The 288,358-nt window shown below is 38.2% G+C and overlaps 2 protein-coding genes and 1 pseudogene across 25 annotated transcripts; 1 reads left to right on the top strand and 2 right to left on the bottom strand.

Moving 5' to 3' along the window:
* Positions 1–14,176: 14,176 nt before the first annotated feature.
* LOC140532867 (large ribosomal subunit protein uL23 pseudogene) lies at positions 14,177–14,719 on the bottom strand (annotated as a pseudogene).
* Positions 14,720–129,020: 114,301 nt separating this feature from the next.
* ZNF438 (zinc finger protein 438) lies at positions 129,021–286,707 on the top strand. 24 transcript variants are annotated; one of them, XM_072651919.1, is made up of 10 exons: positions 129,243–129,825; positions 141,251–141,338; positions 151,115–151,213; positions 157,843–157,983; positions 169,479–169,575; positions 214,253–214,320; positions 246,281–246,336; positions 269,409–269,467; positions 281,463–283,317; positions 284,080–286,707. In XM_072651919.1, the coding sequence occupies exons 8-10, from the start codon at positions 269,440–269,442 to the stop codon at positions 284,696–284,698; spliced, it is 2,502 nt and encodes an 833-aa protein (XP_072508020.1). In that variant the 5' UTR covers positions 129,243–129,825; positions 141,251–141,338; positions 151,115–151,213; positions 157,843–157,983; positions 169,479–169,575; positions 214,253–214,320; positions 246,281–246,336; positions 269,409–269,439; the 3' UTR covers positions 284,699–286,707. The 24 variants fall into 24 exon arrangements, with proteins under 24 accessions (XP_072508008.1, XP_072508017.1, XP_072508019.1 ...); XM_072651911.1 differs by lacking the exon at positions 269,409–269,467 and adding an exon at positions 232,057–232,195; XM_072651906.1 differs by lacking the exon at positions 269,409–269,467 and adding an exon at positions 141,708–141,778.
* On the bottom strand, positions 209,145–209,760 carry LOC140532866 (small ribosomal subunit protein eS1-like). Its single transcript, XM_072651926.1, has one exon. It carries the CDS (start codon positions 209,664–209,666, stop codon positions 209,145–209,147), a length of 522 nt encoding a protein of 173 aa, XP_072508027.1. The 5' UTR covers positions 209,667–209,760.
* Positions 286,708–288,358: the final 1,651 nt, after the last annotated feature.

Raw genomic sequence — 288,358 nt, 5'->3', positions numbered from 1 at the left:
CTACTTAGCAAGAAAGAGACACAATTAAATCCATTATGATGCCACTAGTCATGATTAGAGTTCAAAACTACTCTGATTACTAATTTCCTTTATAATCACTTTGCAGCAATGGAGAGATCTCTGACTTCTTGGGAACTGAATGAACATTTAAACTTCTTGCCACACCCCTTCCTGCCATCATCATTGCCCAGGTGGTATGTTGGCTTTTCAGAGCACCATGGTTAGGTCCACAATACATGCATTTATCTCCATGTCTATTCTAGCTACTGCCATCTATGCTGCCCTAAACTAATCTTTCTCTAAGACTTCTTATAGTATTAAAAAAATAAACCAAACCCAACTCTTCTCAAACCATTAAGTATCAATGCTGGGATGTCAATACCTGGCAAGTTCAAATATAGACTTCTGAAAAGCGTAGTCTGGAGAATTTCCCCCACTGAAGGAGGCTCTCTTGCCCCCAAACAATGTGAAAAAATGAATGCTGACCACATTGTGGGAATGGCCACATCCTCTATATCAAGGGTTCTTAACCAGAGGTTCATGAATTTGTTTATTTTTAAATATATTTTGATAACCATATATCAGTGTAACTGGTTTCCTTTGTAATCCTATGTATTTATTTTATGCCATTTAAAAACATTATTTTAAGAAAGGATTCGTAGGTTTCACTAGACCATCAAAGAGGTTCAAGACACAAAATGGTCAATAACTCTTGCTTTCTATGGAGCTGACCAGCAGGCTTACAATATGATCCACCTTCAGAGAGGTTTTGTGCTCTTTTTCTCCATTCCTAGTACTTTTCTTAAAAGGTCCTGTGTACTATGTGAGAAACTTCTACTTTCACATAAAGTGTGGTTCCTTGTATAATATTCCAAATGATTATGAAGTGATTGTCATCAACATATCCTAAAACAACTTATTTAATAGGTTTTTTACTCCCCCCCATGAGCCCATCTTTCCTTTTCTGAGTCACTTTCCTCCTTTTTCCAGACGCCCTTGTCCAACTCATATACCCAGAGGTCTGTCCCTCTTCCAATCCCCTTCTTTAAAACCTGCTTTCAGAACACAGTATAATATCAATCATTTACCTACCTTACTTCGTTTTTCAAAGGAGAAATTCCATATATTTGGTCTGTGCTGTTTTTGGCACATATCAGTATCTGACTTGCATGAACAAGAGATCCGGCCCCAGTTGAGGCCAGCTGGATGAATGTCACTGGGGACAGCCCCCCACCAGAGCAACTCAAAGCCAAATGGTTTCCTGTCCCAGGGGTATTTGTACTTAAGTTGTCCCTAATTATGGAACAAATGGCTTTGTTCCCACTTAAAGGAAATTTAGGCATCAATGAGCATATGGAGGAATTATATTTGGAAAGGGAAAGGGGCTCTCTTTGTGACATCTGTTCATTCATACCCCATAGGTGGTCACCTCTTAAGGTTGACTTTATTATTATCAATTGCATGGTTACTATGAATTTGGGAAGCTATGGAGGAGACATAGTCTCTGGTTACAACCCAAATCAATCAATCAATCAACAAGCATTTATCGTGTGCCTATTGTTTACCAGATACTGTGTTGGATGCTGAGTGATACAAATACAAAGACTGAAATGATTCCTACTCTCAAGGAATTTACATTCTAATCCAAATCAGATTATAAGACAGGTAAACACACAGGAAAACAGTTCAAATAAGTCAGTCAGTAAACATTTATTAGACATCTACTACGTTGTGCTAAGTGCCAAAATGCAATTCAATCTGACAAGCATTTATTAGAAAACCAGATACAGCTATAAATATACGTATCCACAAACATGAACATTCAGCTACATATGTAATATTTACAGGCATTTGAGTGGGTTGAGTTTATTAATTTATTATGGACTATCTTCTCTGGGTAGACTACTATAACAGACTGTAATAATGGAAGATAGGAAAGAAAGAGAAGATATCGTACCCTGGAAGGGCTAACAATCTAGTTTGGGAGGGACAAAGTAAGCCATCAATAGTATGAAGTATAATATGTAGCTTCAAGTGAAGAATAACATACCATGTGCTAAGGAGATAAAGTGTTATGGAGTGGCCCAACTCCAGGAAGTTAATGATCTAAGGGGCTTAGTGATGGGTGGGGCATGGAATACAAAGACATTTCTAGCCTAAAGAAAAGTGTTCCTAAGGGAGGCTTGTTTGTGTTATCTAAGGAAGAAACATGCAAAACAAACTCCACTCCTGATTGGTAAGGGCGCTCCATAGCCAGTCTGATCCAGACTACCTGCATGCCATGCTACCATATGTATACTCTTACCACCCATAACCCACACTTTCCTTCCGTAGGTCGGAGAACAGTAATTCAATCACCACTATTCTTGGAAAGGGCATATCAGTTGTTTCACCCGTATCTCTGTGCCTTTCTGTTCCAGAACATGGAATGCACATAACAAGGGGCTAACAAACCCTCCCCTGTTTAAATGTAAGCTTGTATTCTCAGCACTTCGTACAGTATCTAGCACATAGTGGTTGATTTATGAATGCTTTACCATTCCTTCATTCATACATTCAGAGAAATTTGGATTCTTTTTTCAATTCAGATTGTAGTGGTTGTACCAACTGCGTTGGAAGATGTTCTTTATGGATGACATTCTTGTGGCTTAAATTATTGATAGTAACTGCTGCCAGAGCTTTCCTGGGATCTATAACAATAATTTTTATCCAATCCATTTCATGCATCTCCAGATAGTGCCTCAGTCCAAGAGGGTTTCTGAGAATTACAAGTACTGTATGGACTCTTAAGAGTTAGAGAGGGTCAGGTAGGGGGTATAGAGGGTAGAGCACAAGCCCTCAAAGTCAGGAGGAACTGAATTCAAATTCAGCCTCAGACATATAGTAGCTGTGTGACCCTAGGCAAGTTACCAGAGAGAGAGGGAGGAGAGAGAGAAGAGAGAGAGAGAGAGAGAGAGAGAGAGAGAGAGAGAGAGAGAGAGAGAGAGAGAGAGAGAGAATAATTTAATGCACTTCTCAACTTCATCCTTAGCAGAAATTTGGAACTGTTATAGAAGGAGTTAAGAAACCTTGAGTCCTGCCCCTGATACTTATTAACCTGAACAAGTCAATTAGCCTCACACACTCTCTCTCGGTTTCCTCACTTGTAAAACGATGATGATAATAGCACCTCCCTCTCAGGTTTGTTGTGAGACTCAAATGAGGTAATATTTGTAAATTGCTTTAAAGCGCTATATGAATTATAGGTATTATAGATCTTAGGGACTTTTAAATACAAGCAGCCAAGGTTTTCTTTCTCCTGCTAAGAATGCTGGGCTGATGTATTTTCTCTCTCTCTCTTTTTTTAAAACACGAAGTATCCCAGTCTTTTATACCATTTATGACAGACCCCTTGCGGCTTTGGCCTGAGAAAGAAATACAAGTTGCTCCGGTGGGAGGCTGTCCCTGGTGACATTCATCCAGCTGGCCTCAGTTGGGGCCGGGTCTCTTGTTCATGCAAGCCGGATGCTGATACGTGCCAAAATCAGCAGAGACCAAATATATGGAATTTCTCCATTTGAAGTTTCATTTACCCAATAGACCCAAGGAAAAATGAGGCAAGAATAAAGAATGGGTCCAAGTCAAGCACTTAATTCTAAGTAACGTCTACAGTCTGGACAACCCCATTCCTGAACTAAGGGCGGTCCAAGGCATCTGGGGAGGAAAGAAATATTTCTAGGTGTAGCTGGAAAAATAGGGATACCCTTTTCAGTCCAGACTGGAATGGATATAATAACTTCACTGGAGATCAAAATGTCCTGTCATTGAATTCCAAGGTTTAAACTAATTATAGGAGTTGCTGCCAGACTTAGCCTGTCATCTATGGGAACAATTTTTAATCTTCAGGTAAAAGGTGAGGCAGTAGGGAAAGCAAGCCAGAATTCAAGCCCCACTTCCGACACTGACTCTGTGAGCATGAACAAGTCAGTTAACTTTTCTGAGCCTCAGTTTCCTTCTCTGTAAAATGAAATTAATAACAGGATCTTTCTTAAAGGTGAAGATATTATGTAACTTCCCTTATAAACTTCAATGTGCTATGATAATTGTCAGTTGTTCATATTTTCCACTCAGTTCCATGCTCTTCCAAACAGTACCTTTCTTCTGTTTGATTGGAATTATCCTTAATATCAAACTCAGAATGTGAGCAACAAATGAAGCCTAGGAAAGATACTTGACTTTGGATTAAATACCTGATCAGTTGATCCAAGACACAGTTGTCCAGGAGCTAGTGCTACCTCCTCTACCTATGGGTTATCATCAGTGGAAGAGGAGGCGATTGAGGACAGAAATTCTTCGGTGCTGTCTCAGTGAAATCTCTCTGTTCCTTTCAGAAAGTCAGCTAAGCCTGGGTTGGAAGCTGCTAGCTAGCTGGCGGATTCCAGGAAACACCAGTTCCGTCTATTTTTTTTTTTAAATCAAGCACAGAATTTCTAAATAGGAAAATGTAACTGAGCTGGAAAAGTCTGAGAAGGGTTCTACTCATTTATAGTCCTGTGTTAAGTTCTTTAAACAGCCAATACTGTTCTCTCCTTTTGTTTGAGATCCTGGGAAATTTCAGTCAGTTAGTCAGGCTTCTATGTGCCAGGCACTGTGCTAAGTGCTAGGAATAGAAAGGCAAAAGATAGTCCCTGCCCTCAAGGTTCTTACAGTCTAATAGTCGGGGTGGGGAAGAGATAACATATTTTTTAAAAAACTGAAAAGGGAGGAGTGGGGCTGGAGAAACAGAGCAGGGAGGGGAATTACCCATTGAGAGAGTATCTGGGAAGGAGACATGAAGAAGTCCTGGAACCAAGTGGGAAATGATGAGGTGTCTGCCCTGGCTCTGCCTCCCTAAACAGAAGACCTCAGAGGAGCTTTCATGATGTCCAAGCTCCACCCTCTCCAATCACAGGGAGTTGGTGCGGGGTATGCCAAGGGGCAGGAGATACCAAAGAGGCGTGAGTTTCAGTGGTGATATGATCTTGTAGGAAGATGAGTCCAGAAATTTGTGTGTGGCCACTCCTTCCTGACTTCAGCATACAGGACCTTCCCCTCATGCTCCAGTTATTTACCATGGTCCATGAAGGACTCTGCAATTAGCTTCTACTTTCAAAGTCTTTATGAATCATTTTGGTGTAGTAGAAATGGAGTCCCCTTTGGAAACCTATGTTTTGGTGTTGGTTCTACCACTGGTTAACTGTGCGACCTTGAGTAATTCACCTAACTCCTCTGGGAATCCGTTTCTTCATCTGTAAAATGAGAGGGTTGGAAAAGATAATATGCTAGGTGCTATTTTTATCCCTATTTTACACATGAAAAAACTGGAGCTGAGAGGGGTTTAGTCAGTCAATCTAAAAGCATCAATAAAACATCTACTATGTGTCAAGGAACCACTATATTGAGTGCTAGGGATACAAAAAAAAAGGGCAAATATGTCTATATAGGTGTATATTTATATGTATACACACACATACATATATGTGTGTATACATACACATATGTGTGGATAAATAGATATCTAGTTAGATGAATGGATGGACGGATAGACAGTTCCTTCCTCAAGGAGCTCGTACTCTAATGGAAGAGGCATTTGTACAACTACATACAAACAAGATATAAACAGGACACATTGAAACTTGAAGCTACTCAACATAGAGAAGGTGTCAGCATCAGGAAAGGCTTCTTATAGAAGGTGGGATTTTAGCTGGTACTAGAAGAAAGCCAGGGAAACCAGGAAATAGAATGAGGAGAGAGCCCATTACAGGCATGGGGGACAGCCAGAGGAAAATGCCTGGAGTAAGGAGATGGAGTGTCTTGTGGAAAGAACATCAAGAAAGGCAGTCTCCCTGGATTGCAGAGTAGATGGTGGGAGGTAGGGAGGAATGAGATATGAAGACTGCATTAAAAGATAAGGTGATCTAGGTTAAGAAGGGCTTTGGATGTCAAACAGAGGATTCTATCTTTGACCTGGGAGGTAATAGGGAGTCATTGGAGTTTGTTGAACAGAGTGACATGGTCAGACTTCAGAGTGGTGAGACACTGGAGGCAGGGAGACCAAACCAGTGGGCTATTTGTCCAAGTGTGAGGTGTTGAGGGCAGTATCAGGGCGGTGGCAGTATCAGAGGAGGAAAAAACACAAGATGTTTTTTCAAAGGTAGAATGGACAGGACTTGCCTAGGTCACTGATCGGTGCCTCCAGTAGGATTTGAACTCATGTCTTCCTGACCCCAGGTCTAGCTTTCTATCCACTCTGCCACCTAGTTGACTCCAGTATGACCTCTTTGGTCTTTTCTGGCTTTAAATCAACAATCTCATGACTAGATAACTTTTCAGATTCCTTCTGCCCCGAAAATTCTGAGTCAGGACTGGAAAAGTTAGTGAAGTTCAAGATTATGCTTGAAATTCTGCAACAGATTTGTGTGTGTGTGTGTGTGTGTGTGTGTGTGTGTGTGTGTGTGTGTGTGTGTTCATTCCCCAGGAGGACATTCAAAGATAATGGTTCATTTGAGCAATTTTCATCCCTTTTGGATCAGTCCCTTCTCCCCAGCCCCCAGGGGTCCCCAACTTTTTCTGAAATGTGTACAACTCCTCAGCCAAATTGCCTGGGATCATTCCGATGGGAGAAAGCCTTGTTTGCATACCTTAAATTAGAGAGACACATTAAAGTATGCAACGAATGGAGTTCTCCTGCACACCAGGAACAACTGACTGGGCCCTTAGGGAGCTAGCTGAGTGAGTCTTAACAGTTCTGACACCTGAAAGAGGTGGAAGGAGACCTCTTGGCACATATAAAAAATGTATAAATCGTCTCCAGAATGTTTTGAAAATTTAAGCTGAGTATCTTTCTTATGCAAGTGTGACACATATCTAAATAAGCTAGTTTCTACAGTCTGTGTGCCTCTGACCAGCTCCTGGTGCTTAGGGGATTTCTAATTAGATTTAGTTCTTCACAACCTTCCACTACCTTGCACAGCGCGATTGCTGGCACTCACTCCCTGAGCTGGGTCAGTTTCCCTGGAATTCTGAGACGTGCCTAACAGCTGTCAGAACCAAAACCAGTAGGTCTCTGAGGAAATCGGACCACCCAGAGACTTTTCCAAAGTGGTGTTCACCAATCCAACCATGTGATTAGGAAAGTGATCTTTGGTGAATAAGCATTTCTGAGGTCCTTGGATAGCTCTTCTTAATAAGACAAGTTTGCCTTGACGTTTTTATTTTAGTATTTGGATTCCACAATGTGATGGCCGGGCGCAAGATTCGTTCCTTCAGGATAATGGTGCAAAGGGACAGGCAATAATCTGAATGATCCCAGAAAGGCTGGAAAAGGTGAGGCCAGTCCCCTCTCCAGTCTCCTGTTCCAGCTGTTGTCTGAGTCTCAAATGACTTTAACTCGGCAACAGTTACAATTGGACGGCTATGTCAAAAATGTTTATAAGCAGCCTGGTTCTCCAGAAGCTCATTCACTCAGACTCTTGGTGACAGGGATTTTCAATTTAGCTAGTAAAGTTTCACTATTTTTCTCAAGTGGCTTAAACAGTCCTGGCTTCCTTTGTTTCTAATTAAAGACATCTGTGCAGTGAACTACTGGCTCTTTCATTTTACCTCTGTGTAAAAGCAGTGTGGCCTGTCAGAATTCTCCTTCCCTCGTGTCACCGGCTCACTGGGTACTTTTAAACCAATCGTTGAATCTCTTTCTGTGGGCCGCCCTGTTCTCATCTGCAACCTAAGAGTTGGACGCATCTAGTTTTTATGGTGGTCTGGGTTATTTTACTGTTTGGTGGTATCAAAGAGTAATAAAAAAATGCTTTAGAAACAGAGTTCTGGGTTACCAAATGCCCATCCATCATCATAAACAAATTTATTCTCTAACACTTTGGGTCTTTTAGCACCTAACACTAGTAACTGTAGAGGTTGCTTTGTAATAAAAGACTGAAGGATTAAATGATACCTGGATGCTAATGGTGAGCAAAGCACCTTCTGGGAGTTAAGTGTTCTCCCATATGGGAGAAATTAACTCTTTGTAAGCACTAGGGCACATGGATATAAGACACAGGGGAGGTAGATGGTAGCCAGGGGTGGACGGGTGAACTTTAAGGAGTAGAAACACAGCTGTGCTGCAGAAACACCTTGGGTATGTAGTCAGGAGATCTGGGTCTGAGATACTGTCTCTAAGGTTTACTAGATGTGTGTCTCTGAGTAAGTCACTTGTCTGAACCTCAGTCTTCTCCTCATGGTGTTGGTCACATTTGTTCTGTCCCTCCTCTTGGGGTTACTTTGAAAATCAAATAGGTTATGGATGTTGTGATTGGTAAACAGCAAAGGACACTATGAACATCAAAAATGGGGATGATGAAACCCTGTACCTTAAAAATACTGAGCTCAGGTGATCCAAGAAAAGTGCTTTTGAGAACATCCCTATATGGGCCATTCCATGCTGTTCTGGGATATAGCCCTAATTCTAGTTGGTCACTTCAAATATATGTACTTGGTCTCAAAAGAGAATTGACTGAGAAAGTACAGTTGAATTAATACTGGAAAAACAATTAATAATGTATGTCTTACTTGTGGAGAGTTTGTATATGGAAGACAATCCCAAATTATCAAATCAGCACCGTTAATCTGAAGTAATAATTGTTTTCATGATTTTGAGCCCCACATTATTAACAATAAGGATAGAAACTGGACCTATGATTTCATCAAATTTAGGAACTCTGTGCTCTATATATGCCATTCTCCTCCTCCTCTTCTTCCTCCTCCTCATCATCATCATCTTCAAAATCATTGTTATCATTTTTGTTCTAAGAAACTCTCTCTGCCAGTGCTGATTGGCACCTGATCTGCAACTTATATTCCTACAGTGTTGCCTCAGAAATTGAGAAGTTAAGCAACTTGCCCAGAGTCACACAGCTAGTATGTGGCTAAGGCAGTATTTTAAGCCAGATATTCTTTCCTCCAAAGGCATCTCTCTGTCCACTACCTCAGATTTCCTCTGTCCACATTATTTACAACGCAAAAAGGCAAGGAAATATTTTTTTTTTTTGCTTCTGATATGAGGGAGACCTTCTTGAGTTCTATAATAGGTATTCTTCCAAATAGCCATTCCAGGTAAACTCATCGTTTCCCTTTCAATCTGTTTCATTCCTAAAAAATCTCATTTGTAGTGTAGAGTTAACTCTGGGTTCTCAAAATCTGTGCCAGCTAAGCATACACTCTGGAGGTTCTTACTCAACTGGAAAGTTGTTGAGAAGTGGGATGGTGTCTGGGCCAGGGCTGACTCAGGTTGGTTCAGTTGGCTCAGGATTGAAATAAAACACTTGTAGAACATCTAAAAATTAACACAAAAGAAGTCTGCTTAACGATAGAATGGAAAGCATATAGAGCAAGGATAAAAGATGAGTTCCATATTTGCCATGGTGGCAAGCCCAATCAATTCTTCTTACACTGGGCATTTTTACTTAGATGACCAAGAAGCTATATTAATGGTTCAAGCATTAGTTCTATGTATAATTCAGTCTTGAGGATGCCTTCATTTCCTTTTAGGGGGAAACTAACCTAGCATGTATGGAGTAGTTGTTGCTTTTATCATGGATGATAATTAACCAAATATCTATTGTCCAAGAACCAGTATCTCTGGGTTAGGGAAAAACTCTTCACTTGTTTGGCTCCTGGGTGATAAGTTTGTTGGGCACTAATGCTCTCCAAGACCATTTATTAATAGTGATTGCAAATACCACTACTAGGTCTGTATCCCAAAGAGATCATAAAAAAGGAAAAGCACCCACATGTACTAAAATATTTATAGCAGCTCATTTTGTTGTGGCAAAGAATTGGACATTGAAGAAATGCCCATTAATTGGGGAATGACTGAATAAGTTGTGGTATATGAATGTAATGGAATATTATTATGCTGTAAGAAATGATGAATAGGCAGATTTCAGAAAACCTGGAAAGACTTAGGTGAACTGATGCAAAGTGAAATGAGCAGAATCAGGAGAACATTGTACACAGTAACATCAACGATATGCAATGATCATCTTTGATAGACTTAGCTCTTCTCAGCAATACTATGATCTAAGACAATTCTAGAGGATTCATGATGGAAAATGCTATCCACACTCAGAAAAAGAATTAATGGAGTCTGAATGCAGACTGAGCCATACTATTTTCACTTTCTTTGCTTTTTTATGTTTTTTTTCATTTTGTTCTGTTTCTTCTTTCACAATATGACTAATGTGGAAATATATTTAACATGATTGCATAGGCATAACCTCTATCAGATTGCTTGCTCTCTTGGGGAAAGGGAAAGGAAGGGAGAAAGGGAGAAAAATTTGGAATTCAAAATCTTATAAAAATAAATGTTAAAAACTATCTTTACATGTAAATTGGAAAAAAATAAAATAGTATTTACATTAAAAAAATAGTGGTTACAATCTGAATCAGTGGGAGAAGTATCCCTACTGATGAAATCATGAATCCTCAAAGAATACATTCTGGGACATTTGTATAGATTTTGTATACAAAATTTTTTTGTATAGATTATGATTAAACTAACAAATAATAAAATGAAGCTAAACCTACCATTTCAAATTAACCAAATAGTTTTTAGTAATACAAAGTACTCTTGATCCCTTTCAATTTGGATGTCTCAAACTCTACCTTGTATTTGTACAAATCCTCATCCTAAAGAAAACTGTTCTCTCCTCAAAAAATCGACAAGTATTTATTAAGTACCTACTATGTACCAGACATTGTGCTAAAAACTGGAGATAAAAAGAAAGGCAAAACCAGCCCTTATTCTCCAGGGTCTCACAGTCTAGTAAAAGAGATAACTTGCAAACAACTATGTACGAAAAGGATATGTTAAGATAAAATATGCAGTAATCTCTCCTGATGGTCAAGGGATGGTGAGAGGCTAATTCTTTGGGCTGAATGTTGCAGGGAGATTGTAAAAGATAGGACATGTCTGAGTCCACAGGCTTCAATAATTGCTTTCTTTGGTAAATGTCAGTGATAAGTACCATCCTAGTCTGAAAGGTTAGAGTCATCCCTTCCAAGTGACTCACAAGAAATTTGCTTTGGAGCTTTTCATATTTAATGGTTTTGGAAAATGGTCACTCCTTCCTACCGTTAATATAACTGGCCCATGAAATTGGATCTGAAGAGGTCCTGGGTGTGACTAAGTTGACCTATTCTTCTTGGGCATGGTATTCTCTTTCTGGAGGTAGTTCAGAAAAAGGATGAGACCTGCCTGGCCGGGGACCTGAGGCTGAACCCTGTAATAGCTCTAACACCTTGGACAAGAGAGGCTTCTGCTTTCAAATAGCCCCAGTTTCCAGATGACTGATCAGGCTAGGGAATAAGCAGCTGGTGGTCATGAAGGAAGGGTGGCAGAGGGATCGTGACATCTTGAGAATTAAAAGTATGATAATTAAGACCGGAACATTGCTCCTAGAATCTGCCATATCCTGTCTAATCCATCCTGCTTGACTAGGACAGTGGTATAGTGGAAAGAAGACAGAAGGTAATGTTGGCAGACGTGGGTTCAGATCCTGATTCTGTCACTTTTTACCTGTGTGATTTTGAGTAAATCCCTTAACCTCTCTGGGCCTTATCTTCCATATCTGTAATATGAAGGAGTTGGACCAGAGGAAATCTAAAGTTCCTCCTACCTCCAAATTTGTAATCCTAGGTTGTATATCATAGATGATTTGGTTTGCTGGCATGGAAATATGTTAGTCTTGGAGACCTGAAAAAGACAAAGAGTTTGGCTTACCATGGAGCAGCATCAAAAAGAGACTAAGGCAAAGGGTTTAAAAAGAAAAATTAAAAACAATTAATAATAACAAACCCTTGGCCCCCACCTTCCAAAAAGTCATCGCAAGGATTTTCACCCTGTGCTTCCTGGCCTCCAGGCACCTCTTGACCACATCCTGCCTCTTCACTTCCTCTTCTCCTTTCCCAGCTCCGTGAATCCAGTGTGAGAAGGCTCTCACGACTGTGGCTTGGCAGCAAGGGATAGCCTGAACCTGATACAGCTGGCTGTCTCGGGGCCTGGTAAGTGCATTTATCCCAGACTCTTCTTTTCTTTGCTTATCTTCTTTTTAGACTTATGCTGAAGATATTTTTTAAAGAGGTCTCAGAAGAGGCTGCTGACCCAAGCCAGGAAGTCAGACCGGATGCTGATGTTGCTGCACACCTGGATGGATATTTCAGCAGCCCAGAGGGGCAATTGCTTAAAAACCCCTAAAGTAAGGCAAAAAAAAAAAATGCAAAGGCAAAAACGAAAGACAAACAGGTAAAGCTAGTTCCTCTTCCACCCTAACAATGCGAATTTGATAGGCAAGCCAGATATGTCTGGTGTACCAAGAGACTATAAGCTATGGGTGATCTGAGAAGTATTCCCCCAGACCACCTGTCTAAGAAACTGTGCTACAAATATAGTGATGGACTCGGCTGATAGAAACCACAGCCGCAAGCCCAGAATGATCTTCAGCTGAATACAGTATGGTCTGTGAATGAATATTTTTAGACTCATTGACATGTGATAGAAGAATAATTTCTCTGAAAGAAAAATGACTTATTTAGTAATTTTTCACTTGTGTCTGACTCTTCGTGACCCCATGTGGGGTTTTCTTGGCAAAGATACTAGAGTGGCTTGCCATTTCCTTCTCCAGCTCATTTTACAGATGAGGAAACGGAGGCAAGCAGGGTTAAGTCACTTGCCCTGGGTCACACAACTAGGAAGTGCTTGAGGCTCGATTTAAACTTCAGGCCCAGCACTCTATCCACTTGCCACCTAGCTGCCCTATAGAAGAATGAGTAAGATTGTAAACTCCTGGAGGGAAGGCACTATTCACTTTTGTCTTTGTCCCCAGTAGTTAGCCCTGTGGCAAGCACATACTGGGCTAAGTAAACAAGAGTTAGTTGACTGATTCTCTTCATGGCTGGACCTAGAGTCAGGAGGACCCACCTCTGACAGTGAAGCTCTAACATCATAGATTCAGAAAGGCTTCTTGGTCAAAGGTCATCAAGCTGAACCCCCTCATTTTACAGATGAGGGAACTAAAAGACAGAAAGGTTAAGTCAGTCAGTTAATAATCATTTATTGTCTACTACGTGCCAGGTACTATACTGAACACCGCCTTAAGTGACTTTGCCAAGGGTCACACAGCTAGTAAGAATCTGAGGCACAATTTGAATCAAGATCTTAACCTTGGGTTCAGTGATCAAACCGCTAGCCATGTGGACATGGGCAAGTTTCTTCAGACTCGAAGTCCACATCTAAGTGTTTAGGAAGGACTAACACTTCTTGTGTGAGGATTTGCTGAGGCTTTTTTTAGGGCTTCTTATCCACCTTTGGTGTCCACCTTTTCACCCAACTCCCATCTGTGACTCCAAGAAGCTATACCATGTGCAACAGCCACACCCTGGTAAACCTTTGTGGCTAAATCAATGGTAAAGGGTAACCAACTACCCTCAAACCCATTGGTGAGTTAGGGGAATATCTACCCCAAGCATGTGAAGACTTCCCCTAGCAGGAGGATAGAACTATTTGTTCCAACAACCCATGAAGGCAGCTAAAAAAGTAGTCACCATGGAGTGTTTAGAGGTTGGTCAGCCATTGAAGATGCCAAGGTCATCCATAGCATCCTGGCCCATTGTCAGTTGTCCTGTCTTTTGTCTTGTCACTGGCCACTGATGCCTGATGACTACAGAAGAGAGAATGAGGCTGACCACTGTGTACAACTCTGCTTCACTTATATCCAATTTACTGGCAAGTCAAGACATCACCTAATGATGTCATCGGTCCTCTTGGAAAACAAAGGGCAAACAACACCAGTACCCACCTCTTTGGTTATTGTGAAGAAATGAGAAAATATATGGTTTATGTTTTGCAAACTTTAAAGTGCTATATAAATGTGAAATCATTATTATTATTAACTCAAACAGAAATGACCACCAGTCCCATCAGCCTTGAATTTAAAAAGACAGCTACATATACGACGTGTAACAAAAGTCAGTTCGTATGTAACAAATTCAGTTCACAGTTCAACAAACATTTATTAAGCATCAACTATGGGTAAGATAGTCTGCCAGGTTCTGGGGATATGAAGATACTGTACTGCCTCTATGAAACTTACCTTTTTTTGGGGGGAACTTTTTATTGTAGGTGCAGTGAGATAGCTGGACACAGTTCAGATGATTCCAATTTTGTTGGCAACATCCAAAGCATCGTCTAGAGCAAGCTGGACATAAGCTTTCTTCTCTCCATCAGGCCGGATCAGTGTGTTGACCTTGGCCACATTGATGTCATACGGCTTCTTTACTGCCTGCTTGATCTGATGCTTGTTGACCTTGACATCTACAATGAAAACTAGGGTGTTGTTGTCCTCAATCTTCTTCATAGCAGACTCAGTGGTCAAGGGAAACTTAATGATGGCATAGTGATCAAGTCTGTTTCTCTGAGAGGCACTTTTCCAAGGGTATTTGGGCTGCCTTAGTCTTAGTATCTTGGGTCGGCGGAAGATGGGGGATGTTCGGATCTTCTTCTTTTTGTGGCTCTGGACACCCTTCAACACCGCCTTCTTGGCCTTCAAGGCCTTGGACTTGGATTCTCTCTTGGGGGAGACAACAGCTTCCTTACTCACCTTCGGAGCCATCTTGGGGGAAAGGGTGAAATCTACCTTTCTACTTGAGGGCATATGCTGTGTACGCCAATTAGTATAATTCAAGAAAATTTAGAAGGGAGAGACTGTTAACAATTTCAGGTAGAGATGATACATTCCAGGCATGAGGAACTATGGGAGAAGGAGAAATGAGTTAGAGGAATGGCTAATAATAACCCAATTTGCCCGATTATAGAATTTGAGAAAGGGATTAGCATAAAATAAATGTGAAAAGTTAGGTGGGAGCCAGATTATAGAAGACCTTCATTACTACTACTATCACTACTAGGATAGAGATTTTATGTTGTGTCCTATAGAAAATGGGGACCTAATGAGGGTTTTTAAGCAAGACAATGATGCAATGGTCAATCTTGTACCTTAGCAAGTTTATTTCGGCATCTGTATGGATGACAGATTAGAAAGGGAAGGGACAGAAGCGGAGAGAACATATACTATTGGCATGTTTTGGCATTAGTCCTTCCAACTGGATGTCCCTTTTCAGAAAAGGAATAGCAAACTCAATAGTTCAAAAACAGAATTCACTATCTTTTGCCCCCAGCACTCTGTTCTTCCAAAATTCCTCATTACTATCAAGCGTATCATCATTTACCCAGTCACTGAGGCTCCTAACTTCCATACTACCCTGGGTGGTGATCTCATCACTTCCTTTGGGTTCAACACTCATTTCTATGTAGGTGATTGCCAGATGTATATATGAATCTTAATCTCTCTGGAGACTCAGTCTTATATCACCAACTTCCTCTTGGACATTTCCAAGAAGATGTCTTATAGAAATCTCAAACTTAATATTTCCCTTCAAACCTTTTCCTCCTTCTTAACATCTATATTACTGCCAAGGGCTCCATCATCTTCCTTGTCACCCAGGCTCACAACTTTAGGGTCATACCTGACTGCTTTCTTACACACACTCCTCATATCCAATCTGTTGCCAAGTCTATCGCACTAGTCCTTTCATTGGTCTCTTGTCTCAAGTCTCTCCCCATGTCAAAGCATTCAATGATCAACTGCCAAAGTAATCAATCTAAAGCACAGGTCTGACCACCTCATTGTCCTCCCCCCCTATCCTGCCCTACTCAGTAAACTTCACTGAGTCCCTGTAATCTCCATAATTAAACATAAAATACTCTTTTGCTTTCAAAGCTCTTACAACCTGGCCTAGGCTTCTAATTAATTCATGCCATATACTCTATGATCCAACAACAATGGTGCATTTGATGCTTGTTGCACACACACCCTCCATCTCCTGACTCTGTGCCTTTGCTTTGGCTGTTCCCCATACCTGGAATGCTGTTCCTCCTCACACCTGCCTACTGGCTTCCCTAACTTTCTTCATCAGCTCAAAATCTACCTTCTTCAAGAGGCCATTTTCAGTTTCCCCCCTTCCCTTCCCCACCCCAATGACTTTTCTCTGACATTATCTTCCAGGTATATATTTTGCATGCACATTTTTTTTAATATTGTCAGCCCCATTAGAATGTGAGTTCCTTGAGGATAGAGACCTGTTTTTTGCCTTTCTTTATAGATCCAGTGCTTAGTATAGTGTCTAACATGTAGGAAATGCTTAATAAATGCTTCGCTAAATTTATCTCATATCAATTTCCTATGTATGTACATAATTATTTTTGCATTGTCTTGTTCACTAGAATGTAAACTCAGGGTTCACAGATGTAGAGCTGGAAAGAATTTTAAAGGCCATTGGGTTAATGGCCTTTAATTTTTAGATGAGGAAACTGAGGAACCAAGATATTAACTAGCTTGTCCAAGGTCATTTAACTAATAAGTATCAGTGACAGGATTTGAACTCAGGTCTTTTTGACTCCAAATCCAGCACCCTTTACATGTACATGTTACCTTTCTCCGTCCTTGAGGGCAAAGACTATTTTGGCCTTTCTTTGTACCTCCAGCACTTAGAACAGTTCTTGGAAAATGGTAAGTTCTTAATAAATGCTTGCGATTATTGCCAATTTGGGTCTGTTGGATGTTGTCTCTTCTGTCTTTGTATCCCTAGCTCCTGGGGCAGTGCCTGGCACACAGTAGGCAGTTAATTGTGCTTGTTGACTAATTGATGGGTAGGTGTGTGCTGCTCTCTGGAGCCTGGCAAAGTTCTTACCAATGCTGGGTTTTATAGTACAGGGTCTCCCAGGAAGCCCTCATGGTTCTAACACCACTCTGCTTGTTATCTAAATGTAGAGAGAGAGCAGCCTTGGGAAAACAGCTTTTCAAATATAGCCCTAGCAAAGCCTATGTGAAATGCATTTAGAACAAGGTATATAGAAACTTTCTTTTGTCTATTGCTATTATATGTTATTGACATACATGAAAATATATAGGAATGAGATACATAATAAATACATACGTATACGTAGGTATGCCTGTTAACCCACTAAATAGAAGTGCACGAACCAAAGTGGGGCAAGGGAACTCTACTAGCTAAGCTCATCACGAACTGTGTAAGTCCTGAGGCTTAATTCTGACTGTGGAAACCATAGAAACTATAATTCTACCTCTAAAACTCAATTTCAATCCCACAAGTGTTTGATAAGTGGAGAATACAAGAACAATGGAGTGGTTTACCCATAAGTTTGACCACAGGGCAACTCCAATTAGCCATGAATTCAGTCCCAGTGGGGTTTTTCATTAGCCCTTCATACTCCCCCAGTAAGCATGTCAAGCCCTGGGTCACTCAAGCCTTTGAGGCTATTTGATGTAGGCTGTAATCTTTCTGAGACTGACCCACAGCCATGTAAATTAATCCAGGTCTAGGACTAGAAGGAAATTAGACCAGGCCTAAGAGTGGTTGGGCAGGAGGTGTGTGCATGGATGGTCCATGACAGCATAGAAAACCTGACACCCCCCCCCCCCCATGCTGATGCTCATTTTTTGGAGAGGTTCTTGCTGTTTATTGCCATATGGTTTTTTTGCTTGTATCACATTGGTAAGTGTATATAGGAATGGTAGAAATTTGTCAGGTTGTGTTTGCCTAAATTTAAAAAAACAAACAAACCCCCAACCATTTTGAAGATCTGTGTTGAGGGAAAGGTGGGGTAAGATAATATTTCTCAATTTGAGTTGGTAAGCATCACTAAGCAACCACTATATGCAAAATATCATGTTAGTCCCTGACTTTACAAAGACAAAATAAAAAAATTGATCCTACCTTCAAAGCACTTGCATTCCATTGTGAGATCTTTATAATCCCATAGCTAGTTGAGATTCAATGGTAAGATTGAGATTCAATGTACAGTAGTGTTCCCCAAATCAAAATCAACATACAACTCAGATGACTCAAGCACTATCAGGAGAGGGTCCCACCATGGTACATGTTCTGGAACCTTCTGTTCCAATATGGCAACTACCTTGGCTTAATGATATACTGTGTCATAGGCAGCAATGGATCTCAGAGACTGGTTTAAAATCCAAAGTCAGGAGAGACAAAGCAAAGGAAGGAATGAAAAGTATTTCCAGACCAAAAAAAGTCTAATAATCCAGTCCCAGAGGATGTTCAGAAATTAGTATCTAGGATAGAGCTATGAGTAGGAAGTCAGGTGAGCAGTTGGGAGTCAGGGAGTAAGCAGGTACATCTGTATGCCTTTTATATTGGCAATCCCCTTATGTATTCCCTCATCACTTCCACATCTCTCGTCTTCAAGATTCAGCTCCTGCACTACCACATGAGACCTTTTCTTATTCCTATTGATATATATGAGAATATATAGGAATAAGATCCATAATAAATGCATACATATATGTATGTGTACATGTTATCCCACTAAATAGGGCCAGTAGGACTTCACTAGACCTTAGTTTCTAGTTGGCAATATCTCTACCCTGAAAGAGTGTGGCATATGGATTTTTGTACAGAATTCTCATTTAGGGCAAATTCCCTTTGTGTAGTCATACTTCTTTTATAGTGCTCTCCTGGGATGGAAAATCTTCAAACATGTTTTGCAGAGAACAATGGAAGGATGCTTGCAAAAATACATGAACTTATGCACTCATATGTTTGGGGCATATATTTTTCTACCCTCTCCTGCCTAGTCCATAAAACGTGTATGGGATGATTCGGGAGGTAGTGGTGCTGCTCAACGTTTTTCTTCATTGTTTTTGTGCCCAGCACAAAATCACATGCATTGCCCAAGCTGCTATGTGTACACCAGAAAGGTATTTTTCCTTTGTTTTTTGGCAAATGAAACATTAAAGCCCAGAGTGGGAGCTATGGAAAATGGCATAATTCATGATATCATAAAATATGTGAAACTATTTAAATAACATCAAGTGTCTAGCTTAACCTTATCTGAGACAGGAAATTCAGTGGTAACGTAACACTCCACTGTTAAGTAATCCTGTGGCGAGAAAGGCATGTTGAAGATGGCATTTTAGCTTGAACTGGGAATTCTTAAGTTTGATTGGCTTACAGGAAGAAACTTCTTTTTTTTTCTTTTTGGTTTCCTAATTTGCATTCCCAAAGTCAATAACATGCCATGAACAGGTTGTATGCAAAGAAATATATATTTATCTAAAGCACAGCCCAATTTTCCAGTCCCCTTTGACATAAAGGGGACATAAAGCTTCCTTCCTCTCAAGTGAGAGGATAACTTGACTTTTTTGAACAAAAGGACGTTTTTGGTAAGTCCAGTAAATTTAACTGGCAAGAAAAGGGACTTATAGGAGAAATGGGGTCTACATCTGAGTATTTGAAAGGCTGTCATGGGAAGGAAGGATTAGATTGTTTCTGATTGACCTCGAAAGATAGAACCAGGAGTAGTAGGGAATAAATTACAAAGAGGCAAATCTAGGCTGGATGTGGGTAGGAAGTGCCTGACAATTACAACAGTCAAAAAGTGGAATAATTCCATGTCCAGAGGCAGAGGGTTTCCTCTCTGGAGATCTTCAGGAAAACACTAGAAAAGCTCTGTCTCTCTTTGCCCCTGTTTCCCTCCCTCCCTTCCTTCCTTCCTTCCTTCCTTCCTTCCTTCCTTCCTTCCTTCCTTCCTTCCTTCCTTCCTTCCTTCCTTCCTTCCTTCCTTCCTTCCTTCCTTCCTTCTTCTTCCCCTTCTTCTGTTCTCTGTCTCTGTCTCTCTCTCTTTCAGAAAGCATGAGTTAGGATACAGCTCTCTTTCAGCTCTCGGGTTCTATGATAAAGAGTTTCAGGATGAAGACAATTTAATCTGCTTGCTGCATAAAAGGGGACAGATTATTAAAAGAGGTGAGAAGAAATCTCTGCCATATTCAGATCTGTTCCAAGCAACTACCCTGCAGCATTGCTCAGTGATGGACCACTTCACCAAAAACTGTTTAGCTTTCATCAGTTTTTGGATCATTTAATCAATAGGTGTTGGTTCTGCCTTTTGATATTTACATGTCCTTGAGCATATCCGTTTCTTGGACCAAGTTTCCTCATCTGTAAAATGGAGGCATTGGATTACATTGCTTCTGTGGTCCCTTCCACTTCTAGAGAAATGAAAAATTCAATACTTTGTGCTGAACTTGCTATTTTTTAACTATTAAATTAATGCAGAAGCCTAGTACCAAGGGAAACTGAATCATGACCTCACTCCCAGCTCCCTCTCCGGGCTGGTCCACCTCCACACCAGCTGCTTTGTCTCCCTGAGGGTGACTCCACCCTGATGCCTTTCTCACCCTTGATGAGTCCCTGCCTGGAACAGCCACATCATGAGAGGCCCTAGTCACACTGCTCACTTCCACTGCTGGCTTCCTCTCAGATCTGCCTTCCCTCCTCACCTTCTATTCAAATGCAAATTCTTTGAGCATAGGGACTTAAATCTGAGTGTGTGTGTGTGTGTGTGTGTGTGTATTTGTATCACTTTGGCTTAGCACAGTGATTGGCTCATACTAAGCTCTTAATAAATTCCCTATCTCTGTCTGTCTGTCTGTCTGTCTCTGTGTCTCTGTCTGTCTCTCCTGTCTCTATCTCTGTCTCTGTCTCTATCTCTCTGTATCTCCAGTGGTCATGGGTGTTACCTCACAACTTTAGTTTCATGAATCTTTTTTACATAAAAGATAAAAACCTTGACTCAAACCATGGCTCTAGCACGCTTTCCCCTCCTTACCTGCAGCCAGTCTCCCCCCACCCCGTATTGTTTCATAAGTCCAGTCCACTACTTTTAACAGCTAAACATAAAAGCCACGGAGAGCATAAACAGGAAGCTAGTGTTTAGGTGGGAGTTCCTAGGAATTTTATACTCTGACCACAGAGGCCATGGGAGAAAGGAAATAGGAAAAACAGTGTAAATACCTGGGTGACTAATGACTGTCCAGCCTGTCTGGCTCTCAGAATATGAAGGCTGTGGTGTCCTCCTGGAGGCAGGACTACAAAAATGTTTGAGGCCATCCTGTGGCCTGGTGGAGACCGGCACACACAGCGATGCAGGGGGAGGGGGAGGCAAGGGTAGGGAGATATTTAATTCACAAGGTTAACTTTCACCCCCACCTGACGCAAAAAACACTCCCTTTCTTTCTGCAGTGCCCCCCGCCCCCCGCCCTTGAAAGTGGCTCCAGGATTCACATCCATTCGACTGTGGGGGTGCAGATATTCTCCCCACCTCTGGGGCTTCTAGGCTGCCTCAATTGTCAAGCCTGGTAAGGTAGGCTGTCCTCTGGCGGGCTCACATTGATACTGTCTAAAAGGATTTAGAATCAAGTGGGTAAATTTGCACGGGCCCTGTTTCTGAAAAGGCAGCTGTAGAGTAGGAGCAGGGCGGCCTTTGTAAGGAGATTCACCATTGGGTCCCAAAAGGATTTCCATTGTTCTCCAAGGGGCCCTCCACGGGGATTTTTTATTTTTATTGTTAGCAACATGCCTTGGGAGAGAGAGCCTTTTTTCTCCTTCCCTCCGCCCCCCACCTCCTCTCTCTTTTTTTTCCCCCAGGCTGCAACAGATTTCCCTGCTGCCCTTGCAATGGAGGTGGGGCAGGCTTTCCAAGCTGACCATCTGCACAAGGGGAGATTGACAGGAGCCTGGGAAGGCCAGCGCCTCCACCATATCCACCCCAGAACCAGGCCCCTGGAGCAAAGCAGGGACATCTGCTCACCTTAATTTAGAAACGCTGTTCTCTCATTTCAGCCGAGCCCCTCGGCTTAACATTCTGCCCTGGCAAGGTCCAGGCAGAAGCAGGCCTCTCCCGGCTGTCAGAGTCTCTCCTTTCCCAGGAGAGGGGCTCCTGAGGCTTTATGGGGGTGGGGGAGGAGGGAGATGGAAAAAGGAGGATCAGGGAGCGGCAGAGGAGTACTCTCCTTTTTACCCATTCCATCCACTTCAATGCCATAGGCCAGTATCATCTATGCAACAAGGGTGGGAGAGATCTGGCTCTGGGATGGATGGCTTTTCACCCAGGCCACATCCCCTGTTCTCAGCCAACGAGGTCTATTTCAGAAGTAGCCATCTGCAAGAATTCCAGCTTAGGCCCAGACAGGAAAAGGAGACAGGGAACACCAGACAGGACAGGGAACACCAGACGCTTGAATGTGGACAATGAGCCCAGCTAAGCTCTTTCCCAGTGGGGGAGGCAAAAATCTAGTATCTATTTTTTAATGTAAAAACATATCCTGCTTTTCCTGATCTGAGTTCAAACACATTATTGTTCAGTTGTGTCTGGCTCTCCATGACCCTATTTGGGGTTTTCTTGGCCAAGATACTGAAATGGCTTGCAATTTCCTTCTTCATCTCATTTTACACATGAGGAAACTGAGGCAAACAGGTAAGTGACTTGCCCAGGGTCACACAACTAGTAAGTATCTGAGGTCGAATTTGAACTCAGGAAGATGAGCCTACCTTCTTCCAGACATGGCACTCTATCCACTGTACCATCATACCCTATATTGTATTATATTTATCTGTGTACTTGTCATCTCTCCTTCTACATTATTGTATACGTACTCCTTGAGAGACCTGACACAATCACATTTATTTTTCATTTACTCCAGTACCTACAAAGTCCTTGGTATGGAGCGGGTCTTTAACAATCATTTGATCCATTTGCTTGAATTCTCTGGTTGCCCAAACCCCAGTATCCCTTTCAGAGCTGGTCCTACCACCTACCACACTACTTGTTCCAGCACTTTTTCCTCCCCCATCTACTATTGATGATCTGTGCAGAACTACAAATGGCCTCATCCAGAAGAACATTGGCAACCAAGGAACAAACATTAAGAAAGAAGAATGTATGTTTGGGGAGGGATATATTCAGAAACAAATGTGATATAAAACCAAAAGATATAAATGGAAATTACTGGGAAAGCTTAAATTTTAAATTAAAAATTTTTAATGAAGTATTTCACTGTTAAGAAAATGAGCAGTTCAAACAAGTTTAGACAGGTTAATTCACTCCCTAATTACTTGTTATGTACTGTGAGTAAGGGACATTTCAACGGGTCAGATGGGAATCAACCATTCAACAAACATTAACTGAACATTTTTTATGTGCCAAACACTGGGTTGAAGGCTGGGCATACAATTGCAAAAATGAGTGAATCCTAGCTCTAAAGGGTCTTATGAGTATATGTCCATAGGATACTTATGCATGTTTATATGTATATACATACCTATATATGTACATATATGTATTTATATATGCTTAGATGGACATAATACATTCAATGGTCCAATTAGACTGGTCTTGTTTGCTCTTTCTCACACATGGCTCTCCAGCTCCGGGCTATGCTCATTTGCATTGGCCATCCCTCATGTCCAGGTGCTCTCCCTCCTCACAGTCCCCTTTTTAGAATCCTCAGTCTCCTTCAAGTCTCAGCTCAAACACCACCTTCTGTATGAAGCTTTTCCTGGATCCATCCAGGTGCTAGTGGCTTCCACCCCACCCACCATAATTATATTGTGGGCTTTTTTGTATATACATTTATGTATATGTGTGTAATTAATAGAGAGTAGCCTGAAGAAAAGTTTAATTGTAGGGACTGTTGGACTAGTTTATGGAATATTGAATATTTCAGAGTCACTGGAAATATATATATACAATATATATTAGATATGAATACGAGAGAGAGAGAGAGAGAGAGAGAGGGAGAGGGAGAGAGGGAGACAGAGAGAGAGAGAGAGAGGGAGAGAGAGAGGAGAGAGAGAGAGAGAGAGAGAGAGGGAGAGAGAGAGGGAGAGAGAGAGACAGAGAGAGAGAGACAGAGAGAGAGAGAGAGAGGGAGAGAGAGGGAGAGAGGGAGACAGAGAGAGAGAGAGAGAGAGGGAGAGAGAGAGACAGAGAGAGAGAGAGAGAGAGGGAGAGAGAGAGGGAGAGAGAGAGACAGAGAGAGAGAGAGACAGAGAGAGAGAGAGAGAGAGGGAGAGAGAGGGAGAGAGGGAGACAGAGAGAGAGAGAGAGGGAGAGAGAGAGACAGAGAGAGAGAGAGAGAGAGAGGGAGAGAGAGAGGGAGAGAGAGAGACAGAGAGAGAGAGAGACAGAGAGAGAGAGAGAGAGAGAGGGAGAGAGGGAGACAGAGAGAGAGAGAGAGGGAGAGAGAGAGACAGAGAGAGAGAGAGAGAGAGGGAGAGAGAGAGGGAGACAGAGAAAGACACACACACAGAAACAGAGAGAGAGTGCGAGAGCGAGAGCGAGAGCGAGAGAGAGAGAGAGAGAGAGAGAGAGGAGAGAGAGAGAGAGAGAGAGAGAGAGAGAGAGAGAGAGAGAGAGAGAGAGAGAGAGAGAGAACTACAGTGCAGCTAGGTGGCTCAGTGAATACAATGCTAGGCCTGCAGTCAGAAAGACCTGAGTTCAAATGGAGCCTCGGACACTTACTATGTATGTGAACCTGGGCAAGTCATTTCACCCTGTTTGCTTCAGTTTCCTCATCTGTCAAATGAGATGGAGGAGGAAATGGCAAACCTCTGCAGTATCTTTGCTGAAAAAAATCCCAAATGGAGTCAAGAAGAGTCGGACAAGGCTGATACATTTTAACAAAAATTTCTAGAATACCAAGATTTTGAGGATTGTGAGCATAGCCGCTGGTCCTTGGAGGGGAAGCGGTAAAAGACTACAGATACAACCTAGGGAGCAAAGTCCTGGGACTTTGCCTTCTACTATTGCTACAAGTTACTCAGACAGAGTAGGTCTAGTTGGAGGTCACCTGTCTAGCGCTCTTTTTCTTTCTGTCATAGTCCTTCAAGATGGTACCATAAGTTTAGATATCTGTATCGTATTGGGAAGGAGAGAGTAAAAGAGGGAATCGCCAGTGTCAAAGGGTAGCCCTGTTAGCAAACCCAAGCTTGTTTGCTTTCTGAAGGAAGTCCAGACCATAGAATAATACTATGAGTAGGGAGGGCTCTAGCATTTTGGGTAAAAAGAAGGACTCATTAGGCATTCACAAGAATAATTTTGATTGTTCATGAGCCGCTGTGAGTCATCTATGTATTTCTCCTTTTTCTATGAATGACTGATTGAATGAATAAAATAATTATTAAACGTTTATTATGTGAAAAGCACTATGGTTAGTTCAGGGGTTACAGGGAGAAAAATAAGACAGTCCTTCTTAAGAAGCTCACATTCCAATAGGGGACACAACATGTATTTGCAATTTCAGCTACAGGTCAGATGGAACTCATCCTTATGGTCCCAGTGAGCCCAAGTGGCTACAAAACATATGGTAATATATCTTCTTGAGTGCTATCTCCATTGATAAAATCACATCTATTAAACCATTTGTCAGTGCTAAGACTTTAGTGGTAAGAACTTAGTTTTCTGATCCTTCAACAGCTGTTTACTAGGTAAGGACTAGAGTTTCTGCAGAGTTGATTGCCAGGATGTATCTTCAGAAAGGCTACCCAGTATCTGATATATGCATTGTTAGCTTGAATGCTTACATAGGTATCTGAGGTCCCTATTACCTATATCTGTGAAGACCTAGACAGGAGTTATATTTGAAAATGTTCAGAGACAGCTCTGGTTAGAAGCAATATGAGGCAAAGAAAGAATGATAGATTATAGTTAGGCCCCAAGTATGAATTTGTCTGGTCCACAAAAGCCCATAGTCTGTATTTATTACATATCTACTTATTTACTTATCTAAATATTTGTTGTATACTCCCAGTGCAGTGTGAATTCCTTGAGAGGAAGGACTGTTCAGTTTTTGTGTCTTTTTATCCCAATCACTTAGCAGAATACCACAGTAGGCCCTAATAAATGCTTGTTGAATTAAATTGAATTGAATGGTAGCTGGGTGCCAGATTATAAAGGATTTTGAAAACCAGCTCGAGAGTTTGGACCTTTTAATTCAGTAGGTAATATGGAGCATTTGAGCAAAGAATGATAATATTAGAATTGTGCATTAGGAAGATTAATCTGGCACTGGTATGCAGGATTGATTCACTGGAGAAAAGAGGAGAGGCAAGGAGATTTTTAGTAGTTTATTTCAGTAGTCTGAGCAAGAGATGATAGGAACCTGGACCAGGTGCAGTGTTAGTGGAAATTAGAACAGTAAATAACTGGTAGTTTTTTGAATCTGAGACAAGCATTTTAAAACAAGAGCCTGGGATACTTACCCAGCAGAGAGTAAGGGTGGAGCAGAATTGGGCCTGTCCAACCAGGGAGAAAGTCAAAGTGCTGACTGCCAGGGTAGTGGGAATAGGGATAGCATCAGGGTAGTTTATTCTAATAATTTGTTTGCTAACTAGGTGCTAGGTTCAAAGTTGGTTTTGTTTTTGTTTTTTTTCTTATACTTCAAGTGCTTTCAGTTCCCTACAAACTTTAGTGACTTGGGGCAAAGCCCTGTTTGCCTGTATTAGTTACAACTTGATTAAGTGTTTAAAGGAAATAAAATGAGAAATAGCTGTTCAATTGATTCAAAAAACATTTATTGAGTTCCTACATGCTGAGCAAAAACAAACAAAAAAAAAAACAAGCAAAAAGCTTTGCTAGGTTAAAAAGAATGGTTAGCCTAATTATCTTCATTTTTAGGTAAAATGTTATTTTGGAGGGATTGGATTTTCTAGATAATTGGCTTAATTTCCCACTTATCCTACTGTTATAGACATGGATCATTGATTCAGGGTGAAATACATTCAAAAGAACACTAAACGGAAAGACAGAGAACTTGAGTCCTGGTTCTGGACCCAACTAGTTGTAAGAAACTTGATCTAATATCTCCAGATCTTATTTTCCTCCTCTGTAAAATAAGGAGTTTGAGGTGGATGATCTTCATGGGGGTGAGCTGGTAAATGTTTAACAACCAGCTCTCCAGGGTTGGGGATGGGGGGGAGGAGCAGGGAAATATGTCCATGAAACACTTTAAAATTTAATTAACGTTAAAATTTCCTCTGTCACAAGTCTGAACAATCAACAAAACAGGAAGTCAAATCTCTATTTGTAGCCTTTGTCAATTTCATCAGTCAATTTCATCTCATTGAGAGCCAGGGTTGAGCTGGTTCCAGGACGCCCCTGTGACTGAATGATCTCTGTACTTTGTACATAGGAGGACCTTCATAAATGCTTGCATTTAAATATCTCTTCTAGAATCGTAAAGGCTGGAATGTTCTAAAAAGTGCCCAAGAATCATCAGAAAGATCTGGTATCTGTTGGAATCTTTAAAAGCCTAAGTTACCCTCTTTATGACACAAAGCTGTTATTTCTGTGATGGATTGCTGTTTAAGCATTAATACAAGGAGATTTTTTTTTCCTTTCAGTAACTGCCCCTGTAATTTTCACAAATCACCATAGGTAGTGATAGACTTTGGGTTGTGCTCTCCAATGCAACTAGGTATGTATGCCTTTGGGGACTAGACCATTCATTCATTCAACAGGCATTGACTGAATGCTAAATATATTCAACAATTGTAGATACAAAGATAGTTACAACCTAGACCCTGTTCTCAAGGAGTTTTTAATCTAATGGGTTTTTTAGAATGCAAAAGTTGGAAGGGACCTCAAATATCATCTAATATAATCTTTTCTTTTTCCAGGGACGTTAAAACTTAAGTGTAGGAAAAAACTCTTTTAATGCATTCTATCTTCCATTTCTTTCCTTTGATACTGGCTGTCCCCATGCATTGAACACAGGCGGTCCTTTCTCATCTACCCATCTTAGAATTCCTTAGCTTTCTTTATGCTCAACTCAGTTCCTACCCTCTGTTTAAAGCCCTTCTTGAGCCTGGTAGCTGTTAATTTTCTCTTCCTTCTCAAATTATATTCCATTTATAATTCAAAATGGATATCCCCCTCCAAAATAAAATGAAACAAGAACATAAGATCCTCGATGGAATAGACTGTTATTTAAATGTATTTGGTTTTGTCCTCTATTTCCAGGCTCTTCTACAACCTCTTGCTCATTTTCAAGTATTCAGAAAATATGATCAATCTGTAATCTCAGCAATGTGAATTTTTCCTCCAGCAGTACTTAGTTTAATGGATCCATGCTTGCCCATCCTATGTGACTTTTATCTATGCCCTGTAAAAAGTTCAAAACAAGGAGTCCATCCAAAGGCTGGTGGCCTTGGTTGTAGTCTCTTCACATTATAAAGATGCATTGTACAGATAGGTTGTCCATTGGTTATTATTTGACCTCCTTTAATTATTGACCAGTTTTTATTTAGTATTTAACTTTTTCCATATGACACATGGAAACAATTTTTGACATTTGTTTTTTTAAAATTTTGGGTTCCAAATTTCCCCACGCCCTCATTGAGAGGGCAGACAATTTGATATTGGTTGTACAGGGGCAGTTATGCACAATCTATTTCCATATTAGTCTTTAGTTAAGAAAACATAGACCACAAGAGAAAAAAACCAAGAAAAATAAAGAAAGTAAAAAAATATGCTTCTTTCTTCATTCAGATGCCATGAGTTCCTTCTCTGGGGAAGGATAGCATTTCCATGAGAAGTCTTTCAGAACTGTCTTGGATTATTGTATTGCCAAGGATAGTTGTCATTCACAGCTGATCATCCTGCAGTACTGCTATTACTGCATACAGTGTTCTCCTGGTTCTGTCCATTTCATTTTGCATCAGTTCATGTAAGACTCTCCAGGTTTTTCTGAAAACATCTTGCTTGTCATTTCTTGTAGCACAACAGTATTCCATCGCAATCATATGCCACGATTTTTGAGGCAAAATGCTTTCCACATACAGAGAAAGAACTATGGAATAGGATTGCAGAATGAAGAAGACTATTTTCTTTTGTGTTATGTTTTGTTTTGTTTTATGGTTTCTCCCATTCATTTTAATTCTTCTATTCAACATGACTATGGTGAAATTGTATTTAATATAAATGTATGTGTAGAAACTATATAAGACTGCAAGCCATCTTGGGGAGAGAGTGGAGAGGGAGGGGGGAAAGAGGGGAAGGGAAGGAAAAAAATCTAAGATACATAGAGGTGATTATAGAACACTGAAAACAAATAAAATAATTATTCAAAAAATCATAAAAAATATCAAAATTTTTATTTTAAAAATATTTTATTTTTCTAATTACATGTAAAAATAATTTTAGCATTCTTTTTTAAATTTTGAGTTCCAGATTCTGTCCCTCCTTTCTCCCCCTTCCCATTCATTGAGGTAAACAATTTGATATATACTACACATGTGTAGTCATGCAAAATGTTTCCATATTAGTCATGTCGTGAAAGAGTCACACACACACAATACAAGAAAGTTTTTTTAAAAAAGTTCTTTGATCTGCATTCAGACTCCATCAGTTCTTTCTCTGAAGGTGGATAGCAGTTTTCATCATGAGTCCTTTGGAACTGTATTGGACCATTGTATTGCTGAGAGCAACTAAGTCATTCACAGTTGATTATCACACAGTGTTACTGTTACTGCGTATAATGTTCTCCCAGTTCTGCTCACTTCATTTTGCATCATTTCATGTTAAATCTTTCCAGGTTTTTCTGAGAGCATCCTGCTTGTTATTTCTTATAGCCCAATAGTATTCCATCACAATCATATATCACAATTTCTTCAGCCATTCCTTAACTGGGGGGCAACCCTTCAATTTCCAATTTTTTGCCACCACAAAAAGAGCTGCTATAACTATTTTTGTACATATAGGTCCTTTTCCTTTTTTGTTTTTGATCTCTTTGGGATACAGACCTAGTATTGGTATTGCTAGATCAAAGAGTATGCATGGTTTTATAGCCTTTTAGGCATAGTTCCAAATTGCCCTTCAGAATGGTTGGATCAGTTTACAACTCCACCAAGAGAGCATAAGCATCTCAATTTTCCCACATCCCCTCCAACATTTGTAATTTTCTTTTTCTGTCATGATGACCAATGTAGGTGAGGTGGTATCTCAGAGTTATTTTCATTTGCATTTCTCTAATAAATAGTGAGTTAGAGTATTTTTTTTTTCACACAGCTACAGATAGCTTTGATTTCTTCATCTGAAATCAGATATGCCTGTTCATATCCTTTGATCATTATCAATTGGGGAATGATTTGCATTCTTACAAATTTGACTCAGTTTTCAATATATTTGAGAAATGAGACCTTTATCAGAGAAACTTGCCTGTAAAAATTTCCCCCAGTTTTCTGCTTTCCTTCTAATCTTGGCTGCTTTAGTTTTGTTTGTACAAAACCTTTTTGATTTAATATAGTCAAAATTATCCATTTAACATCCCATAATGCTCTCTACCTCTTGTTTTGTCATAAATTTTTCCCTTATTCTATAGATCTGACAGGTAAACTATTCCATGCTCCCATACTTTGCTTATGGTATCACGCTTTATGTCTAAATCATGTACCAATTTTGACCTTATCTTGGTATACAGTGTGAGATGTTGGTCTGTACCTAGTTTCTGCCAAACTGGTTTCCAGTTTTTCCAGAAGTTTTTTTATCAAACAATAAATTCTTTTCCCAAAATCTTAAATCTTTGGGTTTGTCAAACTAGATTACTATGGTCATTTACTGTGTATTGTGTGCCTAATCTATTCCACTGATCCACCAAATCTATTTCTTAGCCAGTTCTAGGTTGTTTTGATGATTACCACTTTGTAATACAGTTTTAATCTGGTACTGCTAGGCCATCTTCCTTCACATTTTTCATTGATTCCTGGTTTTTTTCTCAATTTTTAAAAAAATTTAATTTTTTAAAAAAAGTTTCCCTATAAAATAGCTAAGTATTAAGTAGCATATAAACATGAAATGTTGGTAAGATGTTCAAACATTCAGAAGGAACCGTGATCTCATGAATGAATGAATGAACGAATGAATAAAAGAATAGATGAAAAAGCTTATTACGTGCTTATTATGTGTCAGGTACTATGCTAATCACTGAGTATATATTTTTTTTAAATTAGATAATATCTACCCTTTAATAGAGGAAAATAACACAAATGTGGTGACTAGGAAAGTATGGTTTTTCTGGGGAAATGAATGGAAAACAGTTTTGCACATGGGCAGTATCAGGCATATAGTGAGTGACCTGGGTAGATGGCTGGATATAATGTGAAGCTGATTCCTAGTCTGATGTTTAGAGCAAGCAGGTAGTTATAGTGAGCTAAGTGGGCACCAGTCAGTTGAGTTTGGATCCTAGAGTAGGAGCTCCAAAGATGAGTGAATTAATTTCCCTAGGGACGGGGACCTGGATTCTGGAAAAACCAATGTGAAGGTTCAGATCTCCCATCAGACTTGGAGGGTGCATGTCTGGCAGATGGAGAAATGGCTAAATGAGATGTGAAGTAGGTGGGTATTCTCTTCAGTGGTACACACTGGAACCCCTCCATGACTGCACATCCTGTGTAACTTGTATGTGTGTCCTTCCATAAGTTTGCAGCAGGGATTCTACCCAACCTGTTGAACCCTTTCTCAATTTCTCTTGAGATTTTGAGAATAACAAAGTCACCCTCTGGCTGGCTGTCAGTTAGCAGTAAATCAACAAATACTCACGTGCTAGCACTGTGTTAAGTCCTGATGATACTGAGAACTGCAAACACATGTTCCTATCCTCAAGAGATTTATATTCTCATGGAGGAGACAGCAGACACAAAATGTCATTGTAAAGATAAACATCCAGTAGATAGAAAGTAGCCTTGGAAAGGAAGGCATTAGCAGTTGGAATTGTGGAAGCCCCAGTGGGAGGTGTCACTGGTGCTGAGTTCAAGGGAACCAGAAATTCTCCAAGGTGGAGGTTAGGAGGGTGAGAATTCTGGGCAAGGGGAAGAACCAGTGCAAAAGCAAAGAGAACGTAGATGAAGCATCGGATGTGAGGAAGAGCTAGCGAGACAGTCTAGCTAGTAGAGTATACGTGGATAGTATAGATAATATAGGTGGTACTATATATATGTATATATAGTATAGTATACTGGATAGGTAGAAAGAGACCCTGTGGAGAACTTGAAATACTAGGCAGAGGAATTTGTCTTTGGTTCTAGAGGTTATAGGGAACCATGGGAGTTTACTGATGAAGGGGTGACATGGTCAGACCTACACTTCAGGAAAATGACTTCAGCAGCTATGTGGAGGGTAGAATGGAATTGTGATATACCTGAGTACAGACTCCAGTGAAGTTATTGTAGTTGTCCAAGTAAGAGATGATGAGAGTCTGAACTAGGGTGATAGCTACGTGAGTAGAGAGAAAAGGATGGATGTGAAAGTTGTTGGAGAAAAAGAAACTGTAACACAATTATCAATTGGCTAGATGAGGTGAGTGAGAGAGAGGAGTCAAGAATGACACTGAGGTTGCCAACCTGGATGACTGGACGGAGCATGGAGTCCTCAATAGTAGTAAGGAAGTTGGGATGGGAGGTAGGTTTGTGTTTTGGTGTTTGTTTGTTTCGGGAAAGATGGTGAGTTTTGTTTTGGAAATGCTGAGTTTAAGATGCCTGTGGGACATGCAGTTCAGAATATCTATTCTAGGCTGAAGTTCAGGAGACAGATTAGGGCTTGATGAAAAATACTAGGTATCATCTGCATAGAGATGATAATTGAGTGAGATAACAGAGAGGAAAAAGAGGAAAGGACCTAGCCTTGGGGACAATCAGAGTTAGTGGGTAAGGTATGGATAAAGATTCAGCAAAGGACGTTAAAAAGGAACAGGCAGGCAGGAAGACAGGTCCCACAGTTATACCTGGATTTCAGCATGTGGCCAATTTGTCCTAACTATTCTCATGGGGGGGGGGGGGGGGTGTCAAGCAAAGTGGTACAGTGGAGAAATCACTGAGCCTGGAATCAGAAAGACCTGAATTCAGATCTGGCCTCAGATACTAGCTGTGTGACCCTGGGCTTTGACTCAGTTTCTTCATTTGTAAAATGAGCTGGAGAAGGAAATGGCAAACCACTCTAGCATTTTTGCCAAAAAAACCCCCCAAAAACCCAAGTGGGTTTACAAAGTGAACAACAACATTCTCATAGGATCAATCAAGAAGATGAAGAATGCCTGTTGTACAGGCTATGATATTCATTTGAATGGATTTTATCTACCTTGGATAGACACTGCAAATAGGCAATGAAAAGGGCATTAAGTTGACCTGGAGGAGGAGAGCACAACTGCCTTTGGAAAATTTCAAAGTTCTTTTAATGACCTGGAGCGTGGTGCCTGGCACATACTAAGTACCCAATAAAGTCTTTCTCTATCTTTCTCAGAAACAATGTTATCCTGTCGACTGTATATTACAGCCTAGACACTCAAGGAAACTGGGTAACTCCCAGCATCCTTTTAGGATTTTATATACAATGACTTTCCAGTTACTGACTTAACAACCAACTCAGCATGTTCCAAGCAATTGCTTTCAGATCCAAAAGAAAAGATCTTTTTTTTTTTTTGGTCACAAGATCTAATTTGAATTAAACAGGATTTTAACACTTATTTTATCTCAGGTTAATGTGACCATTATTCAGAAAGGAACAATTATCAAGATTAGACAAGAAAGAAAGCGTCCCCACATGTAGATCTCTTGACCAAAAGACTTATGAGAGATTTATAGGACATTTTTAACATGTAGTAATAATAGCTCATGCTTAGGTAAATAGCATGTAATAATAATATATTATGTAAATAACCTAAAGCAATAATAAAAGTAGCTCATGCTTATGTAAATAACATGTAATAATTATATGATATAAATAACTTATAGTAATAATAGTAGTAACTTACACATTTTTTAAGTTTAAGGAGTAGTACCTGCATTTTACTGATCAGCAAACTGAGGCTCAGTTAAGGGGTTTTTCTCAGAATCATGTAGCTAATAAGTAAGTGGCACAGTAGAAACTCAAAACCAGGTCTTCCGACCATGGGGCCCTTCCACTACAATAACAAAATCGTGAAGTCACCCAGATCTTTGCTTATCTGTTACCAGCAAAAGTATTCACATGCCATTCTGTAAGTTTTGGGAATAACTAAAGTAGCCCAATCTGTGATATGAAGGGTTAACTCTTCAAGGGGAACATCAGAGAATATTATCATAGATTTAGAACTAGAAGAAACCTCCCCTATCTCCTAGACTTGAATCTAAATAGGTCAAATTAAGAATGAAAGAAATGAAAATGTCTCCCTGGCCATACCTTTAAAGCTGACAACTTTGTTCTACAATGAAATTTTTATTTCCTAGGACATTCATCTGTGAAGAGATTTCGAGACTAAAATATTTTGGGAGAAACCTGATTTCAGACTTCATTGCTGATGCCTTCCTGACGGCTTTCATCTTTAGGCCAGGAAGCATGGGACAGTCTTCTTCAAATGTTTGCCCTGGCTACTGGTATTGGGGGATATTGATGCTGGAGGATATTAGCATTGGAGGATATTAATGTTGGGGGATGCTGATATTGGGAGATATTGTGTTGGGGCATATTGGTGCCACTGAACACTTCTAATGATAAGTGCACTGGACTAGGCCAGCAACATGCCCTTGTAGACCTAGAAGCACCCATACTTCAAAGATGACATGTTTCAAAAATAACAGAATTTCTGGGAGGAAGTTTCCTAAAAGGAAATTCAGACTTTCTTTTACTCTGGGTAGAGACATGGCATCTAAACTTTGGGGTTTATCTTCATCAAGGGAGGTCATATGGTAAAATGCAAAGAATATGGAGTTTTATCAGAAGACGAGTTCAAATGTTACCTCTGATACTTATTACCTGGCTGATCCTGGGTTAGTCACATACCCTCCTTGGGCCTCTTCCATATCATGAGGGTGTAAGATGAGGATGCTCTGAGGTCTCTAAGGGGCCCCTCACTTCAAATGGAATGTTCTTAGTTTTAAAGATAAAAGTGGTCAACAAAAATTAAGCTGTATATTATTGCTTTAAAGGGTTTTATACCCATATATAATGGGAAAGATACTTGCTTTGCAGTCATGATATCTTTGTGACTTAGAGCAAATCATTTTAATTTCTTGAGACTCTAAAATGAGAAGGTTGGATTAGTTGACTTCTGAGTTCCCTTCCAGCTCTTAATCAAAGATCTAGACCAACAGTCCCTGAAATGAGAAGTCTGTCAAAGGGCTGCAAGGAATAGTTAGCAGGTAATTATATTATCCTATTGAAACTAACATCTATTTTATTTCTTATAAGCATATTTAAAGTAAGTTCTACAACAGATTTCTTTTTATATTAAAAAGAGGATGCAGGAAAATTTACTGAGGAACACAGGGTTGGAGTACTGAAAAAGGTTGAGAATTAGATTTTATGATCCTACTTAGGAAAATCTTTCAGTGATTCTTACCTCCCAAAGAAAACCTAAACCTTTAATCTAGTACTAGTATTAGGTGTTGTTCGGTCATTTTAGTCCTTCCTGTTCAACTCTTTGTAACCTCATTTGGGGTTTCATGCAAAGATATTGGAATGGTTTGCCAATTTCCTTCTCTAGTTCATTTCACAGATGAGGAAACTGAGGCAAATAAAGTTAAGTGACTTGCCCAGGGTCACACAGCTAGTAAGTGTCTGAGACCAGATTTGAACTTAGAAAGAGAAATCTTCCTGCCTTGGGTCCTACACTCAATTCATAGCACCACCTAGCTATCCCTGGTACTTTAAAAGTTATCCTATTCTGTAGTTTTATCTCAGGCTTAGGTATTGTCATACACTTTATATTCCCGTCAAAATAAGCTCCTCCAACAATTTGGAACTATGCCCAAAGGGTTACAAAAATGTGCATACCCTTTGAACCAGCAATATCATGTCTGGGACCCTATCCCAGAGAGATCATAGAAATGGGAACAGGTCCCACCTGTACAAAAATATTTATAACAGCTCTCTTTGTGGTGGCCAAAAACTGGAAATCAAGAGGATTCCCATCAATTGGGGAATGGCTGAACAAGTTGTGGTATATGAATCTAATGGAATGCTATTGTGCTATGAGAAATGATGAACAGGAAGACTTCAGAGAAGCCTGGAAAGACTTATATGAACTGATGCTGAGTGAAAGCAGAACCAGGAGAACTTTGTACACAGCAGCAACCACAGTATGTGAGTAATTTTTCTGATAGACTTAGTATTTCATTGCAATGAAAGGACTTAAATAATTCCCAATGGTCTCTTATGGCAAAATGCCTTCCACATCCAGGGAAAGAACTATGGAATTCAATCACAGAATGAAGCAGATCATTTTCTTTTGTATTATGTTTTAGTTTGTTTTATGATTTCTTCCATTCATTTTAATTCTTTTATGCAACATATATTTAATAGGAATGTACAGGTAGAACCTATATAAGACTGTACGCCATCTCAGGGAGGAAGTAGGGAATGAGGGAAAGGGAAGGGAAAAAATCTAAGATACATGGAAGTGATTGTCAAACGCTGAAAACAAATAAAATAATTTAATTTAAAAAAAGGCAAAAAAAATGAGCTCCTCACTGTTCCTTTAAACACTCGTGCTTTTGCTCAAATATCCCTTATTGTTTCAAATGATTTCATTCATCTTCCAATATTTAACTCAACTCAATGAAATCCTATGAACTCTTTTTGAAAAATTCCAATTTATTTATTTTTAGTTTTCAACATTCATTGCCACAAAATTTTGAGTTCCAAATTTTCCATTATCTTTCCCCTCCACTCACCCCAAGACAACATGCATTCTCATTACCCCTTCCCCCAATCTGCCCTCCCTTCTATCACACCCCTCCCTTCTCTTATCCTTATCCCCTCTATTTTCTTGGAGGAGAAAATAGAGTTCTAGACCCCATTGCCTGTATATCTTATTTCCCAGTTGCACGTAAAAACAATTTTTACCATTTGTTTTTAAAACTTTGAGTTCCAACTTTTCTCCCTTCCTCCCTCCCCAACCATCCCCACTGAGAAGGCAAGCAATTCAATATATGTTATACAAGTATAGTTATGCAAAAGACTTCCATAAAAATCATGTTGCAGAAGACTAACTATATTTCCCTCCATCCTATCCTGCCCCCCATTTATTCTATTCTCTCTTTTGACCCTATTCCCTCCTCAAAAGTATTTACTTCTAATTACTTCTACCTCCCATTTGCCATCCCCCCCCACTTATCTCCTTCTCCCCTACTTTCCTGTAGTGAAAGATAGAGTTTCATAGCAAATCTGAGTATGCTTGTTATTCCTTCCTTAAGCCAAATGTGATGACAGTAAGGTTCACTTTTTCCCTCTCACCTCTCCTCGCTTCCCTTCCATTGAAAAAGCTTTTTGTTGCCTCTTTTATGTGAGAAATAATTTGCCCCATTCTGTTTTTTCCTTTCTCCTCTCTATCCCCTTAGTTTTATTTTTTTAAATATCATCCCTTCCTATTCAACTCACTCTGTGCCTTCTGTCTATATGTATGTAACCCTCCAACTACCCTAGTACTCAGAAAAGTCTCAAGAGTTATAAATATTATCTTTCCACGTAGTAATGCAAACAGTTCAACTTTAGTAAGTCTCTTTTGATTTCTCTTTCCTGTTTATCTTTTCATGCTTCTCTTGATTCTTGTGTTTGAAAACCAAATTTTCTATTCAGCTCTGGTCTTTTCATCCAGAATGCTTGAAAATCCTCTATTTCATTGAATGACCATAATTTCCCCTGAAACATACTCACTTTTGCTGGGTAGGTGATTCTTGGTTTTAATCCTAGTTCCTTTGACTTCTGGAATATCGTATTTCAAGCCCTTTCATCCCTTAATGTAGAAGCTGCTAGATCTTGTGTTATCCTGATTGTATTTCCACAATACTCAAATTTTTTCTTTCTGGCTGCTTGCAATATTTTCTCCTTGACCTGGGAGCTATGGCATTTGGCTACAATATTCTTAGAAGTTTTCCTTTGGGAATTTCTTTCAGGAGGCAATCAGTGGATTCTTTCAATATTTATTTTACCCTCTGGTTCTAGAATATCAGGGCAATTTTCCTTTATAATTTCTTGAAAGACGATGTCTAGGCTCTTTTTTTTTACCATGGTTTTCAGGTAGTCCCATAATTTTTAAATTTTCTCTCCTGGATCTATTTTCCAGGTCAGTTTTTTCCAATGAGATATTTCACAGTCTACTATTTTTTCATTCCTTTGGTTTTGTTTTATAATTTCTTGATTTTTCATAGTCATTAATTTCCATCTACTCCTTTCTAATCATTAAGGAATTATGTTCTTCAGTGAGCTTTTGGATCTCCTTTTCCATCTGGCCAATTCTGCTTTTCAGGGCACTCTTTTCTTCATTGACTTTTTGGATCTCTTTTGTCATTTGGGTTAGTCTATTTTCTACAGTGCTATTTTCTTCAGCATTTTTTGGGTCTCCTTTAGCAAACGTTTGACTCATTTTTCATAATTTTCTTGCATCACTCCTATTTCTCTACCCAATTTTTGTTCTACTTCTCTTACTTGAATTTCAAAATCCTTTTTGAGCTTTTCCATGGCCTGAGACCAATTCACATTTTTCTTGGAGGCTTTGGATGGAGGAGTTTTGACTTTGTTGTCTTCTGTTTGCATGTTTTGGTCTTCTTTGTCATCAAAGTAAGATTTTACAGTCTCTCTCTCTATATATTCTTTTTTTTCATTTTTTGTTCATTTCCCCAGTCATTTACTTGATTTTTTAGCTCTTTATCAAGGTATATCTCTGCTTCCAGTGTGTGTGTGGGGTGTACTGTACAGAAACAGCTGCTGTCTCTGCCCCTGTGGCTGCTGCAGGTTCCCAAACCCTCTTCTCCCTCTGAAACCCTGGGGCTGGGGAGGACCATTCCACTCTCCCACACTGGTCCCACAGGCTTTTTCCCCTGACCTTCTAATTTGTCCTCAGCATTTTGGGGTCCTAAAGTCTGGAAACTGCCACAGGTGGGAGAGATTCAGTCTCCCCAAGGCCTGCTCATGACCTGTCTGTGTGGGCGTAGCCCATGCTGGACCATGACCTGCCCCCTGCATGGCACAATAGACACTTCCCAATGAACTTCCAGGCTGTTTTGGGCTGGAGATTCGCTTCACTCCATCATTCTGTGGGTTCTGCAGCTCCAGAATTTGTTTAGAGCCATTTTTTTACAGGTATTTGGCTGGGTTTAGGGACAGCACTCTAGAAAGTATGTGCTGTTACTCTACCATCTTGGCTCCACCCCCAGTCCTATCCATTCTTAAACTCTTAGCTCAAATGTCCTTTTCCCCATGATATCTTTCTAGAGCCTCCCATTTAGAGGAGATCTTTCCTCTGAACTCTCTTGTGTTGCTTAGTTTAATAGATCCACAAACATATCTCTGTGTGGATATAGTAATTTGTACGTATATCTCATTTCCCTTATTAGACAAAAAGCTTCTTGAGGACAGGCACTTTGTTGATGCTTTTTAATGCTGAGCACAGTACATTTGTACAAAGCAAGCACTTGATATCTGTGGTATTAGCAGTTTTGAATCTTCCTTGGATTTTGAGAAAGAGGCAATGAAAGAATTACACCTCTCCTAGAAATGACAAAAGCTACAAAGGCTAGAATGAGTCAGAGTAAGGACAGCATGGGAAGGGAAGGAAAAGAAAGGGGCTGAGGGATAAATAATTTGCTCAAATTATCGAAAAGTCATTTATGTCAGATCTTGGTGAAGAATTCTTGGCTCCCTGGCTCCTGGGCTTAGAGAAGCAGGAAAGACCCTCTCCTTTCTACCTGGCCCTTATAATTTAAATAATAATAAAATAAATAAATGATTTATTCACAGTGAAGACATACTTCACAGACACTGGACCTAAACCCACACTTGCCTCATTGGGCTATTATTTCAAGGTCTAAAATAATTTGCAAAAGGATTTTCTCTCTGATTTTCAAAAACAACTCTACTTATTCCCAGAGTTTTCCACTAAGAGAAATCCCTCTAGCTTGTTAAAATGACTGAAGAACTCAAATATAGCCAATTTTTCAGCATAATGGAGTTGGGAGAGCACAGGATTTGAGGTCAGAAAACCTAGGTTTGAATTTCATCAGCATTTTAACAGCTGTATAACTCCAGACCATTTTTTTTTCTCTTTCTTCGAACCTCAATTTTCTTATCTGTAAGCTGGGGATAAATATATTTGTACTACCTATCACCAGCCTGTTTTGAGGATCAAAATGAGATTATGTCTCTAAAGTATTTGGGGAAGTATTGTTGAAATCCAAGTTGCTAATATTCAAGATTGATTTGTCCCTTGGCTTGCTTCTCCTTTGCTGTCCACCTGCCTGCTTTAGCACCTCATCACCCCATCTGATGAGGTGTTCATTTCAACTCAGCTCAAATATCACCTTCTACACAGACCCTTTCCTGATCCACTCAGCTGCAAGTGCCTTCTCCCACAAAATTACCCTGTATTTAAATATATAGATACATCTTTCCTACCAGAATGGAAGCTTATGGAGGGCAGGACAATTATATTTTTGTTTTTGTATCTCTGGTGCTTAGTGCTTGTTGATGGATTGATGCTGATGGATGGATTGTACCAACAAGCTCCCAGGTGGTACCCCTAACTCTAATTACAGATGTACACATTATCTGAATAATGTTGCTGAAATCAAGTTTTCTTTATGTCATGTCCCTGCTTTAAGGTCCTAGGACTTCCTGTTACCTATTACTTCATATCTGAACTCTTCAATCTAGTGATCAGGCATTCATTCATTCATTTATGTATAAATTTACTCATTCTGAGCCCTGCAAATCTTCAAGTACTATATAAATGCTAGGCATTATTATTATTACTGCACATGTGAAAGAGGAGGAGAAGGAAGAGGAAAAAAGAAGAGCAGAGGAGAGGGAGGGAAGAGAGAGAGAGAGAGAGGGAGGGAGGGAGGGAGGGAGGGAAGAGAGAGAGAGAGAGAGAGGGAGGGAGAGAGGGAGGGAGGGAGGGAAGAGAGAGAGAGAGAGAGAGGGAGGGAGAGAGGGAGGGAGGGAAGAGAGAGAGAGAGGGAGAGAGAGAGAGAGAGGGAGGGAGAGAGGGAAGAGAGAGAGAGAGAGGGAGGGAGAGAGGGAGAAGAGAGAGAGAGAGAGAGAGAGAGAGAGAGAGAGAGAGAGAGAGAGGGAGAGAGGGAGGGAGGGAGGGAAGAGAGAGAGAGAGAGAGGGAGGGAGAGAGGGAGGGAGGGAGGGAAGAGAGAGAGAGAGAGGAAGGGAGGGAGGGAGGGAGGGAAGAGAGAAAGGGGGTACAATAAAAATGACCCTAATAAATGGAAATCTGGTTAAATAAGGAGTAGTCAGATTATCCATTATATAATTGTATAATATATTTTGCTTTGTATCTATTGCCAAGTGTGTTTGTTTTGAGTCAAGTAGATTGTTTTATTCAGCTCTGCATGTAAGAAAATCATCCCTTTTCTCCCCTCCCCCTTAAGCATATATATGCACTTGATCCAGAATGTTCTATATACAGTAGAGAAGCAGCAATAGTTAGTGAATAGAATTGAAGCCAGGAAGGTCTGGGTTCAAGAGCAGCCTCTGGCACATTCTAACTGTTTGATTCTTGGACAGATGACAACCTCTGATATCTCTAGGCAACTCTAAGACAACAACATTCATTCAGAGAAGGCCCTGATCCTCATTAGTAGACAGTTTCTTGTACCAATGAAATGAGGGGTTCAGCCCCTATCTCATACTCTATCTGGATATATACACACACATACACACACACACACACACACACATTAAGTATATGATAAATGTTTATAATTTGAATCTATTAGCTCTGAAAGGGGATAAAGAGAAGGAAAAAAATTATGTGAAACTTACTAATGGTTCTGGTATAAGATATACTGAGGAAGGCTTTGAAATTAAAGATGAGATTAGTTCCTTGGATAATTCCCAAGAACATGAATAATTAGGATTAAAAAAATAATTTGGACATAATGTTAAGGAATTAACTTATTAAAAAAAGGTTGTTTTTAAAAAATAAAATTCCAGCCTTTTACTAAAAGTTCATAAGCTTGAAGATTTAGAGCTAGAAGGGAACTTGAAGCCATCTGGTGCAACCTCTTCATTTTTCAAATGAGGAAACTGAGGTCAGGAGAGATAAGTGATTTACCCAAAGTCATATGAATCATAATTAACAGAGCCAGGTTTCCGACCCGTGTCCTCTGCACCCTTTTCATTTTGTCATGCTTCCTTCCTTAAAAGGCAGAAAGAAAAAGAATTCTTTTGAGAACTGAAAAGCATAGAACACATTTACCATGTAAAATAAGGGGTATTAGGTGGCTGGCTTAATATTTTTCTCCCTTATGGCTAAATATTCATCTCTGAACTATGTGCTACAATAATAGGACTGACTGAAAAAGTGTTTCTGGCACAAATACATAAAATATGTGTGCACAATTAAAGAGTGAAAAAAATGGATAGTTCTTGGGAAAAGAAAGAATGTTTTGAAAGTTCCTGCAACTCTGTAGTAATGAAACTTGATTATCTAAAAGGTTAACTGGGTTTAAGTAATGATTGCCAAACTGTTCAATAAAATATGAATACTTATTATGGCAGTCCTTATCACATGCTACATAGCCTATTTTAATGGTAAAGTACACCTTCTTAAAGAAATACACACTAACTAGGTAATGTCAAACACTATAAAGTAAATGGAACATTGAGATTGAAGTCCTCACTTCCTATTGGTCTCTGTACTGGTCTTTAACCTCTAAGAAGAGACGGGTACCATAAACAAAACTCTGTATCCATGGCAACATGCATAAAAAGGTAATTATTTTTTCTTTACGTTTTTAAATTTCTGAGTTTAATAGCATATTATATGCATTGCCTCAGGCCTTCAATTCCTCCAGTTGGTCATTAGCTGTTAGAAAATGCCCTCTCCACCAGTCATTATTGTTTAAATAAAATGCCACTTACAGTCCTGTTGAACAAAAGAAGTACAGTAGAAGGCACAATCTTGCAAATTGTAATGATTTGGCACAGAGAGGAAGTTGAATGGAGCACCAAGTCCAGGGGTCAAGCTCAGAGCCCTACAATGTAGTCATGTAGTATGAGACCTTATTAATTTATGGTTAATTAGAGCCAAAGAAAACTTTGGGTTCATATTGCTACTTGAACAACTGAAATAGGAAAAGGGTCTCCACTTGCCTAAATCCTTACATTTTCCAACTATATGAACCACTTTCATTTTATACAAAAATTGTGATTCTGAAAAGTTCTGTGTAACTTCAAAATTTAAAACCACTATGCAGTCTCATTATTAAAAGAATGGATTATGAATCCTTTTGTAACACTAATCTTCCTTTCCCCCTCCAATTTATCTCTTTTGTTAATCAGGTTTTTGTGCCTTCACTGGACTCCCACTCCACCATCTCATCCTGGCATTGAGATGTCCGTGAATCTCAATGACTTTGCTATCAGAGTACTCGCTCTGAAAACTACTAACAAAGATGGAAACATTTCAAGTAGGAATGAGCTGGTTCTGGAGGTAGTGAGTTCTCTCTCATTGGAAGTCTTCAGTGTCTGGATGACCACTTTGTCTTAGGATTCCTTTGCAAGTAGGGGTTGAATTCAATGGCCATTCAAGACTGATTCCTCCAACTCTGAATTTCTGTGATCAATTCCTGCATTATGCAAAAGTAAATAAAATGAAATTGATTATATCATAATAAAAACCAATTGATTACATCATAACAGACACAAAAAGATGTTACTAAGGTACAAATCATTCTTGAACCAGTTGTCTATAGTCAGATCCCCCAATTACTAGAGCAATCATTGATAGTAATAACAAAACTAAAGAAAAAATGGCATTGAGAAAACCAATATGGTGTACAGTGCAAATGGCCCCTGAGATTCCTCCCAACTCTGAATTTCTGTGATGTATTGGTCCAGCAACATATGGTATTATTTGTTGTCCAAGGACAAACACAACTAAATCAGTAGAGATGTATTGCTAGAGAGGTAGCTTCTAAATGATGGCTGACTTGACCACATAATTCCTGTAGACCATTTTACTAAGGCCTGGAGAGTTTGCGATTTGCCTATTTGGAAAGAATGAAAACATGTATGAAATAATAGATCTTATGAAGTAAGAAGATTTTTAAGTGTTCTTAAGGGTAGATCTACCAATACACATAACTAATTGGAAATTTGAAAGCACTCATATCACAAAGGGAACTATTACTTGCAAAAATCCCTCTTAGATTATCTCCCTATAGAAAATCCAGGGGGGTGGAGCCAAGATGGCAGAGTAGAAAGACACACATACACTAACTTTTCCCCCACAACCTATAAAATACCTGCAAAGAAGTACTCTCAACAAATTCTAGAGCAGCAGAAGCCACAGAACAATGGAGTGGAGGAGATTTCTAGCCCACAGTGACCTGAAAGACTCTTGGGAAAGGTCTGTTACACTGGACACTGAGCAGAACCCAGTCCAGCCTTGGCCACATGGCACTGGGAGGAGCAGGACCAAGCAGGATTCAGGGACACAATCTCCAGCAGCCTCTCAGATCCCTCAACCCACAGGTGCTAAAGGTCAGTGAGAGGGTTTTTTTGGCTAGCCAAGAAGGGAGCAGGGTATCCCCATAATTCAGGCCTCCTCAGGTAGCAGCAGTGGATGGGGACTCCCAAGGCAGGCAGCAGCCTGCATCCACAGTTGAAGGCCTCATTGCAAAGCCCCTGAGGGAACTGAGCCCTGTGTGGTGGCCCTGAGCAACTGATCTTAATCTCACACTGAATAGCAGCTCTGCCCCCACCTAAAGCCCCTGGGGAACTGGAGCAGCTCATCTGAATCTCAGCCCCAGTGCTGGCTTGGTGGAACTGGAGGTGAGGTGGTTGTGGAGAGGAAACTCAGAAGTCAAGTAACTGGCTGGAAAAATGCCCAAAAAAGGGGAAAAAAATAAGACCATAGAAGGTTACTTTCTTGGTGAATAGGTGTCTCCTCCCACCCTTTCAGATGAGAAAGAACAAGGCATACTGTCAGAGGAAGTCAAGGCCCCTGCCTCCAAGGGCCTCCAAAGGGAACTTAAATGAGCCTCAGGCAATAGAAGAGCTTGAAAAGTGAGTTAGCAGCTTGCTAAAGGAGAACCAAAAAATGCTGAGGAAAATAACACCTTTAAAAAGAGGCTAACTCAATTGGAAAAAGAGATCCAAAAAGCCAGTGAGGAGAAGGAAGCTTTAAAAAGCAGAATTAGCTAAATGGAGGAGAAGTTTCAAAAGCTCACTGAACAAAATAGTTCGTTGAAAGAGAGAATTGAGTTCAGGGAAATGAATGACTATGAGATAAACCAAGCAGTTAAAAAACAAAACAAAAAGTTTTAAAAAATGGAAGATAATGTGAAACATCTCATTGGAAAAACAACTGACCTGGAAAATAGATCCAGGAGAAACAATTTAAAAATTATGGGACTACCTGAAAGCCATGATCAAAAAAAGAGCCTAGACATTATCTTCCATGAAATTATCAAGGAAAACTGTCCTGATATACTAGAACCAGATGGCAAAATAAATATTGAAAGAATCCACCAATCACCTCCTGAAAGAGACCCAAAGAGAGAAACTCCTAGGAATATTGTGGCCAAATTTCAGAGTTCCCAGATCAAGGAGAAAATACTGCAAGCAGCTAGAAAGAAACAATTTAAGTATTGTAGAAATACAATCAGGATAACACAGGATCTGGCAGGGATGGAAGAGCTTGGAATAGGATATTCCAGAAATCAAAGGAACTGGGATTAAAATCAAGAATCACCTACCCAAAAAAACTGAGTTTAATACTTTAAGGGAATAAATGGTCATTCAGTGATATAGAGGACTTTGAAGCATTCATCTTGATGAAAAGACCAGAACTGTATAGAAAATTTGACTTTCAAACACAAGAATCAAGAGAAGCATGAAAAGGTAAACAGGAAAGAGAAATCATAAAAGACTTTCTAAAGCTGAACTGTTTACATCCTACATGGAAAGAAAGTATTTATAACTCTTGAATCTTTTCTCAGTATTTGGGTAGGTGGGGGGATTGTACATACACACATACATACATATATATAGACAGAGAGTACAGGTTGTGTTGAATCAGAAGAGATGATATCCACACAAAAAAATGAAATAAAAATTAAGAGGTGAGGGAGGAAAATACTGGGAGGAGAAAGGGAAAAATGGAATGGGACAGGCTATAACTCATAAAAGAGCTGAGAAAAATCTTGTTTAGTGGAGGAGAAAAGGGAGAAGGGGCGAGGGGAAAAGTGAAGCTACTCTCTCCACATTTGGCTGAAAGAGAGAATAACATGCTCACTAAATTTGGTATGAAAATCTATCTTACACTACAGGAAAGTAGAGGAGGAGGCAACAAGCAGGTTGAGGGGAATGATAGAGGGGAGAGCAAATAGGAGAAGGGAATAACTAGAAATAAACACTTTTGGGAAGGTATAAGGTCAAATGAAGGAACAGAAAAATATGAGGGAGGATAGAGTAGGATAGAGGACAATATAGTTAGTATTATACAACAAGATTATTATGGAAGTCTTTTGCAAAACAACACATATTTAGTCTGTATTGAATTGCTTGCCTTCTCAGTGGGGATGAGTAGGGAGGGAAGGAGGGAAGGAGAGAAGTTGGAATTCAAAGTATTAGAAACGAATGTTGAGAATTTTTATTGCATATAACTGGGAAATAAGAAACACAGGGAATGAGGTATAGAAATGTATCTTGTTTACAAGAAAAGAGAAAAGATGGGGATAAAGGAAGGGTGGGGTGTGATAGAAGGGAGGGTACATTGAGGGAAGGGGTAATCAGAATGCAAGGTATTAGGAAGCAGGGGGAGGGGAGTAATGAGGAAAAAAATTGGACATGTTATAAAGCGATGTAAAAGCAATTAGTATTAAAATAATTGACTGAATTAATTGCTGAGAATAAATCAAAGGCATCTTTAGTTTGGGGACAAGAATTTTAGCCTAAATTTCCTAAAGGTAGGTAACCTTGGGTAAAATTTGGCATTGATGGAAAAGTTAAGGTTTTAATGGTAAATTTGATTTTATGATTGCTATTTAATCAGGAACTAGAACATGTACAGAAAGGCATGTAAGCCACTTAAGACTTGCCTCAAAAGATGTTCCTTAGCCAAAGTGAAATTATAGTCATTTTTGAAACCTGGCTATTGGAACTTGCTATTTTAAGATGCTATGGGACTGTTAAATGACTGTTCTTCTGAGTCTAACTCCAGGTGTGGATAACAAGAAAGGTGGTCTGAGTCTCCAATCCATGATACCAATAAGCCTGTGAGATGCTGGTATGAACTGAAAAAGGTAATCTCATGGGAAGGGTGGGAGAGTGGCTGTTCAGCCTGGGCTGAGGTAAGATTCTCCTGGCACTCTTTAAGCCTGACAATGCAAGTTGACAATCTGTTCCTACCTGGAACTGACATGAAGTGGGGGAGATATTGGTTCCTTTCAATGTCCCTACTCCTACTGGCAATTTCCTATAGTCAAAAGGTTTGTAAGCTTAATACCAGATCTATTGAATTATAGATTGTTGGTAGGGGAACATCCAAGGTTAAGTCTAAAATTAAGCTATTAGGCTTAAGACTTTAGACCAAAAACAATAAATTAGGGTCCTTTAATTCTTAGTAATACTGTGGAGACAATTAGGTCAAGGGCTTGTGAAGTTAGCATATATAAATATTATTTATGTTTCAGTTGATTAATGTTTAAAAAAAAATTCTTTCGTGGTCTATATTGTAAATGCTTTAAAAAGAAGTATCACCTGACCAAAAGTTGGATTTGTTTTATGTGATATGAACTGTGTTAAAAATGAAAAATAAAATTAAAAAAAAAGAAAATCCATCAACAAACATTTATTAAGCCCCTACTATGTGACAAGCATTGTGCTAAGTGCTGGGCACTAAGTGAAAGGCAAAAGACAGTCCTCAAGGAACTTAACAATGTAATGAGAGAGATAATATGCAAACTAATATATTCAATGCAAGCTATATACAGGATAAACAGGAAATAATTAATAGAGGGAAGGCACTAGAAATGTAGAGGAAGTTTCCTTTAGAAGATGAAATTTTGGGAAGGACTTCTAGGAAGTCACATAGATCAGTAATCAGACTGGAGGAGGAAGAGTATTTATGCCTGGGGGACAGCCAAGAAAAAATGCCCCAAGTGGAGAGATGGAGTGTCTTGTTCATCAAACAGCAAGGACACAGTGTCACTGGATATACATATTGGGAAGTAAAGTGTACAAAGGCTGGAGAGGGCCAGACTGTGAAGGGTTATGAATGTCAAACAGCATTTTTGACAAAGCAAAGCGGAAAAATCAATCAATCAATGTAGAGCTGAATTCATGTAAATTGGGTCAGAGATTATCCAGAAGGTAGCATCAGCCATCTCTTAGTAATAGCCATGTCCCTGGAGAGGAAAGCTTCTCCTTAGCCATATGCCCATAGGAAACTAAGTGTAGCAAATTACATGAACTCTTTGTGGAACTGAGACCATACTATCATTCTGGTATAAACCCTTCCATTTTACCCACAGACAAGATCTTTTTGCTCCCAAGCCTACTGGGAGCAAATGCCTTCTATTTCTTTCCCACAACATTCTTCTGACTTTAGATTCCAACTTTTTTCTGTAAAAATTTTTTTGTACTTATGATGCGTTCATTTCTGAATCTATCCTCCTTCTTCCCCTACCACTGTAACAAAGATTTTTAAAAAGAAAAGAAAAAGAAACTGCTTAGCAAATGTAACTAAGATATTAACTGTAACTATCAGTACATGTAATATTCCACAGCCATAATCACCCACCTCCCGTGGAAGGGAGAGTTCTCACATGAATTGTTCAAAGTTTTCCCTTACATTGAGCTGAAATCTGTCTCTCTATAAGTTTTATTCATTGTTCCTGCTTAGCATTTGCATAAAGCTTTAAGGTTTGAAAAGCACTTTACAAACATCTCATTTAAGCCTCATAACAACTCCAAGAGATAGGGGTTATTATTATCTTCGCTTATAGATGAAAAAACTAAAGCAGATATTAAGTGACTTGCCCAGGATCACTTATGCCAAGTCTTCCTGACTCCAGGTCCAGCACGCCATCCACTGTTCTATTTGACTCTTTAAGATTTGCAAAGTGCTTTACAGATATTAGCCTATTTTGATCCTCATCACAATCCTGTTAAGTAGATGTGTTGTTATCCTCATTTTACAGATGAGGAAACTGAGTCTGAGAGAAGTTACGTGACTTATCCAGGGTCATATAGCCAGTGAGTGTTTGAGGCAAGATTTGAACTCAGGTCTTCATGATTCCAAATGAAGCACTCTATCCACTAAGTATCCCTTGAAAGAGTCATAGCTTCCCACCTGGATCACAAATTTCTGCTATGTGCCAGAAAATCATGGCAGACAACATACTGAAACCTTCCTCTCCCATGATGAATCTTTCTGTTATCCTTTTTAGAGAAGACAGGTATAAGATGAAGCAGAGGGAAGATGTTGGAGTAAATGGAAGCTCAGTTGGCAAGGCACCAAGTAGGATGGTACCATGGAAAACTCCCACTCATTATTTTGGTCTTGTCTGTGCTATAACCATTTTTTTCCTTACAAGTTCTAAATTATGATCTTAGCCTTGGGCTGCTGTTTTATCCCTCCCATCATTAAAACAAAAGAGTAAATTTCAAAGACTTTCCCAACCACACAGAAGGGTTATTTAAAACAAAATTGGATGAAAGAAAGGTAGTGAGGCACAATGGGTCAAAAGTTAGTGAGGCACAAGGGTCAAAAAAGCATGGACAGAGAAATGGAAGGGACCTCAGAGGTTATTTTAATCCCATCTTTTGATTTTACAGATAAGGAAACTGAGGTCCAAAGAGATTAAGTGACTGGTCCAACCAAGAACATCTGAAGCTTGTTATGAACCCAGGATTTCTGAGTTGGCAGTCTTGAGTGCTGGACTTTGAGTCCTAACTCTGACACATTGTGACCACGAGTAAGTGTGCATCTCTGAACTTCACTTTCCTCCTGTTTCAAATGGAAGAGTAGTACCTGTAGTACCTACCTCACAAAGTTGTTGTGAGGTTCAAATGAGATAATGTACATGAGGTACTTCTTATAGGAAGACAGATGTCCGAGATATCCAAGTAGGGCAGTGAGTGGATAGGAGTGCTTAACTTGGAGTCAGAAAGAACTGAGTTCCAATCCTGTCTCAAACACTTATCAGCTGTATGACCATGGGCAAGTTACTTAACCTTTTTCTTCAGCCTCAGTTGCCTCATCTTTAAAATGGGGATAATTATAGCACCTACTTCCTTGGTAAAATGGGGATAATAGGAATACCCACAGAGTGCTTGTGAAGATGGAATGAAATAAATATGTAAAATGCTTTGTAAACCTTAGTGATTATAATCCAGCTATTAGTTATTATTACTTATTCTTAGAGATGTTCTACAATACCAGAGTATACAAAAGTGTGTTTTTTTAAAATGGTAGGGCAGGAATGAAGGAAAAGAAGGTAAATTTTAAAAATAGATGTTTGATGGTTGGATTATAAGGAGATGGGATTATCATACAAATAGCATTTCCTTTTGCACATCCTGTAGTATGAAGATGAAGAAAATTATAAAAAGCTAAAATTACGCTGATGGTGAGGAAATGATCCATAAAGATTCTTTTCTCCCTTTTCTGGGGTTGGAAGTTGGAGCAAATGTGGATACTGAACCCATTTTCCTTCTAGTGCCTTCATTCAAGCATAAATGCCTCTGTTCAGTTCATGGGTTTCAGGAGGTTGCTTGCTACTGCTCGGAGGTCCAAGGGGTATGGTACTGGATGAGACATGTGAGGCAAAAGAGCCTTGAAATGGAGTTTTCATTTATTGCCTGTCTCACAGTGGGTGGTAGGAAGTGTGTCTTGAAATGACTTGGTGCTTAACTAGAAAACCCTAGCATCTGGGAAACTGGCCATAGCAACCAGGCCTTTGGGCCACAATGGCTTCTCCACATTAAGATGTTTGAACCACGCTATTCTGCTCAGATTAACCACAAAATAGGTCAGTCTACTGGATGAAAAGTTCAGAAAGTTCATTTTCAGGTGAGTGACATATTTGCTATCCACATAAAGTGTCTACTTTATTGATTTTGTTTTTACAAGGGCCAAAACCATGAATACCTTCCCCATTTGTGTTTGTCTAATATCTCTGCACTGAAAAGTATAACAATGGACTCCCTGCAATCTGGATGAACAAGGGAGAAGTCTAGTTTGAACTATTGAAAGTCCAAATTTCAAATATGGCTAAGAGTTTTATTTTACTGCAGTTTTATTCTTTCAAAAAGAAACAGAAATGTAGCTCTGGTTAACTCTCACTAAGCACTGCCTTGGAATACCCATTAGTTAAGACTGTTAGGGGACCTGCTTTAATGAATAAAGAATAATTTGTAATGAGCACATCTGTTCTTTGTTTCAAAATAGTTTTCCTTAAGAAGGGTTAATATTTCCCTTGCCATACTGATTACATTTCTAATTTCCTTAGCAAATCCTTTTTTCACAATACAAATGTCCCCATGGGAATGACCACATACTCCAATTTAGTAAGGTCTGAATTAATGGGGCTTAACTATATAAGATATTTTCCTATCTGCCCTCTTTGAAACAACGGTGATTGTTCTCACTGCAACCTGAAACTCAGAATGCTCATGTATATGGCATCATTTCACCAGATTACTTAGAAGACATGAAAAGCAACAGTGAAGTGAAAGAAAAAATCATTTTAATTAGATTATTTCAGAGGTGGAAGATTTATTTGTTTTGTCATATTGGAAAGCAGCCACCACTACTAAAGACCTGGAAAAGAAAAAGAAGTTCTCATCACCAAAGTGCTTGGTACTGTCAAGTAGCCAACATCAGAATGGATGTGATTTTTACTACAGAAGAGGTATTGCCATCTGCTTTGCCTCTTTACCCCAAGGACCATTGGACCTTTCCATCTGACTTGCAATTCAAGTCTCTTGCATGTCTTGTCTCCCCCATTAGAATGTGAGTTCCTTGAGAGCAGGGACTGCCTTTTTTTTTCTATTTACATCATTACTACTTAGCATAGTGTTTTGTACATGGTAAGTGCTTAATAAATTATTCGTATCTGCAGGAGTTTCTACACTGGGGTTCCCTACACTAAAATCATAGCTCCAGATTAAAAAAAAAGTTCAAGACAGAGTGCTAGAAATACAATATGAAAAAGTATATGTACATATGTATGTATAATACATAAGACATACATATCTTATTCTGTACATTAACTCTGTCACCTCTCAAATGGATCACATGTTTCATCATCAGTCCTCCAGAATCATGAATAGCCATTGTGCTGATCATAGTGCCTATAGCTTTCAATGTTCTTTGTTTTTATATTGCTTTTGTCATATAAATCAGACTCCTGGTTCAACTCATTTTATTTTTCATTTGTTTATAAAAATTCTCAAAACTGATTATTTTTGGAATATTGATATTTACTAAGCATCTGTTCATATGTCTTTTAATAATCAATCAGTAAACATTTTTAAGCACCTACTGTGTGTCAAGCACTATGTTAAGTGCTGAGGATATGAAAAGAGGCAAAAGGACCTGCCCTCAAGGAGATTATAGTCTTATGTAGGAGACAACATGAAAACAAATAGATACAAAGCAAGCTGTATACAAGAAAAACAAGAAATAACTAACAGGGAAGGTGCTTCCTATAGAAGTTAGGATTTTAGTTGGGACTTAAAGGTAGCAAGGGAGATCAATAGCTAGAGCAGAGAGGGGAGAGCATTCCAGGCATGGGAGTGTATCAGTAAGTACCCCAACATACACAGGGGGACCTGCTACCACCTTTCCCAGATCTGCATTCATAAAAGGAAAGGCAACTTTTGAGGGCTTAATAATCACTTTAACCAAGCACATGTATCATTCACCTAGTTCAGGGGAGTCAACACCCTGAACTTCAAAGAAAATACAGAGAAATTAAAGATCAACAGACATGGCTTCCTCTACCTGACCATAATTCAGCAGACAGTCCAACTGTCTGACCATAGTTACCAGAGAGGGAGCTGACAAGATCATCAAGTGAAGTAATATAGAGGCAGAAGAGAAGAGGGCCCAGGACAGAACCCCGAGGGACACCTACAGTGAAAGGGTGGAATCTGGGAGAAGATCCAGCAAAGGAGACAGAGAGGAAGTGGTCAGAAAGTTAGGAGGACAAAGGAGAGATTGGTGTCCAGAAAATCTCTAGAAAACAAAGAATCAAGGAGAGATTGTTTAACAGTGTCAAAGGCCACAGAGAGGTCAAGAAGAATGAGGATTGAGAAAAGGCTGTTGGATTTGGCAGCTAAGGAATAACGATTACCAGTTTTGGAGAGAACAGTTTCCATGGAATAATAAGGTTGGAAGCCAGAATGTAAAGGATTAAGAAGAGAGTGAGAGAAAGTGAAGTAATCTATTGTAGACAGCTTTTTCAAGGAGTTTAGCCAGAAAGGGCAGAAGAGAAAAAGGAAAGATAGCAGGATGGATCAAGTGAGAGTGCTCTTTTTTTGTTTTGTTTTGTTTGTCAAGAAAGGGGAGGTATGAGCATGTTTGTAGAAAGTAGGGAAGCAGCCAGAAGACTGAGGAAGAGGTTGGCAATAAGAAAGAATGGGATGAGAAAAGGGACAATTTATTATATGAGACAGGATAGAATGGACAGGTAGAGTTAGCCTTGGTAAGGAGTAAGGTCACTTCATCATGTGAGGAGGGAAGGAGAAGACAAGTGGGTGATAGGAAGTGAAGAACGAAGAAAAAGTAGTTCATTTTTTCTGTAAACTAAGAGGCAAGTTTCTCAAATGAGAGAATGGGGAAAGGAGGAGTCATGGGAAGTTTAAGGAGGGATGTCTTTTAAAAATCATTTATTTCCCCATTTCTTACAGCATAATAGTACGTCTATCACATTCATATGCCACAAATTATTCAGCCATTCCTCAGTTGTTATATATCCTATTAGTTTCCATTAGCAAAATTTTAAGAAATAAAGATAAATCCCCCTTATTAAGCTCAGAGGTGAAGAAGAGGGGAACTGGGAGGAAAAACACGTGAGGTTCATGACTTATCAAAAGAAATGGGGTGAAAGAGGAAATAGGAAATCAAGTATCACCACCTTCAGTGTGCAGTCTAGAAAGGTCCATGTCCACTATAGCCCCCTGCCTCTTAAAGATGGAAGGTAAAAGGGATAAATGCAAAGTCTTACACTTGGAATAAAAAAATCAGTTTGACAAGTACAAGATGGGTGAGTTATGATTAAATAGCTGTTTGTCTGAAAAGATATCTCAAAGTTTTACTTGAGCACATGCTTAATATGAGCCAACAAGGTAACATAGTAGGTAATAAAGGTCATGGCATCATAGAATAAAGTAAAAGAGGGTGAGGGATCAGTTCACTTCAAGTGTATTGTATTCTGTTTTAGGTGCACATTTGAGCATCCAGAAGAGGAAAAATATGAAGGTGAACGTCCTCAAAAGTATTATATGTGATGACACATTGAAGGCTTTAGTTAACTGAGCTGCTTTGGCAGGAAGTGTGTTCCCCCTCTATATCTTTAATCAAAGGCTGGATGAATCAATGAATCAACAAAGCAACATTTATTAAGCTTTTGCCATGTGCCAAGAATTGTACTGTAGTGTTTTACCAATGTGTGGTAGAGAGTATTCTTGTGCAGATGTTGAGCTACATGACCTCTGAGATACTTTCCAACTCAGATTCTGAATTTTTTCTCTATCTCAACTTCTTTGTCCATGAAATTATATTTCTACGGTCCCTTCTGACTCTAAGGAGCTATGATCCTTTGATACCATGAAATTGTCTGATATTTGACATTAGGTCTCCCAGACTAGTAGCACTTTTCCCATCCTAACAGACTGACACCTCCTCATTTAAAGAAATTCACTTTTGTCATGATAATATTTCAGTTACAAAAGTGAGAAGTATCTGAAGAACTTGAACACTTATAATGGGGTACAGTTGAAAACACCCTGGTCCTGGAATCTAGACAAGAGTTCTGAGTTCAGATCCTATCATTGTCATTTACCCTCTGGATGTTTATGTCAATTTCATTGAACCCTATTTTCCCGATGTGTAAAACTGAGCTAATTGCCCCCATTGTACCTACCTCACAAATCTGTTGTGAGGATCTAATAAGTTAGTGCATATGAACTGCTAAATATCAGCTGTTATTACATTTAACTTTCATTGCTTAATAAAAAGTCCTTTGAAGATGAAAGGTTGATATGACAAAGAATCATTGGGATTCCTATCCTTGCTGTATCATTCTGCTTCAAGGGTGAAGGAAAAAATGAGAAATGGGTAGGGCATTCTTTGCCAGACTGCTGGGGTTTTTTTTTGTTTTTTTTTGTTTTTTTGTAGAACAGAGAATGTATGCAAGACACACATTCTGCAGAACTCTCAGCCTTCTGTCTGCATTAGCTTTCTCCATCCTGACCCAGAGAAAAGCAAAGTGTTGGAAGGAAGGAAGGAAGGAAGGAAGGAGGGAAGGAAGGAAGAATGGAAGGAAGCTAGCTCTGGTCAGAAAGGCCCCTTCTTCCTGTTGATCCTCCCAGATTCCTGTTCTTTTCATCTTCTCCCAGACAGTGTCCTGGTAGAGATAGGTAAAGAGTAAAGACAGGTAAAGAGAAATTGACAATTTAAAAAATATTTTTTTCGAATGAATTAAGGTGTATGGCATGGGTACAGGAGCATTCAAGTGGGAGACAAGGACTTGGCTCTAGTCTTTGCTCAGAAACAGACTCCCTCTGAGGCCATGGGCTAGTCTCTTCCCCTCTGTGAGCCTTCATTCCTTACGTATAACAAGATTTCTCTACCAACACCCAGACATTCATTTCCAATGATCATAAAAGTTAGTGGCAGCTGACACCATCCAGCTGAAGTTCATTAAAGGGAATGACTTTCATATAGCAAGTGAGGTCAGAGGGTATGGTGGTGAGGGAAGTAGCAAGGTAGTTGTGAAGCCTCTGGATGGGAAGAGGTCAGAAGAGGCATCAAGGGGATGACGTGGGTAATTTGACTTAAATGAATGAAGGCTTGTTGGTTATTGGATTTCTGCTGGAAACCTTCTCTCAGGTGACAGCTGAGGCGGCTTCTGTTTGCATTAGGGTTTGGCAGGAATGTGCTAATTGCCAATCAAAGACAGCTGAGCAGGCTCACACTTATCCTCTATAAATAAATAAACCCTCCCCCAGGCCCCAGGCAGTTACCACTGCAGATCACCACAAGAATTAGCCAAAAGATTTGGTTATGAGGACTTCAACTTCTGTTGGGTGCAGAGCTGAAAATGCTTGGTGTCACAGTCCCTTGATACCTGGAATTTGTTAAACCTTGTGCTTTCTGTATCCTGTTGGTAAGAGAGATTATTCAGACTCTTCACTTGTAGATCCCTTATTCTCCCTTATCTCTGTCCTGATTTATTTCTGCCACCTTTGATCTGGGATACTCAATTCAAGTCTTTATTAGGTACCTACTATGTTCTAGGCACCCTGCTATTCTCCTAGGATACAAAATGCAAAATTAACCATCCGTATCCTCAAGAAGCTTATATGCTATCTGTGTATTTCCTTAACCATCGTCTTAGTAGCTGGAATTGCTGACATCCTATTTTTCTGACCTCTGTTAACTATATGACAATACCTTCATCAGGTTCTCCTAATCCTGATATCTTCCTGGTGTTCTTTCCTAAACAATGATCCATAGTCATGTCTTGCCATCATTTAAAAGCATTTCTTTAGGTACATATAAGATCCCTCCATAGTTGAGCCTTCTACTTCCCCTTTTCCAGGATTCTAGGAATCTTTTACCTAGGACTGAAGAACCAACATATGTAACTTTGCTGAGAAAGAGGATTCGGCACATCACAGGGGTCTCAGAACAGCTTGATTCAGAAACAAGAATTGCCTTTGCTGGGCACCATTACTCATGGGAACCCCAGAGGGCTGGGATGATGAACATTTTACACTGATGTGGACAGCGCACACTAATGGCCCAAGAAAATAATACCAGAAAGGCTCTAATGATGCCTCAGGCTCTTCAACAGAGAGGACTCCCATTGATTTCAGAGGGAGGACTGCAGGATCAGGCTTATCCATAACCTGAAATTGCACTCTGCCTCTGGCCCCTTTTCATGGTTCAAAGTGTGTTCATTTCAAAGCTGAATCAGCAGCCCTAGCTGATTATGACATCAAATGAGGACCTTTGTTAGCTTAAATTACCTCACTTTGTAATAGCTATCTGTACACTGTAACTCCCCATATAAAGCACAATGTGTCTTAATAAAATAGCCTGTATTTCCATAAGTACCTAGTCCATCACAGTGATGGCTTTATTAAGCTACTAGAAACTACCTTCAGAAAGGGCTAAAAGGTTGGTACACTGGATGTCACTTTTTTTAGGAGGAAGCCAAACTCTTTGCTTTCAGCCAGAACCTGGTGAATTTGGCTCCAGATAGAACATAACTTTATGCTGATCCTAAGCACTGTCTTAAAGCCAAAATGATCATTATGTTCTCATTCTTGTAATGCACCTCTTAAAAAAAAAAAAACCCTGCAAAGAAGCTCATCACTATGTCTACTTCTATCATAGAATTATGAGAATAAAGTAGTCTTTGCCCCTTTGTCCAACTTCAGCTAGGAAGATTGTTCATGGAGGTGGCCTAGGGTTCCGGGAGATCCTTGTCAAAGACAATCTTCAGTCGTCCTAGAATTAGCCAAGCTGTCTAGGGAGAAGCCTGTCACACATTCTAGTGATCCATTTGGGAGGGGAGAGGATATGAGAGAGTAGGATCATAGACTCACAGACTTAGACCTGAAAGGACACATAGAGGTAGTCAATTGGAACCTCTTCATTTTAAGGATGTAACTGGGACCTAGGGAGAGAGAGACTCCCCCAGCCCCATGCCATGCTCATCTTCATCCTTATCCTCTGACTTTCAAGCCACAACCCTCTTTGCTGTCACTTCAGCACCTGATACTGTACTTGCAGAATTTCATATTCACAGCAAACTATAGAAAAGGGGCTCTTAGCTTGGAGTTCACAGGTCCCCAAAGGATCCGTGGGTAAATTTCAGAGGTTTGTGAACTTGACTGGGGGGGAAAGTTATTGTCACTAACTATTTTTTCCCTTTGTAATTCTCTGCATTTTATTTAATGCATGTAAAAACATTATTCTGAGAAAGGGTCCACAAGCTTCCCCAGACAACAACAACAAAAAAATCCCAGAAACAATCCCCTATGAATGGAGTGGTCATGGGATTCTCTTTGGAGAACCTTCTAGCTATCAGATGACTTTTGTTTTGTAAGGTTTTCAGTCATTGGATTTTTGACCTGGGACCGATGGATCCAGTATTTTGCAATCTCTGTGCCCTACAGGGACATGTGCAGAGCCCCTAGGGCATCCAAGGCCACTAGCTAATCTTAAGGTGCCCCAAAGTGTGGAAGTAACAAAGAAATTCTCCCATCCTCTGTAAAATGGCAGCATACTTCTGATGGCATGTGCCAGATTGGCTTCTAATTCTATTTTTGCACCAAGAATTTCATTCCATTCTATTCAATAAACCTTTAGGAAGCTTTTCCTATATACAAGGCTCTGCCCTGAAGCAGGTGGGGGTGGAGGAGGAAGAAACCTAGAGGAGGGAGAGGCGGAGTGGAAGGGAGGCAGGGCAGAGCCTGGTCGGAGAAGGCTCTTGTGTGTCCTAGGCAAGAACTGTTCTCTGGGCTGCTGTCCACCTGAGGCCTTGAGCCTTCCCTGTACGGAAGCATGTATACTGGCTTATCCTAAAACCAATTCCTTCATGCAACTCAGGGCAGAATTTTCTGCCATTAAAATACATGCATTTGTAAACAATAATATTAAACAGATCCCTTCCTTGCAGCTCCATACACATTTAGCCTCTGACAACTGACAACTCTGTCTACCCCTAGTTCAGGTTGGGGAGTGGAGGAAAAGCAGTGGACCAAAGACGAATAAGACTGAGTAATATAATAGAAAGAGTGCTAAAGGGCACCATAGTGCAGAATGCTGGAGGACCTGAAGTCAGGAAGACCTGAACTCGAATCCTGTGCCAGAAATTTTCTAGCTGTGTCCTGGGCAAATCATTTAAATGAGTACTTACTCCGTTTCCTCAACTGTAAAATGAGGATAATACAGACATCGATCTCCCAGGGTTATCGTGAGGATCAAATGAGATAATTGTAAAGCACTTAGCATAGTACACGGCATATGGTAAGCACTGTATAAATGTAAATTGCTATGATTATTATCTGCAAAATGGGATATTAATAGCACCTGCCTCCCAGAGTTGTGATCGTAAAGTGAGATATTTGCAAAGTGCTTCACAAACCTGAAAGCACTAGATATATGTAGATATAGATATACTTTTGCTATTATTATTATTAACAGAAACAATAACAAAGATGACAATAATTTAGAGCCAGACGACCTGAGTTTGAATTTGACTCTAACATTTACTGCTTGTGTGACCCTGGGCTAGTAATTGCTTAATTTCTCCTTCTATAAAAGGAAAGGGCTGGGACTGGTTGATCTCTAAGATCCCTTTCAGCTCTAACTCAGAACCCTGTGATCTAGAGTCCTAATATCATGATGCTCAAGGAGTGTCTAGTATAGGGAAATGATCAGTGTGTACCGAGTATCCCAAAAGTCTTAGTGCTGTTTTAAGCCTCAGTTGCTCAAAGGGAGACTTTTGGATGATCCTGTATAACACAAAATAGAACAAGCTAGGTAGCAACATCGCGCTCTCTGTGGGTCAGCTAAGGAGATAGAGGTTACAGCTTCTGGTATAGAAGAGTCCCTTGGTTTTTCAGGAGAGAATTAATAGCAGGAGACAGGAGGTCTGGGAATAGAAGGAATGAATCATCTCTGCCAAAAAGATGAAAGCACATTAATTAATGAGCTAGTCATTATTAATGTAACAAGGCTAAGTAACACACCTTAGTCTTTTTTTATGTATCTATTTAACGGTTTCTTCAGGATTTATCTGCTGGGCTTTTCTTCTTTCCCCTCATGGCTAATCTATGAAATTCATTAACTCTTGCTCATTACTGCAAATGACTGCAGTGACCTGTGTGTGCCAGCCTTTCTCATTTAAAATGCCTAAAGGGTTTTAGTGTACAGTGTGATCTAAGGGCCTGCGATTGTTTACAAAGATAAGCCAACATACATAAAACAACTTCCCACCTGATCCCTGAGCCAACAGGCCAAGGGGATGCCTGGGGAGAGCAGTGGTTGTCTTCTGTGCCATGTACACAAAGGGCTGCGTGTGTGTGTGTGTGTGTTGTTTTTGTTTGATTGTTAAATTCCTGGTAGGCATAGCTTTGCCATCCTCTTTGCTGCCCTTCTCACCATGACCTTTGAAGGGTCCTTATGATGAAGGATGAATGCTCCAGGAGTACTATCAGTCTTAGGTCAAAGTCACCCTTTCAGGGCAGTTCTAAAACAAGTTTGTCTGTGTTGGTTGGAGGAGAGAGATTAAAACATCACAATTCAGAGAGCTTGATGGAATTTGAATTGTTCTATACAACACAACCCTTCCAAATAATAAAGGAGAAAGAATGTTCAAGACTCTTTTGCTAGATCTTGGGACTGGGGTGATCAGTTTGGCCTACAGATGCCAGACAGCCCTGGAAAGAAAGTGAGGATCCTTGAAATGAAGGCCGACACTAGGGATTCCTAAACTCCAAACCTGAACTGTGCAAAGTTATTTCAGGCTTTTGGATACTTCCTAGTTTGTTTTCTGAACACACTTGCTGACCTCATTTGGATATGTTTTTTACTGTCAAAAAGGGGTGTCCTTGGGGGCTAATTTTATACAAGAACACAGCTGAGCCAAGGGGTACACATATAGCTGATGGAAGAAAAAGAGAAGAGAAAAGGAATGATAGGACTACAGGGGATGAGAGGAGGGCACCAGGTCCATCTTTCCGCTGGACTGACACACTCCCACAGTTCTCACATGAGGAGCTGGTCTAATTTATATCAGCCTCCAGAGGCAGTTACCTCAGCCTGGTAAGCTGTGCCAATGTTCAGTTGCTCCCACCGCCAGGAAGTCCTTTTCTGTGTTGAACCCAAATGACTCATACCAAATGAAACCAATTTCTTCAAGAAGATTTAAGCATCAAGGAAATGAGAGGATGAAAAATTTGGAGAAAACCTGAGAGCTTCATCACTGACAACTGGCAAGGAACATGAAAGAACAATTTCTCCAGGCAAGAAAAATAGAAATGGAGGGGGAAAATATCATTGTCTTCTAAGCTTTCTTGGCATTGTTTCCTAGGGCCATTTTTCCCCATAGGAGCCATTCAGGGTAACTTTCAAAAAATAATTTTGCCAGTGAGTATTCTATTTGATTCGTCAAATTTGTATTAGCTTTATGCTTTCAGATGTTATTCCTAACCCTCTCTATGCTGCTAGTTATCATGTCATATTCAGTAGAATCTTATTAGGTAATGACTAGTTATTATATGAATTTGTATATATTTGATCAAGACAGATCTCCACCAACTTAATGACTAAATGCTATATAAGCCCACAAGGTAAGTCTTCATCCTGATCTCAGTTCTAGAGTCAATCAACAAACATTTAGTGAGCCCTTTCAAAGTGCAAGGTACTGAGGATAAAAGTACAAAATGGGGTGAAAAAGTGGGAAAGTGCTCCACTGGGAGCACTGGAGGGAGGAGGGAGAAAATGAGGGAGTGGGGGTGTTCAATCAGTACCCTGCAGCTTTTCTGTTTAGTAATGATGGAGGGACATACTGCTTAAAAGCTACCAAAAGACTCAGTAGGTATCACTGAGTGTTTTACTTACCCTTGAAGATTAAAATAAAGTTCTTTTAATTATTATTTCTTTTCCCTCCCATTAGTTTGTGTAGCTCATCCTTAGTGACTTGTAATTTCTCCCTTTTCAAGTTCCCACTGATCCCCTACATGGCCCTTGAGTTGTAGTCAAACCATCCTGTGTGTCTTTCCCAGAGTGAGATTCTAATTCTCTGGACACTGAGCCTTTTCACCCATCATGGCAGCATTAAACACTCCATCTTAACCTTTAACTCACAGAATTCCTAGCTTCCTTCAAAGTACAGTTCAGGGCTTCCCACCTATTGGAGCCTTCCCTAATGTACCCAGTGTTTTCTGGAAATCACTTTGCATCACTCTTTGCATCTACGTTGTGCCTATCCTCAGTTGAAAGTAATCTCCTTGAGGACAGAAACTATTTCCTTGTCCTGTATGTCCTCAGGACCTACTGACTCAATGCCTTGCAGGTGGCAGGTACATTCACAAATGTCTATTGAATAGGGAAGAAGAATTCTTTCTCAAATGAATCTTTAAAAAAAATATAATTCATCAAATACTGATAGGCAAATGATACTGTGCTGCATGTTATATATGGCACATGGTATAGACAGTTTACTACCACCATTGCTGGTCTGGGTTGTAGACTCCAGGGGTGACTCCAGGCTAGACCTTGAGTCCACCCCTGTCAGGAATTCTCTTGGGATCCCCCTTCTACAACAAGGTGATGTAAGATGCTGCAAAGGGCCAAGACTTTTATATAATTTCCAATAACGAGTCAACAAAGTTCACTCATGTGGGGACAAGTGACAAGGGATGTGTGTGTGTGTGTGTGTGTGGTGTGTATGTGTGTGTACACATGCACAAGGTTTGCTTCCATACCATTATTGTTATGTACAGCTATCAAAGTTCGTGATCAAAAAAGCATAAAGTCTTTTCTCTACTCCTTGATAACTGCTCTTTCAGCATCTGTAGTCCTAAAGGGTAAGAGAGTTTAGACTTGGTCTGCCCGGTTCCACAAGACAGAGCTAACAGCAACGAAGTGAAGTTGCTGAGGCAGATTTTAGCTTGATATAAGGCATAACTATTAGCAACTTGAACTATACAGAAACAAAATGGGCTCCCTTGTTAGGGAGGTGATGAAATTGCCTCAGGAGATGGTGAAATTCCACCTCAGTGGAGGTCTTGAAAGGATGACTCAGTTGGTTTTTAGTGTAGGTTCAAGTGGGTGGCTGCTGAGGTCCCTAGTCAGGTGAGAGTTTCCTGCTTTGAAAAATTGTGTGTTTGTGTGTGTGTGTGTGTGTGTGTGTGTGTGTACACAGAATTTTGCTAAATTCCATTATTATGCACAGCTAACTACTTTGTGAAAAAATGTGATATGTGCAGATATACACTCAGTAGGCTTGAGTTACAAAGGTGTAGCTTAGACTAGATGACTGCTGGGTGCCTTCCAACTCTGAAATTCTGTCCTGCTGTCATCTTACAACGGACCCCAGCAACCATGTCCTCCAGTCATGCTTTTCCTCACTCTCTCCAGAACCTTCTCCCCATCTTACCTCCTTTTTAGCAGCATTGTCCCAGAGCAGGTACTCTTCTTTCTTTCCCTCCCCTTTGCTTTCCCATCACCCCAAATGAGTTGGTTTTTTCCCCCATTAGAATGTAAGCTCCTTGCAGGCAGGCACTGCCTTACTTGCCTTTATTCCCATTGCCAGGGTTTAGCACAGTGCCTGGCACATAGTAAACACTTAATAAATGTTTCATCAATCTACCCTTTGAAGTCTTTAAGCAAAAGCTGAATGACCACTTGTTGGGTATAGTGTTCAAGGGACTCTTTTTCAGGTTTAAGTTAGAACAGATGGCCTCTATAGGACATAGATAATCACATCTGAAGCAGGGCCAGCATCATGTATCTGAGGGTTGGAGTCTTATCTGGACCAGAGGGCAGGGGAAGCACCAAGTGCTATGACAAGAGATAGTTTCAGAAATACAAAAGGCTCTGAGAAGAGACAAGGCCTGTGGTGGGAATTGGTGGAGGTGCCTACGAGTGGGAGTATGCTAAGAAAGGAAACAGAACCAATCTGTTGAAATCAATTCCCATGTGTCACAGAGGCCTGTTAGGGTCAGGACTACTATGGCAATTTGAGACAACGGTCTCTTGGACATGGTATTGTATTTTTGTCGCATATAGTTTGTATATACTCATTTTTTCTCCTCTAATAGAATCTGAACTCCTTGAGGGCAGGAATTGTTTCATTAATGTTTTTGTACCCCATTGCTTGGCATTGTTTTGTACATGTAAGCACTTCATACGTGATTGATTGATGTGTAGGTCAGTCGTCTCTTGCTACATCAATCTCCCACCATCTCAAAAAGAGACAGGCTCAAAATATCCAACCTTGTATGACCAGTTTCCCCCCCTGGCCTTGCTATGTTGCTAAGGTGAGATTTCAAAGGAGTCGATATTATTCATAGGAATGAGGCCTGGCCTGGCTAGCTCAGTTCGTCTGGTAAATACGTGATGAGATATTAAATCATGGATTGCATAAGGAAGGATGCACTGAATGAAGGGATGTGAAATTTAATAAATATGTATGTTCAAGGGACTATTAACTATCAGAAAATTCCTTTGAAGCTAGTTGAGATATTTTCATGCATTGAAAGGTGTGTGTGTGTGTGTTTATGTGTGTGCAGAAGGTCTGCTAAATCCCATTATTATGCAGAGCTAACTGCTTTGTGGGAGGGGAGGGGGGAAGCAACTAGAATCTGCAGATGTACAGTCAGTGGGTTTAAGTTAAATACCTCAATCATTAACATTTTCTCCCAAAATTAACAAGAGCAATTAGCCCATATTAATGGAAGAATCCTTGGAAGAGTTCAGAGTTGTTTTCCTTTTTTTTTGTTTTTTTAATTGATTTTCCATTTGAGTCAGAATCAAACAAATTGCATCTTTAAGTAATTTCCATTTGAGGCCAGACAAGAGTTCAAAGCAGCTAAAATGACTCTCCTTTCCTCCCTCTCCCTAAAACTCCACCTTTACCCTCCCTTCAATTCTCAAAAATTCCCTCCTAGGCTGAGACTTGGTATGCCAAGTTTCAGAGCTGAGCAAATTTTTACGGTCTAGCTATAAACCCTAGAAAAACAAGGGTTATAGGAAATGTTGACACAACCTTAACCAAAGTGGTGCTAGCTGACACCTCTATATTTTCAATTTGGGGGGTTCTACTGGGAAAATATAAACAGTAATTCAGGAAAGGAAGCCAACTATAATACAAAGGTTGTCGTCTTCCTGTTCACCCCATGAAGGTCTACTTCAAAAGACTCCAGTTCAACCTGGAGGCAGGTTGGAATTGGAACTCACTCTACCTGGGGCACCTGCAAATGGTTCAGTTCCATAGTTCTGTATATGATTTTGCTTTGGGGATTCAGGACCTAATTTTGAACTGAAATGCCATTCAAAAAGGAAGTAGAAGACTTGATCATTTTGAAAGAGTTATGGAGGCTGTATTTAGTATCAGAGGACCAGCATATGCATCTGTCTATCTGTCTGTTTATCTATCTATCCATCTATCTAATGATCTCTCTCTTTCTCTATCAATTATTTATCTCTATCAATCATCTCTCCATCTATGTATCCATCCATCCATCTATCTATATTGATCATCTATCTTGATTGATCATATCTATCTCTATTAATTGTCTATCAAATATCTATCTATCCATCTGTCCATCCATCAATCATCTATCTTTATTGATCATCTCTATCAATTATCTATCTCTATCAATAATCTGTCTATCTATCCCTGAGAACTTGTCCTAGTTTTGGTTCCTTCATGTAGTAACTGGGTCATATCGTTATGATTCAGTTTCCATCTCCTCAGATAGGGGTAGTAATATCTATTCCAAGGGCTTGATGTGAGGATCAAACAAGACAATGTATGTGAACATGCATTCAAAATGATAAAGCTCTATGTCGGTGTCAGGAATCAGGCCATAACTAGCACAAGACAGGTGGAGCTTTGCTGAAGGTTGCTGACATGGAGCAGGCGGAAAGCGGAGAACTTTCTCCCTTGGGAATTCCCCCATACTCACATCTTACCCATCAGTCCTCCACTGGCTTTAGCCACTAGCTAGTAGCTTCTGGGTGGTCATTTACCAACCCCATTGTTCAAACATTGTGCCAGCTGTCTCACAGTCTCCAGTTTCACCTTTTAGATCAGCATCTGCCTTTATTCTTTTTGTGCCAGGTGAAAAAAAAAAGGTGTAGTTTCAGGTCTGTAAGGTATTATTACTATGTAACTTCATGCTTATTGATTTTTCATTTGGTCTAATCAAAAATGGCAACCAACAGAAATCTTTTTGAACTGAGAGACAAATTCACTGAACTTTTTCAAGAAGACAGATGGGGCCAGGGTAGGGGAACACCTTCCAAAGGCTTTGTAATTGCTTTTCTCTTCAGGATTCCTCATTCCCTAAAACTTTGATTTGTTGAGGCATTTACTTGTACAACACTGCTTTTGTATTACAGTCTAATAACCCATTAAGGACACAATTTGGATTACACCCCCATCACCATCAGAGGTGTCTAACCTTCCCCAGTCCTTTTGGGGCCAGTAAGTTACCTACAATCAACAATAAAAAAGACTCTGAATGATTTTTTTTTCCACCCAGATTTTCAGGCTTGCTGGCAGTACTTCCTTAGAGTATTTTCAAAATCTTTCAGAAGATATTATCAGAACCTTGGCAAAAAATATGAAGCATACTTTGAGTCTAATGCTTAACTTCTGTAGTGTCTTATTTTTCAGGTTGAAAAGGAAGATAGTGAGTTCCTGTATGTACCTGTCAGTACTAAATGATTGTTCATTTCCTGTGAATTGGGAATACAGTAATAACATACAGCTGCAGAGCTAGGCCATGTTGCTTGTTGGGTTTTTTTTCTCTTCTCTTCCAAGAGTTGTCTCTTTTACCAGCTGTGAAGCATTACCATGTGAACCTGCTGAAAAACTGAAGGCAAATTAAAACAATAACAACATTTCAGATGTCAGCAATAGGTCTGGTGGTCTTATCTTTAAAAATGTGGGGACTCTGGATGAACAAAGGAATTTTTGAAAGAAGTTTAATTTAAAACAAGCCTTTAGAAAAGTTGAAGGATTTAAGAGAACTTAGGAATCTTTTCCTAAGATTAAAAATAGCCCTTCTAAAATCATAACATCCCAGAGACTTTTCATTTGAAAGCAACAAGTTGAAATAATAATGCATTTTACACTAGAGGGGAAAAAATTAGCCAGAATGAAAATATCTGTGTCCTGCTATGCGATTGTTAGCTGGAACAACGACATAAGTCAAAGCTGGGTTTAAAATTTGAAGACAGAAAAAAATATACTCCTAGATTATAATTTTAGATCTATACAAATATTTAATTATAATAATTAATTATCATACAACATGACACTATACTTTACTAATTTATAATTGTGTTAGCTGTTAGCTACAGAGAAAGGAAGCCAACTTTTCACATCACATGAAATTTCCTCTTCTCAACTTGATTGTCACAGTTCATTAGAAGGGCTGACAGGAAATATTTGCACATTATAAAAGTGTCCCCTTCCATAAAAGGCAAAAGAGAAAAACTGAACTCTAGGCAGAAAAACAAACAAAAATGTCAGCTTCTGAGATCTTGCTGAAAATATTATGTTGTGGAATCAGATGTGATCACAGAAGCCTCTCCCTCCCCCCACCCCCCACCCCCGAAATTGGGGTAGAGGGATAGTAGGAGAGATGTCAGCTATCTTGGAATACTTCATACAGTATTTTTAAACAAACTAACGGGTTTTTGTTTGTTTTTACAAAACTATGTTGCCTAAATTTCTGTCTCACTCTTATTTTTAATCCAAGAAAAGTATTCTTTTTTATGGAGACGAAGCACACATTCTGGAGCCACTTTCCCAATCCCTACTTGCATCGGTAACCTGGGTCCCTAGAAGGCAGCTCTTCTGTTTCCTCGGATCTCTATGTATAACCCTGAGGGCCTGGAAGTTTCTTTCTAATGATGTAATGGTGTGCCCTTCATGCTTATCAGCTGATAACAATTAGCCAGACTTAATAAGCTTTAAGAAGGGGCATTTATTAAGGTAATACAGTAAGAACTGATGGTACAAGTCACCCTCCCCCAATGTCTGAGACACACTGTTTCTCAAATACTCACCTAGTCCTGTGGAAAGTGAACTAAAACTTACAGTACACGTGGCAAAGTAGGAACATCTAAATTTGCCAAGTACTTTTTTCTATGCTTAGTCTAAAACCTATAGTTAATTGTTTAAGAAATGTTCTCAACTGGTTAAGGTATCAGAGCAAAGCATATTGTCACTTGCTTTAAGTGGGGTGGGATAATTGATTGTTTGGTTCAACCAACTCCCATGCTTATAAAGCAACCTAATGCATAAATCAGCTTGAATTTATTTGCAAAAAAAAAAAAAAATCCAATGCTAACGAATGGAGAGGGAAGCTTTGTTCCAATTAGCTTATAGCTTCTGAGAATTATGGTGGGGGAGGCCTGAGCTGCTTCTGTGTTGATGGCAATTTAAAAAAAATATTTTGGACCTTAAGAAATTGATGTGTGCACCAAAATCTGTGATAAATAATGTTTGATATTTTATTTTACTAATTACTTCTAAGCTCAGTTCAGCAATGGGAAAAATAGCTTGGAGAACACAATGCAAATGTGTATGTGTGTATGAGTGTGCGTGTCTGTGTGTGTGTATGCACATATCCATGATTTATGATTTCATCAATGTGGGAAAGGCTCAGCATAGAACCTCCTTGTACTGATGGAGATTAGCAGCTTGTCTCTAATGAATGATCTTACAGAAATGCTAGCGTACTGAGAGACTTGCTTGTGGTATATAACTGGTATATTTTAGAAGGAACACTTGAACCCAGGTCTTTGTGATTGCAAAGTGCTGCTTCTCACTATATTTAGTTTATATTATTTCAAGTAGAAAAAATATAATTGGATTGATTTTGGCACTGTACTCTTAAAGAAAAAGGGTGATTAATCTGTCAGTTTCTTAACACCTCAAAAAGAAAGGATAATCAATAAATCACCAAGTGCTTATTAAGTGCCTTTTAGGAGGTGGGTACTATGCTAAACACTGGAGATTTTAAAAAAAAAGATTTAAAAGTCTATGTCCTCAAGAAGCTTACTTTTTACCAGGGAAATAAACACACATAAGGATGTATTAAACATAAGGATAGTGACTAAACCTGTGATTTCAAATAAATACAAGGCTATTCAATGGAAGATGGCCAGGAGAAACAAAGGCAGAGAAATCCTCAAGTGTTCTGATTTATATCTTTGTCCTCAGATTGGGTTTTTTTGCATCTTTAGTCTCCTGATTCAGTTCTCTTAGTGGGAAGGAATAATAATCCCAAGACTTGAGGGTGATGGATTTTTGGAACTGCAGGTAGGGTGAAATATATCTTTCTCCAGGGAAAACATAGTCAGGAGTAGACTTCAGAGTGAAGGCCTAATAACATATGCTATCAGCACTCAATAGCTTTTCTGACACAATTTGCCTAGTGCCTCCATCTTCCATTTGATGCTAAGCTAAAGTCAAGTAGTACAATTTTCCGGCATAACCTATTGTTTTTCTAAAGGTGTTTGATTTTACAGTAGTTACTGTTGAGCTGAACAGCACTGATAATTGTTCCCAGAACAGTGGCATGAATAAATTCTCAAATTGAAAGTGATAGCAGATCAGATATAAATGCAAACTTATAGTTACTATCTTTTTACCACAGAGACAAACCCAAACTCTGTTATTTATAAACTTGATAAAAACACATGGAAACTTGGTGCATTTAAAATCAGGGACCTAGTTTTTCCATATTCTCAGTAAAATATAAATTCCTTAAAGGCAGGAACTGTCATTTTTTGTCTTTGTTCCAAGTGCCCAGCACAGTGTCTTGCACATAACAGATGTTTATTATATAGTAAATTGAACTTAATTTGAACCGAATTAAATTAACTATAAGGCAGCTAGGTAGTGCAGTGGATAGAGTGCTGGACCCAGAATCAGGAAGACTCCTCTTCATGAGTGCAAATCCAGCTTCAAACAATTTCTAGCTGTATGACCCTGGGCAAGTCACTTAACCCTGTTTGTCCCAGTTTCTTCATCTGTCAAATGGGCTGGAAAAGGAAATGGCCAACCACCCCAATATCTTTGCTAAGAAAACCCCAAAAGGGGTCACCAAGAGTCAGACAAAACTGAAAAAATGATGAAACAACAAATCACTTAATGAGAATTCACAAGTCACTTAATGAGAAATTTTCATATCTGTTTGGCATATTTGCCTCCAACCCCTTCCTTACTCTTTTAGAACAGCTCAGCTTGTTCATTTCCAAAAGACAGTTGCTTCCACAAAGGACTGGGAAACTGATTCTGAGCAATTAAAGAGTGTAACAGTGGCCATCTCATGGAACATGAGCGGAGAAGTGATCTCACTTCTCACAGTGCAGAAGAAACCTGTCCCCATATATGTTTTATGGAAAGGTGGGATTGGAGGTTGATAGAAACTTCAGCCATAGAGATTCAAGTCACTGAAGTTATCATTTTTTTTAAACCTTTAAGTTTTTAAACTAAACATAAAAGTCACCCCTACTAGTTCATTTTTGTCTTCAGTATTATTGGTATTAATAGCATTTTATCAGAAATTATCCATTTTTCCTTAAATAGAAATGTTTAAAATGTTTGTAACTTCCTAAATATGTCAAAATTTCATGCAGAAAAACACTAATCACTGTATAAAGACAGAGTAGAATAATAGGATTTTTAAAAAATCTAATTTTACAGAAAACTTTTCTCGAATACATCTATTTTGTAGAATTAGGTATGGCCATATTGCTGAACCAGTTATTCATTGTCATCTCTTTTATATTCTTTTAGGAGAAGAGGAAGTTAGAAGGCTCAGGGCATAAATCGCTGGGCTTGGAATCAGAAAGACTCATCCTCCTGAGTGTATATCTGGTCTCAGACACTAGCTATGTGACCCTGGGCAAGTCATTTAACCTTGTTTGCCTCAGTTTCCTCATGTGTAAAATTAGCTGGAGAAGGAAATGGTGAACCACTCCAATATCTCTGTCAAGAAAACCTCAGATGGGGTCACAGAATTGGACAGGACTGAAACAAAATGATCAGAGGCTCTTCTTTTAAACAAACTCCTTTGCATTAAATTCAATTGAATTCAGTTCAATTTAAGTGCCTGCTAAGGGCAAGGCATAGTCAATGGGTTTACAAATTCAAATAAGTGACTCCAAGGAGTTTACAATCTACTGGACACCTGGCTACTGTGACAACGAGGATTGATCCCTAGTTTCAGATAGTTCTAGAGTCAAAAACATCATCTTCTTCATTTTGTTGATAGATCTGGGTGTTATGCTGTGAAATGGAAGATATCCTTAAAAAAACCAAAACACCCTACAATAATAATGCTCTTCCCGGAATGAATTCTGTCATTGTTCTGCAACTGGATGTCAGGATCATCCAGTTCAAGAAGCAGCTCCACGGTAAGACTCTCTCTTCACTTGAATTTGTTCAGCACTCAGGCACATTCCAGCCTGGTCATTTTCATTAACATGGTTTTCACTGCACGCTAAGCGATCATTTAACCTAGTGAATCATTTAACCTTATGAAGCCCATGGGGAAGTCATAAAGTCCACCATCTTTCTGAGTCCCATCATGCAATGTTATTGAGGATACAACTGTAACAGTCATTAGTTTTCTGTTAAAGATAATATTAATGGAAAAGCAAAGTAGAGGGTTATCCCTCTGGAGAAACTCTAAGTTGAAGATGATTCATGTTGCAAAGAAATACCTTTCTCAGTGAACAAATGGCCTTTGCACTGGAATGAGCTTTATTAGGCTGCAAAATTAGATTTCAGATGGAACAACGTTCTCACTTTTACTGTAAAAGAAATGACACATTTATATGAACACTTTCTGTGTATTTTCTACAGAGGGTATATTATTTTAAGACAGGTTCATCATATGTTTTTAATTGTGGTACTCTCCTATAACTTTTCAAATGGATTTTATTCCTTTTTCTGTCATTATTCTTGTCTGTTGATTGGGTCAGTTAAGCAACATATCTTCTGGGAAGACTATTATGTCCTAGTTATTTTTGTCAGTTGGGCAAATAGAGTCATCATAAAAGCATACCCGTCACATATACCCTGACTTGCTATTTGTCTCTTCTTCTCTCTTTCTACCCTGCCCCACATATTCTAATGTGACTTTAGCTCCCTTCTATCTTCTCGTGACTTTCAAATCTATATCTCCAGGCATGTCTTATCCATTTCTCCAAAAACCCATGAGGACTTATTTGCTTGCGGGTGCTATAAACCTAAAATTAACATATGTGAAAACCAAACTTCCCATTCTACCCTGAAAACATAATGAACCCCATGATTCATCATGTCACATTCCCCTTCTTAACAACCATCATTGCTTCCTTGTTTCCTATAGTATTAAACAGAAACTCCTTTTCACTGATTTCCAGCCTCATTCTACCTCATCAATTCTATTTTCCACCAATCTCTAGCACATGCCTCCTATTTTAATAATAATCCTTTTCCTGGCTTTTAAAGTAGATCTCTGCATCTGGGGCATAGGCAACTCTGTCTCACAATTCTTGTGCCTAAAACTTGAGACTTTGTGTGTTGTAGACTCTGGTTCTTTCAGCTAGAAGCTAAAATGCTGCAGCTTACCTGGCACTGAGCTGGCTAGTGCTGGAAAGCAGAGACCAGGTGAAGTCTTTTTGGATACACTCCACCCCCACCCCCGCAGTTACCCTAGAGCTAGTTTGTTAAGTGTGGGGGAGGGATGGTCTGGACCCAGGAGGTTTCCTCTGCTGAGCTAGAGCATAGGCAAGTTCAGTGGTTGGTGATCCCATCTATGCTAATATCTTCGCAATTCCCCTGGGGTGTTGAGGCATGCCTGGGGTCCTGGTGTTGGCAGTTGCTGGCTTCACACCCCTGGGGCTCAGGATCTTCTCCCAGTTTGTTGAGATGGGGCTGTCTGGGACAGCTCTGATCCTGCACTGGTCTCCTTTGATCACAGCAAGAGGAACCCTCCTTCATGATCTTTCTAGCCTCACAGGCTAAGAATCTGTTTACCCCTTCTACTGCTCCCATTGTTCCAGGGTTTTTCCTGGGGAGATATTCTTTGGGCTTGTCAAGGTCAACAAGGGGAGGGAGATAGCAATTACCAATAACTCTACCATCTTGGCTTCTGGAAATTCATGCCTCCCAGAACTGAAAATTCATTCCTTCTATTCTAATCAGTATCTTTAATGTCCCACAAATTCACTATCTTCATTCCTGACATGTCTTTGCTCCTATTTTCCCCATCACTTATAATTTCTGATTCCATTTAATTTGATTGAGCAAAAATTTTAATCCCTTATTATGTACAACTACACTGGTAGAATTTGGAAATACAAAGATACAATGCAGACTCTGTTTTCTAGAAATTTATACTCTGATGACAAGATGCATACAAACAAAAGGAAAGTGACAAGTGATGATGGGAGGTCTAGGCAAAGTGCAAGGAGAAAGTTGAGGAGGGAGAGAATTCTTTCATGGGGTGGGCAGTATGAGAAGGCATCATGGAGGTGGACCCTGAATTGTAACTTGGAGGAAAGAAAGAACCCTATGAGTTTGTTGGTTTTGTTTAGATATCAAGCTAGATCTTCCTATACCTATGCAGTTAATTTTTTGTTACAAAAATTAAAGACTTTAGACTTCTTTCTAATATGGTTCATTTTGTCAGCCCACTATGAGCATCTGCAACACTAATTTTGTTATGTAACTTATTAGCTCTCCCTCCTAGCTTTGTGACATTTTAAAATGTTAAATAGGGCACTGTCAAAGTCAGAACAATGTAACACATCACAGAGGCAGTGTTGTTTAGTGGAAAGGGTATTGGCTTTCCAGTCTGATGATGGGGCATTTCAATTTCTTCCCTGTCACTTATTATCTATGTGACCATGGAAAAGTCCCTTTTTCTCAGCTTCAGGTTTCCTATCTCTCTATAAATGAAGGGGGAACAATAGAGGACCTCTGACATCCCTTCCAGTTTTAAAACTACGATCCTATGCTCTCTGCTGTGTCCTCCAGTATAATGCCAAATCATGAATACTTACTCTTTGGGTTAGCACTAGTAGTAAAATTCTTCAAAGCTGTTTCATGACAAGCAGTAAGGTCTTTTTAGGAAAAGGAATCCTTAAAAGAACCCTCATGTATGAAAATATTTATAGCAGCTCTTTTTGTGGTGGCCAAGAATTAAAAATGGAGGTGATGCCCATCAATTGAAGAATGACTAAATAAGTTGTCGCATATGAATGGAATACAGCACTATTATACTATAAAAAATGATGAACAGGTGAGCTTCAGAAAAATCTGGACTTACATGAACTGATGCTGAGTGAAGTGAGTAGAACTAGGAGAACACTGTATACAGTAACAGCCATAATGTGTGATGACTGATTTTGATAGACTTGGCCCTTCTCAGCAATGCAAGGACCTAAAACAATTCCAAAGGACTCATGATGGAAAATGCCATCCACATCCAGAGAAAGAAATATGGAGTCTGAATGCAGAGTAAAGCAGACAATTTTCTTTTTTATTTTGTTTTGTTTTTCTTTCTCATGGTTTCTCCCATTTGTTATAATTCTTCTATGCAATGTGACTAATGTGAAAATGTGTTTAATAAGAATGTATGTGCAGAGTTCATATCAGATTACATTCCTTCTTAGGGAGGGAGTGGAGAGGGAGGAAGTGGGGAGGGAGGGGGAGAAAATTTAAAACTTATGGAAGTGAATGTTGGAATCAGAAAATAAAGTAATAAATTGAAAAAAAAAACAAAAAACAAAAAAGGAAGAAGAATCCTTTAGAAAGAAAGATTATATGAATAGACTTTACAAGCCAGAAGACCAAAAGGCAGCATAAAGAATATCAAATTCAATTATGTATGTAGGACATGTATGTAGAAAAATAGAAAGTATATTGGGTTGGTTTTTTTCTGGTTTATTAACCTTCTGAAACAACTATTGCCATTTATGCAAGTCTGTGCATAATTTGTTGAAATCAAGCTTGTCAAATAACAATGGAAGACTGCTTAGGCTTGGGGAGAGTTCTGAGTTTGCTATTCCCCACCACTAGGTGAATTTTGAGCGTATCCAAGATACAAGCAGTGGATTCACTATGTCATCCAGATTCCTGGCAAGCTTTGATGGATCAATGGAATATCAGTTAAGCATTTAAAGAGAGCAGATTGAGGGTCAATTAGGATATCCTGTAAATGACTGGATCTATAAAGAATATTTCCCTGGGGAAGACACACCCAACCTTAATTTTAATATTAGAAGAGGGTAAAATTTGGCGGGAAGATTCACATGCCCCATCTGAAAGTAGAGTCAAGGCTGCCAACTCCCACGTAACTAAGACCAGAATTGAAGAGGGTCCAAGAAGCAGGGGTCATGTCATTCTGGGAAGCTCTCAGCCCCTCCTGCTGCTTGGATCTCTTTGTGAGTACATGGATAGGTATCAAAATATACTAAGTGAAAATCCCTGATCTCCTTACTGTGGAGCTGTGTAGTCTAAAGGACAAAGAGGAGAATTCCTGGGTATCCTTTGCCAGTATATAAAACACTCATTCATTCTTTAGTTCTACTCATTCAGAAATCATCTTTTAGGTGCCTACCAGGTAAAAAGTACTGTGTTAAGAATTGATGGAGACAAAAAGATCACTAAAACATGATCCCTGACTTCCTGAAAAGTTGTCAGTATCCTGAATGCCTGAGAAGGATGTGGGGCTAGAAGATGCTAGCTGAGGACAGAACATCATGGCGGCAACAGATGGAGGTCTTGGAGTCAGGATGACCTGCATTCTAATACTTATAAAGAAAATGACACCAAGTCTCATTTTCTAATAGGCTCACAAACCATGCTCAGCTTCGGTTTTCTCACCTGTAAACTGGGGTTATCCTGTGGTACAATGCTCCAGAGTTTTTATGAGACTTAAATTCAAAAATATAAGTACTATAAAGTGTCAGTTATCGCTATACCACACAATCTCTTTATAGAATCCCTTGAATACTTCCCAAATGTTTTCATTGTCTGTTTTACATCATGAAATATTGCAAGTTTTCAGTCAAATTATCCAAGAAAAATCTTTAATAAGAGATGGGGAACACATCATGGTCCTGAGGTTTCGTTGGTGTGGCGACTGCTTCCAATAACCCAGATTGCAACCTGAATTGTCTGAGGCTTAACAGTGACTTGGCCAGGGTAACACAGCTAGTAAACAACAAAGATGGGATTTAATCCAAGTCTTCCTTACTCCAAGTCCAGTATCCTCTCCACAATGTCATGTTGGCTTTCATATTTATGGTGTATGTGTATGTGTGTGCAAACATGCATACATATACATATATATAATTTTACACATAAAAATACACACACATTTCTAAATTTCATCCACCCATATGTGTACATTGTGTATTCACATAATAGTCCTTGGAGGTCTAGGTCCTCTTAATAAATGACCATTTTCACTTCCTTTAATTAACTTGAATAAGATAAATTTCATTAAGTCGTTTGTTCTATTAAACCCAAGTCATCATCTCTCTGCTCCCAAATTGATGGCTTCTAATTTCAGCACGCATCATATTTATCAAAACTATTAAGATGATACTGTACATTTCATGGTGACTTACAGTTGCTGTAAAGATGATTTCTTTGTTTCCCTGGCTGACTGCATTAGGCATGCATGTGTCTGCTCAGTAACTTCTCTTTCCCTCTCAAAGGGAGAAGAGAATCAGGCAGCCAGCTGCGCCGTACCATCAGTAGCGGCTACAATGTGGCCAGCAGATCTTCTTCTGTGTGAGGAGAGTGATGGAGTGTGGGCCACAACTGTCACTATTTTATGGTTGTTCACAATTTAAAAGTTAGTCAACAGCAGAACCAGGGAGCAAAGGGGGAGAAGGAGAAGACGGTACGTAGCCAGTATTAGGTTTCATGACAGACAACCTTACTGGCTTTAAAGAAGGAAGTAAAAAAAAGGGAGGAACATTTGGACCCAATTAAGGAACAAATCTGGAAAACAAGGAACAGTTGGTTACCTCTCCATATTGGGCAGGGTATGGGGGAGGTATTTTGATGTATAATCGTAATTTTGGAAGTTATGCAACTTAGAGCAAAGAAGAAATTTAAATTAATTTTACAGGGCAGTCAATGCTTGGGCCAAGAAAACTGAGGGGACCAATAAAAAAAAAAAAGGTAATTGGGAGGGTGAGAAAGAGCCTAAGTTCACTAGACTTTGGGGATATATAAACAAAATGGAAAGAGTCCTGTTAAGAAGCAAGCTATACAAGTTGCAGCATGGAGCAGAAATCTTTGCTCAATAATATTAACTCATATTTCTATAACACTTTAAGGTTTCCTCACAATGACCCTGTGAAGTTGGTAGTTCTAGTATTATTTTTTTATTTTGCAGATGAGGAAACTAAGTCTCAGAAGAGGTCAAGCCCAGCGCTTCCACATTTCAGATACTCCTTTGCCTTTCCATTCAGTGGTGTTCTCTGGAATCCCCCGTCTCATGTTAATTAACTTTGCTTCAGCCTGGATCTCTTTGCCTTACATTTTTTCCTTTTCTTTCTGACACTCACCAAAACCCAGTTCTCTACAGAAAATACTGCATCTCTGGCCACTCTCATCAATAAAAGATTCTTCCTTTTCTTATGCCTTTAACTGATCGAGTCTTTGTCCAACACTCCTTGGGAACAAGATCTGCCACTTTTGGATCCTCTCTCTGTTGCCCTTGTTCTGCAACTTCCATGCCTTTGAGGTTCACCCCATCTGTCTATATCACACTCTTCATTTCCATTTTACCATACCATGCTAACCTCTAGGCCATTCTCTTTCCTCTTTCAAGAAGTAAATTCACCCTCTTCATCTCCATCTCCAGACCTGCCTTCATAATTGGGTACTTCAATCCGCATGTTGATGTCTCCTAGGATATTCTAGGCCTCCCAGGTTTTCAATTTTCTCAGCTTCCATGCTTTATATCTTACCCTCAACACAACCATTTTTATTCTTTAGAGCATCATTATAATGACTACCTCCATGACTATCAACTTAGAGATTCCCATTTCTAATCATCATCTCCTATTCTTGTATCTCTTCCTCTGCTTCATATCTCCCAATCTCTTCTCTTCATCTTCACTGTGACCACAGTGTCCTCCATCCTCTGTTCTCCCAATCTACCACCACTGCCCTGACCTGATTTTATAGTAGCTTCCCCTTAATAAGCGATCATTTCAATTTTATACTGTCCTCCATCCTTGAATCCTTTGTCTCCTTTGTATTGTTGTCTGTGCGTGGCAAATCTTCAGCTCTTGGTTGCCTCCACAACCTTAGTTTTTTACTCCATGCTGCAAAATGCCACTGACAGAAGTTATTAAATGGTGCCAATTGGGTCCACTGCAAATTCATGCCATCTAATCTCAAGTGGATCCTCCCCGCTACATGCCAATCCTTTTATTCTTCCCTGATTGATATTTTTATTGCACTCCCTGAAATTGTTCCAAAACTCTTCTGCTTAAGCTCCATATTTTTGCCCACCCTTGAGGAGATGAACTCACTGCCCACTTTACCAAGAATCTAAAGGAAAACCATTATTTTGAGCTGACCTCCTCTCTACTAATCAACACCTCAGAATCCCTATACATCTCCACCCTTTCTCTGCTTTGTTACTCTTCTCTTATTCATTATTTCATGATGTATCTCCTGCCCCATAAGCATGTATATCCCTCAAGGCTCTGTTTAGGTTCTTGTCTAGTCTATGGTTTTCTTCTTGGTGATCTCACTTCTTGGGCTAATGATGATGTACAATTTATATATCTATTCATAATTTCTCCTTGAACCCTGGCCCTATATTATCAACTGTCTAATGGATATTCTTTCTCAAACTCAAAAAGTCAAAAATAGAACTTAGCATCTTTCCCTCTAACTTATCCCTCCTCCTCCAAACTTCCTTATTTCTGTCCATGGTACTACCTACCCCAATCACCCAGATCCATAACAGGGGAGTTATTCTTGCTTCTCCCCTCTTTCTTACCCCTCCCATTCAATTAGTTGCCAAGATTCATCAGTGCTACCTACACACAGTCTCTTGCACTCCAACCCTTCTTTCCGCTTATATGATCACCATTCTAATCCAGCCTCTCATTACCTCTTCTTAAACTTCAAAATCTTTGAATCTATTCTCCATATAGATGCCAAAGCAATCTTCCAAGGTCTGACCATGCCACTCCCCTCCTCAAAAGAATCAGTGGCTTCATACTCATCCTAGATTAAAACAGAATCTCCTCAGCCTGATGGTTAAGATCCTCCACACTCTGTCTTCAATATTCCTTTACACTCATCTCACAGTATTTCTCACAATGCACCCTATATCCCGACCAAACTGGCCTACTTCTTCAAACTTGACATTTCCCTCCTTAAGCTATTCCCTCAGCCTATAGTGCACTCTCTCCTCATTTCTGCCTCTCAGAATCAGTCTTGTGCCACTGCTTCTATGAAGATTTTCAAGCTCCCTCCAGTTACTAATTTTTCTTTCCACAAATTACCTTGTATTTACATAACTATGTACATTTTGTACTCTCAGTTTAAAATTTTGTACTTATTAAAAGAGCTGTGACTCAGGCCAATCATTTCCTAAAACCATTTGAAAGTATGATTTTGAAAATAACCAAAACATTTCTGCCCTTTGACCCTGAGATCTCAGTACTAGGTATATACCACAAGGAGGTCAAAGACAGAAGGAAAGGTCCCATATAGCCTACAAAATTCACATTACTAAAGAACTGGAAAAAAATCACATGTCCATAGACATCTCAAACACAATGTGTCCAAACCAGAATTCGTTATCTGCCCCTTCACAACCCTCTCCTCTTACAAATTGGACTATAATTGATGAGGGTACCCTCTTAGACACATAACTTCATCCCTAGCTCTTCATGCTCACTTTTCCTATGTGGTCAGTCAAGTGCCAGATCTTGTTATTTTCATTTTCAAACTTTTCTCAAATAAATCTCTTCCTCTCAACTCACCCAGACTCCATACTAGTTCTGGCTCTCAGTATTTTTCTCCTAGCTTATTGTAGCAACTTTCTAATTGGTTTCTTGTCTTGTCTTTCCTTGCCCCAATGGGTCCTCCACTGAGCTGCGGAAAGGACTTACCATGCTACTCTTCTTCTTAATAAACTTCAGTCATTCCCTATTGTCTCTAGGGTTAAATATAAACTCCTCTGCTTGACATTTAGAGCTCTTCACAGCCTGGCCTCATTTTCTCTTTCTAGTCTTTTTTTACACATTACTCCCCTCTATACCCTTTATTGGTACAGTCACACTGGTCTATTTCTCATTTTTCCATCCCCCATCTCTATATGCCTTTATACTAGTTGTAACCCTATGCCTGGAATGCTCTCCCTCTTCTTCATTTTTTTTAGAATCTCCGACTCCCTTCAAGTCTTAATTCAACGCTGCCTTCAGCAAAAGACCTTTACCAGCACCCCAGCTGCTAATGACTTCTCTGTAAGGTTACTTTCCATCTACTGTATACCTCTTCCATCTGGGGCAGCTAGTGCAGTGCAGCGTATAGAGCATCAGTGCAGGAGTTAGGAGGACTTGAGTTCAAATCTCACCTCAGACACTTGACACTCACTAGCTGTGTGACTTTGGGCAAGTCACTTAACCCCAATTGCCTCATCCTGGGTCATCTCCAGTCAACCTGATGAATATCTGGTCACTGGATTCAGATAGCTCTGGAGGAGAAGTGAGGTTGGTGAGTTGCACAGACCCTCCCTCGCTCAAAACAAAGTCAAGTGCAAGTCATGTCATTATTTCTCTGATGGCATGGTCTTCTTGGGCAACAAAGGACAAACACACACACACATACCTCTTCCATCTTCTGCATACCTATTTATGTTTATGTTGTCTTTCCCATCAGAATGTAAGATCCTTGTGAGCAGGAACCATTTTTTTTTGTATCCCTGATGCTTAGCACAATGAGTGGAACATAGTAATCACTTAATAAATGCTGGTTGATTGATTAGGGGAATGACTAAACAGACTGTGGAACATGAGTGGAATTTTTCTTCAATGCAAGAAATGGTGAATACAAAGAATTCATAGGAGTATAGGAAGGCATATGAATTAATGCAGAGTGTGTAAACAGAACCAGGAAAACAAGATATGCAATTACTTACAACAATATGAGATGAACAAAATAATAAAACTGATACTTGGTAATATTAATAAGCAAGTTTGCCCTCCCCCGAAAAAGATAAGAAAATGTATCTTCCTCACTCTTGTGCAGGGCTGGGAGACTATGAGTGAAAAGATTATACAGATGCATTATACTGATGGGTTTGCTAAAATACTTTTTCCCTTTAAAATATTTTTATTGTTATTATATGTGACTCACTAGTTTGAAGAAGGAATGGGATATATTCTTACATAAAGGTGATGTAAAAGAAGTCTTTTGATAACTGTATTTCAGCATAGTTGGTTTCCTTTATAATCCTATACATTTCATTTTATTAACTTTAAAACATTATTCTGATAGGGGGCCTATGATAACAATGGCTAAAAATTCCCTGATATAGACTGTCTTATCTTTTATGGCCATAACTCCCTTAATCATCCCCAAAGAATTAAATAATGTTTACCTTCTGGGATATGCTTACAATAATGAATTCTCAGTGTCTCCCAGTCCCACAATTTTCTCTCCATCTGCTTCTTATTGCCAGAAATTCCTTAAATGGGGTTGTATTATCTAATCTGTAGTCAGAAATAAAAGGTATATCTTCTAAAGCCTGGTTAAGAGAGTCCCTTAAGCAAGCCTCACTCATCCTTATAGGCTCCAGGGCCAGAAAGACCTTTAGTGATCATCTAGCCCAGTGTGTCATGGACCCTTTTGGTGAAGTCTGGGGAAGCCTTTGCATGGACCTTTCCTTGGAATAACATTTTTAAGCAATTGAAGGAAATGCTAATTTTCACCTGAAAGCTGATGAAGGGTGGTGAGTGATGGTGTTTAGAGCCCAGTAGGACACTAGGTACCTAATGAAGAAGTGGTGATCATCATGGGGCTTGAGGAGTAAAACTCCCAGAGAAGGGAGCTGAGAACACCAAAGACTGCACAATGTTGCCCAGAATCTATCCTGCTCACCTGCAACTGTGCAGGGATAGTGAGAAGCTGTTTGAAGATGGACAGACCACAGATACTGTAAGTGTCATCATCCTTGGAAGATGCAAGGCAGTTCTGGTGTGATGATGAAGCAAAGAAACCATCCTCCCATGCCAGTCAAACATCAGCCTAGTTACTTTACAGTCCTCCTTCATGTTTCTCTGCTTCACATTATCAGTTCTCTATATGGTGGGGACTGGTCATTTACCAACTGGGATGCTGGTAAAGGTCTATTGCAGAAGGAGGCAATTTAATTAAGTCTTGAAGTAAGTCAGAGATTCTAAACATGGAGAAGAAGAGGGAGAGCATTCCAGGCATGGAGTACAACCAGTATAAAGCATCAAAACTACTCCTCCTGATTGATGATGGGTTTTTAAAAATGAGACTCCCACATAAAGGAATTTTATTTCCAGAGGATTTAGTAATCAAGGTATTGGCACGATTACACTCTACTACTAACAGCTAGCATTTATATGGGATTTTAAAGTTTGTAAAATATTATCACATTTGGTTCTTAAAACAACTCTGGGAGGAAGGTGCTCTTATTATCCCCATCTTTACAGATGAAAAAACCAAAGGAAATAGACATTAAGGGACTTATGCATGGTCACACATCTAGTAAGCCAGGATTTAAATTCAAGTCTTTCTTCAAGTTCAACACTCTCTCCATTGTGATACCTGCTTTACATTTTAAAACACTGGCCTATTTACTTATTTTGAAAACTTATTTTTTGAGAGAATAGGCCAGAGAAAAATGGAAAAGAATGCCTGTATATTTATAAAAAATTTCTTGCTGACACAAGTTATAAAATGGTATATCCCAGAGAGCAAAGAGATCTTAAGAAGTTTAGGTTCAAAAATGAACCATTTCAAGGTTAAGGTGACCATTATCAGTATCATGTACTCTGCTTTTTCCTGATTAAAAAACTCATTTTGAGACTCCTCGGAGAAGCTGACTAACTTTTTTGATGTCTGCAGATTTGGTCTCTAATGATAATATAAATAAAGATTACTTAGCCATTTACAAACAGGTGTTCACTAGTATTGGACTCCCAACAAGGTACATATGGTGAGATCCAGCCCTTACCCATATAATTAAGAAACAAAAATAGAGAAGTAGAACGTCTGCTCATGGAAGTTAAAATAAAGAATGGGAGGTGTTATTGGTTGACTAGAAAAGGTCAGTTTAAAAATGGCTTTAATAATGTATTTCAGAAGGTAGGACCCTCTAACAGTTTCTTAACTCTATGGACACAGGTTTGAAAGTTAAGTCATAGAAAGGTGCTAATTCACATGACTGAATGATATCAGTTTACAGAACCATAGATGTCTAGAGCTGAAAGGGACAGCAGAGATCATGTAATCTAATCTCCCATTTACATGAGGACAATGAGCTAAGGAAAGTGATGCCCAAAGTTAGACAGCAAATAAATGGAAAGATAGGACTTAAGACACTTAGGTATCCCCCAGTTCTGGAGTCCTTTTCTACCATGAGTTTAGTGAAGGTTGTTTTGGGTAATCATAATTATGGGGTTTAGGGCCCCATATTGGTGCACATTCTATTTACAGACCTTAAGTCAAAGAGCCAAAGTGTTTAATTGAGATAGAATAGGAAGGTGAAAAACAAGGGAAAATCAAGGTATGGAATCATTCTCAGTGCCTCCAAACACAATTGGGTATGATTTGGAAAACAAATGAAGGAAGCACTCACTACCATAGCCAGACTGGCTATAGCTCCCCTTTAGGCTTCTAAGAGTATTCTTGAGGATGTTGAGGTGTTCCTGCTCCAATGCCATCAGGTCCAGTCCCCATTCTGGGTGTGTCCTCTCCCCATGGTTAGCCACTAGTGAATACTACCCTAATCCCCTTTAACCAGTTACCATCAACTAGCTTTTATAAAGGGAGATTTACTTTGCAGATAGAACAAGAATAATCTTTTCCCCCTCAACACTTCAGGAGCAGACTCCCCCATACCACCTTGGTCTCAAGGAAAAATGAACTCAGCTTAACATAATTTCTACAGCACATTGGTCTCGTCAAGTTTAGGTCCAAATGCATTATTGCTGTTGAGCAGTTCCCCTTGCAGTGGCTGTTAGACTCCCCATTCTTCAAGGTCTTGGTGTGAGCTAGCTACAAAACCTAGTATGGACTTGGTTCCCAAACTCCAGGATTTTGGGTGGTTCATTGTCCCAAATTTTTGAAATTTGTAAAGTTGTAGCATTGAAATTAATTTCCTGGGGGGGAGGAGCCAAGATGGCAGAGTAGAAAGATACACATATGCTAGCTCCGAACCCACAGCCCATAAAATACCTGTAAAGAAGAACTCCCAACAAAATCTGGAGCAGCAGAAGCCACAGAACAACTGAGCAGAGGAGATTTCTGTTCCAGAGAGACCTAAAAAACTGACCTGAAAGGTCCATCACTCCCCAGACCTGGAACAGAGCCCAGCCCTGCCCTGGCTGTGTGGCACCAAGAGAAGCAGATCTGAGCAGGCTTCAGGGGCAGAATCTCCAGTGGCCATGCAGGTCCCTCCACCCACAGACAGCAAAGGTCAGTGAGAGGGTCTTTTTGGGTGGCTGAGAGGGGAGTGGGGTGTCCCCATAACTCAGGCCCCCTCGGGAGGCAACAGCAGAGGCAGCAGCAGACAAGGGCTCTCAAAGCAGGCAGGAGCTCGGATTCATTGTTGAAGGTCTCTGCATAAAGCCCCTGAGGGAAGTGAGCCCCATGAGGCGGCCCTGCCCCCACCTGAACACCTGAACTTAATCTCACACTGAATAGCAGCCCTGCCCCCACCAAAAGCCTTGAGGCTGGGAAGCAGCATTTGAATCTCAGACCCCAAGCACAAAGAAAACTCAGAAGTCAAGTCACTGGCTAGGAAAATGCCCAGAAAATGGAAAAAAATAAGACTATAGAAGGTTACTTTCTTGGTGAACAGATAATTCCTCCCTTCCTTTCAGATGAGGAAGAACAATGCTTACCATCATGGAAAGACACAGAAGTCAAGGCTTGTGTATCCCACATATCCAAAATAAGTATACCATGGGCTCAGGCCATGGAAGAGCTCAAAAAGGATTTTGAAAATCAAGTAAGAGAGGTGGAGAAAAAACTGGGAATAGAAATGAGAGAGATGAAAGAAAAGCATGAAAAGCAGGTCAACACCTTGCTAAAGGAGACCCAAAAAAATGCTGAAGAAAATAACACCTTGAAAAATAGGCTAACTCAATTGGCAAAAGAAGTTCAAAAAGCCAATGAGGAGAAGAATGCTTTAAAAAGCAGAGTTAGCCAAATGGAAAAGGAGGTTCAAAAGCTCACTGAAGAAAATAGTTCTTTCAAAATTAGAATGGAACAGATGGAGGCTAATGACTTTATGAGAAACCAAGAAATCACAAAACAAAACCAAAAGAATGAAAAAATGGAAGATCATGTGAAATATCTCATTGGAAAAACAACTGACCTGGAAAATAGATCCAGGAGAGACAATTCAAAAATTATGGGACTACCTGAAAGCCATGATCAAAAAAAGAGCCTAGACATCATCTTTCATGAAATTATCAAGGAAAACTGCCCTGAGATTCTAGAACCAGAGGACAAAATAAGTATTCAAGGAATCCACAGATCACCGCCAGAAAGAGATCCAAAAAGAGAAACTCCTAGGAACATTGTGGCCAAATTCCAGAATTCCCAGGTCAAGGAGAAAATATTGCAAGCAGCTAGAAAGAAACAATTCAAGTATTGTGGAAATACAATCAGGATAACACAAGATCTAGAAGTTTCTACATTAAGGGATCAAAGGGTGTGGAATATGATATTCCAGAAGTCAAAGGAACTAGGACTAAAACCCAAGAATCACCTACCCAGCAAAACTGAGTGTAATACTTTAGGGGAAAAAATGGTCTTTCAATGAAATTGGGGACTTTCAAGCATTCTTGATGAAAAGACCAGAGCTGAAAAGAAAATTTGACTTTCAAACACAAGAATGAAGAGAAGCATGAAAAGGTAAACATCAAAGAGAAGTCATAAGGGACTTACTAAAGTTGAACTGTTTACATTCCTACATGGAAAGAAAATATTTGTAACTCTTGAAACTTTTCAGTATCTGGGTAGTGGGTGGGATTATACACACACACACACACACACACACACACACACAGAGCACAGAGTGAATTGAATAGGATGGGATCATATCTTAAAAAAATGAAATTAAGCGGTGAGAGAGAAATATATTGGGAGGAGAAAGGGAGAAATGGAATGGGGCAAATTATCTCTCATAAAAGAGGCAAGCAAAAAACTTTTTAGTGGAGGGAAAAAGAAGGGAGGTGAGAGAAAAACATGAAGTTTACTCTCATCACATTCGACTAAAGGAAGGAATAAAATGCACACTCATTTTGGTATGAAAACCTATCTCACAATACAGGAAAGTGGGGGAGAAGAGGACAAGCAGGGTGGGGGGGATGATGGAAGGGAGGGCAATGGGAGGAGGGAGCAATTTGAAGTCAACACTCTTGGGGAGGGACAGGATCAAAAGAGAGAATAGAAGCAATGGGGGGGCAGGATAGGATGGAGGGAAATATAGTTAGTCTTATACAACATGACTATTATGGAAGTCATTTGCAAAACTACACAGATATGGCCTATATTGAATTGCTTGCCTTCCCAAAGGGAATGGGTGGGGAGGGAGGGATGAAGAGAAGTTGGATCTCAAAGTTTTAGGAACAACTGTCGAGTTCTGATCTTGCTACTAGGAAGTAAGAAATACAGGTAAAGAGGTATAGAAAGTTATCTGGCCCTACAGGACAAAAGACAAGATGGGAACAAGGGAAGGGAGGGATGAGAGAAGAGAGGGCAGATTGGTGATAGGGGCAATTAGAATGCTTGGTATTTTGGGGTGGGGAGAGGGGACAAAAGGGGAGAAAATTTGGAACCCAAAATTTTGTGAAAATGAATGTTAAGAGTTAAATAAATAAATTTTTAAAAAAAAGAAATTCATTTCCTCCACCTCAAATCAATGAACAAAGGCTGACCCCTATTCACAGCACCACATATCAGCCATGAATGGAAAGTGTCCAAAGTTTCTTACGTTATAACATCATTTCTCTTCTCTCCCCAGAAAACTATCACATGGAAAGGAGTCAACCTAAGGAAGATCAAACAAAAAGAGAAGAGGTAGAACTCCCGCCCTTTGAAGTCCTTTCCTCCCCCTCTAGCCCTGACAATTGCTATTCATTATATGGTCAGCAAAAGGGAAACGATTATAGAATGTGTACCCATGTTCCAGTTTTTCTCCAAGGGTTTCCATTGAATCTTCATGACTCTCCCAGGGGCAGGTGCTCAGCCTCTTCCATGTGAGGCATTACGTCAGCAACACTTTGTACAAGCTCATAAGGGGCAGGCTCAGTGGGCAGTCCCTTGTTTTACTAATGCTAGGGGGTAGAGGGATTGAGGAGACGCCCTTTATGCTAGTGAACTGGGTGAAGGAATGAGTCAGTCATTATACATCTCATCTCGTCTTGGTTTTAGTTATTGGCATGGAGATCCACTAAAGGTACAGAACTTAACCTAGCTGGCTGATGGGTCATCAAGGATTCTTCTAGGACTCTTAACTTCAGGGGCAACATGGCAAACTTACTTATTTACCCCTCTTCCTTCTCATCATCCTTATTGAAGACTGGCTGCATCTTCCAACCCCTTCACTCCAGTTACTTCCTTTTTTAAATCTACCATCAATCTGAGTCCTGGTCACACTTTGTGCCTCCTGGGAAATAGAATAAAAGGAATTCCTATCATTAAAGAATAGTCTTTCAGCTCTACACACTATGTATAAATAAATTTAAAGAACATTTTATTAAGTGCTGACTATGTGTCAAACATTGTGCTAAGGATAGAAGACGTAAATATAAAAACAAGAAAATTCCTGATTCAAGTAGCTCACATCATGAGAAATGAAGGCTTGAGAACTTTTCTCCTCAGTTACACCTACTACATGCATATAAATATATGCACAGTAATTGTAAAGTAATGAGTCTATTTACTTTATAGCTGTCTCCCCAAATTGTACATTATCATGCTTTTTTGCATAATCCTATTATGATCTCATTCAGCAATCACTGAAATGACTGCTGAGGGTCTGATCACCTCTCCACAATGAGGAAATATGCAATTTGGGGGAGAGGGGAGAATTAGCATCTACGGCCACCATCTGTGTGAGAGGTCTTTTGTTGTCTGTCTCTGGGACTCGTGCTTAGTCTCAAATCTGTTCAGACAAATCAATGCCACTATTCCAGATCACACCCTAGCCTAGCCTAGCCTAGCCTGTCAAATGGCCTGTTTTCCAAACCAACACAGTTCTGCCATGATGTTCATAGAATCTAAGAACTCGAGAATATCTGAGCTGTAAGAGAACTGAGAGATAAGCAATCTCGTCCAGTGTTACTGTTTTTGCAAGTGATAAGGCAAAGAAGGATTACATCATTAAATTTGGCTGGAAGGTTGCTGAATAATTGATGTCTTAATGTGAGCTCTGATGGTTGGTTGTTGTAGTACACAAAAGGTTGGTTAGGGAAGATTTTGGTAAACATTGTGGCTCTGTTGCCTTGAATATGTCCAAGAGACACTGTTATTATCTCTCTAAGTGTATAAATACAGATAAAGCATTGAGAAAAAAGTTTTCAATTGTGTATTTTAAAAGTCAGTTCAGAAAATGTCTTGATGTAAAACATCTCTACTTATGGATTCAGGGAGAAGGTTTATGTTTGGGAGGTGTTTGATTTGTGATTCACAAATATTTATCAAGAATCTATGGAGATGATGTAGAGAAAAGGAAAGGATGGACGTATTTCTTGTAAGACTGTCTCATGTTATATTGTGAGAAAATCCTATAAAAAGAAATTTATTAAGATAATTCTACGAAAAGCCTGAGAGAAGCTAAAAGACTGTTTTCTGCCATTGCTGGAGAGAAGCTGAAGAAAATAAATAAGAAGGAAATGAGAAGAAACCTTCCCTTGTTGAAACTTTTAATTGTGATATTATTTTTTAAAAAAATCTTATGAAGAAAATGAAGTCAACTACAGAGTGAAGTGATTCAGGCTGTGACGTTGTTCATAGTCACATATAAATAATTACAAGTCATATTTATTAATGATCCTATATTTTATTAAATTGTAACATAATTTTTATTGATTTAATATTCATTTAATTTAATCATTAATTAATTCATTTATTTTTATTATTTAGTATTAATTAATATTTACTATCAATTTATAATAATTATTTAATATTTGTGTAAATGTAGACCAAATACTCATTACTCGTTAAAGAAAGGCTTTCTCTAGTTCATTAAATGGCCAATATTTAATGAACTGGCATGGGGGCTTGAGTTAATTAATCAATTAGACAGAGATCACAAGTTTATTGAGAAAAAAATTATCCAGACGTATCCCTTGATCACAATAGAGCTTAGGAGGATAAATTTAAATATAGAGCAAGGAGTCAAGTGTCAGGCTGAGACGCCATGACCTACAAGTGAGTGAAGCCCAGATCCCAGACTCCATTCTGCCTTGCTACACATGGTGGTAGTGGCTGGTATCAGGTTACTCCTTCCACCTGTTGCAATAGTAAGTAAAAGGAAAAAAACATTAATCAGGGCCTGGCCCCTGAGGCTCACAAAGGATTCAAATTTTCACAAATGTTCAAAAAAAGCTGCATTTAAGCTTAGCTCCTTCCCTCTCCTCAATCCAAGGACATTTAAGTTGGAAACAGAGAACACACTAATCACAGTGACAGCTAACTGGATTTTGTTTTGGTTGTTTTTGCTATACTGATTCTTATCAGAAAGAAGAAACAGGAAAACAAACTTAAAAGAAAAAACCAGTTCATTTCCAGGGTATGTATCATGCCTTGTTCATACAGATTCGCTCTCTTCTTCTGCTCCTTTTATTTATGTCTACACTTCCAGACGATGATTAGAAAGTACTGCAGGACTCATTTATTGAAGAAAGACTCTGTTATATTCCATTCCCTGGGCAGATAAAAGGACCAATTTAATCCATCAAAAAGCATCTACTATGGATCAGACATTGTGATAGATAACAGAGATATGAGTACAAAGAATGAAGCAACTCCTATTTACAAGGAATTTACATTCTAACGGAAAAGACAAGGACACACACACACTCACACGCACACATACTTGTTGTTCAGTCACTTCAGGTGTGTCCAACTCTTTGTGACCCCATTTTGGGATTTTCTTGGCAAAGATATTGGGGTGATTTGCCATTTCTTTCTCCAGCTCAATTTGCAGATGAGGAAACTGAGGTAAACAGGGTTAAGTGGCTTGCCCAGGGTCATACAACTAGTAATGTCTAAGGCCAGATTTGAACTCAGGTCTTTCTGATTCCAGGTCCACTCTATCCACCTAGCTGCCATATGTGTGTGTATGTAGATGTAAATGTATGCATATATGTATATATATACATATCTATGTGTGTATGTATATATAGTTATATATATGTGTGTATGTCTACATAGATACACAGACATGCATACATATATAGATATGTATACATTATACATATAAAGGTAATTAATACAAAATCATTAAATACAAAGCATTTGGAAGGTCAGGCACTAACAATAAAGATGATGTTTGATCTTTCTGAAAGAAAGAAAGGAACTCTATGAGAAAGAGATACAGAGGAAGTGCTTTCCAGGAATGTGGGTCAGTATATTTTTGGATGAATATATTTTATACTTTCAACAACATGGTTTGAAATAACAAAGTTATTCCAGTTACCAGAATATTTGACTCATCTCATTCTCCAGAGCATTCCAGTAAAAATAATAATAAAAGCTAGCATTTATAGCACTTTACATATATCATCTCACTTGATCATCACAACTCTATGAATAAAGCATTAGTATTATCTCCATTTTACAGATAAGAAAACTGAGCCTGAGAGAGATTAAGTGACTTACTTTGTAAGTCACACAGTTTGAAAGCATCAGCGGCAGGATGTGAGCTCAGGTCTTCCTGACTCCAAGTTCAACACTAACCACTGCACCACCTAACTATTGCCTTTGTAGGCAAGCCAGGTTTTAGCACTGCCGATTAAAAATTTTTTTTTGTCATATTTGAGTGAAAAGGAATAAGTGTTCTGAGTATACTGGGCTGTATGAGCATGATGACTCCCATAGATTGTGCCTCTTATATTGTCCCTACTTAAGAGGAAATCTGCAGGTCTGTGATAAAGCTATGAAAGTGTTTCATAAAAAATGTTCAAAGTGGGTGGGGAATTTTGGAGCTATTGTGGAAGAGAATCAGGTTCTGCTGCTTGTCACAGAGTTGATGATGAGTATTTAATAGGTACTCATTCAGGTGAATTGAACTGGATTGACTGAATTAGAAGACCTTAGAAACCATCTAGTTGAATTCCCTTGTTTAACAATTAAGGAAACTGAGACCTCAAAAACTGATTTAACTTCTTCAAGGCCATACAACTGGTTAGTGAAGACACTAAACCAGAACAAAGAATTCTGACTCTTGGACTCACTTCTCCAAGAGCTTACCATCTCAAACAACTACTTGTTGTAGGGGAACCTGTAAAAGGATACACTAATAAACATAAAGTTCTGTAATTTACTAAGGTGGAAGGGATGACATGGTATAGTGAGTTGCATACTGGATTTGGAGACAGGAAGATCTGGGTTCCAATCATACCTCCAATTCTGACTTAGCTATGTGACCTTAGGCAGGTTGGTCAATCCCCCTATCTATTTTCTTACTTGTAAAGTGGTCATAGTAATGTAAGTTGCACCTACCTTATTGGATTCTCATGAGGCTCAAATGAGATCATGTAAGAGATGAGCTTAAAGCACTGCAGAAATGTCAGCTATTTTTATTAAAAATCCTACTGAAAGCTGTTACTACTCCATTCATTCTAGCATCCCTCTGAATCTCTGTGTATGCTCCTCACAGCTGTCTCCATTGGCACTCCTTTGAATGTGCTTATTTCTTTCTCTTATAAATCTCCCCCAACAATCTGTAAACTCCTCCACTCCTCATCTTGTCTTTCTTCAGAAAGGACATCTTTTTGTTGTCCCTGCAGGGCTTTATGTAGAGTGAGTGCTGTCAGAAAGATGGATGGGTTGTTTCCAGAATGGAAAAGAAGTCTAGACGTTTACTTTAATACTTTGATGGCTCAGAAACCTCATGGATGGGAGTGTTTCCATCAAGGGTCATCGCTATCTAACTATACCTTCTGTTTCTATGTGATTCTTGTCCATATTTCCCCATAGATGATCCACAAATGATGTTCCCAGCAACCCTTCTTCAAGATTTTCTTACATGTCAGGAGAACACTCAGGCTGACTAATTAGATATTTGCAGTGTATATAAATGTGAATTAGGTGATGTTGAAATATCATCTAGTGTGAGCGTGTTATCCATTAATGTTGACAATCAGCGAGAAGGATGTCATTTACTCACTTCTACATAGAACGAGGACTTGTTTTTTGAGGAGCTGAGATTTCATGAACTTAGAACCAGGAAAGTGTATGTACTTTCCAAGATAATTTAAATAATAATAGAAAAAATATACACACTTATGCTCCATCAATGATTGCCTATTTCCAACTGGGTATTCCAGAGATTTCCACGGAACAAGATGTTCTTCCATCATTTCTTATTAGCATACTGCTAACTCAGTCACCTTCCTTCCTTCCTCAGCCTCCTCTGCCCTGGAATTGGTGGACTGGAAGCTGGAGCACCCAACTCTACCCCGAACCTTCCTTTGTAGAGAGCGGAACCTGGATTTTGGAGCTCGCTGTACTGGGTAGTTCTACCTGGTTTCAACTCCTTGGCGTGAGAATCCCCTTCATTATCTCAGTTGGCTTCCTAGTGCCTTTAGGACAGCACAAAAACTCCTCTGTGTAGCTTTCAAAGCCCTACACCACCTGGTTTCAACTTCGTTCTGGCCTCATTGGATACTACTTCTCATGCGGCAGTCTTCAATATTACCAAACTGACCCTTTCTCTGTGCCTCAAATTCAACACTCCATCTCTCTTATCTGTAGGCTTTTGCATGGGATAGACACATACCTAGAATATACTCCCTCCTTACCTTTGTCTCATAGAGTTTCTCTCCTCCTTCAGGACATGACTTGAGTGTACACTTTTGCATGAAACTTTCCTTGCTCTTTCCAATTGCCAGTGTTCTCCCTTATACGCGATCTGGTATTTCATATATTCACATTTATTTACTTTATGTGAACGTTGTACATGTTTACATATGTACTTATTTCTTCTATGACAATATAAACTCCTTGGAAGTAGAGATTGGTTTATCGATTGGTTGTCTGAAATATCCTAACTCCAACCAATTGCAAACCAAATGAAATAAACACTAATTCTTTAGGTTTTTTTCTTTTCCTTCAAACCCCAACTCTCCCCCCCCCAAAAAGGGAAAGTTCGTTGGTATTGCTTAATACAGAATAAAGCAAAGTTAGGATGTCATGATGTATGGGTTAAAATATCAAATTTTCTGTTGTAGTTTGTAAAAAGTTATTGAGGGGTATGAGGTGATGTAGTTGTTGATGTTATTAGATGTGTTTTTGAAATATTGTGACAAAAATTCCACTTCAAGGGCCAGTTTTAAGTTAGGGCCAGTTGCCTGGCCCCATCTCAAGTTCACTTTGTGTGGTAACACTGTATCTCTCTCTTCAGCTCCATAGAACTTAATTTTTATTTTATTTTATTGACGCCTCACCATTGGAATGTGTATCCTTTGGGCCTCTATGGAGAACTGAGCAGGTGTGAGCAAAGCAAAACATCTTTTGTTAATAGAAGTACACTCTGGGAGTTCATGGACGTGTGGATGCTTTTATGGAAATTCTGTAAATTTCCTCATTGTGAATTTGGTACAGAGATTGAGAGACCAACGATCTTTAGCAAAAGCCAAAGATGTGGTTATTTCTAAGTCCAAAATCAAGTATTTGACTTCCTGTCTACAGAACAAATGAGTTCAGTTGTTCTGAATTTTTAAGCTGCAGAAAAATCAGAATGTTTTTGAGCTTAACTCTTCCTTCTTGTAGGTGAGGAGGACAGGACGTGGCAGACTGTGGAGGTATAACTCAAGAATTATTCTAAAGCTTTTTGTAGAATTTATGCCATTTATATGTAGGTTTAGGGTTGCTCTTCAATAGTTTTCTGCCTGAATGCAACCTGGGAATGTAGCCCAGAGGGGGAAAATAGCTAGGGAAGGATCAAATGAAGCGCACCTAAGACAGAGTCATAACTGGATATTTTAGCACATAGAATGAGCAGATAACTACAAAGAGCCTCCAACTAACTTTGCAATTCCTGTTATTAAAATAATTCAAGAAGAAGTTAAGAAAAATTCCAGTTACTACTGCCCACAGTTATGTTATAACACTCCTATAACTCATAGATAAACCATCAAATACCGTTAACTAATTTTTGCTACCTAGGTGCTAAGCCCAGCTGTTTCTACACCATTGAAGGAGGGCGTTTGCTGGTTTTTGGACACTCTCATCCAATGTTGGCATTTCATCATAGTTATGGTGTTGTTCTATAGATACACATAGATACACATTCTCCAGATCCCGGATTTAAAAAAAAATGTTGTATAAGAATACTTGAGGGTTGGGGAGACAGTTATATGGACCTTCTTAATCAATTTACATCCAGCCCAGGAAAGGGGAGTTGGGTAGGTTTTTTTTCTCAGTCCAGAAGGGTAGACAGTTGCACTCTTACAGCCTTAAAGAGAAGAAATTAAACTTGGTTTAAATTTTTGTGTATCATTAGAAAAGGACTTCAGAGTGCTTTATTTTAAAATTTATTTTCTCAGGCTGTATTGCACAAGTGTATCTTGGCACACACAACTTCAGCTTCACAAATTCCAAGGCACAGAAAGAGTTTTCACATAGTTGGAACTATTATATTTGGTTATATGCCACTAACACCTTTTTTTTTTTGGTTGGGTGGGGAAACAAATGGCTTTCCACTAAAAAATTCATTCTCTTCTCCCTACAACCACAGGGTCAATACTTGACAGAGTCATTTATCTTCCCCAAATAGAAAAATGAAAAGCTTTCTATTATATTAGGGCCTTTGAGAATTACTTGGATAAGACCTTAAAATCAAAGCTTTTGCCATTCCAGAATTAGTTAGGGGTTCTGCCTTGGCAACCTTGCCAAATAACTTGGACTGACTTGGCTGAAACCCCTAGGCAACTGAGAACCTAGCTTTCCCCTGTAGACAAACTGAGTTTCATTTGATAAGAGCTAAGCATATTTATTTGATGTCATTAGGAGTTTTTCTAATATGGTAAGAGATGTTAAAACAACAAATCAGAAGATGTATCAGTAAAGGACTAGTCTCCAACAAAAACTAAAAAGATGTCTACATCTAACTGACAACTCTAAACGTGAGGTCACATTTATGGTCAAAAATTATGACATGAAATCTTAACCTCGTCCCATACAACTGTCTTAAAAGTTTGCTACTATAGATAGGGAAGGGCCAAGATGAGTGTATGATTTCTTCCTGCCAAACCTCCAGCTCCACCTCTCCTTAGATGTTGTTGGACTTTTCCAAGGATGCTGGTTATGGTCTTTTTCATGCACAGCCCATTTCTAATTCCAAACATATAAGTCCCTTCACAGTAAAGTGTATCTTCTTAGATGCTGTATGTACCTAATCAAATAGTGAATTGGCAGGTACCCCATAAATACTCAGCATATAGTAACTGAACTGGACTGAATTAAAATCTGCTCTGTTTATAACTCTAGATGACTTGCTTCATTCCTACAGTTACATGATTTTAGCCTTTCAAGTTTGTCAAAAATAATGTTGAGATGAAATTTTGGTTCCTTTTGGTTTCATGGGGATGGGAGTGGTAGCATTTAGGTGAGACTTTAAAGAAAGCGTAAGAATTGAAAAGATCCTAGCATCATGGGTCCAGAGCTGGAAAAGACCTCAGAGGGTGGAAAGGAATTCCAGAGAATGGAAACTGTGAGCAAAGGCACTAAGGAGAGAAAAAGTGGAAGGAGTGTTTGGGGGAGAATTCGTAGTCTTATTTAGCTGAAACATAGCATATATGGGGGGATAAAAGAGGAAGTTGGAAGGTTGGTTGGTGACTGATTATCAGGGACTTTAAATGCCAAGCAAAGGAGTTTGCATTTTATCTAGTGGGCAATAGAGACTCAGTGAAGATTTTTCAGTAGAGGAAAGGAATGACTTGATTTGCATGGCTTTTTAAGATCTACAAAGGGGTTTCTTTCCAATAATCTTGTGAGGTAGTTAGAACTAGTACTTGAAGGCTTACTAATCACTTTCACAGCAGATAAGTCAGGTAGGTAATACAATCTCATTAAAGACTATTTCATTTTTTTAAAACATGTGTATCTCCAGGTTATACAGTGCTTGGTACATAATAAGTGCTTAATAAATGTGTGTTTGGTTGACTGACTGAGGAAATGGGGTTAGAAAAATTAAGTGTCTTGTCCAGAATCATGCAGTTTATGATTGACATAATCTGTTTTTTAACCCTAAGCCTAATGTACACATACACACACATGCACACGCACACACACACCACATACATCCTCTGGAAGACAGTGCATCTAAAATGTATAGAGGTTCATTAGTTGGTTACCAGGTGGTTAACTTTTTCAGTCTCAGCAACTCCTAAATAGTGTCTGCTAAATCATGGAGTCGTGATCTATCTTGGTGGAGGGGGTACCCACACTTAGAGATGCTTAAGAAACATATACATCTGCATAATATTTTGATATGTATGTGTATACATATGTACATATATATATAACCATATTTCCAACCAGAATCGGTTTTATGCATGTTATGTTTCTGTCACTGGTGTTTACTTAAGTGAATGCATGCTTTTATAATTCAGTCACTTATGTGTATATATAAAGGCATTTCTTAATTCATGAAACAGTTGTATTCCAAAAATTCCATAAATCTATTACTTAGAACTCAGAATGAGTTTTCCTTTGGAAAACATTAAACGTGGTGATTAAATTTCCCAGGCCAGCACAAAAAAACCTTACTTAATCCATAATGTAAAGTACAATTATACCAAATCTAACTACCATGGGTGTCAATGAATGTTTATTGGCATAATCATGTGATATTTATTATTTTTCTTATTAACAAACCTATAGGCAAGTAGTATAGTTGTCACTGCAGTCAGGAAGATCTGGTTCAAATCTTGCTTCTGACCCATGTGTTACTTAAGGTAAATCATGTAACTGTCACAATTAGACAACTCTCTAAGACAATAAGTTTTAGAGAAGGTGCCTACCTGAATTGGTAGGGGGTGTTTCTTCATCCAAAATATAGAAATGAAATCACAGATATAGTTTTTATCCCTATTTGTTTTTTATTATTTTTATTTTATAATCAATATTATAAATTATAAATAATATTATACATATTACATATTGTTATATATATAATACTATAATTAATTATATTTACAGTTTGCCCAATGTTGAATTATCCTTGTAATTCTGGTGTAAATCCAACCTGGTCACAGTAAATTTAGATTAATAGATATACATATGCACATACATATATGCACATATATGTATAAATAGTGCTACAGCCTTTCTGATAATATTTTATCTATTACTTCACATCAATATGCTTTAGGGAATTTTTTTACTTTTTTTTAAATTTGTTTTATCTCTTCCAGGTTTGGGGATCAGAACCATATTTGTCTTATAAAGGGAGTTTGATAAAGTGGATTCTTTCTATATTTTTAAAATCATTCCCACACATAGTACATTAAGGTTTCCACGAATAACATTAGCAAAAATTAATAACATTCATAATAACATTGTGAGTTAAGCAGGTAGTTCCAAGCTATTTATTAGTGATTATGCCAGTGTTCCCTATTGTGTAGGGATTGTTGAAAATTGTTGAAAATTAAATACTTATTTGAGTAAATGGGTGAGAAGGCATAGAGGGCCTGTACCTTCTGCTAGTATTAGTACCCCTAGGGACATTTTTAAGGTCTAAGGCCCATAATTCAGGCATCTTTTCATTTAATTTGATGGTCCTAGGGATCACTCTACTTCTTTTCTGTTCAACTATCAACATCTCTTGTTTCGTTTCAGGATTTCTCATATCCTAGCCCAGTGCTTCTTAAATTTTTTTCCACTTCTGACGCCTTTCAGCCTAAGAAATTTTTACAAGACCCCAGTTATGTAGGTATACAAAATATTTATAGAAATCAAACATTTCCTGATAATAAATCATGAAGAAATTTATTTTATAACAATTCTTTGGTATACATATAGTTTTACCATTTATTAAAAACAATAGTCTTGAATCTGAGCTGAGATGTTTCTGGCAGTGATTGTTGGCATTGCGTGGTATGACGGCATACACAGTGCAAAATGTGCATGTTGTGTATTTAGAACCAAGGTTGCAGTGAAGTCATGTGATGCAATACAGGGCAAAACCCACCAGAAACACCTCGGATTCATTACACATTTGATTTTGAATTAATTTTTGGTCTTTGTGTATTCAGAAACTTTTAAATGTTATCAAATTTTTGTGACCCCCACATTCAGTTAGGCCACCCCATATGGGGTTGTGACTCACAGTTTAAGAAGCACTGTACCCAGCCCACTTGTGGAACAAAAATGCCTGGATCCAGCATCTTATACCTTCTCTCTTACCCTCCTGTGTCCGAAGCAAGCAAACTCTTCAGTGGTGTATTTGTTAATTTGTTTAATAACTTGAACAAGAGCAACAAACCAGCAACAAAAGAGTTACAAAGTTTCAGGTGTTAAAGTAAAAGTTGTCCCTGGTATTCACTGGAACATAGATGGAGCTAGGCCCAGATTTTTATCACTCTAAGACCACAATTCCCTTTTTTTGTAAAGGCCTTTTCTCTTGTCCCTGGAAACCTCTTTTAATCCTAAAGCTAGTGCTAGTTTAGTTCTCATCTTCAATAGGTAAGCCTCCTTTTACTTCTTCACATGTCTTTTTGAGTGTACTTGCTAGAGAAAAACAAAGACCCCATTGATAATAATAGTCTTTGGAAATAGAGGTGAAAGTTCATTTAAGGATAAAATGAGAAAACTTTTGTAAAGTAAGCTTTAATGTTCTATGCAAATTCTGGTTATTATTATTTACATTTTCAGAGAAAAACATATACCATTCATCAAGTATGTTTCTTCTTCCTGAAAGAAAGTTATGAAAAGGAACTCTGGGGTGAGAAGTAAGCTGGGGCTTCTGGAAGTTAGAAAAGATAAAAAGATTCAAAGAGGTTGGAGACGATGCTAATGAAATGAAATTGCAAATGTAGAAGCAGAAGAGGGAGAAATTTTGAGGGTAGAAGAATTTAGATGAGTCTTTTCTGTGTCCCTCATTGTGCAAATAAATCAGTTCTGGGTTTTGAAGCCTTCTGAGTCAGAGTGCTTATAAAGGGAGCATTTGGTTATATTTATGACCAATTTGATGATTTTTGAGAATTGCAATGATTTAATATATTTGTGCATTAGGAAGATTAGTCTGGTATCAGAATGAAGGATGAATTGGAGAGTGGGGAGACTGGCAATAGAGCGACAAGTTAGAAGATTATTAGAATACTCCAGATAAAAGAAAATAAGATTCTGAACTAGAGTTGTGGCAATGAAAATGAAAAGGATGAGACAAATGCAAGAGAAATTTCACAGGTAAAATTGATGGGGATTCTGTTTGGTCCCACAAGGCAAAACTTCTACTTGTTGCAAAAAAGGCAAATTTAGACTTGAAGTCAGGAAAACTTTTTCAATAATTAGAACTATTCCAAAGTCAAATGATTTATTTCAAAAGATGGTAAGGTTCTCCCTCCTTTGAGGTCTTCAGGCAGAGGCTGGATGTTGAGTTTTCACTTAAAGGGCTCTCCTTTAAGATATGGGTTGTATTAGATAGTTGTGGAGGGCCCTTCCAAATCTCAAATTCTGAGATTCTATGGTGACTGATTGTAGTGGGGTGTGAAGGAAGGGGAACAAAAATGAAAATAATATTTTGAGTAAGGATGACTAGGAAAATGGCACTATTAATAAAAACAAAAGCAAAAAGAAATCCTGCATCATGGGAGCCGAACACTGTTCCACATGTTTGTTTTTATATATATCATAGGAATGAGACAACTCTCATTTTCAGAATGGAGAACAATGTGTTTCAAGTGTTTTCAATTGGTAATAGGAAATATGCTTTATAGAATGTATTATATCTATTCTTCTTCTATGCAATTCTCCCCACCTTAGCCTAGTGAACTTCTCTGAGTGATAGCATTTTGAGTTTGGCAAACCCTTAGCAATGACCTAACATAACTCCTTCATGTGCAGAGAAGCAGACTGAGATCCAGAGAGGTTAATTTGTCTTGACTAAGGTCATAAAAGCTGTAAGTGATTTGATTCCTTGTCCTCTGACTTGAAATCTATTTTCCCATTAGGACACATTACTCCAATGCCTACTCTGACCCTTGAGTATCAACTCATCCTTTAACTGTTCCAAATAAGCTACCCTCCTACTACCCTTTTCATGAATATTTGAGTGTGGTTCACATTTTAAGGGACTCACAATTCCTGAGGAAACCAGCTGCCTAGAAATGAGATAGTTAAACCTTTCATCCCAGGTGTCATTGGATATTGACTGATTTCTAAGATCACCAGAAGCTATGTTTCTGCTGTTTTGGTTTTGACCTACAAGCTGATATTGTCATGAATTAATTTTATTCGTATTGTCTCTTCTTTGTCTCATTTTAAATTTATTTGCTTTTTCTAGTGGATGATGAAAGATTTTGCTTGTATTTGTTTGTTTTTTATTCTTTTGATTATGATCATAGTGCTTGAGAGGCTCGAGTAATTTCTACAGCTTTGAATAAGAAATGCTAGAAGCAGCTACCAAATATTGAAGGTAGGGATTTGGAGTTCTACATCCATTAACATTTCACGTGTGAGATTATAGTTACACTTGCTGTACTATTCAAGTGGCCTAGATGATCAGAATGTGAAATAAGAAAAAGCCACTTAATAGCACCCTTCATTCCCTGCTTAGAATTCATTCCTTGCAATGAAATGAGCACAGAGTAAAACATCTTTGAACACAAATACCCTCACAGAACCTTCAAAAAATACAGCTTCTTTCATAGGTATCTGGATCTGCAAAGAATATCCATTAAATCTATTGTCTCCTGAGATCCAGCAGATGTCTACAAAAATAATAGGATTTTGGAGATGGAAGGGACCCCAGAAATCATCATCCAACTATGTTATATTACAGATGAGGAAATTGAGGCCCAGAAAGGTTAAATCATTTGCCTAAATTCATACAGCTAGCAAGTATCAGAACTGGAATTCAAATGCAGGTCTTTTGGTGAGAAATCCAGGGCCCCTTCCATACCACCAAGCTGTTATGCTGAAAAGCTTGGATTTTTTTTTCAGTTTTGTTATTTCTATCTGAATACATGTTTTTACTTCTACAGTTAAGATAAAAGGAAAAATATTTTATTTAACAGAAAGCTTTAAGTTAAATGTTTATAACTTTAGGACTCTAAGTTGAAATGTTAGATGCTTATCTTATTACTAGTTCACAATTCATAATTAAATTATAGGACAGTTAAATAAAAGCAAGAAAAATTAAATTGCTAGTCTTTCATGATGTAATTATAAGTAATTTTCAGTAGTATTTTCACCATTATCAATTCATTTATAATACTTAACACGTACATTAAATTTAATTCAATAGCCATTTATTAAGTAACTGTTGTGTTCAAGAGGGAAGGGAAAGGAATAAACATTTGTATAGCACCTACTGGGGCAGATAGATAGCTCAGTGAATAGAGTGGTAGGCCTGGACTCAGGAAGATCTGAGTTTAATCTGGCCTCAGACACTGGTTGTGTGACCCTGAGCAAGTCACTTAACCCTTTATAGTTCAGCTTCCTCATCTATAAAATTAACTGGAAGAGGAAATTACAAACCACTTCAGTATCTTTCCTAAGAACATACCAAATGGGGTCTCAAAGAGTTGGACATGACTGAAATGACCAAACAGGAACAGGAACAGCACTTGCAATGTGTTAGTCACTGTGCTAAGTGCTTTTACAAATATTCTCTCATGTGATCTCAGCAACCCTGCAAAGGAGATGCTGTTATAATACACACGTTACAGTTGAGGTACTGAGGCAAACAGAGGTTGAATGACTGGGCCAAGATCACACAGTTAGCAAGTACCTAGGTCGTACTGAACTCTTCCCTTCCTGACTCTAGGCCCAGCACTCTTATCTTCTGCACCATCTAGATGTAAGATCCTATACTGCACACATACAAAGATGTAAATAACACAACCCCTGATTTCAAGGAGCTCATGATATAATAATGAATTAGACATACGTGCAAATAAGTAGGATATGAGTAGGACCAGGACAAGGGTAGGAAACATTTATGTAGAATCTACTATGTGCCAGGTACTGATAAAAATTTTATAAATATTATCTCATTCAATCTTTGCCACAAACCTGCAAGGTAAGTGCTGTTAATATCTTCATTTTACAGTTAGGGACACTGAGGTAAACAGGGTTAAGTGACTTGCTCAGGGTCACACAGCTAGTAAGTGTCTGAGGTGAGATTTGAACTCAGGATTCCCTGACTGCAACACTGCATTGCCTCAGGGGCAAAGAAGAGACAGATAAAATGATATAAAAAATTTTGAGGAAGGAAAAATCATTCAGAGGGAAGACATAAAGGCTTCAAGCAGGAGATGGAATCTGAGGCTGCATCTGGAAGGAAGAGGAGGGTTTCAATAGCTGGAAATGGAGAAGGAGGCAGTTATTCAGAGACATGAGAATCAAGAAAGAGAACAGGAAACATTCAGAGTCCTTTTTGGCTACAACCCAGAATATGAGGAAATTCATGTGAGATAAGCCCAGAAACTAGCTCTGACTTTTCATTGGTGTGAGGGAGAGGAATCTTAGACACCACTCCAATGAGTTCTGTAGACAGTGATGAGCCATCAAGGTTTTTGAGCAGGGGAGAAGTGTGGACAGATATATACACTAGGAAGATTATTTTGGCAACTGTGAAGAGCAAATTGGAGAGAACAGAGGCTGGAAGTAGTGAGAACAATTAGCAAGCTATTATATTAGTGAGGGCCTGAGCTAGGGGAGTAGTAATGTGCATGGAACAAATGAATAAATGAACAAACTACAAAATGAAAAAATATTTATTAAAACACTTGCTCTGTTCCACATAGTATCCTAAGGGCTGAAAATACAAATACAAATGTAAGTCAGTGTCTGCTCCCAAGGAGCTCCCATTCTAGCGGCAGAGATGAATACATATGGAGACTGGGGTAGGTAGGGTCTTTGACCTCACCCCTCCCCTTTTGATAATAAGTATAACTCCAATGGGTCCGATCTCAGACTGATGAAGGAATGGATACTTAGCGCAGTGCCTGGCACATAAAAGATATTGTAAAGTTAGAATCAACGGAACTTAGCAATTTATTTACTAGAGATTTAGAATGAAGAGGCAACGAACACTTTGAGTCTAGATGACTTAGAAGAAGGGCATATGGGGGAGGAGAAGATTATGAGTCTGATTTGGGATACATTGAAATTTAAGGTGTCAGTGGAACATCCAGAAGTTGTTCAACAGGTAGCTGGAATTGTGGGGTGGAAGCTCAGGAGAGATCAGAGCTGAGTATATGATTTCAGACTCATTTGACTTAAAAGAGGTACAAAGTCTCAAATGAATTCAGAGGGGTAAATCATATCTGGTTGGAGGAATCAGGGAAGACTTCATGAAAGAGGAAACATCTCATTGTGGCCTTGAGAATGTATAAGATTTTGACAGAAGTAGGGAGAGAATATTCCACGAGGAGGAAATTGTATCAACAAAGGTATAAAATGGAAAACTATAGTTTTTCTTTAACAAATAGTGAATAATCCAGTTTGGTTAAGATGTAGAGTACATATAAAAGTGTAATGGTAGGTGAGGTTATAAAGGTATGTTGAGGCCATAATACTGAGGCCATTGAATGCCAGATGGAGGAATTTATTCTGTGATAACAGGGAGAGATTAAATATCACCAAACGGTTCCGCATTTTTGAATTGGTCTCCTATTACCCACATCAAATAATGATTTTCAATAAAAAAATGGTAGTTCTCCATCTATGCTCCAATACCAGCCTTGAGACTACTTCCTGAAATCTTTAAATAACTGGCATGGGCATGCCAGCAAAGCCTCAGCCTCAGAGTTACTATTCCCAGCCCCTGAACATCTGACAATCCAGGTGGAAATGTCTGGCAGCTAGTTAGAAATCTAACTCTGAAGTTCTGGACAAAGGTTGAAGTTTAGAGTTACAGATTTGAGAGTCATGTTGTGCCTGGTGACTATAGTGGAAACTATGGGAGTGAATGAAATTAGAGGAAGACAGAAAAAAGGGTCAAAGAACAGAATTTTAGTAAGTCCTTACATTTTAGGAAGGATGAGGAATAGGGACCAATGAGGAGACCAAGGAAAATTGTGAGAGGAGTAGGAGAATGATGCATCATAGAAAGTGAAGGAGAAGAGTTTCAAGAAAGAGGAAGTGGGTCCTCAACAGTGTCAAATGGCTCAGAGAAGATGGGCGCAATTAAAACTGAAAAAAGACTTGAATTGTTTTTGGCACTTAGGAGATAATTGGCAACGTTTAAGAGACACATTCAGTCATCTAGTTGAGATGGAAATCAGATTCCAAGGAAGCACAGGGTTTTAAAACTGAAATAATCTAATCCACCTCCATTCTCATTGTACAGATGTGGAAACTAAGGCCCAGCTGCCCAGGGTCACACAGGTAGCACATAGAATAGTACTGGAACACAGACCTTATGGTTTTAAATTTAAAACTCTTTCCATGGCACCATGTTGAGTTGTAGAACAATAGTGTCAAATTCAAAGAAGAGTATGGGCCATCAATCCCTACATAGGGATTCTTAATGGCAGCACGGTGGCTTTGTTTTAAAATGCAATGTCATCTGTATTTTATTGTAGTTTTCTTTATTTGGTTACTATTTCCCAATCACATTTTAATTCCCTTCAGAGTGTTGCTAGGGTCATTGAATGTAGACCATTACTTCAAGAAGCTTGACAGTTAAAGAAAAGAAAGACATCTGATGGAGTCTGATATGGATGGAAGATTGTAGGGCTGTACGCTTCAATGGAAGTGTGTGTGTGTGTGTGTGTGTGTGTGTGTGTGTGTGTGTGTATGGGGGGGAGGTGACCTGTATGTTTCTTCAGAGAGAAGGAAAAGAATTAATTCAAAAAGGAGTTAAATCATTTGAATTAGTGGTACTCTCAGTTTTCAAAAGTATTATTGTTAGGTTTATCTTCTAAAACAAGATTTTTTGTTGCCTTTTTTTTTTGGACATCACAATCATTTCTGGATATATAGGCATCATTTCCCCCTTACTCTTCCCTTCCTCCCTGGAAACTTCCCTTGTAACCGGTAAAAAGATTTATCACAAAATAACTGATATGGTGACCACATTTGACAGTATGTATCTATACCTCTCTCTCTCTCTCTCTCTGTATATATATATATATATATATATATATATATATATATATATATATATATATATATATATATATATATATATATATATATGTACATACATACATACATATCTATCCATCTATCTCTACCTCTACGTACATATCTATCTATATCTATCCATCCATCTTTATACATCTCTATATCTATGTCTCTGTGTCTGTCTGTCTCTGTCTCTCTATTTATCTCTCTCTTGCAAACAACTCCCTTGAAAAATATCTGAATTCTTCATACTATTTTTTTTTTTATTGAATGAGAGTATTCCATTCCATGAACACAGCCTAATTTCCTCAACCATCCTCCAGATGATGGTTACTCTCTTTCCAATTCTTTACAACAACAAAAAGGAGAACTAGGAATATTTTGGTATATCTGGGTTATTAGGCATTAGGTTAATACTAGTGTATATGAGGTTCTTTCATCTTGTGGAAGGCTATTAATTCTAGTATATTTTTAGATCACAACACATTGAAAGATGGCAGTGCTATTTTCCTTAGAGGAACAATAAAGCTGAAGCAAATGTGAGATATGCCCTGCCTTATACTGGAGACTGTTTATTAGAGAGTAATAAATACAGAAGCTGCCTGTAAAGGAATACTAAAGAAATAGCTATGTTAATCATGAAAACAATGTGATACAGATAATGCAAAAAGTGACAAAGCTGACATAAAATGTTGATTTTTAAAATGTTAATTATTAGTAAATCTGGTAATGCTAAAATTCTAGCCTGTGATTTTAAAATTCCATGTGCATATTTAATATTTCTCAAATTAAAAGGGATGCACCTATTTGAATAAATTATTTTAACATTCTACTTTTTCCCATGGATAACCAGAGACATGATATGGCTTAAATTTTCAGTCAAACAGTCTTTCCTTCAGCAAAATTAAAAATCAGTCCACATCAATGAATCTTGGACACTTTAAAATTGTTGCAAATTGAACCTTTATAATCACATCTCTACATGGGTAACTATTCTGTTTAGCTTTCAATTGTCAGCAATGACTGCAAAATGGAAAGCTTTTGTTCAACCACTTCTGAGATACTGTGTTACATGTTATCTGAAGTGTACTGTGTCAAAATGATGATTGATTTTTTCCAGATGATTAAGGACAAATTAGTAGGAGACATATGCACCGTGGACTCTTTATGTACAAAACCATTCTCAACAAAATGGTGACTATTTAAGTCAAAATTGGATTTCCATGGTATTTGGCTTTAAGTTTCTAAAACTCTGCTCCTGCAGATTCTAGACTTGAATTTGAAGGCATACGTGTTAAGTGTTGCTCCTTCTAGCCTCTAACTAAAGTAGCTGGCAATTGCTTCATGTCAGTTATCTGGTCCTGAATCATTGCCTTCGGTGCCACTATGAATCATCGTGACGGTGTCTGAAAATGTGACGTTATTTATTTACGCTTATGTATTTATTGCTTTTTGAAGTACCCACTATGGACTGAGGACAGTACAAGGCAATGGGATATGAAGAGAAATAGGGACATCTTTTCCCCAGTACCTAAGAAGTAAATAATGTAAAGGAAAGAGAAGACATGTATGACATATTGAAAACTAGAAATGACCCTGAGTACAGTGGTAACACCAGCCCCAATAAGATCTTTTAAACTGGTAGAAGCACAGCGCTTTAAGGGTTCCGAGATGTGTCCACTCAAGCTCCCAGGTATGCTAAGGTGGCTTGAAAGCTTTTTCCACCTTTTATTTTTTTAAGATTCCAAGTTCAGGGCTGGGTTTATCATCTACGGGGGTAGACAAGCCACTCATTCTCTCTATCATGGGATATCGTTGTTGTGTTCATCCTTTGTTTTTGAAGAAGACCATGACATCAGAGAAATGATGACATGACTTGCACTTGACTTTGCTTTGAGTGAGGGAGGGCTATGCAGGTCACCAGCCTCACTTTCTCCTATGTTGTTCCCAATATTGTATGCCCACTTTGAAAGGAGATAGATAACTGCTGATCACTGCAAATGCCTTAAACATCGTGATTTTTTTCCATATCTCAAATTAAAAGAAAATTTTATTTGTGTTATTAAAAGTAGGCTTCGTGTCAGGATCTTAAAATCTTCCTACTGAATTCATATTGTATAAAAATGCTGTATGAAAAATAATTCAGACATTACTCAGTTTATTATATCACTACTGCCCCAAACTCTGACACTCTAAGCAACTACATAGTCTTAGACCCTAATCTAAGGGTGTTATCAATGGAATACATTAGTTTTTTTCTTTAGTGCTATCTATTATTGCCATCATTCTGTTTGTTTACAACCAATAACCATATTTTATGGTTTTATTTTCTACAGATTACAAAAATTGGCCTAGAGAAATGAAAGCCACAAATACATAAAAAGATTCAGTTATTGATAATCTTATTTTGGAAATGAATAATAATATAAATCTGTATAATATAATTTATTGAAGACTTTACTATACCACTACATTTTCATCCAAGTTTCATAGGGATCTTATTACCAATCACTGGGAAAGCAGATGTCACCAGAATACAAAGAGAAGGTAAATTCCTTTCCCCCCTGATCTATCTGAGTCAAATCAGATTGAATGAGATGGTTTGGAGAGCTGCCAAGATGACAGATTTAAAGCTTTTTCAAATCCTGACATATTTGTAGCACTCTTGAGTGAAAAGAAAAGTTTTATGTCTTCTCTGCAATTGTTGTGGAAGCTGAAACAGAGTATTTGAGAAAGAAGACCATGCTAACCTTGTAGATCTCAGGAAAGTAACTCATTATCATGTTTTTTTAAGTCTAACTCCAGGGTCCAAGAACTGCTCTCAGACTCAAGAATTTGGCATAATGTTGTATGGTTACTTAGGCATCCAAATACTTATCTGTCCACCATCTTGATTGAGTAGGAGGTTTTTAGAATGAATGAATAAGCATTTATTAAGTGCTTACTATGTGCAAAGCACTGTGCCAAATGCTAGGGATACAAATAGAAAATTAAGAGTCCCTGCTCACAAGGATCTCACATTTTGAAGGGGCAAACAACACATACAGAAGGTTTGAGCTATGTCAGATGGAAAGGCCCAATGATCCTCAAGAATCAGTAGAAAAGGTGATGGTAATCCATTCTTTTAAATGTAATTTCCAATGATAAAATCATAGCTTTAAAATTTTTTTAAAATAAACTTATTTTTAATATTCATTTTTAAGATGAATATCAAGTCACTGGACCCAGATGGCCTTTGGAGGAGAAAGTGAGGCTAGTGATGTTGCACAACACTCCCTCAAGTCAGTTCACTGTTCCCCGATGTCTTGGTCCTCTTTGAGGACCAAGGAAAAATGTGATGCGCAACACAACAGGGTCCTGTACTCAGTACCAGCAAAGGGTCCCCTGTAATCTTTCTGACCAGTTGTCTGACTCCCCCATCTATGGACTGAGAATTCTCAAGGCTGTTGCTGCCACTGTTGCAGTTATCCCCAAGGGCCACCACTGCTGCTGCCACTGCATGCCAGGCCAGCTCTCACTCTGGTGTCACAGACCTGTTTTGCCAACCTCCTAAGCTATCTTAGACTGGAAAAATGTCTCATTCTGACCTTTTGTTGCTATTGCCACTTGAGACATTAGTTTAAAGTTGTTTAGAGGGGAATGTTCAGTAGTTCAGCTGGGTTGCTATGACTACTCCACCCTCTTGGGTCTCCCTCCCTTCACATTCATCATATCCATTTCTGATTTTGAACCATATGACTGTGCCAAGGACTTTGGTGGTAATAACTTTCTTTTCTGGGTCTTTCGTAGCTATGTGGAAGCCCATGGCATCCTCACAGAAGTTGCTTCCTAGGATGATGACTAATATGGTTATCCTGGAAGTAGGACTGGTATCTGGGTGGTGTTGCCACTCACAAGGCTCTTAGAGTTATCTGCCTATATATGGCAGTTAGTTGCTGTTGGTAGTGACAGTAGTGACAAGATAGCTAAGAAGACTGAGAGAAGTGGTATGATTTTGGAATCCTACTGCCCTCAGGAAGCAAACTACACTGTCACATAACACATGGTCTTTTCCAAACAAGATGAAAAACAAACAAACAAGCATTCCTCCCCCAACCAAATCACAAATTACAGCACTAGTAAATACCCTTTATCTCAGATACATTTCTCAAAATGGGAATTCTACTGAAACTGGGAAAGCATATTAAATAAATTGTTCATTTAAGAAAAGAAAAAATAACAGGAACTCTTGCTCCTAAATACTGGTACTTCATGTCATACATGTTGTCTTATGTTGTGACCAAGGAAGACAAGGAGATAAGAACGAACATATAGTTCGCATCTGTAAAGCATATGGAAGGATTTGAAGTGGCTGAGAGCTGAAGATCTGTTTCAGGAAATTAAAATGGCAACTTTAGGGGACTTATTTCTTATTCATAATGATGCTTTTTGAGAAATAAAATTGTTTTCTTTCATATCACTGTTATATGCAGCTGACACTGAAAAGTTGATATTTTAAACTACCATAAAGGTGTAAAGAAGTTTTAAAGATTTTAGCAGCTTTTAAAAAAATGTCAACTAAGAGGATAATGAATGCTTAAAATACACTGTGGCATGTGTCTTCAGTATAATATTCATGACTAAAGTGTCTACTATAAAGATCAAAGGCAGCCCTATTATTGTACTTGTTAATGGGCTTTTGTAGAAGAAGTTGTAGATCATTGAAGGACTGTTATCTTCAGCAAATGCTGATGAAACATTATTGAAGAGTTTATTGTGATTTGCAAAGGAAACGAACTCCATAGAACTGTGAAATTCTTGGTAACCATATCTAAGAATCTAGAACTAGTGAGACCTGGGTGTAGATATTAGTGGCAGATGAAGACAAGCAGTAGGGAGGGAGCAGAAGGGAAACCTTAGTTAATGTACTATTTCCACAATAGCTTTTATTCTTTTAAAAGGAGAAATCTTTGCAGGTGATTTTCCCGTCTTGCTCACTCTGCAAGGAAGGGTGTTTATCATCTCATGGATTTACTGGCAATTGGTGTGTGCTGTGGGCTCATTTATCTCTCACAAAATGCCACTAACTCACTCCTGTCCTCTTAAATTTAAAACAGCTGCTACCCACTGGCAGTATCTAAATTTTAACAGAGGCAAAATTCCAGACTTTCCCTCTGCCTGTACAACACTGCTGTTAATAACATCTCTGTCCATCAAGGTGACAAGGAGAGAATGTGTTTCTATGGGTATTTTTTTTTTTTGCCCAGAAGTAAAATGCAAAAGCTTTCATTTTGCTATTGTGAAAACCCCTTGATAAAAACAATTTGATTTGGATGCCATTTGAAGCACTGTAATTTAGTTTTGCTTGAAGAAGTATAAATTCTAATGCTGGACTCTACCTATGGAAAATCTTTATTATATTATTCCTTTCAGTTGCAGCATATCATTAACTAAGAGACAAAGTGAAGAAGAGGAAAGGAGAATAAAAAAGGTAAAACTATGTCTCAATAAGAGAAATGCATTCCATGAATTTAATTGAAATCAGGATATTGTTCTCCTAACACATTTTCATAACTTAAAATGATCATTTACCCATTAGTGCTATTCATAATATTTACTTCTGAAGCAATAAACTAAGTTAGTCTGAAATTTAATTGCTTTAACTAAAACTATGTTTTTTGAGAGAGAAAAATAAAGATGTGATTTCCAAAATACATCACTATTCACATTGCAGTCCTAGGTACATTTTCTGCAATTCCCATTCCAACTTCATTTTTAAACAAACTGATCTTTTAAAATTAGGTTTTCTGGTAGGACAGTTGTTCAACTTCTGTACATAATAAAGTCATCTGTTCTGATAAATATTAAAGATTATCTTTTATACATGACATAAATCACAAGTAGCCAACAAAGGGGGTAAAAATGTATTGGACGTTCTAACTAAAGCCAGACCCAAATCATTTTCCTCCATATTAAACTCAACTATCTCCTACAAGATATAATCTCAACCTGTCTAAAGCTTCCTTTCAGAAAACAAGACAATATAATTTTGAAAGTGAATTACATACCAGAACTCATAAAATAAAATACATCAACAAATAAAGATCTCCCCATGTATTTATCTAGGCCTTAACTTAGTATTCTATAGTAGTTGAAAGAATGAATTAGACAAATAACTGTATGATTAAAAATATTCTAATTCTCTGGAATAAAATTTAAATGGTCAGTAATCTTTGATTAATATATTGAGAATCACCTCCTTTAATAAAGAGGATTAACTGCTATAATTTCCATTTGACACTTTATACTATGAAGAAGAAAAGTTTTGAAAAATGCCTCTAGGGAAGAAATGGAAAAATGAGTCTTTAGCAAATTTTACATTTTCTACGATTCAAACAACCCAGTCTTACTTTGCATTAGAGCTTTTATTTTTTTTTTCTATAGACATACACAACAGAGCTTTTAGAGTAACAGAGCCTGAGGTTAAAAACCCATTTTATCTTAAAGTCCATGCCCTGGATTTATTGTTGTTGGTATTATTATTGTGGAGACCTATACACTCAATGTAGACACAAAGAATATATGCAGAACACCAAATGCATTCGAGTGCAGAGTATTATGAAATAGACAAAATGTACCCCACGTACAGATGCCAGACATTTGGGAGAGAAGTAGTCTCAATGGTTACCACTTCGTTCATTTATGGCCTCTATGACATTTCTTGCAGCAATAATCCTTAAAGAGGCACATCTCAAAAACTTGAAAAAAAACCACAAGTCTACCTTTTCTCCCCTAGGATTTTTCAGAGAGTGTCACTCTAGGGTTGAGATTGTATTAAATTCAAAACAATCTGGAGAGAGAACTAATAGAGAGAGAAAAATGCTTTTTTAGAAATGTTTTATATGACTTAGAATCTCTACTTAAAATGTAATGTACTGACAAGTCCCCTATCCACCTCAGATAATCCTGATTTGGGACTTTCTGTTTTGTGGCAATGCTCTTCTGACCACGAGATTTAAACTATATTGTAAGTTTCAGTAAAAACTCTTTCAAATATGGGAACCCAATACCTCATTGATAGAATGCAAATAATTGGCCATATACTCTAAGAAGGCCTGAGAAACTATATAAGCCAAGTCTGTCCCCTAGAAAGCTACAAGTGCTACCAGTAAGCGTTCTTCCTTAGCAGGCAAACAAATCTCTGTTGCCAGTTTGACTATTCACTTTATCCGACCTCTAGTTTTGTGGAGGTGAAATATTGGTAGGTGACATATTCCTAGGAGGGTCAACTCACTCTTTGTTGAGAAATTCCCCAATACTTCCTTAGAATAAAATTTTAAAATAACCTATTTTAAGAATCTAATAATTTTTATTAGGAATTCTAAAGACAGGAAAACATTCCTCAAATGTAGCTGTGGAGAAAAATTCAAGGGGAAAAATGTGAGATATTTTGCAGAGGGAAGAGGGAAAAAATTATTTTTAGATTGAAATGGTCCTCTTCATAGAATTCTTAGGGTGAATAAGAATACAGGAATGGCCTCTTTAAATGTAATTATATAGCTAAGTGGAAGACAGCTTGAACAAACTTCAGGACTACTATTAAGTTTGGAAAGTATCATCAATTTTATAAACATGGTGAAACAAATTTTCAGGAACTGTTAGCATCCTACAAGTATCTGAGGAAGAGTTTTAAATTTAAATACTAATTTTTTCCACATTGGCAACATGAATAATAAATACTATTTCATTATGAAATTCCTTTTTTTCTGTATAAAAATATTTATAAGTCTTTTTAATTAATTTTTTTGTTTTGAGTTTTCAACAATCACTTCCATAAGTCTTAAATTTTCTTCCCCTCCCTCCCCCCTTCCTCCCTGAGACAGTATGCAATCTTATATGGGTTCTGCACATACATTCTTATTAAATGCATTTTCACATTAGTCATATTGCATAGAAGAATTAAAATGAATGGGAGAAACCATGAGAAAAACAAAGACAAAACAAAACATAACACAAGAGAAAAGAGTCTGCTTCATTCATTCTATGTTCTGATTCCACAATTCTTTTTCTGCATGTGGATGGCATTTTGTCTCAAGAGTCCTTTGGGAATATTTTAGGTCCCTACATTGCTGTGAAGGACTAAGTCTATCAGAAATAGTCCTCGCACACTGTGGCTGTCCATAGTTCTCCTGGTTCTGCTCCTTTTGTTCAGCATTAGTGCATATAAATCTTTCCAGGTTTTTCTGAAGTCCTCCTGTTCATTTCTTATAGCGCAATAGTATTCCATTACATTCATATACCACAACTCGGTCAGCCATTCCCCAATTGATGGGCATCCCCTAGATTTCCAGTTTTTGGTCACCACAAAAAGAGCTGTTATAAATATTTTTGTACATGTGAGTCCTTTTCCAATTTTTATGATCTTTTTGGGATACAGCCCTAGAAGTGGTATTGCTGGGTCAAAAGGTATGCACATTTTTGTAGCCCTTTGGGCATAGTTCCAAATTGCTGTCCAGAATAGTTGGATCAGTTCATAGCCTGACAAATACACTATTTCTTGCTCACCTAATTTGTTTATAGCATAGCCTTTAGACCATGTATCCATTTGGACTTTATTCTTGCGGATAGTGTTGGACATTGATCTATGCCCAGATTCTGCCACACTGTTATCCAGTTTAATCAAACAGTAGACTGCTATATTCATTGACTACTATGTCCTGAGTACCTAACCTATTCCACTCATCTACCCCTCTATTTATTATCCAGTACCAAGTGTTTTCGATAATTGCTGCTTTATAATACAATTTGAGATCTGATAGGGATAGACCACCTTCCCTATCATTTATTTTCATTAATTCCCAATACTCTGGACCTCTTGTTCTTTCAGATGAATTTTTATACTATTTTTGTAGCTCTAGAAAATAATTTTCTGGTAGTTTGATTGGTATGGCAACTGAATAAGTAAATTAATTTAGGTAGAATTGTTGGCCTACCCATGAGCAACTGATATTTTTCCGATTACTTAGATCTGACTTCATTTGCGTGAAACGTATTTTGTAACTGTGTTCATATAATCCCTGGGTTTGTTTTGGTAGGTAGACTTCTGGATATTTTATAGTGCCTGCTGTAGCTTTAAATGGGATTTCTCTTTTTATCTCTTGGTGTTGGGCTTTGTTAATGATATAAAGAAATGCAGATTGCCCAGATTAAGAGAAGAGGAAGTTAAATACTTAAATAACCCCATCTCAGAAAAAGAAATTGAACAAGCCATAAATGAATTCCCTAGGAAAAAATCTCCAGGGCCAGATGGATTTACAAGTGAATTCTATCAAATATCTAAAGAACAGTTAATTCCAATACTATATAGACTATTTGGGAAAATTGGAGAAGGAGTCCTACCAATTTTTTTTATGATACAAATATGGTTCTGATACCTAGAACAGGAAGAGCCAAAACAGAAAGAAAATTATAGACTAATTTCTCTAAAAAATTTTAAAATAAGATATTGGCAAAAAGAATACAGCAACTTATCGTGAGAATAACACGTTATGATCAGGTAAGATTTATACTAGGAATGCAGGGCTGGTTCAATATTAGGAAAACTATCAGCATTATTGATCATATCAACAACAAAGCTAACAGAAACCCATATGATTATCTCAATACATTGCAGAAAAAGCTTTTGACAAAATACAGCACCCATTTCTATTGAAAACACTGGAAAGCCTTCCTTGGAGCCTTCCTTAAAATAATAAGAAGTATTTACCTAAAACCATCAGCAAGCATACATAATGGGGATAAGCTAGATGCATTTCCAATAAGATCAGGGGTTAAACAAGGATGTCCATTATCACCAATGTTATTCAGTATGGTACTAGAAATGTTAGCTTTAGCAATAAGAAAAAGAAATTCAAGGAATTAGAACAGACAAAGAAGAAACTAAGTTATCACTCATTACAGATGATATGATGATATATTCAGAGAATCCTAGAGAATCAAATAAAAAACTACTTGAAATAATGAACAATTTTGGCAAAGTTGCAAGTTACAAAATAAACCCACATAATTCATTATGTATTCTTCCTCTGCTCTAACATCATACAAACTCACCTTATCAGTTTCCCAGTGTAATGAGATTAATGTGCATAAAAGTGCTTTGAAAGGTCTTATTATACAAACATGACACTTTTGTGATTTATTAGACAAATCAAATACCATAACAATTAAGTGATTTTCCTTGGTCCTGTAGTCAGTGTCATGGGCAAGATCTGAACCCGTGTCTTTTTTTATTTTACTACTTGGCTTATGCTCAGTTTAGCACATTAGCCACTTTACTTTAGTGCGTTAAATGCACTGCTTTGTTACCATATGGGATCATAATTACTTTGTCTTCTGCGAGTCCAGCTGGTGGGTCTGAGAAAGCTTATTTCTCCTTGTCTTGTAATAATTTTTATAATTCAAATATATAAATAAAACACTCAATATGACAGAAAGTCTCAGTGTAGCACAGGCAAGTGAAGTGCTAGACCAGGAGTGAGGAAGACTTGGATTCGAATCCTGCTTCTGACACTTGCTAGCATCAGGGCTTCTTAAATGCTCTCCACTGTTTGACTTTAGGTAATGTTTGCTGTGTGTCCTGAGGGCACGTGCAGTGCATGGTTTGCTTGATTTGTGTGCAGAACCGTGACTGCAGTGAAGCTGCACAATGCAATATGGGCAAGCACTGCCGGAAACATCTCAGATTCATTACACATTTGATTTTTAATTAATTTTTGGTTGTTGTGCGCAGAAGCCTTTTACTATTGCCAAATTTTTCCCATGGGGTTGCAACCCACAGCTGAAGGGGTGCTGTCTTCTCTGAGTCTCCTTTTCATCAACAAAATGAGAATAGTAATAACATAGCACTTAGAACAAAGATGGGAAAAACAGTTAGATTGTACCATACGTGCAGAAAGGAAATTCATATTGAGGCAACACAACCGTAAAGACATTGAGGCATCAGTTTAAAAGGTATCTAAAGGAGGGAAAGAAACTAAAGAATTGGAAAAATCTTATCTTATTAGTGAAGAAGAAGAAGAGGAAGAAGAAGAGGAGGAAGAAGAGGAGGAGGAGGAGGAAGAGGAAAAGGAAGAGGAAGAGGAGGAGGAGGAGGAGGAAGAGGAGGAGGAGGAGGAGGAAGAGGAGGAGGAGGAGGAGGAAGAGGAAGAGGAAGAGGAAAAGGAAGAAGAAGAAGAAGAAGAAGAAGAGAACCAAGAGCACACTGATAACTGTTGGACTTTGTGCCTACATTCCCTTCAACATACAATGGCATGTGAACTACTTAGGACAAGCACCAATAGCCATTGCAATATTTTTAACAATCACTGAAGAGTGCTCTTTAAGGTCTGTTCTTAAAAACCACAGAAATAGAAATGCAACAAAAGAGATCGATGAAATACATGTATATGGCACAAAATCCAGCATTCAAATAACAAAGAAATAATTAAAGTTTGGGTAACCAGCTCAATCTGTTTTCACCTGGTTAAAGTCAGACCCTCTAAGTAAGCCTAGGGTTAGCAGAAGCTCACAAAATGACTTACTGTCACAAAATGCAACCATATCAAAATTGCTTGTCCTAAATAAATCATACGCCACTGTATGCTGATGGTAAGAAAGCAGGTACATGGGTCATATGATTATCTCAACAGATCCAGAAAAGGTATTTGACAAAGTACAAAATCCATTTACACTGAACACTAGAAGCACAGAAAGACCATTTTAAACATCATAAACAACATTTATCATACAGAATGGGGATGCACAAGAACCTTTCCCAGTTTATATTTATTTTCCCCACTACTGTCTGATAATGGTTTTGTAATACCAGCAATAGTAACAAGAGAAGAGAAGGAAATTATAAGTGTAATTATAAGTGTAAAAGATATGTAAAGAGATGAAACTATCCTTGTTTGCTATTATCAAGATGGTTGAATTAATAACTTAGAAAAGTAACAAGATAAAAAATTAACACTCAAAAATCAACAGTATTTTTATATAATAATAATAAAATCCAAGAAGCAATAATAAAAAGGGAAATGCCATCCAAAATAATTATGCAATGCACAAAATTATTTGTGAATCAATCTATCAACATGCACAAAGCACTTGTGTAGATTCAGAAGCAAAGAGCTCCTTAAAGAAATAAAGGACAACTTAAATAGCTAGAGGAATATTTCAGTGCACATGGCTGGGACATGCTAACACAAAATAAAAATGACAATACTATCAAAGTTAGTTTACAGTTTTAATGCTATACCAAGCAGATTATCAAAGGGATATTTACAGAATGCAATGAAATAATAACAAAATTCATTTGAAAAATTAAAGTATCTAGAATAACAAAATAATTTAAAAAGGCAGTAATGAAGAGGGACCAGAGAAGTCATCAAAACCATCTGATATTGGTTAAAAAATAGAGAGGGAGATGAATGGAACAGACCAGACAAGGGTGAACTGAAAATAACAGAACTCAATAACCCAATGTTAAATAAACTGATAAACAGAAACTACTTAGGAAATAATTCCTTATTTGATAAAAACTTCTGGGAAAATTGGAAGATAGTCTGACAAATTGGACTTAGACCAAAACATTACTCTATATTTTATAATACATTCTAAATGGATGTGTGAACTTACTATTAAAGATCATACCATAAAAAATTTAGAAGAGAAGCAGTTCATACACCTTTCACAGCTATGAGTAAGAGATGTATTCTTAACAAAACAAAAGATACAGAGAATTACATAAGATAAAAACAGATAACTGATTATATGAAACTGAAATGCTTCTGCATTCTCCTAATGCTTCTAGGGTAAGAAGAGAAGTGGTCAAATGGGAAAAAAAAATCTTGGTATAAAATTTCTTTGATAAGGATTCTGTATCTAAGATATATAAACAATAAATATATTTGCATCTAAGTATACACATATACATATCAAAAACCATCTCAAATAAAAGGTCAAGAATTTGAATAGTTTTCAAAAGAAGAACTGCAAACTCTTAACAACCATATAAAAGAATATTCCATATCATTAATAATATGCAAAACACAAATAAAAATCACCTGAGATTTTGCCTCACAACCAGAAAATTGGCAAAGACAGGAAGAATAAATGGTATAGGGACTGTGGGAAGATAGGTACAATCTCATTGTTGGTGGAGCTGTGAATTGGCACAACCATTTTGGAAAACAATTTGATATTATGAAAATAAAGTGACTAAAACATCCATACCCTTTGGCCTAGAGAGCCCGTTACTAGCTTTATACCTCAGGGACATTATCCATATGAAGAAAGCCCCAATATATATTAAAATACTTATAATGACATTATTGGGTTGTTTTTTTTGTGGTAACAGAACAGGAAATATAATAAATGCTCACTGATTTGGGGACTGACTAAACAAATTGTGATACGTACTGTAGTGAAATAGCCAAGAAAACAATATGCACAATGACTACAATGATGTAAATGGAAAAACCATGAAAAAAATCAAGTCAATGTTGCAAAATTACAAGGAATAAGCAGGAGGACATATGAAGAGATATACCCACCCTACTCTTTTGTAGAGGTGGGAGGTCCAGGGGTATGGTATATTGATATGTTTTAAAACTTTTTCAATGTACTGATCAGTTTTGTTGATTTTTTTTCTCTTCCCTTTTTCCTTTAAAAAAAAAAAAGAAATATTATTTGCTCTATGGGATAGCTCCCTGGGAGAGAGGAGAGGTAGGCATCCTGGGAAATATTCTGATGATGCCACAAACAAAAGATATCAATAAACATATATAAATGTATTTATGCCATTTATATCTATATTATATATATATCTGAATATTTGAGTTGAAGATCTGCCTTATAGGGTGGTTGTGATGCTCAAATCAGGCCATAAATGTAAAAGGTTTTACAAACGTCAAGGCATTATATGCTAATCATCATTATTAACATGATTATTAGTTGTAAATCCTTTTTGTAATGTCAATAATCAGTCCCTAACTTTATTTACTTTTGAAGTTTAATTTTTGTCTCTCTACCCAAGCACTTCAGTGGAGGCTCATCATAGCTTTGATGAGACATTGATTACGATGAATTGGCTATGACAAGAGAATGCCAAACCTTAATAGGACCTTAGTAGCAGGTCCTACTAAGCTGATAAAGTTTCAGTAACAGATCAAGTGTCTGTCCTTTGAGGGTCAACACAGTTAAGCTGACAGATATGCCAATCATAGAATCAGTTATACGATGAATTATTTTTTTGGCCACCAAAAACTATGAAGCCCATCATTATACAAGAAGGATATAGATGTGGTCTATGATGGTGTAAGAAGCATACATTAAGGTGAAATCAAAGATCTTTAGAATCACAGAAAAAGAAAAAATTATCATTTTAAATTAACAAGTTGATTTATTGCTTATTTAATGAAAAGTTTCTCCCTTGGTTATTGTCCATTAGTGATCATTAATAAATGATGCTTAAATTTCACTTATACTTTTGAATTTTACAAGTCTTGCATTTAATATCAAGAAGTTAACCTGAACAATTTTATAGCTTAACACATGCAGTCATAGCAGAAGGTAATAACATAAATTAGTTTATTAAAATATAACCAGGTAGAGAATCAATGACTTAGCTAATCATTCTCTACTTCTTAAAACTACTTATAATATATCCTAGCCACAGAGGATAATAACTGCTTTTCAAGCATCAACCATTTAGAGCAAACACCATATATGTGACATGATATCATAATTAATTTATACAATCAGACTATATAAGACTACATAATCTAAAATATCAAAGGTATTTTAAAAATTTGAAAACATTTATGTAGGAATTTTACATAAGAAAAGGAAGTATTAAGGTAAGTTTATTGAAATCTCACAAGACTTTTCAGATACTATTTACCAGTGTAGTATGATAATGCTTTCAACTAACAACCATTTTAAGGAGATGTAAAAAATGACCATCTTGAGACCCAAAAAAATGCTGAAGAAAATAACACCTTGAAAAATAGGCTAACTCAAATGGCAAAAGAGGTTCAAAAAGCCAATGAGAAGAATGCTTTAAAAAGCAGAATTAGCCAAATGGAAAAGGAGGTTCAAAAGCTCACTGAAGAAAATAGTTCTTTCAAAATTAGAATGGAACAGATGGAGGCTAATGACTTTATGAGAAACCAAGAAATCACAAAACAAAACCAAAAGAATGAAAAAATGGAAGATCATGTGAAATATCTCATTGGAAAAACAACTGACCTGGAAAATAGATCCAGGAGAGACAATTTAAAAATTATGGGACTACCTGAAAGCCATGATCAAAAAAAGAGCCTAGACATCATCTTTCATGAAATTATCAAGGAAAACTGCCCTGAGGTTCTAGAACCAGAGGGCAAAATAAGTATTCAAGGAATCCACAGATCACCACCTGAAAGAGATCCAAAAAGAGAAACTCCTAGGAACATTGTGGCCAAATTCCAGAGTTCCCTGGTCAAGGAGAAAATACTGCAAGCAGCTAGAAAGAAACAATTCAAGTATTGTGGAAATACAATCAGGATAACACAAGATCTAGCAGCTTCTACATTAAGGGATCGAAGGGCATGGAATAGGATATTCCAGAAGTCAAAGGAACTAGGACTAAAACCCAAGAATCACCTACCCAGCAAAACTGAGTGTAATACTTCAGGGGAAAAAATGGTCTTTCAATGAAACTGGGGACTTTCAAGCATTCTTGATGAAAAGACCAGAGCTGAAAAGAAAATTTGACTTTCAAACACAAGAATGAAGAGAAGCATGAAAAGGTAAACAGTAAAGAGAAGTCATAAGGGACTTTCTAAAGTTAAACTGTTTACATTCCTACATGGAAAGACAATATTTGCAACTCTTGAAACTTTTCAGTATCTGAGTAGTTGGTAGGATTACACACATACACACACACACACATACACGCACACACAGAGACAAAGAGCACAGAGTGAATTGAATAGGATGGGAGCATATCTTTAAAAAATGAAATTAAGTGGTGAGAGAGAAATATATTGGGAGGAGAAAGGGAGAAATGGAATGGGGCAAATTATCTCTCATAAAAGAGGCAAGCAAAAGACTTTTTTAGTGGAGGAAAAAAAGAGGGGAGATGAGAGAAAAACATGGAGTTTACTCTCATCACATTCGACTAAAGGAAGGAATAAAATGCACACTCATTTTGGTATGAAAACCTATCTTACAATACAGGAAAGTGGGGGTGAAGGGGATAAGCAGGGTGGGGGGGAAGATGGAAGGGAGGGCAATGGGAGGAGGGAGCAATTTGACGTCCACACTCTTGGGGAGGGACAGGATCAAAAGAGAGAATAGAAGCAATGGGGGGGCAGGATAGGATGGAGGGAAATATAGTTAGTCTTACACAACATGAGTATTATGGAAGTCATTTGCAAAACTACACAGATATGGCCTATATTGAATTGCTTGCCTTCCTAAAGGGAATGGGTGGGGAGGGAGGGATGAAGAGAAGATGGAACTCAAAGTTTTAGGAACAATTGTCGAGTGCTGTTCTTGCTACTAGGGAACAAGAAATACAGGTAAAGGAGTATAGAAAGTTATCTGGCCCTACAGGACAAAAGAGAAGATAGGGACAAGGGAAGAGAGGGATGATAGAAGAGAGGGCAGATTGGTGATAGGGGCAATTAGAATGCTTGGTGTTTTGGGGTATGGGGAGGGGACAAATGGGGAGAAAATTTGGAACCCAAAATTTTGTGAAAATGAATGTTAAAAGTTAAATAAATAAATTTAAAAATTTAAAAAAAATTTAAAAAAATGACCATCTTTATGTGCTAATATCTACTTTAAAGTAGAATGCTCTACCAGTTGGTGAGAAGCTACTGAGTTGTGAAATAATGTCAATAGAATAAATGAATGATTTCTAATTCATAATCCCAGTGAAATTTAGATATACAGTATTTTCAAACTTATTATTCATCAAGGAAAAAGTATTAATAAAGAATCTACAATGTATATATTTAATATATTATATATTTATTGATAAGGATTGTTGTAACCTAATTTCATTTACTTTTCTTGATATCATATTTCAGTTTTTCTTGATTTTTTCTCATTTCTTTTAATATACATAAATACTACTTAGAATCACAAAATCTTAGGGTTGAAAAAACCTCAGAAGTCTACCAGCATTAGTCGTTTTTACAACACTTCCAACAAATCATTATTCAACCTCCATTTGAGAACCTTCACTGAAAGAGGGACTACCTACATTTTCTGGAAGTCCATTTCATTTTTGTTTTACAGTTCTTCCTTCCAATGAGACCAAATCTTAATAGAAATATATTTAAAAGATAGCATTTTTGTACAAAAAATATTTTGCTTATATTGACCATAAGAAGAAATATTAAAACTGACTATGGAAAAAGCTATCTCTTGAAAGAATAGTATAAAGCATATATTAAAGGACTTTTCCTACAACTCCACAATATGGGAAAATGTTCGTTGACTGGTTTAAGAGATCACTGATCCCACACAGTTAATAACTTAGTGAATAATTTAAAAAATCAATAGTGGGCTTCGGGCTTAGGTAAAAAACTAAGGCATCTTATAGTCTGAGAATTCAACCAACTGGGGGAGTTCAAGCTGGGAAACAGAAGTAGAGAGAGAACCCAGAACTTGGGAAAGACAGGAATGAAGGATGAGGATAGAAGAGAAGGTAATTTCTCTTTCCTCCTCTTCCAATTGACCTGGCAAAGCCAAGACTAGACAACTGTTAGTATTTCATCTACAGGTCCCATGTCTAGATCATATGCTATATTTTATGTGTCTAATTCCTGCTCCCCAATTTTCCATTCACTATGTTTTTTATTTCACTGTGACCAATAATATGGGTGGGTTTTGGTTTTTTTTTTTTTGGTGGAAGAGGTAGGTGGATGAGAAGGGGAGGTGTGGGACAGGGAAGGAGAAATGAGCCAATAGTTGACGAAGTTGAAGAAAATATTTTCTACAATTGCATTTAGGTGAAAAATACAGCATAAATCTAATATACTGTGACAAAATAGCTCAACTGATACTATTAACTTTAGTATATTAATTACAATCAAATATGATTTAATCCTCCACTATTGTCCCACACTATGGGGGTAACCCTAGGCTCTAAAACATTCTTAGAAAGGTGAAAGTGTTGACAATTTGCAAATATTTTACTAGGCTAGAAAATGTTCTGATACTGGTACTGGTGATGGAGATGTTTGACATCTAAGGACCAATCTAGCTAAATTTAAAGAGCTTCAACTCCACAGGGCTGGTCATCAGGTGATCAATAATTTTATCACAAGGATTCATAAGGACTATGTGATTAAAGCATGGAAAACAATGTTATTTGCATTGGTAGAGGGAGTACTATACCAATGAAATCATGGATCCTTGAAGTGTTGACCTAATGTTTTCAAAATTTCATCCCAGATATCAAATTTAATATAATATTCCCAGATAAAATACCAAAATTCTAATAAAAGTCTGAAAAGTTTGGCAAATTTTTAAAAAGTGAATATTTCCATTATGGCACTGATGAAGTTAAATCTTTCTACAGTAAGAAAGTGAAAATTGATGTTTATTTAAGGTATGTCTCCTCTATTTATTTACACATGGACATGTCTGTGAAAAGGAATAAAAAGTCATGGGAATTCTGTATGATTTAAATGGGACATGTAAATGTAACATGAGTTGTTCTGGCCTTACTCTCTGAAGACCAGAATGATTCATTTTATATACTCCTCTTCCTTCTTTGTTATGTTGGGGGATGGATGTTGTTGGGAATTCTCTTACTTTGCCACTGGCTCAAAGCCCCACTGACTGTGTTTTCTTTATTTTTAGGGTTCACTGACTAGTACCCGGGTCTCATATAGCTACTTAACATCAGCTTACACTTTTTACAAAAGGATATTTATTTTTAAAATCTAGCAAGAACAAATATGAAAACTTTGCCCCTAACAGCTGAGGTCATAATCTCATGCTCTTCTCCCACCCTTAAAACATACCACCTTCAGTGTCTGCGGAGGGGAGGGGGATTTGATTCACAGTTAAGTTCAATTTCTACATAGCATTAGACCCACCAAGTTCAAGCACAAAGTCCAACAATACCCCCACCCCATACCTTGGTCTTAGAGCTTTGCTATTGGGTTGGCGGCAACACCTACCCCTGATTCCTTGACTCCTGGATATCTCTGTCTTTAGCTCCAATGGCCAAAGACTTTACTTCCTGTATCTAGTACTGAAAAGGACTAAAGAAAAGGCCCAAATTCCAGACCCCTTTCTCAGGGCCAGATGACCTGGAGGTGGGAGGAGAAGGAAGCAATCAGTTATATATTTATTAAATACCTATAAAGTGCCAGGTACCATGCAAGCTGTGGGAATACAAAGAAATGCAGTCGCTGTACTTAAGGAGCTCAAAGTATAATAGAGGAGAAAAGAAATATGTACAAACAACATGTACATTCATGAAAAATATACCATAAGCTATATGCAAGAAATAGTGGGAAGGCACTAGAATTAAGATTGGGAAAAGTTTCCTGTAGAAGGTGGGATTTCAGCTGACTGCAGGCTCCCTCCTTACTGTATGGTATAAATGACTTATTGCCATGAATGAAGGCATATGGCTAGTTTAAAGCAGGTCCCCAAGTGTCTACTATGTGGGTGGTACCACTCTAAGTGGTATAGGCATACCCCAAATTGCTATCATATAAATATACTATGAATTCTTTCCTACTGGACTTTACAGTCATATCCTTGAGAAGTGCCATCAAGATGCCACGAACACCCTCTCAAGCTCCTGAGACTGGGCCTCATCTTTAGGCTATCAAGGCATCAGCATCCTGACCCAGCAGTTCCTGGGCCAGTTCCTAGTTCCCTTCTGCCTCCATCCATGGTCTGTGGGTACCAAAGCCCAACAAGGTAAGCAGAAGACCCCTGTGGCCAGTTCATTTGACAACTTCTGACTGAAAAGGCTGCCAAGCCATTAGAGGAAATCTTTGTAATGGCTGAGATTTTCTTTTGCTGGCAGCTATAGCTAATACAGCTTTGTGGTCCAGGATCATTGAGCTACCAACAGAATCTGCAAACTTGAAATGTGTCTCAACCTTCTCATCCTGAAAGTCCCCAACTCGGCCCTTGCCTTATGAGAAGGCATGTCTTTCCTACATGCCCCATGAGCATTGGAGAACAGAACCATTTTTATTTTAGTACCATGATCCTATTACTGCAGGAGGTAGCAGATTTTGTGGTTTATCTGCAAGGAAAGACCTATCTCTTCCAGGAGCCAGGTTTGACCTAGGAAAACCAATGGAGAATACTTTCAATGGTAAGAGAAGGCTTAGCCTTGTATGGAAATCCTATCTCCTCTGTTAAGGCTGTCAGAAGACTTCCCCCCACCCCCCACCCCTTCCCTCAATGGCATTAGGAGTTGAAAGAAGCTAGAAAATTTGTTGTGGTTGAGGATCCTTATTTGTCCTGGAGACTCATGGTCACACATTCTGTGAAACATTCCTGTCTTCCCTTCCGAGGCCCTCCCCTTTCGAAGAGAAATCTGCCATAGGAGTCCACTATACAGCAATGATGGTCCCTGATGATATTACCAGAGCTGGGAGAAGCTAGAACAACTTATTATGTTGAGAATCCCTATTCCTATAGACTCTGGACTACTCACTATACAGAACATCCATGTCACCCCTTCTCCAGCCTCCATATCTCCTGACAAAAATAAACAAACAAACAAAAAAAACCCCTCAGAATGCCCAAACTGAGCAAAGTATGGTACGGCTAGGTAATGGCAAAGGAATTTGAAGATCTTCCCTGTCCCTAAATAGGCCTGTGTGACCTGCTTTGAGCTCTGGCCCAGCCCACAGCCTGAGTCACGAAGCTTGCTGAATGGGTGAAGCAGGAAGGGTACAGCAGGAAGAGAGGGTGAGGTAGAGCCGAGAGAGAGGTAGCGGGCAGAGCAGAGCAGCTAGCCTTGAGTGAGAGGGAGCTTGTTGGTGTGGAGGCCTGACAGAGGAAAGGCTTGGGGATGGTGGTTCTTCCTCTGTTGGTAACATGTACATACTTCCTTGTCACGTTGGTGACACTGACTTTCTGGTATCCCAATAAATATTTTGGTTTTGTCTTTGAGGAGGAGAGTTTATATTTTGTGAATTTACCCTGGAAATGTGCCTGCATATCCACAGTGGCTACAGTGAGTATCGCATTGGCACTACAGGCTACTTCCTTTTTCTCCCCTACCCCCAGCTGCTACCAAACCCAAAGAAGCTTCCTTCACCCTATTTAGTTAAAGAGCCTGTCTTCTATCATAAGGTGAGCCTCATACAAATAGAATTATGGGTTTGACTAGATGACCACCCATTCTTTTTGCTTCAATAATTCAGTAAAGCTATTTAAGAGACATTTATCAGTTACATGGTGGTCACTTCAAGGAGAAGATATGGCCACCATTCTTTGGAAAATATGGTCATATGGCTCAAATATCTCATCATTGTGTTCTTAGGATAATTTGAGAAAGCAATCACAGTTCCAGCCTAAAAATGATGCTAATAAAATTTCTTTCAATGTTTTTAAATTTTAAAAAATCCTATTTCTCATATACCAAAATCCAATCGTTTCCATCCATCCCCTTTGCAAGTAAAAAATCCTGATTTTCAGTTGTGTTAGCTTTGCTCTTAACTTTAGATGCGGGAGGATCCTGAATATGTTAATACAAAATTGGTCAAATGAGGTTACCATAACAAATGAGGAAGTTGTCTGCAAACACCAATGAAGTGGGAAAAACGATATTGAAACTTCTGAGGAATGAGCAATCTTTCCTCATGTACTTTTAAAAATGCATTATATTTTTAATTTATCAAATAGAACAGCACTTCCATAACACAGTATAATAAAAAATGATGAAACTGCAGCTCTCCTACTTACAAGCCAGGATGGCTTTTAAATCTACAAGTGACCCTGCAAATCTTTTCTCCCTTGTTTTCTTTCCTGCCCCGTACATACACACATACACACACACATACACACACATACATATATACAGACACACGCGCACGCGCACACACTGTCACCGACTCCTCAGACCCAGCGCTCTCCCACTGCACTCCCTACACAGCCAGCTTCCCCAGGCGCAGTGACAAGAGAGGGCAGCCCCTAAAGACTCCCAGGGAAGGGCAGACTCCCCTCCATGGACGCTCTTTCCTTCTCCCCGTCCTGCCCAGGTAGCTTTTAATGTCACCTCCCTAATCTCCCCTTCCCGCGGCCCATCTCCTGCCATTCCCCCACGCCTCGCCCAGGACGACTGCTCCCCAAAGATGCTGCAATAGAGCTGCGCAAATAAATAAGAATAAAAGCTTTTTCCTTATGAATAATGCTTTCAAAGAGGAGGGACCCTGGTGCTCTCCCTCCAGGGGGTCGCTGGCTATCTCGGAAGCCTGGAAGGAGGGATGGGGTGGGGGTGGGGCCAGGGGGGATGGGCAGGCAGCCGGTGTCCCCTCAAGGCAGGGAGTCTCCCTTTCCTGAGTCAGACCCTTTTGGTTAATCTGGGGAAGCCTACGGAGCAGGGCTTTTAAATGCATAAAATATAATTACATAGGAAGGCAAAGGAAGCCCATTAGGTTGAAATGTAGCTATTAAATTTTTTTTTAAAAAAGCAAGTTCATGGTCAAGGTTAAGAACCCCCGCAGCGGAGGAAAGAGGAGGAAGCGAGGGAGGCGGGTGGGGCAGGGTCAGCTCTGGAGCGGGAGCAGGCCGCGTGACCAGGAGACCAGGCCCCGGCTGGAGCGGGCGGGGCGGAGCCGGACCAGGCTCGAGACCGGATGGGCGTGGCTGAGGGGGCTGGGAGGAGCCGCCTACGTCACGGCACGTGGAGAACTTTTACGAGCACGTGAGCCTTGGAGTATAAGTCCCCATCCACGCCAACTCCGCTGCTCCCAACCTGGCTGTCCCCAGCGGTGCTTCCTCTAACCCACCCCCCTCCCCGTCCCGGCCCTCCAAAACATACACACACTGCACCCCACAGGTCAGTCCGAGGGCTGCCCCAGCTTCGCGTTCCACACCCAGGAGGCCATTAGAGTCTCTCCTCCGCTTCGGCCTCTTTCTCCGCCCAACGCGGAAAACGGAAAACGCCAGCTGCAGGGGAGCAGAGCGCCACGAACACATTACGCCTGCGCACGAAAGTTCTCTGAGAGGCGGGGCGGGCCTGCCTGGGCCTTCTCTGGGCGGGGCGCTGAGGGGGAGGGGTGCGTGTGAGTATGGGTCTGTGGGTCGCCTAAGGGGGTGGTGTCAGACCGCCCGCCCCGCCCCCCCGCGGTCTGACGTCCTCGAACGCGAGGCCTGCGTGACGTCACCCCGCTGGGCTGCGCACGCAGTAGGAAGGCTGTAAGTTTCCCTGTGCCCCAGCAGCTATGTCTGCCGGGGCGCGCGCCGAGGGTGGTTGTCTCGGTGGTTGTCCTGGTCGTCCTGGGGGGCGCCGGGGAGGCGGGGCGCCGAGGAGGCGGGGGGAGGGGGAGCGGGGAGATGCGCGAGGTCACCAGGCCGGTGCCCCCGACTGTCCCCCGCTGTGCGGCGTGCGGGAGCTGGGAACCGCAAGTTCCTGCTGTCCTCCCGTGGGGAGCCGAGTGCCTGCCCGGGGCCCCCTGGGTCCCAGACCCGCGGACCCGCGGACCCACGCTCTCCTTGGAGGGGCGCAGCTGGAGGCAGCTGCGGGAGCTCGTGCCTCAGTGTCCACCTGTGTAAGATGGGGTGGTAGTGGCCAGGTTTTCAACCCTCTTCGCTTACAGAGGCACAGCAAGGACGTCCGTAGAGGACTCCAAACTTTCTGGCCGGAAGGGCCAAAGCGGTGAACTTGGGAGGTCGGGGGTAGACTAACGATGGGCTGCCCTTCCTCTCTTCCCCGCCCCCTCCACAAGCGGACATCCACCCAGCACCCACCCCGAGGATCCGATCTAAAGGAGCAGTTTGGCTTCTTGCTCTTTCAGCTGAGAAAGCCGGGGCTCCTAGAGGTTAGCTAGCAAGTGCGGGACGTGGAGCGTGAGCGTCGCCCAGCTCCGGGATCGGTGTGCTCAGCCCTGCGCCCCACCTGTGTAAGTCTGCTACCTCGAGGGTGGCTCTGAACCTCGTAGAACAAGAAGCCAGACCTAATTGGTACCAACAGATGTGCTTGGCTGTTGTGATGTCAGCAAAGCGAGTTTGACACCAACATACTCTTGCCTGTGGAAAAAGCCTCCACACGTCTACTGAAACAGAGCTGGTGTTTCAAGGAACAAAATAAAACTCGTCCAAGACAGAGATGCGGGGTGGAATCCAGGGCAGTGTTGTCGGGGTTGACTTCTGGTAACAGCATTCTGTTTGACTCTGGTCAACCTAAGTATTGGCGTAGATCACCGTCATCCTGTGTCAGGGAAAGACTTTTAAAAAATGGACACCCAGTGGTCTAAATTGTTTTTCTCTGAAATAACTTTTCTGGCCAGTGTGCTTGAGGGGTTTAAGCTAATGAAACTGTTTAGGGGCAACTACCTAAGCGGAAAGTATTGAAAGGGGAAGTATACCACCCTTCCTCCCACCCCCGTACCCCAGCATATGCGGCAGACTACTTACAAACAAATGCAGAGCCGGCTATGGACAGGATAAAGGTGAAGTAATTACCAGAAGAAAGGCGCTAGAATTGGGGCCTGTAGGAGGTAGGATTTTAGTTGGGACTGGGGTTAAAAAGGAACGTGGGGAAAGTACTGCATTGTCAGGCATGCTTCTGTCTTATCAGAAAAGGCTCAGTTGCTCCATTCTGAGCCTTCCTACAGAATAAAAAAAATGTACTGTAATCATTCCCAGCACTCTTCACTTGAAAGTAACATGGCAAATTATGCTTCCTTCAGTACTTTGGCAGGGCGGAGAAATAGCTTGCTACTTCCACATCTGTTTGTTAACACACGTGGACATGTAAATGAGTCCATTAGCACAGGCTAACTCCTACTGTTTTCCAGATAGAGCTACACTTTTGCCAGGAAAAAGCCCTGAAAGACAGTAACAACTTAGTTGTATAACTTAGTTTTCTCATAGCCTTATTAATTAGGCGCGGTGAATATCACCCCCATTTTATAAGACAAAGTGAGAACCAGAGTGACTTGCCCAAGGCCATACACTTAGTGGTTGAGTTTGGAACAGAGCCTGTTTTTTCTGCTGTATGTATATAATACTTCTGTAGAGTAGAGTTTGTTTCATTGTATTCATTGTAGCTGTATCCCCTGTGCATAGTCACATTCAGACATTTATCAAACACCTACTGTATACCAGGCCCCTGGGTTATGACCTGGGGATACCAGTAAGAAAAAGGAGCTTACAGTCTAAAGGAGGAAGACAATATCCCAAAGGAAACTGAAAAGCAGGGCAGGGACCAGTCTAGAGAGTACCCAGGGGTTCATGGAAACAAACCAAGCAGAGCAGCGCATGGGAAGTTAAGGTGGTTGGGAAATTCCAAGTCCTCTGTCTAGAGAAGCTTTGGGAGGAGTTGACTGCTCTGCTCTCCAGCCCTCCAATCCGAGGGGATTTAGCACCTTGAACATAGGAGGTGCTTGATCACTGCTTTCTCTTTGTGGTGCCTTCAAAGGTGAGAGAGGCCATAGTCTGCTCTTGTCATATTTCATGAACAGTACTCTGACCTCCTGGGCCCACTTTTTCTTATGTTGACATATAACAGGTTCTTGCGTGTATGTGTTTTGGGACCATACACATTTGTATGTTTCCTTTTTGTACTAGACTTGTGTTCTGTACACGTTCTTCCTTTGTATGTGTTCAGGAAATTGAGGAACAGCCTGATATTCTACTGTCCTTAATTGACCTCAGTGTCTGTCTCAGGCAGATGTGCAGCTGGGCCTGAGGCTGTTGCTCTGAAGAGAACTTTTTTTCCTTTTCTTTTTTTCCTTTGTTGCCTTGGTTGATTTTGAGTGTAAGCCTGACATTCCTGGGCCCAAACCCAGGTAGGGGATGGGAAAAGAAGATGCAGGCACTGTACTGAAAGGAGCATTTAGTCCTTTTTGAACAGCAGGAAAACCCAAGAGAATAAAAACTGGAGCAGGCCAAATGCTTGCTTAGAGCTGGCTTTCCAAGGAAAAGCTGTTAGCATTTCCATTCTGCACTTTAACTTTGGACTTGAAGTTATTTTGAAAAAATAAGTCCCATAGGCTAGAGAGGGGAGAGGGTCACAGTAGCAGAGGGGAGTATGAAAGGCAGTTGAGTAGAAAAGATCTAAAGAAGCATTTTTGCCAAGGCTTCAGCACAGAAAGTTTGGGAAGAGCATCTTTTAGTTGAGGCTTTCATAAGAGAATCTCTAGTAAATTTGACTGTTTTGTTATATCTGGAATACTATTTTATTCGATGTCAGCATTTTACCAAATGCTAGTAATTCTGATAATTAAATATAGCATCTCAGAATGTTGGTGTCTGAAGGTAATTCAGCATCCATTTGTCTAACCCATACCTGAAAAGATTGTCCCTATAATAGATACAGCATCATCATCCTATTTGTTCTTGTCTGGGTGCTCCTTAGCTTTTCATTAGCTCTCTTAAATTTGGCATTACAAATAGAACAATATAGTTGGAGTCTGTTGAGTATTTTTAGATCTTGAATCCCTAGCCTTCTTGTTGTATTAACTCTTACTTCCAGCCAAGCCTCAGCCTTGGGTCACTCCCACCATTCATCACCTTTGCTCTTCGTATGTGCTGAGTGAAGGTGAGGAGAAACCTGCAGCCCTTCTGAGTCCACTGAAAATCTGTGTCACACAATCTCCAGCCATACTTTCCTTATCACCTTCCTAGCCCACTCTTCACAGCAGCCCCCTGAGGCTTTTTTATCCCTTCTCAAACCTTCCTTTACCCTCTCAGCTGAGATCTTTGTCTCCTATTTTACAGAAAAAATGAAGACCATTCACTGTGAACTCCTCTTCTTCCCCCTTCTTCATCTCCTATCCCTAATGCAAAATGCTTTGTTTGGCATTCAAAGCCCCTCCTAACCTAGCTCCCTCATATCTTTCCAGTCTTCCTATTACTCCCCTTACTCTTTCAGTCCAGTAACTGGCCTCCTCGGTGTTCCTGTCTTTTGGCTATGGGCATTTTCTCTGCTGTTCCGCAAGACTGGAACATTCTCCTTTCTCCGCTCCAACTACTGATCTCCCTGGCCTCCTTAAAATCTTTTACTGGAGTCGTCCTCCAACCGTCTTAATTCTGGTGAGTTCCCTTTGCTAATTATTTCCTATTTGTCTTGTATATAGCTTCTTTGTATGTAGTTGTTTTGATGTTTCATCCCACATAGGATTATAAACTCCTTGAGGGCAGGAAACACTTAATAAATGTTTTTGGATTGGTTGACAATGCCCACTACTAGATTGAATGAATTCTTTTGTAGTTCCACTACTTCTTTCATGCTTTGGGCATTAGCACGTGGAACATATATATTCATGCTTTCATCTTCATGAATTTAAATACATGACAACTAAGTTTGATGCATTGCGTCATATCTCATATTTGAAGTACTTTCCTTGGGCAAAAGAGAATACTAATGCCTTCTTTTCTGAGAAAAGTACTATCCACTCTGTATATATCTTGAAGGTCTTGTTATTTCCTTCAGTAGAATGTGTGCTTCTTCCTTTGAGTACCAAACACTTAGCACAATGCCTGATGTATAGTAAAAGTGGATAATAAGTGCTTTTTGATTGCCTGGACAAAATTCTTGCTCAAATGTTCAGGTAGAGAGTTTCTGTTTAGCCAGCTTGGGCAAGTTATCTCCTTTTTCTGAGCATTGGGTTCCTCAGTTGTAAAATAAGAGGCTTGGAGCATATGTTCACTGAAGTTTCTTTCAGCCCCATTGTTCTATGAATCATGCTTTATTAAATTAGGGGATTGGACAGTACAGTCTCCAAAGTCCTTTCCAGTTCTGAGTGTAAAAACTTTTAATGCAACAATTTTGCAGTCATTTGGCCATCATTACTGTTAAATATTAACTAAGGTCTAAAACAACCACAGACATGTTACTGCAGAGTTTGATTCCCTTCCCCATGATGCCCCCTTACTATTTTCTCATCCTTCATCACTAGTCTCCCTATCTTGCCTGTCTTTCTGGCTCATAGTGTCTGAGTTATCTTCAAGACAGTTGTCGTGGTCTCCTCCTTCCCCAGCATAGTTGATAATCTTTAAAACATGATGGTTTCTCAGTTTATCACTCTCTTCCGTTCTTGTTACCTCTGTTTCCATGCTGTACCTCAGCCATCCGCGTTGGTGGTCACATCTTAGACCTCCACCAGTTTACTGCTCACCTTCTAGATTCAGAATCTTGAAAAAGCCCTCTCTGATTCATCTCTTCTATTTCCTTTTACTTCAATGTTTTTTGTGAACCTATCCTTTGACCTCATCATAACCTCTGCGATAATAACCATAACCTGCAATTTTTTTGTTTTCCTAATTTATCACCCTTGTTCTGATTTCTGATTTCACTTCCCTCCCTTCACAGGTTTGACCCTGGAGTTTGCCATTTCACTAAATGCTGCCCTTCATTTAGAATTCTTTTGTCTTCTGTGTGCTCTTCTTACTTTGCTAATGCCCAACCAGGAGGTCACCTACCTTTCTCCTCCATCTTCCTCTCTGTTCTGTTTTAGCTGTGAATTACTGCTGCAGGAACTGAGAGAGCATTTAATTTCAACTGTGCCCTAACTGCTGCACAGTAATCTTTGTATTCCTCTCTTGCTGACTTTGGGTCACACTCTGCATAGCAGCTGTTTTAAACTTTGTCCAAGATCCAACTACAGTCTTCCCTTCCCCCCACGTAGTCTGCTTTACTGGGAAAATTGAGGGGATTCATCATTTCTTCTCTAGCATGCCTGAAAACATCTCTGACTCTTCACTTTTCTCTAGTCTCACAAAATGAGATAGTCCTCTTTACCAATGTTCAGTTGTGTCTGACTTTTTGTGAACCCATGGAATTGTCCATGGAGCTTTCTTGACAAAGATACTGGAGTGGTTTGCCATTTCCTTCTCCCATGTGTCCCCACTTTACAGAAGAGGGACTGAGGCATGTAGGAGTCAAGTGACTTTCCCAGCATCACATAGTTTCCAAGGCAAGCTTATTTACTAAGGGTATCTCTTCCATTTATGACTCTTCTCCTGTTCCCTCTGAATGGGAACAGATTTAGTGAAGACTTCTCAGGAATATGGAGTCTTCTCCCTGGAGTGGAGGAGACCTTGGACTCAGGTTTCCATTCCTCCAGAGTCGGGTGATTTCCATATAAGGCTAAGTATTGCTTTAGGATCAGTGATTGGATATGACTCACTAACTCCTCAATATCTAACTTGCATATGCGCATGCAGTCTGCAGTCCTCACACAGGTCCACCTGATTTGCAAAAGTTCTCAATGCCCAATTTGCATGAGTCGTCAATGCTTCATTTGCATACATTTTCAATGCCTAATTTGCATATAATGACGTGTTTTTGCAGGCTTTGTAATGTAAGACCTTGCTTCTCAGCCAATGAGAATAATGGTCAGTGGTGGGAGGGGGATTTTTGCATCAGGGTCTATATAAATTACTATTCTGCTTCTGTAAGGTGCCTCCCTACTCCAGCTTTACTGGTGAAGGGACCACCCGGTTTCTCAGAAGAACCGAATAAAGGATTCTGTTTTTACCTTGAGAGGCCTCTGAGCAGTCAATTTGAGTAAGGGGGTTCGTGCTTTCCCTCACACACACCTCCATAGATCTCTTTCTCTTCCAAAGCCTTGCTTCATTAATCATTACCTTTCTCACCTTCAGTTCTCTCTCTCTTCTGGATCCTTGTATGGCTATATAAATATACTCAGGTGCTTCCTATCCAAAAATATAAGATATGCTTAACTCAGTTCTTCTATTGCCTCGAGCAATAATCTAAAATCAGTTTGTAAACTATAAAGCACTGTATAAATTTGAGTTGTTGCTGTTACTAATATATCCTGCCCCCACCCTGCAGTGTTAAACTTATGGAATGAGTAGTACTCAGTCAGTGTCCTTCTCACCATCTATTCACTCCTCAAGCCTACAATTATAGAAACTCTCTCCAATGTCAAATATGCTCTTAGTTGCTAAATCCAAAGGCTTTTCTTAGTTCTTATCCTGCTTGACCTTTTTGCAGCATTTGACACTGTTAATCACTTTATTTTTCTTTGTACTCTGGATTTCTCTCATTAGAGATCTTCAAGCAAACTCTAGTTGACCATTTGTTAGGTAGGTTGTAGAGGGGATTTTTAATCGGGTATTAGATAGTCCCTGAAGGCCTGAGATTCTATGATTCTCTTGGATTTTTGGACACTGATCTCTTCAGATTCTCTTTCTTGACTTACTACTCCTTTGCTGATCTGTCTTCTTTCAGATTCTGCCTCCCAAGTGGAGAGGTACCTTCAAAGGTTCTATCTTTGACTTTTTTTCTCTATACTCTCTTCCTTGGCAGTGTCATCTAAACCATGAATTTGTTTATTCAGTGATGATGGCTCCAGAATCTCTCTCTATTCAGCCCTAATACTTTGGTTGAGTCTACATTTCTGATTTCCTGCTGGACATAATGTCATATCATGCTGGAACCTCTACATTAACATGTCCACATGTGAACTCATCTGAACTTCCCCTGCTCCTAGCTTCTCTCTTTCCATTGAGAACATCTTTTCAGAAGTCTAAGCTTAAACACTTGGGGTTGACTTTGACTCTGTCAGTTTCTTGTTTTCTTGCCCTTTTCCCCTTCCCCAGGCCATTGATTCTATTTTATTTGTGTTGCATATCTATCCTTTCATCTCCATTAACATTACCACAACTCCATTCACCTGGCAAATCGACTATCCCTTCTTCAATATATTCTTTACCTTACTGCTGAAATAGTCACATCACTATAGTGACTATTTCACTAATTCAAAAATATTTACTGTCTTTCCATTGGCTGTTGTATAAAACATAGACTCCTCAGCCTGGCATTTGGAGTCTCCCATAATCTTGGCTTTATAGGTTTGTTTCGTTACATTCTGCATCAGTTTTCAAGAATCTAGCTAAATTGACCCGCTAGCTATCTCCTCCTTCTGTGTCCCCTATACCATCTCCTGCTACTTTCTGTTGTTCGGTTGTTTCAGTTATGTCCAACTCTTTGTGACCCCATATGGGATTTTCTTGGCAAAGATCTTGGAATGGTTTGCCATCTCCCTTCTCCAGCTCATTTTACAGATGAGGAACTGAGATAAGTGACTTGCCTAGGGTCACACAGCTAGTAAGTGTCTGAGGCCAGATTTGAACTTAGGAAGGTGAGTCTTCCTGACTCCCAGCCCAGTGATTTATCCACTGCACCACCTAGCTGCCCCACTGTCTCCAACCACTGTCATGTAATATGGTCTGGAATGCATTCCCTCTGCATTTCTGCTTACTGAAATCCTTCATTTACTTCAGGGACCACCAGCTCAGGTGCTCCTTTATCCTTGAAGCCTTCCTAAACTTTTCTTTCTTGTTTCTTACCTCCTTCCCCTACCCCGCCAAAAAAGATTTTAAAGTAACATGGACATTTTTTGGGCTCTAATCTACTTTGTATCATACTAATTTGTGACCATGTCTTGTCCTTATTGAACTATAAGGCTCTTGAGGGGATGGAGTGTGCTGTTTTTTATCTCTGTCACCACTATCTTTTGCAGGGCTGTGCACACAGTAGGCACTTAATGTTTCTTAATATTTGTTGAATTGAATACAGGCCCATTAATAAGTTATGTGACTAGATGGCTAGCTTACTTCAAATCCCTCCTTACCAGAAGGTTGGTCTCCAGGTGATGGATTATTTTGACCAAGGCACCTGATGAAAACCATGTAAAGTATGGAGGAGGGCGTTTTTAAACATAAAATTATGATTTTTTTTCATATAGGCCATTACCTTGGGATAGTTTGTCACCAACATTTTTACCTTATTTTCTTTTAATTGTTTTCTTGACGTAAAATCCATGCTCAAACTAAATGGGCATCAGTATGGAATACAGAGCTTGATCAAATATGTTGATATAGGATCCAGCCATCTTTAGAGTCCTGAATAATACGACCTTATTTGAAGAATCACTTATATTTTTAAAATATTTTCCACAACTGTTATTCTGTGTATGCTAAGGAACATGGTTAGTATTATAACCATCTGTCAGATAGGAAAACTAAAACTTAGGGTAAATGATTTGCCCAAGGTTGTATAGTAAGTTATTGGCATTTTGCCAGTTTGATAACCAAGTAAGGGAGAATTCATAACATTAGACTTAGAGCTGCAAGTCATCTTAGAAGCAACCTAATCCAGCCCTCTTGTTCAGTGGAAGAAACAGGCCCAAAGTGATTTCCCGTGGTGTGATCACACAGAGAGTAAGTAGTTTTTATCTTTCCATTCCTCTTCCTCCAGTAATTCTAATCTAATTTTATTCAGGCCTGTTACTTTAGGGTTTCTTTATTTACATACATGTTTCTGTGATATCATTGGTATGGGTATGTCATTCACCAGTCTTGACTGTAATCCTGTGCCATTCTTGTGAGATATCAGCTACTTTTTCCAGTTTAAACCTGAGTTTGTTCTCCAATTTTGATTTATTTAATGTTATTCTTTGCAATATTTCAGGGGAACACCAATACGTATGCATATCCTTTCCCCTTGGCTTTTGAGGGATACATTTTGCAAACTGAAAATCAGAAACTTTTCTCCATGTAGCCCTTAGTTTTAGATCTAGTTTATGTTCTGTTACTTTGTATTTAGAAAGATTCCCTTTCCCCCTTCCTAAATGATTTACAGTAGTCTTACAACATTATCATAATGTTCTTATAGTCATTTAAGATAGTTCATTGCATGTGCTTTTAGCTCAGTTTTAGAGATTAGGAAACTGAAGAATTAAGGGATTTACTCTCATTGGTATCAGTCAAGACAGTTTAGATCTTCTGATTCTTATAGTAGCTCTCTGCCTCCAGATAGTGTTTTAGGACCGAGTATATGTATGTGTGTGTGTGTGTGTGTGTGTGTGTGTGTGTGTGTGTGTGTGTGTGTGTGTGTGTGTGTGTAATAAATACATATTTTTTAATATCTGACCATTTGGCATTAACATTTAAGGGTAAAAACATTTTGTTGGCATTTGGAGAAAACTGAAGTATTGGTAGAGAACTATTTGAGATTTATAAGTGCTTCATTAATCCCTCTCTTGGATAACTTGGAGTATCAACATATTGTTTTACTCTCTTCCTTTCTACTTGGTAGTGCTTGTTGTTAGGTATCAAGTTCATCTTCCTTTAAATAAATCCATCTTGCCATTACTGAGAGCAGGAACGATCTTACTTTTGTACTTGTATACCTAGCTCATTATGTGTTACCTTTACCTTCCCTTCTCTCTTTCCTTTCTCTCTCTCCACCTCCCCCATTCCCTTGCTTTACAGCTGTGATTTCATTGCTGTAGAGTTTCCTTGTGAGAAAATTCCAATGCAGACCAGTTGCTAATCTGCACATTTTTGTCATACAGAGTTTCCTGGAGAACTCTGGTTAAGTAATTTGACCAATGTCACATACTTAGTAAGTATCATAGGCTGGACTTGGGTCGTTTGCTTTGACTCTGGGAGTTTGTGCTCTATCCACTCTACCATGCTGCTTGGCAAATAGTAGACATTTAATAAATCCTTATTGATTAATAATTGATTAACGAAAGGATTCTCTGAAATTCTATCATCCAGACTCAAAACCTGGAAGTCACTTATAATTCTTCCCTAACCTTCTCTTACTCAATTAGTTGCCAAGTTCTTGTGATTCTACCTCCATTCTACCTGTTGTCTCTTTCTTTTCCTCTCTTTCTCTTACTGCTACCACCTTAGTTCAGGTCCTCATTTCATCACTTCCCACCTTGACTGTGGTAAAAGACTTCTTTTTCATTTGCTTGCTCATGATTTCCTTCTCTTCTCCCACATCCTACACCTTATCATTTGCGTTTACTGCTAAAGGAATCTTTGTAATGTATAAGTTTGACTCTTACTCCTCTACTCAAAAAACCGTCAATAATTTACTGTTACTGACTGGATATATTAAAAATTCCTCATGGTGTCACTCAAGGATCTCCACAGTTTGGCTGTACACTAGTGTAAAACTATACAATTTGTCAGCCTCATTGCAGTGTATTCTACTTCATGAATTCAGCCCTCCTCCTGCTTTTGTATATATAATAATTTCTCATGCTTGAATCAGATTCTTCTTGTCTTCATTCACACCTCCCTTCCCCACAATCTATTGATATCCTTCCCTTCCTTCAAGGCTTAGGTGCCGCCATCTCTTCTGTGAAACTTTCTGATGCTAGTACTTGGAAATTTCCTTAAACTTCTAAGCTTATTCTGTTTGATTTTTCTTGTAGGATTTATTGTTGTCTTAATTGTAAGATTATTTGTTATTCCTAACTTTTCTCTTTATCTCTAGAGCCTAGCATTTGCAGGACGTGTAAATGCTTGTTGGTTTATTGATTGTCATTCTAACCTAGAGACTGTATGCTTCTTGAAGGCAGGGTCAGTATGTCCTTTATCTCTATCTTCAGCACCTAACTCTTGCTTAACATTTATTTAGTAGGTTTATTTAACTGTTTGTTTAATTGGATTGTCTGTTATAGGATGGCATTTTTAGTGGAGGCCCAAGGCTCAAGGCTCAGACGCTTACTAGCTCTGTGACCCTGGGCAAGTCACTTAATCTCTATTTGCCTTAATCTACTGGAGAAGGAAATGACAAACTACTTCAGTATCTTTGCCAAGAAAACCCCATGGACAGTACTGGGTCATGAAGAGTTGGACATGATTGAATGACAACAACGAGGCTCAAGGGTCGGAGAAAAATTATACTTTAGCTCATGCAGTGCTGTATCAAGCAGGAGGTATTGTGATTAGATTTAAAAGAGGAGAGTTTCAAGCTTCCATAAAGCTGAATTATTGTTTCCAGCTGCCATCACTTAGATTAAGACAGTACTATAGTTCCAGATAAACTGTAGGGACCAAGCAAAGTCCCAATGTCCCATCAAAAAGGACATCTCCTATTTTCTAATATAGTATTTTAAACAAAGTTACCATCTATAAAACTGTACTTTTGTACCATTTCGCTCAATTGTGTATTTTTGCTTTATGGGGGAAAATTCCATTTAATCACTAAAATCCTGATTTGGGAAAAGAGTATTATGAGATGTTATTTGAGATTGGAAAGAAATGCTAATACAGTATGCCAGAGATTTAAATGCTGTTAGCATTTTTCAGTGCTTGTCAGAATAATGGAATTTGAAGCAATTAATTCAACTGTAGTGTAATGTAAAAATATTTTTCCTTACCTCCATGAAGAAAAATGCTAGTTTCCAGAGCAACCTTTATATTTATTGTATTTGTGTCAAGCACGTTAACATTAGAGATTATGCTAATACAGTGTACTTTTGGCTTTGTTTTTCATATGAGGCTTTAAAAATATGATTGCAGTGACTGTCATGTGTTTTTTATCTATAGGTCTGATGATTATATAGCATAATACTTCCTGAACATTCTTTGTATGTGACCCAGGAAGCTTCAAGGATTTTTATATGTAGTTGAAAAGGTAATGTGTCATTTATAGAAATCTTTTAAGGTTTTAAACATTCAGGTGAAGGCACTGTTCCTTTTATGTTCCAATTTTTTTTCTTTCTGGGATAATTTAATATAATGTCATGGATATGTCAAAATTAGTCTATTAGATCCTTAGTCTGGTGCTAAATCGTTGAGCTAAAAATTTGGGATTTGTTTTTGTTGGGCATGCTTCTTGAAACTATACATATGGCTAGTCCATATACTATGCATATCTTAGCATTACTTGAAATAGTTTAATGATTATAACATGCATAGAGTCAGTTCTATAATGTAAGAACAAGTTTTAATATGAGTAATTCATGAGTGAGACTTTAACAAAATCTGTTTTATCTCTCTGTAGATAAATTTCTACCCTCAGAATGAAACAGATATTTGTTTATGAACTATTTACTGAAGAAAGGCAAAGGAGAGGTATTTTCTAGTTATGTCCTAGAAATAATAGGTTGTTTTTGGATTTTCTGAATTTGCTATTGAAAGAAATTCAGGGGAGGTTCCATACTTGTAAGTAACCAAGCCTGACCCTTGAGAAGAGTTGGGAAAATATACCCACTCTCCTTTCTTTGAAGAAGTGGGGGACCATGGCAGGGAAACATTGCATGAGCTGTCAGACTGGGTTGTTGTGTTGGATAGTTTCATTAAGCTACTTTTTTCCACTCTTTCAATCCTTGTTAAAAGATAGAGGTGACTGGATTGTGGAGGAGGAGAGTGATATGTTCAGAAACAAATGTGTTACGAAAAGAAAAAAATACACATTTTTCAAAACAAATTCAGAGGGCAGTTTTTAGCAGGCCATAATAGATAAATTGAGATTTGTACATAGTTTTCTACATAGCATGAAATTTTAAATTTAACAGCCCAACCTGTATTTGTGTATGAGATCACCTTATGCCAATTTTAAGAAGAGTTAAGAAGTTGGTATGTTTGTATCCTTAACCCACATTTCCTTCCTCAATAAGTACCTTTTTTTTTTTTGACACCTTTTATCTTTTATGTGGGTGTTACCCAGTGGTGAAGCTATATTTATGTATCCTCTAAAGCACTTTTAGGTGATAAGTAGCCTTTACAGGAATAGGAAATATTTTTACTGTATTTTGTTACAGACTCAAATGTCTTTCTTACTGTCATAATGAATGTCACAGAACTCATTTATTAAGTATGCTTAATGTTTTATTCTTAAAATTCTTTTTATTCTTAAAATGTATACATATTTATCCTGATGGTGCTAAGCAGAGATAGAGATTTTCTATGAAAAACCAGTGATTCAGAATCTTTGGCATATAGATTGTATTTTTATAGATATGGTCATTGATTAGAGCTGGAAGATACTTCAGAGGTCATCCAGACCAAACCTCCTCATTTTACAGGTGAGGACAGTTTAAGGAGCTTGCTCAGTCACAGCAGTCAGTCAGTAGAAGAGAGTTTTCAGCCATATCCTCATTCCAAATGGAATAAACTGTTCCCCACCATGACTGCTCCTCCATTGCTACTTACCCACCCTGCTTATCTGTTTTCTACTGACTGCACTGTACTTCAGAGGTCCGAGCAAAACTTTATCCTTTAATGCACTCAAAACCCACCTTTTCTTTCAGAATGAATGAATTTTAGTCTCGTAGTCATGTGATTCTGAAAATCAAAAATGTCAAAGATGGCCTCTCAGTGAGGTGACTTACTCCACAATTATAGGTTTAAACTATTTCCTGTTCTCTCCTCCTGTGCAGTTTTTGTCTGACTTTCCTTATTTGTACTGTCATGATCAAAAAACTAAGTAAGTACAGATTCAGTTTTGAGTTAACAGATACTCAAGTGCATTTTGCTAAGCTCTGGGGATAAAAAGACAAAATGAAATCTCTCTGTGCCTTCAAGTAGCTTGTGATAGATACATTGTATACATAGGAAAGGAAATAAAAGGTCATTTCAGGAGGGAAAGAACCCAACTCCTGCTCTGAGTTTTAAAAGACTGAGAATGTTAAATGTCCCAAAATAATTAGACTGAGCCATAGTGTTGGAGGACTGTCACTTCCCTTTGTCAAAGTGCTGAACTTTTGTTAGTGCCAAGTAAATTTTACTGACTCAGATGATGGACCCCATCCTCCTTCCTTGGTGTTTGATACTGTCACCATCCTAGAACTCTTCAGGGTAGGAGCCCCGGTCAGTGGTATTTCTTTGCCCTCTGGCTAGCTGTTTCCAGGATGTCCACATAGATGATGAGGTTGAAGCAAGCATTGCCAGAGCTAGCTTAGCATGTGGGAGGCTCTGAAAGAAAGTGTGGGAGAGAAGAGTTTTTAGGAGACCCACCAAACTGAAAGTCCTCAGAACCATTGTGCTGACCTCATTGTCTATGCCTGTGAAACCTGCACAGTTTACTAGCACCATTCCAGAAAATTGAACCACTTCCATTTGAATTATCTTAGGAAGATTCTGAAGATCACCAGGCAAGTTAAGGTCCTGAACAATTGAGATCCTCTCTCAAGCTGAACTGCCAAGCATTCAGACTCTACTGCAGAGAGCACAACTCCAGTGGGCTGGCCACGTAGCCTGGAAACCAAACATATGTTTATCTAATAGACTATTTTTTTTTTAATGTAGCCTTTTAAGGTTTGCAAATGACTTATTTCATTTGCTTTTTTTTTTTTAACTTTTAACATTTATTTTCACAAAATTTTGGGTTACAAATTTTCTCCCCTTTTATCCCCTCCCCCCGCCCAAACCCAAGCATTCTTATTGCCCCTGTGACCAATCTGCTCTCTCCTCTATCCTCCCTCCCTGCCCTTGTCTCCGTCTTCTCTTTTGTCCTGTAGGGCCCTATAGCTTTCTTGACCCCTTAACCTGTATTTCTTATTTCCCAGTGGTAGGAACATTACATTTGATCCTAACACTTTGAGTTCCAACTTCTTTAGCTCCCTCCTTCTCCACCCCTTCCCCTTGGAAGACAAGCAATTCCATATAGGCCAAATCTGTGTAGTTTTGCAAATGATTTCCATACTAGTGGTGTTGTATAGGATTAACTATATTTCCCTCCATCCTATCCTGTCCCCCATTACTTCTATTCTCTTATGATCCTTTCCCTCCCCATGAGTGTCGACCTCGGATTGCATTCTCCTCCCCATGCCCTCCCCTCCATCCTCCCCCCCACCCTGCTTGTGCCCCTGTCCCCCACTCTCCTGTAATATGAGATAGGTTTTCCTATCAAAATGAGTGTGCATTTTATTCTTTCCTTTAGTGGAATGTGATGAGATAGACCTCATGTTTTTCTCTTGCCTCCCCTCTTTATCTCTCCACTAATAAGTCTTTTGCTTGCCTCTTTTATGAGAGATAATTTGCCCCATTCAACTTCTCCCTTTCTCCTCCCAATATTTCTCTCTCACTGCTTGATTTCATTTTTTTTTTTTAAAGATATGATCCCATCCTCTTCAATTCACTCTGTGCACTCTGTCTCTATGTATGTGTGCGTGTGTGCATGTATGTGTGTGTGTACTCCCACCCAGTACCCAGATACTGAAATGTTTCAAGAGTTACAAATATTGTCTTTCCATGTAGGAATGTAAACAGTTCAACTTTAGTAAGTCCCTTATGACTTCTCTTTGCTGTTCACCTTTTCATGGTTCTCTTCATTCTTGTGTTAGAAAGTCAAATTTTCTTTCCAGCTCTGGTCTTTTCATCAAGAAAATTTGAAAATCCTCTATTTCATTGAAAGACCATTTTTTCTCCTGAAATATTATACTCAGTTTTGCTGGGTAGGTGATTCTTGGTTTTAGTCCTAGTTCCTTTGACTTCTGGAATATCCTATTCCATTCCCTTCGATCCCTTAATGTAGAGGGTGCTAGATCTTGTGTTATCCTGATTGTATTTCCACAATACTTGAATTGTTTCTTTCTAGCTGCTTGCAATATTTTCTCATTCACCTGGGAATTCTGGAATTTGGCCACAATGTTCCTAGGAGTTTCTCTTTTTGGATCTCTTTCATGCGGTGTTCTGCGGATTCCTTGAATATTTATTTTGCCCTCTGGTTCTAGAATCTCAGGGCAGTTTTCCTTGATAATTTCATGGAAGATGATGTCTAGACTCTTCCTTTGATCATGGTTTTCAGGTAGTCCCAGAATTTTTACATTGTCTCTCCTGATTCTATTTTCCAGGTCAGTTGTTTTTCCAATAAGATATTTCACATTATCTTCCATTTTTCGAATCTTCTCGCTATGTTCTGTGATATCTGTCTTTCTCATAAAGTCCTTAGCGTCCATCTGTGCCATTCCAGTTTTGAAAGATCTATTTTCTTCAGTGAGCTTTTGAATCTCCTTTTCCATTTGGCTAATTCTGTTTTTGAAAGCATTCTTCTCCTCATTGGCCTTTTGAACCTCTTTTGCCAATTGAGTTAGGCTAGTTTTCAAGGTGTTAATTTCTTCAACATTTTTTTGGTTCTCCTTTAGCAGGGGGCTGATCTGCTTTTCATGCGTCTCTTTCATCCCTCTCATTTCTCTTCCCAGTTTTTCCTCCACCTCTCTAACTTGATTTTCAAAATTCTTTTTGAGCTCTTCCATGGCCTGAGCCCATTGGGTGGGCTGGGACACAGAATCCTTGATTTCTGTGTCTTTGCCTGATGGTAAGCATTGTTCTTCCTCGTCAGAAAGGAAGGGAGGAAGTGTCTTTTCTCCGAGAAAGTACCCTTCAATAGTTCTATTTCTTTTCTCTTTTCTGGGCATTCTCCCCAGCCAGTGGCTTGACCTCTGAATATTCTCCTCACACCCACCTCGCCTCCTGGTCCTCCCAGCCAGCGTTTGGGGACTGAGATTCAAATGCTGCTTCCCGCCTTAGGGCTTTTGGCGGAGGCAGGGCTGCTATTCAGTGTGAGAATTAAGTTCAGATGGTCAGGTCGGGGCAGGGCTGCCTCTCAGGCACAGTTCCCTCAGGGGGTTTATGTACAGACCTTCCACAATGGATCCAGGCTCCCGCCCACTTGGGGAGCCCCTGTCTGCAGCCGCCTCTCAGCTTCTATCTCCCGGGGGGCCCGAGCCATGGGGGCACCCCACTCCCCTCTCGACCCTCCAAAGAGACTCTCTCACCGACCCCCGTCACCTGTGGGTGGAGGGGCTTGTGCCGCCGCTGGAGATCCCATCTCTGAAGCCTGCTCGGATCTGTACCTCTCGGAGCCGCGGCCGCCGCAGGTCTGGGCTGGGCTCTGCGTCTGCAGCGCGACGGACCTTTTGCGAGAGGTTTGCAGGTCCCTCTGTGGGTGGAGGGACCCACGTGTCCGCAGGATATCCCGTCCCCGTAGCCCGCTCGGATCTTTTCCTCACGGTGTCGCGGCTGCTGCAGGGCTGCACTCAGCTCCCAGTCCCGGCGCCCAGTCCACAGCGCGAAGAACCCCCCGTGAGAGGTTTGCAGGTCTCTCCGGAACAGAAATCTCCCTTGCTCCAATATTCCGTGGCCTCTGGGTGCAGAATTCACCGTGAGTTGGTCCCCTCTAGCCGTTCTGTGGGTTGTGGGTTCGGAGCTATGTGTATGTGCGTCTTTCTACTCCGCCATCTTGGCTCCGCCCATCCTAATAGACTATTTTTATAAAGAACTTGCACAAGGACTCTCCAGATCTCTCTGAAGAATATTAGAGTCGATGGTGAGACATGGAAGATGCTGGCATAGGACTGTCCAGCATGATGTGTCCACATCAGAGAAGGTGCTATGCTCAGCAACAAGAAGGAAACGTGAGATGCTCCAGTAGAGACTTCTCCATTCCAAATGTTCAGATGGACTGTTTGTGCCTGATCTGTGATTGAGTCTTCTGAGCTTGTGTTGGGCTGCTTAGCCATACCTTGACTCTACCTTGCCCTCACCATTGTGTTATCACTGGTCTTCTCAGAGTACAAAGGATAACTCCAAGACTCCAACAACAGCTTCTCTTCCCTAACCCCTGTGATTGAGTCACCAAGTGCCTAGTCAGAAAGCTATTCTTACTTCCTGATTGCAGCCAAGGCCTCATCCTGCTCTGCCTTCCATTTGCATTATGCCTTTTGGTACATAGTAGATAAACTGAAGTTTATAAAATTTTTTGCATAAGATGAAATGTTAACTGTAAAACCTGATGCTATACTTGTATCTGAAATCAGCTTGTGTTTATAAGAATAAGACAGCCTACATTTCCACGGTTCATGTTAGCTGCCTTCGTTTTAGACCTTTTCCTCTCAGTCTGCTAATATCTTCTTCTCATGGAAATCTTCCTTCTTCACTCTCCAAGTAGTTGTCCTTGATCCTATTTTCATTACTGGATAAAACTTCTCATATGCTCCCCAGTGAGTCCAGGAAAAAGTGATAGTTATATTCCTTTTTCCTTATCACCATTTCCAGACCCTCTGTCTTCTATTACCAGTCAGCAGCCTTTCTTTCTTTTGAGGTTCTCTATTCATCTGTGTCACCTTAGCCAGGACCTTGTTTGCATTTGTATACTGGCTCCTGGGTCATTCTCTCTCAAGAATCCAGTACCTAGATTATCCTTATCACTCTTTACCCTAATTTCCTTATATTAAGTGACTGCAAATATATATGATGATATGCCCTTAAGCACTTTGGCTTCTCACTTCATCACTCTCAAATCCCATCTTCTTTACTTTGACTCTACCTCAGGCATACACTGGAATGGTCATAAATTGCCCTTGTCATTGCCTATTAGTCTGTGATCCAAAACTTTGAAATTCTTTTTTATCATAATCATTTCTCCTCTCTCCGCCTTTGTTTTATTCTTTCAAAATCTGTTGGGTTTTTTTTAACTTCACTATGAACTCCAGTCACAACCTAGCTTCTCATGCCCAGGTCAGCAGACCAACTGCTCTGTCCTCTTGTTCCTTCATTTACAGTCTTGACACTAGACTTAACCAGTTCAATTATATATTGCCCTCTCCCCTTAAATATTTTGCCACATTATTCACTCCTGGCCAAACCCCATTTGCCTTTTCTGTTTCTACTGCTGCTGAGTGCCAATGGAAGAAGTGTCATAATCATGCTGACTGGGTACATTACAGGTTTGTTACCTAATCACAACGAGGACCTCACTGATTCACACCAGTTCTTTTTATTCTTTCCTAATTGATAATGGCATTTCCTACAGTGACTATTACAAACCTTTTCCTTCTCATGATTGAATTTAAAGTAAACTGAGGCACAGAGTTCTAAGCATTATCAGTTTATTAATAAAGCATGAGTTTATTAATAAAAAGGGCCAATGACTACCTCAGCTATGCCAGAGACATTGAATGAGAGCTGACAGGGTCTTTTATAACAGTTAGCAAGGTGACAGCAGAATCTCAGTTTGGTATTGATGGCATAGTCAGAATGGAAATTACGTCATTTGGACCTCCCCTTGTGAAACTCCCTTAACCACCTCCAAGACTTGATTGTCAGATCATAAGACAAAGATCTTCAGGTATTGGGAAAGAAGTTGCTGCAGTAGTTTTTCTGGAAAAGAGGTGATGCTTGGGGTTAACATAAGTGGAGGTAATTATAAGACAAAAGCTTGACCTTAGGCAGTGTGGGTGAAGGGTGAAGTTTACAAGGGGAAGGAACTGTGACAGAGAATATTAAATCGAGCTTAACCAAGACTTAAAAATAAAATTAAAATCAATTTTCAATTTTGCAGCCTCTTTCTTCCAAACTTCCTTATCCCTTTCCTTTTTGGTGAGAGACCTTGGGGCTCTTATTTTGCTGGAAAAACTGAGGTCAGATGTCCTGAACTTGAGCTTCTCCCTAGTTGTGTTCTTCAAAACCTGTCTGTGTGACCCTCTCACTTTCTCCTCTCCCAGTTCCTGATGAAAACTTGGGCATTTGCTTCAGCCAGATCTCTCTCATGTCCTTGATCCCATCTCGAAAGCTTAGCTATTGGATTATTTCCCCTTCCCCATCTTCAGTTTTCCCTTGACTGGCTTCTTTCCTGCTGCCTGCACACATGCCTTTTCTTCTTCTCTGGTCTCTGCCGTCCCCTCCAGTTAACATCCTGTTTTTGTCATTGTAGAAGGGATTCTTGTTTAGGTATTGGTTATACTAGAAAGCTTCTCAGGTCACTTCCAACTTTGATTCTATAATTCACCTCCCTTGTATACCCAAATTCCTAGAAAAAAAGCCATCTCTACTCATTGCCTTCACTTCCTTGGGTACTATTCATTTCTCAAGCCCTTGCAGTTTAGATCTTCCCAATCCTGGAGAATACTTCAAGCCTTTGTCTTGGAAGGAGGTAGTCTTCTTTCTCCCATTTCTTTATTTCATTTCATCAATTCTTGTGGTTTCATTTATGTCCAGTTCTAATCTTTTTCCTTGTTCCTTGTCCCAAATTACTATCGACCTCTTTCACATACCAGTTTAGATATTTCCTCAGAATCTCATATTCAGTGTGTTCAAAACACAGAACTCTTCATCTCTCCTAACCTGGCCCTCCTAAATTTTGATACTTCTGTTGAAAGTATCACTAACTTAGAGACAATTTTCTTTCCCCCACTTTCATATCTGATTAGTTGCCAATTCCTGTTGAAGCTATCTCCACAACATTTCTCACATCTTTCCCCTTCTTTTGATAACTGACTTCAAATATTATATCTGTACGTAAATTATATGTATGTGTGTGTCATTTTATATAGAGCAGTTGATGTAATGGATAGAGCACTGGGCTTGGAGTCAGGAAGACGGAGTTCATATCTGGTGTCAGACACTTAATAGCTGTATGACTACTTAAGTCACTGTTTCTTAATTTCCTCAACTGTAAGATGGGAATAATAATAGCACCTACCTTACAGGATTGTTGTGAGGATCAAATGAGATAATATTTGCAAAAGCATTTAGCACAATGCCTGACACATAGTAAGTGCTATATAAATACTTATTATCCTCCTCACCCCACCTCCATTTATTGTATGACAAACTCCTTATCCCATTTTGCCAGGCACAGTGCTCTTGTGCATAAATGTTTATTGAATTGAATTGTTGAATTTATAGAGGACATTTCAGCTCAAAGTCAGTACTGATAATATAACTTGCAAGACCTAGGCCTTTTATTGGGAAATGGAGTCCAAGGCCATCTGCAAAGGTTTTGGAATCCAATGTAAATCATTCTACTTTCTCTTGTCTACCATTTTATACAGGTAAATCTTATCAGTGTGATTATCATCGGAATTTGACTACATAGTTATCACTGAGAAGGAGCAGGATGAGAAACTCTTGACTAGAATATTATTCCAAAAGAGTATAGTTGACTCCAAAGACATAGTATTGATAAAAGTAGTGGTGGTGGAATAGAGAGGAGATTTTATGTTGAGAAGATGTACTCAATGTGAGGGAACCTAGGCAGTAGAAGAGCACTGCAGAAAGCATTTGGATGAAAATCAGATGCTGAAATAGAAACACTTGTATTAGTGAAGTATACTGTAGACCACCTGGATAGAAAGAGGAAATTGATGAGTTTGCAAATAGCTTGGCCAGGAGACAATATATAGTAGTGGTAGAAATTATTTCAGTTATGCAGACACTATTTCAGTGCCCAAGCACTAGCTTCTAGAGAAATTACCCTCATTTACAGGGTTTGCCAAATGGGAGGGCTTTTCACTCGTGTGATTTTAGTCCATGTCTTGCTGCATGTTTGATATTTTAAAAAAATTCTTGGTATTTCATTGTCAGTTTACCTTTTGGTAATACTGTATGTTTTAGTTAAAGTCAGTAAAGAAACCTATTTCCTATGCTCAGAGGTTCTTACTGTATCTCTTGTTTCTTATTTCATAGGACTCAGAACTGAAGTTGCCCCTAGATCCTCTCTAGTGTAGTCTCCTTACTTCATAGCTGAGAAAACACAGGCCTGGAGAGGTGACATCACATGCTCAGGTAAGATTATGCTTGAAGAGCAGGTAGTCAAGTAATGCTTATTTGTAGGGATACATTCCTTACCAAGGACCTGGACAAGGCTTCTGTTTCTGGAACTCTGAAAGGTAGTTGTCCTAATTTAGAAACACCTGGAAGTTGACTGACTTAGCTTTACCTTCTCTTTTTGTAAATATAGAGACACTTTCCCATATGCAAATATAGGAACTTGTCAGGTAGGTTATTGAGACCTCAAAGTACCTGCACTATCTCCTTTTTTGGGGCCAAGGTTAAGGGAATTAGAGTGTATTTTCTTATAACAACATTCTCAATGACGTTTAGGTATGGAGGCAGCTTGGTACGGTGGAGAGAATACTGACTTGGGTCAGAGAACCTGGGTCAACTTCTTTCTCAAGTGCTTATTGCCTCTATGACTTTGGGCAAGTCATTTAACCCTTGTGGCCCTTGCCTTTCTCAGCTCTAAAGTAAGTTAGGTTGGACTCAGTGATCTCTCATCCTCTGATTTGAACCAGTTGCATTAATACAGTAGTTGAAGTACATTATGAGTTAAATCGACTTTTGTGGGTTAGTATGAGAACTCATTTTTTATAATATTGTTTTTTGGAAAAACATTGTAAGTCCTAAATATTGACTTAAAAATGAACTTTTGAAACAGCCTCTTCATAAGTTAGGGAATACACAGTGTATTAATGTTTATTCTTATCCATGCTAAGGTCATTCTTTTTTGACTGCTTTCAAGGTCCACATTGTTGATCTTTTTCTTGTATCTTTTAAAAACACATTAAAAATTTATGGTAATAAACATTTTAAATGAATTGTTTTTATTTTCAAAGGGCTTTCTTTTTAAATTTAAGCATTTCTTCTGTAAACCATAGTTCAGTGCAGTGTGATAAATTATGAGACTATGAAAAGTGAAACCCAACTTCAAAATGGTTGTACATGGAAAGTGAGAGATTGTGTTAATTTCAGTGCTTAAACCTAAATGGAATGCAAAAGGAATTAGAAGCCTAGCTTCAAATAATTTTGATAAATATGGTCATTAGTAATTTTAACAATCATAAAGCTGTAGAATTCTTAGAACTGAAAAGAACCTTAGAGATTTAATCTAACCTACTCATTTTACACTTTAAAAACCTGTATTTATACTGTAAGCATGATAAATTACTTATGTCTGCCTTTATAGGTTTTTTGTACTTTTATTATCTGTAATCCCCCCAAACCTTTAGTAAATCTGATTAGATCAAATGATATAGTATATGTAAAACATTTTACAAATTTTAAAGCATTAAATAAATCTTACATATTATATTTTTTCTTTCCTTAATAAAATGATATATTAAATCATGGAATTGGGGAGGAACCTTTTATAGTAGCTTAAATGTGATATATATCTGACTGTAATGAAGGAGAAAAAGAAGGGGGATGAGCCTCCCGAGTTCATTTTTTGCTTTACCTGCCGCCAAATGGATATGCCAAAGTTTCTAATGGAATTAGAATTTTGAGAATGAATTTAGAGATGGCTTTTTAGAAGTAGTGGTGTAGGAGACAGTAGAAGTCCCTTAAGTGGCAGCTAAATTAGTTAATATTGAATTTTCCTGTACTGTTTAGAAAATGTGGAAATATATCATCTGTATTATGGTCTTTTAATAAGAGATCTCTTTGTTTTCTGAGAAAGGGATTTTGGATTCCAGACTTTTCTGAGTAGTCAGTAAGGGTAGTTATTCACAGGGAGACCTCAAATTCATGTGATTCTCCTGCCAGTAGTACTTTCAGGCCCTTGAATTTAGATGGACAGGTTAGTGTTATAGAGTTGTCTTTTGTGCGATGTTTAATTGTAGTTCCAGCATTTTAGGCATTAATTTGCTTTTTTGAGTAACTGCCTCTACGACATAGATACTCATGGTCCCGTTGTTCAGACTATAAGGCATATAAGCATGCAGTCAGCATATAATCAAAAGTTGCTGGCCCTTTTTGTTGTGTATTGATTTAAGTAGGTTCTTATTTTGAGTTGGAAGTTCTAATTTTTAAGGTTACATTCACTATATTAGTCTCCTCTTTTTTTTTCTTCCTATTTTGTTAACATATGTCCTCAGGAATATAGTTTTTCCTCTGAGGACTTCTTTAGTTGAGTCCCATGGTAAGCTATCTTATCATTATCATTCTCTTTCATATAATTACTCTTTGTTTCTTTAATTTGTCTTTTGATTCACTCATTATTCAAGATATTATTAAGTCTCCATGTAGATTTGTATCTTTTGCTTTTGCTGCTTTATTAATTGCTATTTTTATTGCATTATGAGCTATAAAGGATGTGTTAGCTATTTCTGCTTTAGAACCTTTTTTGGGGGTGGAAGGGAGAGGAAAGGTACTTTCTGGTGCTGAGACATATGTACAGTTTTTTATGTACTGTTCAGTGCCGTAAGTTTTTCAACTCAAAATTTTCTAACAGTGCATTTCAGTATTTCCCTTTTGTTTAGCTTTTGGTTAGTCTTGTCTTGTTCTGAGAGACAAAAAAACTGTGCTTTTTGATTCTTTCTCTGTTACCTAGAGAAAGGTAATGCATATGTCTTTGTATATGTCTTTATAAAAATCCAAGTTTATCAAGGCCAGAATTCAAAGAATGCACTGATGCTGCTTCCTGTCTGAGGCCTTTCATGATCTCTCCAGTAATTAGTACTCTTGTCTTTCTTGAAATTACTTTGAGTTTGCTTCTGACCTTGTTATGGTTGTCCTTCTCCACCTGCAAATGATTATGCTGTTATGATAGAAATCTTCAATAAAGAGAAACTGAGACAAAAATGTTCTGAGCATGTTTAATTTATAAGCGAAACTAGGAGTCGCCAATAAATTGGGTCAGTTGTTCTTTAGTAGCTAAAGGCATTCATGGCAGAATAGAGAACATCCTTGTAATCTAAAAAGAGGAACTAATCAAAACAAATATTCATAAGATTAATACATATTTGTGATATTAATGCACTTTCATAGGATTTACAGGAATAGAGAAATATGACAGGAATAGGGAAGTAAGTTGATTTGTAACATTGGGACTGTAGGTGTTTCCACTTCCACGTGACTTACATTAGATCAAAGCTTTGATTTCACATTGACATGGGTATCTATGATTAATGAAGCAATTCATTGACATACTATGAGAGCATCATGGAGTTTTTTCTAAGTTTTCAAAAGCTGGTCTGGTTGTGGAATAGGGAATTTAGGGAATTTAGTCTATTAGGAATTTACAAGCAAAGACCAGCTTGGCTACAAAAGAGGAAACCAGGGTGGATTAGGAGGATTTACCTTGGGGCATGTATTCGGTGACAAAAGTAGGGCTTGACACAAAATCTATTTTAATCAGGACTCTATCTCATGCACAATAAATCAGTTATAACCTAAATTAAATCTTATCAAAACTAACTAGATGAATTAAGCCTTATCATACAATAAATGTGTATGGATCATGAAATTATAGTTGACAATAAGTTCCTAGAAGATAGGATTTTGTTTTTGTCTTTGTGTCCTATACACATAAAGTGCCTTGTACATAGTACACATTTACCACATATTTAAAAAACTGAATTCATGCATTTCAAAGCTGAAAATTTGTATGAAGGTGGAAAGGGCTTAGTTGTAATCATCTGTGTGTTGTCTGAGGAACAGCCTGGCCAAATTCAAGAGAGACTACCTTGTTGGCTGCAGAGTGATGGCTATTCTCAAAGATAAGTCGTAGATATGCTGTACTTTCATGTTGGTCAAGGGAGTACTCTTCTCAATAAAATTTATAGACCCTCCAGGTAAACACTCAGCTTTTAAGTGTCATACACTCACACTTCGGCATGGCATTTAAGACCTCCCATGATCTATTTTTAATCTACCTTTCCAACATTGCAGCTAAACCAGATCAGTGGTTCTCCCCAGTGTTGTCCCAGTACTGCCTTCTGTTTGTGTTCCTTTGTGTAGCCCAAGCCTCTATCCTGAAACACGCTCCTTCCTTTCTGACTGCGGAAATCCTTCTTTTCTGTTCTCAGTTCAGTTACCAACTCTTCTGTTCAGTTCACAAGCATTTATTAAGCACTTTGGGTATGCAGGAAATTGTGCTCATCACGGAGGACAAAAAGATAAAAATAACGCTGTTCCTCCCTTTAGTCAATCAACAAGTATTAAGTCCTCTGGGCTCCAAAAGAAGAGCAAGACGGTTTCTACGTAGACCTCAAGGAACCTGTGTTTTATCAGGACTGTGCCATGCATCTAGATAAGCATGATAGAATGTAGAGCATGATGAGGATACTGAAGATTGGGTAAAGCACCCAAGCAGCATTTAGGGAGAGAAGGACTAGGAAATCTGGAAAAGCTTTGTGGAGGAAGCATGTGCGATCTTTGCAGAATTTTGAAGACTGCTTCAGGATTAAGTTGTGCCCCTCCATTGTGCCCCACAGTTCATTGTAATGTTTGATGCTTCCTAGTTGAGCTGATTCTTTCTTTTACAATAATTTTAGAAACAGGCATATTTTACTTCATATTTTAAGTTTTCATAAGGCATCAATAAATTGTTATATTTTACTCATCTAGCATAATTTAAATGGACACTAGCAAGAAACATGAGTTTAAAATCAGTGCCTTGCCATAGAATATTTGATGCTTTTTATCCACTTCAGTAATTTCAGTGGAAAAAGTGCAGTAATCTATAGTTTGCATTCATTTATATTCTTTTGTCCCTCCTTTTCTTGGATATGAGTTGCATAAGCTTGACTAGTTTTCTGTCAATGAATGCTTTTAAAAGGCAAAAATTTTGATTTGGAAACTAATGGTGAATTTTCTTAACATGTAATTTAAAGCATTTACACAGCAGTGCTGTAGGGTTATACTCTGGAGCTTAAAATATTTTATCTATTTAACATTGCATGGGGAAGGTTCAATAATGACAGATAACTTAATAAAATCGAAATGTTCCAGTCTAGATGCTAAATGTACCAGTTAAGGTTTGAATTTATTTACTCATTTCTGCCAGAACCAATGAGCAAAAGAATTACTTAACTGGTCATGGTTAGCCTTGTGACATTACTCTCTATGATAGACTTATTTTGGTGCATGGTATTTACTATACCTTCAATATTTAAGTAATCCTGAATTTGAAAAATCACAACTTTAAAGATAATATTGTTTACTATGTGCTTAGGAGAAAAAGAATGCTGTCTGCTGCCTGCTGCCTTATACTCATTTTTGTAGACTACTTTGCTTTCTCGTTTACCCTTCTAGGTTACTTTTATTCAATATTTGTGAAATAATGGTATTAGACTACTGTGAACACCAAACTCTCTTCTCGTTCCAAAATTCTGCGCCATGTCATCCCAAATGCTACATTCAGAGCCAGGTGTTGTGCATATCTGTAATCCTTGATATTAAGGAGACTAAGGCTGTTAGCACTAAGTATGATGAGATCTTCTTTCCCTATTTGTATGTATAATTTAATTCTGTTTACTTAAAAATTTTTTTTTAATATTCAGAATTTAACCAACACCAAAAAAAGGAGCATTTCCATACACAAAGCAGATCAGAAAGGATTACATGTGAAATCACAAAACTATTACTTATAGCTTTTTAAAAAAATTATATAACATGCTACTTTCAAAGCTATTCTCCTTGTCTGTGTTTTCTTCCGAGCTTTCTGTTCTATTCTGTGAATTTTTAAAATGGGCTTCAGTGACCCCCTTGTGTTTCTTTTCATTTTGGAGGGATGGGGGCAACTTTATTGCTTACTTTGCCTTTCTAAGTTCTCTCCTTCCCCAAATTAAAAAAAAAAAAAAAGCATTATTCTTGTAACCAGCGCAGTTAAGCAAAATTAATCCACCCACTTTCCGTGTCTAGAAATGTTGATCTCCTTCTGTATGTCTTGCTTCATCACTGGTCTCCAAACTTCAGGTTGGTCATTGCATCTGTCAGTTCTTAAGTGATTCCTTGACTTTTTTTCCTTGACAGTGTTGTTACAAGTTAAACTGTTCTCCTGGTTCTGCTCACTGCATCCGTTTTTACAACTTGTTTCCTTGACTGTAGCCCATATTTTATTGATGCAAATGTAGGTTTTGATGATATTCTTTTCAAATGAGCAAGGAGTATTATTGGGGAGAACTGCAGAAATGGAGACTAGTAAGGCAGATCCTTAGGAATGGACATCAGATTTGGGGGCTGGAGGGAAAGGAAGAGAAAATAAAAGAACCTGAATAGTGAAAAGATGCCAAGTGAGCAGGACTGCAGTTGGTATTCAGGAGGATAGAAGGATAACGTTATGGACCAAGAGTTAACATACCTAGCTTCTAGTTGCCATTTATGCTGCAAATTAACCTTGATTTCAGTTTCCTTATTTGGAAAATGAGGAGTTTGACCTAGGATTTCATGATCCTGAGAAAGTAATCCTGTAAGCTTTAGAAAGAGCAGAAGAGAACAAGGTCTCTCAGTAAGTGATGGCTCTAGATCTATTATAGACCAAGGGTAGGAAGGCTAATGGAATTCAACTATGCTCAGAGGCTTAGAGGGAGAAATTTCATGGAGAGTTATTACCTAAGGTTCCCTACTAGGCTATAACATGAGGGCAGGAATCTTATCCGAGCTGATCCTTGGATATCTCTTGGTTCTTTTAGGACTGGATCCCTGCCTTGTCCTCCACAGTATTTCTAGGAATTGAGTTCTGCTCTTCACTTTCAGCCCCTACAATCGGATCTGTCCTGTCTGCTCCTAGAGCTCCTGGCTTGCTCAGATGTCTGCCTCCTGCCTGCCACTAGGTACCCTTAAGTTCTTGTGCTTCTCCTACCTGCCTTTAAGGAAACTATTTGGACCAAAACCCTGTCCTAGTTGGTCTTTATCCTGGACCTTCAATCCTAACTCTGGTACTAACAAAGTCAGGTTCCCTTAACTGGCCACTATGAGCAGTGTCCCCAGGGGGAAATAGGATATTGGCATTTACAACTTTTATCAAGGGCAAATTAGCACTATTTCATATCAGCAACTGTGTCAGCCATTTCTAGTGGACTAAGTTGGTGAGTTGTTTTGGTACAGTCCTACTCTCTGTGAACCCATTTGGGGTTTTCTTGACAAAAATACAAATTTTACTTAAAGAAAAGTTTGATTCTTAAGTTTCCTTCAACTAGGCTCAAGAACATGACTAGAAATCATGGTTCCACAGAACATTTCAGAAATACCACTGTTTGAACAAATGGAAAAAAAAAATCCATTTGTTAAGCTCTTACTATGTACCAGGCATTGTGCTAATGCTGAGGATTCAAATACAAAAGAGGATCAATTTCTACTCTCTAGGAAATTAGAATGTAAATTCTAATAGACATGAGATAACCTAGTGGGGTGATGCCTTGGGAAAGGTGTTTTGTTTTGCAGTTAATTGTTCTTTAAATGTTTGGTAGAATTCATTTGTGAATCCATTTGGTCCTGGAGATTGTTTCCTTGGAGAACTCAATGATAGCTTGTTTCATTTCTTTTTCTAAGATAGGGTTATTCAAGAATTCTATTTTGTGTTAATCTGGGGAATTTATATTTTTACAAATATTTTTTCATTTCACTTAGATTGTTAGATTTATTGGCATATAATTGAGCAAAATAACTCCTAATAATTGCTTTAATTTCATCTTCATTGGTGGTGAGTTTACCCTTTTCATTGTTGATATGAGTAATTAACTTTTTTCTTAATTTTTAAAAATCAGATTAACCAATTTATATTAAAAATATAAATCAGGTTCTAGTTTTATTTGTTAGTTCAGTGGTTTAATTCCAATTTTATTAATGGCTCCTTTGATTTTTCAGAATTTCCAACTTGGATTCTTAATTTATTCTTTTTCTAGTTTTTTTTTTTTTTTTAGTGGCAATTCTAATTCATTGATCTGCTCTTTCTTTTATTGATGTCAGCATTTAGAGATATAAAGTTTCCTCTAAGTACTGCTTTGGCTGCATCCCATAAATTTTGACTTATTGTCATTCTCTTTAATGAAGTTAATCATTATTTCTGTGATTTGTTCTTTGACATTCTTTAGTATTAGATCATTTAGTTTCCAATTAATTTTTAATCTATGTTTCTATGGTCCTTTATTGAATATGATTTTTAATGCATTATAATCTGAAAAGGAGGCATTTAATATTGCTACTTTTCAGCATTTGGTTATGAGGTTTTTTTATGTTCTATATACATGGTCAGTTTTTGTGCAGGTGCCATGTACCACTGAGAAAAATATGTATTTCTTTCTATTCCCATTCTGTTTTCTCTAGAGGTCTGTCATATCTAACTTTTCTATTCATTTCCTTAACTTCGTTCTTGTTTATTTTTTGGTTAGATTTATCTAGTTCTGTAAGAGGTAACTTGAGGTACCCTACTAGTATGGTTTTACTATTTCCTCATTTAATTTTTCCTTTAAGAATTTGGATGCTATACCATTTGGTGCATACATATTCATTGTCTGGTACCTTTTAGCAAAATGTAGTTTCCTTGCTTACCTCTTTTAATCAAATCTTCAGATACTTCAGCTGAAGCACAATAGGTCATTCTCTACACTTTACCTTTACTCTGTGTGTGTATCTCTCTGCTTCAAGTGTGTTTCTTATATACAAAATATTGTAGGATCCTGTTGAAGGGGTCAGATTTCAGAATCTGGGTGGTGCCAGGTCCACTGGGCTAGAGACCTTGGATTCAGTCGGAGGTTAGTATATAGGCTGGGCTGTCATCTGGAAGTTGATGGCTTGGACCCTGGAGGAGACAAATCTGGCCTAGATGTTAAGCAGACAAGGACCAAATAGGCACAAAAGGATTATAGCCAGTAGAGGAATAAGAATAGGGGGAAGGATAGAAGCCAAGATTCCCATGAAGAGGATAATTTTGGGGTACTGAAGTTATTATGGATTTCTCGCATTCATTTTGCCTTTTCAAAGATATGTTCAGTACGGACCTCTACTTGTCCTGAATTATTGATATACATACAGCAAGATGTGTTTGTTACAGTCTTTTCTTTTTTTTTTTTTTTAAGGTTATTTTCTTCAGTATGTTTTTTCGTCCTTTACCAAGCTGTGACTCTTTCGTGCATTACTTTCATTTTTTATGTTTGCTCATTTTCCCATCCTTTTTCTTTACTTTTAACTTTGTGTTTAAGTCGAGTTTAAGTCGAGTTCTGTTCCTGGGGACAGGTGTATATTGTTCTAAGTTTAAGGTTTTTTTTTGTTTTGTTTTGGTTTTTTTTTTTTTTTTGCTGCAGTGTTCAGAGCTAGCTCTCAGGTTCTGCAAGTTTCAGTTCCTCCAAAAGTGGTATGATACAAGGAGAGGTGCGGTTAATGCTTTCCTGACCTGTGCCCTGGTCTGTGAGTGACCACAAACACTCTTTCCCCACGCTGAAACTGTGACCAGGACCTCTGCCCCTGTTAATCTTCTTCCTTCCCTTGGGATTGGAATGCAGGACCACATAGCTGTAGTGTAATACAGTCCTACACCCAGTGCTAGCAAAGGGTCCCATGCAATCTCCTCTTATCAGTGTTCTGTCTGTGGAACTAGAGCACCAGAAACTGCTGCTGCTGCTGCTGCTTCAGTGTCTCCCAAGGCTTGCTTCTGGTTTGCTGGATCAGGGCCTATGCTGTTCTAGCCTTCACTGGACTGTGTTCTACTCTCACACAGTGAGACAGACCTTTCAGAAAATTGATTCATTCTGTCCTTTTTTTGTTTTTGGCTCTGCCACTTTGAAATTCCTTTTGTCACTTTACTTTAACGTTTGGAGAGAAATTTAGGAGATCTTGGGTGAATTACTGCCGTTACTCTGTCATCTTAGCTCTACCCTCCATGAATTTGTTTTTTTTAAAAAATATTTTGAGAACTGCATTTCATTATAATTGGTGTACTTGTAATATCATGTGTTTTATTTTATACACTTAAAAAACAATATTCTAAGGAGGGGTCTCTGGGCTTAACTGGACTGCTGAAGGGAGGAGGAGGGGTCTATGATACAAAAAAGGTGAAGAACCAAACAAGCTTCTATCCAAAATGGGTAAAATTAATAAAAAATTAAAGTATCACCTTATGGATAAAGCTTCAGTTATATAGAAAATTCATGTATGTGGAATACTTCCTCATATATTTGCCAATGTATGAAATAGTACTTTGTCTTTAAGAAATATCTGTTTGCTCCTTATATATTAGATAAGTGTAATTTTTAAGATGAAAATTGCGTATTTTACTTTGCTTTTATCAGCTAGAGGGTATGGCTTAGCAATCTTAGCATCAAATTATATTTTGGTGGTGGAAATTTCCAGCCTTTGAAAAGTTTAATTTATTTATAAGTTTTGGCCACAAATGAGAATCAGAAATCATGCAATACTAAGAAGTTTAGTCTACCATGTATGATCTGTTTGTTTCTTTTCTTGAAACTAGCAAATTTTGATCAAGTAAAAATCTAACTTATTTTGTACGGTCAAACCAATGTTTCCAGGTGACTGTATGCCATATGTGGCTTGTTTTTATCTCAGAAATACGAGCTGATGATAACGTCAGTTGATAGATTGTTAGTGAGGTTTTTGATCTTTCTAACATCAAAATAAATGAGCGTTGCTTTTGTATAATTTGTTTAAATGAGTGTCTTATTGCCCCTATTTCTCTACACGTTAGCATTACAGTAGTGCCTATATTTGAAGTTTGAGCTCAGAAAAACAGCATTGATCTTTCATTGTAAATCCCTAGGCCCTTTCTGGTTCTTGCCTCACAATGGGTCATTGTGAAGGTGCCCAAACCTGTCCTGCATCAATTTGACAAAAGGTGTTGAACTTGGAGTTCAGATGGGTAAAGATACCTCTTCTGTCTTCTATGAGGCACATCCTGATCTCTCCCTCATGTGAAATCTTAAAGAATTTATTTTATATGTCATTAACTTGGTCCTTAACATAATTCTACATTTTTTCAAACATTTTTCATGCATTCGGTTTTTGTTTTTTCCTTCTGTATCTTCTGAGCTGGTCTCTTCATTTCAGTGTATAAACTGTTCTCCATTTTTTGCCACCCTCTGTGCCAACTGGTACTCAGTAAATAATTTGATTCTCAAAAAAAGCTCTGTCTAGACCTAGAGATGAAGTAGTTAATTAAAAAAGAATAGTGACCTCAGGTAGAAGGAGCTGCAAAGTGAAAAAGAGAACAGGAAGTATCTGAAAGAGACTAAATAAACTAGTGTAATTTTAAGTTGTACTTGCAAGTTACTTTAGTTAAGTTCTTCATATTCCAGTCAAGGTTAGACTGCGCTTGAACTGATTTCCTGGTCAGGACAGCAGGAGACCAAGATAATCAGTCAGTAAACATTTATTAAGCATCTACTGTTTTCCAGGCCCCGTGGGCTGGAGCTTCAAAGGATCCTAGCCCTCCAGGTGCTTACAGTCTATAGAGGAAGACAATAATTAAACAAATATGTACAAAGGAAACTATGTGTCAGATATGCAGGATAAACAAGAAATAACCTACCGAAGGAAGGCACCAGAGTTAAAGATAAGAGATACACCACTAAAAAAGAAGAGCCATTTTTGTGTTTGGATCATTATGGGAAATACCCTACAGTCTTCTTGTGTTCATATACCTCTCCATTGTCCTTTTGGTTGTCTTCAGCTTTGATCATTCAGAGACAGTGGTATTCCAAAATATGTAACCATAAAAGGTGCCAAGAGAACATTTGTATTAAAAAGATGGGTTTCATGCTAGTGAAAGGCTTGAGGACACTAAATGCACATTGTGTATTTTGCTAAATGAAATCTCAAATGCCTCCTCTGTGAAAACATGATTACTTAAGAAATTGGTCTGAAAAATTCATCCAGAAAAAAAAATAGTGAATGAAAAATGCCTATTTAGTTTGATGGCTTGTCTGTTGAATTAGTACATCACTACATTTATCTGGGATGCACATCACAGGTAGACAGTAAGTTGGGCTCAGAATTGAACAGAGTGGGCTGTATTTTATTTGGCAAATTGCTGAATACAAAATGTTGAGGGTGTCTGAAGGTTTTTTATGTGTTCTTTACATGGTTGACTTTAAAGTTTTATTCAGTAATGTGCCATTTTATCTGGTAATATTCCTTTTGATAAATGTCACTAGTTCATCCCTTTAGGTTTCTTCCAAGGGGATAAAGAATTGCAGATAACCCTGATGACCAACAGAGCTAAGTTATTTCATGTGAATGCCCTATAAATAAGCATAGGATTAAAAATTGGACATGCCCCAAGGACTCCCATGTACATTGGGCTGTCAGATTGATGTACATACACATTTACCTCAGATGCATGAAAACATTATATGGGAAATATCTGACTTATTAACTAAGGAATGGAAACTGACTAGCTGTATGACCTTGGGCAAGTCACATTACTCTGTTTGCCTCAGTTTCCTCATCTATATAATGAACTGGAGAAAGAAATAGCAAACCACTCCAGTGTCCTTGCTTAGAAAACTCCAAATGGGGTCATGAAGAGTTGGACATCACTGAAGCAACTGAACAACATCAATAAATGATGAAGATATAGATGACAAAAGTTATATGAAACAATTCACTGTCAATGCTAAGAATTCTGTAAATAGCAAGTTTCCTTGGTGCATAAAAGGCATCATTAAGAAGTTCAAAGAAACCTGGATCTGAGGTCAATGACATGGATGGAAATCCTGGCTTTGCTCAGTTTATATATATCTCTGTAATCTGGAAAAGAAATGAAACTAGGTCTCTGCCCTTGACTTTATATTTGTCTGGGAAGTTAAGGCATGTACATGAAAAAGCATAATCCTAAATTGATATAAAGGCAATTCAATTTACTAAATGTTTGTTTGAGAACCTGCTGTGTACCAGACATGCTAAGCATTGGGGATATAAATAAAGACATTTCCTACCCTCAAACAATTTACAATCTATTGGGAAAGATAACACAAAAGGAAGTTGGAAAGCAAGGAGCATGTGAGAACATGAGGGGATACCTAACATGAAGGCACCATCTCTGGAGTTCAAAGGAAGTAGAACTGTGGATGAAAAGTGGATAGTTAGTTGGAAACTCCAAATTTCCAGCACTCTATAAAGGAAAACTTTGGGAGGAATTTAGTGCTCCACCCTCCACTTAGAGGAAGGAGAACCCTAAAGTGAGGTGGGAAGGTGTTGAGATTTCAGGTGGTCATTGTGTCCTGGATGGGGCATCAAACCAAGCAGAACTATAGAGGGAAAGTAGAGAGTTGAGCACCTGTGTCATTGTGGTACAGAGTAGGTAACGGTGTTTTCTACTTTTATTTACATACTAATGGATTATAAATTTAGAACTAGAAGGGACCTGACAAACTATCTTGATCTCATATAATAGGTGAAGAAACTGAGTCTTGGCAGGACAAGGTCTTGTGACCAATGTCACTGAGACAGTAAATTGCAGAGCTAAATTCAGACTTCATTCCTCTGACTCCAAACCAGTACTCTTGTAACATACTTCCTAACTCAATAGGCCACCTATCCAGTCTCATGTCCTAAAAGAATAGATAGGCATTCTTCATCCATCTGGATGACCTTCCCATTCCTCAGGTACCTTTCTTTCATCTACTCTCCACAGAATGACATCTGTAACAATGGCAGATGCCTCGGACAAGCACACATGTATGCTTTCCTTCTTGAGAGTCAGAGAAGCAGGGAATAAAGTTGTATCTGTGGGTGTGTTTTCAAAGAGCCTTATATGATTTTGCGATATGTACAGAAGAAATCTTATTGGAGAAGAATTTGACTCTTTTTTCATATTGAATCTAATGCTTTTTTATAATCCATGGTTAATACTTCTAGTGGGATTTTGTATTCATTAAAAATCTTTTGGTCACTTGCTTGATCATAAGTGAAGAATAGGTCTACTGTGGGAAATTATTTGTAAAAGCCTGTTTTCCCATTCCTTCTTATGTTTTTTGGGAGGATGCCTTTGATATGGTTGTTAAGCAGTTATAATAATGGGAAAGTTTATATGAGTTGGTATTTATTGATGTCCACCTTGATCACTTTTTAAAAAAGTAATACTCTTCACTTTTCCAATTTTATTCCCTCTTTTCAGAATTTCTTACATCGCCAATGATTATGAAAATAAATTACTCTGGCAGATGTGTTCCAGTTTTTATTTATTTGTTGTTCTCCTTCCAATTTCATCTATAAGTGTTTTTTGGATGATCTGACTTAGTGGAGTGTCAGACCAAGCTTTTAGTTGTTATTTTCCCGTCCACTAAGTAAAATTTCATTTCTATGAAAACTCTTAACTGAGTAGTTTTTCTGGAACCTTGTAAGAGATTAGATTAATATATACTAAGAGAAGATGAAAAATATTTAGACTTATTAGAGGTATATACATTATATACTGCCAGTTTTTGATTATTGAAGGACTGGTTATTCCTTCTATAGACTATACATACATACCTTACTGTTTTTCTTTCTTCTGCCCAGTTCCAGGACATTTTCTTGTCCACAGCAGAAAAGAATATAGGGGAGAAATAAGGAGGTGAATTCCTTTTTTTTCTTTTTTTAATTTTTTTCTCCAATTACATATAAAGACAATTTTTAGCATTCATTTTTTAAAATTTTGAGTTCCAAATTTTCTTCCTCCCTTGCTCACCTCCCCTATTTCCTGAGGTGGTAAGCATTTTGATATAGGTTATAAATGTGCAGTCATGGAAGACATAGTTCCGTATTAGTCATGTTGTGAAAGGAGACACAGACCAAAAGTAAAAAACATAAAAAATTGAAAAATAGTGTGCTTCTATCTGCATATCAATTCTTTCTTGGAATATGGATAACATTTTTCATCATATGTTCTTTGGAATTGTCTTGAATCATTGTATTGCTGAGAATAACTAAGCCATTCACAGTTAATCATCATACAATATTGACGTTACTGTGTACAGTGTTTTCCCATTTTCCATTGGGTAGGCATCCCTTCAGTTTCCAATTCTTTGCACCACAAAAAGAGCTGCTATGAATATTTTTGTAAAAATAGGTCCTTCTCCCTTCCCCTCACATCTTTTAAAAAATCTTTGGAATACAGACCTAGTATTGGTATTGATGATTCAAGCCCTTTGGGCATAGTTCCAAATTTGTCTCCAGAATGGTTGGATCAGTTCACAACTCCCCCAGTAGTGCATCAGTGTCTCAGTTTTTTCCACAAACCCTCCAACATTTATCATTATTCCTTTTCTGATAGGTGTGAGGTGGTACCTCACAGTTGTTTTAATATGCTTTTTCTCTAATCACTAGTGGTTTAGAGCATTTTTTTCATGTAACTATAAAATAGCTTTGATTTCTTCATCTGAAAACTGGCCTATTGATATCCTTTGACCATTTATCAATTGAGAAATGACTTGTCTTCTTATAAATTTGGCTCAGTTCTCTATATATTTGAGAAATGAGACCTTTACCAGAGATACTTGCTGTAAAGATTGTTTCCCAATACATGATCTAGATATAAAACCTGATACTATAAACAAATTAGGGGAGTGAGAAATACTTTATTTCTCAGATTTATGGAGAATGCAGAAATTTATGACAAACAAAAAATAGGGAACATTATGAAATGCGTAATGGATAATTTTGATTACATTAAATTGAAGAGTTTTTGCACAAACAAAGCCAATGCAATGAAGATTAGGAGGGAAGCAGAAAACTGGGAAAAAATTTTTACAACTAGTATCTGTGATAGAGGCCTTATTTCTAAAATATATAGAGAGCTGAATCAAATGTACAAGAATACAAGTCATTCCCCACTTGATAAATTGTCAAAGGGTATGAACAGGCTCTTTTCAGAGGAAGAAATTAAAGATATCTATAGTCATATGAAAAAATGCCCTAAATTGCTATTCATTAGAGAGATGCAAATCAAAACAACTTTGAGGTACCACATCACACCTATCAGATTGGCTAATGTAACAAAACAGGAAGATGATAAACGTTGGAAAAGATATGGGAATGTTGGAATGCTATTTCATTGTTGGTGGAGCTGTGAGCTGATCCAGCCATTCTGGAGAGCAATTTGGAACTATGCCCAAAGGGCTATAAAAATGTACATACCCTTTGACTCAGCAATATCACTTCTAAGGTTGTATCCCAAAGAGGTCATAAAAATGGGAAAAATGTGCATGTACAAAAATATCTATAGCAGCTCTTTTTGTGGTGTCCAAAAACTAGAAATCGAGGGGAATGTCCATTAATTAGAGAGTGGCTGACCAAGTTGTGGTATATGAATGTAAGGGAATACTATTGTGCTATAAGAAATGATGAACAGGTGGACTTAAGAAAAACCTGGAAAGATGTATATGAACTGATGCTGAGTGAAATGAACAGAACCAGGAGAACATTATACACTGTAACAGCCACAGTGTGTGAGGACTGTTTCTGATAGACTTAGCCCTTCACAGCAATGCAAGGATCTAAAACATTTACAAAGGACACAATACAAAATGCCATCCATACACAGAGAAAGAACTGTAGAACTGGAATGCAGAATGAAGCAGACTATTTTCTCTTTTGTTATGTTTTTTTGTCATGTTTTCTCCCATTTTGTTTTAATTCTTCTATGCCACATGACATGTGAAAATGTATTTAATAAGAATGTATGTGTAGAACCCATATAAGATTGCATGCCTTCTTGAGGAGGGGAGGGAGGAAGGGGAGAAAATTAAAACTTATGGAAGTGATTGTTGAAAACTGAAAACAAATTAATAAAAAAAAGATTGTTTCTCAGGTTTCTGCTTTCGTCCTAATCTTGATTGCATTTGTTTTGTTTATGCAAAACCTTTTAAATTTAATATAATCAAAATTATCCATTTGCATTTCATAATGTTCTCTATCTTTTGTTTGGTGTAAATTCTTTCCTTCTCCATAGATCTGACAGGTAAACTGTTCCTTGCCCTCTTAATTTGCTTATGGTATCATCCTTTATGTCTAAATCATGTACCCATTTTGACCTTATCTTGATATATGGTTTAAGGTGTTGGTCATATCTATTTTTTTGATTACTTAAGGATTTATTTTTTTCACCTTGAATAAATCAAAGTTGACTTACTTCTTTTAGATCAAAAAGAAAAAAATCATCGTTTGTAGGATATGAAAGTATAAAGATCTCATGTCACATGGGGGCTTTGCTTTAATACTTGAGGATTTTTTAGCTCATGAATCAACAAGAAAGTTTTTGAACTAGTTATTGTATAAAGTTGGATTATAGTGTGCATTACATATAGTTTGCATACAATTTATGCATTACAAACACTGGAATTTTACAATGGAATGTTTGAAGTAATGTCATTTGATTTTATAATACTTATCATAGTGGACCATTCCAAAACATGATCTTTCCTTTGGTGTACGTATTTATTGACACTAATTAATTTCTATGTTATACCACAATTCCATTCTAAACACATGAACAATTATTATCTTTTAATTTGGCAATGGCACAATATAGAAGGATACCTGAACTCTCAGGCAAGTGAAATACCCAGTTTTTTTTATTTAATTACTTTTTAAAGTTACTTACTTTTCTAGAAAGCAGCATGAAATATTTGAAAAGTACTGGTGTTGAAAGAAGAACTAAGTTCAGATCTTTGTTTCGTGACTCCTACTAGATATGGGACCATAGAAGGTTACAAACTCAGTGAGCCTTAATTTCTTTATTTGTAAAATGGAGATAATAATATTTGTACTAGCTACTTTGCAGAGTGTGAGGAAAGAGCTTTTTATAAACCTTAAAACACTTAAAAATGAGAGTTTCAGTTATTTCTTACAAAGTTCTTTTTTTCTAATATGTCTTTTACAGCTGTTACAGCTGCTTAGAATCTTTAGAAGATCTTTACATTTGTACTGGGAAGTCTCTAGGCATATGATGGTCTTCTGGGTAGACCCACTCTCCTTCCCTCCCTCCCTTATTATCAGTCTGTACAAGGATATCTGAGACCTTAGGCAGCCTCCTGCACACTTGTAATAGGTAAGACTTTCCCAGGTATATACACAAATGCAGTGGAAACAGACAGAGGGGAAAGCTTCTTAGGTAATTTGATTTTCCATAACTATAGAGCTTCCAAGATCTGACCTGGCTGTCTTGTTCTCTCTCATGTCAGTTTAGTTCTGTAGCTGTGGTATAAAGGCAAGTGTAAGAATAGCAGTCCAGAAGCCTGGGTTCTCCTTGCTTTTTATGCTTCCTACAGCACCTTAGCGTGGGAGAGGAATTGATGCATTCCTTAGTGCTAATGACTGCTGCCTTCTTGCTCGACAGCTCTACCATCTTGAGTCCTGAAGTATTATGCTCTTTGAAAGGAAGAAGATCGACATAAGGATTGTGAACTAGGAAGAATGGCTAAGTCTGGGTTATAGTAAGTATGACCTGCTTTTTGTATACCTCACATAATTTAGACTTTATGTGCAAAAAATTCCATTTCATTCACTTTTCTTCTTTTACATTAAATAATCAACTCATTACTGAGCCTTTATATAACAAACCGTCATGCCTAGGTGATAGAAAGGAAAGATTGGTAAGAATATCATTTTCAGTTTCGTACATTATGGAATTATAACCACTAAGAACTTAAGGAAAAATGCTGTTGCCTAGCCAGAGGCTCTGTGGTCACTGCTCTGCTGTGTTCTGGTGGTCAGGCTTCTGATTGCCAGGTGTGTGGAAATATGGTGTCCTTGCTTAGCTATTAGGAACAAAAGGGTATATTGACCATTAAGAAGCTCTAAGACTTCGAGGGGTAAAGTTTTGGTGCATGGTAATAAGGATGGTGGACAGTTTCAGACAATTCAGGAGTTCTTATATAGTAGTCCTAGATCTGTTCCCTTTTAGACTTTGTAGGACAACTGTAGGAACAGCCTGGAGGGACTATGGGTGAGGGGAAGACTGTTTGAAAGATTTGCTCCATTGACACTCTTAATCATTTTGGTATGTGGAAATACCAGGAAGAGACTGTACCAGGTGACCTTTCTGGATTTTGTTGTCTTTGGAATGGGGTATGGAGCTGTCTTGTGAGGTGAGCCCAGGAAAATAAGATGGTGCTTATTAACAGACACTCATTTTTGAATTTAGAAAAAAAGTGTTCTTTCTTTTTTATGTTACAAAATGATATACTTATTTTTGGCCTCAAGGTTCCTTATTGGTTCCTTCCACTTGCTTACTCTTCAACTACTTGTGTCTGTACTTTGTTATTTGTTGATATTTTCATAGATTTTGAGTTTATTTTTCTCTGCTTTCTAAAATAATCTTTTTTTCCTCTGCTCCCCCCTGTTAATGTGTATTACCTTATAGATCTTAAATTCTCTCAGTTGCTTTATCGACTAGAAGTGGGTTATATCAATATTGATAAATTCCATGATACAACACCCAAATCTTTCTGCCATCCCATTCTAAAAATCAATATCTATTTTTCATCTCTTACCCAGTAGCTCTAGAAATGATTCTGGTGCTCTGTAGCTATGTTCTAGGTTTTTGCCATCTTTCGAAATACATTGATACCAGTACTTTAGTCTACCATAGAAGCCCTATCAGAATTAATATTTTTAAATGATTTTTTTTATAATTTAGGATTTGTTTGATATGTTGCTAATTATTAATAGGTTAATGTCAGCTTGTAGGGAGGATTGTAGTGGAGTACTCAAGAGAACAGTTTTTACCCCTGGGCGTTTACCCAGTTTTTGCCAATAACTTGATGTCAAACTTTTAGATGACAGAAAGCTAAAGAGGGACCACTAACACACTTTGGATAACAGTCAGACTTAAAAAAAATTGCACTAGGCTTGAATGATGGAACAAATCAGATGAGATGAAATTTAATTGGGGAAAAATATGAAGGTTCTACTCTCCGTTTCAAAAATTCAGTTTCACAAGTATAGGATGGAGATGATATGGCTGGACATCCAAAGATTTAGAGGTTTTAATGGCATGCAAATTCCAGTTAAGTCATTTGTGATAGAGCAGGTAATTTCCCTCCCACCCTCTTCCTACCTCCACTATTGATAGAGTAATGTCCAGAACAAAGGAGGATGGACCCTATAATTGTTCTCTTATACTCTGCCCTTATCAGATTTCATTGGGAGCACTGCGCTCAGTTCTGAGCACCAATTTTTTTTATAATTAATTTATTTGTTTTCAGTTTTTGACAATTGCTTTCATAAATTGTAAATTTTCTCTGCCTCCTTCCTCAAGAAGGCATGCAATCTTGTTCTACATATACATTCTTATTAAACACATTTTCACATTAGTTATATTGCATAGAAAAATTAAAATGGAAGGGGAGAAACCATGAGAAAAAACAAAGCATAACAAAAGAGAAAATAGTTTGCTTCATTGTGCTTTCTGACTCTATAGCTCTTTCTCTGGATGTGGATGGCATTTTGTTTTAGGTTCTTGCATTGTTGTGAAGGGCTAAGTTTATCAGATACAGTCCTTGCATGCACGCTGTGGCTTTTACTTTGTATAATGTTCTCCTGGTTCTGCTCACTTCACTCAGCATCAGTTCATATAAATCTTTCCAGGTTTTTCTGAAGTCCTCTTGTTCATTTCTTATAGCACAATAGAATTCCATTATATTCATATACCACAACTTGGTCAGCCATTCCCCAATTGATGGGCATCCCCTAGATTTCCAGTTTTTGGCCACCACAAAAAAAGCTGCTGTAGATATTTTTGTACATGTGAGTCCTTTTCCTGTTTTTATGATCTTTTTGGGATACAGCCCTAGAAGTGGTATTGCTGGGTCAAAGGGTATGCACATTTTTGTAGCCCTTTGGGCATAGTTCCAAATTGCTCTCCAGAATGGCTGAATCAGCTCACAGCTCCACCAACAATGAATTAGTGTTCCAACTCTCCCATATCTTCTCCAACATTTACCATTTTCCTGTTTTTTTATGTTAACCAAACTGATATGGGCACCACTTTTAAGAAGGACATGGATATGCTAGAACATATGCAGAAGAAGGCAGTCAGAGGAGTAAAAGGACCTGGAGATTGTACCACCTATCATTTGAAAGAACTGGGGAGGTTTGGCCTGAACCACAGAAGACTCAGGGGTGACATGATAGCTCTTTTCAAGTACTCTTGAAAAGTCTTTCTGTAGAAGAAGGATTGTTGGGCCTCTTCTGCTTGGCTTCAGACAACAAAGAATACTGGGAGGAATTTAGGGAAGTTGCAGGTCGGTAATGTTAGGGTATATATGTCATATTACAGAGAAACCGCCTGAATTAAAGATGTTCAGAGGTGTAATGGACATGGTCAGGAGCGTTGCGTTTTTCCACTCTCAGAAGTCCTTAAGCAAAAGGCTGCAAGGCCAGTTGTTGAAGAAGTGCAAGAGATTCTTGGTCAGCTTCCAGTTGGACTCTATTGCCGTTGGACAGTCCCTTCCAGTTCTTGGCATCTGTGTTTCTGATATATCAGCTGTAAGTGTCCTCCTTTCCATTCTTGATCTGATCTTTTTTTTTTTCTTCTTTTTTTGGCTAAGGTAAGGGCAGTCTCTATTTTGAGATTTAGCCTTGATGGCTATTAATTATTTTGTTTGAGATTAATCGTTTTTGAAGTGACAAGGAGTTCTCAATGCTCTCTGAAAATTGGTATTTTTTTAAAATCACTTTTATCTTCATTTCTCAGCCCTGCTTATCTGTGCCTTCATGTGTATGTGTATGTATGTGAAATTAATTTCTTATACAGTTGTCTTTTGATAGATGCTGAGAAATGTTCTCTTTTCCCTAATGGCAGGTCTCATAGTAGCGGCTTGCTTGATGGAAATCCCTCCCAGGGGTCCATAAGAAAGAATACGATCTGCACTCCACTCCTTCCTCCAAATTGACACTTAGAAACCTTGTAACTTGATCCAGATGCAGTTTAGGCTTACTCACATTTTCTTTAGCTTCTGAGGATTGATTTTTTTTTTCAAGAACAGAAAGCAGCTGAACTTATTTTTTTCTTTTACAGACTTCAGATTTTTGCTTCTGAATATAGAAAGTGATTTTATATGGAGTAGATAAAGGGGGGAGTGTACATTTCTAGTTAGATAACATAGAATTTATTGTGGAAGAAATGTTTTCCCTACAGACTGAATAGAAACAAGATGTTTGACCACCATCTAGGGTGGAGATTTATTTATTTGGTCAGCTTCAGATGAACCATGTTCTGTATCTCAGATGAGTATGCCAGCATCTGTTCTTTTCCCCTTGTGTGGGATTGGACACATCTCTTCAGATTTCATGTGTTCTTGGCTCTTGGGGTAATTTAGTTATACAGGGTCTACATGGTGCCGAGAAGGACCAAAAGCTCTTTTCTTGAAGCACGATTTTAACACATCATTATGAATTTATACGCACTATATATATATATATCTCATACGCCGTTCTTTTTTCCCATTTGCTCTTTCCTTGCAGTTGATTTGCGTACTCACATAGTTTGGCAGCAGCAGGGCTCCATTTTTCATAGGTTTTTTGGCCTGAAAGGGTTACTGTTCACATTTCCTGTGTAATTCCCTCTGATCTTGCTGGGCTGTAATTACTTTCTTGACGTTAAACATTCCCAGGCTCCTCTAACCTTCTAGCCTGCTTGCCCTGGCCAAGTTTGTCCCAGGTGATCATGTGGGCGAACCTCCTGTTTTTAAGGATAGAAATTTCTCCTTCCTGTGTAAGATAGACTAAAAACTGATTCCTATGCATTGCAGCCCCAGAAGAAATCTCTTAAAGGGAAAAAATGCATAAGTTAACAGTTTTTTAAAATCAGATTTAGCAACCAAACTGTTGTTAAATCAGCCTCACAGATTTGAGAATTTGCTGAATCCTAGTTGAATGGATTCTGGTTGATAAATTAAAATGATAAACTAAAGATTATCTTTTTTCCTTTTATAAATACATTTGAACAAATGGAGTATGAATCTAAAAGGTCAGATTTCGACTGTAGGATATCAGTTTTTTTTTGCCCACATTATTGGCAAATCGTTTCAAGCTGCTTTATGAAATTATTTATCTAAAATTCCAATTTTTCTAATTCATTTATATTCTCTGCAGAAGGAAGATTTAAAGAAAAAATTCTACATTTTCCTCTCCTTTTGGGGAAAGTGCAGTGTAATTTTTATTTCACTAATTAAACATTTTGTTAAACATTTTATGATGCAAAACCAAGTTAGAAATAAATGTTCTTTTTCTTAGATTTTGAAGTCAATCCTGTGCCATTGAGATAAACAAGAATTGTCAAATTGTCAAGATGGAAGATTTCATTTTTTGAATGAATGAAAAAGCATTTAACTGCTTACTATTTACCAAGCGCTTTGATAAGTGCTGAGGATATAACTATGAAAAACAAAACTAATCCCTTGTCTCAAGTAGTTTATATTCTTTTTTTAATCTCCCCCAAATTATTATTTATTTTTAGCATTCTTTTTAAATTTTGAGTTCCAAATTCTCTTCCCCCATCTCACCCCTCCCCTGCCCCCTGGGAAGGCAGGTAATATGATATCAGTTATACATGTGAAATCATGCAAAACATATTTCCATATTAGCCATATTAAAAAGAAGCAAGAAAAATAAAGTGAGAAAATTATACTTCAGTTTGCACTCAGTTCACTTCTCTTTCTGGAGGTAGATAGCACTTTTCCATCATGAATCCTTTGAAATTGTCTTGGATGATTGTATCGATCAGAGTAGCTAGATCTTTTACAGTTGATCATTATTATAAAATTGCTATTACTATGCACAATGATTTCCCAATTCATCTCACTTCACTTGGAATCAGTTCATGTAGGTCTTGCCATGTTTTTCTGAAAGCACCCACGTTATCATTTTCCACAGCACAGTTGTAGTCCATCACAATCATATGCCACAATTTGTTCAGTCTTTTCCCAATTGAAGAGCGTCCTGTTGATTTCCAATTGTTTGCTACTACCACAAAAAGAGCTATAAATACTTTTGTATGAGTAGGTTCTTTTCCTTTTCTTTTTTTTTTCAAATCTTTTTGAGATATAGACCTAGAAATGGCATTGCTGGGTGAAAAGGTATGCACAATTTTATAGCCCTTTGGGCCTAGTTCCAAATTGTTCTCTAGAACGGTTTACTGCTGTATCAGCAGTTCATTATTTTATCTATTTTTCCCTTATCCTCTCCAGCATTTGTCATTTCTGATAGGTATGAGGTGGTACTTCAGAGTTGTTTTAATTTGCATTTCCCTAATCAGTATTGATTGAGTATTTTTTCATATTATAGCTTTTATTTCTTCTTTGGAAAATTGTCTGTTTTTATCCTTTGATGCTTTATCAATTGTGGAATGGCTCTTATGTTTATAAATTTGAGTCAGTTCTATAATCAGTATATATTTGAAAAATGAAACCTTTTTCATAGAAACTTGATATGAGATTTTTTGATTTTTCATTGTCTGTGGTACTGTTTGGCAAAATTTAGTTTCCCTGATTATCCCTTTTAATTAGATATACTTTGGTTTTTTTCTTTGTTTGAGATCATGATTGTTACCTCTGCTTATTTATTTCAGTTGAAGCATAATAGATTCTGCTTCAGCCTTTTATTTTCCCTCTGTGTATGTCTTTCTGTTTCAGGCATGTCTCTTATAAGCAACATATTATTGGAATCTGGTTTCTGGTTTCTAATCTATTCTGCTATCTGCTTCCATTTTATGGGTTAACTCAATCCATTCACATCCACAGTTATGATTACTAACTGTGTTTTCCCTCCATCCATTTTTTTTTTCTGTTTCATCTTCTCTCTTTTTATCCTGTCCTTTCTTGAAAGTCTATTTGCTTCTAGCCACTGCCTCCCTTAATCTGTCCTCCCTTTTATCATTCTCCCCCCTTTTTTCTTCCCCTTCTACTTTCCTGTTGGGTGAGTTACATTTCTATACACAACCAATTTTTTGAGTCAATTCCTTTGAGACTGAGGTTCAAGCATTGCCCCCTCCCTGCTTCCTTGCATGTTTTTTTAATGTGGAAAAGTTTCCTCTTCCTACCTGTCCGAGTGCATCTTTCTTCCCATTTTAGTTTTTGGAGATAATTCTGACCTAATTGACTCACATTCATGCCCTCTGTCTATGTAAACTAATTTCACCTTCCCTAGTAGTGAAAAAGTTCCTAGGAGTTACATGTGTTATCATCTCACATGGAACATAAACAGTTTAACTTTATTGAGACCCTTATGATTGATTACTCTTTCATATTTACCTTTCTATGCTTCTCATGAGTCTTCTGTTTGAATGTCATATTTTCTATTCAACTCTGGTTCTTTTCATCAGGAATTGTTAAAAGTTCTCTATTTCATTATATGTCTATTTTTTCCCCTTGAAGGCTTATAGTAGTTTTGCTGGATAGGAGATTCTTGGTTGTAATCCTAGCTTCTTTGTCTTCCAAATTACCATATGCCAAGCTTCTGATCCTTTGATGTTCTATGAAGTGTTCAGTGGATTCTTTCAATTTCTGTTTTATCTTCTGGATCTATAATATGTAGTTTTCCTTCATAATTTCTTGGAATATGATATGTAGGCTCTTTCTTTGATCATGGCTTTTAAGAAGACTAATAATTCTTAAATTATCCCTTCTGGATCTGTTTTTCAGGTCAGCTGTTTTTCCAATGCAATGCTTCACATTTTCTTCTATTTTTTTTTTTCATTGTTTGACTTTGTTTTCTTGATGTCTTGGCATAGCTTCCATTGCTAATATTAAAGCAATTATTTTCTTCAGGGAGGTTTTGTATTCTATTTAGCAAATTTCTGCTTTTTTAAGGAGTTCTTTTTTCAATGAGTATTTGTGCCTCTTTTACTGGTAGCCCAATTCTGTTTTTTGAGGTGTTATTTTCTTCAGTATTTTTTTGTGCCTCTTTTACCAAACTGTTAATTCTCTCTCTTTTTTTCCTTGCATCACTCTCATTTCTTTTCCCAGTTTTTTCCTACCACTCATCTCTTTCTTTAACTTTTCTAAGAATTGTTGTTGGGCTTGGGTCCAATTAGTATTTTTTTCTTTGAGGCTTTATTTGTAGTTGTTTTCACATTGTTGTCTTCTTCTGAGTTTTATGTCTTGGTCTTGCCTGTCATCATAGTAGCTTTTTATGGTTAAGTTCGTTTTTTATTGTTTGCTAATTTTTTCCAGCCTATTTCTTGACTTGGAATTTCATGTGAAAATTTGGACTCTGCTCACCTTGGGGAAGCACTGACCCAAATGTCAAGGTTTTTTTATGTTGCTGTTTTCAGAGCTAGTTCTGGGGGGTCTGCAAGTTTTTGGTGCTTCCAAGGTGGTGTGATCTGGGAACAAATGTGGTCACTGCTCTCCTGATCTGGGTTCTGGTCTTTACCTTAAAAGCCATGATCAAAGAAAGAGCCTACACATCATATTTCAAGAAATTATCAAGGAAAACTACATATTATAGATCCAGAAGGTAAAACAGAAATCGAAAAAATCCATTGAACATCAAAGGATCAGAGGCTTGGCGTATGCTAATCTGGAGGACAAAGAAGCTAGGATTACAACCAAGAATCTCCTACCCAGCAAAACTAGTGCCCCTAGTTACACCTTGTCAAGCACTAGTGTTTCTTTTGGCCTTGGAATGGTGACCACGGCCCCCTGCTCCCTTGTGACCAATTTCCTGTGCTCCTCTCCTCCCTGGAACTATGATCCAGGATTGCATATGGGCAGTAGAGTTGCCAGTTTGTGCCAGCTATACCCCTTGCCAGCAAAGAGCCCCCTGTAATCCCTTTCTGACCAGTTGTCTGACCCCCTCACCTGCTATTGCTGCTTTGGCCACTCTTGCTGCCACCATGTTTGTGGGCTCTGGACAAGCCTCTATCCCAGTGAATAGACTTCTTCCAATCTCCTAAAGTTTTCTTTGGCTGGAAAGATGTCTTACTTCCTAGTAAGTACTTACTAAGAGCTTACTGATCTTTTGTTGCATCTGCTGCTCCAAAGTTTGATTGAGGCATTATTTTAAAATTGTTTGGAGGGAAGTGTTGAGAGAGTTTAGATGGCTTGCCTCTAATCTGCTATGTTGGCTCTGCCCCCCTGTGGAAGAGTCTATTAGAGCATCTAGTCTCACCCTAAAGCAAGGAGAAATTTCATCTATAGCTGTCCTAACCAAGTGGTCATCTAGTATCTGCTAACCGACTTTTAGTGTCATGACACTCACTCTCCCAAAGACAGCCCATTCTGTTTGATCATAGTATTAATTTTTAGATTATTCTTACTTAATGAAATGAAAATCTGCTTCCTTAAAGCTTTTACCTGCTGCTACTAGTTCTGTCCTCTGGAGCTAGGTAGAATAAACCCAATTCCTCTTCTATAGGATACTTCCTCAAATATTTGAGGATAATGATTACATTCCTTTTAAACCCTCTCATTTCCAAGGTAATTTTTTTTTTAATCTAGGATTGTTTCATTTTTGTCTTTGTATCTCTACCTTTTAGCATATACCTTACACTTAATAAATGCTTCGTAAATATTTGTAGAATCGTTCATCGACGTGATTCCGTTGTACACAGTCAATCATTAGACATTAAGGAGACCATTGAAGATACTAGCTAGTGTACTTTTGTTTAGTCCCAGGTCTGTTACCTAAAAATGTTACGTTTATTAAAAGGTGGTTTAAATGATAATATAATTTTACAAATGCTTAGGAGGAAAGACATGGCTGAATTTCCTAATTTATTTTATTTTAATTTCCCATAGACAGGCATCATAATAATTAGTTTGACTGAAAGTAGAAAATACTGTCATTATTTTTGTGGGCCATTTATTTGGGGCAGTGTGTACAAATAAGTACACTCAGAAGTTCTCACCCTTATAGTGAGCTGTGCTGAGTCAGCTCTTCTGAATGAAGGTGGCTTGCTGGCAGGGCTCTGTCATGTGTACACACAGACAGATGTTTAGTCACTTTTGGTCTCTCACATGAAAACTAGTAACTTAAACATCTTCCAAAAGGAACAACAATTTGTGTATCAAAAGAATATCCTTTTTGAGGCACTAAGGCTTAAAGTCAAATCATTCAGTCACTAAACATTTAGCAAATATCTGCTATGTGCCAGGCTCTGTGCTAGCTGTTAGAGATACAAAGGCAAAAGTGAAAGAAGCCTTGCATTCTATCAAGAGAGACAACTTGTACAGAGAAAATAGATTCCCGGGTTTTTTGTGCTTTGTTTTTCTGTGGGAGGGAGGTTATTATTAGCACCTGAGGTGGTATTTGACATTTGTTAACATCCAACAATCAGCTCATTTTGTTGAACGCTCGTTAAGTGTGAATTAATATGAAGTGGGAGATCATGGACTTTTCTTTCCCAGGGAGAAAGGGGGATAAGCTATATACTTGAAAGAATTCAAATAATAATGTAAAGCAGTATACCATTCTATGTTCATAAGTGCATCAGAAGAAGTAGGGGCGAGTTAGCACCTTAGAGGAGAGGGAGAGGCTGTGGGGCTTCAGGGTAAGAGAAGTGGGAGGTTTCACAGACAAAGGCCTGAGAATAACTAGTTTTGGATAAACAGTACTGAAGAGGGGAGGTTAATATAATATTTGCATCATTTTGGGTTTTCATTTATCTCCTGTTCCCTACAGTGCTGATGGAATGTCCCAGTAAAGGGCTTCCAGGTGGGTACTTTCCTTCACTGTGACCTTTTCTTCCCTTCAGTGGAATCTTACAGATCGATTCCCCCTTTGAAATAGGGTTCTTTTTTTTTAACTATCAGAAGGATTATTTTGATAAAACTCTAATGAGATTTCTTGCCTGAGAGGAATTTGGAAAAAACTAGACCAAAGCTAGTGATTTGACTTCAACTTGGTAATGCCAATCCAGTCCAATCTCAGAAGCAGATTTTACTTTTCAAAGGTCATTGCTGAACCTTAGCCAAATACTGGTAAGTGAAGTAATGTGTTACAGAACCATGTTTATGCTTTGCCAGGATACAAGTGACTTTAATCACTATAGAGAAAGTGACTAACTTCATAACTAATTAGGTAATAGGTTGTCTTAAAGTTTACATATATGATATTATCCTTAACTACATACCAGTCTTTTACTCATGCCTTTCTTTTATACAAACAAATAAAAAGAGAACAAGGGGTGCATCTAATGGAGATGATACATCTCTATTAGCTTTTGTTGTTGTAAAAAACAAATAGTGTTCATTACATCATTACTTTTTAGTGCCAGATCTTTTGCCTCTAAGTATTTTGTAGGGGTGGGAATGGGAAAGGGCTTCAAAAACCCAACTATGCAGTGAACACTGGAAGTGTGATGCTGGAACTTTCTCCTGTTGCCATGGTGAATCAAGAGTAGGCTATATATTCAAACTCAGGCATCCTATGAAAAAGAGATGTGTTTATAAAACCCCATTCAACTCTAGTAGAAGACGTGGCTTTAAAAAACAGATTGTAAACACAAGTAGTAAATAGCATGTATATATGTCAACACATTAAAAATGTTCTCAGTAGTACAATGTGCTGAAAACCTACTCTGCTTAGTGGTCAGATAGTATATAAAGCATCTCTCAGAAGCAACTACATGTCACACAATGTGCCTTTAAATGGGTCAGTTTTAAAATAAAGTCATTCAATATGAATGGCTTCCAGCCATTGACCTGTGATCTGAATCTTGAGTGTCCACTTCTAAGCAAAGGAAGGCAATTATTTCAACTTGAATCTTGAGATTTCTTTCAAAGGATCTTGATTTTCTTATTTATGATCCAGTCTTTAATTCAACTTGAAAAGGGGGAATAAGGTCTCAAGTACCTTTTTGAAAAGAAGCATTTTACAATATCTGAATGATCACTCTGATGATGAATATTCTCTGCTTTTAAAAACCCTTCACAGTCTGGTCCCAGTCTACCTTTCCACCCTCATCAGACATTACTCCCTCTCCCACCAAACTGGCCGCCTTTTTCTTCACACGTAGCATCTCCCTGCAGTCATTCAGTAAACATTTATTAAGCACCTACTATGTGCCAAGCACAGTGCTAAACGCTAGGGATACAAAAAGAGACAAAAAAGACAGTTCCTGTCCTCAAGAAGCTTACAATCTAATGGGAGAGAAAACATGCAGAAAAATAAGAAATAAAAAAAGAGAAGCACTGAGATTAAGAGGGGTTCAGGAAGTCTTCCTGTAGAAGGGAGGATTTTATTTGGGACTTAAAGGAAGCCAGGGAGATCAGTAGTCAGAATGGAAGAGGGAGAATGTTCCAGGCATGGGTCACAGCCAAAGAGAATGCAAACAGCCAGAAGTGTTACTGAATCAGTGTTACATTCAGTGTTACTGAATCAGAGTACATGGTGGGGAGTGAGGTATAAGAAGACTGGAAAAGGAGGAGAGGCCTTGGTTAGGAAGGTCTTTGAATGCCAAACAGAACATTTTGTATTTGTTCCTGGAGGCAATAGGAACTGCTGCAATTTTGAGTAGGGAGATGACTTGACTGGATCTAAGCTTTAGGAAAATCACTTCAGTGTTTGAATGAGGATGGATTATAATGGGGAGCCTTGAGGCAGGTAGATCCACCATCAGGCTATTGCTGGAATCTAGCCCTGACGTTCATGGTGATGGAGAGCCTGCACCAGAGGGGTGGCAATGTCAGAGGGGAGAAAAGAGTGCATTTGAGAGATGTTGCAAAGATAAAATTGACAGACGTTGGCAATTGCTTGGACATGGTGGCTAAGAGATAGGTGAGGAATGCAGGATGACTCCTAACTAGTGAGCCTGAGGGACTGGGAGGATGGTGTTGTCCTCTGTGTTAATAGGGAAGGGAAGAGAAGGGGAGGTTTCCGGGAGAAAGATAATGAATTCTGCTTTGGATATATTGAGTTTAAGATGTCTACCGGAAATCTAGTTCACTGTGTCTGAAATGCCATTGGAAATGTGAGACTGGAGGTCAGTAGAGAGATTGGGGCAAGAAAGGTAGATTTGAGGATCATTAGCATAAAGATGGCAGTTAAATCCATGAGATGAGATCACCAAGTGAAGTAAATCTAGTGGGAAAAGAGAACAGGATGTAGGACAGAACCCTGAAGGACAATTTGATTAGAGGGTGTGATCTGGGAGAAGAAACAACAAAGGAGACAGAGAAAGAGCAGTCAGATAGCTATGAGGAAAACCAGGAGAGAGTAGTGTCCCAAAAAACCTAGAGAGCTTTGTTATTGAGGAGAGAATAATCAACAGTGTCCAAAACTGTAAAGAGGTCAAGGAGAATGAGGATTGAGTAAAGATCGTTGGGTTTGGCAACTAAGATCTTTGGTAACTTTGGAGAGAGAAGTTTTGCCTCTTAGAGTCCCTCTCTTCAGATACAACTCAAACATTACTTTCGTGAAGTCTTTCATGATGCTTCCTGGCTCCCAGACTACCTTGCACTTTCTACTTATTCTGTGTGTATTTATATACGTGTTTATTTCCCTCATTAGAGTATAAGCTCCTTATGTGGGTTTTATTTTTTGTGCCAAGAACCGTGTTGGACACTGGGAATATAAGTACATTGTAGGTTCTTAATGAATACTTGTCAGTTGATGGATCTGTATAATTTGGCTTGGTAGTATAACATTGCACATTATAAAGGAAATTATGAAATTGTTAATATTGTAATAGTTGTAATTTAGTTGTAATTCATATTACAACTAAAAACAATATGCTTAACAGGAAAAATGTCTTGATTACAATAATTTAACACAAAATTTTTGTATTTGGATAATTTTGTATTATGGCTTTCTTATAATTTAACAGGGAAATAGGTTAATGTACCTGTTCACTTATAAAAGTATGGATTCTTTTTACAAATGGATCTACAAATTTATACAACAAAATTAGCCTAAATGTATCCACAATGATAAGAGCAATGATTTTATAAGACCAGGGTATATTACTCAATTTTCAAAGACCAATAAAAGGCAGATTTCTTAAGCTTATTCTTCTAAATATATGTTTCAATTTACAGGCAGATATAGTAGTCTCACCTGAAGGTTTCAGTGAGGCCTTAAAACTAGTTGCTGTTAGGGAGCTCTTGGCAGTTATTTCTTTTGAAAGTCCTTTTCAGAGTAGTACAAGCTTTCTTGAGGTTAGCTTGCGTGATCAGAGATCAATTGGCGTCCAACTATGACTCATTATTCTTGTTAGTGATGGATTCTTTTCCACCATGACTCAAAATGGGAGCATTTTAATCACTTGGAAAACAACCAGCTTTCTTGAAGGGTTTTGGGTTGCCTGAGTTCAGAGAACAGTTTGACTTCCAGCTGCTTTGAGCTTGGTAAAACAATTGCAAACTTGTTGAGAATTACTGCCATCAACAACGTTCAGTGCTGTAAGACTTTTCCGTAATTTTTGCTCATGCTAATGGGTCTACTCCTAGAAGTATTTGAAATGTTGATAGGATGGGAAGGTTAGCTCAGCCAAAAATATGTTCTCTTTTCTATTTGCATCCCAGAAACATGGACATATTAAAAATACCCATAACTTAGCTTCAAAGTATTTTCACTTATCCTCCTATTCATTGTCTGTCAAGAAGTGGTCATGTGCCGCAAAGTATATTTTACTCTCTTGTCTCTAAGGTGAATCAAAACTTTCTATGTACTTTTCTCATCAATGGATTCTGTGCATTTGTTTAGGAGTGGTTTTTGAAAAATTGGCATATCATCTTTGATTAGACTTCGAAATTTTTATTACGTAATTAGTGCTCCATATGGGGAGTCCTGTGCAAAGATTCCTGTAGTGTTACTCCTAGGGCAGTAGCAAATCTATTCCCCACTCGGCGTTGTCCTGTGGACTACATAAGGAAAGGTCTGTCCCAGTTTTTAGTAATCTGATGTAACTCTGAATATGACCAGGGTCAATTTCCTTGCTCCTTGGGAATCAGCATTGCCACATTGTTTTCTCAACCTCCCCAATAGGTTAGAACAATTTACCTTGATTATCTAGGAAAACCAGGGCATTTGAGGCATCTGTAATCACTACATCTCCAAACCAGGAAATAGCCAACATTTATATGGAATTTTAAAGTTTGCAAAGCTCTTTATGTTCTTGTCTCATTTTTTCATCATATTATAGATAAGGAGGTTCTGTGACTTCTCCATGGTAACCTAATGTAAAGTATTACATCAATTTCATTACATTACACAAATTTAATTGTTGTCAGATTGTTTTCCAGCTTTCATGGCTATTTTAATCAAATAGGAAGTTTTCCCTAAGTAAATTGTGTTTTCTGCTTTATTGAACACTGGATTCTTGATTCAGTTTCAATTCAGTAAACATTTATTAAGTTTACCTACTATGTGCCAGGCATTGTGCCAATTGTTGGGAATACAAGCTGTGTGTATGTTCGTCTTTCGTTGCTGAAGAAGACCATGCCATCAGAGAAATAATGACATGACTTGGTTTGAGTGAGGGAGGGCTGTGTGGGTCACCAGCCTCACTTCTCCTCCAGAGCCATCTGAATCCAGTGACCAGATATTTATCAGGATGACTGGAGATGACCCAGGATGAGGCAATTGCCCAAGGTCACACAACTAGTGAGTGTCAAGTGTCTGAGGTGAGATTTGAACTCAGGTCCTCCTGATTCCTGCACTGGTGCTCTATCCACTGCACCACCTAGCTGCCTTTGGGAATACAAATAAGAAAAAGAAAGCTAGCCCCTGCCCTCAAGGAACTTACAGTCCAATGGGGGTAATTCAACACACAAAAGGAAGATGGAGGGTGCCTGGCAAAAAGGGAAGACACCAGGGGGTAACTTGCTTGGGATCATCTTGTTCTGGAGAGTAAAAACCAGACAGTGCTGCAGATGGGAATTGGAGTGAGCTGACATGTTCAAGTTCTGCCCTCCATAAAGGAAGGCTTTGTGTGGAGTTGAGTGCTCCATCTTCTAGCCCTTCAGTCAGAGGGGAAAGGAGGCTGAGGGAAGTGGGGAAGAGTTTGAGTATCCAAGACTGAGTTAAGAGCACGGTGATAAGATCTGGAGTGGTCAGCTTATTCTGGGCCAAGCACTTTGTTCTGTGGACCTAGCAGAGCAGTAGATGGGAAGGGGAGAGTCCCGTTGTTTTTTTCCCCTCTTTCCCCCTCCTCCATACCAAATGGTTTTGAAGACTACTGCTTTATAATACAGTTGAAGACGTGGACATGCTATTCCCCTTTCAGCCCCATCTCTTTTATTTCTCTTGATATCCTAGATCTATTACTTTTCCAATGAAAAGTTCTGTTATTCATTTCTCTAAAGTATCCTTTTGATAATTTGATTGTTTTTTAAACTCAAATTTAACTTTATATTGTCATTTCTATTATTTTATCTCAGCCTAGCTACGAGCACTGGATATTTCTCTTGCTATTTAAATTATCCTTTTTTCCTTTAAGAAGCACTTTGAAATTAAAACTATGCAAGTATTATGTGTGCTCTGTAGGTGAATATCTAGATATTTTATTTATTCTGTAGTTATTTGGAATGGGATTTCCCCTTATATTGTTGCTTCTTGGATTTTGTTATTGTTACACAGAAATGCTCTTGATTTTTGAAATTCCAGGGGCAGATCTAGCTTTGTAAGGAAACATTTACAAATAATTTGAACTATCCACATGTAGAATGGGCTCCCTGCGAAATTATTGCTCGACTCGACTCTCTTGCGGCCTTCGAGCAAAACCTTTACCAGTTGTCAGGCATTACTGTAAAAGGAATTCTTATTCAGATATAAGTTAGATTAAATGGCCTCTGAAGTTTCTTTTAACTGTGAAATTTTGTGGTTCTAGGCAGAGTGCTTTTTAAAAAATATGACTTTTGACTCTAGTACCCAGTGAATTTGTATTTTAGACTATAATAAATTTTAGCTCTTAAAAAGTAATGCCTTGAAAAATGTAAAGTCCTTTAAAATAGCAGCTATACAATTTGTATATTTATTTGACTTTGTGTAGTATCTAACTCATTTTTAGATAATCTTTAAATTTTATAAAATGGAAGCAGCATGTATTGTAGTGAAAAGATCACTGGAAAGAGGAGAGACCTTTGTGAAGATAGATAAGCATTGGTTTCTTTATCTGAAAAGTTGGGGATAAGTACACTAATCAAACCCACCTCACGGTTGATTGTGAAGACCAAAAGAGAAAATGTGCGTATTTTGTAAACTGGAAGGCACTCTATGCATGCCAGATGCTGCTGTTCTTATTCTTATTATTTCTAAGTCTCTTTTAGCTGTAAAATTCCACAAATCTGCAAAAGTAAAAATACCAACCAACTCACTTTGGTCAGATATGAGGGAAGTAAGTACTGCAAGGTTGATCACTGCTAAAGAGTATCTGTCAACTGCTCTGCACATTTGAGACTGTGCAATTTAAGTAATTTTTCCTCTTTGAGAATTGTTTCCAAGCTTGAAAGTTTAATGACCCCAGACTGTTTACCTAAGTTTATGCAACAATTGTTTTTGTTGTTGTTAGCCCTTCGCTCTCCAAGAGAACCCATGACATCATGAGCTTGGGGTCAGGATACAGTGAGTTTAACTGTGGCGTTCAGAAGACTCTGCCACAGGTTGGGCACAAATAGTGTGTTTGAACTCTGGGGTGGAGATGTCTCTAGATTTGTTCATCTCATGTTCCCTTTGTGCTCCCACAGTTCTGCTTTGATCATGGAGCATAGTGCCTTCTTTGAGGTTCTGTGCCAGTGTCTCCCGTGTCTCACAATCAATACTAAAGTTCTTCAGAGAAACCGTGAGAGTATGCTTGTGCCACTTCTTCTGACCTTTGTGGGGGTGCTTGCCTTATGCAAATTCTCTGTAAAATAGTCTTTTTTGTTGAATACTAGGAGTTGCATGTTCTGCAGTAGAGTTTGAATGCTTGGCAATTCAACTTGAGAAAGGACCTCAGTGTCTGGTATCTTATCTTGCCAGGTAATCTTCAGAATTTTCCAAAGACAGTTCAAATGAAGGCAGTTCAATTTTCTGGCATGGCACTAGTATACTGTCCAGGTTTCATAGGCACACAACAGGGAGCTCAGCACAACAGCTCTGTAGACCTTCAGTGTGGAAGGCAGTCCAACTTTATCCTCTATATAGACTTCCCTGGGGATGCCCCCTCACAACAAGCACTGGCATTGAATAGACTATGTCATTGTAAGGAGAAGAGACAGGCAGGTGTAGTGGCAAGCAAAGTAGGATCTTGTTTTTGTTTCAAATAATCTAGTGCCTCTAAATCTTGCCTTTGCAAAGTAGGATCTTTTGTTATTTTTGTTTTAGACAATCAAGTGCCTCTGACTCAAGTTGCCTTTGATTAATCAAGAGACTTTAACTAGAAACAGTGTGTGTATACATATATGTACATATATGTGTATGTATATTGTAAAGAGTTTTAACCAATCAGACATGTGCAAGTGGGCTCTAACCAATCAGATACATGTGAGCTGTAGCCAATCAGATGATAACTAGAACTGTATGTAAAGAGAGCCAGAGTGAAGAGGAAGACCTGAGAGCCTGTCTGTTGAGTGGTATTGATTTCTCAGACAGAAGCTCTGTCTGTTGATCTTTATGAGTGAATTGAGATAATGGTGCTGGTGGTGTGTGTGTTAGTATTGTTGTTGCCCTGCTGAGCTTTGTTTTCTGAGTGAGAGAAGCTTTGAAGTGGAGCAGTCCCCTTGAGCTGAGACATGGGGCAGGAACAGAGAGCTGCCTAAGTGTGAATCCAGGTGAGAGTTGGGAGTGGTCAGCCCAAGAGGAAGAGCCCTGGGACTGGGAAGCTAACCTCCAGTTAAGATGAAATAGGACTTTATTGGAACACTTATTATTAATTAAGAATGTTCCTACAGTGACCTGGAATGGATGGTATGGTACTTTGAAAAAGGACTTTACTTGGATACTTGATATTAATTGAATGATATGTTTTACTTAAAGACATTGCTGTTGTTATGAAACATATACTGATTGAATGATGTGTTTTACTTAAGGATGTTGCTGTGAATGTCATGCTTTACTTTATTGAAAAATGCTTAGTTTGTTGCTGAATAGAGGGTTCATTATACTATGCGATTAGACCCTTGAAGTCATTCATAGCAGCAATCCTCAGGTGTGCTGCCTGTTATTGGCTTTACAGCAGGATGTGAGAGTGATGAAGGCAATGTTTGGCTAAGAGTGCTGGGGCGATCATAGACTTATCCAAGCTAAACATTAGTATTCAACAAAAGCTGAGACCCCAAGTTAAGAAGACTGTCAGGACACTCAGTGTGAACAGATCAGAGAACTTTTTGTGTAAACAGTTTATTGCTCTCCTGGAGGGAAAGCAGAGTCATTACACAGTAAGAGTGGAGCACAAAAGGAGTGGGCATCTTTCAGAGAAGTGGTGTACAATATTGCATTTTCTCATCCAGGCCAGAATGCTTGTAAACATCAGGATTGGTTTGATGAAAGTGATAGGGAAATTTAGAAAAATGAGAACTCTACGGGGTTTGCCAGCACGACATTTCATCTATCTCTAAAAAAACAGCATTTAGCTCTATCAGAAGTAAAGCGTAAATGAAGCTGAGGGTAATGCAGGATTCCTGGTTCAATAAGAAGGCAGATGACATTGAGTTTTGTGCTGACAAGAACAATCCAAAACACTTCCATGATGCCCTCAAGACTTTTTATGGGGCCAAAGACCACTGGTGCATCTCAGCTCCTAAGTGCTGATGGAGTTGCACTGATTAGTGATAAGGACATGATACTGGAGAGATGGGCTGAACACTTTGGTAGTGTTCTCAACAGACTGTCATCAACCAATTTTGAAGCCATTGACCATATACCTCAGGTTGAGGTAATAATACATATAAACCTCATAAATTACTACTAATTTGTCTTGTGTATATGAAGTGAAATTATTGACTTCCTATCCCTTTGAGTTTTTCCATTACAGGCAATGGAGTCAAACTGATTTTCTAAATGACCAAATAGGAAAGGGAAAACTTTGGATTTAAACATCTCTGCATAGAATGTTGCACTTGGAGTCTGGAAGATCTAAGTTTGAATCCTTTCTTAGACATTTACTAGCTGTGTGGCCCTGGACAAGTCCGTTAACCTCTCTCTGAGTCTTGTTCTCATCTGTGAAATAAGGATAGTGACAGCACCAAGCTCACAAGGTTGCTGGGATACTCAAATGAGATGCTGTGTGTGAGAGTACTTTGTAAACCTTATGTTACTGAATAGATGTTAATTATTACTATCATTGTTTTTACGTAAGGGTGCTCTAAGGAATCTGTCCCATAAGGTATTAAGGGCACTGGATTTAGGAATCTGGAGGCTTGGATATGAGCTGCAGCACAGCTACCAGCCCACTTATTGCCATGGGTAGGTTGATTTACCTCTTAGAACCTTACCTGTCTGCCTCATTTGTTAACTCATGCACAGGATTGTTGTGAGATAAATGAGATGGTTTGTATAAGGTGTCACTTTAAAAATATGCAGAATCAAGCTCTTTTATTCAACACATATGTGTTAAATATTTGCTATTTTCTGTTTTATGTTTGAGTGGCTTATGAATGTCAAGAATCTATGATTTTTGAGGTTAGGATCATGGGAACTCCTTCCACCCAAAAAAGTACCATTTGGTCTCTAACTTTGTAGGTAAAACTTAGGACATTTTAAAATCAGAGCTTAAGTAGTTTGCCTGTGATCACATGGTTAGTAAGTATCAGAGACAGTATTTGAATTGAGACTTCTTGTCTCCACTGGTCACTGTTGTACTGACGTTAGTGGTTTTTGGGAAAATTAAATCTATTTTCCTTTAGTGGTATCTATAGTAAGGTAGGAATTCATAGTCTCATAGATTATGTGCTAGAAGAGATCTTAGAGACCCTCTCATTTCACAGCAGCGGAAGCTCAGGGTCAGAAATGTTAAATGACTTAATTCTAAAAATTCTCTGGCTTCTGAAATTTGGTTTGGACTTAGTTTCTGTTTTCAGAACCAAAGTGAATTTTTTTTTTGAAACTTCACCATTACTAAAGTGGGAAAAGAATGAGTATATATTGAATTAGAAATGAGTGTCTTTAAATTTAGTAATTATTGAAATGCTTTTTTTCAGTGGTCTTTTCACTTCTATTGCTGTTCAGAGTAAGAGTAATACCATTGGGTCTTTTAAACTGATTACTTAGGATTTTTGGCTTATATGAATTTTGGTAAATTGATATGTCATTTTAGGAGTGTGTCAATGTAAAAACATTCTCTTCAGGAGAGCCCTGAAAACATGCAATATTAGGACTATTCTTCCAGATGGTAAACTGTCTTGGTAAGCACCAAAATTCTTTATGTAAAAATTGGGCTTTGTTAGCTCATAGAAATAGACTATTTTTGACAAACTGAAAGTCCTAATCTTGAAATGATTTTTTTTTACATTGGGCTGTCACATTTTGCAGTTAATTTAAGGGAGCTTTGCATTAGCACTAGAAAGCTATTCAGTCAGTTTAACTCTTATGATGCAGTCTTATGAGTGTAGGCACCAGGAAACCTGGTTGTTTCTTGCCTAGAAATTGTTTAGTTCTATAGCACAGAAGAACATTCTACATTAACCAGAAACTGGGTGGAAAAACATTTAATGATAGTAAGCGTTCTCATTTCTGTATCACTTTAAAGGTAATACCAATAGAATAATCCCTGATATATAAAGGAACCCACTGGTTTAGAGAAATGCAGTGTTTTGCCCATGGCTTCATAGCCAGTTTCACAGATGGGATTTGAACACAGGTTTCCAGCGCTTCTTCAGCTGCATCCTGCTGCCTGCCCTCAAGCTATAGGGAGGGGCCTTGGCACCAGTCCAGGGTCTGAAGGTGTTTTAGTTGCAGCCTGGTGTGTAGGGATCCTGAAAATGGTCCTTAATGCCATCTCTTACTAAAACACAGAGAGATTTGAGTAGATAAATTAATCCTTATGGGCCCTTGAGCTACAAACAAATAAATATCTTTAGGATTCCTGCTCAGTAAGGGCAGCTGGCAAAAGAAGGCTGTGGGAGAAAGGAGGTAATTCTGCAATGGTATTGAAATAAATGGTGAACAGCTGTAGCCAGACAGGAGACATGGAGCCTGGAGATTAAAATGCAGAATGTGGGAGTCTGTGTCTCCCAGAGAACTTGATGCTCTACAAAATGAATTCTTAAGGTTGGGAAGAAGGTGGGAAATAAGGATTTCTGTGGAAATTTTCCCAGGGATTGGGTATTTGCAAAGAAAATGGTGGCTGAGAACTCCCAGGAAGATTACCTCAGTGATTGAGCAGGTTCCAAATGCATCCCTGGCCAACTGCTTGAAGGGCGGTCACGTGCTATCAGTTTGGGACAAGTGTTAATAAGGCATGATATAGTCATTGGCATACCAAAGTAGAATGGTGAAAGGGCTGACAGGGAGGGAAAGAACTGAGTGAGCCAAGGCAAGTGGTAAACATGAGAAATAGAATTTTAGGTGTGGAGGAACATAGTACACTCAGTAGCACCCCCAGTCTCTTGGGATATTTAGAGTAAGTGGCTGTTAGTGTTCAAATAATCGTCTAAATCTGTGGTTTGTTTTTGGGCTAACACTATGATTTCATTGACGTAAAGATGCTCCTTCTTCCAGTCCATGTCAGCAGGTGCCTTCACTTCAGTCTAGAGAGGCCTGGGACAGTAAAAGTGAAGAGACACACCCAGGGTGGGGGTCACACAGCCACGGGGTGGCAGGAGCTTGAACTTAGGTCCTCAGGACTCCCAGGCGAGTTCTTTAGCTGTCTACTATGTTATAGTCCTTTCTGTGTAGTTATGCTCCTACTTAGCTGGAGACCAGACCTGTGACAACCTCAGCCACTTGGAACAGCTGCAAAGCTATGAGTTAGTAGAGAAGGAGATTGAGGGATGAGGAAAATTGCTATTACATACTCTGTGCATTTTATTCCCTAGTGACTTGGAGCCACTCTCAAGTGAGAGTCCAGTGACTTAAAGTTTTGTGTAAAATTCAACTGATGATGGGCCATTAGTGTAAGGGCAGACAGCCCTCCCCATCTCAATAGTTTCCGAAGTAATCAGTTTATTATAGCTTAGTACAGTTATTACTGTTCATGGTGATGACCTTGGATCATCAAGACAAAGTTAGATAATGTTCACTGTTCTCTGTTTAATAAGGCATGGCCTAATGCAATATGTTTTTAGAGAGAATTCCCTCAAAAAAAGTCTAAAATAAAATGGTGTGTCAGTTATCTGGAAATAGCACTTCTTTGTAATATGTTGTACTTGATAAGACCTGGCAAATGAAACATTCCTACAGTTATATTGGATGTAAGAACACATAAATCATCTCCCTGTGAGTTTTTTCTTCCAAACATCCATCAGTCACTTTGTTTTTAAATCCCTGTCCTTTCCTAGCTTCTCAGTTATTGTCGGTGATGGTGGTGATTACCCATCTCACTCCCTTGAAGTAAAGGTGAACTCCTGTATCCCTTATTCCCTCTCTCTGTTCTGTTGCCCCTCTTTCCTTTGTATTCCTTTAAACATAGCTTCCAGGTTGATAGCCTTGCATTCAGCTTTCTTCCAACTCTAATGTAGCTTAACCACAATGCTAAAAATAAATACCCTAGAGAAGGGGAGATAAGAACTTAGAATTTCTTGAAATTGAGGTGCCAGTTGAAAGTCAGACAAAGAAGTGAGTGTGTGTGTGTGTGTGTGTGTGTGTGTGTGTGTATGTATATGTATGTGTGGTGGTGGTCGTGGTCATGGTGAACAGGAACCACCCTTTTATTGGGCTCAACAAGAGAAATATAAGAAAGATGATAGTGATAGAAAGTGATCGGGAATGAGACTGAAGCTTGGAAGTGGAGGATCTGAGTTCAAAGGCAGATTAATTTGGTAAGGAATTGCTTCAAAGAAAGCAAATCACAACTAAATAAAGCTGATGACAAAAATTTAAGAAAAAAAAGGATGGAGGGAAGATTTGGGTCCACACTGGAAGGGGATACATTGAAGGAAGGGAGAACAATGGATTCAGATTCTTCTGATCAAAAAAAGCCTCACTTATCTGCTGCCCAAAATGCAAACTATCAAATAAAAATAATATTATCTGATTTGATAGAATGGGAAAGAACTTCTAAGTTATGACTTTGAATGCTAATTAACTAAATCTGAAGTAGATTTTATTACGCATCAACTCATAAAAGAGCTGGAGTGCTCTTGATTTCAGAAAATGTCACAGTGAAAGACTAACAGGGAAGCTACATTTTGCTTTAAAACATCATAAACAATGTAACATTATTGTATTGGAGGTTAGGAAAACATATTGGAGGTAACAGAGGTGATCATGCTCTAATGTTTGCTTTCTATTTAGTAGCAGATACTTGCAAATGGGCATTTTTGTCGTAAGTCATTATAACCACACCAGAAAAATGAAACAGCCTACATGCAACATTTACATATCACAAGTCAAGTTTATTGGAAAGGTATTTTGGTGTATAATTGGCATCAGATACTTACAAGCTGTGTGACTCTGGGCAGGTCACTCAACCCTGTGGCCTCTAAAACAGAGAAAAAAGTGATATCTATAATTTAGAAGGACTTTTCCATTTATCGTAGTTATATGTCATCTTTTTTTTTAAGGGAAAAATGGGTAAAAAGAGACTTCTTGTGATGCTTATTCATTTACTATCCCCAGTACTTTTCTTGACCTTATTTAACAGTACAGTTCTTAAAAGTTAAGCAAAATGAGGGTTTAGGACTAGTCTAAACTGAAATGCAAAGGTGAGGGCTTGTATTAGGAGGCATGGATTGACCTTGTACTTGGGCAAGATTATTAAATGAGGAAGGTGGAACGAGATTTTATCTGTGTCCTTCTGAAGTATCTGTGTCTGGTCTTTGTGACTTTGGATGTATGCTTCCTGAGGCCTCTCTCCTTTCCAACAGTAGTCCAAACTTCAAGCCATATTAAATAATCAATTAACATTTCAAACAGGTCTTTATTCAATATCGGAACGGTTATTTTTAATATTGGTGTTCTCACCTCTTTGAAATAGATCAACAAGTAAATAAAAGGACCAGTTGACTATAAATATTAAGTATATATACACCAAATGGCATTAACATAAGTACTAAAAAGAAAAAAAAACTAATTGAACTACAGAAATTTAGAAAATGAGAATAGTTGTGATTTCAGTGTGCTTCTTTTAGACTTGAACAAATCTAACAAAGATTAGCAAGAAATAAATTCACGGATCTACACAAAACATTAGAAAAATCAGGGTTGAAAAACCTTTAATTAATGATCATTGAATGGTAATCTAGAATATGTTTACTTTTCAGCATCATAGCACTTTAAAAAAAAAAACTAATCCCTTGTTAGGGTATAAAGAATTAATAAATAAATGCAAAGAGCCGGAACTATTACATAAATTATTTACAGACTATATAACACAATAAAAATGTAACAAGTAAAGGAAATAAAAATAGAAGTTGTATGTCTTGGTCACTAAAGTAAAATACATTTTTAGGGTTTCATTTGAATTGACCTAATGTTTATATATATCAATTTGGGATAGCACATTTTTGGTGATCCCTTGTATTGTGTTTATCAGAAATCAGCTTTATTCAAATATCTGTTAGGCATTGTTTTTTCTGTAGCTCTAAAATAAAAACACTCTGGAAGATTTGCCTTCTCTAAGAAAGTTTCCCAGACTAACTCTACCCTACTTTAGACATTATGTTCATCCCTGAATATCTCGGTAAAGCTGTAATTAATTATATCTCCAGAGATGCCTTTAAAAATTTGAGGTATAGAAATCGTAAGATAGACATAAATTAGAATTTGATTGAGAATCATGAAATAATTCTTCAATTATTCCTTGTTTTGATACTTCAGAGATCTGTAATAGAAACATCTTTTGACTAGTACAGATCACAGTCCATCCTTTTTATTCTCTTGCTGTGTCATTTTTGACCATGTCCTACCTTCATTCTATTACAGAATTCACCAATGTGCTTTAGTTCTTATAAGATTTCATGGATACCAGTTTAACACTTGATCTGTTATCCTTCATTCTTTAAAAGAAAAAAGTTCATTTCTACCTTTTGATTTTTACACTGTAATAATCTTTTCAATATACCACTCACTCCAAAGGAACTTCCGTGGTGTACATAGGAAAATGAGCAAAACCAAATAAACACATGCGCACATCTTTTGGTGTATGTAATATGCAACAGCTATATTCAACAACCCAGATTCATCATTGAATTTTATCTGACCTCAAGCTGCCTTTTAGTGTCTTTTTCATTTAGATTATTGAAGTAATTGCACATACTGTTCTCCTTTCTTCCCTCTGTATCCATTCATATATATCTTCTCAGGTTTCTCTGAATTCCTCATATTTATAATTTTTTTTTGTGATATTCTATTACATTCTTGTGCCATAGTTTGTTTAGCCATTCTCTAATCGATAGGCATCCATTTGGGTTTCCAGGTTTTTTGCTGTGATGAATATTTTGGTTAGATAAGGGACCTGTTTTTCAGACTTTGATTTCCTTGAGGTAAATGCCCTCTAGTGACATTATCCCCTTCTTTACTACTAATTCATTTCACTTCCATGTCCTTGATGAATAGCTTTTATGCTACTCCTTGTGTGTAAGTCATTATTAATAATATACTGCATCTTATACCTATAATGTATCACTCCATTGCCACTCACAGTCTGGTAATCCAAGTACTATCGATGTTTTTAAAAAGTCTCCTTCCTACATTTCAAACCTAAATCAGCATACAAAAATTCCATTTGTATGTAACTTCTCAGTAAGATATCTATTACATAAAGTGAGATATGCCAGTGTGTTTTACACAATCTTTTGTTGTTTTTTTTCTTCCAGTAAGGTTGGGTATGACCATTTATTGCTACTTAGTCTCCTACTCTCATGGAGGTAGACCAGGAAGAGTCCTTAGAAGTTGCAATGTTGAGCCTCTTTATTTTATAGATGAGGAAGCTGAGGCCCACAGATGTTAATTCATTTGCTCAAGGTGACAGTAAGTGGGCAAGCTTGGAAGGTAGTAAGGTAGTACCTGAAAGAGTTACTTCCTTTGCAGTATCTCCACAGCATCTAATACGGAATTTACACATTTGGTGTTCTATAAATATGTTTGACTAAAGATTCTCATAATCAGATACTATGGGCAAGCCGTCATCAATAATGGGAATAGAGCTACTAAAATGTCAGATGTTTCTCCCTTTTATTTCCTGCTCGATCACAGGAAGGTAGGCAGCTGCTAATTCTTAAACTTTGGTGCTGGCTCAATAAAATTTAACTCCTGATCATTTGAGGATACAAGGTATCTCAAAAGTCTTAGTGCTGTTTTATTCTTTAATAATTTAAAACTGTATATATAGTTTATATACTCTTTCGGGTACTACCTCACTACCTTCCAAGCTTGTCCTCTTAACTATGTCATCCTGAGCAAGTGACTTACCATCTGTAGGCCTCAGCTTCCTCATCTGTAAAATAAAGGGGTTCGACATTGTAACTTCTAAGGACTTTTCCTGGTCTAACTCTATGACAATAGGATACTAAGCAGCAATAAAATTTTCATATGTATGTATATATGTATTCATATGTATGTATGTATTCATATATATGTATTCATATGTATATTCAGATACGTATGTATTCGTATGTATATTCAGATACGTATGTATGTATATAATGACTTGTTAATAATTATTAAGCCCATACAATAGGTATAAGGTATCAAATTTGTCTTCTGTTTCTTCCCAGAATAAGACATATGCCCAAATATGGTATTTTACTCTATGAACTAGAAAAGTCAAATGAAATAAAATGAAAAAGTCAAAAAAAAAAACAAAAAATGTTTCTAAATTTATGAAACACAAAAGATTTTTCCTACTATTCAGAGACCACTATTTTCAGTAATGAAATACCATTTCAGAGTCCTTGAGTAAGAAACCTTTTCACAAAATCAGAGTCTGGTTTGGAAGGAATCTTAGAAGCCATCCAGTCTAAGAAATTTCTTCAACAACATCCCCTAAGGTGATCATCTGACATTTGCTTGAAAATCTCTAGCAAGGGGAAACTCACTATTTCTCAAGGCCTGTCATTGTATTTTCAGATAACTTTCATTTTTAGGAAGTATTTCCTTATTAACAAATATAAATCTTCCTGAATGAGTGCTTACTATGTGTCAAGCACGTACAAATGGAAGCAGATACAAATGGAAAAGCTAATGTCTCCTCTTAAGGAACTAATATTTGGAGAAAAGACATGGAAGAGGGTTTATCCATGATAAGGCTAAAGGAAGGGCCTTGTGTTTCTTAAAGTACATACAGCAGCAGGGCAGATGGCAATACGTCTTACTGGAAAGATCATTGTTAGGAACTATGAACTACAGTGTGAGGGATCATGTCTACCCTAAACTTGGGGATCTTGATCCTGGGTCCATCATCATTGGGTTTCTTTGTATCTTCTAACTGTTGCTTCTGTTACTGTACTCTGAGACCAAGAACAATAAAGTATTGTCCTTTTCTATGATAGTTCTTTATATGCTTGAAGTTCAAAAAGCCTTCTCCTTTCCAGGTCAGACATCTTCTGTTTCTTTAGCTGGTCAAATATCAAGTCTCTTTAGCATCTCAGTTCTGCATACTCCCATTTTTATGACTGTCTTTCTTAAAACATGGCACTTAGACCTGAACAGAAGAGAAGAAATCTACTGCCATATTCACCACAAATGGATCACATGGAATTATCAGGGAATGTTACATGGAGAAATATGTACTATATGGGCCAGGAACTAGGATCCCTTAATTCTGAGGTAAACAGGAGCACAGATTCACAAGAGCTCCCCAACCTGGAGTCCCTGGGTGATGTTTGACACCAACAGCAATTCAAGTGAAGGCCTTTAAAACAATAGGCAGTCTGAGCATGAATCTGCCAATTCTTAGTTTCAAGGAATAGCTCAAAATGAATGCAGCCTTATAGACAAAGTTAGCATTAAGGATTGGCCGGGGATGACAGAAAAGACAAAGATTCCAGCACATTTGTGTAAATACAGGAGAATGCTGGGTAGGGTGAATCACACACAAAAAATTACAAGTTGTGAAACAATGACATTTTGTCTCCACTGTATCTTATAATCCTCTACAGTCTTCACTTGGTCCCCTGGACCACAATAGCTTTTCCTAAAGCAGCTGAAAGTCACTTGATCTTCAGTCCTTTTTTATTCCTGTTGGTAGCTTTGGTGGCTGACTGCTGGGACCAGCTGGGTGTAGGCCTTAGCTGTTTGCCTGTTAGGGGCTCTTGAACAAGGGTTTATTGCAGTCTTTCTTTTTTCTTATGGGCAGGTTAGCTTGCTCAACTGCCATTAAATAGCACTTAGCAACTTTCTGCAAAATGCCCAATGAAAACAGAAGCAGCCTACAGCTGTTTTGAAATTATCTAACTGAATATAATTAGCAGCTACTTCAAATCTCTTTTTCTTTATTAACTCCCAATAATCAGTTTTCATAAGCCTCGTTGCATTTTTTCCCAGAGATACATTTTTGTCCCACTTGTACTTTTAAAAATCTAGATCAACTACCCTGTTCATGTTGGGTGGTAGGTTTCTGTTTTTCCTTGAGATCAGTTCCTGTAGCTGCCTAAGAAAGTTGCATGATAAGTAAGTACTCTTATCTCTTTACCGCTTTTAGAAAACTAATTTCCTGTCACCTAGTGTACTGTGCCTAAAGAAAAATATAGAGAAGATCAAGAAATGGATGAATGCCAGAATTTTTCTAATGCCTCCTTGTCAACATTACTTTTCAGAATATTGCTTTTGCTACTAAAGGCCATACTGAAGACTCTTATTAGGGATTCCCTTAAAGGTGGTGTCACTTTAAAGGATTCCTATATTGTTGAGCTTGGTGAGGAAGAGGAAAGGTCTCTGATCATCACTTAACTGGTTTGGGTTTTACTCCTACTTTGCCTTGAAGTGGCACTATAACCTTGGTTACTCATTTACCAGTGTGAATTCAGACTAAATGATTTCTAATACTTCTGCCTCTAAAATTGTTTGAGTTGCTCTTTGTCCTGACTCAAGGTATGTGCATGGAGAGCAACAAGCATCCATTAAGGCTTTGCTTTGTGAAGGCTGCAGTGCCCTATGTGTGTATAGAGAAACCAAAAGCAGGCATTGCTCTTGGGAAATACTTAATTGCCCCAAAGTTAAAAGGAGCCCTGTACCTAACTCTCAATTTACTTTTCATATTCCAAATCTATAACTTCAGTAAAAATATCCTACAACTTAAGATCAGGTGAAAGAATTAACAGGTGCCCTCTTGTTCACCTCTGGGTAAAATATAAGCATGCATTTTATATTTTAAAATAATCTTGTTAGATTATACATATATCCTTGCTCAGGACTTTTTCCTTCCAATTTACCTTTTCACCTGGCTTTCCAAACTGAGATGGACAGAGATAGATATGTTCTACCATGAAATTTCTTTTGCTTTTGAACTTTCCCAGATCAGTAGTTCAATGTGGCCTACACCTTGGGTATTATTTTTATCTAACCTGTCTCCCAGACACATGCCATCAATCTGAGATGTCGTTGATATTTCCTTTTTCATAATTTGCCTTCCATTTCAGGCCACTTATGCCACCTAACACTGACAGATCATAGTTGAAACGAACACCTAGCGTATGCCAGACATGTTGTCTCCAAAGTAGATCCCTAGATGATTTATATCCCACCCTCTCCATAATAGCCAGTCATGGACCTTGTCTCCAAAACAAACATGTCATGCACTTCCCCCATCATTACTCTAACTCTCCCACTTCACCTTCTCCTCAATGACCCCCTGAAGTTATGCAGTCTGTGAACCTCTCCCCTTGCACATCCTACATTGAGGGTAGTTATAATCAGCCTGACTTCCCTCCCCATTCCCATCTCCATTGCCCTTGCTTGGAATGCTGATGAATTGAATTCACCTTTACCTTCACATAATGATCCCCCCGCCCCCACATGATTGCCTTTACTGTGGCATAACCACATAGGTTATAAATGTAGCCTATCTTACTTATATTTATAAAGTATCCCTGATGTAACTCCTATCAGGTCCTTGAATTACCCAGTTTTCTAGTTTGATAGCAATTGCCCACCTTCATCTGTGTTCTCAAAAACATGCAGTCTGCCAAGACCCTGACTGAGCCATCTTTGGAACTTTCTTTTGGAACCTTTCTCCTCTTTCATATCCTATTTTTCACATCAGACCATTTGCATGATCTGTCACTGGCAGATCCATTGTCAAGCTAGGGCATACCTTGCCAAGCCAGAGAGATCCTTAGAATAACCCAGTGGTAGTCTGGGATGACTCAGATCAGAATAACTTCTTGAGGTATTATCTGGATCCATTGTTTTGTGAATTGGAATCAGTGTTATGATTCAAGATCTGTGATTATCATTATTCTATCATCAACTTCTTAGTGGCTGCCGCCATTAATTTTACTGTGGTCAATTGTATCTGTGATCAGGACACCCAGGGTCAGAGCCGCTAGACAGAACTCACTGCTGACTTCATTGTAAATGTCATAAAAGATGTTTAGTTACAATGGGATTTCACCTTAGTATTTTCAAATAAACCCATGAATATTTTTCATTAAATTAGTTCACCATCAAATGTAGATTGAACTTTGTAGCTCTGATATAGCGCTAGATCTTTAGTTGAAAATTCAGAGGGCATGCACTCAACCTGTTTCTCACCATCAGTATTCTTTTTGAATGCACAATAATAGATTCATAGTGTAGATATCCAGCAGGCTGACAGGCTGGCTGCTCACAGGAGGTACTTAAATATACACAATTGCAGTTCCAGAGCCTTATTGCTTCATTTATCACAGGAAGGGCCAAGTGTTCTGCAATATTTTGTAAGAGAAACCACAGCACTTAACTTGAATTTTCCTCAGAATGATCTAAGTTATTAGACCAATTTCTTTGTAGGTGTTGAAGTTAGGGTGCCAAATTGTGTTTCATAAGGGAATTGATTTTCCATTCTAAATTCTGTAGATGTTCAAAGTGTGATGTTATCCTTTTGTGTATCCCTTCAGCCCTACTTTAAAGCCATGAAGGATAAAATCTAAGTTGAAAAAATGTCAGGTGATTTATGATATTTCATTTACTCTTTAAAGAATTGTGGCATCACCAGTAAGCCTGTTAGAATGATAGGGTTAAAGTTCCTAAAGGTGGAAAGCACCAGCTGCATTAACAAGTAGAAGAGCTTTGTCTTATATATTCAACATAAATATTCTCTTTTATGGCGCTAAAGAAGGATTTTCCCCCTTAGATTTGTATATATACATGATCTCAAACTTTTAAGTACATGTTTAGGTCTATTTTGAATTTTTATTTCTGGGCCTATGTTGATATACATAGACACTGGCATAATATCAGTGTTAAAAGATCTTGAAGATACCATGTTAACATGAACCTATTAATTAGAAATAGAGATAAATTCAGGATCCTTTTAGTCATTCAGATAGGGTCAGTCTGTCTTATCACATGCTAAGTCGAGATGAATAGCCAGCTGTATCCTGAAAACATATTTTCAGTGGAAAAATGTCACTCTGTTTCCTAATAATAGCTCATTCTGCTAACAACTGGCAGAGTTGGGGTAGAGGCCAATAACTGATAAATGCAAGGCAGTTATTTGGTTTGTTTCCAAAATACTGCTACAGTATTTGTTTATTTAATTCTTGTCCTCCATACTTGTGGCCTATTATTACCCAAGGATCTCCTATTTTTGCACATGTAGCCATGTTTATTTAACTAAATATATTTAGCTCTTAGTAAGGCAGTGAGACTTGAGTTGTGATGCTCGTAAGCTCTGGCATGTTCAAATATTTTCTACCCTTTTCATTCTGTCAGCCTTCTGTTATGTGTAGTCCACATAAAATATAATCATCTGTACCTAGAAACTGAGTTTTTCCCTAAATCATATGAAATAGGGAATCCTTTGGTAGTCCTTTTTAACCTTGTAAAGCAATATAAGAAGGTGAAAGCATTTTCAGAAATATTTGCTTGTTAAATGCCAATAGCATATTTTTGCTAAGAATTTAGAGAAGGCAGGGAGGGGGCAGTGGAGAAGAGAGAGAGGAAATAAAGTTTAGACTTCAAATTCTTTTTTTTATCTGACCACTGAGGTTGTTTAAATATAGTTTCTCCCACTGTGAAATGAGGGAATTGGCCCCTGATAGGATAGCTCTAAAACTGTAATCTTATAGGTGACCAATGTGAAAACTTTATGGTAGTTATAGGACAGGGTATAGGCAGTTCTGCTGTGAAAAGTTTGAAATGTTTCTTTTTTTGTGTGATTTTTAGATATTTTCATTTTTAAAAATAATATTTTATCCTTCCCAATTACATGTAAAAATAATTTTTAACTTCAATTTTTTTTTTTAATTTTGAGTTCTAAATTTCTTCCCTCCCCTCCCCTCCCCTTCCTGAGAGAGTAAGCAGTCTGATAGAGGTTATGCCTGTGTAGTCTTATAAAACATATTTCAAATATGTTTCTTAAGAATCCTAACTTTAAAAGCATAGATCTCCCTCATTACACTCAGTAAATGCCTCTTTTTTCTTTTGATAGTTATTTTATTTGTTTTCAGTGTTCTATAATCATTTCCATATGTATTAGATTTTTCCCCCTCCCTACCCATCTTTCTCTCCTCCCTCCCTGAGACAGCTTGCAATCTAATATAGATTCTACACATACATTCCTATTAAATACAATTTCACCATAGTCAAGTTGAATAGAAGAATTAAAATGAATGGGAGAAACCCTAAAACCAAACCAAACAAAATGTAACACAAAAGAAAATGATCTGCTTCATTCTGCAATCAAATTCCATAGTTCTTACTCTGGATTTGGAAGGCACTTTGCCTCAAAAGTCCATTGGGAATTTTTTAGGTCCTTGCATTGCTATGAAGGGCTAAGTCTACCAGAAAAATTCCTCTCACACTGTGGTTGTTGCTGTGTACAAAGTTCTCCTGGTCCTGCTCCTTTCACTCAGCATCAGTTCATATAAACCTTTCCAGGCCTGTCTGAAGTCTTCCTGTTCATCATTTCTTGTAGCACAATAGTATTCCATTACGTTCATATACCCCAATTTGTTTAGTCATTCCCAATTTATGGGCATCCCCTCGATTTCCAGTTCTTGACCACCACAAAGAGAGCTGCTATAAATATTTTTGTACATGTGGGACCCTTTCCCATTTTTGTGATCTCTTTGGGATACAGTCCTAGAAGCAATATTGCTGTGGCAAAGGGTATGTACATTTTTGTAGCTCTTTGGGCATAGTTCCAAATTGCTCTGCAGAATGGTTGGATCAACTCACAGCTCCACCAATAATGAATTTGTGTTCCAACTCTCCCACATCTTCTCCAACATTTATCATCTTCCTCTTTTGTCATGTTAGCCAATCTGATAGGTGTGATGTGGTATCTCAGAGCTGTTTTGATTTACATCTCTCTAATCAATAGTGATTTAGAGCATTTTTTCATGTGACTATAGATAGCTTTAATTTCTTCCTCTGAAAACTGCCTGTTCATATGCTTTGACCATTTATCAATTGGGGAATGACATATATTCTTGTACATTTGACTCAGTTTTCTATATATTTTAGACATGAGGCCTTTATCACAAACAATAGTTGCAAAAATTCTTTCCCAGTTTTCTGTTTCTCTCCTAATCTTGGTTGCATTGGATTTGTTTGTGCAAAAACTTTTCAAATTAATGTAATCAAAATTATCCACATTGCACTTCATAATGTTTTCTCTCTCTTGTTTAGTCAAAAATTTCTCCATTCCCCAGAAATCTGACAAATACACCATTCCTTGCTCCACCAATTTGTTTATAGTATCAGTCTTTATGCCTAGATCATGTACCCATTTGGACTTTATTCTTGCTTAGGGTGTCAGGCATTGGTCTATGCCTAGTTCTGCCACATTGTTATCCAGTTTTCCCAGCAATTTTTGTCAAACAGTGACTTCTTATCCCAGAAGCTGGGGTCATTGGGTTTATCAAAGAGTAGATTGTTATATTCATTGACTACTATAAATACCTCTTTCAGAAAGCACTGTTAGACATATAATCTTTCTTTCTGTCTTATTTTTTTTTTGTTTCCTGTGTAGTTTTTCTCTTTTCCCAAAATCTCCCCTTACCCCCACCCCTTTCAAATTTCTCTTTCTGTTGAGGATGCTACCAGCCTCCTAGTCACCCAGGCTGTCAAAACCTTTGTGCCATATTTGATTCCTCACTTTCTCATACCTGTCATATCCTATTAGTTGACAAATCCTATAGATTTTTCGTTGCTTAGTACCCCCTTCTCTCTATACTGCCATCACACTGGTTAAAGCTCTTACCATCTATTGCAATAGCCTGGGGGTTCTTCTCCTTGCCTCACCTCTTCCCCTTCCACTACAGTCCATTTTTCACTCAGCTATCAAATTAATCTTCCTAAAGTACAGTTCTGTGTCACCTTCTCATTCAGGAGACTCCAGTGGTTCAAATCTATAACCTCCAGGATCAAATAGGAAATTCTGTGTTTAGCATTCAAAGCCTTTCATGACCTGCCTCCCTCCTACTTTTCCTATCTTGTAACTTTGCCCTGTATACTCTGGGAACCAATGACCTGGGTCTCCTCGCTGTTGCTCATGTATATCCCAATCCCAGAGGTTCTTGCTGGCTATCCTCTGTGCCCAGAATTCTCTCCCTCCTAATCTCCATCTCCTAGCTCCCTTAATTTCCTTCAAGTCCCACCTAAAATCCAGTTTTCTATAAGGAGCCTTGATTTCCCTTAATTTCTAGTGCTTTCCCTCTGTTCATTACCTCTAACTTATCTTTTCTGTGTCTTGTTTGTGTGTAGCTATATGAATATTGTCTCCCCCCATTAGACTGTGAACTCCCTGAGAATAAACGACCATCTTTTGTATTCTGCCTTTACCCTCAGTTCTTTGTTAAAACTACATTTTATTTAGGAACCTTAATCAGCGGGGATGCCGTGCTGTCATATAGGATGTCTTGCCCTTTGTTAAAAAAAATGGCCAAGTAAATTCTTTTTCTCTTTTCTGATTAAAGAGTTCGTGAGTGACAGATTGGGATCATACTTACATTATTAAAAGATGAATGACTTCTTTGTTTCATTTATGTTTCATGTCACTAATGTTGACCATTGCTTTTCATTTTAAGATAGGATACTGGGATTTTTAGGATTTTTTCCCTTGTGCTTCTCTGATGATATTTGCATAATTTTCAAAAAAATTGCCCATTTAAAGATCGGTGGTGTGGGAAAACAGAAAGTGAGTTTCATTTCCACGTGTTGATGGGGGGTGACCTCGTACGGTGAGGTGAAGGTCAGGAAGCTGCTGCACGTGCTCTGTAATGTTGTTTGAGGGAAAACCTGTCAGAGAACATGAAGTCACATGTTCAGGGACAGGGTGTCTCGGGAAATCCAAAGTTCAGAATTCTGTAAGGGTCCTGCCTCATCCTGACCTGGTCGTAGTCCTTCCAGAAACGTAGAAGGCCTTCCCTCCTCTGAGCTCCATTTTTAATATATCTTTCTTGATACCTTTTTTGGGTGTCAGGTTTCTAACAGTGACATTTTCTGCCTTGCTTGCTTCCTGAAACTATCTTTATTAGGTTCGGCAACCACTTTTCTTTTAATTTTTTTTAACCAGATATTTTTATGGACTATATTTATATTTTCATTAATTTTGATGTACAGACCATTATTTATATGTTATCTTTCTAGGGTTACTGTCTTCTTTCAGACCCGTTTGGAACTGTGTCAAATTCTTAGTATCAAGCATGATACCAGTCATTGTTATGTAAAAGTTAATTTATTGGGTACCAGTTTTAAAGCAGTGATTAAAAAATGTTTTTGTGCCAAAAAAGTTCTTATTTGAGGCAGAATAAGATTGTATAGATGTTCTACATACCTTTTGTGTATGTTGAAATGACTTATTAGTTAATATCAACTAATATTAATTGAACAACTGGCTGATGCAAAACATTGGAAGGTATCTTAGAAATCATTGACTCATAAAATAAAATATTAAGAACTCAAGAGGATCTTAGAGGTGAGATCATCTATTTAGTTCATTCCCTTCATTTTATAGATGAGGAAAGGAAAGTCCAAAGAAGTTAAAGTGATTTTTTTTTAAGGTCACAAAAGTAGCAAATGACAGGGCCCAGGTATGAACTTAGTGAGTCTTCTCATTTTAAATCCAGAGTTCCATCCACTGACCCAACATCCTTGTTTTTACACACGAGAAAACTGAGGGCCAAAGAGTGACAGCAGTATGGTGATGTCAGACTCAAGTAGGAATGGATCCCTGTGGCAGCATTTTGAGTTAGAAAAACATAAATGAACATTAACTATGGTATATATTTTTTTTTGGTAAGCATTTCTCAGTCACCTTTTGATCTGGTTGCAGCCTCTCTGGGGAGTGAGCCCAGAGTATGTCACCTTTGGTGTAGGGCACACACTGTGCTTGGTGAGAGAAAACCTTTGGCTGAAAGCTTGCTCTGCCACATGCTCCCTGGGTGAGCTTGGAAAATTCTTCTAGGATAATGGAATTCAGAACTTTAGAGGAGATCTTAACTTTGTTTTTGGCGTGGATCTCTCTGACAGGAGATAGATGAAGCCTGTGGATGGATCTTCTCAGAATATGTTTTTAAATGTTTAAAATAAAATCCAGAGATTACAAAAGGAAATTAAATATATTTGAAATAGTTATCAATTAAAAAAAAGTTCTTGTATCTCAGGTTAAGAAGCCCTCATCTAGACCAAACTCCTTTTTAGGTGAGGTAGGGCAGCTTGCCAAAGGTCACACAGATAAGTAAGAGAGTTGGGATTTGTACCTAGACCCCGTTACTCCTATGATCTTTTGGCCGTGCCATACTGCAGTTTCCTTATCTGTAAAATGGGCATAATAACAGTTATGTCACCCACTTTGCAGGGCTGCTATGAAAATCAAATATGTAATATGTGTCTAGCACTATACAAATGTAAATTTCTTTTTATTACTGCTCCGGGTGGCAAAATTAGCTGGGGACCTGCCAGATCTCAAATTCAACAGGTAGTTTTTAAAAGATCTTGTGAGTCTCCAGACCTTCTTGTCCCTAGCATTTAAATAATACAGCCACATAGATGACTGAACTTAGAGTTACAGGATCAGCTGGCTCTGTTGGTATTGTCCCTGCTGCCGCTGGTTTCCATGGCTGCACCGGCCACAGCTCAGGCCTTTGCTCAGGCTTCCCGTCTTCTTCAGCCCCTTCTCAGGCCATAAGGACTTTACTCAGTGGGTAAGGAGGGGCCCAGAAGGCATCCTTTTAATAGCATTACCATTGCCCCTCTGACCAGCTTGAAAATGGTGCAGTTCTGTGATGAAAAGGAAAACACTCATGTTCTTTTGTGACCGAGTGAAATTTGATATAAGGGCAGCTGTTTAGGGTACAAATGAAGAGAGGTGAGAGGGAGTGAGGATTAGGAAAAGAAATGAAAGTGAAAGCTAGAGAAACTCATTCTGGCCATTTCACTTTTCAAGTGTTGTGTGTGGGATGTGGTTGTTTTCTGAAGTGTGGAGTTTTCAGCACCCTTGGGGAGCTGAGTTCTTGGTTCCAGTTCAGATGCTCTGAATTCCGCTCTGTGAGGGGGCCAGGATGGGGAGGGGGAGTCGAATGCCTCTCTTGTAGGAATTGGGGAGCCACTTTACCACCTTATTTGAGAACTGGATACAACCATGTTTCACTCACAGATCCTGGGTGTGGTGTGATGATTTTGATGTACAGAATAAAATTGCTAACCATTCTTATTATTTTGATAAACTCTAATATTTAAGTCCCATTGTGTGTCCTCTCAGTCCACCACTTCTTTTGCATGGTGAAATGTTCTCTTTCTACAGCTTGTGGATCTTGCAGCAGGGTAATGTAAATGTCTACACGATAATGTTGAGTGATCAGTTTGGTTTTTTTTTTTTGTAGTTTAAAAACTTAACTTAAAAAAATAGGTATGTGGAACTACAGATTTTACCTAATGGGCACATTGTCTGCAATGTAGCCTTGAAATTCATGCAAAAATAATTAAAAAGGTATTTAAATAGAAAAATATTTTGCATGTCACAATAATAAAGTGATAATTTCTGGGTATGGATCATAATATATATATGTATGTATGTATATACATACATATATATATTTTATAAGTGAATTTACTTAATCCTAAAACTTATTTCTGTAACATGAGAAGGTATAATCTCTTTTTTGCAGAAAAATATTGGACAAACTAAATTCCAGTATTAGTTAGCTATTTGAAATAACATTTATTTATTTATTTATTTATTTTTGAAATCAGTTTTTTTTATTTAAAACCTATCCAAAACAACACATGACACTTTTTGCCACTAGGGTTGTAAGGATTAAATGGCTAAATAAAAAAAGGATTTACAAATACCTTGTAAACTTCATTGATAAAATGAGAGTGACTCAAATCTTCCATTCCTGCTGAACCCATCTTGCATGATAATCCCAATGGTTTTATAACAAGTTTATTTACAGAGCAATTATACAATTTCATTGGGTAATATCAAGCTATTTACTTGTCACATTTATGAGGTTTTCTAAGCAGAAAAGATTACTGCCATTTGATTTATAAACCTTTAAAAAAAAACCCAAAACCATCACAACGATAAATTTTTATTTTTCAATCTTTAAAACTTCTTATTTTAGACAGACTCTTGAACTGGTGGTTCATAGCCATCAGCCCTTTCTACTTTTGTCTCTGTTTCATCTCCTGAAGGTTTTCCAGAGCCACCACCTTCACCATGCAGTTCCATTAGCTTTCCCAATTCAAATTTGGGCTTCTTGAGCATCTTGACCTTTCAGACAAATACATCATGGAGAGGGTAAATGGACTGGCAAGCCTTTTCTTTGTCTTTTCCAATGCTATCTGGAATTAGTTTATTGACAACTTCTTTCAAGTCATTTGTCTGCACCTCTCAGGTCATGATTTCCATCATTTTCTTACGAATTTGACAGACCTGTTGGTGCTGGGCATAAAAGATCTTACGGATCTGGTTGTTGCGCTTTTTGGTAAAACCAACACAAAAGAGGCGGAGCAAGTACCCATCAGTAGTTTTGACATCTACATGGGCTTCAATCATCGTCTGCCACTTTTTGACCATGGAGCACATCTTGTCCCGGGTAAGGTCCATTCTATGGAAATTAGTCAAACAATTTTTACCCTGAACATCTTCAGTAATTAACTTGAACTTATGAAAAGCCACCTCCTCATTCTGCAGATCAGCAAGGCTCACTTCAGAAACTCGACCCTTGAGACTGTCAGAGGCAACTTTTGTTCCTTGAGCCCTCGTAACCAGTGTCTTGCCAATATTGCGAATGTTGAACATCGCTGGTGCTTTTACATCACACCAATCCTTCTTTGAAAATGGATCAACCACTTTCTTCTTGGCTCCTTTTTTGCCACCTTTGGTGAGGCACTTATTCTTGCCCACCACCATGATCCTGCTCTGAAAGCCAAAAGCAACATTTATTTTTATTCAGCATTTAATTACATTTTTTATTTGCAGAGTTCTACAATTCTTCATTACTTAATCCTCACATGACCTCTGTGAGGTAGAATTATAGTCTCAAAGGTAGAGCAGCATTCACACTTAAAGAGAGAGATACAATATATCTTGTTCATTGGGGCAGTTTTAAATAGGATGAAACACTTCGTGGATCTTCTTTACCCTTAGTGGGAGTAAACTGGGCTTCACACCCATTCTGGTTCTCCTCTAGAGCCCAGTCCTAGAGAACTGCTGGTGAGGAGAAGGTTGAAGAGTGTGGCTTTCCTTATTTACAGATTTGTAAAACAAAGGCAGGACTGTTTATTGAACTTGATTGCTTTTAAATCCAGACTTTGAACATATCTATGTGTGCTACTCAATTGAGTTTGTTTATTCAAACAGTTGGAATGGGTAATAGGTACTTGTTGAATTTCATTACTTAATTCTCCTTCTCCCCAAAGTCACCCCCTTTCTGAATTGAATGAACCAATCAGTGAGCTTCTTTGGTACTATTTGGAGCTGCCTTCACTTTCAGGTCTATGCTTTGGTCACATTTGTTGGCAGATGAGATTCCTGAGCCACTGTCAGTGAAAGACTGTGAAGAACAGGTAGGTATCACAGACCTGGAGAAAGGACAAAATGTTCCAATTTAAAAAGAAAAAAGAAAAAAAGGAAGAAAGTAGAGTCTTGTGAAGCCACTGAGTTTGACTTGGCTATCTGGCAAAATTCTGGACCATGTTGTTAAAATAATTAGTGAACATATAGAAGAAGGAAATGGTGAGAACAAAGAATAGCACGGGACCATCAGGAGCAGCTTATTGTAGACCAAGTTAATTTCCTTTTCTGACAGGGTTTCTACAATGGTAGATCATAGGAATGCTATAGATATTTGTTACTTAGAAAGTCTTTCTTGCTGTCCTTGAGGAAAAGATGGAAAGCTGGTCTTGGTTTTTGTTGTTGTTGATGTTCAGTTGTTTTTTCAGTCATGTGTTCTCTAGGCTTTTTTGATCAATTATCCATGTCAGGACACACATGATGATTACATGTGTATTTCCTTATTTATAAATTATATATGTACTGCTACAGTGATAAAGTACATCATAAAATGCAAAAATAGACCTTAAAAAGACAAGCTAAAGATTAAACATTATCTTAATATTACAGGCAAATTTTTGTCCACTATAAACAGCAGCAATATTTTTTAGTGAAAGCACTGTGATTGAATATGCTTTATTATTTTTGAAAATCTTAGTTGGAACATTTTGAGATATAGCAATTTGAAGATCTGATTCTCAGTTAAGTTTATTTCAATTCTTAGTTTTAATGGTTGTCGAAACAGAAGAATTGCATCACTGGTTTTGCTTACTATATGATGATAGTCAGTTTTCAATCCCATCCACTACTTATAGAATGATTTTGTTTGAAATTTGGCTAATAAATTTTTATCTTCCCTGATGTCAATATTTGTTTTTATAAAGGAAGGTATTGTACATTTGTGATTTTAATAAATGAGTTCAGGACTCACTGAAACTCTTCAGAATTTTTAAATAACTTAGAAAATTTTATATCTAAGTTTAAGTATTCAGATATGAGAGTTTTTATAGCTGGCATTGTTTTTGACAACTGAAAAAGGAGGGTAATGTCCAGGAAGACGGGAGTGTTCAGCAGTGTCTAATGCAGTAAAAAAGTCAAGAAGAATGAAGATTGAAATAGTGCTGTTATAATTGGTGGTGAAAATATTATTAACTTTAAACAAAGTCATTTCTTTTGAGTGAGGAGGTTAGCATAACAAGGAGGATGAAAACCTGAGGAAGGACAACAGTGCTCACAGTAGAAATAGGGAAGATGGGAGGAGACTGAGAGTTGTATGGCTGACCAACTATGTATGGAAGGGATCAGAGATGGGGAGAATTCCTAGTTAATGGTAAAGCTCCTAAATTTTCCAGGGGGGGTGAGTTGCACACTATTTTCTCATCATCTAATTAGATCTTGAAGCCCCCAACTTTGGAAACTGCTGGTTAGATGGACTGAACTATTTGAATGTCAAGATACAGAGAGTAGCTCCTAAGAGATCAATGTCAGAGACTAGGAAGAAGCACCAGAGTTCAGCTCTCCTCCACAACTGCCCAGAAAGATCTAGAAAATGCATCAGATCAGGCTGTGATTGGGAGATGGATTAAAAAACCAGGGAGCCATTTTTTCAGTCCAGATTAGCATAAGAAGATGTCCAGAGAGTGGGCAGAAAGAGTTGCTTGCAGGCAGTTCAGACCTTCACCTTTCAAAGCAGATCTGATAGAGATTGAGGAGGGGACCTGTGCCTGAAGGGAGAAGGGGGCCATAGCAAAGAGTCTTTGGGGCACTAAGCTGTGTAGCAAGAAAGGAGCAAGTGTCCAAATGAACAGCTGCTACGTGCCTCTGACCACAGCAGAGGAAAATAGATCAGTCCCCTGCCCAGTCTGACACCTATAGTGCTATAAGTAGGGCAAGGAGCCCAGACCAGAGGGGAGCCTACAGTTCCCAGCAGGCTGTCAGTGGCTGAGTCTAGCAGCAGTCAAGTGGAGCTCCAATCAGACAAGCCTACACTTGTGTTGTTCAGACCAAAACCCAGTGATGAAACATACTGCTCACCTCCTGACAGAAATGATGGTCCCAGGATGCAGATTCACACACGCACACACACGCGCACATACACACACGCACACGCGCGCACACACACGTGTATGTACACACACACAATGAATATATGTACATTTGTCTCAGTCTGTACCCAGGACCATCGATACACTAGCACAAACACACATATATACGTGTATGTGTGTGTATATACACTTAAATATCTAAACATATATACATATCCATACACACACACACACACACACACACACACACACACACACATACATCACCAGTGGAAGGAAGGAGATTGGGTGTTAAGTACCTGCTTTGTGCCAAGCCCTATGCTAAGCATCCTGACAGGTAGATGCTGTTGTTATTCCAATTTTACAATTGAGAAAATTGAGGCAGAGATTAAGTGGTTTGAATCAGGGGTCACATAAAAAGTAAGTGTCTTGGGCTGGATTTGAACTCAGGTCTTCTGGATTCCAGGCTCTGTTCACTGTGCCTACAAACTGCCCATGCAGGAGTTTGTTTTTCTTGACTATACATATTTATTACTAGGGTTTTGTTTTTCTTTCTTTCTCAGTGAGAGGAAGAAGGAGGGAAAGTGTTTTTTCATTCATTGAAAAATAAAACCAAATTTAAAAAATAATGCCAAGATGGTGGAGGCAGGGACTCACCAGAGCTTTTCCAAATTCTTCACCAAAAAATGTTAAAGTAACACCTCAGAACAAATTCTGGAGCAGCAAAACCAACAGAAGGATGGGGTGACACAATTTCTCAGCCTAAGACAACCTAGAAGATTGGTAAAAAAAAAAAAAAAAAAAAAAAAAAGGCTGCCTCATTGGGATGAGAGTGAAGTACAGTCTAATATGGAAATTCTCAGCCCACAGATGGCAAGGTTGGGCAGCTGATCAGAAGGAGACTACAGGTACTGGGTACAGGAGATTGCCCACAGTGGGAGCAGGATACTGTTGCATCTCCCTTCCACAGTTCCGGGTTCTAGTCCTGGGGTGAGGAAGAGGACTAGCGGGAACACGGGCCCTGGTCACACTTCCAGGGTGGAGAGGAATGCTTGTGGTCACTCACAAACCAGAGCATAGGCCAGGAGAACATGACTACACATATCCTTAGATCATGCCATCTTGGAAGAACTGAAAACTTATAGACCCCCAGAGCTACCTCTGAAAACAGCAGCATGAAAAACTGAAGCTTGGGACAGTGCCCAATTTTAAAATAAAGTTATGAGTCAAGAAATAGTCTGGAGAGATGAGTAAACAACAACAGAAAGAACCTGACTGTAGTAAGTCACTGGTGACAGGGAAGAGCGAAACACAAATGGAGAGGACAACAGTGTCAAAAATGGCTACATGGAAAGAAAAATGTGATTTGGTTTCAGGCTCCAAAAGAATTTCTGGAAGTGCTCTGAAGTGATTTTGAAAATCAAATAAGAAAGATAGAGGAAAAATTGGCAACAGTGTGAGATAGCAGCCAAGAAACTAATGTGGTATTGAGAGGCCTACTGCCTAGGACTAAGGAAATAGGAGCACTATGATATTCTGCCATGGTGAGACCATGTCTGGAGTTTTATGTTTAGTTTGAGGTACCATGTTTTAAGGACATTGATAAGTGGAGAGCATCCTGAGAAGGATGAAAGTGAAGAACCCTTGATAGTATGTCACAAATGTAGTATTTGAACCTTCATGAGAAAAGATTTAGGGGGAAACGTAATGACTGCTTCCAGAATCTGTAAGATTTTCAAGTGGTAGAAGGATTAGATTGTTCAACTGTCCCCTCACAGCCAGTACTAGGAACAATGGTTCGAAGTTATTGAGAAAAGCATATTTAGACTTGACAAAAGAAGAAACTTCCCAACAATTAGAGATGCCTAAAAATAGAACTGTTGTGTATTTCCCCCTCAGAGTTCTTGAAGCAAGGACTGACTTGGAGGACCGTTGTCAGGCGTCTGGTAGAGATGATTATTGTTCATGTAAGTAGTCAGACTTGATTATCCCTCAGCTTCCTAACAGCCCTAAGATTCCCTGATTCTGACATGAGAGAGAAAGGGGATGCATTTACCTAATTCTCATTGTGCTATAAAAATGTGCTTTTGACTTTGATAAAGATGCTGCCTTTTTACCACAGTTAGATTTGAAAAAAAAATATAATTCATATTTTTAAGAAGAATAGTTAAGATGATCTTTTAAAATTGTGCCTAAGAAAAGTACTTTGGCTTAAAACTATGGCATTCTGTTTGACTAGTATATTGTTGTTTTTCCTTTGTTTTTGAAGAGGAGCATGACATCAGGAAGGTGATGCCCTGACTTATAAGTGAATTGGATTTAAGTGAGAGAGAGAGCTGTACAAAGTCACCAGCCTCACTTTCTCCTCTGGAGACATTTGGGCCCACTGGCAAGAGATAGATTATGAGGACTGAACATGGCCCCAGATGCAGTGGGATAACCAAGACTTTAAAAGCCTTTGTGTTACAAACAAACATATAATAGAAGGTCTGCAATTTAAAGTCATCCTGACATTTTCTTTGCAAGCTAAATTAGAGACACTTATTTTATATCAATCAAGTGTAAAGATCTTTTTCATCAAGGCATCCACATATTAAGTGCCTGGCACATAGTACTTAATAGATAGATATTGATAAAGGTTATCTATCTGTCTATTTTTAAATAGAGCTATTATCTAATAACTGATAGGTAGGCAGAGACAATATGGTCTCAAACAAGTTTGATATCAAAAATACTCATCATGCATAGCAAGTTGTAAGGTGAAATTTCATTCTTAGAGCCCCTTTTGCTCTAATCTGCATACTCTGATGCCTTTTTTAGAATGTGCATGATTCCTACTGTAATGGGGATCATCTGTTTTTCATCACAAGTTACCTTACTATGAAAAAAAAAATAATGAGAATGGATATGTGGTTGATGTGTTCTCCTTAACTCCAAAATGCCTTTGTAGCAAGTAATCTGGATTCAGAGACTACATGACATGAATTCAGTATCAGCACTTGCTGTGTTTCCTTATCCAGCCAAGACCTGAAACTGTTATAGCATTCTTGATTTGCATTTTGTTCAATTGGGATACCAAGTAAAAATTCCTACTCTGAATTGGTATTCCAAGTTATTTCTGAGGGACTGTTGATTGGGTGTTGGCTTTATTTACATTTAGGCTGATGACAATAAAGAACCTGCTCATTTATTTACATCAGATCTGAGCATTTCAGGCCCTATTTCAGAAATTTTCTTGGAAAATAAAACCACTCGTTTGAACTTGACTTAATTGAATTAAGGGAGAGATATCTTGTATGTTGTTAGTGCTTTATGGTTTGTCTTTCACAGACTGGGCAAATGGCATACATTTATAAAAGTCATTGATTTCTAGAGTTTATTAAAAATAGAATTCTAAGCCTGAGGGAACTTAAAAGAGAAGAGTTGACAAATCATTTAGATGAACATCAACAAACATGATCTCTTATGAGAAAGTGTATTACTTTAATTCAATATCCTTGTAGCCAGAAAATATTTTGTTTTATTTTAGAAGTGTCACTTCTACATTGGTAAGCTGTACATTTAAACTTAGTTTTCATTGACATATAAATACTTTTGAAACTGGAATGCAAGTTACTGAATAGGCTTAGTTCTGCTCTAGTAGATGATCCATGTGGCCATGCCAAAGGACCTGCATGAGCATTATGGAAAATTAAGAATTGTCACAGTGTAAGTTTTTGCACAGAAGGATACACTCCATCAGAGAAATTGATAGCTTTGAAAATTCCACAGTCCAAGGTGCAAAGAATAATACGTGGAAGAACATACGTTGACTGCAACCATATTTTTTAAAAATGCTAAAAACTATGAAAACTTTCACTGATTAAACTAATAGAGTTTTAGTCAGTGAAAGATTTTGTGGTTTTTAAAAAATAAGTTACAAAATCTTACATTGACTGCATTTATTTTTCAAAAACTAAAAGCTCCAAAAGTAAACAAATTCAGCAGACATGGCATCATTTGTTTTAATTTTCTTAAGTATTTACATTTTTTCCACTAAAATGTAAATAATTTGAATTTTAAGGGTTTTTTTGTTGTTGTTGTTGTTTTTTTCTTAGGAAAAACAGTCCTCAATCTTCCTCACAACTATATTGGACTGTTAAGGCCAAAGCCCTGCTGATTCACAGTGGGGCTTCTTTTGGAGAGAATGCCATGCTATAATTATAATTGTATAGGCTGTCTGCTCCACGCTGAAGAAATATGAGACTTGAAAAAAAGATTCCATCCTTGAAAGTTCTCATAGTCTCTTCAGTTTTAATAAGCAGATCTCTGAATCTATGACCAAGATCCCAAGGAATGTTTTTGCTAAATAGGCCTTTTAGGGTGCTGCCATTTGCTTAGGATGATTCTGAAAGTCTCTAAAGCAATCACTTAATAAACTGGTCTTTCAATCATAATGTGCTCAATATTATAACAAATTATAATCCTATTTAATATACTAATGAGAAACTACTTGTGGTATTTTACACACACTTTGAGGATGTGCAGTAATGCCAGATTTGTACTGATAGAAGATATATTTTAGTTTGCCATACCAGATAGGTTTTTTAATTTAATTTTTTTGGTTATATTTTAAATTCTGAAATACCTTTCTCTCTTTCTCCCCTCACCCCACACTAGACAAGGCCACCATTTGACACAGATTTATAAATATATGTAAAGCCATTCTATCCATACTTCTATTTATCAGTTCTTTCTCTGGAGGTGGATAGCATCTTCCTTTATAGGTCCTTTATAGTTGATTTGAGTATTTATAATACTCAGAATTACTTGGTTGTTCACAATTATTCTTAGGACAGTATTGCTGTTACTGTATACAACATTCTCTTGGTTCTACTGATTTCACTTTTTATCATTTCATGCAAATCTTTTCATGTTTTTCCAAAATCGGCCAGCTCAGCATTTCTTACACTATTACAGTAGTATTTCGTCACAGTCGTACACCATAGCTTATTTAGCCATTCCCCAATTAATGGTCATCTCTTCAAATTACAGTTCCTCGCCACCACAAAGAGAGATATTATAAATATTTTAGAACATATAAGTTCTTTTCCTTTTTCCCTAACCACCTTGGGAAACAGATCTAATAAGTGTTATTGCTGGGCCAGAGGGTATACACAGTTTTTATAACTCTTTGGGCATAATTCCAGATTGCTTTCCAAAATGATTTGGATATCAATTAGTTTAAAGCAAATACCGTTTTCCTTCTCAATGCTGCTTTTTTAAAAATGGTAGCATGTAGATTTTTTTGAGAGTGAATATATAATCCTTACTTGGGGTTCAAGTTAACACTGAAAAATTTCTCACTAAGTCTGATAACACCTGTTGTTTTGTGATACATAAGCCTGGAGGGAGGGTATTCTGGACCCATTTTTTACAATCTGTCCTTCATCTATCAGACCTGTTTTTCTTACCTATATGAATTTATTGTGAATGTGAACACATCAGTGGGAGAATGAGGAGGGAGGGATTTTTGACCTCTTTAAAAAAACATATAAAAATACCCTTTCACTAACGTTAAGTACCTTATTCCCATTGATTGATATTGCTTGATGGTGGGACATTGGCATCAAAATATCTATTCCAGATGTACTACAAATTTTTTTTTGCTGGCTATATAATGGCCAACCTGAAACTAAAATTGGGCAGGGAGGGGACCAACTGAAGTTGAAGAGGGATCGAAATCTGAGAAATAAAGACACTTGTATTTTTTAGTAGAAAATGAGTTCAAACTAGAGAGGTCTTAAAAGAAATCTTTACTTGGTCAGTTAGGAATTGTTACCTGCCGTTTTTTAGGATATATGTGTGTATACATACATACACATGTTATACACATATAATACATTTGTATATGTATAAACATGTTTATTGTATATACACACACGTGTGTGTGTGTGTACCCACTCAAGTCTTAGTATGAATATCTTAAAAGTCTACATTTCTGAAAGGGAAATGCTGCCTTGTGCTTTCACATGTCATTCAGGAAGCAAAGATCAATTAGTTCATATCTCAGATTATATACTAAAAGGAGAAAATGGGTTTTCCTTAAGATTTTCATTGGTATTTTAACTTCAGGTTTTATGCTGTATGCTTATTAAGGTGGTACAAAATTTAAAAAGAAATGTTTAATATCTGTAAGGATTTTAGATCCCCCAAATCCAAATATAGTATGAGAAATCCTATCATGCCTTTGACTTTCCCTACTTTCTTTCATACCCATGAACAGTTCAGCTTCTATTCAATTCTTCTGCATCTTCAGTCATTCTTTTAATAGGTCTTCTTTCTTATCCTCTTGTTTCCAAAGGATTATCTGTGTGTGACTAATTACCTATGCTAGATTTTTAGCTCTCTGTGGACTAGGACCCTTTCTTACCTAAGTTTTGCATCCCTCCAGTGGCTGTTGTAAAAGTGGTATTGTAGAATCAGCACTATCTGTTTCCATAGGCCCTTAAAAATTTTTCATTCAGAAACTCGGTCTACACAGGTTCAGTTCTCATAGGGTATAATCCCATAAGGTCACAGCCTTGTGCTGGCTCATTTCTAGAGAGCTGACTAGGGCAGACTTCTCTGATTTGATGTTAGAAATCCACTCAGGGAAGTCCTACTGGTTCCTTAGGCCACCCTGGAGTAGTCTCAAACATTTATCTTAGGGTCTGAACATACTTCAGCCTCTCACAGGGTCCTCTGGTACAGAATTTCCCAAATTTAGAAAGACAGGACAACATTAATTGGATTACTTTTCCCTCATCCTGGACCATCTGAGATATTCATGTTAACATATCTTTGTAAACAAAGCTGATGTTCCCACTTCATCTCCTGCTTCTCTGATGTGCCCACTTGAAAGGCTGGCATGGATTAGGGAAAACCAAGGGAGACAACCAGTTCATCTTCAGGATTGTGTTGATAGTCTGGGATCTGAGAGAGCACTCCCGAGTGAAGGAGAAGCCATTGTCTTTCAGAACTCTGCAACCCAAGGCTGTTTTGGGGGGGAGGGAATAGAGCAGGCCTTGTCAGCTCTTTTTAGTAACGTTAGTGGAACTCATTCACTGTATCTCCCTGACATATTAGGGTGCCATCATCCTGTTTCTGACTGTGTGCTACAAGGAGACCAAAAGTGACTGTGTGTGCACACTGCCTTTTCCTGTATCCTTTTCTCCAGGGCTTCACACTCATCTGGGAAGGGGAAAGCCCTTACAGATATGCTGACTGACCCACTAACTGCAAGTAATCTTGGATGAGTTAAAAATCCCAAATTGGAATTGAAGGAGCAGAAATGGTCTTCATCTTAAACGTTAGAACCTGAATAAATGAAAATCTTATTTAGACCAGAGTAGTTGAATTAGCGAAATCTTAATTTTGTAGATGAACTGGTATAAAAAGATAAAACATCAAAATCATTTACATTTGCACTTGTTTCAAGTGTCACCTCTGACGTTACCCTAACTTTTTAAGTGTGACAAATTGTTGTAGACTAGTAGTGCACTAAACACTATCCCCTCTTTTTTTCTTTGAAGTACATGTAGAAAAGCCAGTTCTTTTAATAGTTTTGCATGTTAAATAGATTGGCATATGTCTTGTCAAGTGGGTTTTTTCTGGTGATAATTCTACTTTTTTATGGACACCATATTATTCAAACATTTTCCACATTTTTTTCCTGTTCTTTTTGTTCTCTTTCCTTTTCTATAGTATATTTTTCTTTCTTCTCCACCAGTTACATATATTCTTCCCCACCTCGTTGCTTTTCATCAATCCCTCCTTCCCCACTGATACCTGTAAGAAAAATAATGAAGCCAGACTAAATATATGTGCACCTTTCATCCTATTCTCCATTTTCCAGTGCACTAGAATGTGTGCGTGTGCATGCACACACATATGTAAAGGCTCCTTATGTGCCAGGTCAGTGAGCTTTATCCACTACCCTCTGTCATCCAGGCCAGGTGTTGCTGAGTAGGGAGGAAATTCTGCCAGCAGGAAATCATTCAACCATTTTATCATCCAAACACCTAAAGCAGTTTGAATCTTGAAAAGTTGAATCTGACAAAGAAACAAGGGAAATGCTTTTTATCTTTCTTAAGAGTCAATAAATAAGCTAAAGAATCACTCTTTTGCATAGAATCAAGCAAGAGAGAAATTTATCCCAGCTTATGAATTAGCTGATGCTTAACTTGAGAAAACAAGTCAGGTTTTCCTAAAAAGTGGAAGCTTTTAGCCATAAGCAGCTACTGAAGTCTCTCAGCTTCCCCTACTCAACTTCTTGACCAAAGCGATGTAGCCAGTACAGCGCAAATGCAAAATGCTTCCTTATGTTCTTATTATTATGTTCAACTTTCCAGTTAAGCTTTAGATGAGTGAAAATTTAGGTTAGGAGCTACTGCTTTTGTTCTAGTAGTTGTCTGATGAATTGTTTTTCTCTGTATTCAAAGGTGCAGTCATCTTATTTGAGAAGCTTTGTTCGTTAACAAAAGATACCAAAATAAATTCAGCTAGGGTCATAGTGTTTAATTTAATAGTATTACAATAATAAGAACCATAATTAGTTTCAGATTTGCCTTCTTTCCCAGAGGACATGATTTTTAGTTTTTGATGGCTACTTAAGGCATGAGAATGACAGCAAAATTAATGTCATAACCTTTACAGCCTGTTTATGGTTTTCTATATTGTACCCTAAAGGATTTTGTAGGATAATGTAACATCTAAAATAAACCACTTAGTATGGACAAGGAGAAATTAGGTTAATTGAGTTCACTTAATCCTCAGCTGGTAGAGCCTTGATCAAGACACCCATTTCATACTTGGAAAAAGAGTCATCATTTTTCCTCTATGAAATTATCATTTATATTATGCATGTACTTCCACCAAGTCCTACTTTGATGCTTCATCATCATGTGGAAGTGATTCTAGTCTTGAAATCTATGCCAGCAGAGTTCAAGTTTTCATAGGTTCTAGCAGGCTAAATAAAATATAGAATGTGGGCCCCTTTTCTATCATCTCATGACCAGCCTAATAAGTGAGCAAAAGCTTATCACCAGAAGTTAAAAATTTGGTGAAAAATCTTATTAAAGGAAGTGTACTGAGGTCTGTGGGGGCAATGATCTGTATTGGTACCCACATCACTGAAACCATAAGAATGATCATCTTTTAAAGACTAATTCATGAAGGAGTTTAGAATTTCACCATATTATTATATTTTTCTAGTTTGTCTTTTTCAGTCGAGAAGTCAGTTTGTCATATAATTTTCAGAGTAAGTACGCAGTGTGACACCTAATAATAGATTGTGTTGTGTGATATCCATAGAAACTTCTTTCCCTGGTTCCTCTCCAGTATGACCCCTTGGTCCCGCTAAGGTCCTGCTGATAACTTTTCCTGTCTCATTTCTAGCCTGTCTGTGGTCATTTTCTTGAATCATTATTGTTCCAGAAGTCCTTGAAATCTGGATCCTGAGCTTTCTCCTCATGTCATGGCATTGTGAGGCCTTGTCAGATGCAGGATCATAATTTCAATTGGAAGGAAAGAAATAATTTTAATTAAATGAGAGCCTCAAAAGCTTTTGGATAGTTAATTTTTAGAAATTATGTCTACTACAGTTTCTTTTGTATAGGGATATTCCTTTTGAGGAAACTCCTATCAGATTAGGAGCTGCTGCTGGGACAGTGAGAAGGTAAATGACTCACCTAGGGACACACAGATTGTAATAGGTTTTCAAGGCTTTGAGGTGAACACTTTCTCCAGTACCATGCTGCCTTTCAATGCAGTGAGATAAAATCACAAGTCCAGATAAAAGACAAACAAACCCTATCCCTTCCCCCCACCCCCAACCACCATGGCCACTCTAGTGCTTGGAATGTGGCAGAACACTTGATGTCACTAAGGAAGTCAGCAGGCATAGCTCATAACTTAAGGAATGATCATAAATGCAGGGCTAGAAAGACTCTCAAAGGCATGCTAGGCCAGCTGCCCTATTCTACAGATGAATAAACTGACCTAGTTAAGGTTAAGTGACTTGTCACCAAGTTACACAGGCAATAAGTACTACAGGCAGGATGCTGTGTAGGGCTATTGTTGGTGTCCATTATCCACCATATTACAGGAACCTACCATGCTAGACAAAAAACTGAAGAAAAATATAGCAAATAGGTGTGTGTTAACTGAGCTGCTCCAGGAAAGATCACCAGGCTTGTTTCAGTTGAGGTTGTTTCAGGGACTTTTAAGGGAACGCAGAGAGTATAAAAAGCATGGAAGAATTTAGTCCTGAAGAAAAGGAGAGATAGTAATTATAAATCTAATTTTATATCTAAAATTATATATTGTCTTCAAACAGCAATTTTTAGTTTGGTATATAGGAAGTGAAGGGAATCAAAGAGAACAGTGCCCTGACTCATGGGAAATATTGGTGGCAACATTTTTGAATGGATTGAAATGGGAAGGTGATTGAACATAGACAAAGAGCCCTTTAAGCACTGAGGGTTAAAGTGATTGACAGGTGGTGAGAAAACCTAAACTGTTGTTAACAGCTGGAGATATGGGAGGGCGAGGGAAGAGTACAGAGTCCAAAATGGCACTAAGATCATGGTTTCCCAGTGGTCCAAGGTACCTTTGTACAGGAGGTGGTGCTCCCAGAAGGAAATAAGCAAGTGTGGGAGAAATAGGATGAGCCACCACATAAAATAAATCCTGCTCTAATAATACCAGCCAGACTTGATTGAACTAAAAGAAATAAACCTCTCTTATGACCTGCATCATGTTTCAGGATTTGAGTGCATTTATGGTATGTGCCCCAGGCTTCCTTCAACCAGTTCTTTTCAGTTCTTTTCCATGTCTTTCCATATATCTTCCCTAGAGGATCTACCCAACGTGCTGGTGACCTGCCTCTGGTGCTTTTCCAATTTGGGAATAACAGGGCATCTTGAGGCTCTCTGTCTGGTTAGCCCTCAATCTGGTTACATGAATGATCCACCTTTTTTAATTATATATTTCCTTGATATCTTTCCTATTACTTTTCATTATGTAGGGGAAAAAAGACTTTTTCTGGAAAAGTTATTAGATTATTATCAATAGACTTTAAAGGGGCAAATTAATCATGGTTACTTGATCCTCACAGTATTATTTTATGGTTGCCTAAAACTGAATTTATTTCCAGCAATAGAATAGTATATTGGAAAGTTTGGTACTGATTGACTTCATTAGTTTTAAAATTTCTTTGACTTGTAAGAATTGAAACAAATGACTTTTTTAAAATTAAAAAAAGTAGGGGGCGAAGCCAAGATGGCTGAGTGGAAAGATGCACATGCTGTAGCTCTTCCCCCACAGCCCATAAAATACCTTTAAAGAAAGACTCTCAACAAATTCTAGAGCAGCAGAAGCCACAGAACAACAGAGTGGAGGAGATTTCCAGCCCAGGGTGACCTGGAAAGCTGATGGGAAAGATATGTTGCACTGGACACAGAACAGAGCCCAACCCAGCCTTGGCTGTGCTATGCTGGGAGGAGCAGGACCGCAGCAGGCCTTGGGGGGGGCCAAATCCCCAACAGCAGCAGCAGTAGCAACAGCAGCAGCAGCAGTGGAGGTTCAAAGATCCCTCAACCCACAGGCAACAAAGATACTTTAAAGGTCAGCAAGAGAGCTTTTTCACCTCAGTGACAAGGGAGCAGAGTTCTCCCCTAGCCCAGGCCCCAGCCTATGGAAGCAGGCAGCCATAGGCATTGTTGGAGCCTCAGCTTAAAGCCCCTGGGGGGAATTGAGCAGCTGATCTGAACCTCTGCCCTGAGTGGCAGCCCTGCCCCTGCCTAAAGCCCCTGGGGGAATTGAGCAACTGATCTTAATCTCAGCCACAAGCCTGGCCAGGGAGTAAACTCCTCTCCCTTGATTGTGCCACATACCCTCCTCTTGACAAAGGACTCAAAAGTCAAGTAACTGGCTGGGAAAATGCCCAAAAAGGGGGAAAAAAATAAGACTATAGAAGGTTGCTTTTTGGTGAAAAGGTATTCTCTGCCATCCTTTTGGATGAGGAAGAACAATGTTTACCATCAGAGGAAGTCGTAAAAGTCAAGTCTTCTGCATCCAAAACCTCCAAAATAAATATGTACTGGTCCCAGGCCATGAAAGAGTTCAAAAAGGATTTTGAAAATCAAGTAGAGAGGTGGAGGAAAAATTGGGAAGAGAAATGAGAATGCAAGAAAATCATGAAAAGCCAGTCAACAGCTGGCTAAAGGAGACCCCAAAAATGCTGAAGAAAATTTAAAAAGTATCATGAAGGTGGTTTTTGTCAATGCCACACATATTTGACAGTGTATTATGTATTAGACTGAGTTGGGAAGACCTGTGTTTGAATCCTGCTTCATTTTCAATGTGACCTGCACAAGTAACTTAACCTGTCTACCTCAGTTTCCTCATCTGTAAAATGAGGATAATAATAGGTTATTATTACAATGGGTTGTTGTGAGGCTCAGATGAGATAATGCATGTAAAACGTTAAAGTGCTGTATAAATGTCCTCCTCCTGGCTGTTGCTTGTGGTCCCTTTTGACTCTGGAGCTCTTTGTGCTCTTGAGATCCTAGAATAACGGAGACTGAAGAAGGTCCCTGGCTGGGGAGTCCATAACCCAGGAAGCTGACCCGGCTGCTCTGGCTGTACCTTGTTTGCAGATGCTTTATCTTCATATGTCATAGACAGACAAAACAATGGTCCTAGAGGAGTCCTGTGGCCATGTGCCTAAAAATGTTGCACTTTATGGAATCAGCTGAAATAAAATTAGGCCTTTTAACCAAGAAATACCATTTTAAAGCCTTTTGATTTATGAATAATGCTGAAAGTCATTCTATTTAGAAACAGTTCTCCAGACTCCCCTTGATCTTGCTTAAGTGCACCACTGCTGATACATGTACAAAGAGCACAGCATGAATCAGCTAAGTCCTTGAACTATGTTTTTTAAAGCCACAAAATCCATGATTCTAATCTCTTACTAAGAAGATGGATCTTATTCCTTACCTAAGATGGTATAGACTCAGTCCTTGACAAATCAATCAGCAAATTTCAGGGGTATTTGCCTACCTTTAGAAATCCTCCAATAATCCCTTCCCCTCATTCTTAACTTAATAAAATGTTGCCTTAGTGCAGGCTGAAATGCTTCAGCAAATCTCTTTAACCACAGTGATACCTGACTGGGAATATAATCTACAAAATCAACAGGACACAAACAGTGAACATCTTGAACAATATTAAAATGAATAAGATAGCTGTACAAAGTAGATAAGATTAAGTTGTAGCTATTAATCAAAGCATGAAAATAATCCTTTTGACTATGAAAACAAAAATTCCTTGCCTTGATTTCAGAATGAGAAGCAGTGTGGCATAGTAGGTAGAGGGGCACCTGAGAGTTAGGTCTTACTCCTGACCCTTCTGAGGCAAGTCATTTAATCTTTGAATGTCTCTAAGACTTATCAGTTCTTCCCTGTCCCTAAATATTCAGAATTCTTTCCATATCACCCTGTTTTCTGTTGACTTTACCTGGGCTTAGCTGCAGCATATTTGCCCTCGTATGTTCTTGACCTGACACTTCTGTGTTCTACAAATCTGTGGGTGCATGAAGGAAAGCCAGCTCCAATCAGGGGGAAAAGAAAGATTTTAATCTCCTACAGCATTCAGGGGTTTCATTTACTTATTTTCTATCCTAAATCATTATTATTAGTCCCTAAGGTAAAATGTACATGTAGTGAACATGAAGTATTGCTTTAGGTAAAAAATCATCTTTACAAGACTAGCCAAAAATGTTCCTCTTTTTCATAGCCCAGGTCTTCATCCTTGTGATAATTATTTTAGTGCCTCCGAAGATCTGTAAATTCTTCCGTGAAATGCTGTCTCCATTACAGCAGACTACAGTCAATCTATAAACATTGGCTAAGCATGTCCTGTGTGCCAGGCTCTGTGCTAGGGGCTGGGAATGCCAAACAAAAGGAAGACAAACAATTCTTGTCCTTTGAGAATTGCATCCTCTCCATTCCTTACCTGACCATCTTCATGAACTGTAAGCAAAGCAGTTCCCCCCTCATTGCTTCCCTTTTAGTGAGGATCCTCTGTTACCTCAGAGTTTCAGGTTGACAGACAGGCAGCCATCAGTCCTATTGCCCATGCTTGTTAGCTTGGAATGGGAAGTTCTAGGTCCTGTATTCCCCTGGCAAAAATAATGATAAAAATAGCTGACATTTTCATTTCATTTTAAAATGTGTGAAGTGTTTCGTAAATGTTGTCTCTTTTGAGCATTCCAGCAACCCTGTAAGGGAACCCAAAGCCAGAGAGCTCGTTAAGAAGGACATGAACCATTTTTCTGGTAACTCCTGCTTACTTCTAGGCTCATGATGAGCCATCAGTGTTGCACTTTAGTAGAGGACCATAGAAATCATTGTAATTATTTTTTAAATGTTATCAATTTGGTGAATCAGTTTTAAACTTACAATAGGAAAATCTTTATTAGTCAAGCAGTGAGGCCTTGTGGGAATTGAAATGACCATGTGATCATGTAGTAATGTGACTGCTGTCCCATCCCCTCCCATCTTCCTGAGGTTGTCCCACTATCATCCTTTCCTCCCAATCTTTAATCTCTCCTTATCTAGTACATCTAGATAATAAAAATAAAAATAAAAAATAAAAATAAAATAAAAATAAAATAAAATATTTTGAAGGATTAAAAATCCCTAACCAGAATCTTCCATCCATGCTAGTTATTGTGCTATACTTTTCCTTCCTTCCTTAGCCCCTTGCCTTGAGAAGCTGTCCGTATTTATTGCCTCTACTTCCTCTCCTGTCACTGAATTCTGAAGTCTCTTCAGTACAGCTTCCAGCCTCATCAGTCAACTGAAAAGTCTCCCCCAAGTTACCAATAGTTCTTTAGTTGCCAAATCTAATGGTCTTTTCATAATCCTCATCCCTTTTTCACCTTTCTGCAGTTTGATGTCCATTACTCTCTCCTTATGTGTGTGTGGATCTGTTTATATACATGTTGTCTTCTTGAGGGCAGGGACAGTTTAGCCTTTGTATGTATATCCCCAGCACCTAGTGCAATGTCTAGCACATAGTAGGCGCTTAAAAAATGCTTGTTGGTCAGTTGATTGATGTCCACCATTATTGCCAAAAGAGGATTATAGATCAAGCAGTCATTGAGTTTTATTGAAATTCTGGGTACTCTGTAGGATATATAGCATAAGACATAGTCCTTGCCTTCAAGTAATTTACCATGTAGTTATAGATGACATGTAAGAATCATGAAACAATTTGAAAGCAATAAAAACAACATATGATTAAGTACTTTATAGACTATCTGTTTAATTGAAAATTCCACAGCAATCTAGATAACTGGCTATACCATATTTTTTATTTTCCTAAGATTACTTGAGTTATTTTAGAACTATGCATAATAATGCTTTATATTCCCAAAGGTCATGTATGCTGGCACCTCAACTATGTAGAACAGAGCTGGGAGTCAGGAAATGTGCAAAAAAGAACTGAGAAGCCAAAATAAGGTCACAGAATTTGTTTATTAAAAACCCTTGCACTTTGTTCACTAAAAAGTACCTCTGCCCATGCTACTCATCTCCTTAAACTTCAGTGTCTTCCCTTTTGCCTGCTTAGTAAAGGTCAGACTGTTTAGCATTCTGCAATCTGGAACCTTCCTATCTTTCCAGCCTTACTCCTTCTGTTCTTCTCCACAAAGTCTGTATTGTGGTTAAACTGACTAATTTCCCATCCCTTATGTTCTTTGCCTTCCTTCTGTCAGGAATGAAATTGATAAAGACAGAGGCAGCTAAATCCATGCATATTGATATATTAGCAAGCCTAGCAGTTGCATAACAAATCAAGTCTAAGACCCTTTAGTAAGTATAAAAACTCCATTTGGCAATTTAAAAACCATTCTTATAGTCGATCAGTAAGTATTCCACTTACACTATTTAGAGTAACATGGGCAAGCTCTCCTCTGATTGGTCAGTTTGAAACATTTTGTGATTATTTCCAGAACATCCTGAAATATTCTGTGGTTGTTGCAAAAACATACCTCAAGTTGTATGGAACATTTTGTGGTCAGCCTCCATTATTCCAATTTCTCAGAATTGTCCCAACATTTTAATTTTCCCATAATTATATGATTTACAACAAAGCAAAGCTTAGCTCACAAAATGCAAAGAACCAAACAAAATGGAGTTAGTTTTGGATTCCACAACTTTCCTCTTTGATCCTTTGGAAATTTATTCCCCATGGATCACTTATCCAACATTAGTTGCATATGGTTCATTGTATATTCAGAGTCAGTATTATTTTGAACCATCATCAGATTATTAGGAATTTATTTTGAGCATATTTTGGCATGACACAAATACAACATCTAATACCAAGTGAAAAGACAATGATCAATTCCCAAGATTAACTGGGGAAAGAGAAACACCAAGTGATAGTATTAAAATAAAGGCAACAGACATATCTCCTTTTGATGCTGTAGAAGGGTTTCACTGTTATGGGAAGGTGGTCAAACAGCATTTTTTAAAAAGGTAAAATTTCCCCCCTTGGTGAATTTTGTAGATAAAATAAAACAAGGGGAAGTAAATCAGGCTACTTTAAATGTGTTTACCAATAAAGGTTTTAAGTTCTTTGCTTACATGCTCAACCTGATTTAAACTCTTTACACATCACCAAGGTAACCAAGAAAACTCAGCAACCATAAATACCATGAAACAGAAACCAGAAGCAAAACAGTAGCAATCATTAAAAATAACATAAAATCTGCTTGTAACACACCCAATGTCCATTCAGTCTGTACATTTCATCTTGAGTCCCAGATATCTTATGCAGTCCCTGGAAACATCTTTCCTTGGAAATTCTGGAATATGTCTTATTCTCAGGGCACCTTTGAAGGGGTTCCTGCTAGAAAATCTGCTTGAGTCTTTGCAAGTATCTTGGAACCAGAGAAGCTGATCTTCCTATTGTTTTAAGTTACCCGCAGAAACTCACAGGCAACTCTGCTAAAATCTGCCAGTAACAAGACTGAATACAATTTATTACAACTTTCTAAATTTGTTTTTTCCAATAATTAGTCCATGTGGTAAAAGCCAGTACATACTTTATGGTTCTAATCCTGTTAATAACAGAACTACAAGAAATTTGTTATAATTATTAATGTGATTTTTTTTTTATGTGAAATCCTTAACTCAATTTTGGGAACTTGCTAGTAAAACATATTCAAGCCCTGTATGTCCTGTTAGAATTATTTGGATACCAGTTTTAAGACAGTTTGATCCTGTTGCTTGTCTTACCTTTCCCTGAGGCATCTAAATTGTCTAAATTATTTTTTGCAATTTCAACCCTAGGAAACCTTCAACTTTGCATTTCCATCCCCTTGCCTTGGGGAGACCCTAAGAGTTAGAATTTGCCCTTTCAAGGACAGAGTATGTACACCCAAATAATTTTATGCTGCAAAAGTTTTACTTGTAAGAATTTCTGTTTGGTGAATTTTAAAACGTGATAGAATACTGCCTGTCTAAAATTTCTAATGGACTTTTCTATAAAAGTTTTCCAATTCTTCTTATCTCAGTGGAATCAAAATCCTTCCTAAAATTTCAAAACCCTTCTCAAAAATTCAAAACTCTTTACTCACCTTTTCTTTATTCTGCTAAATTTTCCTTTATAAAGCACAAGTTTTAAATTGCACAATACCACCTAATTGCAATACTATTACCTTTTGGGATTTTTTAAGTTGTATGAATACACATTTCATTCTAGTTTCTCTAGGTGACTTTGTTCCTAGTTCATTTGAACAACTATGTTCTGTTATATCACTCAGAATAAAACACAGTGGCAATGTAAAACATTCTCCCAAATCAAAATTTACTTACTTTTCAAGTTACTCACTGATACTACTTTTCAAACTAGTTTCAGTTAACCTCTAATTCATAATGCTATAAATTTCTACAGACTGGGAACAAGTATTCCCTTTCTCCTTTTCTGAGTCTCTTGTCTGCCCTTCTAGCTTGAACAGAGTTAGAAAGGCAGAGAGAGAGATTTTCCTTTTTAAAATCATTTAAAGGTCCTTAGAAATATATCCTTTGACTGATGAAGCCATAGGATGAAGTTACATGGACAATATAAAACAGACACATAGATGTACTTGCCAGCAAAGTTTTTCCTTAAAGTTTAATCAAAAAGTCAGTGTACATAATTTTCTAAAGGAAGTCTCAAAACTTTTCATTTGATAGACAGGAATGGGCCCTTTAAGGAGCAGAGGGCATGTCCCTTTAGATAGGACTTCTCAGCAAACCAATAGTTCATTTAGTAGGAGTGAGGTTTTTCAACAGTCAGTCTCAATTTCTTTAATATAGCATAGTCAAAACAGCCAAATTTAGGCAAAAGTAATTTATTAGTTCAGTCCCTTACAGTTTTAGACCAAATTCCATATAAACAGAAGAACATAGTATTCTTTTTAGTCATAACTGGTTGAACTGAGAGCTTTTCCAGGACATGAGAAATTACTTTAAGGGGGATCCTTTTGATGCACTACTACCAGGCTCATCCTTTCCCTACAGAAGGACCCTTCCCTGTAGAAATGATTTCCTTACCTATAGAAGGAATGGATTCTCATACCTATACAAGGAACTCTATCCCATTTTCATCTTAAGCTCCTTCCCTTGGCTTTATTCACTTAAGGGACTCTTTCCACCAATGTGAAGGCCGACAACAATGTGGAAGGCATACCTTAGCTCAGAAGAATTGAGTTTGAGGTCGAGGAATAGTCCCAACTTCTGGAGCAGTCCTCACTCTAGTGAGTTCTTCCAAGAGGCTGCCTTGGAGATCCTTCTCTTGGTCTCCTGGCTGGCTTGCCAAGCTGTTGGGAATGAAGTTGGTAAAGACCAAGGCAGTTAAATCCAAGCTTATCAGTTAGTTGCATATCAACTAGGCTAGTAGTTGCATAACAAATCAGGTCCAAGGCCTTCAGTAGACAGAAGAGTCCCATTTGGCAGTTAATAAAGCATTCCTATTGCCAATAATGAGAAGCCAATCAACTTACACAATCTGGAGTAACATGAGAGTGTTCTGATTGGTCAGAGTTTGACAAAATTTGTGGTTATTTCCAGAACATCTTGGAATATTCTATGGTTGTTACAAAACATACTTCAAGTTGTATGGAACATTTTGTGGTCACCCCCATTACCCTAATTTCTCAGTTATCTCACCATCTTAATTTCTCCATAATTATATGATTTACAACCAAGCAAGAGTCCTAGCTCACAAAATGAAAGACAATCGCAAAATGGAGTTAGTTTTGGATTCCATAGTTCCCATTATTTCTGATGCCACTGTCACTACCCCCCCACACACAATTAAATCCAATTTTCTTATAAGTCATGGCATAAGTTACCTGTGGCATAAAATTATTTGTGCTTACACTTGTTAGGTGTTATTTTGTATTTATTTGTGTGACTCTCATATCCTCTTATACTATAATTTCCAAGGACAGCAATAACTGTCTTATCTGTGATACCTACATAACAACAGTAGTAATAGCTCCTAATATTTTTGTAGGGCTTGTTATGTGCCAGGTACCCTGCTAAGCATTTTATAAATATTATCTCACTGGATTCTCACCATAACCCTGATAGGTAGGTGCTATTGTTATTCCTATTTTATAGATGGAGAAACTGAGGCAGAGAAAAGTTAAATGATTTATCCATGGTCAGCACAGCTAATAAATGTCTGAAGTTGGATTTGAACTCAGCTCTTCCTGACTTAAAGGCCAGCACTCTGACTCCTATGCCACCTACCAGCCCTGTGAGTGGTATGCACCTATTAGGTTCTTAATAATTGTTGGGTTGAATTAATTCATAACGTAACTCTGGCTATTTGACATATAATTCTAATATGCTTAGTTATGAAATTTCTCAGTACATTAGAACTATCTGATTAGAGAATGAGGCTGTCAGAGGCCATCGTGCTGACAGCCTGACACTCAGAGCTAAGACAAGAAATTATAAAAAGCAGACACAAGAACTCTTCCAAACAAAGCAATCTGGACTGATTCAGTGTACGTACCTCAGTGGGTTCTGAACACATCGCTGAATTATGGCATAATGTAATCATTAACACTCATGAGATGATATTTAGCCATCTGGAAGAAGTTAGGTTAGAAAGATATTAGAATTTAGAAGGGAATAGTTAACATTTTTAAAGTTTGGGTGTTTAAAGGAGTAAGTTTGTTATCTGACAAACATATACTAATCTGTTGGTTATGTAGGCAAATGAAGTAGTGTTTTTTTTTTTCTCATTCATCGGTTTTTGTGATGTTTCTAGCAATATTTGTTATTAGGACTACTAGTGACTGTATAAAAAGATTATAATTGAAATTTTAAAACTGAAGAAAATATAATTCTGAGCTAGAATTACCTCTCAACTGAAGTTTTTTGGAAGCATCAGCAAATCTTTAAAATGTCTGACATTTACTCAAAGATATGGTGTCAGCAGAAGATAATGCACTTGTTTCAGTCTCACTTTAGCTTTTAGAAATTTCATTGGCATTGAGCCTTATATAAAAATGGCCCTTTCTGGAGACTCTTTAAAATTTAGAATATTGAACTAATAATGAGTACTTTTGAATTAACTTCCAGTAAGTGTCTCTGAATGATGTGTTGAGATAATGAATTCAGAAAGGAAATTCCAAATAATTGAGCTGCACAGTTTGACACTGATTATTAACAAAAAAATAAAAGGTGTTTTGATGAGTGCTTTTCAGGTTTCTCTTCTCTCTCCATCTAGTCCAATTCAGATCAATATTGATTGATCTGACAAATCTCAGGGCCAGGACCTCAACCAGCCAGTAAGCATTTGTTAAGCACCCACTGTCCACAAGGCACTGTGCTAAACACTGGATCTGCAGAGAAAGATGGAAGATGTTTCTTGTTTTCAAAGGGCTTATAATCTACTGAGGAAGGCACAATGACATGATGTATGTAAGTTATACACTAAGTTATACGCTGGATGAATTGGAAAGACTCAACAGAGGAACTTGAAAATGGTTGCTTCATGAATTGTCTACATTGGAATAAAACCTAAAGCTGAGTCTGCTTTTTAGGATAGTATAGATCATCTAAAAACATGATACAGGTCAGATTATTCAGATAAAAGGAAATTTAAAATAACAAAAGCTGAGAAAATCAACTTGGACCCTCAAGTGTCTTCTTGGTTATCAGTTATGTGATGTCAAATTGTAGAGAGGCAGATTTGGGCTTGATGGAGGGAAAAACTTCCTGGCACTCAGAGTGACCAAAGATTGAAGGAGGCTGCCTAGAGAAGTGGTGGATTTCCTCTCACAAGAGATTCTTGAACAGGAGCATATTGGAAGAAAGAGTCTCTGAGGGTCTTTCTTAAGACTTCTTGGGTCACTGATGGTTATCTACTACAGTCTAAAGTATTCTTAGTAATAATATATTCTGAGGCAAATGTCAGAGACTTAGTTTGCAAATTTTAAAGTACTCTATAAATGTCAGCCGTTTAAACTGTATTTGAATGAACCTGATGTGACCATTTTGCTAACTGGTTGCTCACCGGTCCTGCTTTCACATAGTTATTGCCATTCAGAATGTCTGACCAGTTGCTTTTGTTGGCATAAAATATTGAAGGAATCCTCACGAGTTCCTGTTGGGTGATTAGGATCTAAAGCCGTAGTAACTTTACAGAAAACTGTGTAAGTCTACTCTTTGTTGACTGTTAGGGAACTAACAGTATTCAGCACATATACAGAATGCTAATTAGTTTTGGCCAGTTGATCTTTACACAAAATGAGGGTTTGAAGTAAATTTACAAATACAGATTTGCTTCTTAAACAGTTCTCTAGAATGAGGGCAAAAATTGTAATAAACTATTTTATAATGTAACTGATAACATCTTTCATGATGAATTTATAAAAATAAATTTAATTAAAATAAAGGAAAATAAAAATTGATACATTTATAATAAGGCTGATTTTCAAGGTTGAATATACTTATCCATTGCTTTTCATGCACAGATATTTTCAGGAATGAAATTTCTTTTAAGTAGAAAAGTACACTCCTCCAATATGACTAAATATACATTTCATACGTGGCATATGTTGAAGATGATAGTTTACATAAATCTATTTTGTGAGAGTCAGTGATTGAATTTTCCATTTAATTATCAATAAACATTTATTTATTACCTACTGCCAGACATTGTGCTAGGCTCTGGGGATATTAAGACAACAGTCTTCAATGAAACGGTCATTGTCTGCAAAGAATTTACATTGTGTCAATGTAGACAACATTTAGTATTTGTATTATGTGGATGTTTAAGCATATACAAATGCATAGGTGTATGCAGGGTGTCCCAAAAGTCTTTGTGCAGTTTTAAGCTATTAACTGTTTGAATCAAAGTGAAATAGGGACTGAAGAAAGGTGTGATTCAGATGGAAAGTTGATCTGCCTCAACACAGTGGTCAACCACAAGTCCAGGCAACTGTTGATGAACATAATACCCACCTCCTGACAGAGAAGTGAGAATCTCAGACTACAAATGGAGACATAGTTTTTGAGCATGGCCAATACAGGAGTTGTGTTGATTGACTATGGATATTTGTTACGAAGGTTTTCTTTTTCAATGAGAAGAGCAGAGAGGTTGGAGGTAGAGAATAGATTTCTGTTAATTGAAAAGAGCAAAAAAATTAAACAGCAAGTTCATTTATTTGCATCTTAAATTGAAGTATCTTCAGATAGTTCCCATGCTTTCTTACCTACAACCCTCTGAGTTCTGGATAGCTTATTTTCCTTATAGCAATTGAAAATCAAATGTAATGTGGCATTTGATATCTAGAGAATTTGTAAGGCATGATGTCTCGCTTATTTATTGGTTGCTTAAGGTGATATGACATTGTTCAATCCTTTCTTTTTAGTGCTGCCTGAGGTACACTGACTACATACAGAAAAGACTTAGTCTCAGAATTGGAAGGGGCCTTAGAGTTCTTTCTACTCCAAACTGCTACTTCATACAGAAATCCCACCACATCATTCTTTCACTGGAGGGTGTTTGGAGTCAGAGAAAAGAAATTTATATCCTAGCACTCTCTCCAACTACCTACTTGTGTGACCCCTCTCACAAATATTTTATAGAGACTTAAAAAAAGTTTTTTGAGGTGTGGGAGGGGTAAAAGTACTGTCCATGATCTTTTTCATTCTTCTGAAATATCCCTTTCTTTGAGATTCTAAGACTCAAAACTTGAATAATTATACAATTCCACGTGACAGTCCTTCAGATATTTGAAGATAATCAATAGCACCTTTCTTCTTTATCCCAAGTTCCTTCACTTATCCTTAAATGGCATTTCCAGGTCTCTAATCTTTCTGGTTGACCTCCTTGGACACATTGTTGTTTATCAGCATCCCTCTTCAAACGCGGTGACCAAAGCTTAGGATTCCAGGCATGGTCAGACCAATAGAAGGTACAGGTAATGATTTCCTCCTTGTTCTGGAAGATAAACTGTTCCTAGTTTTCCTAAAAGCAAAGGCTCTGTCTGTGCTCAGTTTCTCTGTAGCCTGTCAGGGAAAGTAGTCCCTTCATTCTTTGAATGCAGCTTTTTTTCCCCTTCAATTCCAGGTCTCCTCATTTCCTAAATCTCTACCAACTTTACTACAAACAATCCATTGCTCACCACCCAAATCCTGTGACTTCTAAACATCTGTATTTTGTTGCATTTTCATAGTAAGCATCCATTGCCCTCAATTCTCTTCCACTACTACATTCTTCTCTACCCCCCCTCATTTCTTCCCAGTGCCTCTTTAAAAAAAAAAATTAGTTATCTTTTGGTTTTTACATCATCAGAACTCCTTCCAGTGAGCCATCCCATGTAATCAATAATAATTTTAAAGGAAATACAGGAAAAAGAGAAAAAATTACAAAACTAATTATTGCTTTGAAAAAAACATATGCAATATTTCACATGGATGTCTCAACTCTGTAAAGGATTGGGATGGGAGTTTCTTCACATTTTTCTAATCATTTACTTTTGACTTTTTCTTTGTTTGTGTTCTTCACATTTACATTGTTGTAGCATTATTTATATTGTTTCCTTGGCCATGCTTCACTCTACATCAAATCATGTAAGTCTTTTCATGCTTCTCTATAGTCATCATATTCATTATTTCTTATAGTAGAATAATATTTTGTTACATCAATGTGCCAGTTTGTTTAGTCATTTCCCCATCGGTGGGTATCTTTGTTTTTAGTTCTTTGCTACCACAAAAAAACCCAATATTTTATTTTATATGAGGACTTTCTTCTTACCAAGGATCTTTTTGGGGTACGTGTCTAGACAGGGAATTTCTGGGTCAAGACGTGGGCATTTTAGTAATTTTATCTGTGTAATTCTAAATTGTTTTCAAAAATGACTAAACTTCTATATATCTCCATTAATAATGTACTCATGTGTTTGTTTTCCTCCAACCCTTCCGTCATTGACTTCCTATTTTTGGGCTTCTTTGTCACATTACTGGATATGAGGTGAAACCTTAGGTTGGTTTTGATTTGCATTCTTTTTCTTATTAGTGATTCGGAGCATTCTTTGGTAAAGTTTTTAATAGTTTTACAGTTTTTCTTTTGAGAGCTGTTTGTTCATATTCTTTGACTTGCCAGTGCCTTCTTAAACTCAGGGACATTGTTTTTTCAGAATTTAGCCCTGATCTTCTTAGACTATACCTACTTGTTGTATATGTGTTTTAAAATGTAAATTTTTGATGGTATTGATGCAAATTACCAATTTTTTTATTAGAAGAAAAAATATAGAGATACTGCAGCATTTCTGTGACTGTCATGTATCAAAATATATGCTAGATAGTTAAAAATTCTATTAAGTTCCATTGCATGAGTATATATGTCTCCAAACTTAGAATTTCTGTGAGACTTTGACCAGGGTACTTAAATTAGAATCAACAGGGGAATCCCACTAGAACAAGGTGCTTTCAGTTTATATTCTCAATAGGTGCTAGGTGAAAAGCCTTGTCTTAATATTCAGAGAAGTGATTAAGAGATACCCAAGTCACATCTTTTATTTAATGTTCTTACTTTCAAATCCTCTAATCAAAATTCTTTATGACATGACATTTTTCTGAATGTCAGTGGGCTTGTAACATATTTTTTCAACTTGGATGGATGGATAAACCCATAAAGCATTTATTAAATGGTTACTGTATGCTAGATCCTGTTTCAATCACTAGGGATACAAATATAAGAAAGTGAGACAGTCAAGGTTCTTAGATTTTAATGGGGGAAGAGCCCACATAAGGGGGATCTGGGATATGGCTGGATGACAGCATGGTGGTGGTTGTCCTTCATTCTCAAAGAGGACCAAAATGACATCACCATGATAAAGTGAAGTTTCAGTGTGTACGACTGTGGCTGATCAGAACAATACAAGCTTGGAATGCTCTACCACAGACAGATTGGGCGTAGATAGTCTACATGAACATTTGGGGTTGTTACTCCAAATTTGCACATCCTATGTTTCCTTTGTGCTGTTTCAGTTCTGTTTTGCTCACAGACCACAGCCAGTGTCTCCCATGTCCCACAATCAAATCCAAAGTCTTGAGAGAGACTTTGAGAGTATCCTTGTATAGCTTCTTCTGACCACCATGTGATCTCCTGCCCCATGTGAGTTCTTTATAAAATAGTCTTTTTGGCAAGTGTACATTTTGAATTTGAACAGTGTAGCCAGCCCATCGGAGTTGCGCTCCCTGAAGCATACTTTGAATGCTTGGCAGTTTAGTTCAAGCAGGGACGTCAGTGTCTGGTACCTTATCCTGCCAGGTGATCTTCAGAATCTTCCTAAGACAGTTCAAATGGAAGCGAATTAGTTTCCTGGCATAGTACACTGTCCATGTTTCACAGGCATACGACAATGAGGTCAGCACAGTAGCTCTATAGACCTTCAGTTTGGTAGTCAGACTTCTCTTCTCTCCCAAACTTTTCTTTGGAGCCTCCCAAACACTGAGCTAGCTCTGGCAATGCATGCATCAACCTCATTGTCAACGTATACATCCCTGGAAAGTACACTAACCAGTTAAGTGAACTTATCCACAGCATTCAAAACTTCTCCATTTGTTGTAACGGATGATTCCATGGATGGATGGTGTGGTGGTGGTTGATGGAGCACCTGTGTTTCTTGATGTTAATTATTAAGCCAAAGTTAATCCATACGTTGTTGCATCTCAGCTTCAGAGGCTGTATTGAGTGCACAATCATCTGCAAACAGAAAATCATGCACCAACACTCCCTCCACTTTGGTCTTTATTTGTAGCCTTTTCAAATTGAAGAACTTACCATCAGTATGGTAGTTGACCTTGAAGCTGTGTTCTTTGACCTCATTGAAAGTATTTGACAGCATGACTGAAAACATCATGCTAAAAAGCATAGGAGCAGGCACAGTCCTGTTTCACTCCATTGATGACTAGGAAGGCACGAGAGCATTGTCCACTATCCAGAACCCGGGCAAACATGCCCTCACGAAATTGGTGTACAATACTGATGAACTTCTCTGGGCAACCAAATTTTGACATAATTTTCCATAAACCCTCATGACTAACGATGTCAGAGGGCTTGGTCAGATCTACAAAACGTTGTGTACAGATCTCTGTTCTGCTCCTGGCATTTCTCCTGGAGCCGTCAGGCAGCAAATATCATATCGACCATAGCCTTTTCTGAAGCCACACTGGCTTTCAGGTATATGACCATCTTCCAGGTGAAGCATCAGCCTATTAAGGAGGACTCCAGCAAGAATCTTGCCAGCAGTGACTAAGAGAGAGACCGCTGTGATTGTTGCAGGACAATCTATTCCCTTTACTTTTATAGAGATGGACAATGAAGCATCTTTGAACTCCTGGGGGATAACCTCCTCTTGCCATATAACCTGGAAAATTTCAGTGAGCTTTTGTATGAGCAATGGTCCCCCTACCTTAGCTGCAATAGAATCTTAGCTGCAATAGAATGGGCACCAGGTGCTTTGCCACATGAAAGGAACCTAATGGCCTTCAAAACCTCTTCTTCAGTTGGAAGTTCAGCTAAGGAGGGATTGACTTCATAGCATATAAATGGAAGCACAGTGGAGGCCTGAATCTAGGCAAGATAAGGCCTAAGTTGACCTGTTAGAGCCCAGGGTGGTTCTGAGGGGACAGTCAGCTTTTAGGGAGAGAAGAGATGGAGATCCCTAGGCCTGGAGATAGACCCATGCAAATAATAAAAGATATCTGGGTGGGAATTGATTTGTAGCCATTATGAAATGAAATTGTGATCTCAACCCAATCTCTTGTGATTAGTGCCCACAGCAGACAAAAGAAAAGTACTGAGAATAATAAGCTTGAGTTAAGTTTGCAGACAGTGAGTTTCCTTTTACTTCTTAAAAGAGTTTTATTGCACCTCTTATTTAGGGACATTAGCAGAGTAGCATAAAGAAGCTGAACTGGTTTCTGTCTTTACAGTCCCCGTCCTAAGAATAAATGGAAGATTTCTGTTTCTAGCACCATCGAGCTGCCACTTTCCTCAAGCATCCAATTCACTCAATTTTAATTTTTAATCTACTATATTTAAATATGGTATATTAAACAAAATTAAAAGTAAGCATGTAAAACGGATTTTATAAAGCACACTGTATTAGCTCTTACAGTAATTGATGGCATGAGCAGTCTGCCTTCTTTAAGTTTTCTTCCTTTTTGATAGATTTTCTTACTAATGCACTTTGCAATAATCCAAGTAAGGTAAGTCAGGTTATAATTATCTGGAACTTTTGTATGGTGCTCAGGAACAAAGGACTGCCTACATGCTGACAGAGGATTGTATTTCTTAAGGTGTCGGCATGTTGACTTTGCTTGGAAGATGCCTGTAAAACACACAGAGAGAAGCAGCTATTTGATGCATCATGTTTTTGTATGTGGTAAATTTATTAAATAAATTGTTTTCCATCAGAGTCAGAAAATAGAACGTTCTGGTGAAAAAGATATCCCATTCAGTAAACTGCAGCTGTTTATGCCAGATGTTGATATATACTGTCCTCCTATTCAATTCTAGGCCTCATTCATTGTCTAATTGGAGTTGTCCAAGATTTATATGCTGATGAGTGTACTCTTAAGTTACCCTTCCAACTGAATATTATAGCCTAAATAACAGGCAGTCCTCATCCACTTAATTTTTCCTATGTTAATAGTTAGGTCAAACCATTTTGGAAGATTATGGATCTCATTAGAAGGCCCTGCAGTATTCTGGGATGGATTGAATCAGTATAATGACATTTGTAGAAAAGAACTATGGAGGACTCTGTAGTCTGCACTGTACCATAGTGGTGAACATCTTCAGCATCTAAACATATCTCTCTTTTGTCTTACTTGATTTTAATAATCAGAGTGTCATTGAACAAGGTTTTCTATATTATATCTTTTAAGGAATCTTGTATAATTTTGACATGGATTGCCTTTGGGAAATTTCTTAATCCTTTTAATGCTCCCAAGCTTCTCCCTGAAACAAAGGCCTACCTTTTAACAACAATTTTCTTCTGGTGTTGATGTATATCTGCAAGTCATGGAACTCTCCAGTCTATGAATAAGTTGAGGACCATCCAGATGCAGTGGAGGGACATATGGTGGTTATGAGTGGGCTGGGACACATTACAGATAAGGAATTATGCAGGAGAGATGGTGTAAAGAATACTTTCAAAAAAAGATGTGCATGTATAACCTATATTGAATTGTTTGCCTTCTTAGTGGGTGTGGAGGAAGGGAAAGAATTTGGAACTCTGAGTTTTAAAAACAGATGTTAAAATTGTTTTTACATGTAACTGGGGAAAAAAAAGCACTAAATAGATTTTTTTAAAAAGATATGTAAAATAATAAGCAGTATCTATCTAAAACCTTCAGCAAGTATTATATGCAATGGAGATAAGCTAGATGCATTCCCAATAAGATCAGGGGTGAAACAAGGATGTCCATTATCACCACTATTATTCAATATGGTACTAGAAACGTTAGCTGTAGCAATTAGACAAGATAAAGATATTGAAGGAATAAGAATAGCCAAAGAAGAAACTAAGTTATCACTCTTTGCAGATGATATGATGATTTACTTAGAGAATCCCAGAGATTCAAGTAAAAAACTACTTGAAATAATAAACAACTTTGGCAAAGTTGCAGGTTACAAAATAAACCCACACAAATCTTCTGCATTCCTATATATTAGCAACGAAGTCCAACAGCAAGAGATAGAAAGAGAAATCCCATTTAAAGCTAGGGTAGACACTATAAAATACTTAGGAGTTTACCTGCCAAAACAAACCCAGGGATTATATGAACACAATTACAAGACACTTTTTGCACAAATAAAGTCAGATTTAAGTAAGTGGAAAAAGATCAGTTGCTCATGGGTAGGCCGTGCTAATATAATAAAAATGATAATTCTACCTAAATTAATTTACTTATTTAGTGCCATACCAATTAAACTATCAGATAATTATTTTCTAGAGCTGGATAAAATAATATCAAAATTCATTTGGAAGAACAAAAGGTCCAGAATATCAAAGGGACTAATGAAAAGAAATGCTTGGGAAGGCGGCCTAGCGCTACCAGACCTCAAATTGTACTATAAAGCAGCAATTATCAAAACCACCTGGTATTGGCTAAGAAACAGAGAGGTAGACAAGTGGAATAGACTTGGCACTTAAGACACAGTAGGCAAGGAATATAGCAACCTCCTGTTTGATAAACCCAAGGACCCCAGCTTCTGGGATAAGAACTCACTGTTTGACAAAAATTGCTGGGAAAACTGGATAACAGTGTGGTGGAAATTAGGCATAGACCCATGCCTGACACCATACACAAGAATAAAGTCCAAATGGGTACATGATTTAGGTATAAAGATTGATATCATGAATAAACTGGAGAAGCAAGGAATAGTGTATTTATCAGATTTATGGAGAAGGGAAGAATTTTTTACTAAAGAAGAGATAGAAAGCATTATGAAATGCAAAATGGATAATTTTGATTACATTAAACTGAGAAGTTTTTGCACAACCAAACCCAATGCAACCAAAATTCGGAGGGATGTAGTAAATTGGGAGAGAATTTTTACGGCTAAGCTCGGGGATAAAGGCCTCATTTCTAGAATATATAGAGAACTGACTCAAATGTATAATCATACAAGTCATTCCCCAATTTATAAATGGTCAGAGGATATGAACAGGCAATTTTCGGAAGAAAAAATTAAAGATATCTATAATCATATGAAAAAATGCTCTAAATCACTTTTCATTAGAGAGATGCAAATCGAAACAACCCTGAGGTACCACATCACACCTAGAAGATTGGCAAACATGACAGAACAAGAAAATGATAAATGCTGGAGAGGATGTGGGAGAGTTGGAACACTAATTCATTGTTAGTGGAGCTGTGAGTTCATCCAACCATTTTGGAGAGCAATTTGGAACTATGCCCAAAGGGCTACAAAAATGTGCATACCCTTTGACCCAGCAATATCGCTACTAGGACTGTATCCCCAAGAGATCATAAAAATGGGAAAGGGTCGCACATGTACAAAAATATTTATAGCAGCACTCTTTGTAGTTGCCAAAAACTGGAAGTCAAGGGGATGCTCATCAATTGGGGAATGGCTGAATAAATTATGGTATATGAATGTAATGGCGTACTATTGTGCCATAAGAAATGATGAACAAGAAGACTTCAGAGAGACCTGGAAGGACTTATCTGATCTGATGCTGAGGGAAAGGAGCAGAACCAGGAGAACTTTGTGCACAGCAACAACCAGAGTGTGCGAGAGTTTTTTCTGGTAGACTTGCAATTTCGTAATAATGCAAGAACTTATTAAAAAAAAAAATCCCAGTGGTGGTTCTCTAAGGCAAAATGCCTTCCACACTCAGAGAAAGAAATATGAAAGTCATTCACAGAATGTAGCAGATCATGTTTGTGTGTGTGTGTTTTTGTGTATCATGTTTTGATTTGTTATATGATTTCTTCCATTTATTTTAGTTTGACTACATAGCATGACTACAGTGAAAATGTACTCAATAGGAAAGTATATGTAGAACCTATACAGAATTGTATGCAGTCGTGGGGAGGGAGGGAGGTAGTGGGGGGTAGGTGTGGAGGGGATAAAGTCTTCATTTTATGGCAGTGATTGTAAAACATTAAAAAATAATAATAATAAAATTTAAAAAAAATAAAAGAGATATGCATGATTATTACCAGGAAAAAAAACCATATGTTTCATAGCCAGAGTGAATAACAGCTGACAGACAGCCTCTGTCCTCTGTTGTTGGTATGCTTTTGACCTTTTGTTTGGGTTTTGAAGTTATTTCTTTTAAAAATATTTTTTACTGATGCACTTTGTTGTTATATATACTAGTTTATACATATGTACCCATGTTATTTTGTCACCCAATAAACCTTCCCTAATAACAAAGATTAAAATAGAAAAAATTAGTAGTATCCCTGCAGTATTAAGAAAACTCAAGAAAGGCCCATGGGAAGTTAGGCAGAATCCCAATGGTGAATTTAATACAGGATATGTTTGAGAATAACACAAGTTAGTTAGTATGAATGCATTCTGCATCCATAGAAGGAATGCCCACATGCATGAGATCACAGGTGCTTTGGGGCTTGTGTGTCCCAGTTTGGGTACTCCAACTCCGACATTCTTTTCTTCAGCTGATAGAGATCATTTTCAATGGCAAAAGAAGCTTTTAATCTAGCCCCTAAAATGCTATTATTGTTCAAGAAGAAACATGAAGGAGAGATAACCCGGAGTCTAGTCACGTATTGAGACTGAAGAATAGACAGCTAATATAGACAGCCCATAGGGTTCATTGGTATCCATGCTGTTCTAAGCTTTCTGGGGGAGGTCTCTGGCACATAAGGTATGCCCTTGGTAAGGATTCCCAGGAGGATATGGGCAAGAGTCACCCACACTGGACAGAGCCATATAAGAACGAAAGTATTCTTAATATTGTGAGTCTGATAAAGAAAACTATAGATTGCAGAATACATTTTTTTTTAACTCGCTTACTTTGAATATCTGGCTAAGGAGGTAAGTTAATAGAAAAAACCCCTGTAGAGACTGTAGCAGTTAGCATAACTTGACCAACTTAAATGATATTTTGTAATGATGAAGAAATTGAAAGCATAAACATTCCTTATACTTTATCCAATCAGATATTAACAGGGGTTCCATTAAGGTGATGGCCAATATTATCACTTGGTCATAAGCTGTGTGGTATTCATGCTAGTAGCTATGGTTTTCAAGTTTAAAAGGGAATTACAAATTGTATTCAGCACTCACTCTCACTCTGTGGGACACTGCATATGGGACAGTGAAGCAACATTGCCAGCAGGCTATGAGTCCCTGGGGAGACCCACAGCAGCAGCTGCTTGTGTGGTCATAGCAGAAGATGGGAAGGAGGCATTGGCACTAGGCCTAGAGCTCTACACCCCTACCCCCCAGACTGGAGAGAATTCTGTGTCCCTAGAGTGAGTTTGCTTCCCTAGGAAATCTTATGGAGTTGAGAGAAGGAATAGCTGCAACTTTCCAAGTTCATGTTACTGCAGGGTCTAGTCCCAAAGAAACTTTACGATACAATAGACCTACTGGGAATTTTCATCCTTAGAAGGGAAGATAATACTCTACAAACACCATGGCTTACCCAAGGGGCCTAAGACAGTGAGAACCACATGATTAGTGGCAAGAGAAGTTTTGTGTGTGGGAACATCAACCCTTTCCATTTACTCACATCTCCTGCTGTGATCATGAGCAGAAGGAGGTGAGGTCTCTGTCACTTACTTGCTTCACATGGTAGAGGAATAAAGTATTTCATATAAGTGTATGTTCCAAATAACTGAATTTGAAAACTTTTAGAATCAGGAATTCTGAACTATTTCAGAATATTTTAAGACTATTATTAATGGAAATTTTGAGAAATGTATTATATAATTCCTCCACTTCTGAAGGGGAGGTATTGAACATAACTTTTTTTTAATGAGTGTTGTCATAATTACACTGTGATTTAGTAGTGTTATCATCAAGATTTATTGAGTTGTGGAAGAGTTTCTCCCTCTGCAATAAATCATACTAGACAATAATATTTTTCAGTTAACATATTTTTGCATGTTTCCTCCCATTTTTCAGCTGTTATAACATTGTTGTTATTGTGTACACTTGTAGCAACTCATTTTCCCTTTCCTCCCATCCCCTCCATTCTAATTTGCTTTGTCAGAAATGCCAGTTAGTCATACTGTTGTTTTGGTATGTTCCATGAGCATCAGTAGGTTGTCAGCAAAGGTGTCTTCCATAGAGGAAAGTGCATGGGTTTTGTAACAGTTATGTTCACCTTTTACATTTATTTCTGGATTAAGAGCTTTGGTCGATTGACTCAAGTTGCTGAAAATTTGACCCCTCCAAATAAGTGAGACGTTACTACTCACTTAACAGCAATATTATGCTAAAATGTAGATTATGTATACATTATACAGATAAATTGTTAATGTTTTGGAAGATGTCATTTTCAGCATTATTATTGGTGTGCAGAACTGCCGGTTTACCAAGAAGTCAGCTTAATTAAAACATTGGGTATCAGAGACACCCTGTATTAAGATGAAAGAGAAAAAAAAGTGATCTGGTTATACATTGAGAGCTAAGTGAACTGCTCAATGGACTGGTCATTTATGATTATTCATCTACTTACTAAAAATCTGAGTCCTTAAAAATTTGTTTTATAAATACAGATGAAAATAAATATTCCATTAGAACCTATTTATAGTACATTTTCTAATGTTGGTGATGGTGTTTGTTTTCATCTTTTTTTTAAAGGAAATCCAAAGACATCACAATGGAGAATTCTTTATTGATACCTCCAAAAGATCAAGGTAAGATAAGACATGTGAGGAACAGTGGTGGTTATAAATCATTAAATCACATATAATTTCATATTATATTAGCAGTTTATATTAGCAATATACTATTATATTATTATAAAAATCTTGAATTTATTAGTTTAATTTCCCAATCACTATACAACCACCCACTCAACATAGTGCTTTGTAAGACAATATCTGAACTGAATTGAATTTTTTTATAAAAATTAAAAAAAAATTTTTTGTTATTCTGAACATGACAAACACCAACAAACATGGGTATTTCCATATATAAAGAAAAGCAGAACAAAAACGTTGCATATTAAACCACAAATCTTTATTACATAATTTTGTTCTTAAAAATATATAATAAATTCAACACATTAGTTTCAAAACTGTCCTGCTTGTCTGTATCTTCCTCTGATTGTCCTTTTCTTCTGTGCTTTTAAAAAAATCTTCAAATACTACTTTTTTTCCTGTTTCCCCCTTTTTTGGTATTACTGTCACTAATAGTTCCCCTCTCCCTGCTAAATATCCCCCAAATTAAAGCAATATGAAACAAACTCCTCCCTGGTAACAAATCAGCATAATCAAACTGAAAATACATGTCTCAGTCTGTCCCTTGCATCTGTCACTTCTCTATCATTGTTCCTCTGGAATAAGCTTTGGTCATTGTATTGATTGGGTTCTTAAATCTTTTCAGATTGTTTTTCTTTATCATTTTGTGGTCATGGTGCAAATCGCTCTCCTGTTTCTGCTCACTTCACTCTGCATCCGTTTTTATCGGTTTCCCCAGTTTTTCTGAATCATTTCATTATTCTTATGGCACAGTAATGTTGTTACAATTGATGGGCAACCTCTATCACAAAGTACTGCTATTTTAAATATCTTTGCGCATATGAGTCTGTCTCTTCTTTAATCTTTTTGGGGTAGGGAGTAGAGCAGGTAGAGGTGAAAGAGCATTTTGTAGAATAAAGCAGAATATCCTTTACACTCATTGTGGCACAAAGATATATTATTCTAAGGTGTAATAGAACAGCTGTTAGCATGGGATTCAGGAGATGTGGATTCTAGTCCTATTTTGGCCACTAGCTATGGGGAGATGACTTCACTGAGTCATTTTTATAACTTTGTTTATAAAGTGAGGAATTGAACTTAGCTTAGGAGAGGAAAGTAATTACATGAAGTCTTGCTAATAATTTTACTTCTATATGAATCCCTTGAACAGAGGATTAGAAGAGTAAATAGCTGGTTTGGAATGTAGAGAATGAGATTTGAATCTCTGAATCGTAGTTTAAAACAGAGGTGTCAAACTCACAGGAAAACCTGAGTGCCCCCCCCCCCCCAACCAAGTTAAAATGTAAATGAGAAATGTTTAACAAAAGAAATAAAGATATAATGTAGCATAAGGAATGTTAATTGTGTGTCAATATGCTACCTGCAGGGGCTGTTTCTATTTGAGTTTAACGGCACCAGCTAAAGAATGAAGGGCTCTTAACTAGGAATAAAGTATGTATAATGAAGGCTGATGGAATGTGTGTTTGCACAAAATTTGCATCATTGCCAAGTCTAATAGTACTGAGAAGCAGATAAACATGGGAAGAGGAATATCAATAGAGAGAATCAATAATACATGGAAGACAGCTTCTGAGAAAAGTCAGAATACATACAAAGCCTCAGGTGTCTAATCACAAGTATATATCAAGTAGGAAAAATACTGTTGTGATATGAGGAGACAAGTTTGACTTCATAGATGACACTTAGATTGGATTGGATGGGACTTAAGCCTAGAGTATGATTATTCTCATTCAGAAGAAATCAATAGATAAAAATAACAATGGATTAATACTATACGTTAAGAAGATGTAGCTATATGTGGAAACTTGATAACCCAAGGCAGGAGTATGATGAGGGGAACACTGCATAATGGTTAATAGGGAAACAGAGGTGGATCATGTTCTGTGAGGATGCTAAAGGGCGCCTATGCTGAGGGAGAATTAAATGAAGAGTTTGGGGAAAGGATTCTAGCCTTCATGGAGGCATAATATAGTAGTAGCAGGGGATTTAAGTTATCCAGACTTCCTTTAACACTGTCAGGGTGCCCAAGCCAAGTTGATAAATTCTTAACTTGATTTATTAATTATTTCATTTTTCAAACGATAAAATAATTGACAAGGGGAACTAACTGTTCTTTTCAGTCTGGTTCAGATCAGCAAAGAGAAATTGGTCCATTGAAGCAGAAATCACAGGAATTTGGGGATAAAATTGTTGTTCCATTTTAGAAATTGTGATAGAGGAGGAGAAAGCCAGGGATTTAAAAGTCTGTGTCCCCCTCAGATTTAGGAGAACAGATTACAAAGGTTTCAGGATAGGTAAGATCCCATGGCCAGAATTCACAAAAAGAGGGAAATATCCAGAGGAAGAAAAGACACTGAGGTAGATACACAAAGGACTCATCAACCAGCTTTGATTTTTAAAGAACAAGTCTAGGAAATGGAAGCAAGGACAGATCATGAAAATAGGAGAGTGGCATGGCCTTGTAAGAGTAGTATCAAAAATGCTGAAGTTTAGGATGAACTAAGTTCGGCACTGAATACTTGGGACAATAATATTTTTATTTGTAGCTGTGTTGAGGTCTAGAAGAAGAACAAGGAGCGAATTAGGAAGGAATAATGGAGTGAAAAGAGTGGCCTGGAAAGGATCAAATTAAATTGAATTAGAGGCAATTGAAACCCAAGATAAATATGAAGATTGTAAGAGAGCACCTAGTTACCCTTGTTGATATTGTTACCAATCCCAAATGAACTATATGCCAGGGTTTTGAAAGACTTAGCAAGTGTAATTGGGTAGTAGCTAATAGTCAGTGATCCTCAAAGTTCATGAAGAAAGGGAAGGGGTGCCAAAGTTCATGGAAAAGGTCAAATGTTACCTTGATTTTCAAGGAGAAGTGGAGAGAGAGGGTAGAGGGTCCACAAATGAAAACTGGTAAAAGTGACTTTTAAATATGACAAAATTCCAGAACATATTATTAAAGGAATGATTTATGTACAGGTTTGGAACCAGAAGAGATTTTCCAGTCCTATAGCCCAATCCCTTTATTTTAGGGAGGAAGAAAGGGATGCCCAAAGACCTAAGGCCACAGATAACATAACCAGAATTTGAGCCCAGATCCTCCTCTGACTCAAAATATAATGCCATTTCCACTTTACAACAATAATCACCAAGAACCACCATCAAATGCATATCATATCAAGCTAGCTTCATTTCCTTGGGGGTGGGGGGAGGTGATAAGGTTACCTGGATCAGGGAAATGTCCTAGGCAGAGTATCCCCAGATTCCAGTCAAGCATTTGACAAAGCCTATCATGCTATCCCTGGGGATGGGGTGGAGAGATGTTGGCCAAATGATAGTATGGTTAGAGTTGACTGAAAGATGAAATTTCTAATGGCCAGCATCTCCTGGAAGGGAGGTGTGTAGTGGGTAGCTCCAGAAGTCTGTTCTTGGCCCCTGTACCTCTGTTAATGATTCCTTATTTATCCTGTATTTAGCTTGCTTTGTAAGTACCTGTTTGCATATTGTCTCTCCCTTTAGACTGTGAGCTCCTTGAGATCAGGGGCTGTCTTTTGCTTTTTTTTTTTTTTTTCATCCCCAGCCCTTAAAGGCACAGTGTCTGACATATAATGGATGCTTAATAAATGTTTATTGATTTATTGATCTGAATGCTATTAGATAGGAGGAAAATTCTTTGAGATAACAACCTTTTGATAATGATCTACAGTGCTATTTAATTTATAAAATTACACTTTAAGTTTAAAGCTGCACTAAGACTTTTGGGATGCTCTGTGTATAGAAAGTTTCAGCTAAAGGTGTATTGAACCTTAAGATTTGACTTCTTTATTATCATGTCATTAATCAACACCATGCTTGTTTCTGATGGTGGGCCATTTGATGGCGCCAAGGGCTTTGGTGGTAAGAACTTTATTTTCTGGGTCTTCAGTAGCCATGGCTGCTAAAGAGGAAGGGACTGCAACGTTGGCAGAAATAGCTGGTGAATCTTATCTCTACAGGGAGATACAATCTTTAATGTTTTCAATGCACTTTGCCCACAAGACATCTGGGAGGTAAGTAGTCATTATTATTATTATAAATAAGTATTCTGTGGCTCTACGATATTAACTAACCTGCCATTGTCCCAGTACTAAGATGTGTCTAAATTGGAATTTGAACCAAGGTTTTCTGACTCTCAGCTCAGCGCTCTCTTGACTATCTAATGTGAAAATAGGTTTGTTCAATTTTACTGACTGGGCCTGATAATGATACTTTGAATTCACCAGCCATCTACCTAGCTCTTTTTTTTGATTCTCATATCGTTGCCTCCTGAGCATACTTGAGGTAGGATGAAAATCCTTTGTGATAATGATCTACCATATGAAGCTGAACAATTTCTTAGGACTACAGAGTGAGAAATTGTACTGGGAATGGACTCAGCCAGTTTCACAATTGAAAGAGGCCCTTAGTAGTCGGATGATTAGCAGAGGTGAACAGCATAGGCAAGAACCCTGGCTCTGGTGTCTCGTCTCTCCTTACTGTCTCTGTTACCTCGGGCAAGCCACCTTCCTTCTTTTGTGCCTCAGTTTCCTTATTTGGAAAATAAGGGGGTAGACCAGATTTTTAGAGATTTTGGGAGACTGCATCTTAGTATTTGTTGATAAACATTTTTAACATTTTTCCCTGATCATTGGCATTTCTGATCATCAACAATGAATAGTTTTGTTTTGGCTTGTTGGGGTTTTTTGTTTTATTTTTGATGGGGAAACGAGATGGGGGGGATTATTCTTTAAGAATCACCAATTTATTCTTCCTTATATTTTCATATGAAGTTCACATGAAAATCTTGATTTTTAAGCTGTTCTTCAGTTTTGATCCCGAGACCATTAAATCCCGTTATATGAAGAGCAAGATTTCATCAAGGATAAATTGACCATTTTTAGTGGGTTCTCCTTAACATTTTAATGGTGAAAATGGAAATTTTCCAGTATTGTAACTTTGATGAAACGCTGTTGCATGTTTTTGGCTTGTTGTAGTACTGACAGTATGCCAAATGAAAAATATGCACCCTTAAAAAGAAGTTACTTCCGAAGTTAAAATGACAAGAATGAGTAGATGCCTCTAATTTGCCAGGCAAAATTTACATCTTAAGTCAATTCTATTTTTTTTTTTTTGAAAATATAGGGGAGATGAAAACATTCCTGATGATCAGTTAAGATTATGGGTGTTTGAATTGTTTGAACCACCCTAATTTTTGCAACTTTTAGAAAATGTACTATCCTGACATGGAAGCTGAGTATATGTATCAATGTCTGTGGAGCCATTTGGCAACAGAAACTTCAATTAACCATGTAAATATATTTCATAGCATCACATCTCCCTTTGTCAGAACCCCCTGCTGCCTTTATATCATTAACATAAGTGCAGGTGCAAATATCATTTATGTACTTTGATAGAAAGCAGTTGGAGACATTTCACTGTGGGACACAACACTTTCAGATTGTGTACATCTGTTCAAATAATGTATCCAACCCCAGTGACATGAATGCAGGGATAAAAACATCTGCCCCTGAGACCATTTGCCATACAACAGATGCTTACATCTTTATTTATGCAGATGGTTTGTGTGATGAGTTGAGCAGTGATGAAAGCAGAAAGGTTTGACAGTGATATTTAGAATATTGCTCTGTCCAAAAATGTAACTTAGTTGTCTTTTTTGTTTGTTTGTAAAAGTCTAATACCGGTAGGAAAAGAAATCCGGGAATCTACTTGTGTTTTTAGTACAGCAAAACATATTGTTCTTGGCTTTAAATAAGTTGGCATCAAAGTCCTAAACACTTATGCAAATGTCTTAAAACAGAAATTCTAGTGTAGTATGTGACAGCTTACAAAGAACTTGCAGGTGATAAGGAAATATATTTCAAAATCAATTTTGAAGGCATTTTAAGTCATACTTAAAACAATGCCCAAGAATTTGGATTAATTTGGAAATGTTTTACCATGATACTTTGAAATATTGGGCAAAATTAGAATGGCATTTGTTTGAACACAACTGGAGTGAAATATACTATAAGTATGAATTCAGCTTGAGTTTTTAAAAAGTGAAATTTCATCAGAACTTTCTGAAGGACTGAAATTTGTGAGATTTGTCAGACTTTTTATGATTTAATATGTATTCTAGCACCTACCTATTGGTGATATTGTAGCTTGACTGATAAGAAATTTGTTGTTAAAATTTAGCATTTTTATTAATACTTTAGATGTTCAGAGCTCTGGCCTGTTGATTAATTGTTGATCATTAGTAACTCTGAAATGACATGTGTTTTACAGATGTGAAAAACTGAAAGAAACTAACAGAACAACTCTAATTTATGTAATTTTTTTCCTTTTCTCTTTCATAGAGAGAGGTTTTGATATAGACAATAGAATTTAGGATATGAGAACAGGAAAGAATCTTAATTGACTCCACCCCTCTTATGGAGGAAACAGAAATTTCTTATAGAGAAATAAGTTACTGACTTGCCCAAGATCATGCAGCTCTTTTAGTCAGAGATCTATCTGCTTCTGGGGAAGATGAGGTGATAGATATGTTATCACTATTTTTACATGTTTATAAATATACAAAGTGCTAGAAAACATGATAGTCATTCAAAATTTAGAATGTTAAATTCTATTATGAGTGTGTGTGTGTGTGTGCATGTGTGTGTGTGTGCGTTTTTCCCTGTGATCACTTTGGTGTCTTTTACAGGTATTTCACAGGTATTTTCAGTACTTCATTCTTTACTTTAGTGAGATTCTTCCGAACTGTATCCACTATCCAAAGTTCTCATTACTCCTGCACTATTATATGATTTGGCTACTTCTCATGATTAACTTGAGATTGTTGGTTGGGCCAGAGTAGGCTAAAATAGTTCCTGCATACCCCACCTCTCACCCAGATTGCATTCTAAAGAGCCATAAGTGTTGTCAAGGCTGTATTCAAAGTGTTATTTCACCAATGAAGGACCTTCATAAGAACAAGGATTTTGATCCCATAAACTTTAAACAGAGATCATTCGTAGTGATGTGGCAGGTAATATGTTATTCCATATTGTTTAAGATTATTATCAACTACAGAGTTATTCAAGGATATATTCTTTAACATTTGAAAATCTCTTGAGAAGATATATAATGATGAAGAATGAGTCAGAAAATCAGCCAGGGCCCTAAGGATCTAAGCTTCCAGTGAAAAGTTATTCTCATTTTCGGTGTAAGATTGTGTGCACCATAAAGCAAATGTCTTAATGTTTCTTTATTCACTGAGAATCAAACACTCCATTTTTCTTGAGTGTTGTGTTCCACTGTATTCTTTGTGTTAACTGCAGTTGTAGTAGGACTTATAAAAGGCTCTCCATGATTCACAATTTGATGGGAATGGCAGTTAGGGAGTGCCTCACACCACACAGGACTGTTGAGGGATGAACCCTGGTAGCTACTATATGACTCTGAGTACATTCCATCCAGAGTGTGTGGCCCCCTGAGTAAGTCACTCAGGAATCAGTCACTCAGGGTGAAAATGCTAGTTCACAGAAATTTGAAAGTGACTATCCCAGCTCACCCAGAAGGCCTGTGGAGAAACCAATGTGGTATCTGCTGGCTTGTCTTTTCTGATGATCTGTATTGTCCTCTTGTATCTGCCCAAGAGAGAAAGGAGGACACGAACCCTAGAAATGGTTCCTATCTGCCGAGAGATTGAGGAGTTAATTCTTGCATATTCTGAAACGTGTGTGAGATCAGATGTTTCTCTCTGCCAGGTTTTATACCAGTCATCAGGAGAATGAGGGACTTGAAGGGAAAGTTAATAGGGCAGAGTTCAAGGGTAGAGGAACCCAAAATGTCCCCTGCAGTTTTGAGATTGTCTGATGGTTTTGTTATTTATTCTAGCTTTAATGGTTCCAGAAAGGAAGCCTGTGTTCAATCGTGTGAAGTCAGTTTAGGCAATTTTTACAAAAACCACTGTCTCAGAGCAAATGCACAGGAGTGGTCAGTGCTAGGTATTTAAATTTGCTTTCTCTTTGTCATTTTCTTTATTGCTTCAGCATTGGTAGAGTTTTTCTGAGTATTGCTGGACATGTGAGGCTTTTTTTAAGGTAACCTACATACAACAATGCACATTTACAAAGCAAGTTCTTAGACATTGATTATTTCCGTATTTCTGTACTTACAGAACATGGAAATGCCTTATTTTACAAAAGTATCCATAGCTCACCCTAGTAAGTTTGTGTATATGGGTCATTAAGAACAACTGAGAAGCCTGGACTGGATAAGAAGTTTTGAAGGTTAAAATGTCGAATAGTTGGGGGGCAGAGCCAAGATGGCGGAGTAGAAAGACACACATACACTAGCTCTGAACCCACAGCCCATAAAATATTGTAAAAAAGAACTCCCAACAAATTCTGGAGCAGCAGAAGCCACAGAACAACGGAGCAGATGAGATTTCTGTTCCATAGAGCCCTGAAAACCTCTCACAAAAGGTCCGTCACACTGTGGACCCAGAGCTGAGCCCAGCCCTGCTTTGGCTGCGGGGCACTGAGAGGAGCAGATCCGAGCAGGCTTCAGGGACAGAATCTCCAGCAGCCGCGTGGGTCCCTCCACCCACAGGCCCCAAAGGTTGGTGAGAAGGTCTTCTCGGCTTGTTGAGAGGGGAGTGGGGTGCCCCTATAACTCAGGCCCCCTTGGGAGGCAACAGCAGAGGCAGGAGTAGACCGGGGCTCCTAGAGCAGGCAGGAGCCTGGATCCATTGTTGAAGGTCTCTGCATAAACCCCCTGAGGGAACTGAGCCCCATGAGGCGGCCCTGCCCCCACCTGAGCTCCTGAACTTAATCTCACACTGAATAGCAGCCCTGCCCCCGCCCAAAGCCCTGAGACTGGGAAGGAGCATTTGAATCTCAGACCCCAAGCACTGGCTGGGCGGATCTGGAGGCAAAGTGGGTATGAAGAGAAAATTCAGAAGTCAAGTCACTGGCTGGGAAAATGCCCAGAAAAGGGAAAAAAAATAAGACTATATAAGGTTACTTTCTTGGTGAACAGGTATTTCCTCCCTTCCTTTCTGATGAGGAAGAACAATGCTTACCATCAGGGAAAGACACAGAAGTCAAGGCTTCTGTATCCCAGCCCACTCAATGGGCTCAGGCCATGGAAGAGCTCAAAAAGGATTTTGAAAATCAAGTTAGAGAGGTGGAGGAAAAACTGGGAAGAGAAATGAGAGACATACAAGTAAAGCATGAAAGCAGGTAAACACCCTGCTAAAGGAGACCCAAAAAAATGCTGAAGAAAATAACACCTTGAGAAATAGGCTAACTCAATTGGCAAAAGAGATTCAAAAAGCCAATGAGGAGAAGAATGCTTTCAAAAGCAGAATTAGCCAAACGGAAAAGGAGATTCAAAAGCTCACTGAAGAAAATAGTTCTTTCAAAATTAGAATGGAACAGATGGAGGCTAATAACTTTATGAGAAACCAAGAAATCACAAAACAAAACCAAAAGAATGAAAAAATGGAAGATCATGTGAAATATCTCATTGGAAAAACAACTAACCTGGAAAATAGATCCAGGAGAGACAATTTAAAAATTATGGGACTACCTGAAAGCCATGGTCAAAAAAAGAGCCTAGACATCATCTTTCATGAAATTATCAAGGAAAACTGCCCTGAGATTCTAGAACCAGAGGGCAAAATAAATATTCAAGGAATCCACAGAACACTGCCTGAAAGAGATCCAAAAAGAGAAACTCCTAGGAACATTGTGGCCAAATTCCAGAGTTCCCAGGTCAAGGAGAAAATATTGCAAGCAGCTAGAAAGAAACAATTCAAGTATTGTGGAAATACAATCAGGGTAACACAAGATCTAGCAGCTTCTACATTAAGGGATCGAAGGGCATGGAATAGGATATTCCAGAAGTCAAAGGAACTAGGATTAAAACCCAGAATCACCTACCCAGCAAAACTGAGTATAATACTTCAGGGGAAAAATTGGTCTTTCAATGAAATAGAGGACTTTCAAGCATTCTTGATGAAAGGATCAGAGCTGAAAAAGAAAAAAAAAAAGACTTTCAAACGCAAGAATGAAGAAAAGCATGAAAAGGTGAACAGCAAAGAGAAATCATAAGGGACTTACTAAAGTTGAACTGTTTACATTCCTACATGGAAAGACAATATTTGTAACTCTTGAAACTTTTCAGTTTCAGTATCTGGGTACTGGGTGGCATTACACACACACACGCACACGCATACACACATAGAGACAGAGTGCACAGAACGAATTGAAGAGGATGGGATCATATCTTAAAAAAATGAAATCAAGCAGTGAGAGAGAAATATATTGGGAGGAGAAAGGCAGAAGGGGAATGGAGCAAATTATCTCTCATAAAAGAGGCAAGCAAAAGATTTATTAGTGGAGGGAAAAAGAGGGGAGGTGAGAGAAAAACATGAAGTTTACTCTCATCACATTCCACTAAAGGAAGGAATAAAATGCACACTCATTTTGGTATGAAAACCTATCTTACAATACAGGAAAGTGGGGGATAAAGGGATAAGCAGGGTGGGGGGGATGATGGAAGGGACGGCATGGGGAGGAGAGAGCAATTTGAGGTCAACACTCATGGGGAGGGACAGGATCAAAAGAGAGAATAGAAGTAATGGGGGACAGGACAGGATGGAGGGAAATATAGTTAGTCTTATACAACATGACTATTATGGAAGTCATTTGCAAAACTACACAGATATGGCCTATACTGAATTGCTTGCCTTCCAAAGGGAAGGGATGGGGAGGGAGGGAGGAAGAGAAGTTGGAACTCAAAGTTTTAGGAGCAACTGTCAAGTATTGTTCTTACTACTAGGAAGTAAGAAATACAGGTAAAGGGGTATAGAAAGTTTTTTGGCCCTACAGGACAAAAGAGAAGATGGAGACAAGGGCAGAGAGGGATGATAGAAGAGAAAGGAGATTGGTGATAGGGGCAATTAGAATGCTTGGTGTTTTGGGGTGGGGGGAGGGGACAAAAGGGGAGAAAATTTGGAACCCAAAATTTTGTGAAAATGAATGTTAAAAGTTAAATCAAAAAAAAATCAGGAACAAAAAAAAAATGTCAAATAGTTGCCAACTGAAGGGAAATCAGAAGAAAAACTTAAAATTTCCCCAAAATTATGTCCGTTAAAAAAGTTTGATTTTTAAAGTTAATTTTTCTCACAGCTTTTCACAGCCATCTGTGTGAAGTTAAACACACCTGTACTTGAAATAGCTATTCATCACTAAGAATATATTCCAGATATTAGACTCTAGGTTGTCTGTTTTGTTTTTTAAATTTTTTAATCTGCTCTAGATTGCATTTAGACTCCATGGAAGAATTACCATGGCAGGAACTTTTGCTTTTTCGGTGCATTTTTTAAGTTTGGTTACATTTCTGTTGACTGTGCCATAACATTGAAAGCCAAGTATTTCTGTTTACCCCATTAGCTAGATTTTCATCTTTCCCAAACTCTTACTTTTGCCTGTGATATTTGATACTGAGGTTTTTTTTTCAAGTACTATTTAGGAATAACTGGTGACAGCACAGACCAAGATGGAATGACTCATTTTAATGTGCAAAATGAAAGGTAATGTTTTAGATTACCCGTCCCCTTGTTTCTTGTCTTGGGAGTTTCTGCACAACTGCCTGAAGCGCTTCTGCAGGTGGTACTTTTGAGTATACAGACCCTACTGAGAAAGAATGGAGCCAGCAAGCCCCACTGCCCTTGTAAACACCAGAAACTTGTGTTGGAATTAGAGCATCTACAAGCATTTCTTATGGGTACAATGACTTGATAAAGTCAAACAGCCAGCTGTCATCAACAGAGGTTGATGCAATGTTGACTCTCAACCATTTAAGTCTTCTCAGTTCATCTGTTTGATTGGAGTTCTGGACCTGATGATGTATGATTGATAGAATAAGGTTAGAGTAGGTTAATTTTTTTAAAAAAATTCGGTCTTGGTGCTTTAGTTGTCTCTTTGGAAGGTCATTTTCTCATAGAGCTGTCAGTAGGTGCCTCAGATGTTGTCGGAGACACTGTGGTGGGATGGGAGGAGCATTGGAGTTAGAACCTAGGAAGCTGGTTTTGAATCCTTGTTACTTATGACCTGCGTGTCCTTGGCCAAATCGACTAATGCCTCTTGCCTCTAAAACCTCAGTTTTCTTATTAGCAAAATGGGGACGTTGGCCTCAATGGCCTCTGGCTCTGCCTCTCAGATCCAGGTGGTTCTTATCGAAGCACAGAGGCTTCCTTTTCCATGGGTGTCATAAGAATATCATGCTGTTCATTGGATGGGCTGTAGCTTACATTTGTTAAAGAACTTCCTTTAAATTCATGGCATTTAGAGCTGGAAAGGACCTTATAGATTGCCTGGCCTAACACCTTCATTTTACAGATGAAGGGACTGAGCCTGTCGAGGTGGGGTGACTTACCTATGATCACCCAGCTGATGAGCCAGAATTTGACTCCAAGTCCTCTCATTCCAGCCCAGGGCTCTTTCTAGTAAACATTTCTACTTAATTATAAATCACTTGGTTGCAGGTAATTTTGAATAAGAGCAACTTCCCCTGAAACTAGGAATTTTAAAATGCAGCAACTGTAAAAATAGGGAGCTGGGGGCGGAGGGGTTGGGCAGAGTGAGAGAAGTGGCACAGGAAACAAGAAACTTCCAAATTATTCAGTGTACTTTAAAAATACAGTAAAATAATAATGGTTTATAGTTCTCAAGCTTTTTATTTGAGTCATTATTTGTAGGGCCCCAAAAGACCAGTCAGATTATTTGAATTTAAGAAACTACATTTTATTGGATTAGTCTTTTTTCTCCCTTACTATTAATATCTTATGTAATTGGCTCTGAAAGCCTTCTATAAAGGATGGTGAAGCCCTTTTTGATAATAAATATACCTATCTAATTTGTTTAATTTTGTGGGTTATTTATTTGATGATTCATTGCCCAGCATTCCCTCCCCCTCCCCTATACTTTGACCTGTTGGAAGTCTCTCCCTTAATTATTTTCTTAGAAATACCCTAGAGATTTCCTACAGTGCAGTTTGAGGGTCCATACTGTACCAGGTGTTGCTATTTCCTTAGCTTCCTGTACCTAACAGCGCTCTCTGGGTTGAACTAGTCCCAGGAAAAGTCTTAAAGCTGCCTTATTGGAAAGGTGCACATTGGTAATGGAGCACTGCCCTAACCCTAACTCTTCTCCTGATATCACCAGGCCCACCCTCGAGGCCTGGTCTCCAGTCTCCTTTCAGTGCCCCTGCAAGAGAATTTGCACAACCTCCAGAACCTTGACTGTGCTGTTCTTTCCCTTAGGTAGAGTGGGCAAGGATCTGCAAGCTACAGTTGCCTCAAAATATCTTCCCTGTTTGCCACCCATGCCACCTTTCTTTCCCACTTGGCCTGAAATTCCCATAATTAACATCACTCCTCTACTTTAACTCTCCAAAGCAGGGGCATTGTCTCAAGAAGACCACTGTTAAATCTGCACATTATTAGTATGATTCAGTGAGGGGCAGCCTCATGTGATAGCTTAAGAGCTGATCTGGGAGATGGAAAGACTAGAGATCAAGTCTCCCATTTCTGATCAGTGTTAGCAGTGTTACCATGGGCAAGCCATTTTCAATTCTCAGGGTCCTAGGCAGAAAATTAACACTGGTTTTTTAGGGGCTCTTGCTTGGCTCACTATCCCTACTATCATTCAAGACTACTTTTATTTTACTATTATTTTCTGGCATTCTGTCAAGTCTGTAGATAGACTTGTGATGCATCTGAGCAATTCATTCTGCCCACATTGGTTAGTCTTCAGTGAAGGGAGATATAATTGTCCAGAGCACAAGGGGAAGACCCCTCTGTAGCTCTTTGTGCCTGCCCTAAACAGAAGGCATTGGGATGCTCCTGCTGGGAATGGAAAGAGGATGAGCAATAACTGCCTTGTTTGCAGAGACAGTGGTTTTGTCATGAAGAAGAACTTGATATAGGAAAGAATGGAGAGATTCCAAAAAGACTTGGGTGCTACCCCTGTGAGGGCTTAGGAATGACATGTAGGAACTTAGTTACAAGAGACCAAAGAAAACTTGAGTCTGTCTGTCATCAGCTGTTCCACAGGACCCTGAGCATGATTATTATATCCGGCAGGCTGAGGTTGTGTTCCCTGAGCAGTGCCTGGGAATGAGAGTAGACAGCCCCTACATGGATTGGTGGGCTTTACCACAGGGTCAGCTTGGGCTCCCTTGGAAGAGAAGGCACTTCTTTTAGCTTGGACTTTAATGGTTTTTAGTTGAAGGTGGTTTTAATCAGAGGCCATCTTTGGAAATAGTTTGAACCCAAGTTAGAATTTAATAAGAAGCAGGCAAGTGAGAGGGAAAATAGGAATGGCAGTAAACCACTGGCAATACTTTTTTTTTTTTTTTTTTTAGTTCTACAAAATTTAAATGAACAAAACTTTAGTCTTTGGCTCTTGAGTGAAGTTAGCTCAGTGGTCCCTTCATTTCTTGTCCAAGGAGCCATCTCAAAGGCTGAGGCAGCTGTATTTTTGCCTCTTTTCAGCTCTGTCTTTAGACTCAGCCACAGCCTCTATCATAATAGCCAGAGGTTCTGGGCCTGGCTCCAAACAAATGAAAAGCTAGGAGAGGGCAGCTTGGCCCAGCTGGACTCCTCACAGGATTACTAAACAAGGATTATGCATGTGGTTTGGTAGATAGAGGGCACTTGCTAAATATTTTTTGAATTCTCTTGCTTTTTGATGGCTTGTACAGTTTTCATGCACGGTGGACAGAGGGGCTGGGCCTACAGGCAGAAGACTTGAATTTGAATCCTGTCTCAGACACTTCTTAGCTGTGTGATCCTGGGCAAGACATATAACCTTTGTGAGCCTCTGTAAAATGGGGTTAATAACAGTACCCACTTCATGGAGTTGTGGCGATGATCAATGAGATAACATGTTATCTTTGCTCTTTAAAGTGCTACGTAAATGTCAGTTTTTATTATTATTCATATGTTAGGAAACAATTTTATTCCACCACCACCCCACCTTCATCTATCTCTGATCAGAAAAGAGGCAGATCTACAAATACTTTCCAGTAAAAATATACCCTGTATTCTGTGAACAGAATTAGAGAAGTCAAAGCAAAAAAAAAAAATGTCAGGAGCCAGGGCAACTGTCATTTTCAAACCATGTTTATATAATCAAATAATTTATTGATTTTACAGGAACTATATAGCTCATTTATATTGACTTTGAAAGGGAAAGGAGAAAAGCTATTTCATCTCACTTGTCCTCAGTTTCCTCAGTGAGGATGGTAGACTTGATCATAGGGTCAATACTTTAGAGCTGAAGGGATTTCAAAGGTCATATAGACCAACTTCTCCTTTTTGTTAGGAATCGAACCCCAGGGAGGTGATGTACCTCTCTGGAGGTCACCCAGGTATTCTTTAATTGGAGTGGCAGTCCACAGCTGGGTAATTGCTTTCTTTTCTGTCTTTGTTTTGTCTTGTTTTGTTTTCTGTTTTCCCTCTAAATTTCAGAAGTGGTTTTTCATTTTAGAATTGGAAAGGGGTTTTACAACTTATAATTCTACATCACTTTTCAAAGTTTCTTTATTTTGTCTGGGAAGGAAAGAACACTTTGCTTGAAGTGCTCTTTTCAAAGCCACTCATCATGATCCTTAGTAGTCAGATTTTTTTGTCATCTTTCAAATTACTGAGAACTTTTTGACAGTTAAAAAAATCTCAATTTAGAAATTACAGTGTTGCTTTTGACCGTTTGATTTCATTGTTAAATTTAATAGAGTTATTTTATGTCAAATTTCATGCTTTTCCTTATTAAAGGTAAATGTTTAGATCTTGAGAGTCATATATTATGCCAATTTTCTGGCTCTTGAGAAAGAATGGTACTTTAAGTCCCTTGTTACAATTTACAATTCTATTTTAAAAAATTTATAATTATCCCTTCCACATGGTGAAAGTGAAGGGTGTGGTGTCCTCCAGGATCTGGAAAATCCATGTAAAATTTTTTGTCCCTTCCTTTAAGCCAGAGAAAAAGTTTGAATTATTATGGCATTAAAAGATAAAATATATTGATGTTATACAATATTATACATATATTTTATTCATTTCTGAGTTTCTAAACTTTTTGTGTTGTCTGCTGGCCTTCACATGTTGTCTGCAGTTTCTGCAAAACTCCCCTCAAATCCCCATTTAGTATCTTATCCCCACCCACATTATATTGAAACCGTGATGGGGAAGGTTGCGATGGGCAAGGAATAACTGTACTAAGCGCGTACAGGGAATACAGAAATACACATAAAGGCAGTGCTTGTCCCCAAGGTAGATGTGGTGGGGCTGTTCTGGTTTTGAAATAATGAAAGTGAGGAGGGAAGCTGTTAGGGAGAGGTCAGACCTACTCTTCCCAGGATCGGCAACAGAACTGATTTGATTATCATTTCAGAACTGGAAAGGGAAATGCAGAAAGGCTGGTATGTGCCTGAGGTAATGTGGCAGCTCCATGCTAAGATTTGTGTTATAATAGATGAAGCTGACAGCTCTTCAAAAGAGTAATGAGAGCTTTATGGGATTTCTAAGGGCTTTGGATCAAGTAGATTAAGAATCCATTATAAATTCACTGCCAAAACTTTGGACTCCCACAGCTTGGCGAGACAAGCATGGCATCTAAGTGGTGCCTTTAGTTAGGTGTTTAAAGGCATTTTGTAGTCCCTGAAGAGCCTCTTCTTCTCCTGGGATTCCTGAGATCTAGATCTACTCTGACAGAATGGGAAATTGTACAGACCTCCATTATTTGATCTATGATCCTCCAAAAGGGGGCATGAAATGTGTTGGCAAAGAAAGCTGTCAAGGCTACTGGTAGGCATTTTCCTAGTACTTAAATTCATTCTTTTTATCAGTTAAGACCAGTAACCTGGGAGCCTTAAGTTTTTTAAGAGCACAAATGTGTTACTTGTTAGGTAGACAATTTTTTTTCCTCTACTAGCAGTGGTCAATCTTTGCATTTAACCCCAATGCATTAAGACCTTTACCAGACATTGCGCAGATGGGGAAAATAGAGAGCCCTGTGTGCACATGTTAACACGCACATGCACGCACACATTCCTTTTTCTAGATCACTGAGATGGAGGCAAGGTGTCCTCCTTTTGACCACTCTATCCTGTAACTATGTAGTATCCAGAACAAGAAACAGGTAAGTAGCGTAGCACCTTATGGGGCAGTGGAAAGAGTGCTGAATTTGTAGGTATAGACCCTGAGTTCTGCACTTAATACCTGTGTGACCTTGGAAAAATCATTTAACCTTCTAAAAAATGAGGGTGAGGTACAATAGGTGACCATCCTTTTTTGCCTTCCCCTACCTGTTCCCACATCCTATAGCCATACTTAGAGCCAATTATCAAATGATTGACAAATAATTAGTTATAAACTAGTTATAAAGTTATACATAAAGTTATATATAAAGTTAAAACTAGTTATAAACTAGTGATCTCAAAAATACTGACCTCAAGGCCCAAGGTGGTCCATGAAATCACTCCAAGGGATAACCAACCAATCATAAGGTAAGAAGATGGTTGAATCTTATTTTCCCCAGGAAAGACAATTTCAGAGCTTATTTACAAATACAACTATACAATCCTTTCAACTGTTCTCTTGTAACACTTCCCCACTCTTCATCTTCTCTGCATCTGGTCTCTTAGGCTGTACAAGCTTCAGTCCCATCCTATTCCACACAGGGCATCAACCCTTTAAGGTAAAATGAAACCTGGCCATACACAGCAGTTGTCCAGGTAGAATTGAGAACCCACCCCAAACAACATGTCCACACTCTGTTTTCTTCTTCCCCTCAGTGGGGATGTGCTGGTGAGAGAGAGCTCTGTCTTCATTCCTCAGTTTCATTTTTGGTGGGGCAGAATAAGCCACAGAAAATGGGCAGACTTAGCTGGATCGCAGATTGTCTTTCAGCACAAGCCCATCCTTCTTCTGAATTTCCCTGTTTTTGATGAAGAGACCATTATCTTTCTATTCTCACATTCATGACCTCCTTCTTTTCCTTGACTCCTTATTCAACTGAAATTGCTGTTTTAAAATTATCAATGATCTCTTAATTGCCAAATCTAATGGTTTTTTATCAGTCATTGTCCTTGACCTCTACAGCATTTGACACTACTGTCTTTTCCTTTTTCTCTTCTTTCTAGGTTTCTGAAAATGATGTGTCATCTATTAAAAACCTCACTATACACACTTTTAAAAGTTGGAAATGATTTTCTAAACTATTTAAAATCTAAATGAAGAGCTTCACTGGGTTTTGTTAATTTGTTAAAAATAGAAAAATGCATCTTCTCAATAGTTTGTAAGAACAGCTAATAACTATAATGATAGCTTACCAATCTTATGGCAGCACTTTTTGTGTATTCTCTCATTTGACCCTCACAACATGCAGTTGCTGTTATCCTTATTTTACAGTCAAAGAAACAGAGGCTGAAGGGGGCCTTGGAGTCATCCAGCTGTTAATTGAGTATCTGAGGAGAACTTCAAATGTCAGATTTCTTGACTCCATGTCCAAGACTTCTCTACTGCACCACAAGCTGCCCTCATTCATCACTAGAACCTTCTCATAATGGGTAGATGTGTCTACATGTCTCTGTGAGGTATCTTTTGAAATCAAGTAAACCAAATTTAGAGTCAGACTTCCAAATTATTGTAAAACAAAGTGTCCAAATGATATTTTCAAAAATACTGAAGTCTATTCAGTCACATTCCTTATTTGATCCTGGTTCAAACACTTTCTAGTTGTGTGTCCTTGGTCAAGTCACTGAACCACTCTGAGACTCCATTTCCATATGTGTAAATGGAGGTGGTACCTCCTCCTCGAGTTATTATGAGTATTGAATAAGATGATCTTCGTAAGGGGTTTTGGATGCATTAAAGTGCTATGTAAATATTTGTTAATAAGTAGATCTCAGTGTAGTCAAGGGTATGCTTATATTTTTCACTAATGGGATGGATGTGTAGTCAAAAAATTTTAGAAACAACTACATGGATTCTTTTTGTTAAATATTAACTGATAAAATGAGTTTGTAAGCACTTGTATTATGGTAGTATTGTCTTCCTTGTTCTCTCCTCTCCTTCTTTAAAATGAAGCTATTAACATATCAGAAGTTTGGAGCAGGACATCTGTTTAGTTCAGGCTGATCTCTGAGATCCATCATCTTGTTTTCATAAGGCATCTGCCAAGATAATCTCATGACCAGAAACATGTTGAATGCTCATTTGGAAGTCCTGTACTTTAATGATCAGTCCATGAGGTAAACTCTTGGCTAGAAACTTAAGATCTGATTTTATCCCAAATCCAGAAAATTGCCAAATAACCTTTCTGAAGAAAAGACAAATTAAGGAAGAACTAATTACTAAAGTACAAAAAATGGAAACCGTGGAGAAAGTGATAGAGAAGAATAGAAAAGTTGAGCATAGTCAAATAGATTTGAGAAGAGGAGATTTCAAAGCATTCAGAAAGATGATAGGTAAGAGCCTGTGGGCTGTGGTACATTCTCAAACTAGGGTAATTCTTGCCCTTGAGGAGCTTAACATTCTCTTAAGAGATATAATGTGCACATAGAAACATACAAAATGAATAAAAGACAATTCACTTTCCTACTGGAAAGACTTTTGAGTACAATGTTATAAAAAGGAAAAAGAGATATTTTACAAAGAACTTGATTAGACCTTCCAAATTTAATCAACTTTGTACTTTAATGCTTAATGTCTTTTTTTATAATATTAATTTTATTTGTTTTCAGTGTTCTACAAACACTACCATATAAGTTAGATTATTTTTCCCCCTCCCTCCCTGAGACAGCATACAATTTTATATAGGTTCTCTACATATATTCCTATTTAATACATTTTCACTATAGCCATGTTATGTAGAAGAATTAAAATGAATGGGAGAAATCATATAACAAACCAAAACATAATTCAAAAGAAAATGATCTGCTACATTCTGCAATTGAATTTCATAGTTCTTTCTCTGGATGTGGAAGGCATTTTGCCTTAGAAGACCATTGGGAATTTTTTTTAACTCCTTGCATTGCAATGAAGTTCCAAGTCTACCAGAAAAAATTCTCTCACAGTGTGGTCATTGCTGTGCACAAAGTTCTCCTGGTTCTGCTCCTTTCCCTCAGCATCAGATCAGATAAGTCTTTCCAGGCCTCTCTGACATCTTCCTGTTCATCATTTCTTCTAGCACAATAGTATTCCATTACATTCATATACTGTAATTAATTCAGCCACTCAATTGATGGGCATCCCCTTGATTTCCAGTATTTGGCCCCCACAAAGAGTGCTGCTATAAATATTTTTGTACATGTGGGACCTTTTCCCATTTTTATAATCTCTTGGGGATACAATCCTAGAACCGATATTGCTGGGTCAAAGGGTGTGCACATTTTTGTAGCCCTTTGGGCGTAGTTCCAAATTGCTCTCCAGAATGGTTGGATCAGCTCACAGCTCCACCAACAGTGTATTAGTGTTCCAACTCTCCCACATCCTCTCCAACATTTATCATCTTCCTCTTCTGTCATGTTTGCCAATCTTATAGGTGTGATGTGGTACCTCAGAGTGGTTTTGATTTGCATGTCTCTAATCAAAAGTGATTTAGAGCATTTTTCATGTGACTATAGATATCTTTAATTTCTTCCTCTGAAAATTGCCTGTTCATATCCTCTGACCATTTATCAATTGGGGAAAGACATATATTTTTTGTACATTTGACTCAATTCTCTATATATTCTAGAAATGAGGCCATTATCACAAACATTAGCTGTAAAAATTCTTTCCCAGTTTTCTACATCCCTCCGAATCTTGGTTGCATTGGGTTTGGTTGTGGAAAAACTTTTCAGTTTAATGTAATCAAAATTACCCATCTTGCACTTCATAATGCTTTCTATCTCTTCTTTAGTCAAAAATTCTTCCCTTCTCCATAATCTGATAAATACACTATTCCTTGCTCCACTAATTTGTCCTTAGTATCAGTCTTTATACTTAGATCGTGTACCCATTTGGATTTTATTCTTGTGTCCAGTGTTAGGCATTGGTCTAAGCCTAGTTTCCGCCACACTTTTATCCAATTTTCCCAGCAATTTTTCTCAGTGAGTTCTTATCCCAGAAGCTGGGGTCCTTGGGTTTATCAAACATTAGATTGCATGTCTTGAGCACCTAGCCTATTCCACTTGTCTACCCTTCTGTTTCTTAGCCAGTACCCAGTGGTTTTGATAATTGCTGCTTTATAATACAATTTGAGATCTGGTAGCGCTAAGCTACCTTCCCTAGCATTTCTTTTCATTAGTTCCCTTGATATTCTGGATCTTTTGTTCTTCTACATGAATTTTGATATTATTTTTTCCAGCTCTAGAACATAATTATCTGATAGTTTAATTGGTATGGCACTAAATAAGTAAATTAATTTAGGTAGAATTGTCATTTTTATTATATTGGCTTGGTCTACCCATGAGCAATTGATGTTTTTCCACTTACTTAGATCTGATTTCATTTGTGTGAAAAGTGCCTTGTAATTGTGTTCATTTAGTCCCTGGGTTTGTTTTGGCAGGTAAACTCCCAAATATTTTATAGTGTCTGCCCTAGCTTTAAATGGGATTTCTCTTTCTATCTCTTGCTGTTGGGCTTTGTTACTAATATATAGAAATGCAGAAGATTTGTGTGGGTTTATTTTGTAACCTGCAACTTTGCCAAAGTTGTTTATTGTTTCAGGTAGTTTTTTGCTTGAATCTAAGTAAATCATCATATCATCTGCAAAGAGTGATAACTTAGTTTCTTCTTTGGCTATTCTAATTCCTTCAATTTCTTTATCTCGTCTAATTGCTATAGCTAACATTTCTAGTTCCATATTGAATAATAGTGGTGATAATGGACATCCTTGTTTCACCCCTGATCTTTTTGGAAATGCATCTAGCTTATCACCATTGCATATAATGCTTGCAGCAGGTTTTGGGTAGATACTGCTTATTATTTTGTGGAAAGTTCCCTTTATTCCTATGCTCTCCAATTTTTTTAATAGGAATGGGTGTTGTATTTTGTCAAAAGCTTTTTCTGCATCTATTGAGATAGTCATGTGATTTCTGTTAGTTTTGTTGTTGATATGGTCAATAATGCTAATAGTTTCCCTAATATTGAACCAGTCCTGCATTCCTGGTTTGAATCCTACCTGATCATAATGTGTTATTCTTGTGATAAGTTGCTGTATTTGTTTTGCTAAAATCTGATTTAAAATTTTTGCATCTACATTCATTGGAGAAATTGGTCTATAATTTTCTTTCTCTGTTTTGTCTCTTCCTGGTTTAGGTATCAAAACCATGTTTGTATCATAGAAAGAATTTGGGAGGACTCCTTCCCCAATTTTCAAAAATAGTCTATATAGTATTGGAATTAACTGTTCTTTAAATGTTTGATAGAATTTACTTGTAAATACATCCAGACCTGGAGAGTTTTCCTAGGGAGTTCATTGATGGCTTGTTCAATTTCTTTTTCTGAGATGGAGTTGTTTCAGTATTCAATTTCCTCTTCTGTTAATCTGGGCAATTTGTATTTTTTAAAATACTCATCCATCTCATTTAGATTGTCAAATTTATGGGCATAAAATTGGGCAAAGTAATTTCTAATTATTGTTTTAATTTCCTCATTGGAGGTGAGTTTACCCCTTTCATTTTTTATTTTAGTAATGTGGTTTTCTTCTTTCTTTTGTTTAATCAGATTGACCAAAGGTTTATCAATTTTATTAGTTTTTACATAAAACCAACTATTGGTTTTATTTATCAGTTCAATAGTTTTCTTAATTTCAGTTTTATTACTCTCTCCTTTGGTTTTCAAGATTTCTAATTTGGTATTTACTTGGACATTTTTGATTTGTTCTTTTTCTAGCTTTTTCAGTTGCTTGCCCAAGTCATTGATCTCTTTCTCTATTTTATTCATGTAGGCATTCAAAGATATAAAACTTCCCCTGAGAAATGCTTTTGCAGTATCCCATAAGATTTGGTAGGTTGTCTCATTATTGTCATTCTCTTGAATGAAGTTGTTGATTGTTTCTATGATTTGTTGTTTTACCCAACCCTTCTTTAGGATTAGATTATTTAGTTTCCAATTAATTTTTGGTTTATCTTTCCATGACCTTTAGTTACATATAATTTTTATTGCATTATGATGTGAGAAGGATGCATTGACTATCTCTGCCTTTCTGCACTGGATTGTGAGGTTTTTATGCTGTAAAACATGGTCAGTTTTTGTATATGTGCCATATACTGCTGAAAAAAAGGTATATTCCTTTCTATCCCCATTCAGTTTTCTCCAGAGATCTATCATACCTATTTTATCCAGAGTTTTATTTACCTCCTTAACTGCTTTTGTGTTCATTTTAACGTTAGATTTATCAGTTCAGAGAGGGGGAAGTTGAGGTCCCCTACTAGTATAGTTTTGCTGTTTATTTCTTCCTGCAACTCCCCCAACCTCTCCTCTAAGAATTTAGGTGCTATACCACTTGGAACATACATATTTAGTAATGATATTGGTTGGTTGTTTATGGTGCCTTTTAGCAAAATATAGTTTCCTTCCTTATCTGTTTTGATTAGATCTATTTCTGCTTTTGCTTTGTCTGAGATTAGAATTACTACCTGTGCTTTTCTTAAATCAGTTAAAGCATAGTATATTGTGCTCCAACCTTTTATCTTTACCCTGTGTGTATCCCCTCCTGTTTCAAATGTGTTTCTTGTGAACAACATATTATTGGATTATGGCTTTTAATCCATTCTGCTATCCATCTCCGTTTTTTAGGAGAGTTCATTCCATTCACATCCACAGTTATGATTACAATCTGTTTCTTCCCCTCCATCCTCTTTCCCACTGTTTGTGCTTTTAGTTCTCCCATCTCCCTTCCCTTCCTCAATAGTTTTTACTTTTCACCACCACCTCCCACAGTTTTCCCTTCCTTCTTTCAGCCCCCCTCCCTTTTACTCCCCTTTACCCTTACTACTTCTTCCCTTCCTTTTAGCTTCCCCTCTTCTTTCTTCCCCCTTCCCCTCCTACTGCCTATAGAGTTAGTTAGATTTATATACTTAATTAACTTTATTGTTCCCTCCTTGAACTAAATCAGATGAGAGTACCTCTCAAATAATGCTCATCTCTCTCTCCTCTTTCCCTCTATTATAATTTTGTACTTCTTCCTGTAATATAATTTACTGTTTTCTGCTTCCTCCTTTTCACATCTCCTCTTACAATCCCTTTGCATGCTTAAATCATATTTTTATCATCACATCATTTACTCTACACCTGTTCCCTCTATGTGTATCCCTTTTATATTTCATAATAGATGTACAATTCTCAGGATTAACAAGTATCATCTTCCCTTATAGGAAGGTAAACAGTTTGCCCAAATTGAGTAACAAGTTTTTCTTTTCCCCTGTTTACCTTTTTATACCTCTCTTGTGACCTGCATTTGAAGATTGAATTTTCTGTTGAGTTCTGGCCTTCCTGTCAGGAAGGTCTGGAAATCCCTAATTTCGTTGAATGTCCCTCTCCTTGCCTGAAATGTTGTGCTGAACTTTGCTGGGTAATTGGATCCTTGGCTGTAGTCCCAGCTTCTTTGCCTTATGGAATATTGTATTCCAATTCCTTCGATCTTTTAATGTAGAAGCTGCAAGGTCCTGTGTGATCCTAACTGTTGCTCCTCGATATCTGAATGGTTTCTTAATGGCTGCCTGTAGTATTTTCTCCTTCACTTCATAGTTCTGGAATTTGGCAACAATGTTTCTTGAGGTATTTAGTTTGGGATCCCTTTTGGGAGGTGAAAGGTGGATTCTTTCGATGACTATTTTTGCCTTCTGGATCTAGCACTTCTGGGCAGTTTTCCTTGATGATTTCTTCGAAGATATTATCCAGACTTTTTTTCATTGTGGCTTTCTGGTAGGCCAATAATTCTTAAATTTTCTCTCCTGGATCTATTTTTCAGGTCACTTGTTTTTCCATTTAGATATTTTACATTTTCTTCTATCTTTTCATTCTTTAGATTTTGTTTGACTGATTCTTGATGTCTCATAGAGTCAATAGTTTCTACTTTCCCAATTCTAATTTTTATCAAATTATTTTCTTCAGTTAACTTTTGTATCTCCTTTTCCATCTGTCCAGTTGTTCCTTTTAAGGAGTTATTTTCTCCAGTTAGTTTTTATGCTTCCTTTTCCATTTGTCCAATTTTCCCAGTTAGGTTTTGTGCTTCCTTTTCCATTTGTCCAGTTTTTCCCAGTTAGGTTTTGTGCTTCTTTTTCCATTTGTTCAATTTTCCTTTTTAAAGAGATGTTCTCATCAGTGAATTCTTTTTTCATACTTTTAAAATCATTGGCCAGTTTTTCTTCTATTTCCTTCTTCAGCTGTTCCAGGAGAGCTGTTTGTGCATGCGAGCAGTTCATAGTCCCTTCTGAAGTTTCAGATGGAAGTACAGTTTCACTACTGACCTCTTTGGTATTCTTCTTTTGGTCCTTGTCCCCATAGAAAGATTCTATGGTTTTTTCACCCTTGCTTTGCTTTTTCTTGCTCATGATGGTGGTTTGTGTTGTGGCTTCTGGTTCTTTTAGTTAGAAACTGCGGAACTTGGTGTTGAGCGGACTGGTGTAAAAACGCTAAGGGCACATGCATATTTATCTTTTTTGTTTTGGGTTTCCTGATCAACCTTGGGGCTAGCTTGTTAAGTGTGGGGCAGGGGTGGTCTGGCCCTGGGAGATCTCCTCAGCTGAGGCAAAGGCACTCGGGGGTTGGTGATCCTGGCTGCCCTATTGTCTTCCTGTTTCCCCTGGAGTGCTGAGGCACGCCTGGGTCCTAGTGCGAGTTTCCACCTCCTCTGGAGCTCCTCTCCGCGCCAAGGCACTCCTGGGTTCTCGCGTGAGTTTCCACCACCTTGGCACCCCTCTCCTTCCGGTTCGCCTCTGCCACAATAAGAGGAATCCCCCTTAGCTATTTTCCTACCATTGGGTATTATGAGACTGTTTGCCCCTTTACTGTGCCCACTGATCCAGGATTTTTCTGGGGAAACATTTTATGGTTCTTTCGAGGTCAATGAGGGGGGAGGAGAGAACATTTACCGATCACTCCACCATTTTAGCTCCCAGAAGTTCTAGTAGGTGACTTACAGACATTTAACCTGTGAGCTGAATGTCTCAGGGGCTGCTGTGGCTGTTATCTGGGGCTCAGTGGCTTAGATCATATTTTCTTTCAGAAGAAAGTGGAAAAATGTTGAGTCTGGCAAATACTGCACAGTATCAAGAAAAATGAAATTGCTTATATTCTAGTAGAGGGGAAAGTAAATGGTTTCTAATACAGGATGTATTTTTAAAATATCAGTTCTCCATAGTCAGATCGCTGATCTGTTAAAACAAAGATCCAAATCAAATCCAAACTTGGGATTACTTAATTACTTAAAGGTTAAAAATAAATATGGCAGGCAATTGAAGTAATTCCAACCAGATATATTTAAATTAGCTGTTGATCCTGAAAAATGGGAAATAGGAAAAAAAAATTAACCTTGATTCTAACCCTAAATAGTTTAACCAACCTAAATTATTTTCTATAATAAGGAAAGTAAAAGAGCCTAGGAAAACCACTTCAGTCAGCAAATACTTGATCTCTTTTCTGGAAAGTGAGATTTAGTAGGCAAAGGCAAATCTAATTTAGAATATAAACTCATTTGTGAAATCTTATGAAAAAAGATGTGGAATATTATAAGCAATATCATTTCTTAAAATAGTGAGAAATGGGGGGAATAAAACAAGTTTAAAGAATGTTTGATAAAGATTTCCAGTTAAGCCACATCTTCCTTGGAGGAATTACAAATGAAACTGGAAGGAGTACAGTAAACTGCCCCCAAATGGAAGGGCTCTGTAAAGATTTTTGTGACAAAACTTATTTCCCCATCAGTGACAATGGAACTATCCCTGAAAACCTTATAAGATGAGAAAATAGAAATTTCGCTACAGATGGAAAGAGCCAACTGTTCAAGACCACGTGGAGGATACAAAACAGGGCACTGAGGGACTGATTCCTTTGCTGTCTGAAAAAGGGAGGAGACAAAACTTTTTGGAGGAACATAGATTATTATTGATAAGAGTATTTAAGAAAATGTTGAGAGGTGACAAGGGGGCAGAGCCAAGATGCTGGAATAGAAAGATGGACCTGTTGAAGCTCCCCCACATAGTCCATAAAATAAAAAATGACTAAAATCCTAGAGCAGCAGAAGCCACAAAACAACAGTGAAAGAGATTTCCAGCCCAAGACAGCCTGGAAGGCAGACAGGAAAGGTTTATCTTACCAGACGAGGAGTGCAGCCCAGTGTGGGCTCTGAGAGACAGCAAGGACAGGTCCCAGAACAGGCTTTAGGGAGCCAGTGGCAGCAGCAGTTCCCAGATTGTTCAACCCACAGACACCAAAGACAGCTTCAAAGGTCAGTGAGAAAGCTCCTTCACCCAAGAGAAGGGAACATGGACTGGACCACTAGCAGCACCCACTGCAGTAGCAGCGTCCATTTTTGGAGCCTTCTGCCTAAAACCCCTGGGGGAATTGAGCTGCTGATCTGAATCTCAGACCTGAGCCCAGCCCTGGGGTGAGGAGGAGCACTGGCAACGTGGAGCAGGAGGCGGTTGTGGAGAGGGAATTTTACTTGCAGATCCTGAGCAAAAAAGCTTGTGGTTGCTCCCAGACCAGTGTGCAGGCCAGGAGAGGAGTAAACTCCTCTCCCTTGATTGTGCCACCTTGGAGGAACTGAGAACTTACAGGTCCCCAGAGTATACCCTCCTCTTGACAAAGGACTCAAAAGTCAAGCATCTGGCTGGGAAAATGCCCAGAAAAGGGAAAAAAAACAAGACTAGAGAAGGTTACTTTCTTAGTATTTTCTTCCATCCTTTCAGATGAGGAAGAACAATGCATACCCTCAGAGGAAGTCAAGGCTTCTGCATCCAAATCCTCAAAATAAATGTGCAATGGTATTAGGCTATGAAAGAGCTCAAAAAGAATTTTGAAATCAAGTAAGAGAGGTGGTAGAAAAATTAGGAAGAGAAATGAGAGCAATGCAAGAAAATCATGAAAAGCGAGTCAACAGCTTGCTAAAGGAGACTCAAAAAAATGCTGAATAAATAACACCTTTAAAAATAGGCTAACTCAATTGGCAAAAGAGGACCAAAAAGCCAATGAGAAGAATGCTTTAAAAAGCAGAATCAGCCAAATGGAAGAGGAGGTTCAAAAGGTCACTGAAAAAAATAGTTCTTTAAAAATTAGAATGGAGCAGATGGAAGCTAATGACTTTATGAGAAACCAAGAGATTACAAAACAAAACCAAAAGAATGAAAAAATAGAAGATAATGTGAAGTATCTCATTGGAAAAACAACTGACATGGAAAATAGATCCAGGAGAGACACTTTAAAAATTATGGGTCTACCTGAAAGCTGTGATCAAAAAAAAGAGCCTAGACATCATCTTTCGTGAAATTATCATGGAAAATTGCCCTGATATTCTAGAACCAGAGGGTAAAATAAATATTGAAAGAATCCACTAATCACCTCCTGAAAACTCCAAAAAAGAGAAACTCCTAGGAATATTGTAGCCACATTCCAGAATTCCTAGGTCAAGGAGAAAATATGGCAAGCAGCTAGAAAGAAACAATATGAGTATTGTGGAAATACAATCAGGATAACACAGGATCTGGCAACTTCTACATTCAGGGATCAGAGGGCTTGGAATAGGATAGAAGTCAAAGGAACTGGGATTAAAACCAAGAATCACCTACCCAGCAAAACTGAGTATAATACTCCAAGGGAAAAAATGGTCATTCAGTGATGAAAAGACCAGAACTGAATAGAAAATTTGACTTTCAAACAAAGGAACCAAAAGATACATGAAAAGGTAAAAGGTAAAAAAGAGAAATCGTAAGGCACTCCCTAAAGTTGAACTTGTTTACATTCTTATATGAAAAGATAATATTTGTGACTCGAGACTTCTCTCAGTATTTGGGTAGTTGGAGGGATTACACACCCACACCCACACACACACATATAGACAGAGAACACAGGGTGAATTGAATAAGAAAGGATGATATCTAAAAAATAAAATTAAGGGGTGAGATTATAGTGGGAGGAGAAAGGGAGAAATGGAATGGGGCAAATTATCTCTCATAAAAGAGGCAAGAAAAGCTTTTTCAATGGAGGAGAAAAAGGAGGAAGTGAGAGGGAAAAAGTGAAGCTTACTCTCTTCACATTTGGCTTAAGAAGGGAATAACATGCTTACTCAATTTGGTATGAAAATCTACCTTACACTACAGGAAAGTAGGGGAGAAGGGGACAAGCGGGATGGGGGGGCAAATGGGAGGAGGGAATAATTAGAAATAAACACTTTTGGGGAGGGACAAGGTCAAAAGAGAGAAGAGAATAAATGGGGGCAGGATAGAATGGAGGGAAATATAGTTAGTCTTTCATAACATGACTATTATGGAAGTCTTTTGTAAAACTACACATATATAGCATATATTGAATTGCTTGCTTTCTCAGTGGGGATGGGTGGAGAGGGAGGAAGGGAGAGAAGTTGGAACTCAAAAGTTGTAGGAATGAATGTTGAGAATTGTTTTTGCATCCAGTTGGGAAATAAGAAATACAGGCAATGGGGTATAGAAATTTATCTTGCCCTACAAGACAAGAGACAAGATGGGGACAAGGGAAGGGAGGGGCGTGATAGAAGGGAGGGCATATTGAGGGAAAGGGTAATCAGAATGCAAGGTGTTATGGGGTGGGGAGAGGGGAGAGATGGAGAGAAAATTTGGAACTCAAAATTTTGTGGAAATGAATGTTGAAAACTAAAAATAAATAAATAAACATTTAAAAAAGGAAAATAAAATCATTTTTTAAAAAGTCAGCCCAATATGGTGAATCTTTAATAAACTTTGTCTTTCTTTGGCTTTAAAAAAAGAATGTTGATAACTAACAGTCTATATTTCTCCTTTCCTTCCTCTATGAATTCTTTATGAGAATAACCTACATAAATATGGAGGGAGGACACCCTTAATGAAGGCACAAGTAGGGAATAGGCAAGCATTTACAAAGTGTATTCTATAGTATTCCACATGTTTTCAGTCACACATTTGACTAAAATGTACCGAGATTATAAGATCCTGCTGTGCTTATTGTTTACCATAGAAAGGCATTTGATTAGGAATAGCAAAATGTTATCTTAAATGCTCTCTTCCATTAGGTTGTTTCCTATAAAAATTGTACAGATTCCTTGAAAGTTGTAACAACTACTATAATTTTATTCACCTTTCTGATAATTACTGATCAAAGCATAAAACAGTGAGACATATCCTCACCAATGACATTTCCCATTCTAATGGAGGTTAGTCAACTCATAATCCAGTTTGAAGAGATAATCTCTCTAAATATTAACTTTCTTCAAATACTCTTATTTGTGGATAACATTGTGTCGATAGCATCAAATTCCAGAATGGTGTTGACTCCTAAATGCAATTCATAATCACTCAAAAGTTTAACCTAATTATTTATACAGGAAAAACCCAGTTAATGAAGTACTTGTGTTGTCCAGTCTATGATCAGGAGTTGAAAGGATAAATCTAAAGCCCGTCCATCAATATTTGTTCCTTAGATGCTACAGGTGGATGGTAAAGTAGGTTCCCAATAGAATGGCAAGAGGATAGCCAACCAGATTTCTTTTGGGAAACTGTGCAGCACTTTTAACAACTGCGAACTTGGTACTGGCGCAAAGCCCATCTAGTTAGCATCAATATTGTTCCAGCAGTGGAACATCTGTTGGCAGAGAAAGTTGAGATCACCTAATAGGTGGTAGCCCCAAATAGGCTAGAGCAGATTACAAATGAAAAATTATGTGGCAGAAACACTGAAAGTGTCATGGGTGGAAAAAGTTTAAGAAGCCCTGCTAAAAAGCATTAGTGTCAAACTCAAATAGAAATGGATCTCTGCAGTCTGCATATTGATTTAGAACTACAAATTAACTTTATCTATGTTGCATTGTATTTTTATTTTGTTAAACAAGAGTGCCTGGCCTGAAGTCAGGAAGACTCATCTTCCTGTGTTCAAATCAGGTCTCAGATACTTAATAAGCTGTGTGACCCTGGGCAAGTCCCTTAGCCCTGTTTACCCCAGTTTCCTCATCTGTAAAATGAACAGGAGAAGGAAATGGCAAACCACTCCAGTATCTTTGCCAAAAAAAAAACCCAAAAGGGGTCATGAAGAGTCAGACACGACTGAAAAATGACTAGATGACAGCAATGAACGTTCATTTCCCATTGACATTTTAATCTGGAGGATTAAGAAATGGATAACCAGAAAAGAAAAGATGAACCGGTAGCATAATGAGAGAAAAAAGATAACTAGTTGAAAATCTGTGTGCTCCATTGGAAGCCACATAATATCAAGAAAACTAGAGGAAAACTTGTAGCATCCTAGGTGAGCCTCTTGTGGAGAATCCATAAGGTGTTATTCATAGGCAACCACAAATGAATTAACCACACTATTGTAGCAAAACCCTTGAAGTAACACTGTTTCTCTGCCAAGGTAAATAATGTTTGGATTGAAAAACTTACAAGAGAGGTGTCTAATAGGGAGTCAAAATCCACATAAATATGGTGGCATTTAGAAAAAAAGCAAACTTCCCTTGATGAATTCAGATCACCAGGTGTAGAGTAAGCATATCATAGAGCATCGTGTGAACCTACAGATTTAATTCATGAATCTCAGTGATCGTAAAGAATGGGAGAGGTGCCACAGGATTCTTGCCAAAGGGCAAATGTTGCTCCAGTTTTCAGTGAAAAGTAAAAGAAAGGATGAGTCTGAAAAATATGTAGTGCAGTGAACTTTATTGTGATTCTTAGAAAAATTCTAGAGCTTCTAGGATTATCCTATATAAAAGGAATGGTTTTGAACTTCTAGAAAAGGAAATAATGATGACAAAGGCCTACCATGTTTTTATCAAGAGCCAATTGTGCCAGACTGGCCTCCTTTCCTTTTTGATAGAAGTATTGCACTGGTAGAACAGGGGATTCCTATAGATATAATTTTGCTGGATTTCTGCAAAGTATTTGACAGACTTTCATGCTGTTTTTATGGATAAGCTGGGAGAATATATACACTAGATAATAGTACAGTTAAATGTTTTGGGGATGACTAAATAATAGTATACCAAAAGTAGTCATTATTGGCTTGGAAAGAGGTTTCTAGTGAAGGGCCCAGTGAACCTGTAATTGCTCCTGTACAGCTCAGTGTTCTTGGTCTGTTTGTTTTTTTAAAGTTGAACAGAAAGGCAGGGATGGCATGAGAATGCCATTTTTGCCTTTTATGTAATTTATAAGGCTAGGGGGGATAGTTCAAATACTGGATTAAGGGGTAAGGATCCAATAATGTCTTAGGCTGCACTGTTGGACTAATTGTAACATGAAATTTAATAGGGGGTTAATGTAAAGTCTTATACTTGGATTAAAAAAAAAAATTAACTTCAGAAGGAAGAGGCAGGGAATAGGTAGCAATTAATGTGAAAAAGGCCTGTGGGTTTTAGTAGACTGCTGGCTCAGTATGAGCCAACAATGGGCTGTGGCAGCTCAAAAAGCATGTATCAACTTAGGTTGCATTCAGAGAAACAGTGTACAGAAGGAAGGAGGCAATAGCCCAGCTGTGCTTGGCTTTGATAAAGAGACATCTGGAATACCAGGTTCCATTCTGGATACCACATTAGGGAATAAAACCTAGCAAGATGAGGCCTTGAGAAGATATGGTGTGAGGATTTGTCAAAAGAACTAGGGGTGTTTAGACAGGAAAAGAGAAGGCTAAGGGGGTGACTGTAACAGCCATCTTCATATATATATGAAAAACTTTCACAGGGAAGAGGAGTTTGATTTACTTGTTCTGCTTAGCTCTTGGGGTAGCAATGAATGGAAGATTCAGTCCTAAAGAAACAACTTCCTAACAAATAAAACTTTTCAAAATTAAAATAGGGCAGCTCTAGGAGGTTTTTCTAGAAACCCCTTTCTGTAGGGTTTTCAAAAAAAACACTGAATGACCATTGTCAGTTAGCATGGTAGGAGAGAAATCCTTGTTAAGATTGGACAGGTTGGGGGGACCTGCCCTTAGAGAGGTCTCTGAGGTCTCTTTCTTTTGGCAATGTAGTTTTTCCCATGATACAATACAGAATGTTTACATTTTCATGGTCTCATAACAGGAGTGTTCCCGAATTGTTTGTGAAAAGTCTGGAACTCTTAAAACATATTAATAGAAGAATCAGAGCCTCTTTCAGCTTTTTTTTAACACTAGTATATGGGTAATTTTATCTGTTTCACCTTTCTGAGATTATTCAGGTCATGAATCAACTTGGTCACAAAACATGGCTTTTTGTCCCTGGGAATCCCTCCAAAAGTGACCCAGTCATTTTTTAAATTATAAGAGCCTTGCCCTCTAAAGTTCTGTTTTGTCTCAGATGGATATTACCTGCCCATTTTCCCCTTGTATCCCAGATACTTCATTTCTGGAAATCCCAAATGGCATTACTAAGGTATACCATAAGATCAGTTACCTGTTGCACCTGGCAACCTGGGAGAGTTGAGGCGATCTAATATTCCAGCTAAATATGGCAGTGTCATCTCTGTGGAGACTGTGACAAATGTCCCTAGCCTACTTAGCACTCCATTTATCTAACTGTAGAAATAGGTGAATGCCTCAATCCCAAAAGAAAGACATTGAACTTGTATTCTTTGTCCAGAGTTAGAAGGGCAGAATGGATTCTGTATCTAAGAGCATTTCCTTCATGTAAAGGTTTTTGGCAAGAAACTGCTTCTTAGTTCTGGTTTCCACCCAGGAGATAAATGCTATCATAGGTTCAGAACGAGTCTTTTTCTCATTTTTTCTCCTCATGAGATTGGGCTAAGGAAGGGACCTATCGAAATAACAGTATCTCACATTATGTAAGACTTCAGCATTTATAAATGTTTCCTTATAACCAACCTGTGAAATGGTTAGCAAAGTATTATCTCCATTTTACATATGAAGAAAATGAGACTTAAAAAACCTTAGTTATTTACCCCAATTCAGAACCAGATCCCCAAACTCCAAAGGCCAGTGTTTTTTTCTCTATACCATGCTGCCTTTAAGTGGAATAAGAGCTTGTCACTAGGTGCTCCTGTATATCTTAAAGACTGTGATTATTTTAATTGTATGAACTAGAGAATGTTTTCTATCTCTGCATATTGTTTGGTGCCTTGTAACATTTTTAAATGGTGGTGGGGTTGAGGGGAATCACGTCAGCTTCTAAATGCTAGTGATGTAGTTGCAAAAGCACACATCAACAGTTTGAAAGGTGTCAAGAAAAATTCACAAGTCACACGGGAGATAGAAACAAGGCTGACTTTCAACCACGAGTTCTACCATGTATTGTATTGCCACTGTGCCGAATGGTGTAGCCTCAAGTAGAGCAAAAGATGCACGTTCACAGAGCGGCGATCTGCTTTATCCTGCTCTGCATTGGTGGCTACCTATCAATTAATTAATAATTAATCTATTAATCCTTAATAAATAGATTTTTTTCTGTAAAACTTGGTCTCAGTCAAAAGGCTGCACCTAAGGACCTAGAAGGTCACATATGGCCTTAAGGCCACAGATTCCCTAGCCCATCACTTCCTAATGGGTGCTTGCACTGTCTCTCTTTGTAAAGCCAGTTGTTTAAGGAAGGAAACAAATGTTAGCTCATTATGTGTTAGTTAAAACTCCCAGTCCTGTCCAAAGGCTATCTGGAGCTTTGAAATCTTAACCCACAGCAGTACAGTGTGAGAAATGTGAAGTGAGGCTTTGACACTTCTATGAATCTTTTTACCATCTCATTTTAATTATATTTTCTTTGAGTTACTTTTAAGGTGCTTATTTGAACTGTCAACATTTGGATAAGTATAATACAATAACATTTTGTTTTTTGTATTTTGTGTTATCATTGCAGATGAACCTAAAATCTCTCTCTGGAGAACACAGACTGGGAAAAATTCACAGAATAAAATTCAGTTTAGGACTATTGCCCCCAAAATTACACCAAAAGTCCTAACATCCCCAGCGCTTCCCTATCAGTCGCCAGCACTCTCTGATCAAGTTCATCCCACGTCCTCAGCAAATTCTAGGCCTCTGGTAATGCCAGCACAAAACTATGCCCTGATGCAAGTTGCTGGTCAGGAGGGAACCTTTTCTCTTGTTGCTTTGCCCCATGTTACCCCAGCAGTGGCAACCCAACCCATCCAGAAACTCAAAATGTCATTGCCCAAAAACCTTAAATTGCCTATTCCTCGGTACCAACCTACAAGAAATAAGAATATACCAGGAGTGGAAACTATTCCAAACTCCTCTGTGAGTGTGATTAGGAAGGTTCCAGCCAATACACAGATATGTGCGCAGCCATCACCTTCAGTAGCCAACTATTCTGAACTTCATGCAAACATTGATTCATCTGAGCATGTGATACTAATAGATCAGATGCCAACTGAAATCACAGTTACTGCTTTGCTTGATGAAAGCAACTGTGTAGAATCTGGACCTCCACTGATAAACAAACCTGAGGCAGGTGACACTATTATTATTCCAAAACCATGGGTACCAGAGGAAACTTCAGCTGAGCTGAGGAATTCAGTGAAAGTCAACCTAGATACAAAGACAACAGCCAGAAAACCCTCTGCTGTTAGTGCAGAGAAAATCAAAGAAAGAGTAGCTGATTCTGCAAAAGCCATTACTGTTATGTCCCCAGCGATTTTTGGCAATGCAGTTCAGCTGATTCCTACAGTACCAAAAGGTAAACTTCCAATCTTACCTTACTCAAGAATGAAGACAACAATGTTTTGTAAAACTAAGCCAAATGCCAGCATTGTAAGTCCCACTTCTCCTTGGCACAGGTCCAACTGTGACAAAGTCTCATCATTTGCAAAAACCTTCAGTGTATCCACCAAAACATCAGATAAGCTCTTTGCTGTTTCACTCACACAAATGTCCAAGCCAGCTGCCTGTGAAGATACCTTTTGCTCAACCACAAAGGTGGAAGTTGACAGCAAAAAGAAATTGAATAGTGGAACAGCCAAGAGAAGAGGAAGAAAACGAAAGATCCCAGATGAAATTTTGACTTTTCAGACAAAGAAGAGAAAATGTATCCTTGACAAGTGTAGAGATGGTAAAGAAAGAGTAAAAATTGACCCCCAAGAACCTAGAGACAGAAAAACTGGGGCTATGAAAAAGTATCGGAACATTATGCCCAAGCCTGTTGTTGTAATGCAAGCAGTGGCTCCACTGACTTCCCCTGCACCTCTGCTACAGACCAAATCTTCTGACTGCTTAGAACAAGACATTGTGTTAAATAATTCACTTACAAATAAGTACCTCAGCTCTAAGCAGAATGATAGTGCTTCCACTAAACCGGGTACTGTATGCAAGAATGGCTTTTCTGCCATAAAAAGGCCTTGGCACAGATGCCACATCTGCAACCACCACTTTCAATTTAAACACCATCTTCAGGACCATATGAACACACACACAAACAGACGGCCTTACAGTTGCCGGATCTGTCGTAAAGCATATGTGCACTCTGGAAGTCTCAGCACCCATATGAAGCTTCATCACAGTGAGAGTCGTCTCAAGAAGCTCATGCATTGTGAGTTCTGTGCAAAAGTATTTGGTCACATCAGAGTTTATTTTGGCCATCTGAAAGAAGTACATAGGGTTGTGATCAACACTGAACCTTCTACCAGTGAATTGCCACAGGGCAAAGGGCCAAAGAATCGAGAAATAACTATAAAAGGAGCAGAAGAATCAGTAGAGAGGTGAGTGTTGATGATAGTGGTACATGGGAAGGAAACTCAGTTTTTATTTGGGGGCTGAGTAAGGTTTGACATTGTTTATGTCCATTTATGGCTCTCCAAAACCTATCTAAGGTTTCACAGCTATTTAGTGGTTTCCCCCATGTAAGATTTGATATAATTTTTGATTCTTAACAGGTGAGGAACTGTAATGGACCTAAATCCTTGTAAGTCAAGCAGAACTCCCATTTTGGGACATTCTTCATATAGTCATGGGCTATGAGAGTTGATAGGGATTCATTTTACAGATAAGGAAAAAGACTCTCAGAGGTTGAATGACTTGCCCAAGGTTACACAGTGCTTAGTGACAGAGCTGTGAGTTGAATCGCATGTCTTTACTGCCAGGCCAGTATTTATTCTTGTAGGATTCCCTGCCCCCACTGTGCATATTGTACCAGACTCTAAGGACAGCATGAATCAGTCCCCTTGAAGGACAGATATTAAAGGAAGCATGACTTGACCAAGTGGACACTAATGACCTCAGAAGGTTGGCACACCCAACCAGAGGTGATTGACATCATTCTTGATACCAGAAAGATTTATTTTTGACTCAACTAACATTCTCTGCCGTGTCCATGCTGCTTACCTTTCATTCTTCCTCTTCATCAGCTCGTGTATCTGGGACATTTGCAGGGTGGGTGGCTGTGTTTTAGCAACCAGACTACATGTGCTCAGTCTGCTTTCCCCAGTACCTCTCACACAGCCTCTGCTTTTTTCCATTTTCAGAGAAAACAAATCAAGCCTCGAGGAGACCCTCTTTTCAGGACAGGCCAGTGATGTCAAATTGGACATCAAATGTGGCCGCTGTCAGGTCACTGCTCAGTCTTTTTCTGAGATGAAGTTTCATTTATTATATGTGCATGGAGAGGACATTCAGGGGAAACTGAAGGAAGGAATCTTACCAGGCAGCAAGAGTACCCAGGAGGAAGTGGTCAAGCGAGCTGCTCATTTCTGGAGACAGTCCAGCGAGAGGAGAAGCCTGGGGAGGAGGGGCCCTCTGGAGGAGGAGGCCTACACATTTCCCATTCAGCTCAAAAGGGAGATCTACCTTCTCCATCAGAAAAACCTGGACATAGTAACAAAGAGTCAGGAAGCTCCCCCAGGAGCCAGTGAAGCTGGAAAGACTCTTCCAAGCCCAGACTGGGCCACGCCATGTAAGATTCAGGTCTGGTCTAACTTGGGCTTTAACTGTCTTCTTTGTAAGCAGACACTTGAAAGGAAAGAAGAACTTTTCCTTCACTGGGAACAGCAGCACAACTGTGAAGACCCTTCTGTACTCTGGGCTCTTTTAAGTGCATTATCTTCACAGGGAGTAATTGAACTTACTAATGAGACAGAAAAATGAAACACAGGGGGTGGGTAAAGGGGGAGAGGGAACATTGCAGGACATTTTTGCTCTGCTCTTCCCCCACAGAGTTTAATATTATACTTGGGTTTCTTAATTATAAATTTGGGCCACGCAAAAATTTTTTTGTTTTTTCATGAATAAAGGCAAAATTTATACAATTTTGTTTTCTTACGAACTACACAAGAAATTCACAGAATTTTTGAATTTGTATGAGGATTTGCTGTAAAATGTCATTTATTAACTGATAAAATCTTTGACCTTATCAGAATCAATAGAAAGACCAGACTGTGGATACAAAAATGAAGAAAATTATAAGATCTGCTTAAAATATACTGTGCAATATGAATGTGTATATATTGTTACCAATTTTGTGTAATAGCACACAAATGCCTTCTATTATGTAGATTGACAAATCTGATAACTTCCTAGACTGAAAATTTAATTTCAGTTTCAAAAGTAGTACCAGGTTTTATGGTAATGAATGTTGATACGTATTAAATCCTTGGCTTTATTTGAATATGCTTTAGGAAAATGTATTTAATAAGATTATCATTTGCCCTAATTTAAATTCCATGCATCCAGTCCTTCAGTTTTTTTCTTAATGCTCCCTACTGTCTATTTTCTTAAATGTTCATTGCCTTGAAGAGTCTTTGCTAGCATGTCTTACAAGTACAAAGTTCTCTCTTCAAAGTAATCAAAATTCTTTTAATACTCCAGTTAATAAAAAAAAAGCCATTTTCTTGGTAAGAAGTTATTTTCTAGCAGGCAGAGCTAAAATATTTATAGCCTGAAAAGTAACATAGATTGTTCAAGCCAGAAACCTAGGTGTCTTCATTACTTTCCCTTGTCCCTTAGGCTAGCTTCTTTTTTGAATGGTGGCTTGGAGGGATGTCACTGTATTATTAATTTAACAGACCCAATTTTTTTTTCAAATTCATGAGTAAAACTTTTTTAATGTTTAGGAAATGGCCTGACAGAATCTGAAATGTTCATCTTTCAAGTTTCAGACCATTCTTGATATAGAAATAACCTTATGGCTGCTGTATGTTTGGGAGATACTATTCAAAACAAAACTCATCCTCTTCCCCACATCCCCTTTGCCAAAACTCCATCAGCTCTTGCCTCTTCTGTTCTGTTAGTGACACCAGCATTCTTCTGCTCACCCCAATGCAAACCTGAATCACCTTTGGTTCCTTCCTCTTCCTCTCCACCCATATAACTAAATCCTGTTGATTTTACCTCTGAAAGGGCTCTTGTATCCATCCCTTCCTTTAAATTCCCACTCCTACCTTCCAGGTTTAGGCCCTTATTAACTTACCCTAAACAATTTAGCAACCTTTAACTGATCTCCCTATGTTTGGTCCTTCCCCTTTCACATATGGCCACCAGATTAATCTTCCTAAAGCACAGTTCTGATCATGGTGCTACTACTCACCACCCTTTGGTGGTTCTTTGCTATCTAAACAAAGTTCAGTTTCTTTCATATCCTAAATTATTAGAATATGAAACTTGGTTCAATCTGGCTTCAACCTGCTTTTCTCGTTCTTTCTCATGCTGTAGTACCACGCTTGTATTCACCTAACTGGACCACCTATCATTTTCCCAACACAGCCCAGAATTTGCCTCCACACCATGATTTTGTTCATGCTGTTTCTTCCAGTTGGAAATACCTTCCCTCCTTCCGTATCTCCACCAGTTGGGTTTCCTACCTGTCCTCCAAGATCTAGGGACTCATATGCTATCCTCATGAAGTTTTCGCTCATATTCCAAGCCAAATGGGTTCTTTCTTTCTTCTGAACTGTCATAGAAATTTTATTTGTCCCACTTTTATAGGCATAGTATATCCTTCCATGTATTACAGGTAAGTGTGTACATGTCTCATCTTTCCTCTAAGACTGTAAGCTCATCAAGAGCAGGGGTCATGTCTTGGTCAATTCTGTATTCCCCCATAGTGCCTAACAAAGTGCCTTGCACAAAGGCACTCAAATAAATGTGGAATGATGGAATGATTGAAGTTATCTCTTTTGATCTTGAAATAATTTTTAGAATAGTATGGACCAACATTATCCTGATAGAATCTCTGTAACTCAAGGTGGATGCAAAGTGTATAATATTCATTTGCTCCAATGCACCTGAGATTCTTCTGAGTTTTAATCCCTTAATCCCTCACATTTGAAGTTTAGAGCAGAGCTTCTTAAATTTTTTCCATTAATTTAGAGAATGTTTTCATCTGTATTTTCTTATTTTATTCTCCTAATAACCATAGGAAGTAAACAAGGAAGGTATTTTTATCTTGGATGTTTTAGAAATGGGAAAACTGAAAGAAGATCCCATTGTTACAAAGGCTAGAAGAGGAATGTTTGGAGGGAGACCTTCCCTCAGTTGCTATCAAGAAGATAACTGTATACCTACAGTTTCTACTATATCCTATACCTGATATTTTCAAGACCAGTAGAATGGGTGAAACTGAATCCTGTTAGTTAAAGATCTTATTTGGGATTAATGACCTCAGGAATTATAAGGAAATTTATTAACTCAGTGGTGATCATACAGTGTAGTATATTGAAAGCTGCCCAGCACATAAAAGTTCCTACCTCAGAATATACTTATTAATTTCTCAAAAATGGATTCTATATAATGAGAATTTAATACTTCAATGGTGACCCTAAAAATATAAGACATAATTTTTCCTGAAAATAGAAAGGCAACAGATTATCAATCAGTGCCTGTCTCAGGTCCTATAGATCCTTCCATGCAGTCACTTGGGATGGGTGGAAGAGCCAAAAGTCTAATTTCCTACTCTTCTGAACAGCCAGGGGGGAAAACATTGGGTAAAATCAAGAGGAAGAAACCCCCTAACCCCCCCCCCAAAAAAAACCTTTCTTGAATTCCTGCCTACTACTACTAATTAGATTAGGTTGTATGCCCTCCTGCTCCTCCCCCAAGGATGAAGCTCCATCAGCTATGAACATCAGTGGAGACACTAACCACTGGGAAGGAATCAGGTTTCACACAAGGAGATCTGGACCTACATTTTCTTACATACTACAACTAGAGAGCTGCCTCCTTAATTCAGTCCACAGAACACATTTTTTGAACTAAGGCATTTTTGCCCAATTGATAAAAAAATCTGCTACCTCAATCCATGACCTCTTGGTGTCAATTCTTTCCTGAGACCTATTTCCTCAGACTTACAATCTGGTTGGAACCAAGTGATATAAGCAAGTGCTGTTGTGCCCCATCATCCCTGTATTACATCCACATCTCCGTTCTAAACAGCTAGAACATAATTTTGGATCTATTGTTGTTAACAAGGATGTTCTAGTAAATGTTTTTTAGCAATAGGTTCTCTGGGGGGACAATACGCACAACATTTAAGTTTAAGCTGCATTATTAACATTTTCTCAGTTATTTCTTAAGTCTAGACAACCAAACAATACATCCTCAGACCATGAGTTGTAGCATTTCCTTTTTTCTGAGTTAAAATGGAAAATTTAACAAGCCCATAGTCCTTGACTGTGGGCCAGTTAAATCAGGTTCTAATGAGCCGGGTTAAGCTGGCTCCAGCATGCTTCTGGTTGTTGTCCACAATATCAACAAGGAATACTGCATAGGAAGGCTGCTAACAACATGATTGTTAGTAAGAGGTATAGCTAG

Source organism: Notamacropus eugenii, chromosome 3 (assembly GCF_028372415.1).
Source record: "Notamacropus eugenii isolate mMacEug1 chromosome 3, mMacEug1.pri_v2, whole genome shotgun sequence".
NCBI lineage: Eukaryota > Metazoa > Chordata > Mammalia > Diprotodontia > Macropodidae > Notamacropus > Notamacropus eugenii.
The sequence above is the reverse complement of the archived record's forward strand: the minus strand, read 5'-3'. Positions and strand labels throughout refer to the sequence as shown.

Coding starts and splice junctions, on each gene's coding strand:
- LOC140532866 (XM_072651926.1), bottom strand. CDS start 209,666: ATGGTGGTGGGCAAGAATAAGTGCCTCACCAAAGGTGGCAAAAAAGGA.
- ZNF438 (XM_072651907.1), top strand. Junction 246,337..281,462: donor GATACCTCCAAAAGATCAAG/GTAAGATAAGAC, acceptor TTATCATTGCAG/ATGAACCTAAAATCTCTCTC. Junction 283,318..284,079: donor GCAGAAGAATCAGTAGAGAG/GTGAGTGTTGAT, acceptor TTCCATTTTCAG/AGAAAACAAATCAAGCCTCG.